A 288358-nucleotide genomic window follows, 5' to 3' on the forward strand; every position below is an offset into this window, starting at 1 on the left:
TCCCTATTCTTGGTATAGTGTGTCATCCAAACCCAAACTAGTGGTTTAGCTCTCCAAATTAACCACAAGCTATTACCAAGACTTGTTCTTGGTTTACAACTCATGGTTAGTCTGGAGAGAACTAAGCTACAAGCCTGGGTTCAGACAACAGGCTAAGCCAAGCCATGGCTTCTTAGCTCAGCATGGCACAGCAGCAAAACAACTGGGAAGGAGTGAAGCAGCAGCAATCTCCTCCCTGGGAACCTGCATGGGTTCGTACTAACCCATAGTTAGTGTGACATGTGAACCATGCCTTTGTCTTGTTCTGACAAAGCTTTGTCTTTGTCTTCCTTAACCCATACCAACTTCAAACCCTGTTTACCTGTTCCCTGCCTATTTGGCCTTTTGCAATCCTATCCGACTGTACCCCTTTGGCTCCTGCTCCAGCTACACTTCCTAAAATCTGGCTTGTCACCTGACAGAGGGCAGGTTGGTGTGTGGTTCTTTTCTAGGGGCATGTGGGCCACTTACAGACACCTCTGGCTCGGTCATCTGTACTGGCTTCATGAAAGAGAAACTCTCCTTCCCAATTTCAAAACAGGCAGACAGAAGGATATATTCATATTCTCTAAGATGATTACTGTCACATCACACTGGTTGAAGAGTTAGCTTAACTTACTATAAACAACTGTTTACTAGAATTTATTTATTTATTGCATTTATATCCCGCCTCATAGCCGAAGTTCTGTGGGTGGTTTACAACAATTCAAAACATTAAAAACAAGTATACAAATTTAAACCCATACCAAATTAAAACCCATATTTATAACTGGGTCATGATCTGTCTGAGGTGATTGAAGGCATTAGTAAATAATTTGATTTCAGGTTTGCAAATTGCTCTTTTTCTATTCAGCCCAATGCAAAGGTCTGTTCCCCTGAAACACTTTTATGGTCTCAATGATACAAATTGCTCTAATTGGTAGGGAACCTTAGGCCTGAATGTGGCCTTCTAGCCCTCTTTATCTGGCCCTCAGGACTCTCCCCAGATTATGGTCTCTTCCCAGGCCACACACGCTCATTGGCCCTGCTTAATGCCCTCCTTGAATTGTTTTTGCCTGCCCGGAATGTGTACATCAGATATGATATTGCCTCTTGCTTGCCCTGATGGAGGATTGAGAGATGGTTGTGGTGTGGAATGTATCCTATTGTGCAAAGGTATGAGTCTTTTCTGTTGCTCCACCCACTTTTGCCTCTGACCCTGCCCAAGGTTGCTCATGTGGAAATGGAGCCTCCAGGCTGAAAAATGTTTCTACCCCTGGTCTAATATAATACAGGGTTGTATTCAACTAAGTCCTACTCAGAGTGAAGCCACTGAAATTAATGAACCTAGGTTAGTCATGTCCATTAACTTCAATGGGTCTACTCTAAGTAGGACTAGCATTGAATGCCACCCTTACTGCTTTATGATTTTATTTTTGTAACTATTGCACCATATACTCTTCTACCATATGTATCCAAGTACTTGGTAAACCAATTACCTGGAAAACATCAGAACAGAAGTGGCATAAATAAGTAAAACAGCCACAGAGCAGCGATAGCAAATGTGGTGCCCTTTGTATGTTATGGACCACAATTCCCATCAACCTCAGTCAGCATGGCTAACAGTCAGATAAGATAAGAGTTATCCACTACATCTGGAGGATATCACATTAGATACCCCGACATAGAGACTAGCTGCAATCATTGGTTCATTTTCTCATGAGTAGTCCCTGACCAATATGAGAAAGATGCTTTTTCTCATTTTAAATAAGGAGTTTACAAGGCTGTGGTCTTCTTAACTTTTGATTCTATAATTTTTATTTATTTATATAAACATATCCCGCCCTTCCTCCCAGAAGGAGCCCAGGACAATACATGAAATACATTGTTGTAAGCTGAATGTTGTGATGGTTATACTTAAATGTCATGATAGAGTTAATTCAGTGGTGATAGTAACAAAATGTTAGTGACTGAAAGTTTTGTATCACCATTTGATGAGGCACAGAATTTGACTGTCTCCAAATCATTCCAGAAACTGGAGTAACATTTTGGCCCAGCAATTCTTCCCACCTAGGTTTACTGTTGTGGCCAAAAGGGAAGCCATGTTCTTATCATTATAGTACTATTAAAAATGTATATTTGTCCAAATAAAAAGCTTACAGATATTTAAGAACAGTGTTGTCCAACGTAGTACTCTGCAGATGTGCCTGGCATATGACCATACTGGTTGGGGCTGATGGAAGTTGTAGTACGAAATATCTAGAGGGCACTGGATTGGGTAAGGCTGCTGAAGAATATAAGACCACCCATACTGGATCAGACCAAAAGCACATCTAGTCCAATATTTTGTTCACATAGAGCTAACTAGATATCTGTTGGAAGCCCAAAAACAGAACATGAGTACAACAGCACTCCCTCCATTTGTGCCCCCCAGGAACTGGAATAGTGTTGTTATTATTTATTACATTTATATTTCCCCTTCCTCCCAAAGTGGCCCAGGGTGACAAACATTAAAGTGATAAAACAATACAATTTAAATAAAAATAACATTTTATTTAAAGCATGTAAATATCATCTAAAAACATGCTGCCACTCTGTTTACTCAGAACTCTGACTGAGTTCAATATGACTGATTTCCAAGTAAGTGTGGTTTCTCTTCTGTTCTTGTCGAACATGTTGCTGCCAACATGTATATAAAATTATACATTATACAACATATATACAATTATATATTTTTAAATTTTCTTATATTTACATAATCCCTTTCATGAAAAAAATCAGGGCAGTACCCATGTGGTTCCCAGACGGTCTCCCACCCAGGGAATAACAAGACACAGACCTGCTTAGCTTCAGGAAGCTAAGGGGGCCTCATATGCCTTCAGACCATTCCATGGAATGTCATAATTCCCAATTCCACCAAGAGTTTATAATGCAGGAGATAAGAAGGAAAAATCCTTATTCTCCTGGGGTTTTTTTCTGTTTCTTTTTGCTCTGCTATCATTAATAACTACAAGTAGCTACAATAACTGTAGTGTACTACAGCTGAAGCTGATGCACACATTCACCATTACTGTTCAATAAAGTAATTGCCTACCTATTTTTCCCTTCAAGAAATTACCATACCAAATAAAGACATCATTCTCCATGTGCTCTTTTTTCTGTTTGTTCACAATTACTAATACCGCTGGGTTTGTACCAACAGAAGTCCTGTTTCATTATAGAGTTGGGGATTTAAGAAAGCTTGCAGGAGCTTGTCTGTGTCTTCCAGAAAGAAATTTCTTCAATAGTTACTTTTTCATAATGCAGGATGCATCTTTTAAACATCCTTCCAAGTGGTATTTTTCTGTTGTTTTTTAAGCTGAGATGTCTGCTTTCACATAACTTCAACTAGAAACCAGTTTCTACTGAACAATACGTGTGAAATTTAGTTGGAACTGATTTAAGAGGGTGTTATATCTACATATCTTCCATCCTACTATACAAAGATTCAAAGAAAATAAATTTGCAAGTATTTCTAATAATAGGAACTTGATTGTGTATGTATTTTTTGCATTTTTATTTTTTTATTGTATTTTATTCTGTTATTCTGACGATCTCTATTCTTATACTTCAGTAATTAAAAAATGCTGGAGGAAAAAAAGTTAGAAAGGTCCTAAAAGCTGCTTAAGAAAGTGATCTGCATGAACAAATTAAATGATTTAAGAAGCTCTCTAGGATTTTTTTATGGGAGTAGTAGTATTTTGGCTCCCTCTTATCCAGGACTTATATGAGGTATGTTGGATTTTGATAATAGGCATAGATCACCACTCAAGTCAAAAACTATTCAAGCTGCCCTAAACAAGCGAGACAGACAGGTGGATTCTCTAGGAGTGCTTACTCTGGTCCATAGCTTGGAGATAAGCAATTGCAACAAAAAGAGAAGGAAAATACTGGCTCAAGTGGCCTACAAATATGTTTAAAGATTCCTAGAAGAGGCATTCTGATAAAGCCAAAGCCCTACAAAAAGCCAGAGCTTCTCCCAGAAGAACGAAAAGAAAGCTGCAGACACTAATGACACTAATTAGTTGAATGGTGATGCTGTTAAAAGGTCACTTTATATGTAATTGTGTTCCGGCATAAAGATACGAAAACAAAGATAGTTTTTTAGATGTGTTCCTCCCCCTTTTTTTGCTATGAGCACCCTAGTTGGGCAGTGTACAAAATAATTCCTTGTGCCACACTTCAAATGTTGCAGTGTGTTAGCAGAGTCCGATTTTAGATCATCATCAGCACAGCAGATTGAGTGTGTGTGTGACTTTACATATAAAGAACCAGAATTTTTACTCTGCTACAATCACTGAGGCTTCAGACTTGGTAAAATAAGAAAAGCTGACTTTATTGAAGGAAATACATAATAAATAAGAAAGGGATTCTAGTTCTATCTAATCAGCTATGTTGAAGGGGCAATGACCAGTCATGGTCTTTGACCTCATGCTACAGGAGAAACAAATCCAAGATGTCTTTCTCCTGAACAGATGGGAGTAGAAGCAGAAACGGGAGTTGTAAGGTGTGGTTTAGCATCCCTAAGAGTATCAGTGTTCAGAAAGGAAGATTAGTAGATGAGTGAAGGACAGGTACAGCCTAGCAACTTGGAGGACCCCTCTCTGTCTCCCTTCAGATGTACAAACCCACCCAATTCGAGGTGTGGGAAACCTGCAGCTATTGGCCTAATATCATGAAGCTTTCATCATCGTCCAATTTTCCTGATGCTGCATGCCTATTCTTGCTTTCCAGGTTGCCCTTCTGCTAATTTATTTCTCTTACACTTCATGTGCATATGTGAGACAGAGAAGAGATGGGGTGACACGTAGAAAGAGCTAGGCAAATCTGCAAACTGCCCCACTTACTTTTGGTTCTTGCTTCATCTACTTTTGGCTCTCACTCCTGTCACCATTGGGTTGACTTTTGATGTCCTGATTGCCCTATTCATTTTTGCGGTTGGTGAATGCCCCCCCAGAGAAAAATGTTCCCCATCCCTAGCAGCTGATCTTCTAGGAATTATGAGGCAGACCTGCAGAAATAATGCAAAATTCAGGCTATGTAATATCTTATGGAATGCCCAAAGCATTGGTGAAAACATTGGACATCACATGTTTCTTTTTGACTCCTTCTCTACTAAACCATCCTCTCTTGCCTGCATTCATTCTATAGTATGAAGATTGCTCTCCAAAGAAGGAAAGATGTGTTATCTAGATACATATGTAAGAACTTGGTTAGTACTGTTTTCATGTAGAAGCAGCTCACATCAGCATCTATGTTGAAAACATCTATGAACTGCTACAAACAGCCTTCATGTTTCAGTTTCCTTGCTACAAGAAAAACAGATGAGATGTTTCCAATGTTGATTATTTGACTGCTGTCTGTGGGTGGAGCTTCTCGTGGTCTTTGTTGTATTTCTCAGTTTGGTGGCTCTTCAAGGATAGTTCAAGGTGAGGGCTGAGATTTTAATTTTTCTTGGTACAGATTGAACAACTTCCTTAGCCTCCAGTAGTAAAAGGGTGGGTAAGTGGAGAAGCACATAGTATGCCAAAGATACCTTACCAATAGGTGTGATTGTAGTGTACAAGTATAATTGTGATATTCTCATAAAGGAGATAAAAAAGGATCTGTAAAGATCCTAAAAATAAAACTATAGACATGTATTCCTAGGAACAGACTGGTTGCCCCAGATAACCTTAACCTTAGTTACACAGATACAGGATGTGTTTCTAACACAAACTGGAAGGAGTGAAGACACACAGAGAAATACAAACACAGATGCAAATATGATGTAACCTGCAATGCAGATATAGCCTTAGGTCTTGCATGAGGACTGGCAGTCTCTGTAGATGTCATGATACATGGATGCTTCTCTTGGGATGTAGTCTATTTACAAATGTATTTACATTAATCCAGTGAAAAACTAGATTTGGTTTCGAAAGCTTGTGTATATAGTTGTAACAGTGAGTTTAAAGATTTCAAGGCTTATTTGCAGTAAGAAGGGACTTCAGATTTCCAACTTGATTCTATCCTTGTTATTAGCAAAAGATCTGTTTTGATTCTGAATGAAAAACATCACACTGATTTTGGTCAGTCTTCCTGGATCCTTAGAAAAAATATTTGAGGTAACCTGGGAATGGTCCCCTCTTTTCTGGATAGTTGATCTTCCTGATATCAAATGATCTAGGTGACCTTTCTTCCACGAAGGAAAGCAAAACTGCAGTGGTGGGATGGGAGTGTACAAATGTATTTATGATTACATCCATATGCAGTCTCATTACCCTATAATATTTTCCTTGTTTCTGGATCACAATGATTATCTACAGGGAAGCAGAGGTAGCTATTAGAGATCCTTCTGTTCCAGATACTTTTCTGGGTTTATTAAAGATCTTGGGAACCATTCTGTATTGCTATCCATCTGCTAATGTTGAGCTCCCAGAGGCTGTGGTGAAGTACATTCTATGTATGGGGATTTAGCGATGACAGAGACAGCAAACCTGTAAGACAGAGCACTATATGAAAATGCTCCTGTGTGTGCAGTGAATAAGGAGGTAGAACTAGAAGCAGAGGTCCATAGATAAGAAATAACATCCAGCCATATCAGTTTTCCCCCTCCCTGTTGCTGTGACTGCCGATGCACTTCCTACATCCAGAATGCTTAAGTGTCCATCTCCTCTGTGCCAATTTCACCTGTAGCAAAGTGCCATTCTCATTGCTTCTGTTAGATAAACAACTCTTCCCAAGTTGGATGTTCTGGTTTCCCCGAAGTGAAATTAGAGTGTAAAAGGAGAGAAGGAACGAAGACGCATTCCTTGAGATGGCTTTTGCCTTCTCTTTGGGCTGCTTTTAACGACTGAAGCAATCACACAGCCCGAGGAAAGAAGGCTAGTGGGGTCGCCTGCCACGTAATTGCGGGAGAGCGGTGCTGAAGGGACAGCTCGCACCTCGCTGTCTCTTGAAATACGAGAGAATCCGGCAGCAGCGTGAATTTCACCTTGGAACTAGAGCCGAGGCAACCCGGAGATTCGCTTGGCTTAAGGGCGCCGACTCCTGCAGACGCTTTGAGCCCACCCCGCCGACACCCTCCCCACCCCCATGTTTTTGTGATGTTTTTTCTCCGCCGCGATGCTAAAGCGTCTCATCTATCTTGCACAATGACTGAAGAGAGGTTTCCTAGCAGCAGGTGGGGGCTGCTTTTATGGCTTTCGGGGCTGGCAGTCAAGGGCGCTGGAATGGCCACCTGAAGATGGGAGGAAAAAAGCCCACAACAAGTAGTTCTTCGTTTGACACAAACACTGAGTCTGGAGGTAGCTGCCAAGCAAAGAGCGTTTGCAATGTGAAGAACAGCAGCCTTTCTCTCGTGTCACTGAGGTACTGAGGATGGATGTGATGGGAGGTGGATGTCGTGGGGGGGGGAATAACCATAGCGGCGCATTTCTGATCCCATCTGCTCATCTATCAATATATTAACCTACAGGTAATATCTGGCGAGGATGATGAAAGTAGAAATTTGCTGCTAAGGTCACACGATAACAGATCCTGTAGGGTGTAACCGCGGCTCGATGGGGGGGGGGGAGGGCGGGCGAAAATAGGGTTTGGCATTCACTAACCAAGCCCCAACCTCTTCTGTAGGTTTTTCCTACTAGAAGATGGACAAATGGCATATCTCTTACATTCCCCATTTTTGTTCAGACAACTTGACCGAAAGAATCCAGAGAGGAGGGACGAAGACCCTTGATGAAGGTGATTACTGACCGCTATCAAGGAGAAGCGACTCTATGCCGGCTTTAGCCTTGCCTATATTAGTGTGAGTGTGTGGGCGCCTTGAGGCTGAGTCCAGATCATCGGAGGCAGGGGGAGGGTGAAGAGATGGAAGGATGAGGAAGAGAAGCCAACTGATAACAGGAGCGGCAAAGGCTGAAGGAGTGTGGGGAAAGGGAACTGCTCTGAATTTTGCCCAGGAAATAGCTGGAAGGAGCACAAGGTTTGTTCCAGGATCGTTTCCAGAGCAACTTTCTCTTTGGTGGCGCTTCCAAGGAACTTAGACGGGAAACTTGCGGGCTTAGATTCTCAGGGTGGCCGAAAGGATTGGGGCAAGGGTTTGGGGGTGTTTGTCTGAAGGAGAAGGGCTGATATGGAGGAGGGTACAAGACGGGCACGGGTAGCCGCGGGGAAGGAGAAAGGAAGACAGCAACATGGCAAGGTCTTTTTGAAGATCCGGATGATGGGTTCAAGCAGAAATCGGTGTCGGTCGGAAAGAACCTCTCTCTTGGCCAGGATCAGAAAGGGGCTGCAGGCTCAGGACGGTCACCCCTAACCATGGTTGCTGGTTGTATGTCTCTTCTTGAAGGGTTTCCCTCCCTTTCCCCATTGGATGCGGTAGGCATTTTACCACCCCGCTGAGCCCCTTACATGTTTGGTGACAGTGATCACGTGGCGGCCGCCGGCCTCCCCCCTCTCCCGCCTTCTTTCCTCCTGGCCACCCCCTATCCTTGGCAATCCACGTTTTCCATCCACCAGGCGGCCTAAAAATAACCACCAGGCTCTGTTGCATATTGTCGCCTCTCTCTTCTCCTTCCCTCCCGCAGTCATGTCTGAGCCACAGAGATGGGGAAGCTCGAGGACAACGAGAGGGTGATCCTGAACGTCGGGGGCACCAGGCACGAGACCTACCGGAGCACCCTGAAGACTTTGCCAGGCACCCGCCTGGCTCTGCTGGCTTGCCAGTCCCAAGGCGAGTCCCCTGGCGACGGGGAAGAGCCGCCGCCGCCTCTGCCCTCCCCTAATCCGGGCCCCAACCCTGGCGGCGGCGGCGGCGCTGGCGGCACCCTGGACGGCGTTGGCGGGAGCAGCTGGAGCCCGCGCAGCAATGGCGGCGGCGCAGCGCCTAGCGGGAACGGCGCGTGCTGCGAGTTCTTCTTCGACCGCCACCCGGGCGTCTTCGCCTATGTACTCAACTACTACCGCACGGGCAAGCTGCACTGCCCCGCCGACGTCTGCGGGCCACTCTTCGAGGAGGAGCTAGCCTTCTGGGGCATCGACGAGACCGACGTGGAGCCCTGCTGCTGGATGACCTACCGGCAGCACCGTGACGCCGAGGAGGCGCTGGACATCTTCGAGGCGCCCGACCTCATCTCCGGCGAGCCGCCCCCCGAACCCGACGACGACGACGAGCTGGCCGCCAAGCGCCTGGGCATCGAGGACGTGGGCGCCATAGGCGCCTCCTCCGCCAATGGCTCCCCCCTCGACGGCAAGGGCGGCCGCTGGAAGAGGCTCCAGCCGCGAATGTGGGCGCTCTTCGAGGACCCCTACTCTTCCCGAGCCGCCAGGGTAAGGGGGGGAGGGGAGGGTCGCGCCTTTCAGGGCCTCTTCCTCACTTAAGAAGAAGAAAAAAGTAATGGGAACCGTAAGGTACCTCACATGCTTGTGAACCTTAATGAAGGCTGTAATCTTACACAAACACACACCTACCTGGGAGTAAGTCCCATTGAGTTCAATGGGACTAATCTATATAGAATTGCTCTACAAGGCATGCAATTACAGATGCTATATAGTAATATAATTTTGTTTAAGTGCCATGTAGAGCAATTCTAGCAATATAGAGAGCCAGTGTGGTGTAATGGTTAAGGTGCTGGGAGACCAGGGTTCGAATCCCCACACAGCCATGAAGCTCACTGGGCGACCTTGGGCCAGTCACTGCCTCTCAGACTCAGACGAAGGCAATGGTAAACCCCCTCTGAATACCCCTTACCATGAAAACCCTATTCATAGGGTTGCCATAAGTCGGGATCAACTTGAAGGCAGTTCATTTCATTTTCATATAGCAATATAAGCAGCAACCGCAGGAATTCACCCAATGCGTGTTTACTCAGAAGCCATCCCCCCCCCCCGAGTGCAGTGGGGCTTACTCCAAGGTCATTATGCTGGTTGCAGGTCTGGACTGCCCTGCCTTCTTTCAGCCCCTTCCTGTCACAGCAGCCTCATTCCATGGGCTGCTTTTTTGTTTTTTGTTTTCAGTTTAAATTCATAGAAATTTATAAAAATATCTACTTGAAAAAGAAGGTGAATAGCAAAAATCACTTCCAGTGCTTGCATAATGATGACCTTGGAGTAAGGTAAGTGTGTTTGTGTATGTAAGACTATAGCCTTCATTAAGGTCCACACCTTATTGTTCCCATGTCACACATGGTGTTAAGCGGGATGAAGCAAGACATGTCACAGGCCACACATGTACATGTTTCAGGTGAACCTCTTACATTCAGAAAAACTTGTCCTATGGGTAGAAATAACTGAAATAAACAAACAAGTATACTTAGCCTGTTAGTATGCAGCATTAGCATACTAGTGGTGAATGGCTTCAGAGGCTGAACTGCTGTCATGTTAACCCTATGCAAGAATGAACCAGTGCATAAATGCTTTACCTATAGATTGTGTCATATCTTTTCCCACCCTGATTTATTGATGACCATGGGGCTCTGTCACTACATTGAGATGTGAACCCAAGGCTTCCACGTGGAAGCCCAGCTCACTGTTCACCAGACTTAGCTGGTGTGATGGTAGTCTTGAATGGCAGAGATTCTTGGGAGTAAGAATATAAGTAGAGCCTGCTGGGTGAGGCCAGTGGTCCATCTAGTCCAGCACCCTCTTCTCACAGTGGCCAGCCCGATGCCCATGGGAAGTCTGCAAGCAGAACCTGAGTGCAAGAGCACACTCCCCTCTTGTGGTTTCCAGCAACTTGTATTCAGAACCACACTGTCTCCAAAACTGATAAAGAGAGCAGGGAGACGAGAAGGCAGGTCTTCCCCACAACAATTCTCTTAAACACTAGCAGGCCTGAGCAGCCACAAGGGGAGATGTGTGAAAATGAGGGCCAGTTCCCAGTTTTCTCCACATGTAGGTTTGTCATCGGTAAGATGGTTTTGTGAATAGCTCTGATATACTTGTTGACAAAAGTTTCATCAGAACTTTCCAACTTTCTCATAAAAACTAACCTTGGCTGGATAGGCTAATATCCAGTTGAAAGCTGGATTTCCCCCCCTAGTTTATGATTATCTCAGTGTAAAGGTAGTACACCACTAAAAAAAAATGCCCTGAGGAAGCAACAATAGGCTTCAACATGCTAATGCCATGTTTCTGTGATCCAACAAGTCATGTCAAGTCATGAAGTTATGGACTTTAACTTATAGGGAGAAATTCAGGGAAAGTCCTATGAAAAATCAGGTACCTTTCCTTTCAGGGATCTCCTGAATTCAGATCAGAGAGCCAGCTATGTGGATGAGCCTGCGCTGTTTTTTTTCATAGTCCTTGTCTACTCTGTGGATCAGTGGAGATCAATTGTATACACCAAACAACTGAATATCTAGGAGTGGAAGTACTGAAACAATGCTCTCAATTCCCAAAATTAAGGGCTGTCAGGATGTGTCTTGAGGACAAAGCATGGCTATAGCTATGGGTTTTTTGGGACCCATCTAAAAAAAATCTGCCTTGGATCTGGCTTTGTTTTTATGAACATAACATAATTGTCTGAGGTTACATTAACATATTCCTCTGCAAGATAAGTAGACTTTAATTAGTTTTATTCTGATGATTTTATACATCATTTTAGATGGCAAACTTATTTTACAGCTTGTTTTTTCCTCACTCCATTTTTTTTTGTTTTCTTAGATGAGAAACTGAGGCTGATAGGTAGTGAAAAACTGACACCCACACTGAGATGGAATTTTTACTGAAGGATGCATACTGTGCTCCTTAGTGGCTTGGTTCGCATGACATAGTAAGGCAAAAGTTGTCTTATTGGAACCAGTGGTCTTCCAGAAAAGACCTTGCAGCTGCTTTGCTCCTCCCTGCTGCTTTTTACTGTCACAAGGTTTGGCTTTAGTGTGTCATCCAAACCAGGACTTGTGGTTAAGCTCTCTGCTCACTAAATGTGCTTTCACGCTGCACTTTATTCCGTTATTCTGACGATTTCTTACCTGGTAATTTGCGCATTATATTTGAGCTTTCACATGACATACCGGATAGCTCCAGAATTCTGGTGGAATGTAGTGCAAATATAGCACTAATTTCTGCAATAAATGATACCAGAAACAATCCATTAGCAAGGCTGGGAACCCGGAAGATCGCAGGAGTTTTTCACTAGCTGCTGCCACTCAAGTGACAGGCATCCCAGCATGCACTGCATTCCTGCCCTTTAGTCGCACAGGTTTTCTTTTTTGCCTGACGAACATTGTACCAGTATTCCGGAATCGGCACAGACAGCAGCAGCATTTCCCACCCACCCCCATCTTGATACAACTAAAACAATTTAAAAAGTCAGATCCTAAAGGGAGAGGGCTTGCATGGCAACGGGACAAGATCTTAGACCTCCTACACAGTGGGGAATAGTGTGCATGGGTGAGGGACGAAAATAGCTGTGTGAAAGACGGTTGCACGAAATGCTGCTATATTGGCCGAAAAAGTACAGTTCCTTATCGCAAGAGGTACTGCAGTGTGAAAGGGATTTTAGAAATTGGGACAGAAGCGCTACCTTTTTAATCCGTTAAACTAGCGTTATTAGCCCCATGTGTGAAAGCAGCCTAAGCATGAGCTGTAGCTAAGGAGCACAAAAGACCAGGAGAAAGCAAAGTGGTTTGATCTGCTCTCCAGGAGCCTGAACCTTTGTGCGGTCCCAGTAAGTCATAGTTTGACTTTCTGTGTCATGCGAACCAGGCCACTGTCCATAACTTCCCTTGTCTACAAAGTACATGTTTCCTGATTCTTTAGAACCTTTTAAAAAAAAACCCAAAGTAGTACATTTCTGTGGAGAAATAGGAGGGAATGGGAGAGGAGTTGCTTAACCATTTCTATTCAGGCTGATTCCCCATTCAGAATTGCCCCCTCCCCTGCTAAGTTGCTTTTCATTCCATGCATGAAACATGGAACATTCCTGTTCATATGAACAAGAAGAATATGCTCTTAAAACAGAGAATATAGCACAAGCACATTGCTGTTAAATAAAGATACCTGTACATTTCTGTCTATTGCTGTTAAATAATACATACCTGTACATCTCTGTCTAGTGGTGCATTCATATGTTCGCGTGAATAGTATGGAAGTACAGGTATATGTAAGATTGCTTGTCTTTGAACATGGCCAAAGAAGAATAGGAATGCATATAACTGTTTAGACTCAGTCTGTGTAAGTTCTTCATTTCATCAATGTTTATCTTTGAAATCATGGTCTTCTGCCGACAAAACAGCTGTTTGTGTGAATGTAAATTCAGCTTATGGTACCTTGTTTCGTAAAGCAGCGTTTGGCCATTTACATTGTGTTGAAGTTTCTATTGACTAGCTTATTCTTTGTTCTCCATCTTTAAAAATGGGACCAATTATGGTTGGTGCGGTGGCGTTGTGGATGGGACAGTGTTTGATTTGGACTAGTGAGATGAAGTCTCAAATAACTTCTCAACCATAAAGTTCATTGGGTGGCCTTGTTGCAGTTTCTTAGCTTGACCCTGCTCATAGGGTTGTTGCAATAACAGAAAGTGTATCTGAGCCCCTTGGAGAATAGACAGGATACAAATGTGATAAATATATATTGCATTCATATATGTTGTTAGCTGCTTTGTGTGTCAAGTATGAAAAAGCAGGGTATGAAATAAAAAATAATAATCCAGAGAGCTGTTAGAATAAACGAAATAAGAATGGTAAAGGACTTTGCATACGAAGGTCCCAGTTCATAAACCAGATTCAGGCCGAATTCCCATATCTCTTACCTAGAAGTAAATCCCATTGAACTCAATGTGACTTACTTCTGAATAAACATGTATAATATGGGTACCCAATGTGGTGCTCTCCAGATGTTGTTAGACTACAACTCCCATAATCTCTGACCATTAGTCATGCTGACTGAGTCTGATGGGAGTTCAAATCCAACAACATCTAGAGGGCACCATGTTGGCTACTCCTGATGTATAGGGTTGTAGTGCTATAATACTTAAATTTAAAATGACTTTGTTCTAGGCACCTCAAATAATCCTATATCCAAGTATTATAGTTAATTTGAGGATTGCAAAAGTTCAATACAAATTAGTAATAAAAGGAATTGATAAAAAACAAAATGGATTGTGGTAGTTCTATTTACTAATACATATGTGTTCTCATCTGTTAGTTATTTAGATCAGAGTGCCTATCTCCTGTGTACCGTGAGAAGATATATTTGCACGTGCACTCTTATGGAAAGATACCATGGACTATTTTCTGCCTTACCATTGACAATTTCACTGAACACCTAATGTAGTAACTGGCATAAACACAAAGCAATTATTTACTTGTATGGCGCAGAGTGGTAAGCAGCTGTAACGCAGCTGAAGCTCTGCTCACGGCTGGAGTTCGATTCCAATGGAAGGAGGAAGTCGAATCTCCGGTGAAAGAGGTCGAGGTCCACTCAGCCTTCCATCCATCCATGGTCGGTAAAATGAGTACCCGGCATATGCTGGGGGGTAAAGAAAGTCTGGAGATGGAACTGGTAATCCCACCCCATATATACGGTCTGCCTAGTAAACGTCGCAAGACGTCACCCTAAGAGTCGGAAACAACTCGCACTACAAGTGCAGGGACACCTTTACCTTTATAGCACATAGTAACATGTATTTTTAAATACACCCTCCTGTGATATCGCTAGCAACCTAAATGTTTGGACACAGGTCTTACTGTATTAATAAGGCCAGCATTATTCCTTGTTTTCTGTTCTCACTCTTTCTCAAAAGGGTACATGGCAGTGGCAACAGTTTACTCAGTAGGAAAATGGGTAGTAATCTCATCAGCATTAAAGTATCATCATCATCCTTTCCATGTCTGTTTTGGTTCTCCAAATGCCATCACTTTTTGTAGCCAGAACCATGACATCCATGGACAAGATAGAGGTATCCATGCTGGGGGAAACCCTGTGGTTTAAGTCCAAAAACCTAAGGAGGCGTGCTCCTCTCCCTCAAATAACAATCAGAAGAGGACTGAAAATGCTCACTGGGATGAAATGCTAACTGAGTGTTGTGGAGGGGTGGGGGTGGGCAAAGAGAAAAACCAGGGTGGGGAAGGGAAGTCAAATGGATTGGCTGGTATCCTGACCTAGAGTCTGCCACACTGCAGCATTTAGTTGCAGGTCCCACTTGTGATAGTCACTCTAGTCTAATGCTTCTTGCTTCTGTGTGATAGAAATTTCAGTTATTGATGCTTGTATGTAGCCCATGTTTGTGTGTCAGAAACCCACTTTGAACATTTATATTTACAGAATAATAGAGATGCCTCTATCATTCTAGGAGTTATGTTAAAAGGAGAGGTTAGTGAGCTTCTCTCCATTTTCATCTTTCTCTCTGTGCTGATAGCAACCCTATCCAAGTGGGAGTCTTGGTGACTGTGGCTTGTTTATAACACATGTTCTTCACTTCTGTTGTTTCTTTTCTAGATCTCAAAAGGTCACAAATGTAATGTTAATCTTAAACACGTTCACCAGAGTTTACCATTAAACTCAGAGGGTCCTGCTTCTCAGTAAGAATGCTTAGGATTTCTCTTCTCCTGTGGTAGAAGTTGAATCTTGATTTTTCTTTCATCTATGGATAAGTCCTTGATTTCACAAGGTGATTTGTGATATTGTATATGATTGAGTGCAAAACCAAAATAGTGTATGATTACATTACCTTGATTTAGATGGGAATTTTAGCAGTTGTTTTTGTTTTTGAATATGACCTTGATCTTTCATGTAAGTTTCTTCTTTTAATAGCCAACTAGATATATCCTCTGGTTTCCCTTACTTTCTGCCTAATTCCTACTTAGCCCAGGTGATTACCATTTTCTCTTGTAAAATAAATGCATGGGGGATTGTTGTGGATGAGGAAGTCAGGACATAACACTGCCTTTTGTCTGTTAAGTTACATAAAAATACACAGGCCACTGCTATACATTTCTAGAGACAGGTACTGGCATGATTTAAATGTTCACACAGCCATTTGGAGACCCCACCATGGGTGTAACACTCAGCAGCAACTAACAGAATGTTTGAGTTGGGTCACTGCTAGTTGGAGTCAGGCAGAGTGTATTGCAAAGAGCACTGCTTTTAAAAGAAATACATTGTTAAATGACAACTTTTCTTGCAAGCTCAACACTTCCTGCAAATGACACATTACTCTAAGCACATGGTTGGGCACTGGGCTGATTCACATGGGAGCTAAACTTCATATTAAAGATGAAACTTTTCCCATTGCAATAGATCCACTGTTTTCCATTCACATTTAGTATCGCTGTTTCCTTGTGGCCTGACCCCAAATTTACATGTTTGCTCCCTCCAGAGTATTGCTAATGGAAAAGGGGAGGGGTTTGCTGAAGGTGGGATAGCGTAAATCACAATTTACACAAAAAAAATTATTCTGCCAGTTTCATTTCCTCCTGACATATTTATAGCAACTCTCCTATTTATTAAGTACTTATGAAATGCAATTTTTAGTGGAAGAGTGTGTGTGTGTGTGTGCGCACACACACACACCTTCTGTCATATTGGTAATGGGCGTATGGAACTCAGAAAGGAGAGGGGGGTGCAATCTCCATGACTGTTTGGGCTTAAAGGCTGTAGCCTGGAGAGTGCCTCAGTGTGAAATTGATATGACACTGACTAGACCCCCCCTCCTATTCCTATTCCTTTTCTTCCTTTTTCTTTTTTTAAATTAGGTAGCTGGAGACAGATTTTGTGTGTTTGTGAGAAATGATGCTGCAATGAAAAGTAGCCGTGCTTCAGCCGCCGCCACCCCCACTGTGTGGGAAAGTCACAGGGGTAGTTCAGCTTCACTTTTGCAAAGCCCGAGGGAGTTTGGGTGGAAAGAGTTTGAAAGAACAGGAGTGAAGGAAAGCACTTTTGGCAATTTTGCTGTGGCCCCAGCTCAGATATCGCTAAAAAATAATCCATCAGTGGTCACATGCTGAGAATGTGTAATTATGCCCTCAGATAACTATTGAGTAGGGTTACAATGTTTAGTTGATTTATACTTTAACTGATTAATTGAGCAGAATTTCTTTTTTTAAAAGTTGCTAAACATTTTTAATACGTGCTGTTGGAAAAAAACATGAATGGCACTGTCATATTAAAAGAGGTCACCCAAAGAAGGAATGCCTCCTCTAAGATGGTGCCTGATGTAAAATGTGTGCACATCATCTAAAAAGTTAAGATAATTCTTCTTTCTACATGTCAATCTTTCTTTAAATGCAGGTTAGGGCAGCAATTCTAAGCACATTTAAAAACAAACAAATGGACTGCCTTCAAGTTGATCCCAACTTATGGCTACCCTATGAATAGGGTTTTCATGGTAAGTGGTATTCAGAGGGGGTTTCCCATTGCCTCCCTCTGAGGCTAGTCCTCTGCAGCTGGCTAGGGCCTGCTCAGCTTGTCACCATTGAAATCAGTGAGACTGACCTATGAGTAAAAGATTGCATTATTAATCAGTAACTTAAAACTCATACATGTAACTAACTGTGAATTTTTAAATTGGCTAACAGAAATGCTATTGGGTATTGGCTGTGTTGTAAGCTTTGAAATATCATTGTGATCTGCACAGAGGGCTAGTAAGGATCTTCTGCTGAGATGATTGTTCTAAAGAGCTGTCAATATGGTCCTAGCCTATAGTCTAGAAGTATGAGAAATTGGCTAGTACAGTAAACCAGGAAGTACGTATTGTGTTCTGATATCTCTGTTGCTTTAACCAATGGCTAACCTGATGTAATTATTCCAGACATACTTTTTAAAATATGTTGATAATTTTATGTAGACCATAGTTAAATAGTTCTGAAGTCTTTTAATATTTTATCACAGCTGGCTTTTCACATGGCTGCATTTACTAGATCCTTACCTGTAGGTTTTTTGGGTAGGTAGCACAACATAAAAATTGCTTTTTTGTTGTAATGCATAAGATCTCCGAGGATCAATATATGCAGTATCTGAACCTTAAATGGATTGACTATTTGAATGGCAGTTGGTGTAGTATGGGCAATTGCTACAGAAAAAAGCAGGAGTGATTGCTACTTTTTGGTCTACTACGAGTCATATTGTTGCTTCATGTTTGTCATGGGCAGTTGTTTTCATAAATCACTAAAAATGGCCCAGAGAAATTCTCTGTTTGGTCAAAGTTACAAACTTTAGTGTGGTTTTCTTTGTAGCTTTACTGTTGAATACATTAGGTATTCTGAAAGTGCAGACAAAAATTCAAAAACAAATAAAGCACAAGCTAGCATTTTTGGAAAATGGAAATGGACTGCCTTCAAGTCGATCCTGACTTATGGCTACCCTATGCATAGGGATTTCATGGTAAGCGGTATTAGAGGAGGTTTATCATTGCCTCTCTTTGAGGCTAGTCCTCCCCTGCTGGCTAAGGCCTGCTCAACTTGCCACAGCTGCACAAGCCAGCCCCTTCCTTGTCCGCAACTGCCATCTGGGGGGCAACTGGGCTCCTTGGGACTCTGCAGCTTGCCCACGGCTGTACAGGTGACAGGGCACGTAGCCCCTGAGCCACTCACTATGGGGGTGATCTTTAGCTGGCCCTTTACACCCAGGAGACATGAGCGGGGATTTGAACTCACAGACTTTGGACTCCCAGCCAGGCTCTCCTCCCTACTGTGCTATACCAGCTATTCTAGCATTTTCAGTTTGGACTAAAATTGACTTCATGGTGTTAGCTTCAATTAGGTCATCTCAGAGGATCTTGGTGCTATTTCTTCCTTGCATATTTTGGGTAAGTTTGGTATTGAGATTAATCAATGTAAGTAATTTTTTTTTCTTTGGCCATCCTCAGTCTTTGGGTGGATTTCCTATCCAAAGGTAAAATAAATGTGACAAAAGACTTCCATGAAGTCCCACTGCTGTCTGTGGCTTACAGCAGTTTTCTAGAGGCATCCTTTAAAGAGTTTGTTTCCAGTTTATCTTGGTGTATTTAAATGCTTTACTTTTTTAGGTGACTATACTCCTGTTATACGTGGAAATAAATAAAAGAGAAATGCTGTTGAAAGCAGAACTTCCACAATTACTTCATTCTGTGGGGGCAAGCACAATACTATTGCTTTGATCTGGCCAGGGCATTGTGGGGTGCATTGGTAAGAGTAACTGCATAGAGCAGCCTTTCCCAACCAGTGTGCCTCCAGATGTTGTTGGACCACAACTCCCATCAGCCTCAGCCATTGGCAATGCTGGCTGAGGCGAGTTGTGGTCCAACAACATCTGGAGGCACACTGGTTGGGAAAGGCTGGCATAGAGGGTAGATTAACACACACACGAACACACATACTCTAAAGGATTTTTTAAAAAGCTACTTAAATGTTTTATTTCAGTTGAACAAGAAGCACAGTCTATTTGCTTGCACCACGAGTACTGTGCCCATGCACAGATTGGACTCGGTAAAACCCTGTCCCCCTCCCTTCCCCACATATGCTCACAAGCGCAACAGGATGTTAGGCTGAATGGGAATTCTTTATGTGCCTCATGTATCCCCACCTGCCTATCTCTCGCTGTGCCTTGAAAATGACTTGTGCTCCAACTGTATGAGGCTATGGCAGGCACACTCAGACTTCCCCTTCCTTCTTAACATCCTGTTGTGTGACCTATGTGTGTACTTGTGTGCACACATGGATGGATGGAAGGAAGGAAAAAACCCAGGATTCTATTTCCTATTGGGCTGCAGAGTCCTTGATGTGAGTGGATGTGTTCTCAGATTTGATAATACAGATGTCTTCTGTCAGGAAATTGTTATAAAATTGTCCCAAGTAAATAAATATGGAGAACATCTTTGTCACTATGGCAAGAGAAGACTGCTCTACATATTTAGAAAACAATATAGTAACATAAACTATCTAGTTCCAGCTGTGCTGTTTGAAAATAATGGCTCTTTAGGGTCAGTTTGCTATATGAAAGAGAAGTGAAAGGGATTTTTTTTATTAAACTTCAAGCTTGGCAATAAAGCACTTTTGTTGACATTTCTATTCTGTTTTTATCAATGTTTTAGGAGGGTGGTATGAATAATTTTGAGAGGACTGTAACATTTGTCTTTTGGAACATTCCTGCAGTAGTTTGAAAGACAGGCAGTTGGGGGGCTGGTTGACACCTGTTGCTTACTAAGTTTAGAAATGCAAGAAAAATGGAGTCAGTCCACCTAATATTTTGATGGAATCCGTTTGAACTTATATGTGAAAAAGGTAAGATAAGAGATACTTTTTTTTCTTGCCCAGCATCTGCATTTCCCCCCTCTAGAGCAGCACTGTCTAGTACTCCTCTTGTTTCCATGGAAACAGGTCAGCTTCTGGCTTCTTGTTTTCATTGAAAACAGCAACCCTCTGCCATTTATTAAAACATTTCCCTATTGTTTTGACATAAACATCATATAGATGATCTGTGCTGTCATTTCAGATGATTTTATGTGAATGCATGTGCATATGTCCAAATTCAGCTATTGCGGAATTATCCAGAGAAACACCTAAAAGTCATGATTCAGTCATAATTTGCATTAGTGTAGCTGGGAGCAGAAGTTGGCTCCAAATTGTAATGCTCACATATGCAGCTACTGATAAATAAAGTGTGGGCTTCCTTTTCATTTGGAAAGCCTCACAGAAAACATTATGTTCTGCTTTTTTATGGTTAAACAGAAAGGGTAATATCTCATATTTCAACACTTGTTTATACTTAAATATTTTTAAATAAAAGAATAAGCAAGTTTGTCTAGGAATGGGGTCTTTGTGGAGGGCTACAATAAGGATAGCTGGGAGATTTTTTTCTGATTTCAGTACTATTAACAAAGATCTCAATATTGCACCCTCTTATAAAGATGGGATACAGCAAAGGAAAGATGATGAGATGGGCTGGAAAAATCCCATGTGCTTTGTTACTCAGGTGCTCAAAAATGTAATACTGGAACCTAGAATTTTGAATATTTTTTCAACTTTCATAACCAGTATATTGAAAGCTACATTTAGAAAGTAAGCTTCCATTCTTGGGTTTCTTCACAATCCAGAATAGAATATTTCTACTAAAAAACAAAGCAGGATTCTAAACATTACAGTGCTGCCATGTAACTCTTCCCACGCCCCTCCTTTTCTATATGGAGGGCTGAAGTATTTGAAGAGGCGGCACATTAAAATATTTCTGTATATTATTAACATGCTTGTATGCAGAGTTGATAGGCAGAACTAATACACAGCTTACAGCTGATGCAGAATGAGATAGGATGACATCAATAACTATGGAAATATAGTTAGTAACCTGCATCTCTTGGTGCTTTTTAAAAAATACATGGGTAACACCCATTTTGAAAACTAGCCTTAATGTAGGATGGTCTTTCAAAGTTGAGAGTTGTTATGGATGCTGGGACTACTTGGCCTTTGCCATCAGAAGAGGATTGATAATATAAATTTAAATCATTTCAAAGGCTAAAGATTATAACACTTTTTAAAAATGAAATCATGTGTTAGTGGGAAGTCAGTATACAAAAAGTATGAAAAGCCTTACCTGTATAGCAATACAGCATAGATAGGTGAAATTATTTGTATCTCCTCCTGGAGAGCCATTTTTGACAAAAACAATAATAATGTAAAATTTAAAAAATGGTCACGTTACTACATATTTCTCTCCTTTCCTGCCTTAAGAATGTCTGAAATGCTCCATAGTGTGTCTGTGCATTTAGTTTTCAGGCTGGCAGGTTAATTCAGTGCCTTGTCTTTTCATGGACATAACCTTCTGTATTTACAAAAATTACAAATGCTATATAACAACCAACGAAACTAAAAAGCTGCAATACAACATAATATAAAAGAATATTTCAAAAAAGCAAAATTATAGCACACTTTGAAAACAGCCAGTGTGGTGTAGTGGTTAAGGTGTTGGACTATGACCTGGGAGACTAGGGTTCAAATCCCCACATAGCCATGAAGCTCACTGGGTGACCTTGGGCCAGTCACTGCCTCTCAGCCTCATGGAAACCCTATTCATAGGGTCGCCATAAGTCAGGATTGACTTGAGGGCAGTACATTTACATTTTTTTAATTGAAAACAGGGATTTGTTCCCTTGTCACCCTCCCTCTTACCAAAGCATATCCTGACTCACAGTATGCAGCATTCACTCCTCTAATACACACACATCACATGCAAATTCTGTCTTACATCTACACAGATCATACAATATCTACTACTCTTGCCATTCTACTTCCACACCTCACAAATACACAGTCATCCCAGTCACTCCAGTATCTTCCACTCAGTCAACAACCACTATCACAAATCATTCCTTCCTCTGCTAAAAATGCACGGCAAAAACACCAGGAGACAGTGAAACCATTCACAGACAGGACCATATAAAATATCAAAACAAATTTCCCTCCATCAGCCACACAGATGTACTAGACAGTAATTTGGCTCTCACCCAGGTAGCTGCCTCCCACCCAAGATTCTCACTCAAAGTGTTCTCAGACATCTCAATCCACAAAAGGCACACCACAAAAAAATAAAAATTATAACCCAAATTAAAGAATAAAGCAGCATGCTTCCTCTTATTGCAACTTTGAAGGCACCTCAGCAGCCCTGGTTTTGTAGCTTTCTGGCGGGCTGGCAATGATTAGCTACAGCTGATTCCACTCACTGCTTCCACAGTTACACCAAACAAGATGACTGCAGGGCCAGTAGGGTTATCATGGTGGACAGGCGTTCTCTGTCTCTGTCCCTCATCTCTTGCTTCTTACCACCCTGTTTCCATGATTGTGAATGCTGTTCATGCTGCATGCGCACGCCTGCCATCAACCAAGAAGGCGATGGGGGCATTAGCCCCTTAGGAGAGCCCCTGCTGCCATCTTGGTTGATGGCAGGCATACATGCACGCACACAGCATTCATGTGATGTGATTGGAGGGTAGGCAGGGCGTGCGGATGGGTGCTGTGGGCCCGGGGCAGGCTTGTGCTGGCCCCTGGTCTCCTTTTCCTCAGTCACTACTAAGCAAAATAGTATCCAGGATCTGTCGGATGAGACTGATTTTCTGGATCCACTTCATTTGAGGTTTAGGTCTGGTTTTGGCATGGAAACTGCCTTGTCAACCTGTATGATGATCTGTGTCAGGAAAGAGATAGGACTGTGATAATGGACTGGATGAGAGCCAAAAAACTCAACATAGATTGGAGATGTAAGATTTCCAGACATTTTGAAGCAATAGAAAAAATGTTTTTTTCTTAAAAGGAAAAAAAAAAACCATATACCCACAGAAATTTGGGGAAAAATTAAAAAAATGTGCAATACTTATTTTTTTAGTGATCGACTTGAAGGCTGTCCATTTCCATTTTGCAGATTGAAAGTCACTTTTTTAACTTCAAGAACATCAGATTGTGTATAACTGGATTTGCCATTAAATTATCATGTTTGGTATATTAAAGGTATAGTTTATTTCCGACAATAATTATAAATTGAAGTTACTTTGGGGCTGCAAGCTGTTGAACTGTAGGAAACTTCACATCTCTTTCATTTTGCCAATTTATGAGCAGGCAAAAAAATAAAAACAGGAGAAACCATCAACATTATACTAAAAACTTATTATGTATTCTGAAAATTATTATGTCTCCTCCCGTCCTCCATAGTGTCAGCATACATAAAGCATTCTTTTCCATAGAAAGAGCTGAAAAAAGGGGGGGAAGACTCAATGAATACTACATGAAATTTAATGTCTGATTTTCGGAGCTATCTCTATCAGTTTTTGCTTTTTCTGCTTCTTCGTATTTGTCATCATATTTATCATGGACTTCACAAAATTGAAAGTTTGCCCAGATTGAAAAAAGTTTCTATATTTTTATATATCATAGACCTGATTTTTTGGGGGGAGGGGGGCTGGCCTGCTCTGGATGGGACTTTAGTTCCTCAAAAGGACCAGGTATGTAGCTTGGGGGACTTGTGGATCTATTACTGTCACTTGAGGCACAAGAGCATGGAGTGCCTTTCATCAGCCTTGACTGGTGGGTCAGCTACGCCTCTGTCTGGACAGGAATAGCCTAACGTCTGTTGTCTAAGCTCTGGTAACCTCTACGTTAGATTACCGTAATGAGTTATACATGGAGATGCCTTTGAAGGCATTTTGGAAACTGCAGCTGGTACAGAACTCAGCAGCCAAATTGCTGACCAAGGCAAGATGGTTCGAGCATATAACACTAATCCTGGCTCAACTGCACTGGCTAACAATTTGTTTCCAGGCTAAATTCAAGTACTTATGAATATTTAGCTTTCTGTAGCTCAGGGCCGCTATACCTCAAGGACTACCTCTCCCCAAATGAACCAACCCAAACACTACATCTGACCCTTTCTTCATGTCTTTTCTCCGAGAGACATGTGGAGGTGGTGACACAAGAAGCAGCCCTTTCAGTGGTGGCTTCCTGTTTCTAGAAAGCTCTCCTTTGGAAGCATGCCTGGCACCGTCATTAGATATTTTGAGATACCAGGCAAAAACATTTTTATTTACCAAGGTGTATGATTTTCCGGGCCCAATTCAAGTTGTTGGTATTAACCTTTAAATCCCTATACGGTCTCGGCCCAGTTTATCTTACGGAGCGCCTTCAACGCCACCAATTATGCCGCTCGACAAGATCAGCCACACAGGGCCTTCTCTCAATCCCGCCGACAAAAACAGCCAGGTTGGTGGGTACTAGAGAGAGGGCATTCTCAGTGGTGGCCCCCACCCTCTGGAACTCCCTCCCACAAGATCTCCGGCATGCCTCTTCCCTAAATACATTTCGTAAAGCCTTAAAGACCTGGCTCTTTCAACAGGCCTTTGGGATTTCCGGGGAGGGTTAATTACTGGATTGAATTGCCTCCTATCCTGTTTTAATACCCTGTTTTAATATCATTGTCTGCTGCTGTACTGTTTTTCTATTATTTTTATATTGTACTATTGTATTTTATCTTATTGTGTTTTAACTGCTGTACGTCGCCTAGAGTGGCCATTGGCCAGATAGGCGACACAGAAATTAAATTTATTATTATTATGATTTTTAACTGGGAGGGAAGTTAGATATCTCAGTGGCCTTTTTTGTACTCATTCTTTAAGTGAGGTGGTTAGGGATTGTTCCTTGAAATATATTTTCAGATGAGTATTTTAGTTTTTGTTTCTTGCTGTTTTTATGTGTGGTTTTAATGTCTTTCCAATATCTATTTTTATGGTGTAAGTTGCTTTGAGACACCTTTGTGCAGAATGTGCCTAATAATAATAAACAAAATCTTCCTACCAGTTCCTATCTATCAGATTGGCCACAGCTGCAGAGATGCTGTGGGAGGAGAGTCAGAATACAATTTATGAGCCATGAGCAAATGCATTTGTCTCTTAACCAATAAACGGATGTCAGGGATCTGGTAGAGAGAGCGATTAAATTCTGGTGCGGTTTTTAAGGCCATATCAAAAGTCATTTTAAGGCCATATAAAAAAGGTTATCTAAAGGCCAAACTGTACATTATGTGGGAGTTCTGTGATCAGTCTCCCAACATTTTTTTTTACTAAGTGACTGTTGGAATGGGGGATATTAGATAAGGATAAGTGGCTGTGGGGAGGGCAGGTGTGTAACCTCCCCCCCCCCGTTTACCCAGTTGAAATCCCCCTACCTCAAGCTTCTATTAGCTCCACTGGGAAAAAAGTTGAGCACAGTACTGGTACCTGTTTGGTTTTTTCAGTGGGAGAAATAGTAGTTTCATAGGAAGCTGCCTTATACTAGATCAAACTACTGTATTCATGTAGCTGAGTATTGTCTGCTCTGACTGGCAGTGGATGGAACCTGGGACTTTGTGGTTCCATCTGTGCTCTGCCACTAAACTATTGCTCCTCTCCCTAATTTCAGAAGGATGGCTTTGATTGGGACAGAGGAATAAAGCTAAAATGGAGGCAAGGGCAAGAAAGAGGGAAAGGAAACCAGCTTGAAGCAACGAATGAACTTGAGGGAAGGAAAGAGGCAAAAAAATGGGGTGGGGTGCTTTGAAGAACTCATTGCAATTTTTAAAAAGTCTACTCAGAAGTAAGTCCCATTGAGTTCAGTGCTTCTGTGTGCTGGCAGTGATTGAGTTTGAGAGAAGGAACGACAAAAAATGGGGGAGATGAAGAAGCTTTGGAGAATTCACATTTGAATTTTAAAAATGTCTACTCAGAAGTAAATCCCACTGACTTCAGTGGGGCTTACTCCCAGGTAAGTGGAGCGGAGCTTCTGTGTGCTAGCAATCAGCTTGAGGGAAGGAAGGAGGAAAATGTCTACTCAGAAGTAAATCCCACTGAATTCAGTGGGGCTTACTCCCAGGTAAATGGAGTGACTAAAAATGTGAGAGAGACTTGTCAGGAAGCTAGAGCTAGGTTTAAAAAATAAGTTTGTTTTACAAACTTAAATGGAGTGGAGTTTAAGCCTCTTGTGGGCTCAGACAAGTGAAAACTGCTATCTTGAGAGAAGGGCAGAAGGAAGCAGTAATCAGAAAGCTAGTGAAGAGAAAGAAGGGGCAGAGATTCTGAGGGCTTGCCTAATTCTATAAACATCTACTCAGAAGTAAGTCTTACTTAGTTCAATGGGGCTTACTCACAGGTAGGATTGCCTAAAAAAAGCAGCTAGAGCTAGGCAAGGACTGTTTACATTGTTAATTTTTACAAAATTGTTTGATTACATTCCTAGTACAATCCTAACCCCATGCCTACTCTAAAGTAAATTCCATTCAGTTTGGTGGGACATACTCCCAGGTAAGAAGGATTAGGATTCCAGCTCCTTAGAAGAAACGGGGGGGGGAGGGAAAGGGAGGGGAGTTTGCCTATGTGTCTGCTCACAGTCCAGTCCAGTCCAGTCCTAGCCCTGTTTACTCAGAAGTGAGTCCCACTGAGCTCAGGTAAGTGGGTTGGGATAGGATTGCAGCATCACTTTGAGGGGAATGTAGGAAGAGGTGAAAGAACAACAGAGAGGTAATGAAGAGAGAAAAGACTTGTGGGGAGGGGGACCCTAAGACTCTGCAGCAGAACTTGTGTGACCCCTGTGGGCTCAGACAAGTGAAAATTGCTATCTTGAGAGAAGGTGGGAGGATGTACCAGTAATCTAGTAAAGGGGATGGGAAGAAAGACTTAGGAATCTGAAGTTACAGTGCAGTCCCAGCAATGTTTATTCAGAAGTAAGTTCCACTGAGTTTAAAGGGGCTTACTCCTGAAGTGAACATGAATATAGAATTACAGCCTTTAACTTCGAAATTTAATCCTCTCCTTTAAATACTAGGTGATTTATCAATAAATATTATAACATTTATAATGTCTGTTAAATGTTCAATGTGTCATTATGTGACTCTTATTGTTGCTTGTTACGAGTAGTACACCTACTTTTCAGGATAGTGCCACAAATAGATTCCAAAACTTGCTCCAATCCCCCTGTGCAGGTAATGAATAATAGCTGCTATCACAACTGCAATAATAAAATAATTTAATGGCTAGGTAACAAATTGCTCAGAAATTATATATATTTCTGAACAATGCGTTACCTAGCCGGGTTGCCAGGTTCTTGGCCTGAGACTGACCCTGTATCTTTAGGAGAAGAGAAAGTCAGCCAAGTGCAGGTGTTCTTGCAATGCTGTAACGAGAAAAAACACCAGGTGGAATTCTCCCTTCCCCCTGCACAACTTTTAAAGATACAAATTGATCTGCACTTGGCTGACTTTCTCTTTTCCTAAAGATATAGGATCAGTCTCAGGCCAAGAACCTGGCAACCCTAATATATATATATATATATGGCTAGGTAACGCATTGTTCAGAAATGATAGTTATCAATAAATAATAGAAATTTTGGGTAATAGCTATCCCTTGTATCTTAACAACATAATCCCAAGCAGGTTTATTGAAAGTAACTTTCACAGTTCAGTGGAGCTTACTCTCAAGTAACTGTGCAAAGGATTGTAGCCTTAATCTTAAATAATGCCTTATTTCCTTTACGTCTCAACTTTCTTGCAAAGAGCTCAGGGTGGCATACGTAGTCCTGCACCTTCCAAATATACCCTCAGAATAGCCCTATGAGGTAGTTTAGGCTGAGAAAGTGACTAGCCCAAAAGGCACCCAGTGAGTTTCATGGCTGAATGAGGGTTTGAATCCAGGTCTCCCAGGCCCTAGCCCAGTACTCTTTATCACTACACCACACTGGCTTTTGCAGAACTTGTACACTGCAGTACCTCTATAAATCCAATATAAATTACCCACTATACTTCTCTTCCTTGGTCTTTTAAAACCTACTGAAATCAATGGTAAGGTAAATTCTGTTGTGTGCTTTCTATTTCCTCCTAAAGGTCAAGAAAGAGAAATATAACCAAGACTCTTCCAATAATTTGATGACATAGGTCAGCAGTGATACATGGGGGGGGGAGGGAGAATGGCAATAGCACAGAGATGGCAAGGTTAAGGGTACTTTGGTGGAATGCAGCACAAACTTGCAGGTGTGTGCCCACCTGCTGCAGGATAGTGGTGCCACCAGCCCTGAACTTGCAGGCACTTTGACCCATTCAGTGAGTGACAATGTTGCCATTACTGAGAGAGCACTGCTATTGCAGAGTCTGGGATCCACCCTGTGTTTTACTAGAACCTTAAGAACCACCAGCTGCAGCCAGCTGCAAAAGACATACGTCTAGTATGAAAGAACATGGCGTCTCTGAGAAGCTGCTGAGCACAGGGTTATCAGAACTGAGATGAGCTTACAGTCTTTCCACACATAGATCTATTCCTACTTTCCACAAGTTTTCTTAATTTCAGTTGTCAAATTTCCAAACGGATGTGTGTCTTTTTGTTGCTATTGTTAAACAACTGGAAGCCAGAAGCGCTTGCCAATTGACTACAAATCTCCCAGGGATCTGCCAATAGATTACAGTCTATCTTCTGGCTATCCCTGCACTAAATCATTTGTATGGGCACATGCCTTGCAGGTTGTTGTAGCATGGTTCAAAGGAGTGCTTGCAAGAATTAAACTACAATAGCAGAGGTAAGACTCTTCAAAACATTGCCAAAGGCGGCATTCTCAAAAAAGCAATGTCACCTTTCTACTGTGTATCCAGAAATTGAGAAGAAAAAAAATGTGGATTTGCTCATCTCTGTGCAGCTCTTACCTTCTATGTCAAGTGTCAGGCATCAAAATTAGACACAGCTGATGGTCAAATGCATGATAATGTCTGCCTCCATTAGAAACTGCTGTCAGAAGTAGCTGCATCACATGGTTTTATGGTAACAAAAACCTGCCTTGTAGGGTTGTAATGTTTTATTTATTTATTTATTTATTTATTTATTATTTGATTTATATCCTGCCCTTCCAGCAGGAGCCTAGGGTGGCAAACACTCTATGGTTCGGATGGTTAGATTTCATGGTTAGACTAGATCAGGATCTAATACTCTAGATCAGGATGGTTAGACTTTACGTTTTTTGTATTGATTATTATTATTATTATTACAAAACCCCAAGATCCACCAACCAGAGCAAGCCACAAAATGTATGCACTTAGAGTTAAATAGTTCTTAGCCCAGGAATTTATTTTGAGTTCCAAGATTGAACTGAGCTCACAGTATTTCCACACAAAAATCCACTCCGATTACCCCCCCCACACACACACTTTCTTCATTTCAGCAGTATAATGGTGGGGTGGTCATTTTCTTGTTTTCATTGTGAAACAGGAGTCTGAAATCCTCACTGATCTTCTGTGAGTCATCCTGAGATACACCAATACATTTTGATCTACTTTCTGCCCACCCGGCATTTAAAGTGCTATCCAAAAGCTAAATATTATGACATAGATCAGTGGTTCCCAACCTGGGGGCCGTGAAGTAATCCAAAGGGGGCTGCGAACAGTAAAGAAATTAATTTTTTTTTAAAAAAAGTCTTCACTCTCTGGACACTGTCTGCTCCCCACTGCCGCTGCAGATGACACCTCTTCCTTGCTCCAAATGAGAGGGGAGAACTTTGCTGAAGTGCTAGAGCATCTTTCAGGTGCAACAAAGGCAGGCATCTACCTCTAAAATACATGGCAGGCACCAAAGGAGGCTGAGGGTGGAGCTACCAGAAAGAAGAGGGAATTACTACCACTGACTGCTGTCTCCTCACACTACCACTGCTGATGACACCCTTACTCAGAACGAGAGGGCTTTTAGTGAAGCAAAAAGAAGCAAGGCTGCAAGGAAAGGCTGCTTCCCCCTTCCTTCCTGGCAGCCAAGCTGCCTTCCTGGATGGAGGAGGTCACAAAATTATTTGAGCTTATAAAGGAGGTCCTGTACTCATAAAGGTTGGGAACCACTGACATAGATCATAAAAAGAGATACTGATGATCACTTTTTGATAATACTGAGCTACAAACATTTATACTGAAAAACCACAGCCCAGAGCTTTCCTGTTTCCCAAATACCAGGAAAGGCTTTCCAGGGGACAGAGTATGTTACAGTGGGAGCAGTAGGCTGGAAATCCCAACTGATAAATAATTTTACCCACATTTATATTTTGAGCGTAGTTTTGTGTATTAAAATGCATGATATCCTCAAGAAAGAAGCAGGTGTACCATGTTGGAAGAATAGTTTCAGTTCATAATCTTTTAAGCAGCTTGTTTTTGTTGCAGCCCCCTCGTCCAAAATATTTCCATATATAAATATTCAATATATTTAGGTCTGCACTTTCACACATTTATCTATGAATAAGTCCTATTGATCTCTATAGGATTGTATAGACATGTATAGGATTGTTCCATGAAAGCCTACATCAAAAACCATACATACTCTAATAACAGGCAACGAAAATGCAATATTTTAATAACTATAATTATGATAGTTACAGGTTAGTATTTTCTTTTTAAAAGTTGGTGTTTTGATTTTAAAAACTTAAGAATCTGCAGGAAAAATGAAAAGAGTAAAACTACATTCCTGTTTCTGCCAACACTCTTTCTATTGAATGTACCCCTTGACAGGAAACAGTTTCAGGAAGTAAAACAGACCCAGCATGCCTTGCCTTGTTGCCAGTAAAAGGGAATTGCTTCAATGGTGCATTTAATAAGTGTCACTGAAGCCATTTTCTTTCCCTGGCATCAAATGTGTATATAACAGACACTGTACACTCGTTGAATGTTACATGTGAATAGCTATGGGTGTACAGCCCAGCTACTTGTGTACCTAGGTACATAGACTGTACACTCGTTGAATGTTACATGTGAATAACTGTACGAGTGTACATCCCAACTACTTGTGTACCCAGGTACACAGACTGTACACTCGTTGACTGTAATGTGTGAACAGGGCCCTAATAACACTACAATCACATATACACTTAACTGGAAGTAAGCCCCATTAAAACAATTACACATACTTCTGAGTATGATTGCACTGTGTAACTTTTACAAAGTTACTACATTTTTTTTGGCTTTTTATCAGAATAATTAATATATGTCATTTAGTTTCCTAAAAAAAGTTACTAGTTCTATATTAATAAACTAAAGATAGAATTAAAAATACTGAGCTATACTGAGTTATAAAAGCTAGCGCTTATTGAAGTATAGCAAAATGATTCAGATTATGACTATACAAATACTTGGAAACCAATGATTCAGAATAGTTTAAAATGAAGTATTGCCATGCAGCCTTAATTGATCTACAGCTAATCTAACTACTGGTATGCTGGAAAAGGGTGAATCAGGAATGGCTCTTACTAGAGACAGTATAGGCAGATTGTAATATTCAGGTAAATCTAATAAAAAGCTGCTTAGGATAAGGATCCTGTTTGGGAAATTCAAGTTGCAGAATGTATTTGCATCCATTAAAATTTATCATCTGGCCATACACAAAGCCACTTTATATGGAGTTAAACCACTGGTCCATCAAGCTTAATATTGTCTACACTGACTGGCAGGAGCTCTCCAGAGTTTCTGATGTCTTTTCCAGCTGTACCTGGGACTGTCTGCATGCAAAGCTTGCAGTCTACCAGTGCCACTAAGCTATGGCCCCTCCTCAACAGCTGTGGTTACAGTGACTGTTGATGGACATACCACTTGTAAGAAGGTGCTGTAGCTAAAAAGGCAGCCCTAAGTTAAATATACAGGGCAGAGTCATGCAATGACCCTTCCCTTGCTTGTAATTTTTACAATCAACATCTTGATACTCCTCCTTATAGCGATTTCCCCGCACGTTTGTTGCATTGTTGGAAAACTGCTAGTTGAGTATCCTGTTGATATCATAAACTGTCTCCCTTCCATTGCACTCCTTAAAAAGGCTCTTTTGCATGTCACAACTGTACAGCAAGAAGGTCTTGGAATGAGCAATAATGTTGTAAAATTAATACCTGGGCAGCAACAGAAGGGAGCACAGATGGGTCCCAGGTTCTTGCATCAAAATTTCCAAATGCTATATGCCCTTTTATTCAAATACTACATAACATTGCAGAGATTACAAGTTCTGGCTATTAATCTCATTTTTGTTGTTGTTAAAGGAATGCTGAATCAAATGCAAGATGAGCAAATTTGTAAGCCACATAAGCAACAGATATAAAAGGATGCATGACATGATGACCACACACTCCCCAAATCTGCTAACTAAAATATGTAACTTGTCCCTCGGGTCCTCCTCCGTGCCTGAGGACTGGAAAGTGGCAAATGTAACACCAATATTCAAAAAGGGATCCAGAGGGGATCCCGGAAATTACAGGCCAGTTAGCTTAACTTCTGTCCCTGGAAAACTGGTAGAAAGTATTATTAAAGCTAGATTAACTAAGCACATAGAAGAACAAGCCTTGTTGAAGCAGAGCCAGCATGGCTTCTGCAAGGGAAAGTCCTGTCTCAGTAACCTACTAGAATTCTTTGAGAGTGTCAACAAGCATATAGATAGAGGTGATCCAGTGGACATAGTGTACTTAGACTTTGAAAAAGCGTTTGACAAGGTACCTCACCAAAGACTTCTGAGGAAGCTTAGCAGTCATGGAATAAGAGGAGAGGTCCTCTTGTGGATAAGGAATTGGTTAAGAAGCAGAAAGCAGAGAGTAGGAATAAATGGACAGTTCTCCCAATGGAGGGCTGTAGAAAGTGGAGTCCCTCAAGGATCAGTATTGGGACCTGTACTTTTCAACTTGTTCATTAATGACCTAATGTCACATGAAATTTGAAAGACTATTTAAATTATTAGATCTACGAGAAGACCCTCAAAAGAAGAAAAGAAAAAGAAAAAGAAAGAGAAAGAGACAGCAGACTAAAGGAACAACTAAACTACAAGAAAATGTTTCACCAATGTCAATTGAAAATTTACTAAATATAGAAACCGATAATTCAAGTGATAAAAGAGAAGTGACTATTCCTATTTCTATTTCTACTCCTATATGGCAAAATCAGGATACAAGTATGATAGAACTGCCACCTATATTTACAACAAACATAAGTCCTCCAGCATTAACCCAAACCTCTAATGTTTGGGACTTAATATTAAATCCAAAAACTTTGGCCATAAGTAATTATCCAAAATTAAAAGGACATCAATCGCTGAAGGATAGAAAGCAACATCTACTAAAGATAATAAAAGAAATATCTCCTGGCGCTATTAGGATGGATGACATTACAGATGTTAAATATCTTTTTTACAATTACATAAACGCAAGAGCCATGATAACTTTCGTGGATGAAGATAGAGCGAATTTTTTCTATACCAAAAGAGACCTGTTATCAGAATATAATTTACATCTTACTCGGGTGTTTGAAAATCGAGCCCCTTTACAAAGACTAATTATACATTCTTGTAATACTGATAACTCGCCTTCTATATCCCGAAAAGATGTTGGAACGAATATGCCTTTGGAGGGTATGAATGAAGCTGAAAAAAACCAAAAAGAATTAGAACAATTTTTACCGGAAGAGTTAACTCTAATAGATACCTTTACTACATTGCCGACGGAGACAAAATTACAAATTCGGACTAAATTGGGAAAACTAATATCTACACTTGAAAAATTAGAACATAAAGAAGAAAATCAAGACCAAGTTACCCTAAATAATATAAAAAAGAGTGATCAACAATCCCCACAGAAGTCTGTAAATGAACATATCATCAAAAGTGGGAAGATGGAAGTTCGAACTGTACCTTTGTACAATAAAACTAAAAACTGACAATACGAAAGCTCAAAAACACACAATTTGAAGATTGTATCATGGAATATGGCAGGATGGAAGAATAAAATAATGGACCCAACTTGTATGAATTTTTTAGATCAATTTGATATCATATTCATACAAGAAACTTGGGAATTAGAAGAACTGCGTCTAAATGGATATTCGATATATCAATTGGAAGCTATGCCTAGCAAGAGAGGGGGACGCCCAAGAGGAGGCCTATGTATTCTCATTTCTACTACAATTAATGTGCCAATTGTTAAATGTGATCCATTACCTGAATTAGCAATTGCGGTACTCTTAAAGCTCTCTTGTTATACCCTGATGTTACTCAATGTGTATTTACCACCGAGCAAAAATAACGAAATGGCTAAGAATAATATAGCTAAGTTGGAACGTTATATATTAGAACTAAATACATTACATCCTGAGGCCCTATTATTAATAGCCGGTGATTTTAATGCAAGAATGGGACCATCAGATGAAATATTATTCACAAAATATCAAATGACGTGCCCCTATTTGGACGGCCCAAATATTATCCCAACAAGGCAGGCAAAAGACAGGGGTGTAAACTATACTGGCTTCTGCCTAATACAAATGATAATAAATTTAAATTTAATTCTTTTAAATGGTCGCACAAAGGGAGATCTAGAAGGGGAATATACTTTCATATCCAGTAGAGGAACGTCTACAATAGATCTGGGAATAGTGTCACAGGAGTTGTACCAAATTGTTGAGAAATTTAGGATAATGGAGCGACCTGAAAGTGATCACTTACCTATAACTATTGAACTTTCAGGTGGTGAAAGTCAAATCTTTATTGAACCACAATCTTTTCCGAGCACTGTTTATGAGATTCGTCCAAATAGGATACAATGGAGACCCAAATTGGAAAAAGAGTTTATATCAAGGTTAAATTCACATGATTGCCTTGTCTTAAAGGAATCTATATTGTTAAATACTCAACAGACTAATCCATACCACTATTTTCATAAATTGATAAATATTCTCCAGATGACATTTGTTTCGGATACAAAGACCAAATATAATAATAGGCTGAAGCACTCTAAACCCTGGTTTGACCAGGAATGCGTAGATAAAAAGAAATATTTAATAGCCAACTTCAAAGCATATAATCAGGATAGATCCCCTGAATTACTACAGATCTATTGCGAAACAAGAAAACAATATAAACAATTACTAAATAAAAAAAAGAAAACAGAATGTACATTACTCTGGCAACATATTATAAATGCTTCAAAATCAAAAAATTCATCCTTGTTTTGGAGCTTAATAAGGACAAATTGGCCAAAGACTTACACCAATATAGACTCCTATATCCCGGCGCAAGTTTGGGAAGATTATTTTTCCAACATATATAGGAACAATATGCCCGAACAATCTAACATCAAAAGAACTAAGTTGATGCCTCCGGAATGGGACCCCGTTTCTAGGAAAGAAATTCTGGATCTGATAACACAGTTGAAACCAAACAAAGCCCCAGGTCCAGATAACATTCCTGCGGAAATTTTTAAATCGAATGCAGAATGGTGGGCTCCAATATTGGCGGTCTTATTTACATATATTGACCGTACTACGCAAATACCTAGAGACTGGGGTGGCGCTGTAATCATTCCAATATATAAAAAAGGTTCAATATCTGATCCGGCCAATTTTAGGCCTATTAGTCTACTAAACATAATTAGTAAACTTTATGCGGCCCATTTACATAATAAATTAAAATTTTGGATTGACACTGAGCATATCCTAGCCCAGGAACAAGCTGGCTTTAGGACTGGACGCTCCACTACTGATCAATCTCTTATCCTCCAACACTTGGTAGATAAATATTCAACAAAAAAGGGAAATATGCTATTTACCGCTTTTATTGACCTAAAGTCAGCTTTTGACTCAATATCAAGATCTAGATTGTGGGAAAAGCTTGGCAAAACTAATATAGATCCTCGATTGCTCCTATTAATTAAAGGGATGTATGAGAACACCTATCTTCAAGTGAAATGTAATAATAAAGGACATCTTACAAAGCCAATAGCCACATTTAAAGGGGTCAAACAAGGTTGCATCCTGGCTCCACTTCTCTTTAATATCTACATAAATGAGATAGTTGACTTTCTAGCACCTGTCATCTCCCACCCTCCAAGGATGGCTGAAATACCAAGAGACTTACTTCTCTATGCAGATGATATAATTTTGTTCTCGAGATCACCTATTGGCTTAAAACGACTATTGTCAAAGCTGGCGACATTCTGTACAAACGAACAACTTGAAATAAATTATGGAAAATCAAAAGTCATGATCTTTAAAAAGAAACAAAATAGATCAAAAAACCGCTGGCAGATAAATGGGCATTTAATAGATCAAGTTACTACCTTTAAATACCTGGGAATAACTTTTCAGGCTTCAAATTCATGGCAAATGCATAGGAAGATGATAGTTATGAGTGCAAGAAGAACTCTTAAAGCTCTGCTATCCTTTTTTTATAATAAAGGAGGACAAATAATACCATCAATTATTACAGTCTTTAAGACAAAAATAATACCACAATTGATCTATGGCATGCAAGTCACTACATGTCAGAATTTTACAACTCTGGAGGCGATACAAAACAGTTTCCTTAGATCTATCTTGGCTGTTCCTTCCTGCATACCTAATTTTATTTTAAGATTGGAAGCAGGATTACAAACAATTGAATCCAATGTTTGGGCCCATAGAATTATATGTTGGTTAAAATTATTGTTTAATCCCGAGATGTTGGTATCTTATATATTAAAGGATAGTCATCAATCCACCTGGAAACAAATGCTGATAAATAAAATAACATCGTTAGGTTTTTCCATACCAATAATTTTAGAGCTGGGATATGTAAAAGCTAAAATAAATATTCTGCAGAGAATTAAAGATATAGATTATCAGCAACATTTGATGTTAATGCGAAAACATAGGTATAATTTAAAACCTTTGACACCTATGCCATATTTAGCCAATCTTACCATACCAAAATGGAGAAGGGCGTTTACGCTGGCAAGATTTAATATCTTGCCATCAGCGCTGTTAGAGGGTAGATACAAGAAAGTTCCTTATAATGATAGAAAATGCCCTTGTGGAAATGGAGAAATTGAAACTGTCACTCATGTTCTATTTTATTGTCCCTTTTATTCTGAAGTTAGATCTCAACTTATCGCGCCTATTATAAATTCCCTTCCAGGTAGAACTGATGATTTTTATACGGAATATTTATTAGCAGATCGCTGTAATGATTTAACAGAGAGAGTAGCTAAATACTGTGTCATAGCCATTAAATGCAGGAAAGCCTTAATAAAATGATGGTAATATTGTAGCCATAAGGGCTTAAGCTAAAATAATTCGCACTTTAAATCCATGGCAAAACTGACATTTTGGGATTTAGATAGAGAAAATGTCTAGATAAATGTCTAGAAAAGACCTGTAGTCTATGCTTGCTCCCAAACGAAGTTTTAATTATTTTGATTAACATTGTGATGATTTTAACATATTCTGAATTGGTATATTAATTTTATTATTTTTGTTGCATATAGTGTTTTTAATATTTTAACCTTTCTAGGAGATAAAATGTATATATATATGGATACTTATCTGGTCAATGACCGTAATAAACTGAACTGAACTGAACTGACCTAGAATTAGGAGTGAGCAGAGAAGTGGCCAAGTTTGCTGACGACACTAAATTGTTCAGGGTTGTTAAAACAAAAAGGGATTGTGAAGAGCTCCAAAAGGACCTCTCCAAACTCAGTGAATGGGCGGAAAAATGGCAAATGCAATTCAATATAAACAAGTGTAAAATTATGCATATTGGAGCAAAAAATCTGAATTTCACATATACCATCATGGGGTCTGAAATGGTGCGACTGCATTTGGAATACTGTGTACAGTTCTGGTCGCCTCCTCTCAAAAAGGATATTATAGAGTTGGAAAAGGTTCAGAAGAGGGCAACCAGAATGATCAAGGGGATGGAACGACTCCCTTACGAGGAAAGGTTGCAGCATTTGGGGCTTTTTAGTTTAGAGAAAAGACAGGTCAGAGGAGACATGATAGAAGTGTATAAAATTATGCATGGCATTGAGAAAGTGGATAGAGAAAAGTTCTTCTCCCTCTCTCATAATACTAGAACTCGTGGACATTCAAAGAAGCTGAATGTTGGAAGATTCAGGACAGACAAAAGGAAGTACTTCTTTACTCAGCACATAGTTAAACTATGGAATTTGCTCCCACAAGATGCAGTAATGGCCACCAGCTTGGATGGCTTTAAAAGAAGACAAATTCATGGAGGACAGGGCTATCAGTGGCTACTAGCTGTCATGGTTGTGCTCTGCCACCCTAGTCAGAGGCAGCATGCTTCTGAAATCCAGTTACCGGAAGCCTCAGGAGGGGAGAGTGTTCTTGCACTCGGGTCCTGCTTGCGGGGTTCCCCCAGGCACTTGGTTGGCCACTGTGAGAACAGGATGCTGGACTAGATGGGCCACTGGCCTGATCCAGCAGGCTCTTCTTATGTTCTATGTTCTTAACCAGATGTCATAACAAAACATTGTATATTGTGACAAGGATGTGTTGCACCACACCTGGGGCATGTGCATGATCCAGTCAAAACTCTTGCTTTGGCACTGTGCACCTGCTGAAATGTTTTTGAGAGGCAGCCCAATGTAGAACATATTTATTTTATTTTATTTATTTATTTTATTTGTATCCCACCCTTCCAGCAATCCAATTTGGATATTACCAGGCATTTGTGTTAGTGGCCAGATCCTCCTTTTCCAGGAAAGGGTGCAGCTGGTGCACCAACTAAAGCTATGCAAAAGTGCACCTGGCCACAGCCACTATCTGACCACCCAGGAATAAAGCTGGATCCATGCTGTAACTTCAAATGGAGTGCAACCCAGTTCAAAACAGGCTGTATGATGTGTGCTGCCAATTCAAGGTTCTAAAGTACTCGAATCTCCACACAGCCATGAAGCTCACTGGGTGACCTTGGGCCTCTCAGCTCAGAGGAAAGCAATGGTAAACCACCCCTGAATACCACTTACCATGAAAACCCTATTCATATATATGAAATGGAAATGGACTGTCACCAACCCATCACCTGTGGGTGCTATGGTGCCCACAAAGGCCTTCAGTGGCACCCCAGAAGGCAGCCCAGAATATGAGCTTACATTTTTTTTTAAAAAAACAATAGTAAGTTTCTAGCCCTCCTGGAAAGGTATGGAGCAAAATGTACAGGTGCCCTTCTAAGTGATTTACGTGAAATGAGCCATGCTGGTTTCTCCCCTCTGTCAGTGTTATTTATTTATTATTTGATTTATATCCCGCCCTTCCTCCCAGCATGAGCCCAGGGCGGCAAACAGAAGTGCTAAAAACACTTTAAAACATCATAAAAATGGACCTTAAAATACATTAAAACAAAACAACGTTAAAAACATTAAAAAAAACTTTAAAAACATCTTTTAAAAAGGGTTAAAAACATTGTTAAAAAAGTATTAACAAGCAACTGTAACACAGTCGCAGACTGGGATAGGTCTCAACTTAAAAGTCTTGTTGAAAGAGGAAAGTCTTCAAAAGGCGCCGAAAAGATAGCAGAGATGGCGCCTGCCTAATATTCAAGGGGAGGGAATTCCACAGGATAGGTGCTGCCACACTAAAGGTCCATTTCCTATATTGTGCAGAACGAACCTCCTGATAAGATGGTATCTGCAGGAGGCCCTCACCTGCAGAGCACAGTGATCGACTGGGTATATGAGGGGTATCCTGGTCCCAAGCTGTACAGGGCTTTGTACACCAAAACTAGAACCTTGAACTTGGCCTGGTAGCAAATGGGCAGCCAGTGCAATTCTTTCAGTAGTGGGGTGACATGTTGGCAATACCCTGCCCCAGGGAGCAGTCTTGCTGCTGCATTTTGCACCAGCTGCAGCCTCTAGACCAACCTCAAGGGCAGCCCCACATAGAGCACATTACAGTAATCCAGCCTGGAGGTTACCAGTGCGTGGACAACAGTGGTCAGGCTATCCCGGTCCAGAAACGGCCGCAGCTGTCTTACCAGCTGAAGCTGGTAAAAGGCACTCCTAGCCATGGAGATCACCTGGGCTTCTAGCAACAAAGATGGATCCAGGAGACCTGCTCTTTCAGAGTGAGTACAAGCCCATCCAAAGCAGGCAACTGACCAATTATCCGAACTCGGGAACCACCAACCAACAGTGCCTCCATCTTGCTAGGATTTAGACTCAGTTTATTGGCCCTCATCTAGCCCACCACCGAGTCCAGGCAGTGGTCCAGGGCTTGCACGGCCTCTCCTGATTCAGATGTTACAGAGAAATAGAGCTGGGTATCATCAGCATACTGCTGAACACCTCGCCCCAAAGCTCCTGATGACCGTTCCCAAGGGCTTCATATAGATGTTAAACAGCATGGGGGAAAAGATGGTACCCTGCGGCACTCCACAGCACAACTGCCAGGGGGCCGAAACAGTCACTCAATGCTATTCTCTGAGAGCAACCCTGGAGATAGGATCGGAACCACTGTAAAACAGTGCCTCCAATACCCATCTCACCAAGTTGGCCCAGAAGGATACCATGGTCAATGGTATCAAAAGCTGCTGAGAGATCAAGTAAGAATAACAGGGTCGCACTCCCCATCTTTCTCCTGATAAAGGTCATCCCTCAGGGCGACCAAGGTTGATTCAGTCCCATAACCAGGCCTGAACCCAGGCTGGGATGGGTCAAGACAATCTGTTTCATCCAAGAGTACTTGCAATTGCTGTGCCACAACCTTCTCAATCACCTTCCTTAAAAGGGGGGTATTTGTGACTGGACAATAGTTGTCACAAACCAGTGGGTCCAGGGTGGGCTTTTTCAAGAGTGGTCGGATCACCGCCTCTTTCAATGTGGCTGGAACCACTCCCTCCCGCAATGATGCGTTGACCACACCCTGGATCCACCTGGTCAGACCTTCTCGGCAAACTTTAATAAGCCATGAAGGGCAAGGGTCGAGAGGACTCGTTGCTGGCGCATCATTGCAAGCATCTTGTCCACATCATCAGGCTGCATCAACTGAAACTGTTCCCAAGAAGTTGCAGCAAGAAGTTGTAGCCAATGAGTGAACTTCCCAAGAAGTTGTAGTCAGAGCAATGACAAGTGAGTTGTTTGGACACCCTGGGGTCCTTAAGAACTGCAATTTTGCCCTCTCTTTTAGTACACTTTTCCAGCTTCTGACTTTTTTTCTAGTCCTTGGAATCTATAGTTTGCTCTTCCTTTTTTACTTGGCACCAGGATACATCTTTTCTGTGTTGGGATGGCCTGAGATCAGGTAGTGCCTAGAAATTATTTTCTGCAAATGCTACTACACAATAAGTGTGGGTGAACGTTAAAGAATCCCCATACCTCATAGGACATATGTGAAAACTTTGCAAAGAGGCTTAGGCATCTTTTCTGGTTTGCAAGCGCTAAAGAAAGACCAAGGACTCATTAAGAATTCACTGTATAGTTAACTTACAGTGCATTACTTCCAGGTAAATGGGTGCAGGATGGCAGCCTACGTGTTGGTTTAACTTTGGTTTTGGGGAAAAACATGGTTCTTGTGCCTTTAACAGATGTATGGAAGATAGGCACAGCTTTACTTTATTTTTTATCCTTTTAGATGTGTATATATTTTGTCCTTTTCCCTCTTATACTCTACTCAGCTGTGTCAGATGCCTATGGAAACTCTACAGAGTGTCTCAGATATCTGTGGAGCTTCAGAATAACTTTTGCACATGTGTATTTCCCCTACTCACTGTTCCCCCCCCCCACTCCTTCCTTGTGTAATGGTTTCCACATCTAGCCTCCAGTCTGGGAAGGACCATCAAAACTACTTATTATTTAGTCCCTGTGCACAGAGCAGTGGTGAATTTATCTGTCCATCTCTGCAGGAAGTCTAACCCTACATACCATACCTTTAAAGCACATTCAAAATACTTTTTTTCTCCCAAAGAATTCTGCAAACTGTAGATTAAGAGTGCTGGGAATTGTAGCTCTGTGATGGGTAAACTACAGTTCCCAGGATTCTTTGGTGGGGAAAATGTGCTTTGAATGTGCTTAAAAGGTACGGTGTGTACACAGAGATCTGAGTCCCCCTTGTCATGTTAACGTCAACAGTGAATACTTCTCTGGACACAATTTTCTGGCATGTCACTTTCACTGATACTTTTTGCTTCATCTCCCCAAATTCTCTATTCATTGACCTTTTCTATCTTTGCATTTAGAGAGAAGCAAGGCCTTGAAAGTGAGCCAGCACCACCTACAGAATAGGACTGATCAGATTATTTCCCATCTCCATAAACTGCTGTTAACATATTAATAGAATATAATTAGAAGTTGTATAATAGTATTCATGATGATATCTTTGATGTAGGCTCTTTTTACTAATTGTTTTAAGAAAAAATTGAAATCTGATTTAAATTAAAAAAATCTGATTTAAATTAAAAAATCATTTTTTTAGTTTTTTAAAAAATATATTGATTTTTATCAACTCATTTTTTCACATTATACCTTCCTGCCTTATATCTAAGCTGTTCAAAGGCAGCCTACATGATTCTGTAAAAAATGTATGCATGTCATTCATGTCTTAATGCACACTAATAATCAAATGGCAGGGAGAAAAATACCCAGGGGGTTATTGTTGTATTATGTGTTTCTAATAGTGATATATAAGGATAAACATATTTCAAATGAATAGCTACATTGTAGGGCCCAAGGCAAAAAACTGCTACACTGATATGACCTCCTCTCACTTGTTCTCTGTAGCTGAGCTCAGGTAATCTTTAGACTTATCTGATAGCTGGATACTGTACAGCTTGCTGATCATGATGCAACTATGGCCAACATGATCTGATTCCTGACTGAGATGGTTTGTGACAGTTCTCAAAACCTTTTAGCCAGAAGTGGGACATTGCTGGCAGTAGTTGCATATCCTGTGGGTCATCTACCTCTAGCTCCCAGATATGCTAGTACCTGGCTACCTGATTGTGTTTGGGAGTGGGGCAAGGAGAATGAGCAGTATTGGTACAGCAATGGTTTTGAAGAATTGCACCCTATTAGGCAGAACTAACTTTTGGTTCTGGGAAAACAGCAGCAATTGTATACTCTCTGTTTTCAGGGAATGCTTTCTGTATCCACTGGCACACCAGGGGACACCTGAGAGCCTGTTACGGAATGCCTGTGCATGGTAATGGATACTGAGGCATATTCCAGGGTGCACATTCAGTTCATGTAGTATATTCATTGGCCAGGGCTGCTGGGCCTCTCTGTTGCCCTCTGCATGTTCTAGAATGCACCAAATACTCCTTTGCATTTGCATATTGCAGGAAAAGATCAGTAGTAGTGGGCAATCTTTATTGTGAACAAAATTATTTAAGAGCTAATGTGGTCCAATGATTAGAATGCTGGACTAGGAAGACTCTGACCCAGGTTTCTACTCAACTTTGAAATTTACTGGGTAACATTGAGGTACCTAATCTGTCTCACAAGGTTATTTAGAGTATAACATGTGAGGGAGCAGCAGAACTTGGTATCCTACCCTGGACTCCTTGGAGGAAGGGCAGGATAGAAGTATAATAAAAAAAATTAAGATACATAAACATGATATGAAAGTATTGAAAAGAAATCTTAATGAATTCTGGCAACTATTCAATATTATCTAGCAAGCATAGATCATATTGTCTGAAAACAGTTAACTTCAAGCCCATTGTGTATAGTTATTAAATATGTTAATTTTACCAACTCATATTTTTCAGAACGTCTTTTTAGGATTCCAAGTAATGTCCTGGTTAAGATAAAGGCTATGAGTGCTTTTTATCAACTTAATCTGGTAAACCAGCTATGGCCATATCTGGATCAAGATAACTTGGCCGCTGTAGTCCATATATTGGTAACCTTGAGACTGGGTTACTGCATTGCACTCTGTGTGGGGGCTGCCCTTGGGCCTGGTCCAGAGCCTCCAGTTAATGTGGAATGCAGTGGCTAGACTGTTGATGGGGGCTGACTTTCAATAGCATATACTACTAGGCCAGGTTCAAGGCTCTCATGATGATATACAAGGCCCTGAACAACTTGGATTCAGGATTCCTTAAGGACAGCCTGAGACTTTATATCCCAGCTTATTAACTGAGATAATCTGGTGGAGCACTGTTAGTTGGCTCCCGTGTTAACGGAGGCCCAACTGGCCTCCAATAGAAACCAGACATTTAATGTCACTGGTCCCATGCTGTAGAATATGTTTTCCGCAGAGATTTGCAGTCACCACTGCTTTTGATTTTCTGGCATATCTTGAAGACTTTTTTATGCCAACAAGACTGTACAGTTGTTTGAAACTTTTTTTGTCTGGTCAGTCATTTTAATGATTGTTTTGTACTGTATTTATGTTTTATTGGTTCACACCACCCTGCAGTATATAAATACCTTTATAAATTAAATAAATAATACTAAACCATGGTTTAGAATTATAGGCATGGGGCTGCACCAGCTTTGGGCTCAGACATTTTCCCCTCCCCACCCTCTCTTTCATTAACTATAGTTAAGTAACAAACTTGCATATCAAACCCAACTTGTTTTAAGTAACCACAGTTAGAATAAAACAGAGTTTCTGCAGTTTTGTCACATGGAATTGTGGGAATTTTAAAGTACAAGCAGAAGCTTATGATCTTACACATTTAAGAGGTGAACAGGGGAGAAGGAGCATATGACCCATGCCTTATGCACACTTGTTCTCTTAACACTAAACTATGGATTAGCAATATATCTGAACCAGGCCATCACACAGGATCCTAAAAGGATATTCTTAAAAATCTCTGTTGGTAAAATTAACTGGATCTGTGTGTCTTGGGAAAGTCCCTAGTCTTGGCCAAGTTCAAGGTTCTAGTCGTGGTGTACAAAGCCCTATACAGCTTGGGATCAGGATACCTGAAAGACCAGCTTATCCCTTATATACCCAGTCGATCACTGTGCTCTGCAGGTAAGGGCTTCCCACAGATACCATTTTATCAGGAGGTGCGTTCCGCACAACATAGGAAACAGACCTTTAGTGCGGCGGCACCTACCCTGTGGAATTCCCTCCCCTTGAATATTATATACTATTAGAAACACATAATACAACAATAACCCCCTGGGTATTTTTCTCCCTGCCATTTGATTATTAGTGTGTATTAAGACATGAATGACATGCATACATAATATTATAATATTATATTGAATATGTTATCTTTCTGGCACCTATTGAAGACCTTCCTCTTTCAACAAGCCTTTTAAGTTGAGACCTTATCCCAGTCTGCGTCTGTGTTGGAATTGCTTTGTAATATGTTTTTAAATTTTTTTTTTTAAAAGACAATGTTTTTAATTTTTTTTGAAAGATGTCTTGAAAGCTTTAAAAATGTTTTTAAAGATGTTTTGTTTTAATGGATTTTAAAGTCTGTTTTTATGATGTTTTAAAGTGTTTTTAGTGCTTTTGTTTGCCGCCCTGGACTCCTGCTGGGAGGAACGGTGGTTTATAAATCAAATAATAAATAAATAAATAGTCTCTCTCCCTCTCACTCTCCCTGTGTAGTTGTGACAGTTTCTAAATTAACTTAAGTGTTTTCTATAACATGTAGGGAATTCAGGAAAAGTGAAATGACACACTTGCAGACATACTTGCATGCTGGAGCTCCTAAAACATCAATAAATAGCTACAGTTAGGGTACCAGTGTAAAAAAAATAATGCCTTGAGGATAGATAACTCAGGAACTGCTGGAGAAAGCTGGTGCCCATAAAATGACATCTAATTAATATGAAAGAGCAGGAAATAAAACCATTGAAAAAAATTGAGAGCAAAAGCTTTTGAAGACAAAAAGGAAAGAGAGAAACTTGGAGGATTAGATAATGGAATTGCAGGCTGTTTGGTTGTAGCGTCTTCCTGATCCCTTTTATTTTGCTGCCTAGGGAAGAGAAAATACATGTTAACAATTTTGAAGGTTAAAATCATTTGCATTTATCACAGACCTTGGGAATTCTTGAGCTGATTATTTTACAGCAATAAGGGGAAAATCTTTAATTCATACTGATTTTAGATCTGTAAAGTCGTATTGGACATAATTATATACAAGGGGGGGATAATGTCTTTATTTGTGTGTGTTTAACCTCTGTGAGCTTGTGATCCAGTCAAGAAGATTCTGCTGATTGCAAATAACTTTATGATACGCCCAGTTAGTGGAGGTCTGCATTAAACAGAAATCTTAATGGAAGAATCTGGTAGCAAGACCAAGGCTCCTTTCTCTGTATGCCAACCCAACAAGACACCTTTGATAGAGGACAGAGCTACTGGCCTGATACCTGTTGTGCTGAAATGCTACTACTGCAAAGGGTGTAGAGTGATATTACATGTTTCCAGCCAGCAGTAATCAGAGCGTGCAATGGGTCAATAGGTTCCACTGGATCCTATAAAGCTGCTTTAGTTTTTTACTTAGCCTGAGGGTGCTTTTGGATTGTCCATTCCTGTTTGCCTGTCTGAGCCTAGGACACAGGACCTAACAGTCTGCTACATAATGTATTTGCTTGTTAGAACAGTGCATTAAGAACATAAAATGCATGATCCCTAACAAGTGCTTAAGGATAGAGCTGTGCAGTACATACTCTCTCTCTCTCTCTCTGATACAATTTCCTAGTCAGCTGCATATACCACTGCCCACCTCCAGCAAAAGTGAGGAATGCCTTAGAGTTTCTTAAATATTCTTGCTCTTACAACATATAGAACAGGCTTAACACAGTGTGCATAATAACTCTAATGCACAAATTGGGGAGGGAACTTAACCATTCAATTCAGTGTTGGGGAAAGTCCCATAAATGCAGTGGTGACAAAAGCAGTTTTCCTCAAAAATGAAGTGGCTTCTCTATATGCTTAGGTATTGGGACAAATTTGGCTCCAGTATAGATTTGTTAAAGAAAAATATTTCATAACGACAGTTTCCAAAAGGATAGGAATCCTTTGTAATTTAAATCCTCCAGTTTGAGAGCATGTGAATTGCTAGGCTGTCTGTAGTAGATACTGGAGACACAGTAGCACAAACATGTTAAAACAGGGGTTTTGCTACTAATTCATGGCTACAACATTAGGGGCTTTTTAGTTTAGAGAAAAAGTGAGTAAGAGGAGACATGACAGAGCTCTATGAAATTATGTATGGTGTAGAGAAAGTGGATACAGTGTTTTTCTCTCTCTCATAATTCTAGAAGTTGGCTGGAAGTTGGGGTCATCCCAGGAAGCTGTATGTTGGAAGATTTGGGGCAGACAAAAGACTTCACCCCACAGTACATAAAAATGGAAGGACATTTTCAGTGGTGGTTCAATGTCTGTGGAACATTCTCCCCACTGAGGTGCATCTAGCCACATCTCGTTTTTCTTTCAGGAGACAAACAGAAGAAGATACACCTCTCCCAGCAGGCTTTCAGATGAGAGTATCAGCATCTGAATTAATAAATAAATTGACACTGCTTATTATGAATTGTATTGATAGAAATGTTTAAGTTTTGCATTCTATGGATATTATGCTATGTATATACAATATGTTGTTGTTATGTGCCTTCAAGTCAATTACAACTTATGGCGACCCTATGAATCAGCGACATCCAGTAGCATCTGTTGTGAACTGTTCTGTTCAGATCTTGTAAGTTCAGGTCTGTGGCTTCCTTTATGGAATCAATCCATCTCTTGTTTGGGCTTCTATTTTCCCCAGCATTATTATCTTTTCTAGTGAATCATGCCTTCTGATTATGTGTCCAAAGTATGATAACCTCCCTCCAATTTTCACACCTCCATCTTGGTACAATCCCGCTTTCCATATGATATGTTCTGCATATAGATTAAACAAATAGGGTGATAAAATACACCCGTCTCATATCCTTTCTGACTTTTGTTGTAATCTATAAAGCACAGGGTGATTTCCTTCTGAAATTCCTTGGTTCATTCGATTATCCAACGGATATTTGCGATATGATCTCTGGTACCACTTCCCTTTCTAAATCCAGCTTCGACATCTGGCATTTCTTGCTCCATATGGTAAGAGCCCATATTATAAGCCATATGTTCCAGAAGGGTACCAACACAAGCTGCTGAAAGAACCAACAGGGGTGCACTCCACTGCCTACCTCCTTGTCATTTTAGTCCCAAAATCCAGGCCTGGATCCAGATTGGATAGGATCTAAATAATCAGTTTCCAAGAAAGCATGGAGTTGATGAGCACCAATCACTCTTACTACCTTACTCATGAAGAAAAGTAGTTTTGAGACTGAATAATGATTATCCAAGTTGGTAGGATCAAGTGATGACTTTTTAAGTAGAGGTCTCACTGCTGCCAACTTCAGTATAGTAGGGAAACAGTCCTCCTCGAGGAGAGGCATTTACAACCTCCAACTCCCATATCAGCAGTCTCTCTCTGGAGTTTTAACCAATCAGGATGGACATAGATCTAACGAGCAAGTGGTTGGCCTGAACACTCTAAGCCAGCCTTTCCCAACCAGTGTGCCTCCAGATGTTGTTGGACCACAACTCCCATCAGCCTCAGCCAGCATTGCCAATGGTCAGGAAAGATGGGAATTGTGGTCCAACAACAACTGGAGGCACACTGGTTGGGAAAGGCTGCTCTAAGCAATCTGTCCACACCCTCAGACTGAACAATCTGAAACTTATCCAACAAAATAAGACAAGTAGAAACCTCAGTTACCAACATAGATCCTCTTCTTAATGTAGAGTCCAAATCAGAACAGATCCTTTGCCAATGAAGTGCCTTGCAAATTGGTCAAAACAGGCAAATCCTTTACCACTTGCAACAGCTCTACTTCCCACCATTGTGCTGATGCTATAGGTATAGTTTCTTCTGCATCATCACTGCCATAGAATAGGCTGTAAAATGGGTTCTAGATCATGTTTAGGCAGCTTCATCCTGAGTCATCCAATTTCATCACCTCAAACTCCTCAGAAAGCCTACATTGATTGACAGAGGGTATTTGGGAATGATGTCAACTGCCAGGGCCATTTCTTCATTCGAGAGATCAGCCAGAGCTCAGGTCAATATGGACTCATCATAATTGGCTGGTGAAATTGCAGAGTTTACTGCAATATCTCTGAGAGTGTTAATATCCTAAAGTCAGGAAATAAAACCATTCTGTTTACAAGGATTTTCCTCATTTTATTCTAGCCTGCAGGCTTTGTTGATTCAACTAATGCGGAATATCTGCCAGAGATCCCAAAGTCCAGACAAATCATTTTTATAGGCTGTAAATAAAGGATTGAGTCAAACATTCAATAAGGAAAACAGATAAGCTTGTTTTGACAGCATACCCTTTCAAAATCTCCCTGTTTGTGCTAAGCAGATGTACCTTCAAAGCATGTCAAAGAGATCGATAGGCTAGAAACCTTCTCCCCGATGTGCTAGTTTTGTTTGTATATGGAAATTTTGCTTTCAAACAACCTTATCTCCTGTGAAGATGGTACCTGTGCCATATATCCTATTCAGTGCTTTAACTGAGAAAACAAGTCATTCACTTTATTGTCAAAGCCCATTCTGGAAGAGTTCTCCTGGATCAGACCAAAGGCCAGAGGTATCTGAGCTTAGTGGGCTAACTCCTCTAAGTAAAGATGCACAGGGTTGCCCCTTTAACCAAAAGTTAAGAATTGTGCATCAATCTGAAGTCATGAATTTAGCAACGTGAAAAGAAAAATATACCTTAAAATAGCAGGCTTGTTTTAACTTTTAACCACAGGGCCCTCTACCTCTCCATAATTCAGATTGAATGAGTCATAACCATACAGTGCCTTGCAAAAGTAATCAGACTCCTGACCAATGCTTTCATATTACTGAATTGCAAATGGTACATTGTAATTTCATTCTGTATGATTTTTTTTGTGAAACACTGAAACTCAAAAACAATTATTGTAAGGTGACATTGGTTTTATGTTGGGAAATGTTTGTAAGAAACATAAAAAACTGAAACATGTTGCTTTTTTTTTTTCTAATAATTTTTATTATTCAAATTTTCATAAAACAAACACAACAAAATCAAACAACAAAAACAATACAACAAAAACAATACAACAAAAATAAAAAGAAGAACTTGACTTCCGATTTGTTACAGATCAGCTATACGTATATAATATATATCAAACCTGTCCCCTAAAACATACGAAATTCACTTTTTTCCATAGTCTATCTTAATTAATCGTCAAATCCCATTATCATCATTTCATTTTTTTCTTTCAACAAAAAGTCCAAAAGAGGCTTCCATTCCTTAAGAAATGTATCTGTCGTTTTTTCTCTGAGAAGGCATATCAATTTGTCCATCTCAACTAAGTCCATTAATTTCAATAGCCATTCTTCCATTGTTGGTATTGATTCCATTTTCCACTTTTGTGCATATAATAATCTTGCTGCCGTAATCATATATAATATTATTCTTCCATATTTCTTTTCCTTTTGTTTATCCATAAAATCCAATAAAAAAAATTCTGGCTTTGACTGAATATTTATCTTTAAGATTTTTTGCATCATCCTACCTATCTGTGCCCAAAATAATTTTGCCTGTTTACACGACCACCACATATGATAAAAAGATCCTTCTTGTTGTTTACATTTCCAACATACATTAGAAACATTACACATTTTTGACAACTTTTCTGGAGTCATGTACCAACGATACATCATTTTATAAAAATTTTCTTTAAGATTATAGCATAATGTAAATTTCAAACCTTTTTTCCACATATTTTCCCATTGATAAATGTGTATATTATAACCAAAATTTTTTGCCCACTTGACCGTACACTCTTTTACTTGTTCTTCTTCCATGTCCATTTTCAATAAAAATTTATACATTTTTGCAATTATACATTCATCATTTGTACACAAACCTATTTCAAAATCAGATTTATTTATTTCAAACCCATACATTTTCTTATCCATTTTGTATCTTTCTAACAATTGTAAATAGGCAAACCATTGAGAACTATATCCTTCCTTTATTAGTTGTTCTCTCTCTTTCATTATATATTCTCCATGCACATTTTCTAATAGTTCTTGATAAGTTAACCATTTCTCTTTTCCAGCCATTTCTCTTCTATAAAATGCTTCTTGACTTGAAACACATAGTGGTATTTTCGAAAAAAACCTTGTTTTGTATTTATTCCATATTTTCAACAAAGGACGTCTTATAAAATGATTATTAAAATCCACATTAACTTTTACTTTATCATACCATAGATATCCATGCCATCCCCACTTCAGGTTGTGACCCTCCAAATCCAATAATCTTTTGTTCCTCAATACAATCCATTCCTTTATCCAGACTAAGCAACAAGCAGCAAAATAAAGTCTCAAATTTGGTAATCCCAGTCCTCCTCTTTCTTTGACGTCTTGTAATAATTTAAATTTAACTCTTGGTTTTTTCCCCTGCCAAACAAATTTAGAAATATCTTTTTGCCATTGTTTAAAAGGTAAATCAGAGGATATGACAGGTATTGTTTGAAATAGAAACATCATTCTCGGCAATACATTCATTTTTATTACAGATATTCTACCCATTAATGACAACTGTAATTTATCCCATCTTAACAAATCTTTCTTAATCTCTGTCCATAATTTTTCATAATTATTATGAAACAACTTTGAATTTTTATTTGTCATAATAATACCTAAATATTTCACCTTTTCTTCTATTTTAAAATCTGTCTTCTCCATTAACTCTTTTTGATCCCTTAAAGATAAATTCTTCACCAACATCTTTGTTTTTTGGTTGTTGATCTTAAATCCTGCTAATGGTCCAAATTCTTTTAGTTTATCCATCAATACTTTGATTCCTTCTAAGGGATTTTCTAATACAATTATCAAGTCGTCAGCAAATGCTCTCAGTTTATATTCCTCTTTTTTTATCTTTATTCCCGAAATCCTTTTGTCTTATGTCTCTAAGCAGCACTTCTAGAACCAAAATAAATAAAAGAGGGGACAGTGGACATCCCTGTCTTGTACCCTTTTGTATTTCACATGAGTCCGTTAAATCCCCATTGACAATTATCTGTGCCTTCTGTGATGTATAAATCGATGTGATCCATTTTATAAAATTATCTCCAAAATCCATTTGCTCTAGAACCTTAAACATAAATTTCCAATTCAAATTATCAAATGCTTTCTCAGCATCCAAGAAAATCAAAGCTGCTTGTATGTCATTTCGTTGTTCTAGATATTCCAACACATTCAAAACATTCCTGACGTTATCACGTAGTTGTCTTTTAGGTAAAAACCCCGCTTGATCTTCCTGAATAAATTGTTGCAATATTATTTTCATTCTTTCTGCCAAAATCATTGTAAAAATTTTGTAGTCGTTATTCAATAAAGATATTGGCCGATAATTTTTTGTTTTAGTTAGGTCCTGCTCCTCTTTTGGTATTAATGTTATATTAGCATTTTTCCAACTATCCGGTATCTTCCCCTCTTGCAAAATTAAATTCATTGTACATTGTAAAGGTAACAAGAGTTCCTCCTCCAAACATTTGTAATACGCTGCTGATAATCCATCCGGTCCTGGTGCCTTTCCTAGTTTAATTTTACTTATTGCATCAGATATTTCTCTTAATGTAATGGGACCATTAATAGCTTGTCTCTGAAAATCTGTGATTTTAGGCAAATTCTGTTTAGATATATACTCTTCTATTTTTTCAGAAGGAATTTCCTGACATTTGTACAACATTGAATAATATTGATGAAAAGCTTTTTGGATTTTTACATTATCTGTCAACATCTCTTCTCCTTCTTGTATCTTTAAAATGATATTTTTTTGTCGTTCTTTTCTTAATTTATATGCTAACCATTTCCCCGGTTTATTTGCAAATTCAAAAGTCCTTTGTTTAGCAAAATTTAATTTCCTTTCCATTGACACTTGTTTCTGTAATATTTTAATTTGATTTATAATGAAAACTTTAGTTGGATTCTTTTTCAATTCTTCCTCTTTCTGTTTTATTTCTTCCAAAATTAATTGCATTTTCTGTTGTTTCTTCTTTTTTAGTTCAGAATTACATTTAATAAAATATCCCCTCATAAATGCTTTATTTGTATCCCAAACAATATTTTCATCTGTTCCTTTGTATAAATTATGTTCAAAAAACTTTTAATTTCTTCTTACATTCTTGCACTACTTTATCATTCTGTATTAAAGATTCATTTAGTCTCCATCTAAATCCAAGATTTTTTTTTTTAAAAGTCAATATCACAGGGTTATGATCCGAAAAAGTTTTTGGTAATACATCCATCTTGGAAATGTCTTTCACTAAATTTTTAGACATCCAAATCATATCAATCCTCAAAAATGTTTTATGTCTTTCTGAAAAGTAAGTAAATTCCTTTGCATTGTCATTTATATATCTCCAAGCATCCACCAATTCTAAATTTTCCATCAATTCGAAGCAGATCTTCGGCAATTTGCCCTGTGTCTCTTTAATATTTTTCTCAGAAAGTCTATCCATTTTTGGTGAGATTACCCCATTCCAATCACCCATGACACACCAATGATCATATGCAAACTCTGACAATTTTTCCATAAGTCTTGTATAAAACCTTGCTTTATCTTCATTAGGGGCATAAATGCCCACTATCAAAATTTTTGTACCCTGTATGGTAATTTCAACTCCCACAAATCTGCCACTATCATCCAATAATATCAATTTAGGAGACAATTGTGGGTTAATATAAAGAACAACACCATTTTTTTTTTGGATCCTGCTGAAATAAATTCTTCACCCAAATTTTTACAGATCAAATATTTAGAATCTTTCTTCTTAATATGAGTTTCTTGTAAACAAATTATATCCAATATTAATTTTTTCAAATAATGAAATTCTTTCTCTTCTGCGACGTATTAGCTCCATTTATATTCCAAGTTAGATATTTGTAATCCATTTTTAAGCATGTATTTTAGAAAAGTCTGTACCTGTTGCTCCCTTTAATTCATCATCATCCTTTTCTTCCTCTACCTGTTTCTGTTGACTTTGTTTCCCATGGGTTATATCCATATCTTTAATTTTATCTTCTTCCATGTCTTTTGAAGCTTTTCTCAAGAAATCCCTTGCTTTTTGAACAGTATTCAATCGATACTTCTGTTGTCTAAATGTAAAAATCACTCCCTCTGGAACATCCCATCTAAATTGAATTTTACATTGTTTGAGTTTTTCTGTGAAGAAAGCGTATTCTTTTCTCTTACGTAGAAGTCTAATAGGAATTTCCTTCATCACCAGTATTTCTTTACCATCAATTTTGAAGACATTGTTAAAATGATGTTGCAAAACCATATCTTTGGTCTTCTTTTTTAGAAAGTAAACAAGCACATCTCTTGGGATTTTTTTCATTGTTGCGTATCTGGAATTAATTCTATAAACTTTATCTATTTCAAATTCCATCCGATCTTCATCCCAGTCCAAGGATTTTACCAAGGCATTAACAATTTTCTCTCTGATATCTTCACCTGTTTCCTCAGGAATTGCACGGAATCTCAAGCAATATTCTTTATCTCTAAGTTCCATGACAGCAATATAGTCCAAATTTTTTTCCAATTCCACATTTAAAATATCTGTTCTATTCTCTAAGGTTTGCACCTTGTCTTTAACATTTTTTACATCCTGTATTAGTTGCCCCATTGTATTTTTAATCTGATCCACTTCTGTTTTGATATGGTCTTTTAAATCTTTGAAATCCTTTTTCATATTGCGAAATTCATCTTTAAATTCTTGTCTGTCCTGTTTCATCTCTTGTTTAAGATCATTAATCCCCTCCATAATTTTCTGGAACATGTCTATCCCTTCCTGTGTATCAGTTGAACCTCTTCGCTCTAAAACTTTGGCTGCTTTCCTGGTTGTCATTCTTGAAAAAAAAAACCTTTTCTATTATTAGCCAATGTTCCCAAACTTAGAAGCAAACTGTTCCTTTTTTTCCCCCCCAACAACAAAAGAGTTAATATTCCAGGCCTGTTAATATGATCTAACCAGCACGGTTCTTATCTCCAGCACGTTCAGGAATGTAAAACAAATCCAGTTCTCAGCATCCAGCAGTTAGTAACATACACGAACAGCAGATTCGTTCAAAAAAAAAAAATCCAAAAAAAGGAATAAAAAAATAGTCTCAGATATATTTCCTTCAAATAATCAAATCATCTTATCTAATAAGTTGCCTCTTATTCGTTTTAATATTTGTAATTCCAAATTTAAGCCAGCTTTTTGTCATAAAAAAAATAAAACAAGTTCTTTGAATTGCTCCCTTCTTCCTTAACTTTATATAAAAGAAAAAAGTGTGACTCACCCAAGTTTCTGAATTGCTGATTCGTAAACAAGTCTCTTTTACGGTAGTAATTTAAGTCAAATGATAAGATTTAGACAGAAGGAGGCTCGCTCATTAAAAACGTTTTTGGAAAGAAAAAAAACATCTCGCTTGTTTTCAGCACAGCTTGTTGGAAATCCGGACTTCGTCTTCCGCTGCTAGATATGCCTTCTTATCTCAGGGGATTCCTGATCAAATCCAGCCATCTACAGCTCAACGAAGTTTCGTGGATAATCTCTTCGGTTCCCCTTTATCTTGGAGAACATTTACGCCAGTCAAAGATTCCTCTTGACAGGCTTTTAACTGAAAAAAGCTTCCTCTGAGACAGAGCTCCCTCAGAGACAACCACCAGCCAGCACTCCTTCCGGGAAGTCCCTAAACTGAAACATGTTGCTTGCGTAAGTATTCAACCCCTGTGCTGTGGAAGCTCCCAGTTTACACAGATGAAAGAAATTGCCCTGTCGAGGACACAGTTACCTTACCCTTGGCCTCCACCTGTGAACCATTCAAGTTGCTGTCGCATTGTCAGGATATAAATCCCACTGTTAAAGGATCATTGGTCAGGCTGTGGATCTGAAGGAAAATGAAGACCAAAGAGCATTCTACAGAAGTGAGAGATTGTAGTTGTTGTTGTTGTTGTGTGCCTTTAAATTGTGACTTATGGTGACCCTATGAATCGGCAAACTCCAATAGCATCTGTTATAAACCACCCTGTTCAGATCTTGTAAGTTCAGGTCTGTGGCTTCCTTTGTGGAGTCAATCGATCTCTTGTTTGGCCTTCCTCCTTTTCTACCCCCTTCTGTTTATCCCAACATTATTGTCTTTTCTAGTGAATTGTGTCTTCTCATTATGTGTCCAAAGTATGATAACCTCAGTTTCATCATTTTGGCTTCTAGTGATAGTTCTGGTTTAATTTGTTCTAACACCCAAATATTTGTCTTTTTCACGGTCCATGGTATGCGCAATGCTCTTCTCCAAAACCACATTTCAAATGAGTTGATTTTTCTCTTATCCACTTTTTTCACTGACCAACTTTCACATCCATACATAGAGATATGGAATACCATGGTTTGAATGATCCTGACTTTAGTGTTCAGTGATACATCTTTGCATTTGAGGACCTTTTCTAGTTCTCTCATAGCTGCCCTCCTCAATCCCTTCCTTCTTCTGATTTCTTGACTATTGTCTCCATTTTGGTTAATGACTGTGCCAAGGCATTGATAATCCTTGACAAGTTCAGTGTCCTCATTCTCAATTTTATAGTTACATAAATCTTCTGTTGTCATTACTTTAGTCTTCTTGACGTTCAGCTGTAGTCCTGCTTTTGTGCTTTCCTCTTTAATTTTCGTCAGCATTTGTTTCCAATCGTTACTGGTTTCTGCCAGTAGAATCATAGAATCATAGAATAGTAGAGTTGCAAGGGGCCTATAAGGCCATCAAGTCCAACCCCCTGCTCAATGAAAGAATCCAAATCAAAGCATTCCTGACAGATGGCTGTCCAGCTGCCTCTTGAATAGTATGATATATCTGCATGTCAGTTAAATTATTGATATTTCTCCCTCCACACCTCCTTCATCTTGGTCCAGTCCTGCTTTCCGTATGATATGTTCTGCATATAGATTAAAAAATAGGGTGATAAAACACACCTTTGGCTCACACCTTTTCCAACTGGGAACCAGTCGATTTCTCCATATTCTGTCCTTACAGTAGCCTCTTGTCCAGAGTATAGGTTGTACATCAGGACAATCAGATGCTGTGGCACCCCCATTTCTTTTAGAGAAAGATAAACTTTTAGAGAAAGTGACAGATAATGTAATAGAAACGTATAGATTAGGAAAAGGGTGCAAAATAATATCCAAGTATTTGGATATCCCAGTGAGCACAGTTGGATCAATAATTGGGAAGTAGAAGCTGCATCACACCACCCAAGCACTTCCAAGAAAAGGCCATCCCTCAAAAGTCAGTGCTCGAACAAGGAGGACACTTGTGAGAGAAGCCAAAGAGAGGCCAACAATCCCTTTGAAGGAGCTACAGAGTTCAGTGGCTGGGAGTGGAGTACTGGTGCACCAGTCAACCATATAAAGAGCTCTACATAACACTGGCCTGTATGGGACAGTGGCAGGAAAGAAGCTGTGACTCAAAAAGTTGCATCTGAACACACATCTGGGGTTTGCCAGAAAGCATGAGAGTGCCCCAGCTGCAATGTGGAAAAAGGTTTTGTGGTCAGATGAGACCAAAATACGAGCTTTCTGGAAGCGAAAGGCGGTTCTACTGAATATTAATGTGTGTGAGTTGAATACTTATGCAAGCAACATGTTTCAGTGTTTTATGTTTCTTACAAACATTTCCCAACATAAAACCAATGTCACCTTACAATAATTGTTTTTGAGTTTCAGTGTTTCAAAATAAAATATCTTACAGAATGAAATTACAATTTACCATTTGTAATTCAGTAATATGAGAGCATTGGTCAGGTGTCTGATTAGTTTTGTAAGGCACTGTATATGAACTGAGTTGTTTCAGTGTGACAGCTTGACTTTTAAAAAGCAAATTCCATAGAGAATTATTTCTGTTATGAAATACAAGCATAAAGCAAAAGCAGGATTCCCCTCTCCCCTCAACTGTTATGGCTATCTTTGTCGGGAGAGGGACAGGGGTACGCTGATGACACGCAGCTCTACTTCTCCTTTTCACCTTCCACAGGTGAGACTGTTGATGTGCTGAACCGTTGCCTGACCGCGATAATGGACTGGATGAGAGCTAATAAACTGAAACTCAATCCAGACAAGACTGAGACACTGTTGGTGAGCTCTTTCCCTGCTCAGATGGTGGATGCTTATCCTGTTCTAGATGGGGTTACACTCCCCTTGAAGGAACAGGTTCGTAGTTTGGGGGTCCTTTTTGACCCTTCCTTGTCGCTCGAGGCTCAAGTGGCCTCGGTGGCACGGAATGCGTTTTACCACCTGCGCTTAGTAGCCCAACTACGCCCCTATCTGGACAGTGATGATCTCGCCTCAGTTGTTCATGCTCTGGTAACTTCTAGACTGGATTACTGTAACGCGCTCTACATAGGGCTGCCCTTGAAGACTGTTCGGAAACTTCAGCTAGTGCAAAATACGGCAGCCAGGCTGTTGACGAGGACCAATCGGTCTGCGCATATAACACCTGTCCTGGCTCGCTTGCACTGGCTACCTATTTGTTTCCGAGCTAGATTCAAGGTGCTGGTGTTGACCTATAAAGCCTTACACGGTGTGGGACCGCAATACCTTGTGGAACGCCTCTCCCGCTATGAACCTACCCGTTCACTTCGTTCAGTATCTAAGGCCCTCCTCCGGGTACCAACTCACCAGGATGCCCGGAGGATTGTTACTAGATCTAGGGCCTTTTCTGTGGTGGCCCCTGAATTATGGAACAGCTTACCGGAGGAAATACACCTGGCGCCTACGGTTCTTTCTTTTAGGCGCCAGGTTAAGACCTGGCTATACTCCCAGGCATTTTAATGTTTAATGCTTTATGTTTAATGTTTTTAGTTTAATGTGTTCCTTTGTTACTGATTTTATTCTATATTGTATTTTAATCTCGTTTTGTACACCGCCCAGAGAGCTATTAGCTATGGGCGGTCTAGAAATGAAAATAAATAAATAAAATAAATAAATATCCTGCCAAATGCCCCCTTCCCTAAAACCGACTGCTCCACACATTGATCAGAAGAAAAGAGATGTAAAATAGGCAATCCTCTGCATGTTTACTCAAAAATAAGTTCTTCTATATTCAGTAGGAATCACTCTCAAGCAAGTGTGTTTAGGATTGCAGCCTGAATTTTTCTTTGGGCAAAGAAGTTGGGGGGTGAGGACTCCAGCCTTTTCACTGCCATAAGTAGATATTCTCCACTCTGCTGAGATTTCATTGTGAAATGATACCTGTGAAATTGTGAATCTCTTCTCCTTTCCCCACTTATTAAAACGAAATGGCTGCTGCTTCCATCTGATGTCTTGAGTGAACTGGGCAATTGGGCATGTGCAGAAAAAAAGGCATAAGGACCACCCCTAGCCTAAGATCTATTCTAGGGTATTACTGATGTGGGTGGGGCAAGCTTAAGGGGAGAAAGGCCCTCGGCCCCCCTTTTTTTGGAGGGAGGAACTTGCTTTCCTTTAAAGCTACTGAGTTAAAGGCAAGGCAGACTGAGACTTACTGGCTATGAAGTAGGTAGACAGGACATTGTACAAGGTTTTTGGGGCCCTCTAAAGTGTGGGGCCCTGGACAGTTGTCCAGTTTGTCCACCCCTAAAGCCACCACTGTGTATAATTTTTCATGTTAGGCTGTGGGATTTTAGTTCCACACCCTCCAATTAAGAAGACTCATCTGAAAATAGAAGCCATAATACAGAGAAAGTCATAATTGGAACTGAAGTTTGAAGGTTTAAAATACCCCTTTGCATTCTAAGAACATAAGAACATAAGAAGAGCCTGCTGGATCAGGCCAGTGGCCCATCTAGTCCAGCATCCTGTTCTCACAGTGACCAACCAGGTGCCTGGGGTAAGCCCACAAGCAGGACCCGAGTGCAAGAACACTCTCCCCTCCTGAGGCTTCCGGCAACTGGTTTTCAGAAGCATGCTGCCTCTGCCTAGGGTGGCAGAGCACAGCCATCACGGCTAGTAGCCATTGATAGCCCTGTCCTCCATTAATTTGTCTAATCTTCTTTTAAAGCCGTCCAAGCTGGTGGCCATTACTGCATCTTGTGGGAGCAAATTCCATAGTTTAACTATGCGCTGAGTAAAGAAGTACTTCCTTTTGTCTGTCCTGAATCTTCCAACATTCAGCTTCTTTGAATGTCCACGAGTTCTAGTATTATGAGAGAGGGAGAAGAACTTTTCTCTATCCACTTTCTCAATGCCATGCATAATTTTATACACTTCTATCATGTCTCCTCTGACCCGCCTTTTCTGTAAACTAAAAAGCCCCAAATGCTGCAACCTTTCCTCGTAAGGGAGTCGCTCCATCCCCTTGATCTTTCTGGTTGCCCTCTTCTGAACCTTTTCCAACTCTAGAATATCCTTTTTGAGATGAGGCGACCAGAACTGTACACAGTATTCCAAATGCAGCCGCACCATAGATTTATACAACGGCATTATGATATCGGCTGTTTTATTTTCAATACCTTTCCTAATTATCGCTAGCATGGAATTTGCCTTTTTCACAGCTGCCGCACACTGGGTCGACATTTTCATCGTGCTGTCCACTACAACCCCGAGGTCTCTCTCCTGGTCGGTCACCGCCAGTTCAGACCCCATGAGGGTATATGTGAAATTCAGATTTTTTGCTCCAATATGCATAATTTTACACTTGTTTATATTGAATTGCATTTGCCATTTTTCCGCCCATTCACTCAGTTTGAAGAGATCTTTTTGGAGCTCTTCACAATCCCTTTTTGTTTTAACAACCCTGAACAATTTAGTGTCGTCAGCAAACTTGGCCACTTCACTGCTCACTCCTAATTCTAGGTCATTAATGAACAAGTTGAAAAGTACAGGTCCCAATACCGATCCTTGAGGGACTCCACTTTCTACAGCCCTCCATTGGGAGAACTGTCCGTTTATTCCTACTCTCTGCTTTCTGCTTCTTAACCAATTCGAGTTTATTTATTTATTATTTGATTTATATCCCGCCGTTCCTCCCAGCAGGAGCCCAGGGTGGCAAACAAAAGCACTAAAAACACTTTAAAACATCATAAAAACAGACTTTAAAATACATTAAAACAAAACAACTTTAAAAACATTTTTTTAAAAAAAGTTTTCAAGCCATCTTAAAAAAAAGATTAAAAAACATATTGTTTTTTGAAAAAAGGTTTAAAAACATATTAAAAAGCAATTCCAACACAGACACAGACTGGGATAAGGTCTCAACTTAAAAGGCTTGTTGAAAGAGGAAGGTGTTCAACAGGCACTGAAAAGATAACAGAGATGGCATCTGTCTAATATGTAAGAGTAGGGAGTTTCACAGGTAGGTGCCACCACACTAAAGGTCCGTTTCCTACGTTGTGCAAAATGGACCTCCTGATAAGATGGTATCTGCAGGAGGCCCTCAACCGCAGAGCGCAGTGATCGACTGGGTATATAAGGGATAAGAAGGTGTTTCAGGTATCCTGATAAAGAGTTGATAAACACATATCTTTCACTTCTAGTAAACCAATTAAAAAACAAGTTCTTTTGAAAGTCTGAGGTCATAAGCGATTATCATTTAATAGCTCCTTTATTCTGAGCTGTCTTCTGGAGAGACTATTGTTTACTGTTTAAAAGCATAAATCTGGCTATGCAAAATCAAGTCTTTCACTGATTCAAGTTAGATTAATTTTAGTTCACCATTAGTGGCACTATATTTTTCTTCTCTCATTTGATTATGTGACATTTTGTGAATGTTTCATTCCATTGTCATACTCAGTCTGGTCACAAATTTCCTTTCTTTTCTCTAATTTTATGTTCTGATGTTTCCAGCCAATCTTTTCACATGTCATATTTCATCGTGTCATTCTGATTTTCTGTAGTTATAAATTGAATTCAGACTTGCTTTTTTGCAGGGAAACCTTGCAAGGTGAATTGCCCATCTTATTCCTAAGGGGTCAGGAACACCAGTACAACTGGTGGGTGAGAATGTCAGTGCCAGGTGCAGCTACCCACTCAACAGCTGGGTGCCTGCACAATGTTGAAGTTGGAGCCTTGTGCATCGACTGCCTCCTCACATAGCACTCTCTAATTTTTTTCTACACTGCTTTGCTAGCTAGCATGCAAAAAAAGCAGTTTTTAAATCTTCTAAATAATGATGATAGTAACAGGAAAATAGCACAAAATGAATAAAACTAGGAAAAGGAAACTAGGAAAAGTAAAAGAGGTAGGCTGTTTCTGTACACAGTACACAATCATAGTTTGGCACAGCAATAGTCTTCAGAGCTTGTTGGACTACAGCTTTCATTGGCCATGTTGACTGGGGTTGATGGCAGTTGGAGTCAAACAACCTCTGGAGGGTCATAATTTTCCCATCCTTTGTTTCTTATAAGGATGTGCCTGGTCAAGAGTTGGGCTTGAATATTGCCCCCCTCCCTTCTCCAGTAGAGCCATAAGCAGCAGACTGGAAGCTTCTGCTTCTGTATTTGTTTAATCACAGTTTAGTGTTACACCTGAAACCTAAACTGCTTAATATTACCTATGGTTTACTAAAATATTACAACTTCATAAACCACAAGGTTGAAAGTGGCTTGTTTGTGTAAACCATAGTTACGACTTACTGTGATTTGCTTGGATCTGGGGGTGCTATGAAGACTTGATTTTTTAAAATAATCTTTTATTGTCCTGAAGCCATTTCTGTTGGCTTGATATATGAATTTTAGCACATGGTTTTCCTATTGTATGTGCTTGGGCAGTGCACTAAAATGAACAGTGATATACAGTGGGCTGCCAAGGAGAACAAATAGAATTTATGTGTATGGTTAGCCGCACTCCTTCACAAAGTCATCATGGAGAGGAGGGGGAGGAAATGTGAAGCAAAAGGCTGCTGCCCTTTCTTTCCCAAGAGAAGCTGCCCCTTTTCATTTCCCCCCCTCCCTTCTTTAAGACCTTCATTGAACCTGTAAGCCAACTCTGCTTGACTTAACATAACAGCTTCCCCTGTTCACAGATACTGTTTCCAGAATTTCAGAACCAGATTTATTGGTTGACTAAATGTCAGAGAAAATGTCATAAAGTTGAAAATAACTTGATTTAGACTTCAAAGTGACAGGTCATGCTAGTGGGGAATCTAACCAAGGATGCATGGTGTAAAGATGTTGATACAGTTTGGAGTTACAGTTTTGAACTATAACAGTATTTTCTTTTCACATAAGAAATGGCATGGAAGTTAAATTTTCTCTAACAATCACAGACATGCATCCAGACATGCTCTTTGGATTTAATCAGTTGATAAATCTATCAATATTCTAGTGCATTTTAAAATATGCATGGCTCTTCAGGATCCTTGTTTGGAAAATATATTAGTGGTTCATGTTTTTAGCCTCTTAGAGGATACGCAAGTTACTGAGCTGAGCTGCAATCTTCTACATATTTGGTTGGGAGTGAAATATTTTTGAGATCAAAGCGATTTGTCTACCAAACAAGTACATAAAGGATCACAGACACAATATTATGATATTGATGAATTTGAATCCAAGTGAATAGAAATCAAAGTGTCAGGAATTTTCCCATTCATCTTAAAAGAGTATTAACTGTGACGTTTGTTTGCAAGCACATGAGTGCCAATATTGGTTTAGCCATCTTGCTAAAGCAAAAACTATAGTGTTGTTATTGAATATTTTTTTCTCACATTATTTCTGATTCTGTTCTGTTTGGCTAAAAGCTTAATAGAGAAGAATAGGCAATGAAAAAAAATCACACAGACATTCAAGAAGTGGATGCAAAGAAAATTTAATGAGAGTAAAAAACAAAACCTGACACACATCAAGCCCAAGAGGGTATAGAAAGAGTTGTATAATTTGATTTCTCAGTTGCATGATGAAGTATACAGAGAGAATGACATACATCATCTAACAGATGAAAAGTGTTCATGTTCAGAAGATGGGGCTTGTTGTTTACTCTCATTACATTATCTTCAGACCAGATCTTCAGACACTTTGTGAATGTTTGTTGTCACGTTGATAAAACGGTATCAATCTATTTTTTAGAATGGAAGCACATAAAGATTTTTAAATCTTATAATATCTGTGATTTAAAAGGGTAATCTGCTTTGTTAGACAGTAAGTGACAGAGGTTCATTTAGGGGTTGTATGTAACTAGCTAGCTTCTATCTTTAAGGGGATGTTTGTCTATCATTCCATGCTTTTTGGGTAACAGTTTTTTTTAAATAGTATTTGAAGATATTTATATATTTTACAAGCTTTACTGGAATGAGTAGAAACATAATTCAGGCAGCATTCCATGAGCCTGATTCCTTTGTGTGTGTTAAAAATCAAATAGCACCCAGTTTGTGTGTGTGTGTGTGTGAGAGAGAGAGCGAGCGAGCGAGAGAGCGCATAGGAAGCTGCCTTTATACCAAGTCAAACCATTGGTCAATACTCGGTATTGCCTACACTGACTGGCAGTGGCTCTCCAGGGTAACTCTCAATCCTACCTGGAGATGCCTGGGATTGAACCTAGGACCTTCTGCATGCAATTTGTGAGGTCTGCCACTGAGCTACAGGCTTTTCTTCAAATTATATTTTAATTTGGATTAAGTTTGTGGCATAGGGGAGACAATATTCCTCATAAAAATGCCTCCCCAGCTGCTATTTGCCATTGGATGAAGCATACAGATAGCGTATTGATACATGTATGCTTAGTCTCATGAGGCAGATTGGACAGGCACAGTATAGGGAAAGGGCTAATTCCCCTCCTCACAGACTACAATTCTGTTCTGAACAGGAGCCACCCCCCATGGTTCTATTCAGTTAAAAATGAAGATGAACAGTCCTGTTCAGGCTTCTCCCATTTCTGGTGGAACAAGCAGGGGGAATCTTTGCCTCTCCCTCCAGATTATGTTGGACTCTCAATTCCTATCAGCCCAGCCAGCAATTGCCAATGGTTCAGAATTATGGGAGATGGAGTTCAGCAACACCTGGCCTCCCACAACTTCCCCATCTCCACCTTTCTGTTTCTGCCCCCTGCCAACTCCTAGCTTTGCTCCTTCCTTCCCACCCACTCCACCTGCCACACAGTGGCATCTGAACACTGTAGGCTTTTCTCCACCTAGCCTTCCCCTCAGTAAAGAATGGGTGGACAGGAGCTCTGGACACTACTTCCTGATGGTGCACAGAGTGCCTTTGGAAAATAGTTCAGAAAAGTTTCCCTTGGAAAGCCCGAGTAAGAGGAAGTGTTGGCTGCTACTTCCTGACAGCACTCCTGATGGCACTTTTTCTGCCTATGTGGCTTACACTTGTTAGGAGCTCCAAACACTTGGCAGGTGCAGAGACATGTTTTTGCCATCACTCTCCAGGTCAGAACTGGTTCTGAGTTTAAGGGAGATGAGGGAGGCATGTCTCTGCTCCTGTTAGTCACTTGAAACTTCAGCTATCTGACAGGCACAGAGGCAGAGAGAGCCAGCACACCTCCACTTCCCCTTGCCTGTTTGGAACCGGGATAGGATGTCAGAGGTGCTTCCTTCCATTCATCCCTGATTTTGTGCTGTCTTTCAAGGTGCAGCATGTGGTCAGGGACATGAGAGAGAAAATGTGGCTCTTCCCATTGTTGACTCTGGCTCTGTGCATTGTTGACTCTGGCTTTGGCTAGAATTTGTTCCAGCCCCTGACTGACTTCCCCCTGGGTTAACACCCCTTCATCAGAAAGAATGATGAAGGTTCACCCTGACTTAGAATATTTGTATCTGTGAGTGATCTCTAGAGGCAGAATTGAGATTCTGTTGGTGTACCATCCACCCTGCTAAGAACATAGGACCATATGGACCTGTTCAATATTTTTCTAAGTCAGGTGATTAATGTACAGGGTGCCTAGATTAAGGGGACAGAATCACAAGAGAATACTGCTGTCCTTTGCCCCTTCTTGCAGTGTTTTCAATTTATTTCCCTTTTCCAGGAACAATGTTTATATTTAGCTTCAACTGGCTATGAGAAGAGACAGCAACGTTGGGGAAGTATGGAGAGAGATGCGTGAACAGAAGGCTGCTCATCCTCACAATGAATTGGAGGGAAGGCACCAGCCCATCATAGTCCTGAAGGGGGAAAAGCTTACCCTGGCAGCCAGGATGAGACAGCAGGCAGCGGTAGCTTGTTCTTGGACAGAGCGGTCTATTTGGGCCTTTCTTTCCTTTACTTGCATGCATCTTCTTCTGGCTGGGATATTGGGGTTGTCTTGCTCTGTGAAAAATGTTAATAGCCGGGGGTGATGGGAGCTGAAGTTTAATCCTGCAATCCCAGGTAGAAGAAGATGCTGCAGAATGGAGACACTGCAAACACCTCTGAAAAATATTCTGGGGAAGGAAAGTAGGATGAGCCTCTCCTGCCCAAGGACAAGCCGCTGTGCCACTGGAGCCACCTTTATCTGCTAGCTGGGCCTACTTTCCTAGGTAAGCTTTTCCTCCTTTGAGACCAGGATGAATTAATGGGGTGGGGAGGGCGTTGAGCAGAATTGGAGCTGGCAATCCTTGCAGATTCTGCCTACAGAGATTAAACAGAGGTGCCAGCATCGTAGTTGATTTCTTGCACCACCCTGAGTACTGGGGCTGGTTCTGCAAAAGGACCAACCTGTTATAAGACCAGTTTATCTATAAAAAGACAACAGAGCAAGGAGAGGTGAAAAATGAGTACAACCCTCTTTAACCTGCCAGCTGTCTTGTGAGTAGCTGACCTTTGTTTGCTGTAGGGGAATTTCCACCAAATAAACATACTTGAAGAACAGAGTTATTTTCAGTCTTTTCTTTTTGGCCCCAAAGTACATACTGACCCTTCTTTGTAGTGACTGATACATTTTAAAATCTGGAATCAAATGTTTTATGTTAGCATCAATTTATTCAACTTGATAGCACAAGTACACTGTCTAGTTTGCTTTATATATGCTTTGAGAAGTATTTATACGTTTATGACTGGCATTTCTCAGTTAATCTTTAAATAATCTGTATGTGACATCCCTCCTGCAACTTTTGGATCACTTCTGAAAGCCCTTTTTTGTACAGTTACATGTGCATCTGTTCCATTGTCATTAATGGAAATTTAACATATGTGAGAGTGCAGGTTTATACTTATGGGTCTTAAGGTGATGCTATATATACAGCTGATGAAACATGTCCTTATGCAAGAAGAATGGTGATAGGTAATTAGGTAATGTTACAAAACTGGGAGTAAGTAATGGAGTGAAGATTTTCGGTTTGAGTTCTGGTTTGCTTGTTTTTTTCAAGCAAAAGCAATATTATATCTATATCTGACCCTAATAGCCTTTCGAGACTGAGTATTCCTAAGGTGGTGAAAGTCTGTGATGAAAGAAGCACCACTTCCTAAACTCTGCCAGTTTGCTCTGACCAGGTTGGAAGGTGGGTGGAGCCCCCCATTTAACCTTTTCCCCACTGAAGGAGACTTACTATGCCAACTCCATGTCTGGCATAGTTCTGGGTCTATGTGTTGGGGGGGAGGAGTATTGATAGAATGAGGGGTTTTAGGATCTGTGGACCTGTGACCTTCAAATTTCTCATTTATGGTCCAGTAATGGTGGTAAAGCTTTCTGTTACTGCACCGGGGAGCCCCCTGTCAAAAGACCTTCCTCTCTGCCTGCAGACTAGGAGCTCTGCAGCATCCTAGAGTCTTCAGCTGCCTTCTCAGGGAGCATAACCTTTTATGGTTGCTAATCGTTTTGGGCCTAGACACATTTGCGATAAGAGAAAATCTTGTGGGCACCACACACACACACCGTAACCAAGCACACACTTCAGCCTATTCTGTTGACTCCAACAGAACACTTATTTCAAGCCTAATTTCTGTTACAGAATCATAGAATCACAGAGTTGGGGCCTATAAGGCCATTGAGTCCAACCCCCTGCTTAATGCAGGAATCCAGATCAAAGCATTCCTGACAGTTGGCTGTCCAGCTGCCTCTTGAATGCCTCCAATGTCGGAGAGCCCACTCCCTCTCTAGGTAATTGGTTCCAGTGTCGTATGGCTCTAACAGGATGTTTTTTCTAACTGTTGGGGGGAGGGTGCCAGTTTGGCAACCTCTGTAATAGTTCATAAACTTCTTAGCTACAGCTAACTTCTCTAGATGCCAAGAACTAAGAGTTTTTGGCTTATTTCATTTAGTCAGCCTCAAAGTGCTGTTCATCACAAACTTAATAACTATATTGTAAGTTAAACATCTTGTATATACAGAATTCTTACACAGTTTCAGATGTGTCTGGTAAAAAAAAGATATCAAGCATTAATCACTAGGATGCCCTTCTCCCACTTGGGCTCAACTCATATGAATAAAAATCTTCTGAAACAAAAGATTTAAAACATGCTTACCTTGTTTAGGGCACATCTGTGCCAATACAAATATAAAGAAGAATCTCCAGCATCTTCAGTAAGGCAGGCTAGGGTGGATTGAATCATGTATCCAAAAAAGAAAGAAAGAAAGAAAGAAAGAAAGAAAAAGAAAAGGGGGTGGGAGGCACAACCAACCTTGTAAGAATTCTTCTGGGATAGTCTGATTTTCTACCAGACTTAACTTGATGTTCAGTTTTCTCTTTTACAGAATATACAACACAACAGCAGCTTACTGACCTTTCATTACACATTTATGGGTGGCATATTGTGTCTTTTTATTTGACTAATTTAGTAAGCATAACTTGGAATTTTTAGGAACCTGAGACCCCAGTAATCCTGCTAGGTTTGCCTGTGATTTCCTTGAGTCAAAGCCATGTCATACTATAAAATGTACCTGTATATCGCTGCTTATTCCTGTAATATCCACGCTCCCCAAGTTGATACCAGTGAGCCAATAATTTAAAGAATCAGTCCTTGAGGTCATTGGGCCTGCTTTTTAAGCAGATCCTCAGCTTTTTCCACAAATTACTTTAACCCTGAGAGTATCCTGTGGAACATTCCATACTAGTCAGGAGAAGAAGGTGATATAACTCAACTCCTTCCTTGTGTAGAAATTGAGCAAAGTAAAGCCTCAGTACCTGTTAGTTCCCCACAGAACACTTGTCATTGCAATCTTGACAGCATTTTACAGGTGTGGATGGAATGTATCAAAATATCAGATGAATATGCATCTGAAATGCCTGCTGCACTCTTATTACTGTATCCAGAATGCTAAAATAAAGAGCTAAAATTTTGCTGACGCATTTAATTTGTCTTCTTGATACTGTAAAAGTTAATCAACCAAAAGAGACAGGTGAGAGCATTTTGGACAGGAATAATCAGGGAAGTCATCTAACTATTGTTAACTGGCTGTAGCAGATATTCTAGCAGGAGTGTTAACTTCCTAATGACTGAAAGTTTGATTTTGCAGCTTGTGTCAGTGTATATTTTCCTGGCATTCCAAACAACACAGAACACTTTCTCTGCTTAGCACAAATAAGTGACCTTGCTATAAATGGATAGAAAAATGTCAAAATAATGAAAGCATATAATCTTAAAGGCTGAGTGTTGTGAACTAGAGTGGCTTGTGCTGAGAAAGTAAAACACACACATGCATTTCATTTTGCAAGAAAAGGATTTGTTGAACCATATAAACCACTCATTAGAATTTCACACAATTTCCTTATTTTTGGAGGTACCAATTTTATTGTAGCCTGAAAAGCAGGTGTTCTCACATCAATATGATCAACTAACATCCACATGTTTAGCAGTCCATAGCATTGTTTGTGCTGTGTTCTCTTCCTTCCATCTTCCCCATTCATACCTCAGAAATAAACTGCAAGCTAAAAGCTGTCTGCCTGCGATTAATGAATGCACACCCTGTACTTTTGAGTGATCAAGTTCTTGTACAACTGTGCTATATTGTGACAAGCAGGAACATTCCAGACTTCTTTTCCCTGACCCAATTCAGATGATAATTCCAGCTGCAACAGTGGCCCACCAAGCCAACTTTAAACCTATGATGAAATGGCTATATGTTTAGGAATTAGGGATGAATAGGATTTCCCCAAGATCCTTGCCACATGACTTAGCCCCCAAAATGGAATCTTTTGCCTCTTTTCTGTATTATTGTACAAGAAGATTTGACTATACATTTCTTTTATTAATATTCTGTTAAAGGAATCACAGATGCTGCTGTATTCTCACAACAGCAACAACATAATAACAATAATAATAACAATAATAAATATATTTGTTGATCGCTTTTCTCACAAAGCGGCTTGCATTAACAAGTTAAAAACAACAGGGTCAATTAAACCTCAAAACACTTCTGACGATTAAAGACCAGTTAAAACAAACTTAATCAATAGAAATAAAGGGCAGGTATACAGGTTCTGCCCCACTAGAAGAGTTCATTAATAGCCAAGACCCCACACATCAAGGTCCAAAGGCCTGATAAAATAGAAAGGTCTTTGCCTGGTGCCTAAAAATGGATAAAGCTGGTTCATATGGGGAGAGGTGGTCCTTGAGATGTTGGGGTTCTGTTAGAAATAAGACATTGAGAGTCTGTCTCAAAACAGCCTCTGAAAGCGAAATCTTTAATGTGAAAGTTGTGCTTCCTTGTCCATTTCCACACGCACACTGATACTTAAGATGAAGTGCATGTGGAAAGACATCAGTCATTCTAATTTTAGTTTACTTATGATTAAAACACACACACACACATGCAAAAAAACAGCAGCAATACAAAGGTCATGGAAGAATTTGAGTAATGAGGAAGATGACTTTAGTATATAGTCTCTTTAGGACACCTATTTTTTTAAAAATCATCCCATCAATATAGGGCATTTTCCATACAGAGAATGAGAGAGATTATGAGAGTCAGGTAACAGTAGCACTGCTGTAGGTGCTGCTGCCATCTTTACTTCAACCATCTCTTGGGCAGCAGAATCCCCTTCCATAGGGCTGTACTTTTTCTCTTTGGTAGCGTTGATTCTTTCTCACTAGTTCTCCTTCCTATGTCCTAGTTTTTCTCTCAGGCTAATAAAGCCATAGCACATAGCTGTATTTACCCCAGACCAGCTGTAGCAAGAAAGGGCTTTGTCCCTACTTATCTCTTGGCCTGCACGTTCAACAGAATTCAAAGCATAGTGTTTGCTCTGTCTTTTTCTTTTTCTGTTTGCATTTCATTTACCTTTAACCTCCCTTCCTTACATCCATAGAAGCAACAACAGTGGTTCCATACGCTCAGCTCAATCCCCTTAAACCCACTGATGATGCACCTTGTTAGTTGCGTGATGGTTTGTTTCTCGCTTAGTAGTGGTAAAAGAGAATTCAAGTATTGGGAAGTGTGGCTACAATTGTTGTTGTTCCCAAGCTGCTGCCTGTGAAGGTAGACCAAACCATGTGTGTTTTCTTTCTGTCAGTTATTTCTGTCAATTATTTCTTTCTGTCAATTATTACTCACTGGAACTGGGTTGGCTGTCAAAGTGAGTTCATAGCAGCCCACAGGTAGGCAGAAAAAAGGTAGAGAATCTTCTTACTCTTACTCATGTCTCAGACCTCTTTCTGAAGTGATCTGTAAAGAAATTTGGAGCAGCCATGTTGAAAGGTAGGGGCAGGGCATTCCAGGCAGGGGGTTGCCAACCCTGCTTGGATATGGATATCTTTGCAGAGGATCCCTAGTCAAAGGTTAGCAACAGCACAATCCAAACTATATCTACTAAGTTGTAAGCCCTATTGAGTTCTATGGGGCTTAGTGTGTTTAGAATCAGAGCTTGGAAAAGTTACTTTTTTGAACTACAACTCCCATCAGCCGCAGCCAGCATGGCCACTGGATTGGGCTGATGGGAGCTGTAGTTCAAAAAAGTAACTTTTCCAAGCTCTGATCTTCCCAGTCAGAGAAATGTTTTTGTTTGAATTGTATGCTCCAAGCAACTGTGGTTGATGCTTAAGGTATCATGCTTAATGACATCACTTGGGCCCACCCTGTGACATCACTAGGGCCTGCCCCATTACATAGGTATTTGTCATTTCCCAGTTTCACACCCCACAAACCCTACCATATTCACCAGGATTCTGTTTTCCTTATGAAGGCACAGACAAGAAGATAAATTTAACACAGAGAGGAGGACCCAAATTTAGCTAGCCAGCAGAAAGGGACTAGGAGATGCTTCCACTCTCAAGCACACCTGAAAGTGACATATTGGACCCACAGCTTGTTGCCTGGCACTTACACGTCTCAGGATCCGCCTGTCATTTTGCTCAGCCCCTCATCTCATCCAGTCACACCTCTCTCATGTTCATTTGCTTGATTGCCTGCGTCTGCTGCTTTTTGCCTCAGCAGATACTGTTTTCCATCTCTGTGTTCCCACCTCATGTAGCCCAATTGCATGATTCACCCCACCAGCAGAAAATAGGATTGTGAGCTGGTAGGAACCTGCCTCTTTAACTATGCTATTGCTGAAGCAAGAACATGGATAGAATATATGCCCGAGTCATGGTGGACAGTAGTGATGGGAAGGCCCATTTGATCTCTGCCTTAGTGTGACTCCTCCTCTCCTCAAGATGAATAACAGCTAAGATGAATAACAAGTGGATGGCAGCATGTGTGCCCCTCTTTTCCACACTGAGACACAGTGTAAATAAGACAAAGTTTTATTGAACAGTGCCTGTGATAGAATGAATTCTGAAAAGCAAGACAAATGAATGGAATTTCCAAACGTTTTGCTCTACCAAGACTCCTGTCCCTTTGAAAAATTCATGGCAATGGAAGAACAGATCCAGCACTTCCTGTTATTACACCCCCAGGCTAGGTATTGCTTTGCCTGTTACAGAACTGTCTGTCAAGGCATCTTGCAAAAGTACAGGACTCCCGCTAAAACAAAAAGGCTGACAACCCCACAAAGAAACAGGTAGCAACACAGGAGGCAGACCATTGGTCCATCAAGCTAGTATTTCCTACAGTGGCTGTAGCAACAATCCAGCAGCAATCCAGTGGTCTCTCCCAGGCTCATCAGGAAATGCAGGGACTGAACCTGGGATCTTCTGCATGCAAAGCAGGTGCTCTTTCACTGAGCTATGGCCCTTGCCTGTTGGACCCACACTGGATACTGCTGTGCTACAGCTACCTTTGCAGTACACCTCTCTTGCCTTATGTATTGCTTTGAGAGTAGGGAACATCCTTGTCTCGTCCCTTGTTGCTTAGTTGCATGTGGAGAACCAAGAGAGAGACAGGGACAATAATGATTGATATACAATTGATGCAACACAGATAGCACCTACACAGTTTCTCACATATGGCGGGTGGGGGGGGGAACAATGGTAGCAGCCACACTTTAAGTCATAGAATCACTCTCCCATTTGTTATCTGTGTGGTGTATATTGTCTTTTTCTCTCTTGTTTAAAATATATTTTTAGGAAGGTGTTACAGAATTTAAAAAACCCACAGATTACTGAATGCAGAAAATCCACCACATGTAGCATTTTCATAGAAACAATGTCCATAGGCTATCATATTACTAGGAATGCAGGGAACACCATCTGCATGGGAGATAAAAGGGGACCACATTGTCACCACATTTCTTGCCAATTTTTCCAATAAGGCCACATCCTTCTTGTACCATCTCTCCAAAGAGGCATTTGTCCCCAGTTGGAAGAATGAGGTTCCTTTTGGATGTTTGCGCTATGAAACAGCGTGCTTGTTATTATTCTGAGAACACAAATGTTAGCAATCTGCTCTTTACATATGTGTTGTTCTTCTTGGCTGTTTGAACAAATTTTGTTCTCAGTGCCTTTTCGCTATAGTTTACCCTTATGCGCTCTAAGTTTGCATAACACAAGGCTAGAGTGATACAACCTTATGCTTTGCACTCTATCGTGTGAGTTTTGCATTTCCTGGCAGAAATTTATATATTGCTGTTGGTATACTGTGCTTAGGTACAGTAATGGTATCCTATGCTCTGTTGTGGCTTTGTTGGCAGAGCAGGAAGGACAGTTAAATGCGTTGTTTTGGATCTCCATTGAGTTCATTGGCAGTATTTTAATATACATAACCTCTTTTGCTGGCATAATATTATGCTATTGCTGTCCTGCCAGAACCCACTGAAGTCAGACACAAATGCAGAGGTGTGTTTTTCTTCAGTAGGGTTGATGGACCTTTTCAGTTCAAAGCGCTTCATGAATCAGCTTACAGATTACACAGGATCCAGCTTCATTACTAGGAATAATTAGGTATGACTACACTGCACTAAGAGTTTGTTGAGCAACTAGACACGCTTCCTCACCAAACTTAAGTAAGGATGGGCGGGCACCCTACTTCCGTGGACTGAGTGTTACTGTGGAGAATGCACATGCAGACGAGCACTCCTTCTGAGAGGAATAGTGAGAGCTCATTGAGATTGCTGGTGCCACCTCCTATGAGTCTGGGGAGAAGGCAACTGAACCGCCTCAGTGGGGTCCTCTTCAACAGGAGGAGGGGGCTACATGGTGGCAACAGTGGAGTGGGCAAAGGAAGGGTGTGAAAGATAGGCGGGGAATCATCTTCATGACTGGGACGGGCATCCTTGCTGGTAATTGGATCTAAAGGGGCAGAACTGTCACTGGCTACAGTGCGGGAGCTCGCAGAGTCCTGCACGCCAGATACACTTCACTGACGTCTCCTTCCCACTCAAAGTCTGATTCCTCCTGTTCATTCTTGCCTCCCCACGCCCGTTCTGTGGGGCTCATGAGAGTCACTGGAGGTGAATTTCAGGTCTGGAGGAGCTTAGGATCTCAACTATCTGACTTGGCTCAGAGCTGCCCATTCCTGGCCCGTAAGTTAAGAGATTCTGGCTACTGTTACACTTGTATAATTCTGGCATTACATTGGCGTGGAGTCTCTGATGTAGGTGTATCTTCAGATCTGCCAGTCAAGGGACTTGGTTGGTATCCTATGGTCCTCCATAACTGGACCAGGGGATTGTGCTGATAAGGATATACCTCCCCCCGAGTTATTCTTCATCTCTAATTAATATCTTCAGGACTGAATGGCCTGATCAGTGATAAGAAGAATTAAAATTTCTAAACTGCAATTGTAATTGGTCCCTACATTTTTATGTCCATATGGTTTTCTTCTTTTATGCTAACACAGTTTTATCTGCAATCTGAACATATAGCAGAATGAGAACTATTATAATTATTAATGTACTGTCAGTAACTTAAGTATGTAGTCTTCTTTATGAATTGCACTCTGAAAAAAAATAATTTCTTCAGTGATAATTGCATCACTTAATATGTCGTTTTGTTCTTGAGATGGATTATATCTAAATGAACCATGGAAAAATATTCCTGTCATTTTCACATTAGTTTTCTTATGTCTTAATTAATCTTGCATCACAACAGAGATTTGTTAAGATTTTCAAGCTGGCTTTGTTTTAAGGGATGGTTGAACTATATAATGTTAACTATTTGAGAAGAAAAAAAGAGTATGCTAATAGAGAAGATGGGTGTACACAGTTTGCTTCCCAAATTAGTAAAATATTGGTAGCCACATGGTTTTCTAGTGATGCAGTATTACTATATTACACTGGCTATAGTACAATGGGTTATGTATATCTATATGTATTCTACAAAGATAAAATTTATTTATTTATATCCTGCCTTTCCATCTCATGCCCATGGCTGAGAACAGCTCTGCTTGCATAATAATTCTGCAGTTTTGTTGTATAGCTTGCATAAAGGATATTGTGCTATTCTATTGTATTGCACTTTTATTATTGTACACTTGTTACTGAAATTTATTTAGATGAAGGGCATTTTAGAAAATGTTAAAATAAAAAAAGATTTTAAGGATTCAGTCCTATGGTCATTATGGCTCAGGACTCCAGTACCTTCTGGAATGCCTTTCCCGACATGAACCTACCTGGACCCTTAGATCTTCTTCTGAGGCCCTTCTCCAGGTCCCCCATCTGAGGGAGGCTTGGAGGGTGGTGACATGGGAGAGGGCCATTTCAGTTATGGCTCCCAGTCTGTGGAATGTGCTCCCTGCTGAAGTCCGCCTGTCATCTTTATTGACATTTTTTTGGCACCAGGTAAAGGGCAAGGAGTTCAGCAGCCTGGGTGCTAAAACAGAGCAGGTACTCTTCCTTATACACACCAGTCACATGTCTGTTGGTGATGGGATTCAGAGCTGAGCCTCCCCCAGTGGTCCGAGTGGGCCAGAAGGAGTGGAGGCTGGTCTATCGTGGCTACTGGGGCATAGCCCTTCCAAAGAGAATGTCAAACAATTTTTAAAATCCCCCCTCCAATCTCAAAGCCACACACTCTTTCTTGTTCCACACACAGGTTTTTTTTTTACTTCTCTGTAAACATTTATGTCAATCTACTGTTATCTGGCCAATCAGCTTCTTGTTCTGTCCCCAATCAGTTCTCTACACCAATCAGCCAATACTGATCCGACCAAAAGTTTAGCTATGGCAAAGAGGTCCCTCCTTTTGGTCTGCCTGCTTGTCAGCCTTCTTAGAAGGCTTCTACTCCATCTGTCTTCTACTCCATCTGTTGTTAAGAGGGCTCTCTAACACAACTATTATAGCAAATGAGGGAGGAGTCAAAGACAAGTCTAGACTGCTTCAAGAGCAGTCCACTTGGTCATTTAGCCTGTACCAGAATCATGCATTGGTTCTGAGCATGTCCTCATATATAGACATACCAATGAGAGGAGTGGGTGTTTTTAAATTGTTTTAAATTTTTTAAATTGTGTTTTAAAAGATGTGTTTTAAATTTGTATATTTGTTTTTAATGCTTTGAGTTACTGTAAACCGCCCAGAGAGCTTCGGCTATGGGGCGGTATACAAATACAATAAATAAATAAAAATAAATTAATAAATGAAAGCAGATTTGGTTTCTTCATAAGCCAGACTGGGTCCTATTTACTGAAGGAGGTTGGGAAGGAAGAGTAGATTCTTCTTGGTGGCTAACTGCCCCTAAAAATGTTTGGCAGGCATCATATGGGGGTGGGAGAAAATCTTGTTTCTTCATGGGCCAAACTAGGCCTTTTTTATTGTCAGGGTGGTGGAAGAGGAGACTTGGTGGTAAACTGCCCCCAAAATGTTCGGCTAGCATCATAAGGGGTGTGTGTGGAGAATCTGGTTTCTTCATTGCTTTGACTGGGCCTTTCTATTATCAGGGAAGAAGATATTCTTGGTGGCAAACTGTCCAAAAAATGTTTGATCAGCATCACAAGGTGTGTGTGTGTGTGTGTGTGGTATCTGGTTTCTTCAAAGGCCACACTTGGGCCTTTTTATTGTCAGGATGGGGGGGGAGAGGAGATCCTTGATGGCAAATTCCCCCCCCCAATGTTTGGCTGGCATCATAAGTGTGTGAGTGCGTGGGGAGAATCTGTTTTTTTTCATGGGCTGGACCTGGACTGGATTTTTTTTTAATTGTCAGGATGGGAGGGAGAGGAGATTATTGATGGCAAACTGCCCCAAGAATGGACTGGGCAGGACTGGACCTTTTTATATTTATTTATGTATTTATGTATTTATTTATTTATTTATAGTGTCTGAACATTTGATATGGGTTTATGCAAGATGTTTAACCCTCATAGGAATAAGAGCAAGAACTTACAATTGTTTAATTAAAACAAAAAGCTTACGAGTACTTTGAAGACCTGATGTTTATTTTCTTTCTGAACCCAGGACTGCGTCTGTCATGATGGGGGCTGGGGGAGAAGAGAGCCAGAGAGTAGTTGATAATACAGATATCCTGGTATTGGTAATCCAGTTAGCAGGATGTGTGGGGAGGAGCTATGATTTAGCTGTGGTAATTCAATAATCCTATTATTTTTACTTAGAAGTAAGCCCCACTGTATTTATTTGTGTGTGTATTGAACCCTGGTCTTCCAAGTCCTAGTCCAACGTCCTAACCATTACATTTATACAATTACAGACGCTCATTTTAAATAAGCTTTAATTTAAAAATATATTATCATGTTGCCTAAGTGTGTGTGTGTGTGTGTTTACTCTTCACTGGAGTTCTTTGTATGGTTTTGGCTTGACATTGGGGGAAAGCGGCACTGTTGAGGCTTTAACAGGTATATGGCAGGCAGAAATTATTATGAACTAAAAGTGCATTTGGATTAACTTGAACTATTTTTGTTCCTTTTTAAAATGAATCTTCCAAGCACTGCTGGTTGTTAACACAATCCTCTTCATCTTATTCAGAAGTAAGTAAACCCCATTATATTCTGTGCTTCCTAATTGTGAGTTTCCAGCAACTCACTCACTTAGTGTATTTTTTTGAAAACAGGATTGACAGAGCATGACAATGTGCAGAAATCTAGTTTTCTGTTCACTGCTGAGGAGGTATGACTTAACTCTGTGTATATTTATGAGAGCAAGCATAGGGCTACAGTTCTGTTGGGTGCTAAGTATTAATAAAACTGCAGTGTTTAAGTGCCCACTATGTCTTTGTAAAGGAGGAGTACAGGGAAAGATCCTGAACAGGTGGAGGCCACAGACCTGTTTCCCCATCAGAGATGCAACTGTGACAGCAGCCAGAATCCCTTCTGAATTGAAGTAAGACACTTTACAGTTTAGTTAGGTGCTATATGCAAAACTGGAATGCTTAAGTATCCACAGTATGTTTGCAAGGGAGGAGGATGGCGACACTCCCATAGTAGCCCTACCCTAGTGGGTACAAGGAAGTGGGCCAGGAGGACTGTATGGGAGGAGACACCTCTTTACTGTCCTGTATCCTGAACCTATACCATGCAGGGCTTTACAAACAGTAACCAGCACTCTGAATTGAGCCTTGAAATGGAGTGGAAGCCAATGCAGTACAATAGTGGAGTTGCATACTACAAGAAACCAGACCCAGTTAGGAATCTGGTAACTAGTTCCTGCGTTTTGCACTAGCTGCAGGTAGTTGCGCTCCTGTTGAAAAATCAGCTGCACTATTGGGAATGGATGTCCAGGTAGCAACTGTATCCAGGAATGTTTTTGCTTTGCTGGAGTGTCAACTGTGCCCATACCTGGAGCAGGACTTGGCCATGGTCACACATATCTCACTAACATAAAAATTGGATTATTGTAATGTACTCTACATGAAAACAGTTGGCATGGGAACAAAGACTGTGTCTGCTTTTGATGGGAAAGTCCTAGAGAAAGAACAGAGCATGGTTGGCAGGAAAGGAGTGAACAAGCAAAATGAGCTTTGGAAATCTGAGTGCTGAGAACCAAATGGATTCAGGGATTGGGTTTCCAGATTCAGACCATGGAAGAGGTCTTGCATCTTTTAAAATGCATAAAATGGAAAATTAAGTTGAATGTGTCTTCTTCTATGAGTGTAGCACTGTCAGTAAGGTCCCTCTGGTGAAATCTTCTGCATATGTAGCTTATAAAGATACAGGAATCCCCTCAAACCTGGACCTAACCCCAATGGAGCATTGATGGCCAAAGACTTGGTCTGATGAAAAGGTCTTCAATGTTACATTTTAGCATTAATTAAAAAATGGATATCCCAAAACCAGTAATAGGGTGCTCCTATGGGGATACATGTGGGGGGTGAGAACAGTCATGTACCTCTAATATAGTTGTTTAGTGCTATACTTCTAGGTTGTAGAATGTCCTATATATTGTTCACTTCTTCCTGTCCTGATGGCACATAATATATTGGTGGGGGTGGGAATTTCCTAGGGGCTGAGCCTAACTGGAGGTGATGGTACATGAGAGGTAATGGTATGATATACTTTTCTGGGGAACCATGGCCACCAACCTAGAACTGAAGCAACTATAGGGGTAAATAGGGAAGTCAGAAATTGATCAAACTGAACTTGCCCCATTCAATGGGCAATTATAAAGAGTGCTATGCTTAAGTTTCTTTTTGGCAGCACCTGCAATTAGAAGAAAATCCCTCTATTTTGTCTCGCCCCCCATTTTTATTATTACACTTTAAGCATGAATCAGAGAGTTGCAGGTAATTGTTTCCTTCCAACCTTTCACTAGAAAATTTCCATATCTGTTTTATGTCTATCTTGGCAGCAGAGAACATTTTACATCCCCAAGGTATAAATGGTAGAAGCTGTGTACTACATGGCAAATTTAGACGTGTCATATCTTAAACTATTTCAGATTACCCTACCACAGTTCTATCATTCTCAATTACAGGAAAGTGCTTGATAATTTGACAATAAGAACAGCTTAGTAGGTTTGTAAAACCAGTGAAATTAATTTAATTTGGAATTATTGTTGATGTGTCATCATATTCAGTAGGACTGTGAACTTCAGTAAGCTTTATGCAAAGCTTCCATTAAAGGTCACTTCAGTAAATGATGAAAGCATCTTTTTGACTTGATTAGGTTTCCAATTATGTAATCTTCTTGCTGGCTTGATTCTTTTTGATTGAATTCTGCTTCTAGAATATGTGTTACGTTTTTGGCCTTGTAATACTTGTAAGATTACATCCTGCTTCTCAGATGATGGCTCCTTTTGCATAGATACGAACTCATCATTTAGCTGGAACATTTTTTTAACTGAAAGCTGAAGCTAGGATACCTAGTACTAATAAGTGATCCAGAACTGAGATAAGATTTCAGCCTGAGGTTCTGGGGAATCTTGGGAGTTCACTGGAAATATATCAGGAGTTACTCAGTGAGAAAGTAAATAATGGACGACAGCTCATTTCCACCCACTCTTCCCTGCAATGTCTGCCCACTGGGGAATTTTGGCTGTGTTCCAAGAGTGGTCTCTCATTTTAAATAGAAAAACAGTGAGATTCATGAGGTCTGGGGTGTTTCCTTTAGTGTAGCTGAGACACTGTTTTCCACAATAAGTTGGAAGTGGAATTAAGCCTCCCGCATCCTGAAACACGTGTGTATAGTAGTACATACCCAGAATCTTCCACAATCTCTTGGATTCCCTTTCAGACATGCAAGGATTCCTTGATGGATGACTCAAGGTGAAAAAGGTTTCTTGAAGGTAGAATGCTTGAGAATCAGAGCCTTTACTAATTACAGTGATTGCACTTGCATGACTCTCTTGTTTTCATGAGCACACAGATGGCTAGTTCAGGCTAGGCCCAGATTACCATATTGTGCTAGTTTGTGTTAACTGGATTAAAATTATATGGCACAGCATTTAAAAATGAGTCTTAACACTGAATAAGAACCCCTTAGAACTTATTATTGATTAGGGTTGCCAGGTCTCTGGTTTTTGCCTAGAGACTCAGGTTCTTGGGGGGTCCTCACCGGGTCTCTGGGTGAGTCACCTTAATTTCCGAACTCTTAACTTCTATTTAAAAAAAAAAGTTTCTAGTGGTCTTTTCCAAGAGATATACATCAAAACGTCAGCCGCGCCCCACACAACTTCTGCTAGAAGCTGGCTACTCTAATTCCCGCCCTTTCAGGTTTTTAGCTAATAAGTGAAGTCAGGGTTATGATTGACAAGAGATTTGCTGACCTCCAGGCAAGAGCTAGAACCCATTGCAAATCTTCAAAACAGCTTGCTTTTCCTATTTGTCTGCACATCAGAAGTTGAGCGGGTGTATAATATACACCCTCTAATTATGAGGAGTCAAACAAGTTTAAATTTTACTGGGCTGTTGAAGACGGCAGTTTATTTGTCTTATTCATAGCCTGTTTTGAAAACCTTCCTAGTATGAAATTTTAATCCATTACCCACTATTCTAGGGGTAAAGCTGCAATGCTAATCCCACATACGTGGGAGTAAACCCCATTGAATACAGTAGGGCTTACTTTTGAGTAGACATGGTTAAGATTGTGTTGTAAATTAATGGGACTATTGAGTGAACATGGCAAGGGATTGCGTTGTAAATCTTTCTCCCTCCAATCTTTTTTTTTAAAGCCACTAAGCAGGGCTTACTTAGAATTATTATTAGAATTAGAACTTATTACCCACCCTTCACCCAAAGGTCAATGATTTTATTTGATAGGAAACTAATATTGATTTTCTTTTTAAAAAACGTTCTGCAATGACCAACTGGTTTTGACAATAAACTAGTGTATAGCTTGTATGTATTTTTACATTTCCAGTGTGTGTGTTTCCACACTGGAATCATTCCAACAATCCTGTGAGGTAGGGTTGGAAACCAAGGCAGCTTACAACAAGAAATAAATCCATTTAAAATCCAATAACCATAAAACAAGCATAAAACAGTTGAAAAACAGCTTGAAGTGGCATGTTTCTGAATTTTAAACAGGGTGAGTGAAGTTGCTTATCATTTGAGGTTGCAGTCCTGTGCACACTTCCCTGTTTGAATACATTGAATACATTGAGACTAGCTTCTGAGTAAACATGCATAGGATTGCACTATAAATATTTTTTTACAGGTTGTGTAAATAATAAACATCTTTGATAGTCATGCTTATATAAACATTTCTTCATACTATGCCTCAATATGCATCTGATTTCACACTATGGTTGTACATTATTATTTCCTCTACATTTTAAGTGTGCCCTTCTTGCTTGGGGTTGTCATGGTCATGATTTATACTCAAGGCAAAGTTTATGAAGTAATGCAGATCCACCTAATACATTTAAAGTACATCGAACTGACATTTAAAGCACGTGACTTCCCCCAAAGAATCCTGGAAAGTGTAGTTTCCCCCTCATAGTTATAGTTTCTACCACCCTTAACAAACTACAATTCCCATGATTCTGTGATGGGATTCAGGTGCTTCAAATGTATGTTGAATGTGCTTTAAATGCACATTGTGGATCTGCCTTAGGGATGTTGTACATTCATTAGTGAGTTGAAAACAGCAATTTTAAAAGATATTTTTTAAATGGGAAGGGCTGTAGCTCAGTGATAACGCACATGCTTTGCAAAGGTCCAAAACCCAATCTCTGGAAATGAATGCTGCCTGGAATCCTGGAGAGCCAGTGCTAGTCCATGTACTAAGTACTGGGCTAGACAGTACCAAATGGCCTGAGTCAGTATAAGGCAGATTCCTTTGTTCCTAAAAGAGGAAAGAGACCCAAGGGCCACAGTGACTCAGAAATTTATTTATGTATTTTACTTACAACATTTATATACCACCTTATTGTAAAAAATATCAAAGTAGTTTACAGAAGGAATTAAAACAATAAAATTATGGGCAAAAACAATTAAAGACAGGTATTTAAAAACATTCACAATAATAAAACCAGCAATGAGTTAAAACAGATTAAAAACACAATCGCTTCTACATGCCCGGGTAGACTTGCCTAAACAAAAATGTTTTTAGCAGGTGCCAAAATGACTACAATAGCGGTAAAGGAGAATTCCACTACTGGGAAGTGTGGCTTAAATTGCTGTTCTTCTCAATCTACTGCCTGTGAAGGTAGACCAGACCATGTGTGTTTTCTCTCTGTCAATTAGTAGTCACTGGAATTGGGTTGGCTGTAAACGTGAGTTTATAGCAGCCCACAGAGCAGATAGGAAAGAGTAGAGAATCTTCTTAACGCTTACTAATTTCTCAAACCTCTCTGCAGTGAAGAGTCAAGTCTGTAAAGAAGTTTGGAGCAGTCATGTTAAATGATAAGGGCAGGGCATTCCAGGCAGAAGCTTACCAATCCTGCTTTGATATGGATATCTTTGCAGAGGATCCCTAGTCAAGCCTTACCAACAGCACAATCCTAACAATATCTATAAATCAAATAATAAAATAAATAATAAATAAAGTAAGTCCTGTTGAGTTCTATGCATCTTAGTCCCATAGTAAGTGTGTTCAGAATTGCAGTCTTCAGGGCATCCATCTTTACTCCTGAGTGCTCTCCTCTAACATCTCCACAACACTAGGCTTTCTTCCTACAGTGGCTTTCTGGTTACTGGCCTGGCCTGAGGGCACTTAAACCCTTCTTGCCAGAAGCATGTAGGCTATATTAAAAGTTCATTACCCAGGCTCTTAAGCAGATGAGCAGATCAGTTCAGCTGGACCTGGAAACACGCTCATTTAGCTAAGATTTCTGTCTTAATTTCCAATCAGAGACTTTTTTTGTTTTAGTGGTATGTTCCAAGCAACTAAATGTATCATGTTTAATGCTTAATGTTTAATGTATCATGCTCAATGATGTCACTAGGGCCTGCACCTATGACATCACTAGGACATGCCCCCATGACATGCCCCTGAATTCTCAGGATTTGGGATGCTTCTGACCTGGCAACCCATATGCGTGTCTGCGTGTGTAAAAAATATCCAGTAACTGCCTGTTGACTTTTGAGTCACCAGGCTACTTAAAATCTAGAAGTGTCAAGGGTTTTATGACATTTCTGCATCTTCTAGGAGTTTTGAATCCAAGTTTTCACATTTCTGTATCGGGGTGGTAAACCATGGATTTCATGTCAATTTTTTAAAATAAGTTGGGGGGAAATTTTAAGCTGATGGGAATAATTTGCGATTTGGGAATCCCTGAGGACAATAAACATCAAATCCTCACAACAGCTAGTGCAATTTCTTGAAAAGATAATCTCAGTTTGCTCTGGTAGATAGGAAGAAACCTGTACTCCAGTAAAAACTATGCCTGGTTCAGACATCATGCTAAGCCAAACCATGGCTTAGCAGGATGGTAGAAGCATGTGGGCTCCTTGAGCGGAGCTTACAGCTGCTTTGCTCCTCCCCAGTCCTTTTTGCTGCTGCACCACACTGAGCATATTGTCTGAATCCAGGGTCATGGTTAAGATCTCTCCAAACTAACCACAAGTGGTAACCAAGGTTTGTTCTTGATTTATGGTCATGGTCAGACTCATGGTCAGTCTGGGAGAGCTATGCCACAAGCCAGGGTTCAAATGGCATGCCATGCAAAACCTTGGCTTAGCTCAGCATGGCACAGCAACAGAAAGGCCAGGGTAGGAGCAAAGAAACTGCAAGCTCCTTGCTGGGAGCCTGCATATTCAAGATAAGCCAAGGTTTGGCTCATCATGATGTGCAAACCAGGCCTGTGTTTCAGTCTAAAGATCGCAGTATAAAAAATGTTGTTGCAATGTAATAAATAAATAGTTTCAACATTGTTGTTACAAACTGTATCCTCAAAGGGTGGGGATCACAATATTGGAAATGGGAGCTGATTTCCCTACCCCCAATCTTTACTAAGGTGCATAGTTATGTCACTTTCTAGGCTACTGTTCTGATCTTCCACACTGCATTGCTGCAGATCAAGAATTATTCTTGAGGGTTGAATGGAATGAGTAGGAGATCGTTGCAGCTGCTCCTCATCTGCTTCTCATCCCCTCCCTTTGGAGTTTTCATAATCACAAATTTCTAGTTATAACAGCTAGTTACCATTCATAACTAACAATACACTTTTTGGCCCTGCATAACACCACCAGTATGTAAGACATTAAACTTCATCCTACCTATCTGTTGGCTCCAAAATGTCTGTAGGCTTTGAATGGAATGAGAAGGATACTGTATTACTTCAGAGGTAAAATCTCCTTACTTCAGGAGGTTTAGAATATGTTAGAACAGGGGACGCCAACATAGTGCCTGTGGGTGCATATGTGCTCTTAGAGACCCCTCCCCCTCCCCCACTGAAATTTGACTTGAAAGAGGCATTCTGTTGTAGTCAATAGAATAGGTTGTGGGATGTGCTTGATTGCCAGGGGTATGTGGCGCCCGTGGCAAGTTCTCCTGTTTGCCAATGTGCCCACAGACCAAAAAAGGTTGGGAAACCCTACGTTAGAAACTGCCTAGTGGGGATTTCAGTTGGGATACAGACAGAAAGCTGGGAAGTTAAAAGTTGACTCCCCAGGAACAATAAAGCAGCCTACAGAGGGATAAGGATTCCACAGACCATTACAACACAGGTAGTTGGTAAAACTAAGAAAAGGAGCCTCAGAAAACACAAGAGTGTCTGACCAACAGCAGCTGATAATGTTGGCCCCAAATGCCAACCTGGATAGGGATAAGTCTAAAGAGGCATGACTTAATAAAATAGATCAGCACATCTAGTTGATCATATGAATTCAGAGTTGAATGGACAGTTCAAGCTATCTGAAACCTTCCCAGCCCCCTCAGAAATTTTTAGAGAATGTGGTGGAAAGGATCCTTAGTCAAGTCTATCTGGGACTGCATTTATCAGGGCACTTTAAGGTTTTCTATCATCAAAGCTATCTGACAGGGCTAGACAATCTCCAGCAACTTCAGTAAAGTGGTATATAAATCCTGCTAAATACATACATGCTGTATGTTGTTTACCATTCTGTGATCTTATGGTAAAAGACAGTACAGAAATACGTAAATAAATATGCATATTTTTCTGAAGCATGCTTTCCTAACAGAAAACTACAAGTGGCCCAGGGACCAAGGCTTTAAGTTGGAATTGGGACTTCTGGGTTCAATTCCCACCTCTGTCATGAATACATTGGGAAAAGTACTGTTGTAATCACTTTTGCCACATCAGTAGCCTGAAAAGAAAAATGTACCAAACTCCTACCTGGCCACCTACAGGCACTTCTTACTCAGCAAAGGAAACTGGTTGAAGTATAGGACTATCAAAGGAGTATGAAGTGGCTAAGGGTCAAATAAGATATAACATTTATTCCGTTCGGATTTGGAAATTGATTTTAATTAACTCTAATTGAACAAGATATTATTCTAATAATTGTAGTTTTGATGTTCCATTTTATTTTTGTATTCTGGTCTTTGACCGTAATAAAATCTGAATCTGATATAACATTTGTAACACGGTTTGGCCTTGCATGGCTGACTTTTACAAAAACAAGTAGCTGGTTGGAGCAGGCAAACCATATCAGGACCATGACAAGGGGTGGGGGCTTTAACCCTTTGCCCCATCTCCTGCTGTGGTTCCAATCTGAATCACACACCCCCATCCCTGCTATTCACAATGGGAGAAAAATTCCCATTGGCACCAGTGGAAACATTCCTTCCACTGTGAACAGCACAGAGGAGGATTAAAGGACTTGTTCCCCCTATAGTCCCAATCCTGCTCTCCACACAGACACAATTTTTTTTTTAAAAAAAAATAAGCCATACCAGACCAAAACATGCAACAAACCCATGACACCACTTTCATAGTGCTAGACTTCAGGCTTGTAAGCAGTCACTTTTCTTTGTTGAGTAAGAAGTCGCCAGGTAGGAACATTTTAAGAAAAGTTTTGATAGACATTTTTAGCCTTAGAATATCCTACTTGAGATAATGCATTGGGTCCCTTCCACTATTGTGAAGTGAAGGCCATGCAGGCCTTTTCAGTGGTGGACTCCATCTATGGAATCCTCTCCCCAGGGAAACATGCCTGGCACCATCATTATCAGTTTTTAGATGCCATGATAAGACCTTTTTAGTCACACAGGCCTTTGGTAACTAAGCTGTCTTCTACAATGGTGCTCATCTTTTAGTGGGGTGGGTAGGACTTGTCATTTTTATTTTTATTATTAATAAAATTTTCTGGTTCTAATTTTTAAAGCTATTTTATTAAGTCAGAGACATTTTTCGTAAAACAAAACTAACAAATGTAATAAATAATAACAGGACAAGGCAAACTTTTAAACAAAGGGCAAAAGAAGTCAGTAATGAAACCTTGAAGGCAGGGCTGATGCCAAGTGTGGCCGGTTCCCTGGGCACCAGCCTGCCCGGCCACAGCACTGCTCATTCTAACACCCCTTCCTGATACAGGCAGTGCAAAGCTTATATAAGCCCACTCATCCCACCTACCTCTGGCGTCAGTGCGCAGGCCCTGTACACACACCTTCCATCACCCAAAATGGTGGTGGGAGTGTCAAGCCGCTTGCACTGGCTACCTATATGCTTCCGGGCCAGATTCAAAGTGTTGGTTTTAACCTATAAAGCCTTATACGGCGCGGGACCACAATACCTTTCGGAACGCCTCTCCCGATATGAACCTGCCCGTACACTATGCTCAACATCGAAGGCCCTTCTCCGAGTTCCGACTCATAGAGAGGCTCGGAGGATGGTAACAAGAACTAGGGCCTTCTCAGTGGTGGCCCCCAAACTGTGGAATAGTCTTCCCGAAGAAGTGTGCTTGGCGCCGACATTGTTATCCTTTCGGCGCCAAGTCAAAACCTTCCTATTTTATCAGGCATTTTAGCTTTTCTTAAACATGTTTTAATTGGTTTTAGATTGTGGATTGCATTTATATTTTTTGTATTGTTCTGTGTGATTCTATTGTATTTATTGTAATGGTTGTACACCGCCCAGAGAGCTATGCTAGTGGGGCGGTATAAAAATTCAATAAATAAATAAAATAAAATAAATCCCTTAAGGATGCCCCTGCTGCCATCTTAGGCGATGGCAGGCGAGGTACACACACTGGCACGTTAACATGACAGGTAGGTGAGGCAAGTGGGCTCCTTTAAGTATTGGGGGTGCCTGGGAGGTCCTGCTCCCACAATCTGCAACAGCATTAGGTCACATGACCTAATGCTGCTGTGGTTCACAGACCGTGCTCCACTCTCCCACCTCTGGCCACATGCTGGCACTGGGCTTGCTGGAAGAGAGCTACTAAGGGCAGAATAATATTATATGAATTGTCAGGAGGAGGTCATTGCCTTGGTCTCAGCATCAAAGCATTGTTGTGAATCAAAGAGCACTTGGGTGAGCAGAAGCAGAGACGATGCTTGTATGGACTGGAGGGAGACATCTGGTAAAGATGGAGGGGCAAGCAACTTCCTGGATGATCCATTGCTGAGACTGAAGGGTTAGTAGGATACAGGAAGTGAAAGGTAACCAGATGATCAGGAGAAACCAGCCTATAAAGATTCTGCCAGCTGGCTTAGGGGGGCTGCAGATCCCTTCTCTGAGCAGCTGTGTAAAGAGCAGTGGTATGCCTTTCTAGACTTCCAGTTCAAGGTTTTTAGCACTTAACAGAAAGCAATAACTTTACTCCAATTCTGTCTGAAGGCAAGAGTAATACTAAAAGAATGCTATAAATTAAAGCTCTAGACAAGTGGAACAACATTTTCTGTGCTGCATTTAAGAGCCTAATGGATAGCCTAACAACAAGAAGTATAGTGGTTGAATTCTGTCATGTCAAATTCTAGATGTCGGCTTAGTGGGAAAAGGGAAAGCTATGTGCCTTTGTGATCCTGATTTCAACCTTAGCCTTTTACAAAATTCATGACAAAACAAAATGTGAAACTATTTTCAATAAGCAAAATTAAAAACAACATAATTTCAGTTTACTCAACAATTTGCCTCCTAGCCACTCACATATTTAAGAAACATGCATAAATCAATACAATACAAATTTCAGAACTCCCATGACTTCATAAATTAATTTGCATCAAATTAGTTTGATCAGATTAATGTAGACCTTATACACCTTCCTGAATATGTGTCCATATTTATGAGATAATAGGAAAGAATAAGTTTGGTATTTGTGTCCAGGTGGTGTGAGGCCCCTGACTATGACATAGGAGTCCAGTAGCCATTAATCTATGAAAAGTCTGCTTAATGCCTCTGGGTTATATCCAGGTAAGTTATTCTCAGAAAAGATAATTGAAGTCAGTTAAGTCCATTTATTTGAATAGGTCTATGCCAAGGAGATACAACCTTCTAAAACAGACTCTCTTTGAAACATATTCTCAAAACAATGTCTGGATAACATGCATTTCCATTAAAAATATAGTACACTACTCCTTGGTTCTAGGTGTTCTGATTCCTTGAGTTTTGTTTGAAAAGCCTGAAATCAGAGGAGACAGGGATTGCTTCTTATCAGACAATAAATTTGTGCAGGCCAAATGAGACCTCCATGATCACCAGATAAGCCCTCATTATCATCATCAGAACAATCTGCAAATAAGCAAATGGCACACAAATCTTCAGCTGTGTATCTGAAATTATTCTCATTTTAGCATCTGAATAGAACCAATGAGAATCTTGCACAAGTAGAAAGTTCATTTAAAAAAAAATTAAAAAGCAGGGAGCCTGTGAATGAGTTACATTTTCACACATAAACACAATTGTTTAGCATTCTGAGTCTTAGAATGAACTGTTCTGGGATATGCAACTCACTATATGACATGCTTTCTCAAGAACAACAAGTACCAGAATTCCTTAGTTCCTGCTGGCATTTTCTGTGCACAAGAAGGAAGAGTCAACAGGGTGTGCCAGCTGATTGGCAGTAAGAGAGCAGGACAAGCACCATAATAACAGGGACATTGAGATCCCAGGAGCAACGGGAGCCAGTGCGCCTCATAAGCTTTTACAAATGCCTGGACATATTTCCATAAATGAGCTAGACCTCTGGTCTCCAGAGTGCAAAGAATTGACACTAGATCACAGAGAACAGTATCTAAAACACATTTCATGCATAAAATACTACACAAAATGCCATAGTGCTAGCTATAAATACAAATTAGGTAGGCAGCTTTGTAAGGAGCTTAAATAAAGAGAACTAAAAGAAACTAAAGAATATCTGTCAATCGACCACTTTTTCAAAGCAGACAAGGAAACATGCAGTATATATGTCTGTGTGTGACAAATCTAAACTGGGCCTATTAATACTGTGTTTCTGCGCTGTAAGAAACTTAATTTTTTAAAAATGAAAGCAAAGAGTCCGGAGATTAAGGTGACTCACCCGAAGCCCCGGAGAGGTCCCCCAAAAACCAGAGTCTCCAAATGAAAACTGGACACCTGGCAACCCTAATCACACAAACAAAAGATAATGTTCTTAGCTGCCACTTATTCTGCTGTACTTCATTAGTTGTCTTTCTAGTGTTTTTTCCTGAACCACCAGCCTTTGTGTATGGAGTTGGAGATTTCAGTAGTTCTTCTGCAGGCCAAACCACATGTTACATTATGAGATCTCCCAAAACATTATTTTTAAAATACATTAACAACTTGTGAGGAACAGTTTAGAGAAAATGGTACAGTGAGAAAGGGATAAACACTTTTGTCACCTGAACTCTTTGAGATTAGGAGCCTGAGCCCTGGCTCTAGTTACAAACATGGGAGATCAGTCATACATCTGCTGGCATAAAATGTTGTTTGGCCCTGTGCAGATTGACAAACCAGAATATTGTCCAAATCTGTCTGGCCTGATTCTTTGAGAAACTACTTTGTGAGAAAGTATTCAGTAGTGAACTGCTGAATGCATAAAACTGAAATACATTAAAATTCTTAAAGTGCCACATAAAAAAATAAATTTCCAAATGTATAAAAACCCCATACCACATCATCTTGCTACATATTTAACAGTTTTCCTTAAGTGCTGAGCAGTTCCAAGCTGCAACAGTCATTATTATTTTATTAGTGGATATGAAATGTAACCCACGAGGCAAAAATACAACCTCCTACATTTTAAAGTGTTGTTTATTCTCCCCTCCCCCCTTTTTTGCTTTTCAGTTTTTGTCTAGATGAATCAGCTTTCTTTTAATCTCCCTTGAACCTTCTAAAATTATTACCATTGATTTGCAGCCTAGTCAGATGCAGATTTAGGCTTGCCCAAGCTCATTTATCTCAGTATGCTTAATTCTGCATCGGATCAGGCTGTTAGTAACACTTCTGCTGAGACTGGAGTACACTGATATCAGGATCCTCCAGTGATGAACTGTTGGTCAAACTAGACACAGTGTTTGTCATGGGATTTGGCCTTGTGAAGCTGATTTATTTATTTATTTGCTTTTTAAAAAATAGCTGGCAACTGTTGGGAAAGCTGGGTTGCCATGGATGTGTGTGTGTTGCTCTCCTACCTGTTATTATTCTGCCTCTTGTGGATAGAGAGATGTTTTACCAGTCACACGTCTCTGTAGCAATGCTGCTATTAGGGACTGTGCCTTATTCTCCCAGGTCTTACTATAAACATCCAGGAAAACAGGCAAGCCTCAAATCCCCTGTGTGTCTTTATGTCCTTAAAAGATCACAGCTATGGGCTGCTCCCTCATCCTCTTACTGTATCTCTCTGGCATGAACTCTCAGTGCCACCATTAGTTACTCTTTCAAACCTTTCTTTATATTCCCCCCCACCCCTTTTACTCTTTGTGATAGCTGGCCAAGAACCAGGCATGTTTTGAAATCAAACAAATTTATTTAACAGAAGGTATAAATAAACTGAATAAACTTAGTTCTCAAGCATGTGGTTACAGATTGTTGTTCTTCAGTTTATATACAGTACACTCATTTAGTTTCGCAAACCCTGGAAGTACAATCCTGCTTCGCTACCCTCACTAACCTTCCTTCCACACTGCTCTCTCCCAATTTCAAGCCTATCTCAACTGCCATTTATTATTATTATATATACACTGAAACATCACAGGGGGCTTTAGCCCTTTGGCTTGATTGGAATCCTGCCCCCACACTTGGTATTTGTACTGCGAGGAGAGCTTCTACAGTCAAGTTTTTTTTTTAAGCGGCATGTGAGTAGAAGAATGTACTATATTACAAACGAGCATATAGTAAGTCACAAGTAAAAAGCAGAAATAGCTCAGTGCACTACACCAGAAAGGTTGTACAAAAATGACTACATGAACATAACTGCTTTTGACAATTTTTTTTGTTCTTTGGAGTTTTATATAACTATCCTGCAGATTCACCCTAGATTATATTTTGCGTATAACATATTTGCATCCAAATGTCCCCCCCCCCACTGGCTTTCCACTGACAATGTAACTTTCATATCCAGTGGCACAGATTGCCAAATATTGGCAACAAACAAATGAAAACAAACTTGGATTGGCTTTATGATCATGCACTGCTTGTGAGCTTCCCAGAGGTATCTGCTTGGTCATTGTTGGAGACAGACTATTGGGATAGATGTGCCTTTGACCTGACAAAGCAAGTTCATTCCCTTCCCGGGTTTCACGTACTTTCTTTTAATGTCTGGATTTGTTTTAATTTTTTCATTTTCTGTATAAACAGAGGACTCTACTCGCTATCAGTAGAGGTGAGAAAAGTTGATTTACTCTGCAGCCAAGATGAGATTTTTCATTACTAAATGGAAAGGAAATTGTCTCATAGATTTAAATTGGCAACAATATATAGGAAAACCTCTCAAGAAATGACCGGTTTTATTTTGAATACTGGAATACAGCAGCAGGAATGCAACAGAAGTGCCAGTATAACCAATAAATTCTCTATGGGCCAAGCTCATCTTTGTTTCCTAACACACCAGTTTTTACAAACTGGTGAATCAGATTGGGATGCATTTCTGACCTCAATAATGGCTGCAGTGCAACACAGAGTTCAGCATCCAATTGATTATTCACTAACAGGCAAAAAACCTTGTGGTTTAAGAACGTACCTATAGCTCAGAGATATTTCTATCGAACTTTAAAAAGCATGGAAATTGGGCAGCTGTAGTGAATGCCCCAGGGGAGCAGGAGACCTGACCTCTTCTCTGAGATATTGTACCGCCCTACAAATTTGTCAAAATGCAAACACAATTTGGGTTTGTCTTTAACAGTCTAATCCACTTCCTGTATAGCTTGGAAGAATTTGGTAACGTGCCTCACTATAGCTGCCCAATTTCCCTTTTAAAGTTTGATAGAAATATATGTGGGCTATAGGTATGCTCTTAAACTGCAAGGTTTTTTTTTTTGCCTATTAGTGAATTTCTCTGCTTTTTAATCTGGGAGGTAAGAAATGGGATCTTGTGCAAGTTTGCTGACAATGGATTGATCATTTGGATGCTTATTGAGATCAATGGGATTTACTGCCCTGCAATCATGGTTAGGATAGGTAAAACTGATCACAGGGGATGGGGAGGGGAGGAGGAGGAGGAGGAGGGAGGGGAGGGAGGGCAGAGGGGAGGAGGGGGATGGGAACAGGCAGGAGGGGGAGGAGAAGGGCAGATTTGATCATTTGCATGCTTATTGAGTTCAGTGAGATTTATTCCTGTGCAATCATGCTTAGGATAGGTAAAACGGACTGGGGAGGGAGGACTGGAGTGGGCAGGGGAGGAGGAAGAAGGAAGAGGGGAGGAGAGGAGGAAGAGAGAGGAGAAGGGAAAGAGAGAAAGCCAGGTCTGATCATTTGCATGCTTATTGAGTTCAATGGGATTTACTCCTATGCAATGATGGTTAGGATAGGTAAAACTGACCATGGGGGAGGAAGAGGGGGAAGGGGAAGGAGGGGATGGGGAGGGGATGGGGATGGGGATGGGAAGGAAGGGACAAAGGAAGGGGAAGGGAAGGGCAAGAGGGAGGGGATAGGAGGGAGGAAAAGGGAGAGTGGGTTTGATCAGTTGCATACTTGCTGAGTTCAGTGGGATTTATTTCTGTGCAATCAGATACTCTGTAAACACAGCTGATTTTTAATGAATTTCAATGGATTACGAGAACTCTGACAGAAAAAGTCCAAAAGTCTCTTTTTAGACTTTGAACTCTCTATTCTCTCTGACTGTTTTGTGGATCGCCATGAAAATTTAGAGGGTTGTTAACCAAGCGTTTCTGAGTTCAGGACTATAAGTTTTGTAAGGTTTTGTTTTGAAATGAGCTTATGGGAAGCATCAGAATGGCATGGGGGTATTTTCAATTTAACATTGCGGAATGTGAAAAATTCATGCTGACTATAGTATACAGCCACTCTTGTAGCTGTATAATACTGTGATGTGTATTTTGTCCACAAAATTTGGAAATTGTAAAGCCTTAGAACAAATACGTAATGGAACCATGTTGTTATGTGCCTTCAGTTTCAACTTATGGCGACCCTATGAATCAGTGACCTTCAATAGTATCTGTCATGAACCACCCTGTTAAGATCTTGTAAGCTCAGGTCTGTGGTTTCCTTTGTGGAATCAATCCATCTCTTGTTTGGCATTCATCTTTTTCTACTCCCTTCTGTTTTCCCCAGCATTATTGTCTTTCCTAGTGAATCATGTTTTTTCATTATGTGTCCAAAGTATGATAACCTCAGTTTCATCATTTTAGCTTCTAGTGATAGTTCTAGTTTGATTCATTCTAACACTTAATTATTTGTCTTTTTTGTGGCCCATGGTATACACAAAGCTCTTCTCCAACACCACATTTCAAATGAGTTGATTTTTCTCTTATCCACTTTTTTCACTGTCCAACTTTCACATCCGTACATAGAGATGGGGAACACCATGGTCTGAATAATTCTAACTTTAGTGTTCAGTTATACATTTTTGCATTTGAGGACCTTTTCTAGTTCTCTCATAGCTGCCCTCCCCAGTCCTAGCCTTCTTCTAATTTCTTGACTATTGTCTCATTGGTTAATGACTGTGCCAACGTATTGATAATCCTTGACAAGTTCAATGTCCTCATTGTAACTTATGTAAGTTACATAAATCTAAGTTACATAAATGTAAGTTACATAAATCTGTTGTCATTACTTTAGTCTTCTTGATGTTCAGCTGTAGTCCTGCTTTTGTGCTTTCCTCTTTAACTTTCATCAGCATTCATTTTAAATCATTATTGGTTTCTGCTAGTAGCATGGTATCGCTTGCATATCTTAAATAATTTCTCCCTCCAATTTTCACACCTCCTTCATCTTGGTCCAATCCTGCTTTCCATATGATATGTTCTGCATATAGTTTAAACAAATAGGGTGATAAAATACAGCCCTGTCTCATACCCTTTTTGATGGGGAACCAATCGGTTTCTCCATATTCTGTCCTTACAGTAGCTTCCAGAGTATAGGTTGCACATCAGAACAATCAGATGCTGTGGCACCCCCATTTCTTTTAAAGCATTCCATAGTTATTCATGATCTACACAGTCAAAGACTTTGATGTAATCTATAAAGCACAGGGTGATTTCCTTCTGAAATTTCTTAGTCCATTCTATTATCCAACATATATTTGCAATATGATCTCTGGTACTTCTTCCCTTTCTAAATCCAGCTTGGACATCTGGCAGTTCTCACTCCATATATGGTAATAGCTTTTGTTGTAGAATCTTGAGCGTTACTTTATTTGCATGGGATATTAAGGCAATAGTTTGATAATTACTGCATTCTCTGGGATCCCCTTTCTTTGGAATTGGGATGTATATTGAACACTTCCAGTCTGTGGGCCATTGTTTAGTTTTCCATTTTTCTTGACAAATTTTTGTCAAAATTTGGACAGATTCCGTCTCTGTAGCTTGTAGCAACTCTATTGATATGCCATCTGTTCCTGGTGATTTGTTTCTTCCAAGTATTTTAAGAGCAGCTTTCACCTCACATTCTAAAATTTCTGGTTCTTCATCATACAATTCCTCCGTGAATGAATCTGTCATCCTTGCATCTCTTTTATAGTGTACTTCAGTGTATTGCTTCCATCTTCCTTTTATTTCATCTCGGTCAGTCAGTGTGTTCCCCTGTTGATTATTCAACATCCCTACTCTTGGTTTAAATTTCTCTTTTATTTTTCTAATCTTTTGGAATAGGGCTCTTGTTCTTCCCTTTTTGTTGACCTTCTATTTCTATACAATAACTATTGTAATAGTTCTCTTTGTCCGTACGTACTAGTCACTGTATTGTTGGAATTGAGGGTTCTAACCGTGTTTCTCTCTCCTTTTGCTTTCCTTCTCTCATTAACTATTTTAAGAGTTTCTTCAGTCATCCGTTTAGGTCTTTCTCTCTTTTTAACTAGAGGTATTGCCTTTTTACATTCTTCCCTGATAATGTCTCTGACTTCAATCTATACTTCTTTTGGTTCTCTGTCAACTAAGTTTAAAGCCTCAAACCTGTTCCTTCTTTGATCTTTATATGCTTCTGGGATGTTATTTAAATTGTATTTTGGCATTATGATTGCTGTGTTGTTCTTCTTTAGCTTTTCTCTGATTTTCGATATGACCAGTTCATGATCTGTACCGCAGTCTGCTCCTGGATTTGTTTTCGCAGAAAGTATGGAACGTCTCCATCTTTTGTTCCCAATTATATAATCAATTTGATTCCTATATTGACCATTTAATGATGTCCACGTGTACAGTCGTCTTTTTGGTTGCTCAAAAAATGTGTTTGCAAGAAACAAATCATTGGCTTCACAGAATTCAATAAGTCTTTCTCCTGCTTCATTTCTGTCTCCTAATCCCCATTTCCCCACAGTTCCTAATTCTTCTCTGTTCCCTACTTTTGCATTCCAGTCCCCCATGATTATCAGCACATCTTGTTTTGGTGTGTGATCAATTTCTGCGTGTAATTCTGCATAAAATCTGTCCCATTCCTCTTCTTCTTCGTTTGCTGTTGGAGCATAGACTTGGATGATGGTTATGTTAATAGGTTTCCAATTTAATCTCATTGATATCACTCATTCAGATCTTGCGTTATAACTCCTAATTGCTTTTGCTACATCACTTATCACTATTAAAGCAACTCCATTTCTTCTTCTCATTTCCTGCATAAAATATTTTGTAGTTGCCTGATTGAAAATGTCCATTTTAATTCACTCAGTATTGTAATGTTGATGAGTTCCATTTCTTGCTTGACAATTTCTAACTTTCCGTGGTTCATGCTTCTCACATTCCATGTTCCTATTGTGTGCATCGTACAACTCCGGACTCTCCTTTCACATCTGTGCACATCAGCCTCTGGGCTTCCTTTCGGCTTTGACCCAGCTGCGTCATTACTCACAGTGCTACTCATACTTGTCCTTTGTTCTTCCCCAGGAGCTCGGTGAGTGCCTTCTGACCTGGGGGTCTCATCTTCCAGCACTATCTCGTGTTGCATTTTGGATATTCTGTTCATAGGGTTTTCGTGGTAAGTGATATTCAGAGGTGGTTTACCATTGCCTTCCTCTGAGTTTGGATGCATCTTAGTCTGGTGTCTCAGCTTTGACCATTCTGCCTTGGGTACCCCTGCTAGGAGTCTAGCCTCTTGGTCTAGACTCCTGATGGCATTGCTCTCAGCTTCTTCAACACTCTCAACCCCCCTCACCATGTTAAGGTGTGCATCCTAGAGGGGGTGTCTACTATTTAAGTGGAGGCAATTCCAAAGGGTAGTTGCCACTACACTAAAGGTCCTCTTCCTGTGATGTGCGGAAAAGACCTCCTGATAACATGGTATCTGCAGGAGGCCCTCACCTGCAGAGTGCAGTGATCAACTGGGCATATAAGGAATAAAATGGTCTTTTAGGTATCCTGGTCCCAAACTATATAGGGCTTTGTACACCAAAACTAGAACCTTGAACTTTCCCCGGTAGCAAGTAGGTAGCCAAAATACAAGTTAAGGTGTGCATCCTAGAGGAGGATGGAACAGTACACAATGGAAAATATGGGTTCAATAGTCCAATCAGTGTATGGTTTCATTTTGTATATTGGACTGCAGTCATTATTGATGCCAGCATTGAATCAATAGCACACCAATAATTTATTATAGATAAATGATCTAGCTGCCTAAATAAACATCAGTCATGGAAACTTTCCTATTTAGTGAGTTTTTATTTAGTAAGATATGTGGAGGTTAAGAAATCAACATTTTACCTTGTCTTGACAAATGATCTAAAATTGCCCTTTGAAATATTTCTTTCCTCTCACAGCTTCTGCGGAATGCAGCACTTCTGTAGCCAGGGATGTGGGATAATATCTTTGCATTTCACTCCTCCTTTGATATTTTTGAATGGGAAAATGCAGAAAGGCACAGTCTAGTCCAGCATCCTGTTTCTCATAGTAGCCAATCAGATGTCTATAGGAATCTCACAAGCAGGACATGAGCACAACAGCGCTCTACCCACTCCTGATTCCCAGCAACTGGTACTGAGAAACATACTGAATCTGACACTGGAGTCAGCATACAGCCATCTTAACTAACAGCCACTAATAACCTTATCCTCCATGAAACTAACAATGGAAAGGACTCCTGCATCTTTAATAGTTATGTAGAAATGGGAATTTTGGCAAGTGCATTGTTATGTTATAGGGCTATATCGGTGAGAAAAGTTTCAGCCACCAAAATTCTCACTTCCATTCAATTTTTAAAGATACAGGACCTCTATCATCTATTACATCTTGTTGTCTTTGTCGTACTTGGTTTTAATGGCTGAGATCTGTTTGGATTCAACTGTAGTCTTTAAAGTATTTCTTGATGTTCTTTAGCTGTCTGCCCCGCTTGCTTATGCTCATACAATACAATACCACAGAATATGCTTTGTTTTATTGCATTTGTGCCCCTCTAATCAACACTAAATTGCAATCTAACAGAGGTGAAATTTACTTATGCTCATATTACACATATTGATACTATGTTTCTACATTTTGATTGGCAATTGAGCTAATAGCTTTGATACTCTCTCTGCTTTCAAGTACACCTGGTCTTCATTTGTGATTTTCAGCTGGAGAAGCTACCATCTGGGACTGGCATGAGCCCTTTGAAATGGCAGAAAATGAATAGATTTAAATTTAGGCTAGAGTAGGCTTTTTTCTGCTAATGAGGGACTAGTTCTGCTTCTGCAAGGAATCAAATAACAATAACTTTGCTTAGAAAGAAAAATCAGTAGACAAATAGGAACTATCTAATTTCATATGGCAGGCTGAAAATAAGTAATGTATTAAAAGTGTATCGGCTTACCATTTAATTTTCTGATTGCTTCTCAGTTAACCGTCTCTTTCCCCCACCCCACGTCCAACCTTTAAAACTAAATGCCCAAAGTATAGAGCAGTCCAGAAATAATACTACTGGATGCAAAAGAACCAAAAAGTATGAAATGAACTAGTGGATGGCAGTACATGCTACCCAACAATATCTATGTTGGCTCACCTGTTCCTGTTTTTTAAAAAAGTAGGCATGGCACAAACCATCTGTTAGTGACATGGATGTTGCTGAGAACTGCATTCACATGTTTGGGGTTCCTACTGGTGTGAGTGGGGTATGAGGGAAATAAATGTCATTACCATGTGGATGTGCAAGATCACATGGGAAAACTAATTTGTGGTGTATTTTATTGGAGGTCAACAGTGCTTGTGCTTTTACTTTCCATCTAATCTAGGAGAAAGTGACTTAAGCATTTCTATATCTGCACAGAACAGGTATTGTTAGGTTCTCAACTCTCTATCAACCTCAGCCAGCATGATCAGTTTCAGGGATGACAGGAATTGTAGTACCACAATATCTAGAGGACCACAGGTTTCCTATCCCTGGCATAGGTTCATTACTACCTTGCAGGTAAAATATTTGGCAGCAGTGGGGCTATTGGTAGAATCGGGTCTCTGTCTTTTGAAATTAGAAACAGGTGAGTCCATGTGGACTTTGTTAGGTGACATATAACGGAATGCTTGACTCTGATACTTTCATGAACCTGTAGTTCTTTTGAAAACAGTGTGGCTGGCAATTTCCTGGTAAGATCTTGCCTGAATTAGTTGTTTGCCACAGGTCTGTGCTGATTTCAGACATCTCTTATGTGTGCCTGACTTCTGAGTTCTTCACTGACAATGTGTGGGAGTTAGCATTGGAACAATGATGCATGGTGTTACTGTGTGCAAATAGTGCTAAATTGATAAAGAGTATATTGATAAAAAGTCCCAGTTTGGGTAATTGTACAGTCTTACATTATGCTGACATGCTTGTTGACTCCCTGTCGTTGAAAATATTAGGTTTCCTTTTTCTTTTCTACTTCTTGATTATAATTTGTTCAATTCCACAGTAGTACAGGAAGGAGCAGCCTGTAGGTTTTCTGCCAGAAGTAGAGAAAGAAGATAATTGTTATCCCACCCAATTGGTACTAAGATTGAATAGTTGTGGCACGAATCTGGTATTCATTTTTTTTTTTACTGATGTTCATTCCTTTTGTCATTGAATATAGCTATGCTGTGCATTGCCAACTAACCATCTTCCTCTCTCTCTAGGATCAGACACAGTTCTACTTTAGCATTTTTAAAGAACTGTACATCAGGGATGAGCAGATTTCAGGCTTGTCAGATCTAATTTTTTACTAGAACCTTTAAGACCTACTAGCCAGAGCCAGGAGGAAAAAACATATAGTTGAATTAAACAACAGGGAGCTTCTGAATACATTCTGAGACTAGAAATTTGTTTTCACAGAACTGATCTGAATCCTTTCATACTCCCGGTTAGCTCTTTTTTTTCCATTGCAGGAGCCTAATTGTGCTGAACATTTGTTTTGCTATTGCTGTTGTTAAAGAATTGGGAGTAAGGAATCATTGCTGACCTACTGGAAATCACCCAGAGATCTACCAGTAGATTCCTGTCTATCTTCTACCTGTCCCTGGTGTACATTACATGAGTGCTACTTTCTAACTAAGTCTCAGAGCTGTGTAAATCAACTGTTCTCTCAACAATTTTTGTGATAAGGATTCAGGTAGTGCAAGGATTTAAAAATTGACCTTCAGAACATTGTGAGTTAGGCGGGAAGGGTGACTTTGCTTGTGCCTGCTTTTGAGATGGGCTCCCGCCTCAGAAGAAGCTTTTTCAGATATAAATCAGTCAGAACAATTTTTTTTTGACTGATGAAATTTCTCCCGGGCAGGGAGAAATGCAGAGATCAACCTCAAAAGCCTGTTTTTGTTGGGAGGACTGGATTTCATTAATTTATGAGAAAAGGTCCAGCCAGCAATGCCGGACGGACTTCCGAACAAGCTCTATCTGATTAATGCGACACGTTTATCTTTTCTTCAAAGAGAAAACGGACTAACAGGCAAGCACCCTTCTTTCTATCTTTTTTTTTTACTTGGTTTAAATTGTTGCAGCAAAAAGAGATTTGTCAAATGAATCAGCTTTAAAGAACTTCTGGGTGAGCTATAACTCTTCTCTGTTATTCACGAAATTAACAGCTTATCTCTGCTTCTATTGCAAAAAGCTGTCCTGGAAGTGCATTCTAAAGATATAAACAGAAGAGGGATTTCTATTCCGAGGAGAAAAAAATAAAAAATATGAACTTTGGAACATTATATTGTCTGGGACTATTCTCTTTTTGGTCTATTTTATTTTGACGAATCTGCTTCTTCACGACGCCACTAACTGTTTTGATGCTGGGAACTAAATTTGTTTTGTATTCTTGAACATAGAGAGATAAGGCAGGCTGCTCTGTTTATACTGTGATGTCATCAAGCCTGGAATATTAACCCAATTGTTGCTGAAATAAGAAGTGGTTCTTCTTTATTTTTGTTTTGTTTTGTTTTCGTGGTTTTAAAAATGGCAATCAAGAAAGTGGCTGAGAATCTGGAAGTAATTATGTTTCAGAAAATAATGGATGAGATTGAGATAACGAAACAAACCCTGCGACAGGGCAGTAAGGAGCTGAAAATTGAACTGAGCAAAATGACGCAGGAGCTTAAAGAAATAGGGGATCCTGTGAGAGAGGAGAATGAGATCAGAGATGAGAAAAGAAAAAATAAAGGGAAGATACAAGCCCTGGAGATTGGAACAAATGTGGAATTGGAAAAAGATCTGGAGTTTATGGATATTAGAAATAAAATCTACTGTTTGGAATTTAACGTTATCTCTGAAGAAATTAATGAAGATATTAGAGATAAAGTTATCAATGGCTTAGATAATTTTCTGGACTGGAATGACGTGATGGAGCTTGATATAGAGAAAATCTATGGAATTAACTGCAGCCATGTGACAATGGAAAAACTCTCAAGAGATGAGCCAGTGCATTTTGTAAAAAAGAAGAACAGAGATATGACTTTACAACAATATTTCAGCAACTTATTCAGAATCGATGGCAAGAAAATATTTGGGATAGAGGAAATTCCCATCAGACTCTTATTATATGACTATGGCTATGACAGCAAGATTATTATGGAATACTGATAATGGAAGATTGGACACTGAAATTACTGGACTTCACAGGACTATTGAAGATGGAAGATGGAATTAATATGGATAATGGAATAATGGCTATTGAAATTATTGGACCTAACAGATTTTGATGAGATGGATTAATCGATATGTTTATTTGGACTATGTTTATGACAATAAGATTATTATTATTATTATTAACGAGATGGATTAATCGACATGTTTATTTGGAGAAAAATTGATAGATATATTTCTTAAAGAATTGAAACCTCTCTTTGACTTTTTGTGGAAAGAATAAAGTAATGTTTATGAGATTTGATGATTAATTAAGATAACTACTGGAGGAAAGTGATTTTATAATATAATTTAAGAGACAGGATTGTTATATATTGTAGACCTATAACTGATCTGCGACAAATGGGAAGTCAACATTTTATTTTTTTGTTTAATCATTTTTGTTTTGTTTTGTTTTTTGTCTTTGAATGTTTTATGATTTTGTTTTGTTTGTTTTATGAAAATTTGAATAAAAATTATTGTAAAAAAAAGAACGTTGTGAGTTAGGATCAGGCAGCAATGAGAACAGTAGTGAGCTTGCAGCAAAGTGAGATTTTGAAATCTGAGGGGGTATATGACTTGAGCGCAGAGGGGAGGTGGATATATCCCCTGTCCTGGATGGGGTTACACTCCCCCTAAAGGAGCAGGTTCGTAGTCTGGGAGTCTTCTTAGACTCTTCCCTTTCACTTGAGGCTCAAGTAGCCTCGGTGGCACAGAATGCGTTCTACCAACTTCGCTTGGTAGCCCAGCTACGTCCCTATTTGAGCAAGGAGGACCTTACATCAGTTGTACATGCTCTGGTAACCTCGCGTTTGGATTACTGCAATGCGCTCTACGTAGGGCTGCCTTTGAAGACAGTTCGGAAGCTACAGCTAGTGCAAAATGCGGCGGCCAGATTGTTAACAAGGACCAAGCGGTCCGAGCACATAACACCTGTTCTGGCACGCCTGCACTGGCTACCAATATGCTTCCAGGCCAGATTCAAAGTGTTGGTATTAACCTATAAAGCCCTATACGGCGCGGGACCACGATACCTGTCGGAACGCCTCTCCCGATACGAAGGCCCTCCTCCAGGTTCCGACTCACAGAGAGGCCCGGAGGGTGATGACAAGAGCTAGGGCCTTCTCAGTGGTGGTCCCCGAACTCTGGAACAGTCTCTCCCCGAGGAGGTGCGCTTGGCGCCAACATTGTTATCCTTTCGGTGCCAAGTTGAAACCTTCCTCTTTTCCGAGGCATTCTCATTTTAATTTTAATTTTAATTTTAATATAAGCTAACTTAATTTTAAATTTGTTGTAATTGATTTTAGATAGTTTTATTTTTATATGTCCTTGTTGTATCATACTGTGTATTTTATTGTATTTCTTGTGTTCACCGCCCAGAGAGCTATTGCTAGTCGGGTGGTATAAAAGCCTAATAAATAATAAAATAATAATAATAATTCAGGGTCAGAGATGGAAATGAAATCTATAGGAACCTGGGAACAAGCTGGGATCTCTGAGCAGGAAAGGGCTATTGAGGGAATGCACCAAGATCTTCAGGAAGTTGGACATGTTGCAGTTGCAACTGAGGGTTACAATGTGGTATGTTGGGGTCTTATAACTGAAGAGGACTTTTGGAAAAGCAAAAGAGGTTAAATCAATGGTATTTTAGAAAGTATATTCGAGACCAGAACCAGCTGTACTGTGAAAGAGAAGTGGGAGATGGAGTTGGGAATGTGAAGACAGCCTGCTTCTGTTTTAGCTGGACTGATGTTTTGTTTTGTTTGTTTAAGTGTATAAAGTTACAAATAGATCTATTACATTTTATGATATCATGAATTGCTTTGTGGCCTCTAGTTAAAGACCATGAGACAAATCTACTAAGTAACCGAATAACATTATGAAAATGTCTTGCTTGCTAATACAATTATCAAATCATCAGCAAATGCTCTCAGTTTATATTCTTTTTTTATCTTTAATCCCGAAATCCTTTTTTCTTGCCTTATATCTCTAAGCAGCACTTCTAAGACCAGAATAAATAGAAGGGGAGATAATGGACATCCCTGTCTTGTACCCTTTTGTATTTCACATGAATCCGTTAAATCTCCATTAACAATTATCTGAGCCTTCTGAAATGTATAAATCGATCTAATCCATTTTATAAAATTGTCTCCAAAATCCATTTGCTCCAAACCCTGAAACATAAATTTCCAATTCAAATTATCAAATGCTTTCTCAGCATCTAAAAAAATCAAAGCTGCTTGTTTATCATTTCGTTGTTCTAAATATTCCAACACATTCAAGACATTCCTGACGTTGTCACGTAATTGTCTTTTAGGTAAAAACCCCGATTGATTTTCCTGGATAAATTGTTGCAATATTATTTTCATTCTTTCTGCCAAGATCATTGTAAAAATTTTATAGTCATTATTCAATAGAGATATCGGCCGGTAATTTTTTGTTTTAGTTAAATCTTGCTCCTCTTTAGGTATTAATGTTATGTTAGCATTTTTCCAACTATCCGGTATCTTTCCCTCTTGCAAAATAGAATTCATTGTATACTGTAAAGGTAGCAAGAGTTCTTCCTCCAAACATTTATAGTACATTGCAGATAACCCATCTGGTCCTGGCGCCTTTCCTGATTTAATTTTGTTTATATAGCTTCAGATATCTCTCTTGACGTGATAGGGCCATTAATAACTTGTCTCTGAAAGTCTGTAATTTTAGGCAAATTCTGTTTAGATATATACTCTTCTATTTTTTCAGATGGGATTTCCTGACACTTGTACAATGTTGAATAATATTGATGAAAAGTCTTTTTGATTTTTACATTATCTGTCAGCATCTCATCTCCTTCTTGTATCTTTAAAATAATATTTTTTTGGCGTTCTTTTCTTAATTTATATGCTAACCCTTTCCCCGGTTTATTTGCAAATTCAAAAGTCCTTTGTTTAGCAAAATTTAGTTTCCTTTCAATTTCTCTAACTGTCAGCATTGATATTTGATTCTGTAACATTTTAATTTGATTTACAATAGAAACTTTAGTTGGATTCTTTTTCAATTCTTCCTCTTTTTGTTTTATTTCTTCCAAAATTAATTGCATTTTCTGTTGTTTCTTTTTTTTTAATTCAGAGTTACATTTAATAAAATATCCCCTCATAAATGCCTTACTTGTATCCCAAACAATATTTTCATTTGTTCCTTTATGTAAATTTAGCAGCAACACTGTTAAAGTGTTAGCCCCCGCTAAGATCACCTCTTCTTTCTTGGCGGTGTCGATAATGATAATGTTGTTTCTATTTAATTTAATTTTTGTAAATTGTATTGTTTATATTGTATATTATTGTATTTTTATACCTGTGTTTATTTTTCTTGTAACCCTCCTTGAGGGCCTTTGTCCGAAAGGCGGGGTATAAATAAAATTTAATAATAATAATAATAATAATAAATTATGTTCAAAAAACTCTTTTAATTTCTTCTTACATTCTTGTACTACTTTGTCATTCTGTAATAAAGATTCATTTAGTCTCCATCTAAATCCAAGATTTTTTTTAAAAAAAGTTAATATCACAGGATTGTGGTCCGAAAAAGTTTTTGGTAATATATCCATTTTAAAAATATCTTTCACTAGATTTTTAGACATCCAAATCATATCAATCCTCGAGAATGTTTTATGTCTTTCTGAAAAATAAGTAAATTCCTTTGCGTTATCATTTATATATCTCCAGGTATCCACCAATTCTAAATTTTCCATCAGTTCAAAGCAAATCTTCGGTAATTTACCCTATGTCTCTTTAATATTTTTTTCAGAAAGTCTATCAATTTTTGGTGAGATTACCCCATTCCAATCACCCATGACACACCAATGATCATATGAAAACTCTGACAATTTTTCCATAAGTCTTGTGTAAAACCTTGTTTTATCTTTATCTTCATTGGGGGCATAAATACCCACTATCAAAATTTTTATGCCTTGTAAAGTAATTTCAACCCCCACAAATCTACCACTATCATCCAGTAATATCAATTTAGGAAGCAATTGTGGGTTAATGTAAAGAACAACTCCATTTTTTTTTTATCCAGCCGAAATAAATTCTTCACCCAAATTTTTACAGATCAAATATTTTGAATCTTTCTTCTTAATATGAGTTTCTTGTAAACAAATTATATCCAATTTTAATTTTTTCAAAGGAAGGAATTAATGTATTGATGGACAAATTAAAAGAATTTGGACCGTTAGCAGGATTTAAGATCAACAATCAAAAAACAAAGATGTTGGTGAAAAATTTAACTTTAAGGGAACAGAAAGAGTTAATGGACAAGGCAGATTTTACAATAGAGAAAAAGTTGAAATATTTAGGTATCATTATGACAAACAAAAATTCAAAGTTGTTTCATAATAATTATGAAAAATTATGGACAGAGATTAAGAAAGATCTGCTAAGATGGGATAAACTACAATTGTCATTAATGGGTAGAATATCTGTGATAAAAATGAATGTATTACTGAGAATGATGTTTTTGTTTCAAACAATACCTGTAATATCCTCTGATTTACCTTTTAAACAATGGCAAAAAGATATCTCTAAATTTGTATGGCAAGGAAAAAAACCAAGAGTTAAATTTAAATTACTACAAGACGCCAAAGAAAGAGGAGGACTGGGATTACCAAATCTGAGACTTTATTTTGCTGCCTGCTGTTTAGTCTGGATAAAGGAATGGATTTTATTGAGGAATAAAAGACTATTGGATTTGGAGGGCCATAACCTGAAGTGGGGATGGCATGGATATCTATGGTATGACAAAGTAAAAGTAAATGTAGACTTTAATAATCATTTTATAAGACGTCCTCTGTTGAAAATATGGAATAGATATAAATCAAGGTTCTATTCGAAAATACCATTATGTGTCTCAAGTCAAGAAGCGTTTTACAGAAGAGAAATGGCTGGAAAAGAGAAATGGTTAACTTATCAAGAACTATTAGAAAATGTACATGGAAAATATATAATGAAAGAGAGAGAACAACTGATAAAGGAAGGATATAGTTCTCAATGGTTTGCCTATTTACAATTGTTAGAAAGATATAAAATGGACAAGAAAATGTATGGGTTTGAAATAAGTAAATCTGATTTTGAAATAGGTTTGTGTACAAATGATGAAAATACAATTGCGAAAATGTATAAACTCTTACTGAAAATGGACATGGAAGAAGAACAAGTAAAAGAGTGTATGGTAAAGTGGGCAAAAAAATTTGGTTATAACATACAAATGGATCAATGGGAAAATATGTGGGAAAAAAGGCTTGAGATTTAGATTATGCTATAATCTTAAAGAAAATTTCTATAAAATGATGTATCGTTGGTATATGACTCCAGAAAAGTTGTCAAAAATGTATAGTAATGTTTCTAATGTTTGTTGGAAATGTAAACAACAAGAAGGATCATTTTATCATATGTGGTGGCTGTGTAAAAAGGCAAAATCATTTTGGGCACAGATAGGTAGGATGATGCAAAAAATTCTAAAGATAAATATTCAGTCAAAACCAGAATTTTTTTTATTGGGTTTTATGGATAAACAAATAGAAAAGAAATATGGAAGAATAATATTATATATGATTACGGCAGCAAGATTATTATATGCACAAAAGTGGAAAATGGAATCAACACCAACAACGGAAGAATGGCTATTGAAATTAATGGACTTAGTAGAGATGGATAAATTGACATGTCTACTTAGAGAAAAATCGACAGACACATTTCTTAAGGAATGGAAGCCTCTCTTAGACTTTTTGTTGAAAGATCAAAATAAAATGATGATATTGGGATTTGACGATTAACTAAGATAGCCTATGGAGAAAAGTGATCCTGTATGTATATATTAAGGGACAGGTTTGATGTATATTATATACTTATAGCTGATCTGCGACAAATCGGAAGTCAACTATTTTCTTTTCTTTTCTTTTTTCTTTTGTTGTATTGTTATGTTTTTGTTGTTTGATTTTGTTTTGTTTGGTTTTTGAAAAATTTGAATAAAAATTATTTTTTAAAAAATGAAAATGTCTTGCTTGCAGTCAGGTTAAATTTCCTTACTACCTATAACCCACTTCCTGTTTGTCCATTTTGTTTGCTATGTCTGCTCCAAGCTCAATGGTTGGAGTGGACTCCTATAGTTTTCCTTTGCGTTTTTAATCAGCTCCCACCCCGATGGGTTTTTATGTATGTGTCTCCATGTGTCAGAATTGATATTTAACTACCTTTCAGAGAAAGTATGCAAAAGGATAAGACAAAACTTAGGAACCTAGGAGAAAGGTAAGGAAAAACCCAAGATCACTTAAATTTGTCACTTCTGACAAGAGGAAAGCATCCACTATTGTTGGCATTTTTCCCTGTGTATTTCCTTTAAAGTTATTATTTTAAAAGTGAATGTTGTTATAGACTCATACCCCAGAACACAGAACAGTTATTTATAGAGCAACTGAAGGAAGTTGGAAATATACTTCAGGTGGTAGAACAGGGGTTGCCATCCTTTTTGGACCAGAGGACACATTTCAAATTTTCTCTGATTATTCCAGTTTTAGTATATGTGCTGCCAAAGTGAACACAGCACATTTCAAATTTTGAGAGAGTGCCTGGGGGCACCAGTCACAATATGGCTGCCATGAGAGCATGGCATAACATAAAAATGGCTGCCACTGGGACTATAGCTTTTCCCTTAAATGTATTTCCATATGAGAAAAGGTTTGACCTGTTGAATTTCTGCCTGCCATACAGCTGTTAGGGCACAAGAAACCTATTTTTCCCCAGTGCCAAGCCTAAACCAAAGCCTAGACTGCCATCCTGTACCCACTTTTCTGGAAGTAAGCCCCATTAAACACAGAGACTTACTTCTGAGTAAACATGTATACCATTCTATTGTAAATCAACTGTACAGTGAATTCTTAATGAGTCCCTGATCTTCATAGGATCATAGGATACTAGAGTTGGAAGGGGCCTATAAGACCATTGAATCCAACCCCCTGCTCAGTGTAGGAATCCAAATCAAAGCATTCCTGACAGATGGCTGTCCAGCTGCCTCTTCAATGACTCCAGTGTCGGAGAGCCCACTACCTCTCTAGGTAATTGGTTCCATTGTTGTATGGCTCTAATAGTTAGGAAGTTTTTCTGGATGTCCAGTCAAAATCTGGCATCCTGCAACTTGAGCCCATTATTCCGTGTCCTGCACTCTGGGACGATCGAGAAGAGATCCTGGCCCTCCTCTATGTGACAACCTTTCTTGTACTTGAAGAGTGCTATCATATCTCCCCTCAGTCTTCTTTTCGGCAGGCTAAACGTGCCCAGTTCTTTCAGTCTCTCCCCATACGGCTTTGTTTCCAGTCCCCTGATCATCCTTGTGGCCTCCTGTGAACCTGTTCCGGTTTGTCATCATCCTTCTCGAAGTGCGGAGACAAGAACTGGATGCGGTATTCAAGATGAGGCCTAACCAGTGCTGAATAGAAGGGAACTAATACTTCACGTGATTTGGAAACTATACTTCTGTTAATGCAGCTTAATATAGCATTTGCCTTTTTTGCAGCCACATCACACTGTTGGCTCATATTCAGCTTGTGATCAGCGACAATTCCAAGATCCTTCTCACATGTTGTATTGGTGAGCCAAGTATCCCCTGTCTTATAACTGTGCATTTGGTTTCTTTTTCCTAAGTGTAGAACTTTGCATTTATCCCTGTTGAATTTCATTCTGTTGTTTTTAACTCCTACAAAGCAGGAGACATGGCTAAACCTCTTTGAAAAGTTTTTACATTTGGTTTTTTTTTTTTTTTAGGGAGGGGGATTCTTTAACATTCACCCACACTTACTGTGTAGTAGTATTTGCAGAAAATAATTTCTAGGTACTGTCTGAACTCAGGCAAACCCAGAACAGGAAAGATGTATCCTAGTTGTTAATTAAAAAGGAAGGGCAAACTATGGAGATTATAAGTACTGGGGGGAAAAGACAGAAGCAGGAAAAGTACACTAAAGGGGAGGGCAAACCAGCAGCTCCTTAGGACCCCAGGGATTCCTATTTCCTAGTGTCCAGACAATTTACTTATAAATCACAGCTCTGACTTCACATATTGGCTAATAACACTGATGGGTGGGAGCAGTCAGTCTGGCTCATTTCACAGAAATTGCTTAGAAGGATACCTGCACATTTTGCTCTATAACCTTCTTTCTAGGAGGGCTAGAGACTTACTTTTAAAAAAAAAAATGAATGCTCAGATCCTGGGCTACCACTGAAGGCGTTCCCAGATGCCATGGCACCTGCGGGTGATGGGTTGTCAACCCCTGTTGTATAGAATCCTTCAGTAGCTTAATTTGTCATTGATTAAGGGATGTTTCTGATTCTTTTATATTCTTCTCACCTTCCCATTCTGGGTCTACATTCTGGCTTACCTGAGAGTAAGGCCCGTTAAACTTGATATTTACTTCTAAGTGATCATGTTTAGGATTGTGCTGTTAAGATTAGTACAGGGTAACTGCTTTCTTTCATGGACAACAAATATTGGTTTCACAAGTATTCACAAACAAACCTTGCCATGTCATAGTAATTCTTAATGTTGCCTAATGTTTAGTTGTAGCCATTAGTGCTCATTGTTTGTTTAAGACACTGGTGATGGTGGTTTGAAAACATTTTGTCCCATGTAAGGGCAAATATGTTAGTACCAGATTGAATGATACCTTCGTGTTGAACACTGCTGACATCTGCTTACTTGCATTTGTCATCATTATGTAAAACACAGTCTGTCAGGAAGAAATGCTGTTCAGCTAAACAGTAGAACAGTCCTGTTCAAAGCATCAACCATCTGTGCTAAGTTCTGAACACATTTAAAAGAGTGACTTACAGAAGTTATATTAAGGTAGCAATGACAACTTTTGGGCTTAATCAGTTTATTTCAAAATAAGGGAATAGTTGTACCTACATAATACTTTTGCTTTGGATTATGTACCTTCTGATCCATCACAAACTTTCATCAGTTCAGCTTCCTAGATTTGATTTTAGTGGGTGATATAATAGCACCCACAATAGTAAGGATAAGCATATCAGTATTATCTGATTAGTAGAAGCATATCTGTGGATATCAATTGGCATGGCTTCATACTTTCATTGTATCAGACTATGCAAATGAAGAGCTTTCTGCATCAGCAGACATTTTTAAAAAGTCTTCTGTGAAACAGGAATAGAAAAACTTGCATGCATCTGTCCACTGGAATTCATTGTGATGAGTTATGTAAAACTTTACTAGTCAGGTCCTTCATAAGGTACCTTAGAAATTGAACATCTACTTGTAGTATGCAATTGACATAATAAATTATGAAGCAATGGTAGCAAACAGAATGTACTAACAGGCTTAAGCTGACATTTCAGCATTCTCTATAGAAGCAACCAGGTTTTATAGGTCCGATCCTCTAAACACTAATATGTGTGCTTAACTTTGCTACTGTGAGTAATATTCCTGTAAGTCATGGTGGGAAAGTTCAGCTGATATGAAAGTATGCCATGCTTATGGGTTTCTTAGCTGGTCACTGTTAAAAACAGTATGGACCCTAAATCTAGATTATATATATTTACCACTGTGTTGGTTTACCACTTGAAAAGTTTTGCTGGAAAAATATGTTCATTTAGACCAAGCTGACTTTGTCCCTTGCTTGCAGATCATGGAGCCAGTTCGGAAACTGCTCAACATTCATTGCAGTAAATAGTCACAAATTCCTTTAGTAGTTTTATTACTTGACATCTTTAAAGCTTTTGACTGCGTTGAATCAAAATACTTATTTAGCATAATTAAAAAAATCAGATTTGGCTATAAATGTATGTGATTTTTGAGCAGATGTATAGTAATTCATTTGCCAAAATAAGAATTCATAATCGGGACTCCCAACAAATTGTGAGGGACAAACTAGAGCTGCTTCCTTTCCCTCTTATTGTTTGTTTAATTTTAGAACCTTTGGCACACTGGTTATTAACCAATGTGGACATAGCAGGGATGTCTATCCATCATGAGAAACACATTCTAGGGCTATATGCCAATGACTTGGTAATTTTTACAGCTAGTCCTGTACAAGCACCGTTGGCCCTTAAGACTGTATTGGATATTTTTCAGTTAGTGGCAGGTCTGACTGTCAACTTTTGCAAGTCCAAGGTGATGTTTGTCAATATTCCCTTGAAGGCACAGGCTGAATTTTCCAAGCTATTCATATTTTGGTCACCCAAATTAAATTTCATTATTTAGGCATACAAATAACAAAAAGTTTGAATTAGTTATATGAAGTAAATTATGGGGAGGTTTGGAAGGATGTAAGCTGTTGCAATAATGTAAATATCCATTATGGACAGGTTGACAGCTGGCAAAATGCTGGTTCTTCCATGACTAATGTACCTAAGGGTCATTTTAATTTGTGGCAGAAAAAATTAAATATGTTCATTTTAAGTCTTAAGTGCCCTTGCGTAAAGAGGGCCCTCTTGTATCAACACACAAAGGGTAGGCCGTACTTAATTTCTCTCTTTATTTTGATGTGTGCCAACTCCAGCCTATGGTTGCCTTTGTCCTAGAAGATGAACATAAACAATGGGTGAAATTGGAAAATCAGAAGCTTGAGGGTATTCCTTTAAGTGCCTATCCCTTTTGGAAGCATAAATTCCAATAGTTGCACTGGTGGATAAACATTTTACGTTAGTTTTTCAAAAATATTTTTTATTAAATTTCTGAACAAGTAAAGATACAATACTACAGTAAAATATAGTGACCCCCCTTTAGACAATCATGTACATTCCTTCAGCTGTGAAGCATACAACTAACATATCTGTACTTCCCCAACCCCATTGCCATTCCATGCTTTACTCCTCCTACTAGATACCTGGTTTCTTAGAAAGAGAAAAAGCCATTTGCCAACACTGATAAAAGAAATACTCAGAGCATTTGCATTTTAGCATTTTGTGCCCATCTGCACTATACATTTTAAACATTATTATATCCCTTTAAACAGTAATGGCTTCTCCCAAAGACTCCTGGGAACTGCAGTTTGTTAAGGGACGTGAGAGTAGTTAGGAGACCCCTCACAGAACTACAATTCCCAGAGTTACTTGGGAACGGGGATTGTCTTTAAACCACTCAGAGAAATGAAAAGATTGCCTAGAAGGGAATGTGGCCCTGAGGCAGAAAAAGGTTCACCATAATTGTTGTATGTGATATGAACTTTGGAGACATTGGGTTTGGAACCTGGCTTTACTAGAAAAACAGTTCAGGTACAAAAGAGTAAAGGACAAATACAATTGGGAATGATTTATTGGTTTTCTAAGTAAAAGAAACAATGAGAAAGTGCTTTTTTGTGGCATTCCTCACTGGTACAGAGTACTGGCACCTCTTTTTTTTGTTCCTCCTGGCAACCATTGTGTGCTGGCACCCACAGCACTTTTATCAAGATATGAGTATTGGCACCTCATTTTTTTTTACCAAAAAAGCACTGCAGAAATTCATGGTTCGAAAGAGAATATTAATTGACTCATATCTGTTTGTTAGTGGTTTTAATACATAAAACATTTAATGTCTTTTTAAAAAAATGCTCTGCAAAAAAAAATAATTAAAATGGGGTGAGAAAACTCACTGTGGAGAGTTTATGCAGAAGTTTTTTGCTTTGACAAGCTTTTAAAATATGAAATTTGGAGAACACATTCCTAATAGTTAGGATAAGATTGACTGTATTTCTTATAAAACATAGCAGTCTTACTGTTTTCTGCTTATATAGTTACAATCATGACAGCAATCACACATAGAAAATGTATTTCACTTGAATTACTGTACGAAAAAATATGCCCTGAGGAAACCACATTCACATGGTACCTTTTAAGTTTTTAATTGAGTGAAACTCAGAACTCAGTTATGTAGATCATCTTTAGCTATTGCAGTACAAAGAGTAGCCAGAGGGATGGCAGCTAAAGAGCATCTTGTACATGACATGTGGGTTAGACATGCTTTGCCCTGCCCTACTTGCCATAATTTCCTTCTCCTTTTACCACAGAGAAACCAAGGCTGGCATTTCTGCCACTATTTCCACCTTTAGGATTGTTAAAGTGCTTGTTGTTGCCCCAAACAATCATGAACAAAACAAGCAAGCATGAAGCTTGCAGGGTGACCTTGAGCCAATCAGAGTTTCTTAGCCTAACCTACCTCACAGGGGTGTTATGAAGATTAAATGGAGAGGGAGGAAAACCAAATATATCACCTTGAGCTCCTTGGGGGAAAGGTAGGATATAAGTCTAATAATAAAATAAATAAATTTTACTGTTCTAGCTTTTAGAAGGGCTAAATCTGCCATGCACAGGGCACAGAAAAGTTTAGATTTCCTGCAGGGAATAATCTAATGAATTCTGGAACAGTGTGATTCAAATACATGGTTGCAGATTGCAAAACATCATCACTGGAGTCTGATTTATGGATAAATATATAAATAGAGAAATTAGTAAGTAAGGCAAGTTTTTAAAAGGTTGATTTTTCTCTCTAAATAAACATGAAAGTGTCACACTGCAATTTGCAGAGCCACAGATAGGTGGTGCTGAGAATCGTAGCGTGAATGCTTCCCCCCTGCTTGCTGCTTGAACTGCCTGCCACCTTCTGCCTCAGCAAGCAGGTAAGATGGTAACGGCAGGCTGACTGGGGGGGGGGCAGCAGCTGGCCAGTGCACTATATGACAGTGGCATTTGTCCAGAAGAGGCAGCTGTGTGGGGCATTGGCAGCATGGCAGGTGGCCAGAAGGCTGATCTGTCGCTGCGGTTTGTCCACGGCAGTGGAAGAACAGGCAAGGCAAGCAGTTTGACAAGGGGAGTGGGGGTGGCGAGGGAAGTTGAAGTTGGTGTTAGCAAGTGGGGAGTTGGAGACTGGTGAGTGGGGTGAGCAGTAGGTTGGCAAGTGGAGTGAGCAGGGGGACAGAGCCTCCCTTGTATTTTATAACATCCTATGTGTCAGGACTGTGCTCCTTAAGGTCCCCAGGATCATCAGAACTCCAAGTTGTCACTTCTTGTCAGAGACTGCCTGGTGGGACCTTCATCAGTTAGGTTTAGGCATCCCTTCTCTTCACCGGACCTGTAAACGAGCCAATTTTCTATTCTGCAGACCTTCCTACCTACAACCTCTTAAGATTTTCACTCGCATAGCTTCTTTCCTCCACCCTTGTACTTCTGTTTTTTTCTCTCCTGGGTTACAACTGAGGTTACTAACCCAGGCTTGTTTACTTACCCTCCCCTGTATCTAAATGGGAAACTCATAGTCCTCCAGATGTTGTTGGACTACAACTCCCATCATCCCTGGCCATGCTTGCCGAGGCTGCTGGTAGTTGTAGTTCAACAACATATGGAAGTCTAAAGGTTTCCCATGCCTGTTCTAATCCAACTCTTTCTCTCCTAATTTGTTCCACTTTCCTTGCTGTGTAGGCTGTCTGTGGTCTATAAATCCTCCAAAAATCCATCCACTCTCTCTCTCTCTCTCTCTCTCTCTCTCTCTTTCTCTCTCTCTCTCCCTCCCTCTCCCTCTCCCTCTCTCCCCCCCTTTCTCTCCCTCTCCCTCTCTCTCTCTCTGTCTCTCTTTCTCTTCCCCCCTTTCCCCCTCTCCACACATACCCCAGGGCAGGGACCTTGGCCAGACATCCCAGCATCCAGCTTTTTATGTGAACATCTGGCTAATTCTCCATAGCTGCTGCCATTCTACCACACCATCTCTGGCTCAGCTATTTCTTTATTTGTACTAGAAGGGAACGGAAGGCAGAAATCTTTCTTTTGACTCTTTTCCTCAGCAATAACCAACATCTGTTGACCTTCTGCTGACTATTATCACACAATTCATGAAAACTGGAGATTGTATATCATAATGCCATATAAAAGATTTCTAGTAAATCTTTGTGCATTCTATAGAGATTCAGAATAATAATGTTGTGAGCTTTGAATGTGGGACCTGACAGAAGATTTCTCATGTTTCTTATGACTAGTCCTGAATGGGCAGTTTGCCTGCAGGTTGTAGCTTTGAATAGACAGGGGGACATAGGGAACTGAAACTGTGGTTTAGCACTGAGGGGACTGGAGAAATAACTTTTAGAGGAACTACTTGATGTAGTGTGGTGTAATGGTTAGGGTGTTGGACTTCGACCTGGGAGACCAGGGTTCGAATCCCCACATAGCCATGAAGCGCACTGGGTGACCTTGGGCCAGTCACTGCCTCTCAGCCTCAGAGGAAGGCAATGGTAAACCATCTCTGAATGCCACTTACCATGAAAACCCTATTCATGGGGTCACCATAAGTTGGAATTGACTTGAAGGCAGTCCACTTATTGTAGATCGTTTCTTATGCTCTCCTTGTATGTCTGTAAATGAAGCAATTATTAGAAAAACACTTTAAGGGTGTTTCCAGGCATTTGTTTGCTGTGGAATCGGTGCACCTTATGCATGCAATTTTTTCACAACATCCACATGGCACTGTTGGCATCAAAATGACAACCCATATCCCCCCCTCCATTTAATCGAGATTTACTGTTTACAGGAAAAAAATTCTAGTAAGTTTTTTTAAAGAACCTGTTGCCTATGACCCATCTGTAAAATCTGAAGAACCCATTTACATTGTTAAGCCCCTGTCTGGAAGCACCCTGCAGTGCTAAAGCTGGCAGCATTTTCTCAGACCTTCCCATTGCTCAGTAAAGTAGGAAATGTGTGATGTGATGCTGATGATAATTTCTTTTACCCAGCTTCAGTTTCCTGCCTCCTAAATAGTCTTCTGGGAATTTGTGATGAGATGTTTAGAGGAGTGAAGCTCCCCCACAACAAAATCATTTATTTTCATTTTTTAATGAAATTTTCCATTTTTTTCTGAAAGATTGGGGGGGGGCAATGAAAAAAGGCTTTGTTCCTTATTTTTCCATTTTTTCCCAGGCCTTCACATCACTCGAGATGTTATCAGAATGTTGATGATATCCAGTCTTATTTCTTCTCATCCAGTTGAGATGCAACAGTAAATGTTCTAGATGGGTGTCTGGATAATAATGCCTACCAGACAGAAAATCAGTCCAGACAAGACAGAGATGGTAGATTTAGTTGATAGGTGGTTTAGCTGAGGATGAACATTGTGCTCAGCTTGTTAAGGGGAGAGGTTGCATTTCCCCTTTAAGATCAGACCCATGAGATGGGGGGTTTTTTTGATCCATCACTGCCTAAGGATGTCTCAGTGACATCCAAGGCACAGAGAGCTTTTACCAACTGATTGGTGCATCAAGTATATCATTCTTTGGAAGGGATATTTTTGATTACCCATGACTTGAAAGAAGTTGGAACATCAGCATGAGCCAAGGAGTGAGCTTTATAGAGGGAAAGGGGAAGGAACATCCACAAAGTGGTAGTCCTCCTTAACTGATTTAACTGGTTCCCAAACCAGTCCTGCAATAGGGATTTCAGACCCACACTCCTAGAGAATTAGCGAAGGGAAGGTGGGTCTGGCCTGCATCAGCCTGATATCTCTTTCTTCTCCTCAGGTTCAGCTGAGAGTTATAACAGTACTGTTGAGTTTCCTTGGGAACTGGATTGTCCCGTTATTATGGATTCTTTTCAGCTTGTATAACCGAGGATGTGGACAAGATCCTCTCCAGTGTTTAGGGTACCACATGTGTTCTGGATCCATGCACATCGTGGCTAGTAAAATCTGCCAAGAATGGGTTGAGAGAATGGATTAGCAACATCATAAATGCATCTTTATGAGAAGGGCAGTGTCATTAAAAGAAGCAGTAGTGTGTCCACTACTGAAAAAAAACCTTCTTAGATGCACTGAAACAACTGCCTTGTTGCTAATCTCCCCTTCTTGAGCAAACTTATGGAGTGCATGTTGACGTCTCAACTGCAGCGGACCTTGGATGAAATGGATTATCTTGATGCATGTCAGTCTGGTTTTCACCCAAGGCATGGCACTGAAACTGCATTGGTCACGTTGGTGGACGACCTACGCTGGGAACTGGACAGGGGGAATATGTCTCTATTGGTTCTGCTAGACCTCTCAGTGGCTTTCGATACCATAGACCATGGTATCCTTCTGGACCACCTCAGAGGATTGAGGTTGGGAGGAACTGTCTTGGACTGGTTCTGGTCCTGCCTCAAGGGTTGTGTCCAGAAGGTGGTGCTGGGAAACTGTAGTTTGACCATTTGTTCTTGGGAGTGCCACAAGGCTCCATTTTGTCCCCCATGCTATTTAACATCTCTATGGTCTGAGGATGTGGGCTGGGAAGCCAGCAGTATGCTGATGATATCCAGCTCTACATATTGGTCATATCAGATCCCAAGGATGCAGTGCAGGTGCTGGACTGGGGGCTCCAGGCTGTAATGGGCTGGATGTGGGTGAACAAATTGAAATTAAATCTGGACAAGACAGAGGTGTTGTTGGTGAGCAGAAATTGTTGTTGGTGAGCAGAAACCAGGATTTGGGTTGCTGGCCTACTCTGGATGGGGTTGCACACCCAATGAAGGAGCAGGTCCGCAGTCTAGGAGTCTGGATCCAGCCTTGCTGCTAGAAGATCAGGTAGTGGCGGTGGCCAGGGGAGCTTTCGCTCAGCTTTGTCTGTTGTGCCAGCTGTGGCCCTATCTTGGATGCTCAGATCTGATCACCCTCACCTATGCCCTCACCTCGTGTTTAGATTACTGTAATGCGCTTTGTCTGGCTGCCTTTGAAGACTACTCTGATGCTTCAGATTGTTCAAAATGCGGCTGCTAGGATGTTTACTAGGAAGACCTGCTTTGAGCACATTACGCTTGTGCTAAAAGAGCTACATCAGCTTCCAGTTTGCTTCCAGGCACAATTGAAGGTGCAAGTTTTGACCTTTAAAGTCCAAAACGGTTTGGGACCTAGGTATCTATCTGTCTGCCTTCCCCTCATTAATCATGCCTATTGCACGACAGCAAGGGAAGAGGGCCTGTTGTGAATGCCTACTACATCTGAAGCCCAATTGGCAAATACTTGCAACAGAGCCTTCTCTGTAGCAGTTGCTAGACTATGGAATGTCCTCCCCTGTGAGGAAAGATTAGCCCCCTCTCTTCCCATTCTTAGACAGCTGCTGAAGACCCATCCTTTTATTCAAGCATTTGGTTAAATTTTTACCCCTTCATACTGATATTTTTAAGTATTTTTTTTTCAATTAATTTTTATTCTAATTTTCAAAACCAAAATAATACAAAAAGAAAACAACACAAATCAATAACTAATACAATACAAAAAAAAATACATATATATAAAAATATTGACTTCCGATTTGTCATAGTTCAGCTATAAATCTATAATATATAACAAACCTATCTCTTAATAGATTATAAAATCACCTTCCTCCAGCGGTTATCTTAGTTGGTTTCAAATCTCATTAACATCATATCATTTTAATATTCCACAAAAAGTCAAAGAGAAGTTTCCAATCCTTGAAATATATATCAATCAATTTTTTTTTCTAAATAAACATGCCAATTAATCCAGCTCATCAATTCTACTAAATCCAGTAATTTCAAAACACTATAATTCAACTATAAATCTATACTATGTAACAGACCTATCTCTTAATAGATTATAAAATCACCTTCCTCCAACAGTTATCTTAGTTGGTTTCAAATCTCATTAACATCATATCATTTTAATCTTCCACAAAAAGTCAAAGAGAAGTTTCCAATCCTTGAGATATATGTCAATCAATTTTTTTTTCTAAATAAACATGCCAATTAATCCAACTCATCAAATCTACTAAGTCCAGTGATTTTAAATCGCTCTTCTGTCATTATCCATATTGGGTCCATCTTCCGTCTTCCATCTTTACGCACCCAAAAATCTTGCTGTCATAGTCATATAATAAAAGTCTGATAGGAATTTCCTCCATCACAGATATTTTCTTGCCATCAAATCCAAACGTATCACTGAAGTATTGTTGCAAAGCCGCATCTCTGTTCCTCTTTTCCACGTGATACACTAGTACATCTCTTGAAGGTTTTTCCATTGACACAAGACAGGAATTAATTCTGTTAACTTTCTCCATTTCAAGTTCCATCAGATCCTTCCAGTCCAAGAAATTTTTGGAACCGATAATATCTTTATCTCCAATCTCTTCAATTCCTTCAGGGACAGCGCTGAATTCCAAACTGTAATATTTGTCTCCAGGATCCATCACAGCCAGGAAATCCAAATCTTTTTTCATGTCCATAATTAAGCCAATCTCCATAGTTTGAACCTTGCCTTTAATTTCTCTTTCATCTTTTTTTTGTTTTCCAGATCTATCTTTATTCTCCTTTCTCATAGAATCCTGAGTTTCTTTCAGCTCCTGTCTCATTTCGTAAAATTCAATCCTCCACGCTTGTCTATTATTTCTCAGTTCTTGTTTTATTGAGTTAATCCCATTCATTATTTTCTGAAACATGTCTAGAGATAAAATCCCTTCTTGTACATCCATGGTCTTCTTAATTGTCATTCTTAAAGCCAAAGGAACAAAACTCCTTCAATTTTCAATGTCCCAAACAAAGAGCAGCTTATTTCTTTAACCAGTTACAAAGGAGTTAATTTTTCCAACAAACTAACGTCACACGCTAGACAGCCCTTATCTCTTATCTGCCTGAAAGTGTAAGAACAGCTTTAGTTCACAGCGTCGAAATAGCTAGTAGCAGAGAGAATGAGCAGATTCGTCAAAAAAAAAGTAGATCAGAAAAAATAGTCCCAGCCATAGATCAAATAGATTTCTTATCTCCTCCAATCAGAAATCTCTCGCCCGTTGTAATCTTTAGAATGCCATTTTCCATGTCAGCTTTTTGCAATAAAAAAAAAAGATAAGCTATTTATATTTTCTTCCCCCCTAGCTCCGCGAACAAAAAAAAGGAGAGTCTTACCTCACCTAGGTTATCTCAATTGCTGTTACTTTGACAAATCTCTTTAGCTGTATAGATAAGAAAATGATGAATGTAGACAGGAGGATGTTTGCCTGTTAATCCGTATAAAAAAAAGGGTCACTTATCCAGCTGAGCTAGCATAAAAATCCTCGCTCTGTCTGAGCTGCTGGAAGACAGACAATTCTGACGAATTCCAGACTCCAACAATCAAAACAGAGCTATGTGGGAAATCTCACGTTTCTTCTTTAACCGGAAGAAATTATTCCCAGTCAGAAAAGAGCCTTCTGACTGAATTTAAACTGGATAAGTTTCATCCAAGACGGGAGCCCGTCTCAGAGGCTGCACAGGCGTAGGGATCCTCCTGGGGAAGTCGATATTTTTAAGTATTTTAAGTATTTTATGGATTTGTTTATGTATGGATCTTTGTATGCTTTCGTATTTTTAAATTTCTGTATGGTTTTATGTATGCTTTGTATTTTTAAATCAATGTGATCCACCTCGGGACCCACATTCCGGGTGAGAGGTGGACAACAAAAATAGATGTATTATTATTATTTAGCTGATTAGAACTAGACCTGACTTTTTATCTCATTGAAGGACCCTATCCATGCTTCCAATTGCTAAAAAAATAGTGGTGTTAACTTGTGGCTTTTGCTTTGTTCCAAATGTGTATGTGCAGACTCATTTTGTTGTCTACCTTCCCCACTCCTCAGGCTGGTGCTACACCTTAAAATTTAGAATGCCCTTGGCATGGAGCCACCAATAGGCACCAAACTATGGCCCTGCCTGGTACTGCTGTTGATTGCCACCCACACTACCATCAGAGTGTATGGCTGCTTGTCATTGCTGCTAGTTACGCACTTCACCCCCTCCTATCTGCAGATGTTTGTTTTTATGGGTAGAGCTGATGCAGCAGGCAGCCACCAAGTTAGATTCCCCAAAATGCAATGCTCAACATTGGGCATTGCATTTGGGGAAATTTAGTGCAGTTGTCCCATAGTGAGTACCACCTCCAGATAAACATATATGTGAGGAGGAAAGGGTGAGATGAGTGATTGATGCAAGTGGCAGCAATGCTGCAACTCTAATGGCAGTGAGGTCATCAGGAGCCCAGGGTGGGGAGATGGATGGTGATGGGGTGGCAGTGGGTCCTTCTGACACCCTGGGCCCTCAGCAAGTGCCTGACCATACTGACCTCTGACTCTGACCCTTCCCCCCTCCAGTTCTCCCACTCGATGAACAAATGCTCAAGGCTGCATGCAGCCAAAGCACATTGCTTCCCTGAAAAAAAAATTCCCAGGAGCTGTAAGTTACCCCTCACAGCACCTTTGACAAACTACAGTTGCCAGGATTCTTTGTGCTTTGTGCTTTGTGCTTCAAGCAAATACTGCAACTCAATCTGTTCATTTGTCACTTTGATATTTGATTATGACACATTATATGAGTTATGACAACAAAATGTTCGGCTGAATGCCAAGGAATATCAGACTGACTTAATCTGTTCAGATATTAACACAGATAGATGCATGTTTATAAAGTGCCCTGGAAGCTCTGCTGAAGAATGCCATATACACCTTTAGTTAATTAAATAAAGAAAATATACTTTTTATTCATATTTTATTTATACAAAAATTTACTTAAACTGCTACATAATGTTTCCAAAGAAAATCCTCTTGGGAGAACCTCCAGACGGGAAATTTCATAAATGTGGGATGTCTGCCAAGAATGTCTGTATAGGTGCACATATGCATATACTACTGAAAATGTGTGGACAGTTTTTTCTTATGCAGCAGTCCACAAATGAACCTGCCAGCTTGTCACTGGTGAATGCATTTTTAATTAAATGCATTTTTAATTAAGGAACCCTGTGTTGAGCTTTTGAGAGCTCAGAAAAGAACTAGGCATCTCGCTGCTATCCAACAGCCAATCTAGATGTGGAGCTAAATTTTATTTGTGAAAAAGATTGTTATATCATCTTTCAGCCGTATTAAAGCCCCCCCCCCTCTCTCTCTCTCTGTCTCTCTCTCTCTCTCTCTCTCACACACACACACACTCACTCACTCACTCACACACACACACACACACACAGAGAGAGAGAGAGAGAGAGAGAGAGGAAATACACAAAACTGGCTTTAAATGAAATTAAAACATATAATAATAATAATAAAATTTTATTTGTGAGTCGCCTATCTGGCCGAATTAACAGTCACTCTAGGCGACGTACATTTACATAGTAAAATACAATAGTATTTATATAGTATTTATATTGTTTTATATTGTTTTAAATTTTTAAATTGTGTTTTAAATTGTTTTTTAAAAGATGTATTTTAAATTGTATTTGTTTTTAGTTACTGTAAACCGCCCAGAGAGCTTCGGCTATGGGGCAGTATACAAGTATAATAAATAAATAAATAAATAAATAAAAACCTTCAATTTAATCTCACATAAAAATAATTAAAAAGCCAAGCAGAATAATAATGTCTTCACTGCCCACCGAAAGGTTATCAGGGATGGGCCAATCTAACCTCTTCGGAGAGGCATTTCCATAACTGGGGTGCTGCCACAGAAAACATCCTGTCCCATGACCCCATCAACTTAATCTTTTTTTGTGATGGGGCATACAACAGGGTGTCATAAGATTATCTTAACCTATGGGTAGGTTCACATGGGAGGAGACAGTCTTTTAAATATCTTGGTCCTAAGTCATTTAAGGCTTTATGGGTAAGCAACAGCACCATGAATTGAGCCTGGAAATGCATCAGGAAGCCCACCACTGTTTCTTTAAAAATTAAAAGCAAATATAGGCCCCTCAGTTTTCATTATGGGTCCCTAATGCATATCAATACACACAGCCTTCAATTGCTTACTAGACGAAGGGGATGCCATACTTTTTTTTTGTTAATAATAATTAATAACCAATTAAGAAATAGGGCAACTCAAACATTTTGCTAAAATACCCTGAAGCAAGGTGTTAATTGCCCATATTTGATGGGGAAAAATAACTTAAAGGGAACCAGTTGTCTATCGCACCACTACTATCAAATGGGAGATTGGCAAATAACCTAACCTTTGGCTAAAGAAAGCAATTCATCACATGTGGAAATCTGGACTTAAGCAAAAACATTTAATTTAAGTTTTCTCTATTTTAGCAAGCTAGAAAATCTCCATGAAAATCTTGAGAAAACAAGGACTGGCAGAACAATATTTATTTCTGGGGAATCTGCCCAGAGGCTGAGGCTTGGAGTTAAACGAAGAAGCTGTGATTTCCACACATTTAGTGAACCACAAAATGTTGTGTGTGAATAACTAGTTCTAAGATTTTAAATTTAAAACATGATGACACAGTCACAACACTTCTGCAACAGTATGAATTTAGTTCTTGGGAAGAATTCAGTTCATCTCAAGGTAATTTCATCCAGCTGATAAGAACTAGGACACTTTTTAAAAAGTGCCACATGCTAGGCATTGCTGGAGAGTATGAAAGATCTCGTAAAAGTTTATTATTCAGCATACTGTAGTTCCACAAAAAGGGATTGATATATTTAGGATTTAGTTGTCTCCCCATAGATAATTTGATCAGAGCTTGGAGGAAAAGAAGTACCACAGTCCAACTCTCCTGAAAAGCAGAATTTTCCATTCACCTCCCCTACACAGATCAAGTCATGCAATCCAGCCATCACAATATGTATGTATATATGCATGCATGTATGCATTTAAGGTATTTATATACCACCCTTCATAAATATATATATATATATCAGGGAAGTTTGCAATGCAAATTAAAACAAGAAACAACAAAATATACACTAAAATAATTATAAAACAAATAAATAAGAATCAATTTGAATTCTTAATATTAAATAATTTAATATAGAATTATATAAGAACAGCAGAGTGAAAAAAGCATGTTTCCAGTGCTTAATCTTCCTTCCAGTACTTGGCAGAGGCATCCTGTATGCCAATTATTTCAGGGTGGTGGATTGGAAGAGACACTGCCTCTATGCTAGTTGAATACCCAGTCTGGGAGAAGAGGGAATACACATACCCCTTAGAAAATCCCCAGACGTATCCCCAGCATCCCTAGAAACACTGCCAGCCCCTCCCTCCCTCATCAAAGGCCAAGCTGGAGATGGCACCTATATGTCGCCCATGCACAAAGGGAACCAATGAACACAGGTTGTGCCACTCCATTGTGGAAGGAACTTTGGACAACCAGGCAGTGGTCGCAGGCACAGCCATGGGAGCCCTTCGGCACTGTGGGCTAAAGCAGACACAAACATGCTCAAGAGTTCAGTTTCAAATCCACATGGGAAAAATGACCTCCTTTCCCAATGGGAAAAAAGACATAAAATTAGTAGGCAGCAATAAGTAAGGGAATTCTGGAGTAGTCTATAGAACAGAAATAAACATTCCCACCCATTTTCCATTGTTCACTGAAGGGGGGATGGTCAGTACAGTGGCAAAAGTGCACAAATGCACACATCCACCCAGGGGCAGCTGGGATTCTTGGGATCACAGTGGATAGAGTGGGGAGGTTTTAATGCCTTTCCTTGCCTTTTCACTGAAATCCAAATAAAAGCTTCAGGTAGGAGATTGGCAGGGAGAGGAAGAGTTAAACTCCCCCCCCACTTACCAGAGGCTATTATCTACACAACAACATCAAAAGTGCTTTGTCATTGTTCCTCAAAATGAGTTGTTTCATCAGCAAGGCTTTCCTTAGGACAGCTTACCTTTTTTCTATCCAGAATATCTTGATGCATCAACATCTCATTTGCTTCCATTTGTTTCAGAGTCCTTAACTCTAGATGCTTGAATGGAAGCAGAGTTCTATAGGAAATTTAGCCCTGATCATTTCCTGAAATGCTATTAGGGAAAGGAACCTCTTTCCAGAGAAAATTCATTCTCAGTTGCTGAATAACAGGGTCAATTAAAAGGCAGAGGTGCAAAATGTAGCTTCTATTGTTGAAATCAGCTACTGACACACAGGAAAAGAACACTGTATACAAATAAATCACTCTCAACATCTCTTGGGCAGCTGGATTTCTTGGACTCTGCAGTGCATTGGGATGTACTATTATTATTACTTCCCATGTGATTATGTGTGTTCATATGCTGTCACTTTCCATTGTGGGAAGGAGCAATTTGAACTTGATTGTTTTTCTTTAGAAATATCCCCCTATTTCTTCCAAACTGAAACACCGTACTGGCACGATTTCAAAGCTCATTGAATTTGAAAGCAAATGAAAGCAATTTTCTCCTTTTTCCTCACCTGTCTCCAATGTCAAAATTAAAGGTTGGCAGGTGGGTAGGGAAACGTTCACAAAGTGGTTGACTGTGTTTATTGGACATTGTGAATGTGGACAAAAGGGGCAAAGATGGGTTTTTGGCTGTCCAATCTGGTTAACATAGAAAATTCAAGCCAGCTCCTGTTTCTTAATATTAGCTATCCAAAGTTAAAAAGAGAGGGAGAAAAAGAACTGAATGTTACTCAAGGCCACTTATCAGGTTATGTGGTGGTCAAAAGCATCTCATACTGCATGTATGCACAGCATGCTTTGAAGCCATGGGAGGTCCAAGGTCCCTTTCATAGATGAAGCTGAAAGCAGCTGTTTGAAAAATTGCTTTCAGTCATGATTTAAGCCCCACTGATTTCAATGAGACTTAAATTCAACTAATTTAGGCTGTAATCTGGTACACACTTACCTTGGAGTAAGTCCCATTGAACCCAATGGAGCTTACTTCTTAGACATGTACAGTATTGGATTGCAACCTTAGACTACAATCTTATACCCACTTACCTGGGAGTAAATCCCATTAATTTTAACAGGACTACTTCTGAGTAGACCTATTATATATTGTTTAGGATTGTACAGTCAGTTTCGATCCAGCCCAATATAAATATGTTAACTACATAATTAAATATTGTTCAGTACATAAGCTATAGTAATGGAAACTATTTCAATTCCATTGTTGTGACTACCTGTTTGTTTGGTACCTGCTTGAAAGTGCATCACTACAAGCCTACTGTTGGAACAAATGGAATATTTGGTGTTGACTTCTGTAATAGAGAAAGCTATTGTTCTGGTTAGTTCCTTGAATGTAACAAGAGCTAGCACTGAATAAATGAATGATAGAAATAGGAGCAGAGTAGTGATACTGCTAGTAGTATAATACCAAGCCCCAATACCACTGAAAATGCAGGATGATTTAAGCTTTGGTAGGGTTTTTTTTTTTTGGGTGGGCATAAATCAAAGCAACTTTTCAGTGTTCTTTCAAATGAAAATGCAAGACTATTGTCTATTTGCCTTTGCATGTATGCCTATTAATTATGCTTATCACTAGGGCCTAGAAAGCAGAATGTGAGAAATGTTTATTCTTTGGATAAGATGCCTGATCAGTAGAATTACTACTGGGAGCCTGCATCAGTCTTTGTTCAGAAATATATGCATGTTAAACTTGTACTATTTTTTCATCAACATTAACATGAAGCTTTGCATGCCCCTGTATTGAATGAAAGGTGGCTCTGAATCTGCCAAGAAATCTATTGCCAAAGAAAATAATAATTAAGTTTTTCACAAATTGCCCTGTTATTTGTACTTACAATCATGTATGAAAGTTTAATCCTTGTAGATTTCTTGGATGCTTTTACAAAGTGAGTTAGCCCTAGGCATGAATACTATTTTGTTCTAGTTCTGTTGCAGCTATTGGTCTGTATATTTTTAAACTTGCAAAATTTCAGCATCCTTGGGCTATTTTTTCTGTTTCATTGCATAACATGTATTCACCCAGGGCTTAATATGTCTACTGTCCTCTAAGGGAGGGGAGATGTGGTCTAGGGGACTGCTGAAGAGTTAGCTGTTGCTGTATTATACTCCCAGTTCTGAATGTTGTTTTCAATTCCATTTAAGAAAATTCTCTGCACCATGTATTATTTTATGCACTGTATCATGTCTGCCCATTGCTGCTCAGCCCCACAAATGGTGCCCAGCAGGTACCTTCATGGGGCTTGTGCTTCCCTGGGTTAAAAATATTTAAACACACTATTCTTTTGGTTTGGAGCCTTTCCTAAGTGTAGCTGAGAAAACTCATCTTGCCTTCAGCAGCCCTTCTTTACACAGTTTTATCATGAGAATTCTATAGCTAGGCATCTGTTTATCATTTGAAGGGTTGTGCAGCTCACTGATGTTACATAGTACCATCTGCATTGTCAGATGGCTGCAAATGGTTCTTATAGGAGATTATCCCCCTAACAGTTCAACTGGCCTTTGTGTGGTGTGTGTGTGTGTGTGTGTGTGTGTGTGTGTGTGTGAGAGAGAGAGAGAGAGAGAGAGAGAGACTTTATCACTTTTATGGCTGTCATTTGTTGTTGAGCAGCCTCAGTAGTAGGTAGCTTCAGTATATATTAGCATGTGGAGATGAACAATTTATTTTTCCTTTTCGGGCTGAAGTCTTTTCCCTGGATTCTTTTCTCTCTTAACTGCAGTAGTTGGTCTCTTCTAGACATTTAACACATTATAGTTTTCACTTAAACTGTAGCATGCATATGTCACAAGCATGTGTTTGCAAACTTGTAGGTTATACAGGGACATGTACCCTGAAGCTGGGATTGAGTGTGGTCCCCCACCACTTAGTGTATAAAGTAGTCCTGACTGTATTTTTGTTCCATAGGGTTTTTTTTGGGGGGGGGATGGTTACCTCAGACCATTCTATCATTCACTCCCCACTTTATTTATTTATTTATTAGATTTGTACCACACCCTTCCTCCCAGTAGGGTGCTCAGGGCGGCAAACAAAAGCACTAAAAACACTCTAAAACATCATAAAAACAGACTTTAAAATATATTACAACAAAATATCCATAAAATATATTAAAACAAACCATCTTTAAAAAATATGTTTTTAAAAAAGAAAAGCTTTAAAAACATATATTTTTTAAAAAAGCTTTAAAAACATATTAAATAGCAATTCCAACACAGATGCAGACTGGGATAAGGTCTCTACTTAAAAGGCTTGTTGAAAGAGGAAGGTCTTCAGTAGGTGCCGAAAAGATAACAGAGATGACGCCTGTTTAATATTTAAGGGGAGGGAATTCCAAAGGGTAAGTACTGCCACACTAAAGGTCTGTTTCCTATGTTGTGCAGAATGGACCTCCTGATAAGATGGTATCTGCAGGAGGCCCTCACTTGCAGAGCGCAGTGATCAATTGGGTATATAAGGGATAAGACTGTCTTTCAAGTATCCTGGTCCCAAGCTGTACTGGGCTTTGTACACCAAAACCAGAACCTTGAATTTAGCCTGGTAACTAATAGGTAGCCAGTGCAATTCTTTCAGCAGTGGGGTGACATGTTGGCAGTACCCTGCCCCAGTGAGCAGTCTCTCTGCCACATTTTGCACCAGCTGCAGCTTCTGGACCAACCTCAAGGGTAGCCCCACATAGAGCGCATTATAATAATCCAGCCTGGAGGTTATCAGTGCATGGACAAGAGTGGCCAGGCTATCCCGGTCTAGAAAAGGCAGCAGCTGTCTCACCAGCCAAAGCTGGTAAAATGCACCCCTAGCCACTGAGGTCACCTAAGCCTCTAGCGACAAAGATGGATCCAGGAGCACCCTCAGACTACAGACCTGCTCTTTCAGAGGGAGTACAACCCCATTTAAAGCAGACAACTGACCAATTATCTGAACTTGGGAACCACCAATTCACAGCGCCTCTGTCTTGCTAGGATTCAGACTCAGTTTATTGGCCCTCATCCAGCTTACCCCCAAGTCTAGGCACCAGTCCAGGGCTTGCACAGCCTCTTCTGATTCAAATGTTACAGAGAAATAGAGCTGGGTATCATCAGCATACTGCTGACACCTCACCCCAAATCTCCTGATGACTGCTCCCAAGGGCTTCATATAGAAGTTTAACAGCATGGGGGACAAGATGGTGTCCTGCGGCACCCCACAGCACAACTGCCAGGGGGCCAAAAGATAATCACCCAATGCTATTCTCTGAAAACGACCTTGGAGATAGGATTAGAACCACTGTAAAACAGTGCCTCCAATACCCATCTCACCAAGTTGGCCCAGAAGGATACCATGGTCAATGGTATCAAAAGCCACTCAGAGATCAAGTAAGAATAACAGGGTTGCACTCCCCCTGTCCTTCTCCTGATAAAGGTCATCCCTCAGGGCGATCAAGGGCGATTCAGTCCTGTAACCAGGCCTGAACCCAGACTGGGATGGGTCAAGATAATCTGTTTCATCCAAGAGTACTTGCAATTGCTGTGCCACAACCTTCTCAATCACCTTCGTTAAAAAGGGGGCATTTGTGACTGGACAATAGTTGTCACAAACCAATGGGTCCAGGGTGGGCTTTTTCAAGGGTGGTTGGCTCACTGCCTCTTTCAGGGCAGCTGGAACCACTCCCTCCTGCCACAATGCTTTGACCACACCCTGGATCCTCTCGGTCGACCCCCCTCGGCAAGCTATAATAAGCCATGAAGGGCAAGGGTTGAGAGAACACATTGCTAGCCACATCGTCACAAGCACCTTGTCCACATCTTCAGGCTGCATCAACTGAAACTGATCCCAAGAAGTTGAAGCAAACGTGGTACTGGACATGTCACTGGGGACTACAGTAGATGTGTAGGGCATCAAGATTGCTATGGAGGTGAGCAACTTTATTCTCAAAGTGCCTTGCAAACAATTCACCGTGGGTCTCCGAAGGGTCTAAAACTCCATTTCCTCTAGTTTATTTATTTATTTATTATTTGATTTATATCCCACCCTTCCTCCCAGCAGGAGCCCAGGGTGGCAAACAAAAGCATTGAAAACACTAACATCATAAAAACAGACTTTAAAATACATTAAAACAAACATCTTAAAAACATATTTAAATACTTTTTAAAAAAAGCTTTCAAAACATCTTTTTAAAAAAGGTTAATTTTTTTTAAAAAAGGGTTAAAAACATATTAAAAAGCAATTCCAACACAGATGCAGATGGTGACGTGATATGAGTTGTTCCAGATGTAACTTCTGTGACCAGTGTCGGAAGTATTTCTATATGACCTCTTGAGACATAAATATGGAAACCTGTTGCAAGCCATCTGTGAGTCAAATCAAAATCTGTCCTCTAAAATGATTTGAACATGATCCTCCTGTGACATAACTTTCAAAGGAAAACTGAAAAGCCTTCAGCTATTCATACTTACCAGTATGGATACAATTGGTTATTATCATTCTCAAAACAGCCAAAAGACTTCTCTTTCTCAAGTATACACTTGTGCTATAGAACACCCTTTTAACAGATGAACTAAAAGTAAAGCTGACATGTCATCTAATTGAAATGAATTATATCAGCATAATTAAACCAAAAGAAAGCTTTGTAAGAATAAACCACTATAAAAGTCAATTTTAAGGCTAGTTTAACTTATTAGACATATTGCTCTCCCTGTCACTTTACAGGGAAAGAGTTGTAATTATTCTTTGTACATAAACGTAATGATGTTATTTAGTTGTGTAACAATTTGTGGCTGTGACTGTTTATGATTTTTGAATATAACAGAAGGTTTCCAGCAGCAATAGTACACCATTACATTTTGCATTTTCAGAAGACTGAAAATTAGACCTGCACAAACTGTAACCGTCTAAGCTGAACTCTACTTACCAACCATGAATTGTGGCCTTTGTGACATCCCCTTTTATGCAGCTGTAATTTGAAACAAAACTTCAAGGTTTATGAGCTGCCATACTTGAGGAGGAGGGGCTGTGTTCAGTTGGTAGGTCACGTAGTGCATGACTAAAATAGTCTAAAGATTTTTCAGTTGTGGAGACTGTAGTGAAATGTGTCTTTAGGTTAGATGCACAGCAAAGAAAGAGTTAACTTCATTGCAAGCAAGTACTGGAGCCTCTGTTAAGAGTTTTTTCACTGTTGAGAAGGCCTTTTCTTGGCTTGGATCCCAGCACCATGTGCAGTCTGCTTTTAAAAGTGTATTTTAATGGGTGTAGTTTCTCTGTCAAATTTGGCAAGAAGTGTCCTAAATAATGTACCATGGCCAAAAATCTTTTCAGTCCTGTGATGGAGTCTGGAGGTTTGATTGTGGAAATGGCTTCTACTTTCTTAGGATCTGGACTCACACCATGATCATTTATGCAGTGTCCAAGATATGTAAGGTCTTTCTGGCGTAAGATGCATTTGCTGTTGTTGAGTCTTAACCCTGCTGCCTTTACTGTTGCTAGGACTTTGGCCAGTCTTTCATCATGTTCTGCCATTGTGGCACCATAAACCAACACATCATCCATGAACACAGAAACGCCTTCCAAGTGTTGTAACAGCTCCGACATTTGTCTCTGAAACAACTCAGGTGCACTTGAAATTCCAAATGGCAATCTCTTGAAGAAGTATCTCTGAAACGGAGTGATGAATGTAGTCAATTTAGCAGTGTCAGCAGCTAGGCAGATCTGCCAGAATCCACTTGCAGCATCAAGCAATGAAAATATGCGGGCACCCACAAACTGTGGTAGGATATCATCCATATTAGGAAGAATGTACTTTTCCCGCTTGACAGCTTTATTTAGTTGTTTTAGATCCACACATATGCGTACTGTTCCATCCTTTTTTGGTACTGGTACTGGAACAATTGGCGTGCACCAATCAGTAGGTTCTGTGATAGGTTCTATGACTCCACAGCGAACCATTCTATCCAGTTCTGCCATTTTTTGGGGTAGCAGTGGAACTGATATTGTTCTGGCAGTGTGAATAGCATAAGGTACAACCCCTTCACTGAACCTTAAACCTTTCTTTGCAGAAAAGGGAAGCCTTACAGAGTTGGAAGGAACAGTCCTATTGGTGATAGAATTGTCATTCCTCTACAATGCGACAAGAAATATTGGGAAAACTCCATGAAGGTCATCAAGGAATCAGTAAGTGCAGAGCAAGTGCAAGAATGGCTGTTTGGTGGCCATGAATAGGTCAAGACCTCAAGGCAATAATAGCAAACGGTGAGTTTTGCCAGACAAATAAACTTTCACAATGGAAGGAACCACTCATTACCACTCCATTACCAGAACACCCAAAACACTAGCAGTGCCGAATTCCAACTAATGATGAATTGTTCTATGACCCAGAAGAATACAACAGAGACCAGGCATGGGTAGACATGAAGAGAAGGTGGTATCATAGTGTAAGAAGTCTTGAGTCACAAGAGCAGCAAGTCAAACTTCCTGCCATTCCCAACAGCAGTGCTGTTTTGAACCGTCCTGCTTGTATGACCACATTGTGTCTTGACTGGCAGAGGCACGAATCATACAGAACTCAGTACAGAACAATGTTTGTGATGAACTGCACTGTTATCAAAGAAATTCAAAATCCAGAACGTTATAGAGACTAAATGTTATTCTACACTATGTTTGCTGATTAAAAAGTACTGCAAGTACTCTTGGATGAAACTGTTATCTTGACCCATCCCAGTCTTAGTTCAGGCCTGGTTATGGAACTGAATCGGTCTTGGTTGCCCTGAGGGATGACCCTTATCGGGAGGAGGACAGGGGGAGTGCGACCCTGTTATTCTTACTTGATCTCTGAGTGGCTTTTGATACCATTGACCATGGTATCCTTCTGGGCCAACTTGGTGAGATGGGTATTGGAGGCACTGTTTTACAGTGGTTCTAATCCTATCTCCAAGGGCACTGTCAGAGAATAGCATTGGGTGACTGTCTTTCGCCCCCCTGGCAGCTGTGCTGTGGGGGGCCGCAGGACACCATCTTGTCCCCCATGCTGTTAAACTTCTATATGAAGCCCTTGGGAGCAGTTATCAGGAGCTTTGGGGCAAAGTGTCAGCAGTATGCTGATGATATCCAGCTCCATTTCTCCGTAACATCTGAATCAGGAGAGGCCGTGCAAGCCCTGGACTGCTGCCTGGACTCGGTGGTGGGCTGGATGGGGACCAATAAACTGAGTCTGAATCCTAGCGAGACGGAGGCACTATGGGTTGGTGGTTTCCGAGTTCGGATAATTGGTCAGTTGTCTGCTTTGGACGAGGTCGTACTCCCTCTGAAAGAGCAGGTGTGTAGCCTGGGGGTGCTCCTGGATCCATCTTTGTCACTAGAGGCTCAGGTGACCTCAGTGGCTAGGGGTGCATTTTACCAGCTTTGGCTGGTGAGACGGCTGCTGCCGTTTCTAGACCGGGATAGCCTGACCACTGTTGTCCATGCACTGATAACCTCCAGGCTGGATTACTCTAATGCGCTCTATGTGGGGCTGCCCTTGAGGTTGGTCCAGAAGCTGCAGCTGGTGCAAAATGCGGCAGCGAGACTGCTGACTGGGGCAGGGTATCGCCAACATATCACCTCGCTGCTGAAAGAATTGCACTGGCTGCCCATTTGCTACCCGGCCAAGTTCAAGGTTCTAGCTTTGGTGTACAAAGCTCTATACAACTTGGGACCAGGATACCTGAAAGACCATCTTATATACCCAGTTGATCACTGAGCTTATCAGGAGGTTTGTTCTGCACAATATAGGAAACGGACCTTTAGTGTGGCAGCACCTACCCTGTGGAATTCCCTCCCTATGAATATTAGGCAGACGCCATCTCTGCTATCTTTTCGGCGCCTTTTGAAGACTTTCTTCTTTCAACAAGCCTTTTAGGTTGAGACCCATCCCAGTCTGCATCTGTGTTAGAATTGCTTAATATGTGTTTAATAATGTTTTTAACCCCTTTAAAAGTTTTTTAAAATGTTTTTAATGTTTTAATGTATTTTAAGATGTTTTTATGATGTTTTAAAGTGTTTTTAGCTCTTTGTTTGCTGCCCTGGGCTGCTGCTGAGAGGAAGGCCGGGATACAAATTAAATAATAAATAAATAAATAATAATAATAATAAAAAAACACACACACAAATAAGTTAGAACTCAAAGAAAGGGAAATGTAGTGAAATGTGTCTTTAGGTTAAAAGTACTTCTTTGCATTAGACTATTTCTCCAGATACACAGAGATTGCATACATGCCTGATTCAACAAGCTCTACTGTTTTCAGTTGTCTGAAGAATATATTTGCCAGATGGGGATGCCCAAATGAACTACTAACAGATAATGGACCACAATTTGCAGGGAAAGAGTTTGCTTTGTTTGCAAAGAAATATGACTTGTCACATTACAGCCAGTCCCCATGACCCACAAGCCAATGGGGAAGCAGAGAGAGTGTACAATCGCAACAAAATGCCAAGGTTCTATCCTGTGGTTAAAGAAGCAAGATCCATTGATGTTAAGACATGAAGGAAAAGAAAAACATGGCATAGTACAAACCCTCCATTAGAAAGTCATGTTGGCTGGGGGATGGATTCCAAAGATCACAGGCCAAGAACATCTTCTCTAAGTAGTTCAAATGCATTGCCATTGGAAGGTGCTCCAATATCTGGAAGTTATGGGTGTACTCCAAATTCCCTCCCCAAATTTCAGCATCCTTCTCATGAATGAGATTTTTCTTTGGCACAAAATATTTATCAAATCTCCCCAGGACTAGGAGATAGTCATCCTGGTCCTCTGCAGCAGCAAACTCAAATGATTTAAATATTTGCTCTGCTTGTTGGCCCATGGCATAAATCAAGAGCATACCTGAATTTCTTCCTTCTCTTCATTCAGTTTTGTAGCAATGTGGTATCTGGAAAACCTCTGCTTCCAATCTGACCATGCTGAAGGCCTGGTGAAATCAAAGGCATCTGGTGTCTAATCAGAAGACCCACTGAATTCAGAGTGTATAGGAGTGCAGCCTAATTTTAGGAACTCTGCCCCCCCATCTCCTGTACAGGAAGGGGAAGGGCCGTACCTCAGTGCAGACAGAATGTTCCAGATTCAAACTCTGACATCTCCAGGTGGGACTGAGAGAGAACCCTGCCTGAAATCCTGGAGAGTTGCTGCCAGTCAGTGTAGACAATACTGAGCTAGAAGGACCAATGGTCTGACTCAGTATAAGGCAGGTTAATGTGTTCTTAAATATAATGTAAAAAGTGTACATCTGACATTCCTAGTGTAAATGGAGAAATCTGTGATGTCTCATCAATACATTTAATAAAGTATACAAATTGTAGTAACCATTTAGCCTTCTCCATCCCTTTTTTTCCTCCATGCTTTTTCCTTTTTTATTTTAGCCAAAAAAGTGCAAGTTTTTAACTAATACTGTATAGTAATTGTGATTGTGGAAATAAGAGTAGTAACTTGCAAAGGAACACTGAGAAAGGGAGAATTCCCATTCATAAATAAAATAAACTATATCCTTTGTCAATTTTGAATGCATATTATAGTAATTCAGTTTCATACTGAAAATGCAGAATCATTAAGCTGTTTCGCACTGTGCAAAATGTTAGGTTTCTTACAATTTTCAAAACATTTGAAAATTATGGTGAGATCAAGAGAATCTCTAGCTATTATGAATATTATTAGAACTGTGGTTTTAAAGCTTGGGAGAGTGCTGCATCTATGTGCTATTAAGAATGAAGGGAACCAATATTTTACTTGAAATTATACACATTTTGGCTTAAAGTCCAAGATTCTTGCTATCCAAAACTACAGCCAGCCACTTTTCATTTGTGTCTTGCATTTCTTGCATCTCTCTTCTATAAGAAATGTATGATCATCCGAAGAACTTACCTTATTAAGCATTTTCACATGAACTACTGTCTGTACAAATGTTCTCAGTACAGTTATCATTTTAAAAATGTTATGCACACTAGTGGCATCTACTCTGAAGGTAAATTAAGTTTTGTAATATTTCAGTGTTTCTCTCTTAGCATTGTTTTAATTGCTTGAAACCCAACCAAAGCTGTTTTCTTTTTTCAGCATGTAATTAGGTTAATCTAGCAAGGCAGCCTTGACACATGTTGTTATTAATTGCACTTTTCTTTATAGCCATATTTCTTATTTTCCTAGCATGATGTTAACTTTGCTGCAGTTTCTCTTTATTAATATTACTAATGTGAAAATGGTTCCCTATTACTAAATATAAAATAAGGAACTATTCTTGGTAGGAGCGCTTGAGCTGATTTACATAGTAACTTTCTTCCTCAGCTGAGTTTGAAAAGTGAGAATAATTCTCTGCATTGCATCATATCTGTAGTGTATTGGGTCAGTGTTATTATGACTGTGATTAGTTGAGTATGTATTTTAATCTATTGTTCTGCCAGTGATTATTTAGGGCTGCCTGGAAAACACATTTAGGCATGCCTCCTGTGGGTTTTCTTCTTCCTCTTCTTCTTCTTCTAGAATATTCAGTAAAGAAAAAGTTGGCAGCAGAAAACTCTGACTCCTGTGTTGTTTTGGGTAAAGGGCATCAGAAGGACTTAACAGTACAGTAGGGCCCTGCTTTTCGGTGTTCCACTGATACGGTGGCTAAAATTAGAGTAAAGCCCCACTCATACAGTGCTTGTTCCGCTTTTATGTCGTTTTTCGAGTGTTGGGTGCCATTTTATTGAAGGAGTTCCGCTTTTCAGCGGGTTTTGCTTTTAGGCAGGGGTCTGGAACATAACCCACCGTATGAGTGGGGCCATATTGTATCCCTTTCAAACATGTAATCATTTCAGCATTAACTTTCTTTGGTGGAATATGCCATATAGTATTGGTGATAGGCAAACTCCCCCAGGGCTTGTCTCATTTAATTCTCAGAAAAAGAGAATTAGAGGCTTTGGAGCCTCTAAGAAAGCTCAGAAAAACATTTGACCCTCGTCAAGGCTGGGCCTAGATAAATAGTGCCCTAGATAAAGAGTGCCTTTGGTGCATCTCCATATGGTCAACTTTGCAGGCCACCCAGAGGATTTATGGGGCTTGGCACAGGTATGATGCTGGGGACCTTACTTCTGCTCCCTACAAAGACCCATACATATGTGTACAAAGCTGTAGGCCACATGTGAGAATTCTTGCCTGCAGCTCTTCCTTGCCCTGGGATCAAGCAGAATGATAGATGTGCTTAATTTTTTCTTAGGTGGGGATAAAGGGATCGGGATCGGGTTGTGTACTTCTGAGGACCTCCTCAAAATTCCAAACCCCTTATGACAGGACTTCTTCTGCTTCCTGGGACTTAGTCTCACAAGTTTTTGTTCTAGCCTGCTGCTGGACTTTTCCTCTACTTACTCAGAAAGGATTCCTCGCTTAACGCCTGGCCTTACACCACTTCTACACCTTTCCCTGTGATAACTGCCACAGAAAACTACTCTCCAGTGGCACTTTGCTTGGAAATCTTAGGTAGCGTTCATTCAGTCACTACTTAAACGCTTTCGTCGGTGGGCCTGGAGTTCTTTCTGATAAGAACAGGTCTCCTACTCAGCCACAGAATCCCTCCTTCAAGCCTTTCATGTTCCTTCTTTCCTTACAACAAACTCTGTAACTGGGGTTTACTTGGTCTGGGCAAAATATAAGCCTGCCTGACCAGTCTTATCTCTATTGCTGCCCAGACATAAAGTCAGATTTTACCTTACTGTTATTGGTCTAGACTCCCTTACAGTTGGCCCCTTCCTTCCATCCTCCCAAGGATATATTTTACTGCCAATCTAAGCCTCAAATTAGCATCTATTCTGTTTCATAATGCAAAATATTTACTTCATCATGGCTGGGGGAGAGGTCCCATTATGTCCTAATTACATGTTGAGATTCAGTGTCATCTTACACTCTAATATACCATTTCCTCTTTTTTTAATGAAGATTTTGAACAAAGTACTAAGAATTCTAGTGAGCAATATGACAGGGCCAGGGCCGGGGCCTATGATACACATAGGGACTGAGGCAGGAGGATCCTTGAAGAATTAAGGTGGATGGGAGACAGAGAAATTTGGAGGGGAGGAGGGATGGGAGGTCTCCCTCCTTTGAGGGTAAAAGGCCAGAGGAGATGTTGCAGGAAATTTAGAAAGTGAGCTAAAGGATTAATATTTATTGTTGTAATGACAACAAATAAATAAACTGAGCATAGAAAGGAAGGGGATAAGAGAGGAATCTGTTATAGGAGGCAGAAGTGAATGTTACAGGGCCATGGAGGAGGGATGAAAAAAACTGAAACTCTGATGCAGAGTGGCAGGAGAATAAGGTGCAAATTGAGCGTGAAGGATGAGTGGGACAAGAAATTACAGGAAATGGGTAGCAATTCTTTGAGAGGCATGTGGAGGTGGATTAGCAAAGTCTGCCTAAAAGGGAGAGGCTGGATAGTACTTCCAGATCAAATGTTTGTATTTAGTTTGAGGAAAACTGAGCTTTGAACTCCTTGGCACAAAGAAAACACTGCAGCAAAGAATGCAGCAATTTCCAAAGATAGATTAGATATCAGAAGAAAGTGATGTCAGTAACTGTTAGCTGATTATATCAAACTCAAATTTTGTCTCCATTTGCCACCATTTTGTAACTTGCTCTATCCCCACAATTTTGTGACTGGTGGGCCTCAGCAATCTCAAGTGGGCCCTGGGGGTAGAAAGTTTGAGAACACCTTCTCTAGCGTATTCAAGACTTAAGGGTGAGGCCTTGCAGCTATTCCTCATCTCCAGCTATTCCTCACTAATGCTAGTGAATAATTCCTTCAGGTGAATTCGCTTGGGAAGAGTTGGGTGGTGGTGGTGGTTGGGAATCCATGACAAGTTTTGAGTAAGTTTGACCTTGGCTCATAATGGAGGGAGGTTCCCAAATTGCTAGAGCTCAGAAATAAACTCCCCTGATTCTGATATTTGCTGCCATCACTATATGATATTGCCATATTTCATTATCATGCAGCTTTTGTCATATTTTGGATGTTTCCAGCTTGTCAGTATTTCCTTTGCAAGGATGCAGTAAGCACAAGCATCTTAAAGACCTTCCTAGTGTGGTTTCGAAAACTCTCTCTTAGAGACAGTATGTATGTCATCTTGACTGATATGCTGTTATATGACAAACTGATCAATCAATCAATAAGTTCACTGAGGAGAGGAGACTCTGTAACTGGGAATTTCACCAAGGCCAACAGGGTATTTAAGAGGAAAATCATGTGCATAAAATTGGTTCACTGATGAATGGTGTGATCATCTACAGAATGCAATAAGAGACCTGAAATGAATAATTGTCAGAGTCAATGTAGATTGACCACAGATGTACATCCAGAATTAGTCCAAACCACTGAGCCAAATAGTTTTTTTCACTTGCCTACTTTTTGTGGACCTTTCCCAGCCATTGACTTAGTTGCAAGGACTTTGTGGAACATTTATAAACATTCTTAATGCCTAGGATGAAAGTGTCAGGTACCCAATGTTGACAAACAGCAGCATTTGTACAGAAAAAGAAAGATGTTGGGATGGGACTCAAACTTCAGAGAATGAATGGGAGGAAATATGTACTATAAGGGAGGAGAGAGAAGTCTGAAACAAAAGAACAGGATAGGCTAAAAGCAAAAGCCTGAGGGAAGGAATGGGATGAGGAAAAGAGAGGATCAAGGGACAGAGGAATTAGGCAAAAGTGTAAACTGTGGCCTGGACAAAAAGAAAGGTATTAGGTTGTTGCAGGCTTCAGAATTACGGAGTCACAAGGACTGTGGACCAGAGAACCAGAATGATCATTAGGGCCAACATGGTTGTGCCAGATGGAACATTTGGCTGCAAGTCATTGATATTATTTATTATTTATTTTATTTATGTCTGGCAGCCCTTTTGTCATTTACTCGTCACTCATATTCCCATTTTGCTGATGAGGTAAAGAGATGGATGCAATGACTTGTCCAGACTTACTCAGTGAGTAGAGGAGCTTTGAGGTGTGCTTCTCAGGTCCACGTTCTGCAGGTTTAATCTCCCAGTTGGTTTCTACGGATGGATCCTGTTGCCACTGCCACCTCAGGGCCAGATTAAGACATTCTGAGCCCTAGATTATATCAAGTTTAAGATACACCATATCATTATCAAGAAATGTGTATTGTTCTGATAGTAAAATCAATAAAAATAGAAATGATAAAGTGTTATATTTGCATATATACCAGTCAAAAGTGAGGATACAGCTAAAAGCTAACTAAATAATTTATCTTGCAGTAAGTCTATACGCATACCTTTAAATAAAAATACCTTGTAATCTTTTACTTAGCATGCAAGAAAACGTTTAACACAAGGGCAGTTACTATTTAGCACTTACTAAATGGAACAGGCAATACAACATGCACTGTTAAATTTTATGACATAAAATTTAAAACACTTTCGTGATTTGTTGAGACCAAAGTCTTGAAATTCAGTAATTTATTTTTGTATTTACAGGCTCCTGATAATCTGATACCCTAAAATGCAGCTTACTTAGCTTGTGCATAAATCCAGCACTGGCCATCCGGTACCCCATGTATGTTCATTGTACACATTATAATGTCCAACTAGAATTGTGATGTCCAGATATTTCAAGATAAAATGAAGTACTTGTCCAGTCACAATTTCACTAATGGTAGAGAAATCTATGTGCTTTTAACCAGGAATCTACAAAGGGTGACAAGAGTGTTTGCATAACCCCAAGGGCTAGTTCTGGGAAATGTACTTTTCTCCCACATATAACAGTGAGTGAAGGAACTTCTTACTTATATGGTAAAGAGAACAATCACATGCAGAAACCTACTTTTGAGTTTTTGATCTGTACCATGTACATTGCAAGTGTGATGATACTCATATATTCCTCCATATTTTCTTATGGAGTTAGACATGCATTCTATTTCTAAATACAATAGGTTGTATCCATCAAAGTTGCCCCATTAACATAAGGACTTCCGCTTGTACAGCCTAACTTCCCATCCCTTTCCTCTTCCCCTACATGCCCATCCAAATTTGCTCCAGTATGTAGAGGGAGAGGAGAGGGAGGGGAAGTTAGGTTGTGCAAGCGGAAGGCCTTGTGCCAATGGGATGAGTTTGTTGGATACAACCCAATTCTTTCAGCATACACTCTTCAGAAATCCAGTCTGAAATGAAATATTGTGATTTCTTTAGTACTATGCACAGTATCACACATTTCTGCCTTTGAAGGGTAAGCTGATGATACATCTTTAATGAGCACAATGTGGCTGGTAATGGGGTTGATTATAATATCATGCTCCAAAGGTTCTCTGCATGGCTATGCATAATAAACAGCAGCAGTCTTTGCTCATATTTATCAACCAATTATGCAACTGCTGAATTTTTCACAGCATTTACAGCTGGATAATTATACCCCATGCTATAAACTTTTCATGAAAAGAAATGTTTCAGACCTCCATTTCTTGGAGGAGAACTTTAACAACATAGCTTTTCTTGGACCACAAGGAACCTGAAGTGATAATTTTTGGATACGTGAACCATTTAATAATGCCACAAATATCAATACCCATAACTAAAGCTGTCATTTGAAATGTCGTGAATCTAAAGACAAGGAAGAACAGTAGTTAGAGCAGAAAGCTTATAGAAGGTAGCATTGTGTCTGGTAGCTCAGAGGAAAAGAGCAATGGAAATAGAATAGGCTTGAGCCCTTCTTCAAGATATGGTAAAGTGAACCACAACAGGCCAAAACCTTTTAGGTTCCCTCAAATTCCCATTAAGAAGAGCTCACACACCATTTTTGGCTTAATGTCAGTGAGCAAGAAGTTGTATTTATGTTATACTTACTATCCCTTGGAATCTATTGAAACCCTGTAAAAGTGTTGTTTAAGAACATTGAATTATAATATTTTTTCTGGGTTGGATGCATGGAGTTTAAAAAGGAAATCTGATGCCCTGAAAAAAATCATATGATACAATCACACTACATTAAGAATAATCTATGAAACCAAATAAAATGTCAAAATATAATACTTTTTGGCTTGTTTCCATATAAATGAATCCAGTTCTGCACCCATTCAGTTCTTGCTCTTTGTGATGACTTTGAGTTTGATCAGGTAATGTTACCATTTGTAAGGTACTGTAAGTTTTTTTGTAGTTTTCAGTACCATACAAGATAATTAAAATGATTTCCTAATAGATACTTGCTAGCCTTGACTTAGGCATTTAAACTTCATCTGTATTCGAAAATGGAGACACAAATTAATCTGAATAGTTTCTATTAATGGTGCAACTCTTTCAGTTAAGAGTCTTAAATCTTAGCTATTAGACAAATGGAAATGTAATGGTCTTTTGATAAATCCTGATTCATAATTATTTCTATATATGCACATTTGTCTTTGTAGTTGGAGTCTATAAATAATAAATATTATCATACTGAAGATCTTTATTTTAATCAATTTATGTCTTACTATCTACACCAGCCTTTCCCAACCAGTGTGCCTCCAGATGTTGTTGGATCACAACACCCATCAGCCTCAGCCAGCATTGCCAATGATCAGGAAATATGGGAATTGTTGTCCAACAACATCTGGAGGCACACTGGTTGGGAAAGGCTGATCTACACTATGGTCAGTGGTGATGCATGTCTAGTATCCTTGGAACTGGTTGAAAGGTCCTACATACAGGTCCAGAAAAGAGGAAAATGTCTACCCAAACAAAATTAAACACTCTCATGGCCTAAATCATCACATTATATGGAGTAAGGATTGGCTGAAGGGCAAGACTTTAAGAAAAGGATGAAGAACCTGTGGCCCTTTAAATGTTGCTGGACTAAAGTTCACATTGTTACAGCAAGTCTTAACTCCTGCCCTCCATTCTGTGTTTGCGAAGAAGTCATGTTCACAAGTTACCAATTAAGTTTGTCTAACAGAAAGACAGAAAAATTCCAGTGTTAATTAACACCAGCGATAGCTGTCTGCCCCACAGCTCCCCAAAGGGGCCAACCATCTCCTCAACTTCCCAAAAGGTGTACCTGATGGATATGACATGACTTGTGATTGGCAGGAAACTGCCAGCTGCCAATCAATTCCTACCTGGGTTCTCTAAAACCCTTAAAAGAGGACTGTTGCAAAAAGATCCTTTGCCCCTCTTGATTCCCCTCAACCTGCAACTGCTGCCTGAAGCTGCCAGTGCCAGGGGTGACCACTGAAAGAAAGTTTTACAATGTTCGTTTGGATTGGTAGTGTAAGATAACTTAGACCAATATTCTGGTATATTGTTTTATTTCAATTTCGTGCTTTATACTTGCTATTTCTCCCCCTCTACCTTATTACATATACTCATTTGAATAAACTGCTGAATTAGATTTCTGGTCTGGACTGGCTTTTAAACACACCAGTATGGGAGTCTCGTCGCCCTCCCGTATGGCATAGGCTATTTGGGCGATGCTACTAGTTGTTAAAATGCTTGGGAGAGCAGAAGGGAGACAGGCTGAAGTTTCCAAGTAGGAAGAAGTCTCCTACTTGGAACTCAGCTTGTGGTTCTTGTACTCCTGGGGAGACCACCCTAAGGCAGTGGGAATCCCATGCTTTTGCCATAGGTGACATATAAGTGGGTGTTGGCAGCTGAGAGAGAAGCACAGGATGGGACCCCTAGAGCTACTAGGCTACCCTATAGGGTTGGTGCTGGAGCAGGGGCTGCCCTACCATTACACTCATCATCTCCTACTATTGGCTGTGCTGGCTGGGATTGAACTGGAGCCTTTCTGTACTCAGGAACAGATCCCACAGAAAAGGCTTGATTCTTTGAGGTGTGCATCTATTTCACATGCTTGCAAGTTCTTTGCCACCAAGCAATACCATCCACACATGATATTAGAGCCTAAGGCTCTCAAAACTCTACACAACGTAGACTGCAATGTAGCTTCAACAAGAAAGCAGGAAAAAAACTTACATGTAATTCCAAAAAGTGAACTGGCCCACATACATTACTTTAAGGAAATAAGCATCTGGAAAACATTTATTCATTTAACAGGTGGTAAGCACTAAAGATGAGTTGTCTGTAGTAGGACAAAGTGTGAATCCATGGCCAAAGATAAAAAAACTCATGCAGAGTGGATCATTTAAGAAAGTGAACAAAGCAGCCAAACCAGACCCTTTTTAAGGCTGAGGGGTACGGGGACTGAAAGTTAATTTGAGTTCCTCTTTCCTTCCCAGTGTGTCCTGTGTCAAATGTTTGTTGGTTTTCATTTAGAACGCTGCTCCCCACCTCACCACTTGATTGGTGGCTGCTCCTGCTGCCGCCTGCCCTTTGCCTCTCTGGGTGGTCTGTCTGTGTCTTCATACTCTTCCATTCCTCATACTTGCTGGGTGGGTGTTATAATATAGATACTGCTATATTAATATTATTCATATGGCAAAAAGACATTAACTGTGCTGCTAAGAAAGAAATCTATGCCAGTGCAAAGGCTGAGGTCCAAAGAAGAACTAGAGAACTTAAGAACGCCTGGTGGATAAAGAAAGCTCAAGAAATCCAGCATTTTGCAGATGCTCATGATGCACGGGGCTTTTTTAATGCCACAAAGGTCATCTCCGGACCAACAAATTATGGTACAAATCCCTTACGTTCAATAGATGGTACCAAACTTCTAAAGGACAAAGAGTCTATTGCATTGCGTTGGAAAGAGCATTACCACAACCTCCTTAATCGTAACTATATTGTGGCTGATGAGGTCTTCTCGCAAATCACGCAACAACAAATTAGAGATGAGCTTGCAGTATCCCCTAATTTGGATGAAGTCAGTAAAGCCATTAATCAAATGAAGAATAACAAAGCTAGTGGACCAGATAGGATTCCTGCTGAAATCTTTAAAGAAGGTGGGCCTGAATTTACACAACAACTTCATAAGCTCATCAAAAAAATCTGGATGAGGGAGGAGATCCCGGAAGACTTTAGGGATGCCATAATTATCACTCTTTTCAAGAAGGGTGATAGAACAGATTGTGGGAACTACAGAGGCATCTTTCTTCTAGCTATCGCAGGTAAAATCCTTGCAAGGATCCTTGCTACCTATCTCAGAAGACATCCTCCTGGAATCCCAAAATGCCCTTCCAGGGGGACAGTGGACATGATCTTCACTGCACGACAGCTTCAAGAAAAGTGCAGGGAGTAAAACCAACCTCTGTATATGGCGTTTATTGATCTGACTAAGGCCTTTGGTACTGTAAATCGAACTGCTCTCTGGACCATCCTTCTGAAAATTGGATGTCCTGATAAATGTGTGAATATTTTGCGACTCCTCCATGACAACATGCCGGCAACAATTTTGGATAACAATGGTTCTCAAAGTGATCCATTCAAAGTGGGATCAGGCGTCAAACGGATGCGTCATTGCTCCGACCTTATTTGCTACTTTCATTGCCATGATTCTACACCTTGTTCAGGGGAAACTTCCCACTGGCGTGGAAATCACATATCAAACAGATGGCAAGCTTTTTAATCTCAGTAGGCTGAAAGCAAAAAGTAAGGTAATTACAACCTCCATCGTAGAACTTCAATATGCCAGTGATAATGTAGTCTCCGCACATTCAGAGGAAGATCTTCAAACTATCCTAAATGTCTTTGCAGAAGCATATGAAAAGCTTGGTCTCTCGCTTAACATCAAAAAAACCAAAGTGCTTCATCAGCAAGTGCGAACCAATCCCTCTGTAGCACCATCAATCCAGCTTAATGGTGCGACACTGGAGAATGTCTTTTCCTATCTTGTCAGCCATCTCTCTGTAAAAGCTGACATCAACGCTGAAATTCGTCTGAGCTCTGTGAGTGCTGCATTCTCCCGAATGAAGCGTAGAGTTTTCGAGGATTGGGATATTCGCAGGGAGACCAAAATGCTTATTTACAAAGCCATTGTACTACCGACCTTACTGTACGCCTGTGAAACATGGACCATCTATAAATGCCACTCCCAGCTTCTTGAAAGATTCCACCAACGCTGCCTCCGGAAAATTCTGCAAATTACTTGGGAAGATAGGCGATTAATGTTAGCATATTGGAAGAAGCAAAGACCACCAGTGTTGAAACAATGATCCTCCAACATCAACTTCACTGGACCGGCCATGTTGTTCGAATGCCTGATCACCGTCTTCCAAAGCAGCTACTTTACTCCCAACTTAAGGATGGAAAACGGAATATCGGTGGACAGCAAAAGAGGTTTAAAGATGTTCTCAAAGCTAATCTAAAAAAATGTAACATAAGCATCCAGAACTGTGAAGCCTTGGCCCATGAGCATCCCAACTGCAGGTCGGCCATTATCAAAGGTGCTATGGACTTTGAAGAAGCACGAGTACAGGGCGAAAGAGACAAATGAGCTAAGCGGAAGGCACGTCAAGCAAATCCTCATTGTGACCATCTTCCATCTGGAAACCTATGTCCTCACTGTGGGAGGCTGTGTGGATCCAGAATTGGCCTCCACAGTCACTTACGGACCCACTGTTAAAGACCTTACCCTGGAAGACAATCTTACTCGGCCATGAGTGATCGCCAATGAATGAAATGATTATTCATATTAATACTATTAACGCTAACCAAGCCCTGCCTCTTGTTACTATAAAACCTGGTGGGATCAGCTTAATTACTTTTTTTTAATTGCTTCAAAGAGATTTTGCAACTGAATGGCAGATCGACCTGTTGCCCCTTAAGGTGTGACTAATGGAAACTTTTTGCTGTAGGCAGCTAGTGAGCTTACAGCCTTGGTGTTTTATTGGAAACCAGTTGTCTGTCTAAATTCTAAATTACATAACAAATTGTTGGCCAAGGATCCAAACAGGCAAGATTATAATTAGAATCTTGGGACACTTGCATGGCCAGCACTTCATTAAAGATGCTAAATAAGTATTGTTCTTCAGCAGTTTTTGAGAGATTAGCAGGTAAATCTTAGACCATGTAGTGAAAGTGAAAGATAATTCCACTTTATGGGAATTAGTTAGCAACCATAGCAATCTTTAGCCATATGCCTCTAGTAAGACAGCTTCTTTCCTTTTTGTCTTTGATGTCCTCCTTTAAATCTTTCAAATACTTTAAAGCAACACAAATTTTCTTGTGTGCCTTTTTATGTGCTTTTGAATCACTTTACATTCCCAGTAAAACCAGGCAGTTCCATAATACGGAAACTGAGATAACTTAAGGTGACTTCCTAGGACCCAGAGGCTTATCGGCAATCTGCTGAAAATAGTCAAAAATATCATACTGTGAAGCCTCAAGACTCAAAATATCATGCAGTTGGAACATATTGGCAGTCCTTAACATGAATATCCTAAGCAAGTCCTTAACACAATATCCTATATCATTTTAGCTGTTTAAAAGCCTACTAATTCCATATCAGCTGCAGACTAACCGTTAGCTGTTCATCATCAAGATGAATATAAACTTTAATCATTTGATGATCATTGGAGCTAAAGAGTAAAAGGCCCTTTGAGAAGGAATAAGGAGAGTAAAAGCAAAGACTGTAACATCAGGGCCTGCTCCATTTAGACTGTTACCCACCACCACCACATACACACAGGACCAACACACACCATCTGGCCTGTGGAATGGAAGAAGAGAGCCAGGCAAAGAGAACATGAGGATCTGCTCCAGTCAGACTGTCCTACCTGCCATCCAAGCTAATGGATACCATCTGACCTGTGAAAAGGAAAAAGAGACTGAGGGAGGGAGGTAAAGATAACGTTAGAGTCTGATCTAAGCAGACTGTTCTCACTGCCTCCATACCTGTCTTGTGAGAATTAAAAATAAAACAAAGTAGGCAAGTAGGCAAAGGCAATATAGAATTATGGAATCATAGAGTTGGTAGGGGCCTATGAGGCCATCGAGTCCAATCCCCTGCTCAATGCAGGAATCCAGATTAAAGCATACCCGACAGGTGGCTGTCCAACTGCCTCTTGAATGCCTCCAGTGTTGGAGAGCCCACCACCTCCCTGGGTAGTTGGTTCCATCGTCGTACCACTCTAACAGTTAGGAAGTTTTTCCTGATGTTCAGTTGAAATATGGCTTCCTGTAACTTGAGCCCATTATTCCGTGTCCTGTACTCTGGGACGATCAAGAACATATCCTGCCCCTCTGTGTGGCAACCTTTCAAGCACTTGAACATTGCTCCTGCCCTCAGTCTTCTCTTCTCAAGGCTAAACATGCCTAGTTCTTTCAGTTTCTCCTCATAGGGCTTTGTTTCTAATCCCCTGATCATTCTCATTGCCCTCTTCTGAACCCATTCCAGTTTGTCTGCATCCTTCTTAAAGTGTGGTGTCCAGAACTGGACGCAGTACTCAAGATGAGGCCTAACCAATGCTGAATAGAGGGGAACCAATACTTCACACAATTTGGAAACTATGCTTCTGTTAATACAGCCTAAAATAGCATTTGCCTTTTTTGCAGCCACATCACACTGTTGGCTCACATACAGCTTGTGATCAACAACAATCCCAAGATCCTTCTCACATATAGTATTGGTGAGCCAAATATCTCCCATCTTATGACTGTGCACTATCCCTGTTAAATTTCATTCTGTGGTTTTCAGCCCAGAGCTCCAGCCTATCAAGATCCCTTTGAATTTTGTTTTTATCTTCCAAGGTATTAGCTATTCCTCCCAATTTTGTATCATCTGCAAATTTGATAAGTATTCCATGCATGTCCTCATCCAAGTCATTAATAAAAACATTGAAGAGCACTCGGCCCAGGACCTAGCACTGGGTCCAAGACCGAGCCCTGCAGTCCCCGCTTGTACCCAACTTCCCCCCAGTTTGAGAAGGAACCATTGATAAGCACTCTTTGAGTACGATTCTGGAGCCAGCTGTGGATCCACTTGATAGTTGTATCATCCAGCCCACATTTAGCCAGCTTGCTAATCAGAATTTCATGGGGCACTTTGTTAAAAGCTTTGCTGAAGTTGAGATATATTATGTCCACAGCATTTCCACAGTCTACCAGGGCAATTACCCAATCAAAAAAATGAGATAAGATTAGTGTGGCAGGATTTGTTCTTGATAAATCCATGCTGGCTTCTAGTAATCATTGCATTGCTTTCAAGGTGCTTACAAAATGACCACTTTATAATCTGCTTCACAATTTTTCCCAGGGATCCATGTCAGGCTGATTGGGACAACATTAGCCCTCCTGCAGTCATCTGGCACTTTACCCATCCTTCATGATTTTGCAAAGATAATAGACAGTGGTTCCGAGAGTTCTTCATCCAAGTCCTTCAATACTCTAGGATACAGTTTGTCGGGTCCTGGAGATTTGAACTGGTTCAAAGTGATTAAGTCTTTCTTGATCTCAAGCTGCAATCCTGCCTCTGTTTCCCAGGAGGGTCATAGACCCTCTTTTGGGAGAAGACTGAGCTAAAGTAGGAATTGAGCACTTCTGCCTTTTCTTTGTCACCTGTTATCATTTTGCCATCCTCATTGAGCAGCTGTACCGCCATTTCTTTTCTCTGTCTCTGCTCTAGATAGGCTGCCTTCCCTCCGCCCGCAACTTTACATTTGAAAATATTTCTTTGTTTTAGTATTTTAAAATTGTAATCCACCCTGGGTGCCTTGGAAGTAAGGCGATATATACATGCAATAAATAAATAACACAGATTTTGTCTACTAGCTATGAGATGTAGGTGAAATAGCTTTTTATCATTTGGTTTTGTGCCATTGAGTGTTTTTATAGGTTAATGTGAAAAGAACTTTCATAAACAAAATGCCTGCAGGGTTAAATAATAAATTCCAGTTGCAGGATAGATTCCTGCCAACAGTATGCCAACATAAATGTATGTATGTGTGTGGTGAGAAATTGCAAGAGAGAGGTGAACTACTGGGTAAAGCCCTCCCTGGTAGCTCAATAGCACAAGACTGTTCACTCCAGGGCTAGATTACCTGTTTTCTTCCTATCTAGCCCTGAAGCTCAGTAATCTAGCAGAATTGCCCAATTGCTTGGTAGTGCTGAATGCTGAAATTTGGAGCTAAGAAAGCAGGAAGCTCTTCATCATGCTTGAATCTCGCTAGTACTGTTCAGGGAACCAATCCTTTTACCATTACTTCCTCTGCTGTGTGGAAGACATGAATGTGAAACTGGACCCACCACAGTGTGAACATCAATCCTACATTCACCTTGCAGGGTGGGCAAGGAATCACAGTTAAGGTATGTGCAACTCATAACATTTATCTCCTGATCCTAATCCTCTAGTATACTAGAAACTGTTAGGAGCTTGATCAAGCCAATGCCCCATCCTCCGTCCCCAAATGATGCTCAACCACCCTCAACATTCTGTGATTTGGGGGGTAGAAACACACTCACTGTTCTGCCAGTTCTGGTGCGTCTCCACCTCTCTTTTCTGAAAAAGGGGCACATAAGGCTACTCAAACTCTACCCCTTTTTACTGTAAAGCCTGATGGCAGCAGCTTGAGTGCTTTTTTAAGAAAAAAAATAGCGTCTAAGAGATTTCACAACTGATCGGAGATCAACCCATTTCCCCTCCAGGTATGGCTAATGGAAACACTTTGATCTGGTGACTAGTGTGGTTTACAGCCTTGGAGAGCAATGACCATGCTCGGTGCATGTTGAGCTGTTCCTTTTACTTTAAAAAAAAATTGTACACACTTCTCCCAATTTTTCCAGCATATCTGAGGAGGCCTCAAAATGTGCAGAAGCTTCCATTGTGTTTGTGGATGGCCCTGTTTAGTTACCCCACTTATAAGCATGAGATCACCAAGTTCACATTAAGAACATGCATTTTGGGTGTCCATGTGAAATCAAAGGATGGGATAAGCAGTTAGGAAATCTATAACACAATGTGTGACTGCTGAACTCATGGACAAAATGAGATCCCTGTAGTTCAATTTTAATAGTTGGGCTTTGGGGGGGGATTAGATGGTTGATCTTTATGCCTCCTTGATACCTGAAACTTTACTTGAGGCTACTGCGGAACTGTTGTGAGGTCCACCCAAAGGGTGCTATATAAATACCTTAGATAAAAATATATGTTTCCCCTTGTCAGTTCTTCATGAGAATTTCTTTAGTTTGTTGCACTCTAACTCTGCTTTACAGAAATGCCTGACAAGGCTACTGGGTGAAATTGACTTCTGTGTCAGAGGGGGATCAAAAGTAATCTCAATTGCTGGAAATTCAGTACTTGAGATCTAGAAGTCAGAACCTTGGCCTTCCTCCCTATCCAATTTATTTTGCTGAAATTCAGCTGTTATAGTCAACATTCTCTTTTCATGACAAACCAAGTATTCATCCATTGGAGACTTAAGTTCTCCTCTTTATTCTAAAAACCTAGATTCATAAAAATATTAAGAGTATAAGCAGTGTGTGATGGTGTAACTATGGGCCACCAAACAATCACAAATCACAAGTAAATGTGAGGGTCAATGCTACTTGCTTGTCTGGGTCTTGCTGGTAGTGTTGTTACAGGGGTGCCAGAAGCTGGGCTTGCTAGAAACAGCAAAGTCTCTCTGCATTGTCCCTTGGCTCAGCAGTGGGGGCAAATACAGCCTGAGGATGTGAGGCTGATATGGTAACAGTGGATGGTCCTGGTGTGGTTAGAGCTAGGTTACACTGGCTTCCTTTTCTCTTCAGTCTTTTTTTTGGCACAGACAGCTCCTATCACTTTTTAGAGTGATCTGCAGACTCAATGTGGTATGGTGTTTGAAGAGCAGATCTGCCCAGGTTGAACATGTCACCATGCCAAACGTAGCCACCAAGCCACAAATGACTGCCCACTAGTGGCTCAATAAATGTCTTGGTTTTGTTGCCTTCTTGAGACTGCAAAAATGGGGATTGTCAAGCACTTGTCAGGCCACAATTTATGGACGATGTTTGACTGATGTGTACAAGTTATGCAAGCCTGATACAGTGACCCTCTTATCTACGATACCTATATTTCCAGCAGGCACAATTGAGCATTCCAAGTTTTGGGTATTATTTCAAAAGAACAGACTTACTATTTTTTTAAAGAGATGCTTTTGTTAACTAACTAGTAATAAGCTGTTAAGGGCTTTATATACCAGTAGCAACACCCGCTCGTGTCTCCTGGGTTTCAAGGGCCAGCTAAAGATCACCCCCACAGTGAGTGGCTCAGAGGTTACGTGCCTTGCAACCTGTGCAGCTGTGGGCAAGCTGCATAGTCCCAAGGAGCCCAGTTGCCCCCCATCTGGCAGTTGCGGACAAGGAAGGGGCTGGCTTGTGCAGCTGTGGCAAGCTGAGCAGGCCCTAGCCAGCTGGGGAGGACTAGCCTCAGAGGGAGGCAATGGTAAACGCCCTCTGAATAGCGCTTACCATGAAATCCCTATTCATAGGGTTGCCATAAGTTGGGATTGACTTGAAGGCAGTCCATTTCCATTTCAGCAACACCTTGATCTTGGCCCGGTAACAAATTGACAACCAGTGTAGATCTTGACACAGAGGTGTTGTATGCTGACAGGGTCTTACTGCTGCCAGCAATCTGGCTGCAGCATTCTCCACTAGAATTTAGAAGTCAAATGCCAGGAAAGCCCCACATAGAGTGCACTGCAGTAATCCAGTCTTGATATGATATATATATTACTTGATTCTAACTAGGCATCTGAAAACAGAAGGACTCCTTCTATTTACAGACAGAACTTGTGTCCAGTGCAGGATTCTGACAGTAGAAGAGAAGGGAGTGAATTTTTGCTGATTCCCCTTTTCTCCATGCTATCATTCATGCTGCTCTGGAGTCTCCCCCCCCCCCATCCATTATTGGTAGGATGGAATTTTGCCACAGTACTGGAATTCAAATGACTTGTTACTGTATTAATACTGCTACATGATTCTATGTACCACCAGCTAGATCTATACTATAAAAGGCTTGCTAAATTCATGTCTGTAGAATTGTTTGGATTTCTGGCAGACTAGGAAATGACCTCATAAGTGATCAGGGTGAATGCGTAGGACTGTGTGTATCATACTTTGTAAATGTCAGATAAAGCATATCTGTTTGTAACGAAAAAGTATCCCATGTAAACTTTTGTCTATCATTTGAAGTGTTCCTTGGAAATTTTATTCAGCCCTCATCCCCATTTTGGGGATTTATCAGGGGCTCTTCTGAGAGGTGGTGCAGTATAAGGCAGTAGATGAAATGCCGGAAGCCTCTTGTTCACATTTCACCTGATCATTGCCCTGGTGGATGGCCTTGGTTAAGCCCAACAACTGCAATATGGGTACAATAATACTGATCTACCTTACAAAGTAATAATGGAGATCATATGTATGTGAGTATAAATCCTAAGTAGTTTCCTTTTGTTGCTGTTATTGTGGTTCAACAGCTATCATTTGTAGCTTGAAGCAAAATGATAATTTGTGGGTCTACAGGAACAATGGGAAAACAGCTGCACCAACTTCACCTGTGGCCTGACACTGAATTATGCATACAAACACAGATGAGTCATGCTTAAAGTTCATCACCTTCAGAATAGAAATAGATAGAATAGATTGATAAGCAGCTTGATGAATACACCCACACACACAAGGAAAGACGATGTCTTGTGAACCCTAAATTGTTACACTTATTTTCATTTTTAAAAGGCATCCTGTTGCCTCAACTTAAATAGTACTCATTTCAAAATAACATATAATCAACAAACAATCTAAAACGAATTCCTCTCATCTCCCCCAGTGGAAAATAATATTCTTTTTAATGCTACATATGATATTTCATACACTCTGTAATGGTTCCTGGAAAATGAAAGTTGCAATGTCATACTACTCACATCCCAATTAAATTAAGAAGCGATTGTGCTTTCACCCTGCATGAGCACAACAGTAGTTGCTCAGGTGCTAGAAACCTTGGCGGTGCAGAGGAAGCCACAATCTTACTACTTCCTCAGCATGTGGCACATGCAGTTTTTAGTCAATCTATGCTCAGGTCCAGTTGCAGTTTAAAATCTGCCTGTGTCTGTCAACTCCCCCTCCTCCACCGCATTACTGTGATTGCTTGAAAAGCTACTCAGGCCATACACACTGAGAAGCATTCATAGGGGCTACAGTAAAGTATGCAAGAGGGACAGGGATGCTTAATCCTTCCCCCTTTTCTGTACATAAGCATACACCCAAAGCTGCTTTCCCACCCTTTCGGAAAAGAAATGGAATATCCATCACTTTTCCAGCCATAGGTGAAAAGCTCATTGAGAAAGGCATTTTTTAGGGGACAAAGAGCAACTTAAGCACTCCTTCCACTCCTGTTGCTCTTCCACTCCTGGTAGCAGACTCCAAAGCTGCTTTGCCATACACACACACACACACACATACATACATGTCAGGAAAAGACACATGTAACACATAGTTTGGTCCTTACAGAGCAGCATGTAACAATCTTATCCATCTTGAGTTCTGAATGTGGTGCTGGCATGCACAGTACATGGCAGTGAGGCAGTGGCTTTTCCCCTCTGCAAGGGTGGGGGATCTATTAAGTTGGTCCGTCCCCAGAGATGAATGGATCTGGATGGTTTCCAAAGGGTTCTGGGGAGTTTTCTGGCTGATAGGGCTGGCACTCCCATCGAAAACTTGGTTGAACTGTGGAATACAAAAATGACCCGGGTGGTTGACACGATTGCTCTTGAGCGCCCTCTCCTGTGTAGAGCTCGTACAGCTCCATGGTATACCCCAGAGCTGAGAGCAATGAAACAATATAGGAGACAGCTTGAGTGCAGATGGAGACGAACTCCTGGTGGATGCAATTACACACTGGTAAGTGCCTATGGCAAGCTGTATTTAGGGGCAGTGAGGGGCAGCAAAAAACCAATATTTTGCTGCCACTATCAAATCATCAATCTGCTGCCCAGCAGAGCTCTTCAGAATCGTCTGGGGACTATTATACGCTGGCCCCAAGGACATGGTAAAACCATCTGAGGCTCGCTGTAATGAATTTGCTAGGCACTTTCAGGATAAAATCTTTAGCATCCACCAGGACTTAGACTTCAGTGTTAGAGCAGGTGAATCAAGCGAGGTATCCAGAGCACAGTCTTGTCCCGATATCTTGGATGAGTTTCAGTTGGTACAGCTCGAGGATGTTGACAAAGTGATTGGACAGGTTTGTGCAACCACTTCTGTGCTGGATCCTTGCCCTTCTTGGCTAATAAAAGCTAGGAGGGATGGAACAGCCAGCTGGGCCAGGGAAGTGATTAATGCCTCTTTGCGAGAGGGGGTGGTTCCTGGCTGCCTGAAAGAGGCGGTAGTGAGACCACTCCTGAAGAGACCCTCTCTAGACCCAGAAAATCTTAATAATTACAGGCCGGTAGCAAATGTTCCATTCCTGGGCAAGGTCCTTGAACGAGTGATGGCAGGCCAGCTCCAGACACTCTTGGATGAGACCGATTATCTGGATCCATTTCAGTCGGGTTTCAGGCCTGGTTTTGGCATGGAAACAGCCTTGGTCGCCCTGTATGATGACCTCTGTTGGGAGAGAGACAGGGGGAGTGTGACTCTGTTGATTCTCCTTGATCTCTCAGAAGCTTTCGATACCATCGACCATGGTATCCTTCTGGGAAGACTCGCTGAGTTGGGAGGGACTGCATGGCGGTGGGTTTGCTCCTAATTGGCGGGTCGGCTCCAGAAGGTGGTGCTTGGGAACATTGCTTGGCACCCTGGACTCTCCAGTATGGCGTTCCACAGGGGTCAGTTCTGTCCCCCATGCTGTTCAACTACACGAAACTGTTGGGTGCAGTCATCTGGAGCTTTGGAGTGCGTTGCCATCAGTACGCTGATGACACGCAGCTCTATTTCTCCTTTTCATCTTCTTCAGGTGAGGCTGTCAATGTGCTGAACGAGTTCCTGGCTGTGACAATGGACTGGATGAGGACTAATAAACTGAGGCTCAATCCAGACAAGACTGAGATGCTGCTAATGGGTGGTTCTTCTGACCATTTGGTGGATGTCCACCTGTCCTGGATGGGGTTGCACTCCCCTTGAAGGAGCAGGTTCATAGCTTGGGGTTCTCCTAGAACCATCTCTGTCACTTGAGGCTCAGGTAGCCTCAGTGGCACAGAGTGCCTTCTACCAACTTCGGTTGGAAGCCCAGCTACGCCCCTATCTGGACAGGGATAACCTGGCTTCAGTTGTCCATGCTCTGGTAACCTCCAAGCTAGATTACTGCAATGCGCTCTATGTGGGGCTGCCTTTGAAGGCGGTTTGGAAGCTGCAGCTTGTGCAAAATGCAGCAGCCAGATTGGTAATATGGACCAGACAGTTCGAACAAATAAAACTAATTCTGGCCCGCTTGCATTGGCTGCCTGTATGTTTCTGAGCTTGATTCAAGGTGCTGGTTTTAATCCATAAAGCCTTACATGGCTTAGGACCACAATACCCGATGGACTGCCTCTCCCAACACGAACCCACCCGTACACTACACTCAACATCTAAGGCCCTCCTCCGGGTGCCTACTCCGAGAGAAGCTGGGAGGGTGGCAACAAGGTAGAGGGCCTTCTCAGTGGTGGCCCCCAAATTATGGAATGATGTGCTAGACAAGGTGTGCCTGGCGCCAACACTGTTATCTTTCCAGCGCCAGGTCAAGACTTTCCTCTTCTCCCAGGCATTTTAGCATGTGTTTTTTAAATTTTTTTTAAAAAAGTTTTTAAATTGTGTTTTTAAATTGTTTTTGTGTTTTAAAATTTGTATATTTGTTTTTATTGTTTTAATTGCTGTAGACCACCCAGAGAGCTTCGACTATGGGGTGGTATATAAATGTAATAAATAAATAAATAAATAAAATAAAAATGTAGCATAGATTGACTCAAAAGTGCAGGTGCAGTATGCTAAGAGGGTCATGAGAATGAGCCCTAAGATATGCTTCATATTTTGTTAGCTTGGTAATAATTCATATGATCTTTTTGTGCTTATTATTTATTTTTAAGAATAATTTGCACAACACTTGTCATTGAAAGAATACCAAAGCAGTTTACAGAACAATAAAAAGCTACAATAAACACAGTAATAAAAAAGTCCACTTGGACATTCCAATAAAACATTAGCACTAAATACAAAACAGGTGCTGAAAATTTGTGATGTTATATGATCTTTTTGTATGATGTCAAAATGAAGGGCTTAAAAACAGAATGTCTTTGTTTCTAATAGAAAACTGTTTCAACTTCCCTTCCTTCCCATCCCATATACGCATGCCAAAAATCGAGTTTGATTTGGATAAAATTGCAAGGTTATTGACTGTTCTGTTCCCAAAATTAGGAACATATCATTTCTTTGCCCATCTTTTCTTCCCTTTGTTCCCTGGATGTCACTGTGGGACAGGAAGTCCAATCACTTTGTTATGTGACCATGATATAAATTGTTCTCCTTTGAATGTCTTTTGCAAGGGCAACATATATACCCTGCTAGTTCATTGTAAAGAGGGACAGCTTTGCCTCTTCTCAAATGCAAGGCATCCAGTTCTGTGATGCTATTTGGGCATCCAAGTATGCCAGTATGGAGTAGAAGCTAGGCTTGATACTGGACCAGGAACACAGGAAGTTACCATATACTGTACCAGACCATTGGTCCATCTAGCTCAGGACACTGGCAGCGGCTCTCCAGCTCTGGCTGGAAATGCCAGAAATTGCCCCTTATTTCTGTGCATATAAGAGAAGTAGTCTGCAATGAGGAAACGTGCACTGGAATTTGAATGGCCTCTTCTGAAGGCAATATCTGTCAGTTTAGTCCTGGGCTGTAAGTTACTAGGTTCTTTTTTGTGCTGGGTCTGTGTAGTTCTTCTGAGTTATCCTCCACCTTAGCCCCTTCAGTATTGGGTGGCTGGGACTGATGGGTGTGCTGCACAAGGCAAAGGAATGGAGCATGTCATGGGCTAAGCCCATACAACAAAGACCCCATTAATGAGTGGCTTCTCTCTGCTCCTGTGTTTCGTGTTGCTTTCTGGAGTTGGGGGCAGAGTGGCAGTTACACTGCTTCTCACTTTTTCCAAGTGCGTTGTTATTAGCAGGTCACCTTCAGGGAAATTTGCCTCATACAGGAGAATACATTTATGTATTATAGTAGTGGGACTTGAATTTTCCATTCCTGTTTTCATTGCTCTTTCCCACTGATCTGCCAACTAGCTCACGTTGACTTGGTTCATATGTAACACTAAGCCAACCTTGACTTAGTACAAACGTATGAGCATTAGGGTTCCTAGGTCTCCGGTTTTCGCCTGGAGACTCCAGATTTTTGGTGTTCTCTCCAGGTGAGTCACCTTAATCTCCGGATCCTCAGCTTTCATTTTTTTAAAAAATAAGTAAGTTTCTAGGTGGTCTAGTTCACAAGATACACACCAAAATGTCACCCCTTCACAACTTCTGTTCAATGAACTTGTAGCTGGTTGCTCTAACCCCACCCTTTCAGGTTTGTAGCCAATAAGTGAAGTCAGGATTGTGATTGACAAGGGATTTGTTGACCTTCAGGCAGTAACTAGACCCCACTGCAAGGTGAGAAAACTTGTTTTTTAAGCTTAAATTTTCCTGGACTGTTGAAGAGGGCAGGGTTTTGAAAACCTTCCCAATATGAAGTTTTAATCCAATACTCACTTTTCTGGGAGTAAAGCTGCAATGCTAGCCCACATACTCAGAATAAACCCCATTGAATTCAATAGGACTTACTTTTGAGTAGACATGGTTAGGACTATGCTGTAAATTAATGGGACTTTTGAGTGAACATAGCAAAGTATTATGTTTGTGTTGTAAATCTTTCTCTCCCCCTCCAATCCTATTTTTAAAGCAATTAGGCAGGGCTTATTTACATGTCACTGCTTTTATTATGTAGGAAACTAATACTGATTTTATTTTTTTAAAAAAATACTCTGCAGTGACCAACTGGTTCTGACAATAAACTATTATAAGGTGTGTGTGTGTGTGTGTGTGTGTGTGTGTGTGTGTGTGTGTGTGTGTGGAGTCTTTCCACCAACCCTGTGAGGTAGGGTTGGTATTTGGAAACCAAGGCAGCTCACAATAAGAAATAAATCCCTTGAAAATCCAATAACCATAAAAACAAGTATAAACAGTTGCAAAACAGCTTAAAGTGGCATGCTTCTGAATTTTGAGTTGGGTGAGTGAAGTTCCTTATCACTTGAGGTTGCAGTTCTGTGCACGCTTCCCTTTTTGAGTAAACCCCATTGAATACATTGGGACTTGCTTCTGAGTAAACAAACAGGATTGTATTATAAATATCTTTACAGGTTGTGTAAATAATAAACATCTTTGACAGTCATGCTTATATAAATATTTCTTAATATTATGTCCTGATAAGTATCTGATTTCACACTATGGTTATACATTGTTATTTCCTCTACATTTTAAGTATGCCCTTCTTCCCTTGGGATGGTCATGGTTCCCCTCTGTTGTTTTCATTCTGAGGGACAGATTAGGTTGAGAGATGGTGAGTAGCCCATGGTCACCCAGTAAACTTTTAGCTCATATCCATTTAAAAAAAATAATTAAAACGATTTATATGCAGGCAAAGTTAATGAAGTAGATCCACACAATACATTTAAAGCAAATCCAACTCACATTTAAAGTGCACGACTTTGCTTTAAGAATCCTGGGAACTGTAGCTTCCCCCTCACAGTTATAGTTCCCACCACTCTTAACAAACTACAGTTTCCATGATTGTGGTGTGATTTATGTGCTTCAAATGTGTGTTGAATGTACTTTAAATGAATTGTGTGGATCTGCCCTAGGTATGCTGTGCATTCATTAGTGAACTGAAAAGAACAATTTTAAAAGATACTTTTTTAAACGGGAAGGGTTGTAGCTCAGTGGTAGGGCATATGCTTTGCATGCAAATTCAATTTCTGGGGGGAAAATTCAATTTCTGGAAAATATTATTGCCCAGAATCCTGGAGAGCCAATGCTAGTCCATGTCATCAGTACTGAGCTAGATGGTACCAAATGACCTGAGTCGGTATAAGCCAGATTCCTTTGTTCCTAAATGTAGAAAGAGACCCAAGGGCATCAGTGACTGCCAACATTTATTTATTTATGTAATTTGTTTACAACATTTATATACTGCTTTATTGTAAAAAATCTCAAAGCAGTTTACAGAAGGAATTAAAACAATAAAATTATTGGCAAAAAGTTAAAGACAAGTATTTAAACACATTCACAATAATAAAACCAACAATGAGTTAAAAACAGATAAAAACACAATAGCTTCTTCATGCCTGGGTAGGCTTCCCTAAACAAAAATATTTTTAGCAGGTGATGAAAGGAATACAATGAAGGCATCTGCCTAATGTCAATAGGCAAGGAATCCCCAAACATAGGTGCTGCCACACTAAAGGACTGATTGTTTACAAGAGCAGAACAAGTACTATGTGGCACCCATAACACGGAAAGCACACCTTGAACTTGGCCTGGTAGCAAATCAGCAACCAGTGCATATTTCAGAGCAGAGGTGTTATGTGCTGTTAGGGTCTCACTCAAGTCAGCAATTGTGCCACAGCATTCTGCTCTAACTGCAGCCCCTAGGTCAGTTTGTGCTACATGGGGATTTCTGTGACCTTGGCTGACTGGCTGCCAGGATTTTTTTAGTTTTGGTTTTTGGATTGGAATCCTGACTGGTTGTGGGATGCTGAGTTTTCTGCCTTACTCCTAGGAATCTTCTTGTGGTTGGTATGGGATTGCATTTAGAAAATCATCACTGTCTTTTTCTATTTGAATTTCATTACCTTTAACCTCACAACCTTACATCCGTGGAAGCAACAACACTGATTCTATGTAGTCAGCTCAACCCCCTTAAACCCACTGATGATGCACCTTGTTTGTTTCTTTCCCAGTCATGGTAAAAGAGAATACACATCCTGGGAAATGTGGCTGCAATTGTTGTTCCCAAGGTGCTGCCTGTGAAGGTAGACAAAACCTTGTGTGTTTTCTCTCTGTCAATTATTACTCACTGAACTGGGTTGGCTGTCAAAGTGAGTTTATAGCAGCCCACAGGGTAGGTAGGAAAGCGTAGGGAATCTTCTTACTCTTACTTGTTTCTCAGACCTCTTTCTGAAGTGAAGGGTCAAATCTGTAAAGAAGTTTGGAGCAGCCATGTTGAAAGGTAGGGGCAGGGGATTCTAGGCGGGGGTTTGCCAACCCTACTTGGGTATGGTTATCTTTGTGGAGGATCCCTAGTCAAGCTTTACCAACAGGACAATCTGAGTATATCTAAGAAGTAAGTCCTGTTGGGTTCTATGGGGCTTAGTCCCTTAGTACATGTGTTTAGAATTTCAGCCTTCAGGGACATCCTGAGTGCTCCCATCTAACATCTCCACAACATTAGGCTCCTTTCTTCCTACAATGGCCTTCTGGTGACTGGCCTGGCCTGAGGGCACTTAAACCCTTCTTGCCAGAAGCAAGTAGTCTAGATTAAATGTTCCCTACCCAGGCTCCACCTTTTAGCTAAGATTTCTATCTCAATTTCCAATCAGAGAAATATTTTCATTTGAATTGTATGCTCCAAGCAACTGTGGTTGAAGCTTAAGGTATCATGCTTAATGACATCACTAGGGCCTGCCCCTGAAATCTCAGGGTTTAAGATGCTTCTGAGCTGGCAACCCTAGTGAGCATGCAGGTTCTTGGAAAGGAGATGGCAGCCACTTTGTTCCTATTCTTGCACTGCTGCTGCTGCACTGCTATGAGATAAGCCAAGGTTTTGCTTAGCATTTTGTTCAAACCTGGGCTTATGGTTTGTCTCACTCCAGAAAACCTCAGGGTGTAACTGTCAAAGGGGCCCGAGCTCAACTCTCTCACCCTCAGGGCAATTGTTCCTGGGTTAGCACTCCCCGTACCTCTCCTTACCAGGGTTGAGTTACACACAACCCCAACCCTGTAAGGTAGGTAGATTGCCACCACCCCTTAACCTGGTCTCCCACTTTGAGCAAGGGGAACTCAGAGCACCAATGGACTGGTAGATTCCCAAGAGTTACAGTACAGTTACATTCACAACTCTGAAGCCCCTAGCCAAACCCCAAAACAGCAGTCAGTAGCTTTGTTATCAAGGTACTGGGTTCAGGGCCACAGTTCTACGAGTAATACGAGGTAGTTTATTAAATAGATTAAGAGTGCATGTAAGAGAGCAGCATACAATTTCCTTTGAAGCCCAAACACCTTTAAACAGGGGTAGGCATAGTCAACCTTTACATAAAACACAATGAGAGGTTCACACAGACAAAACATAACAAAACTTACCAGCCTAAACTAATATTCACTAATAGGCAAAAAACCTTGCAGTTTAACAATGTACCTATAGCCCACAGATATTTCTATCAAATTTTAAAAAGCAGGGAAATTGGGCAGCTGTAGCGAATGAACCAGGGGATCAGGAGACCTGACCTCCTCTCTGAGATATTGGACTGCCGTACAAATTTGTCAAAATGCAAACACAATTTGGGTTGGTCTTTCACATTCCAACCCACTTGCTGTGTAGCTTGGAAGAATTTGGTAACGTGCAAAGTAAGAACACCAACAAACATACAAAAATATAATTCTCCATCTTTGGAAATGGCAGGTATTGCTCTGAGTGGTAGCAATATCTGCCATCTCCAAAGATGGAGAATTACATTTTTGTATGTTTGTTGGTGTTTTTACTTTGCTTCATTCCTGTGTTACTATTGTTTCTACAAATTTTATTTCTCTCATTATCCATCCTAGGAACCTTTGTCAAGTTTATTTTGATTAATTTCAAAGCCTTTTTACTGGTCAGTGTCATATGATGGGGAAGACAGCCTTTTGTGTTTCAAATTGGAGGTTGTGTTCTATTTCTATTTCGGGTGCATTAACAGTTGAATCTGAAACTGCAGTTTGATGTAAAATCAGACTGATTCCAATATGTTGCTACTTCAGCAGTGACTCTTAGGTGTTGGAAAAAAACAAACTTAGCCTGCCCAAGATGCATGTTTTCAGCTTGCTATGTTTAAATCACTTCATTTAAGGCAAGGTGGGCATGGTCAATTAAAAACATAGAGCACACCTAGAATTTTACTAGAATATATTTCACCTCCCACTGTTTTATCGTGTGGAAACTGAGACACTCCTGATGTAAACTGGAGACTATTCTGCAGAATAGTCAGTGCCATTATTCCATAATTATGTTTGGAGTTTTTTTTAGTGTAAATTTTGCAAAGTGTTGCTGTACTTCACATATTCACAAAAATATGCAAAAGAAAATGATTTCCCATAGGAAACTTCACTAAAATTGCAAAGGAAATCAGACATATTTAAAGTGACCATCTGAACTATGTCAACTGTCTTAATAATGTTGCTTCCTCCCTGCTAAAACAAGATCAGCCCAGCACATGTCTTCTTTCTATTATTTGGGCTGATTGCAGGTGTTGCCACCATTCACCATATGCTCAGAAGCACGTTACCAAATTCTTCCAAGCTACACAGGAAGTGGATTGGACTGTGAAAGACCAACCCAAATGGTGTTTGCATTTTGACCAATTTGTAGGGCAGTCCAATATCTCAGAGAGGAGGTTAGGTCTCCTGCTCCCCTGGTGCATTCACTATAGCTGCCCAATTTCCCTGTTTTTCAAAGTTTGATAGAAATATCTGTGGACTATAGGTACATTGTTAAACCACAAGGTTTTTTGCCTATTAGTGAATTTCTCTGCTTTTTAATCCGGAAGGTAAGCAATGGGATCCTGTGCAAGCTTGCCGAGAATAGATTGATCATTTGCATGCTTATGGAGTTCAATGGGATTTACTCCCCTGCAATCATGCTTAGGATAGGTGAAACTATCCACAGGGGAGGGGGGGAGGAGGAGGGAGGGGAAGAAGGGCAGAGGGGAGGAGGGGGATGGGAGCAGGCAGGAGGGGGAGGGGAGGAGAAGAGGTTTGATCATTTGCATGTTTATTGAGTTCAGTGGGATTTATTCCCATGCAGTCATGCTTAGAATAGGTAAAACTGATGGGGAGAAGGAAGGACAGCTGGAGTGGGCAGGGGAGGAGGAAGAAGGAAGAGGGGAGGGGAGGAGGAAGGGAGAGAAGAGAAGAGGGGAAGGAGGGGAAAGGCAGGTCTGATCATTTGCATGCTTATTGAGTTCAATCGGATTTACTCCTAAGTAATCATGGTTAGGATAGGTAAAACTGACCATGGGGGAGGAGCAGGGGGAGGGGAGAGGAGAGGGAAGGAGAAAGGGAGGGGAGAAGGGAGAGGAAGGAGGGGCAGGGGCAGGGAAGGTCAGGTTTGATCATTTGCATGCTTATTGAGTTCAATGGGGCATGTTACCAAATTCTTCCAAGCTACACAGGAAGTGGATTGGACTGTGAAAAACCAACCCAAATGGTGTTTGCATTTTGACAAATTTGTAGGGCAGTACAATATCTCAGAGAGGAGGTCAGGTCTCCTGCTCCCCTGGTGCATTCCCTATAGCTGCCCAATTTCCCTGCTTTTTAAACTTTGATAGAAATATCTGTTGGCTGTAGGTACGTCCATAAACTGCAAATATTTTTTTTGCCTCTTGGTGAATTTCTCTGCTTTCTAGTTACTTAACAATTCTGGGCCCAAATAGGACTTCTTAAGGAGGGGACATACCACCTTGTCCTTCAAGGCAGATGGTACTGTATCCTCCTCCATTGAAGAAATGATCAGTCCCTGGACCCACTCAGTCAACCCCTCATGGCTAGATCTGAGAAGCCAAGATGGGAAAGGGTGAAGGGGGCAGGTGGTTGGCTGTACTTCTTCAAGCAGCTTCTCCACATCCTCAGGCTGCAATAATCAAAACTGATCCTGAGCAGATGGAACAGACAATGCTCTGGACACCTCTACTGGACTTGCTCTAACCATGGCATCCAACGTAGTTCAAATCTGAGTGATTTTGTCCATAAAGTGCCTCCCAGAGTTTTTACAACAGGCAGCCCAGGGTGTCAGAGCAAAGCTGTCTTGGTCTGATGACAAGAGCCCATTGACCTGTTGAAAAAGCTCTGCCGGGCAGCTCCTTGTGGATGCAGTGGTAGCAGAGAAGTAGGCTTTCTTTGCCACCGCCTCTGCCATGTGGTAGGTACAGTAATGTGACCTTACACATGCTCAGTCATCCTTCAGAGTGCACTCTAGCCACCTACCCTCCTGTTTAGAATAGAATCCAATCATAAGAGTTTTATCTCACGCAAGTCACTAGAGTACCAAAGTGACCTATGTGCTTATAGCTGCAGAGAGGGCACTCATGTGCGAGCGATCATGTTGATGTCTGTATGCATCGTGATGGGAGTTTTGAGAGGTACACCAGCCATGTCAGCTGGAAAATCCCCCAGAGCATTCAGGAATCACTCAGATTCCATAAGTCTCCAAGGGCAGACCATCTCAATAGGGCCCCCACCTCTGCAACATGAGGTAGACACAGTCAGCCCAAACTCCACCAGGAAAATTACCATTTTATCCAAGTGGTTTGTCAGGAACCACCAGTTCTTACATAAGCAAAGCTTCTTCAAAAAAAGGCAGGACTATTAAAATTATTAAAAAGATTAAATATACACTTGCTTATGTGCAGTGTAGAAAGCATTTAGTTCAGCTCCCCAGTAGTGGATGGCATGCTGAGGTGTTGCAACTCACCTGACATCTGGTCAGTCACATTGCCGGTGCTTACTAAAAGGTAAAGGGAGAAGAGCAAAGCAGCAGCAAGGTCAACGTGGTGCAAACACATCAGCAGAGCCAATCTGTCACTCCTGCCCGTGCATTTCCACCTCACCGACCTCACAACCACATCACCCCTCCCCCTCTACCTTTTGATAAGCAGAGAGACACGACCATCCAGAGGTCAGATGAGTAGTGCTACTCCACCACACAGTCACTGCAACTCCTTAATGTGTGCAAACATACACAGCCTCAGTCAAAGTAGTAGGAAATGAAAGGCTGAAATTTGCTGAGAATTTTGCCAACATGTATTGTGAAAATTCAGAACATCCCTAGAAGTACTGAAGCTTCCCAGAATATTATATACAATGAAATAAATATTAATCCTTCAAATACTTTTGGGAAATGAATAATATTTGATTGTTGTTGTTGTTGTTGTTATGTGCCTTCAAGTCGATTACGACTTATGGCAACCCTATGAATCAGTGACCTCCAAGAGCATCTGTCATGAACCACCCTGTTCAGATCTTGTAAGTTCACGTCTGTGGCTTCCTTTATGGAATCAATCCATCTCTTGTTTGGCCTTTCTCTTTTTCTACTCCTGTTTTTCCAGCATTATTGTCTTTTCTAGTGAATCATCTCTTCTCATGATGTGTCCGAAGTATGATAACCTCAGTTTCATTGATTGTTGACATCCTGTATATTGGCATAGACACCTGGTTGGCTGCTGTGGGAACAGAATGCTAGATTAGATTGGCCTTTGGTCTTATCCAGCAGGGTTGTTCTTATGGCCATCTGTGATAAAGTCCTTCAGGCAGATTGTAGCATCCTGAAGTTCATAAAAGCAATGCTGGCTAAGCTACATGGTGGTGTAAATTGAGCACATAATTTTCATCAGTGCCATTGCAACATGTTTCTTAGCTGCCACTTGAGAGTAAAACATCTCTGCATTTAACAAAGAAATGTCCAAGTTTATGAAAAGTTTTTCATCTATTTTCCTGAGTAGATGAAACCAAAACAGCATTTTTTCTTATTTATGTCTAATTAGCCCATTCAGGAAACCTGAAGGAATTTGTACTGCATACACAACAGCAAAAATGGACATAATTCACTTGATGATTTGAATAAACTAAATGATATTTTGTTCTACATTCTGGTTAGTTATGATTAATGGTTAATGTCTAAAATGGGAAGAACTGGAACGCACATTCCCTGTCCTGAAGCTATTTCTTCTGATACTAGATATGGGGAGGGGACCGATACTAGATACTAGAGAGGGAACACTGTTCAAATAGGACCTTTTAGGGATGAACCCTAGCATTGACAAGAGTTTTCAGAGTTTATTATTTATTTATTTATTTGATTTATATCCCGCCCTTCCTCCCAGCAGGAGTTACAGTCTAGTGAGTTTATGAACAGAGTCAGTAAGTCTGGCTTTAATGTAAACTGTGACTATAATTCCAAAAGAATAGCACCTATTTCTGATAAGTGTATTTATCTAGATCATTACCCACAATTCTTGTTTTTGAGTTCCTTCTGAGGGGATGAGATTAGAAAGGAGCAGATACACACTATTTTTATTGTTTGTCTAATACAGTGATGGGAACTTGTGGCCCTCCAGATGTTGTTGGACTCTAACTGCCATTAGGCCCAGCCAATGGTTGGAGATTATGGGAGTTCTGAGCCAACAACATCTGGAGGGCCACAAGTTCCCCATCCCTGGTTTAATATGTATCATTGTCTTAAAGCCTTCCCTGTAAAAAGCTCAGTGCTTCCCAAACCTCCCCCCCCCAAAGACTACTTGAAAGTTGTTGAGGGTCTTGGTGGACCACTTAAGATTTTTCTGCCCTTTCCTTCCCAAACATAATTGCAGTTTTGTCTCTTTTTTTCTCCCCAAACCTTATAATACAGATGATCCCATGCATATTTACTCAGAAGTAAGCCTCACCAAGATCTATGGTAGATGTGCATAGGACTGGTAGATGTTAGAAGCTTGATCCCATCCACCTTTACTCAAAAGGAAGCCTGTTCTATATGGTGCTTGCTTGCAAGTAAGCATTCTCAGCCTGGAGATCCTTATTGGTTTTACTCCTCATTACCTGGTGTCTGTCAATGTTACTATGTCCAGGCTGTTGATCTGGAGACTTCTGCTTCAAAGAAGGGGCATTAAAGGGGGCTATAAAATGGGGGAAGGGGCAAAGGAAGCGTGGAGGGTGCATGAGGGACATGACGGCAGTTGGGATAGGGTAAGAAATTAAGAGCACTGTTTGTCAGGCTCTCACTTGTTTGACCGGCTCTGTGCCTGGACAGATCCTTGGCACAGACTCACAAACAGCAAACAAGAGAGAGTGCTGGAAGGGCCATCAGAACTGATGTCAACCTTGACTACTGCAGCTAGGGCTGGGTGAAACTCAGGGGAAGATCCAAGGAGAATGCTGATTGGTTTACTAGTTGCGTGCAAAGCCTAGGTTTAGATTATGATGGAGCAGTAGCTGCTGCTGTTCTTCAGAAACATGCTGTGGACCACCAGCATGAAGTTCATGGACCACTGGTGGTTCACGACCACAGTATGGAAATGTCTGGTATAGCTGATCCCTGTACTTCTGATCTGATTTTCACAGACTAAGAACTAGTGAAGCACTGAAACAAACAAATGAACTTTGTTTTTCATCATAACTTAAATCATATCCTGTTAAACTCAACAATTAATTTTTGTGCTATAAAGTACAACTAAGAGCCTTGATATTTTATTGAAGAGGGGTACATTTAATAAAGCAAGACCACCACCTAACCTTTCATGAGCAGTAAATATTCCATGAGCCATTTTGTTTCACTGTGGGCTGCCCTATTATCCTTGATCAAAAAATGCTAAGCTTCTGATCAAGTCTGCTTTATTAAAATTGTCAGCCTTATACCAGCTCAGGAAGAACATCAGATGAATTCTTTCTGGGAAGCAACTGGAGAGTCTTTGCAATAAAGTTAAGCTATATGATGTTGTTCATTTTGATGTTGGCTTTTTAACTCTCTGGTTCTGATATATTTCTAATTTGTTTTCTTTGCAGTTCATTGCATTTGCCTCTTTATTCTTCATCCTACTTTCAATCACAACGTTTTGCCTGGAAACCCATGAAGCGTTCAATACCATCAAAAACAAAACAGAACATATCAGAGGTTTGGAGGAGGTTCAGTATGAAATAGAGACGGATCCTGCTCTGACATATGTTGAAGGAGTATGTGTGGTGTGGTTTACATTTGAATTTTTAGTCCGTGTTGTTTTTTCACCAAACAAACGTGAATTCATCAAAAATCTCTTGAATATCATTGACTTTGTGGCAATTTTGCCCTTCTATCTAGAGGTGGGTCTCAGTGGGCTCTCCTCCAAAGCTGCTAAGGATGTGCTTGGTTTCCTCAGGGTGGTGAGGTTTGTGAGAATCCTGCGAATCTTCAAGCTCACCCGACATTTCGTAGGCCTCAGGGTGCTGGGTCACACGCTCCGAGCAAGCACCAATGAGTTTTTGCTGCTGATCATATTTTTGGCATTAGGAGTGTTAATATTTGCCACCATGATCTACTATGCTGAGCGAATAGGAGCTAGACCCAATGACCCTTCAGCTAGTGAACATACAGAGTTCAAAAACATCCCTATTGGTTTCTGGTGGGCTGTGGTCACCATGACCACTCTTGGGTATGGAGACATGTATCCAAAGACATGGTCAGGCATGCTAGTGGGTGCTCTGTGTGCTCTAGCTGGGGTGCTGACCATAGCCATGCCTGTGCCTGTTATTGTCAACAATTTTGGAATGTACTACTCTCTGGCCATGGCAAAACAGAAGCTTCCAAGAAAAAGAAAGAAGCACATCCCACCTGCTCCTCAGGCAAGCTCCCCTACATTTTGCAAGACAGACTTGAATATGGCCTGCAATAGCACACAGGGGGAAGTCTGTCTGGGCAAAGACAACCGGCTGATGGAACACAATAAATCAGGTAGGACGCAGTCCGAAACGCATGTCTGGTATGTTTGGCAGTACAAAGCATCAGGAAGCATTTAATCTTTCTGCAGCTAGAGGAGGTAGTTCACACACCTCTCCCCTCACTCACTATTTGTATATGTCAGTCTAATAAATAGTTTACAGCATAAGAACAGTGTTCCAGATCTGTGCACTGCTGGTCTGTAGTTTTTGCTAAGTGTATTGTGAATGCTGAGTTGCCTTTAATTTTCCTTCTTTCTTTTTAATTCTTTTGTTTTACTGGTGGCAACTACTGTTTCTTTTGCCTGTTGCACCATACAAATGTTTTGCTTTGTTTCCTGCATGCTTGTGCCTTCACAGTTGTGCCTCCATTCTAATGAATGCCATGGTGTTTTGTGTGATGTTTGTCTCTTTGTCCGCTTTTGCCTGTGCCATGCTGGTGGCATGAAATACTAGAAGTGATATAAGAAGCATTCATTTAGACATGGATTATTAATCTAGGCTCACATTCAATGCAGCAAGTAGAAGTGTGCTCTCTAGATTTCAAGGACAGCATTTCTTTCATAGATTGGAATGTGATGTGCCTGGCCTGGTATGTCACATTTTCTGATGTCCTGAGAGCAGAACAACTTAAAATAAAGTTTGTTGATTGCAATAAAAATGGCAGCACCTTTTACAGGTTTTTCCCCCCAATAAATTTTCACTGTTGCTTCGTACTTAAGCCAAAAACCAAAAGAGATTGTATTTCAAGATGTTGAAAAAATGAAGATTTTATTTTCATAACAGCCTGTTTTTTTCATTTTTTTAGTCTTCACAATTAAGGCTATGATCCCTGACCTTAAGGAACAGGTGATGCACCTGAAATTACAGTTTAGCATAGACTCAAATATTATTTCTTTTGGAAGCAAGTCTCTTTAATTTCATTTGAAGCTTTTTCCATGTTAGGACGCTTAGAACCTTACATCTGTTTATAGCTAGAGGTAATAAAATTGACAAGATTTCAGTTGACAGTACAATCCTATACATGTCTAATCAGAAGTAAGTGCCACTGAGTTCAATGGAGCTTATTCCCAGGTAAGTGCATGTAGGATTGCAGTCTTGGTGTTAGAGGCTTTTCATAATTACATATAATATATAAGAACTTAAGGAGAGTCCTGCTGGGTCAGATGAAAGGCTTATCTAATCATGCATCCTGTTCTCACAGTGGCCAGCCACATGCCCATGAGAAGCTCACAAGCAGGGCATGAGCACACCAGCAGTCTCCCTACTTGTGATTCCCAATAACTCGTATTGAGAGTCATACTGCCTCCAGTACTGGTGGTAGTAGATAGCTACGATGGCTTATAGCCATTGATAGCTTTATCTTCCATGAATTTGTCTTAATTCCTTTAAAGCCATTACTACATTCTGTGGTAGCGAATTTCAGAGTTTGGCTATCCATAGTGTGAAGAAATACTTTGTCCTGAATCTTTCAAAATTCAACGTCGTTAGATGGCCTGGATTCTAGTATTAGAAAACACTTTCTCTGCACTATGCATAATTTTATATACCTCTATCATGTCCCCACTTTCTAAACTAAAAAGTCCAGTGTAAACTTTCTTTATAGGAGAGTTGCTCCAGCCCCCTTAATCATTTTGGTTGCCAAAAGGATGGTTATCATAGACAGTTAAATTATAAATTACTTTAATAATTAACAAAGCTTTTTTTAAAAAAAAAAAGTAATAATGGAGATGGCAGGAGACAGAAAACTGCTGCTTTTTGGTCCCAATGATTTCTCCTTTAAAGATAAAATGAAACTTTGTGCTGTACTTCTTAAGACTTCACAGCCACCAAGCTATAACTCAATCCATTTCAAAGTCCCTTGGAGATAATCAGTAGAAAGTGTTTATACTGAGTTTTGTTGGGTTTTCCTGGGCAGGGGGAGGGGAACTAAATTTGAACATTCAGGAAAGTAAGAGACGGTCTTGAAAGGGATTGTGTACAGTGGTTGGATTAGTACTTACCAAAATGATTTTCAAAGTGCTAATGACCATCCTGTTTGCAGGCCAAAATGTAGTGAGTCCACATATTTCCAGGTGTTAGATTACATGGTAGTAGTAGGGAAAAGATTATAAAAAGAGAAATCTTAATATGATAAAACTTATATAATAAGATAATAAAATGTCTTTTCCCTTTCCAGTGCCTTTACATCAGATATTGTCAGGCCCAGGATGTCACTCAGGAACCAGACCAACGATTGTAGTTAATTCGTGTTTTATTAGGGTAATGTCCAAACAAAGACTGCGTTTTCTCATGAATCAATACAGGGATACAGGTCCTGCGGCATTGGGAGAAAGTTGACAGAGCAAGGGACTTCTTCCCGCCTGTTCTATAAGAAGGGGCCAAACGGGCGCGCAATCTTTCGCTCCTCCTTAACTGCCCCTCAGGTACTGCCCGCCTTCCCCCCTTCTCTCCTGTCTTTTCAGCTGTCTGCGTGTGCGCGGTGAGGGGGGAAGCATCACCCCCTCCTCTTCTGAAGTTTCCGATTCCAGGATGGGGGATAGGGGAGGGGCTGATGGTAAACTGCCTCCCCGCTTTTCGGCTGTGAGCAGCCCTCCCTCTTCCCCCTCTTGCTCTGAGCCTGAAAGAGGGGGAGGCGTGAGAATGTCCAGGGAGGGCTCAGGCTCCCCGTTGCTAAGCGACCTTATCACTGGCAGTTCCTCTGTTTCATCTTCGCTCCAAAGGGGGGAAGTTCCTCCCCCTTCCCTCTGCCATCCATCCGAATACTCTTCTCCCAACTTTCCGGGATCCAGCTCCCCAGGATTGGGACCCCAGCTCTGCCTTCTGACACCATCCCCCCTCCCAGGCTGTGCCCCCCTCCCCTTGTCTGGCTTGGGACGGTGGGGAAAATGTTGATGGAAAAGTTTTACCAATTCTGGAGCATGCACATCAGCTGCATCTTCCCATGATCTGTCAGCCACCCCATAGCCTTTCCAGTGAATCAAGTACTGCAACTTGTGGCGTCTGATCCTGGAATCTAAGATCTCCTCAACTTCAAACTCAAGCTGCTCATTTACCAGGAGTGGAGCTCCGGGAGGTTCCTCCAGCCGTAACTCACTGGGAGGGGCGGCTTTCGTTAAGAGGGATCGATGGAACACAGGATGTATTTTAAACGTGTCAGGCAGCTTCAGTCGGTACGCCACGGGATTGATTTGAGTTTCTATTTCGAAAGGACCCACCCTCTTGTCTTGTAATTTTCTACATTTGCCCGGCATCTGGAGGAAGCGGGTGGACAGCCATACCTGGTCTCCCGGTTGAAGGGGGGGCCCTCCTTCCTGTGCAGGTCAGCAACTCGCTTGTACTCCGTTTTGGCTTCGTTTAACTGCTGTTTCAGTGTCTGTTGCGCCGCTTGCAATTCCTTAAGGAAGTTCTCAGCTGCCGGTACCAGCATTCCTTCTGAACTGCTTGGAAAGACTTTAGGATGGAATCCATAATTAGCGAAGAACGGGGTTTGTTGAGTGCTGGAGTGCAGAGAATTGTTGTAGGCGAACTCTGCAAAATGCAAATATGATACCCAGTCAGTCTGTTGATAGGACACATAACTTCGTAAATATCTTTCCAAAACGGCGTTCAAGCGTTCCGTCTGCCCATCTGTCTGGGGGTGATGGGCGGAGGAGAGTTTTAATTCCGTCTGCAACTGTTTCCACATTGCTCTCCAAAATTTGGCTGTGAACTGAGTTCCTTGGTCTGAGACTACGCTGTTTGGCAATCCATGCAGCCGGTAGACTTCTTTTATGAATAACTTGGCCGTTTCTTTAGCCTCTAAGGCCCCTGCACAAGGAAGAAAGTGTGCCATTTTGGTAAGTAGATCCACCACTACTAAGATGGCTGTCATTCCTTGGGACTTGGGTAGATCAGTTATAAAATCCATGGAGAGGTCCTTCCAGGGTTCGTGTGGGACAGGCAACGGTTGTAACAGTCCTGCTGGTGTCCCTGTTTGTGTTTTTGTCCGCAGACAGACAGAGCAGGACTTTACATAACTCTCAATATCCCGACGCATTTTAGGCCACCAGAAGTCCTTGGCCACGTTCTGAATGGTCTTGTAAATCCCAAAGTGTCCCGCTGTGATGGAATCATGACACTGGCGTAGGATTCTGAGCCTTAATTCCCCTTCTGGCACATATCTGGCGGTTTTGAACCATAACAGTCCATTTCTCCAGTGAAAGGTTACTTCTGAGTCTTGACCTTGTCCCGTCTCCTGCTGATATTTAAGCATGTCTGCATCTTCTTGTTGTGCCTTTTTGAGTTCCTCTTCCCATGAAGGCTGGCATACTCCGAATGTTAATTTCTCTGGCGGGATTACGTACTGAGGCTGGTCCTCGGATTCACTTTCTTTGTATTGTGGCTGTCTGGATAAGGCATCCGCTCTCTGGTTTTTGGCTTGGGCATGGTAAGTAATCTGGAAGTTAAACCTAGTGAAGAACTGGGACCATCTTATCTGTCTCTGGTTCAGCTTTCTGGCGGTTTGGAGGCTTTCAAGATTCTTGTGGTCGGAGCGCACTTCAATTCCATGAGAGGTCCCCTCTAGGTATTGTCTCCAGTTTTCAAAAGAGTCCTTGATGGCCAGCAGCTCCTTCTCCCAAACTGTGTAGTTCTTCTCTGCAGGCTTTAACTTCCGAGAGAAGTACGCACAGGGGTGCAGCTCCTTCCCTTCTTGGTCTAATTGTAGCAGGACCCCCCCGATGGCAAAATCTGAATCATCTGCTTCCACTACGAAAGGGCAGTTCGGATCAGCAAAGCGCAGAATGGGCTCAGTAGCAAACCTTCTCTTCAGCTCCTCAAAGGCCTCGGTGGCGTTCTCTGTCCATTGAAACTTCTTCTTCCCCCTTAAACAGTCAGTCAGAGGAGCTGTTAATTTGGAAAACCCTGGAATGAACTTTCTGTAATAATTGGCAAACCCCAAAAACCGTTGTACATCCTTTTTGGTGACAGGTTGGCCCCAGTCCAATATGCAGCTTACTTTCCCTGTGTCCGTCTCCACGCCTTCCGCTGAGATTCGATATCCAAGGAAGTCTAGAGACTTGAGGTCAAATCCACATTTCTCTAATTTAGCATACAGGTGATTTTCTCTCAGTCTCTTCAACACCGTCTTCACATGCTGGTCGTGGTCCTCCTGGTTCTTTGAGAACACCAGGATATCATCTAAGTAACAGATTACATACGTGTCCAACAAGTCTCTAAACACGTCGTTCATGAATTTTTGAAAAATTCCTGGCCTTCCACAAAGCCCGAACGGCATGACCAGGTATTCATACTGTCCGTAAGCGGTCAAGAATCCTGTTTTCCATTCATCTCCCTCCTTCATTCTGATCAGATTGTACGCTCCTCTCAAATCCAACTTCGTGAAGATTTTTGCAGAGCGCAGTCGGTCCAGCAACTCTGAGATCAGGGGCAGCGGGTAGCTGTTGGGGATGGTGATCTGGTTCAATGCGCGATAGTTGTTACAGGGTCTGAGTTCCCCCCCTTCTTTTTCACAAACAATAGTGGTGCTCCAGCAGGGGATTGTGAGGGGCGTATGAATCCTCGCCTCAGGTTTTTATCCAGGAATTCCTTCAGGGCCTCCCTCTCATTCTCTGTGAGAGAGATTCTCCCTGATGGGATGCTGGCTCCTGGCACTAGGTCAATCGCACAGTTGTAAGGGTGGTGGTGGTGGGTAAAGTCTCTGCCTCTTTTTCATCAAACACATCTTTGAATTCTTCATACTTTGGCGGCAGGGTCACTTGCTCGATCTCTTGCACTGCCCCCGCTAAGGTGTTCTTGATTCCTTCAGGTTGACAGTTCTCCTGGCAATACTGTGAGGTGAACCACACCACTGCCTCCTTCCAACTTATTTTGGGTTCATGCTTTGCTAGCCAGGGCATTCCCAGAATCACCTCAAAGTTCGAGAGATCTGACACGTATAGCGAAATGAACTCTTCGTGCCCAGGGATTTGAAGTTTCACTTCCTCCGTGGCTTGTGTCACCCCTCCTGACTTCAGGGGTCTCCCATCGATAGTCTCCACAGCTAGGGGAGCGTCCAGTTTCCACCGGGAAATTCCATGACGCTTGACTAACATTGCATCAATAAAATTTGTGGAGGCTCCACTGTCAATTAAGGCAGTGGAATTAAAGACCACTCCTCTGGAAGTTGTAATCCGAATAGGCAAGACCAACACCCCCTTTGAGGGAGGTTGGATCGTTGGGGGGCCTTTATACAACGCTGCCCCCAGTCCACCGGCCTGCACGTGGACTGGGTGTTCTAGTTTCCCGACGGCTCGGCTTTCCCCCCTTTCAGTCCACAGTCTCTGGCCACATGGCCCGGCTTTGAACAATAAAAGCATAAACGTACCCGGCGTCGTCTTTCCTTTTCTTCTTCCGACAGTCTTGGCCTAGCCCCTCCCTGTCCCTCAGTTGCATTACCTGCCATCCCTGTAGTGGGAAGGGTCTTGTTGCGGGATGCCGAGGCTGAGTATCTCGGGACCTCCTGCTTCCTTTCCAGGCGCCTTCCTTCCATCCGGTGATCTATCTGTAGGCATAGCCGGATGAGCCCTGGTAGGTCAGCGGGGGGGGAGGTCCTGGCCAACTCATCCAGGATTTCAGCATTTAATCCACTCCGGTACATAAACATCAGGGCGGCGTCATTGTAACCAGTTTCCTGGGACAGAATTTTAAAAGCGTTAGTGTACTCGGAAACAGTCCCTTTAGCTTGCTTCAGAGCGCCTAGTTGCCGCGCTACTGTTTCAGCCCTTTGCGGGTCTTGAAACATCTCGGTCATCTCCTGTATAAATCCTCTGTACCTTCCTAAGACAGTATCCTTTCTCACGAGATACGGAGTCACCCATTTTGCAGCTTCTCCCTCCAGGAGGCTAATCACGAAAGCTACTTTAGCCCCATCGTCTGGAAATTCCGTGTGCCTGACATCCAGATATAACTCACATTGAGCCACGAAGGTTGCCAACTGATTACTTTGTCCCGCGTATTTTGGGGGCAATCCAATGGGAACCTTTACTACGGCAGCTGGAGGGGCTGTTCGCATCTGGTCTATCGTGGCCTTCAAGGTTTGATTATCCGTCTTCAGCGCCTTGACTGCTGCTAGCAGGGCTTGAACATCCGTCTGCAAATCAGCTACCTTAGTCCTCAGGAGTTCCACTTCTTCCGTCTCAGAAGTGGGGTTCGTCCCCCCCGCTGCTCCCTTTGACATCTTGTCCCAGTCAAGTGAAAAGAGCATTGAGGGTGATTTAGGTGGCTCTGTCAAGCTGTCAGGCCCAGGATGTGACTCAGGAACCAGACCAACGATTGTAGTTAATTCGTGTTTTATTAGGGTAATGTCCAAACAAAGACTGCGTTTTCTCATGAATCAATACAGGGATACAGGTCCTGCGGCATTGGGAGAAAGTTGACAGAGCAAGGGACTTCTTCCCGCCTGTTCTTTAAGAAGGGGCCAAACGGGCGCGCAATCTTTCGCTCCTCCTTAACTGCCCCTCAGGTACTGCCCGCCTTCCCCCCCTTCTCTCCTGTCTTTTCAGCTGTCTGCGTGTGCGCGGTGAGGGGGGAAGCATCACCCCCTCCTCTTCTGAAGTTTCCGATTCCAGGATGGGGGATAGGGGAGGGGCTGATGGTAAACTGCCTCCCCGCTTTTCGGCTGTGAGCAGCCCTCCCTCTTCCCCCTCTTGCTCTGAGCCTGAAAGAGGGGGAGGCGTGAGAATGTCCAGGGAGGGCTCAGGCTCCCCGTTGCTAAGCGACCTTATCACTGGCAGTTCCTCTGTTTCATCTTCGCTCCAAAGGGGGGAAGTTCCTCCCCCTTCCCTCTGCCATCCATCCGAATACTCTTCTCCCAACTTTCCGGGATCCAGCTCCCCGGGATTGGGACCCCAGCTCTGCCTTCCGACAGATATTGGGAACCTGTGGACCAACTCTCATCAGCCCTAATCTGCGTGGCCAATAATCAGGGATGATGGAAGTTGGATTCTAATGTCTGGAGGGCCAGAGATTCTCCATCTCTGTTTTTCATGCTATAATCTTTATAGTTAACATTTTTAAAAATAATAGATTGTTGTTGAATATTAAAATGCCTATTATCATGATAAAAGAGGTTAAAAGGTTAATTGAACGGTGTAGATATTTAAAGAGGGATTAGACATTTTAATAAACATTAAGTGTTCTAAAGCAAGTCTTGTTACTTTTTCCTAGCTTTATTAGCTTTTGCAATAGTTAGCATTTTAAGATGGGTGTAGAAAGTATCCAAGCACCTCAGATATAACCAAGGCAAAATAAAATATACTGTGCTCAGTTTGTTTATCATTTTCTAGGTTGGAGCCAAGCAAACCAGAGGAAATTATTAGGGCTGTTCAGATCACCTCAGAGTAGGAAGGAAGGAGAAATTTGATTTTGTTTGCATTTTAATGAGAACTTGCCTAATTTGCACTTTTTAAACTGAAACAAGAACTGGAACACAATTATTTGTCAAAATTCGTACTCCAAATTTTGCAATGCAGTTCTCTAACTAAACAGTGTATGAAAAATCTCTGTTAGGGAGAAGTATGCATCTGTGAAAATATATAAAAACATTACATAAAGGAAAATTGTTTGCAAATATGTGGACAGCAGTCAAAAATATACAAAATGTGTATTTTAGGAGGAATTTGCTCTAAAATGCTGACAAATTTTCATGAGTATTTTTTTTTAAGAAAAAGCATATTGTTGCAGAAATGTGAAGAGCTGAATTTAAACGGGGAAAATGAGAAATGGGGAGAAACTGAAATTGACAGATTTCTCCCTCCCTCCCTCTGAGTGTGTACTGTTAGAGAAGCAAAATATTCCTTACTAAATGTCATGACATGTGGAAGGGGGAGCATTGGCTTTCCCATTAACATAACTTGGCACCCTGTGTACTACTTAGTGAAGTGCCACTTAGTGACATGACACTCATATAATCATGTACAGCAGACTTGCACAACTTGTGACCCACCAAGCTGTGAACTGTGGCTTTGCACAATAGTCCAGTAAGATAGAATTTTTTAAAAAGAGGTTTATCATGCTCCTGGCAGATCATAGTATCTACATTTGGCAGCTACATTTAAGTTGGGCTTGCCTGATGTACTCAAGCATATTCTCTTACTCATGAGCAAGTGCCCCAGATATTAGTTAGTATAGCATAATTAGGATTGCTGCTATGATTACATGTGAATTCATTTTAGTAGTAGATACAAGTGCACAATATGTATTTCAAGACTGACTACTAATCCCAGCATATCATCATCATCAGTCATCAAAATCTGCCATGTTTTAAAGTACTGAAGAAACTAAGGTAAATATTATTGAAGACAGTAGCAGTCTAAAAAGCCAAATACCTACAATAAAATATTATTTTTTCCTTAACAAAACAATACAGATTTGCAACTTTGCTACATTTCTGTAGTAACCAGTGATGAACTGTCATTTTTTTTTCTTGTAGCTTTTTTTTTGTACTTAAGTAAGAGGCTATCGGATGAATTATTTGTGATGTTTCATTTCCACTCTGGTTACATTATGTAAATGGGCATGGTGCTTTAACCAGTATTATCAGGTGAAGAAAGTACAGAAAGTGAGCAGCCACTGTCACCTGTGGAAAGACTCCCACAAATCAGAAGCTCTAGTACCAGAGACAAAAACAGAAGAGGGGGAACATGTTTCCTACTGACAGCAGGTGATTACGCGTGTGCTACTGATGGAGGGATCAGGAAAGGTATGGACTCTTTCATTAGACTATAAAAGTTCATTCAGCACTATTCTGAATAAATGAGCCTGGAATGAAGGAGATGTGAATAAATGCTAAGTAGGAAAGTTTGTATTCAGATCGATGTATTTCTTCTACTTTCTTTGTTGCTCCTTTCTTGTTTCCTCTTAAATAATGTTCTTGATCCATCAATCCATCCAAAAATATGTCTGTGTTGTTTCTGATAGTTGTTTCATTCATGGTTTCATTTGTCTGATCTGTACATAGATAGTGTAATTTAGGTCATGTTCATTAAATCCCTTTCATGATTTTTTAGAAATTGCTTTGGGATCTCTTAAATTCCAGTTAATTACCCATTAGCTTCTTAGTGCTATTTTAGAAGGATAGTTCAGTTCAATACGTAGTGTAGTTCTACATGCCATATTCTGATTTGATTATGTAGAATACAGGATAAAATACTAAGATAAGTGTTTTGGAAAGCATTTACATTGAAAGATGAAATTTTTATGCAAATGGTCAATAATCTAAAAGTGGCTCCAATTTACTTAGCACAATATTGCTTCAGATACATCACTGTCAAATCAGTGTTTCTCACAGCAAGCCATGGAAAGCTTGATGGCATAGTCACACCTCACTGAACCCTAGTCCAAGCAGGTCTATGAGGTGTTTGTACGTTGGTTTTTAAAAATACAAGTTTGTCATCTACATTTTGTGTGTATTGTGCAAAACGCTGGTGTTACTTGCAACAATTATGTGTGTTCTCGTAAGGAGATCCTTTCACATACCCTGGATGTTCTGCAGTCCCAAGAGGGTTAGCTTCACAATCTGAGAACTACCACTAGCCTACAGATTTACTTCTATCTCCTTTCTGTCAAGCACAGATTTTTTTGTGTGTATGCATGTAAGCCCCATGAAAATCAATGGGACTTCACTCCAAAGTAGACTTGTATAGAACTGGGCCAGTATACATCTTTGTTTTGCAGTGTACTCTAAGAACTGTGTTCCTCTTTACGCGCATTAACACCGTGTGACATTTAATAGTAATGCCATTCTGTTGCTTAAATAAAGCTTCTGTAGCTGACTTGAAATAGATCTATCTTGCTTTAAAAAGTAGACAGTTTCACAGTATCTGTGAAATGAGAATGTCTGTGGGTAACGGATTCCATGCTAGTGGTGAATATTGTTCAATAATATGTAAATTTTTGTTATTTTAGGCTTAAAAGAAGACATGCTGTGTTTTGGTAATACCAGTTGAACTGCAAATAGTATGGTTTTCCTGCATAGATCACTAAAAACCTACATAGAAATAACACATTTTAATGAATTGCAAATCAGTTAAATATAAGGCACACTGTAAATAGTATTAGATACAGAGTGTCAGGTGCTAAATTGAAACACTTCTGGAGATGGATATTTTTAACAATACATAATTTATTCGCTTGCATTTATGATTACTAAATAACTTATAAAATTAGGTAGGAAATCTGTAGTTTAAAATATCAAGAATTGGCCTTGATGATGATATATATTGCTTTCTTTGTCTGTCTACAGCTATCACACTGAATTGCACTACAGAAAGGCCAATTCCCTGTGTGCTGTCAGTTTAGCTCTAGTCGACTTGTATTGAATATATATCCCCAGCTCATTGTCCTTAAAAAATATTATGAAATAAATCTGAGTTCATTTAATCTCATTAACAAGAATAGCACCATTTTATGTTTTTGTCTGTTGTTGTAAACAATCTTAGCACTTTACCCTCTTAAAACCCAAGGACCAAGAAGCATTGCATTGCATTGTATTGTATAGCTTGTCTATTTTCTGTCTGAATTCAACTGTCTGTGCATTTTCTCATGAAAGGCTATGAAAAATCCCGAAGTTTAAACAACATAGCTGGCATGGCAAGCAATGCCATGAGACTGTCTCCAGTAACATCACCCTACAGCTCACCTTGTCCTCTAAGACGCTCTCGGTCTCCCATCCCATCTATCCTGTAAACCAGATGGCATCGGTCGGCTACATAACTTTAACTGAAGTGCTATTTATCACCTAATGGAAATAAGTATAGCATTAACTGTAGGTTCCACTAATACAAATATAAATCTTGTACGATAACAACTGTCATTAGCAAGCAATGCCACTTGGGTAGGTGAAGATCCTAATTTCGTTTATAAGATCCTCTGAAATAGTTCCCCCCTTACATACTTTGGTCCTGTCATACTACAGCAATAAAAGAACAGTTAGTGGACTTCACTGGCCAGTATCAATCAATAACCATATTTTCAGGGAGATATGTTTTAAGCCATTGTGCTTCCAATTGATAACCACTCCATTGGACCATTTCGTGTGACTCTAACCCATCCTGAAGATGTCTGGAATCTTGTCTTGGTTACATAGAATGTGACTCCAGTCTGATCATTTGCATGGACCATACTGTCTCCATCACCTGAAATCCATCTTGCTGAATAGCCGGGATCACAGATGGCTCTGGATTGTGTGGGTTTGTTGTTTTATTCATTTTACCATCAGAAAAATGATCACGGGTCTGCATGTGGGATTGGGCTGTTTTCTTGTGTTTCTTTTTGATTATTTTATTTATTTGTTTTTAACTTATTTTCAATAATGTTATTTCTTGATTGATTGATTGACTGATTTTGGTACTAGACTGATATATAAGAGTTCTGAATGTTTCCGGTTGTTTGCACACAGATAACTGCAAAGAGGTTGTCATTACTGGTTACACGCAAGCAGAGGCCAGATCTCTTTCTTAATGGCTTGGGGAAGGCACAAAACATGAAAGAAAGGTAAACACCATCCAGGCTTGCAAGTTTAAGCTAGCAAATGCTGCTAGCAAGTGCTGGTCCTATAGTAATTTCTCTTAACAGGGTTCTTCAACACTTTCAGAGGCAAAGTGCCAAGCAAAAGCAAGAAGCATATTGGAGTTTTATTTTTTTGCTATAGATACAGGAGGACGATAGTTTTCAAAAGGGTTTTTTGCACAGCCTTAAACCTCTAACTCCAAGCGTTCACAATTTTGTTTCTGTCATTTTTTTAAAAGATGCTGTGTGTTATATGTTGTTTCTGTCTATCTGTCTGGCTGCGTGTCTGACTGTATTTTTCATCTGTCTCCATAGTTGCTTTCTTCAAAAATGCTCCCTTCATATAAGACTAGCTACTAAATGCATTTCCTTCTTTTCCCCACTTTTTTGATATATGTATCTATGCATATCTCAAGTATAAGCGGATATCCTTTAAGAGAGCACTTCTTTGACATTTCCCCGCATGTGGGATTTAGCAACAGTTTTGCCATTTCAATAGGGTTGCTGCTTCAATCCCACATCCTAGCAATCTGCATTCATTCTTGTGTTCAGACTTTATTCCCTACATCAGCTATTTCTTTACAATAAAACAAGACAGCCTTGTTTATGCCACATCATGAGCACAGTCGCAAATATGATGTTTTGGGCTGGTGAGGAAAAATACCCAGCAACATAAAAGCCTTAGAAATATAAGAAAGAAAATTAAACAGTGTCATAAGAAATCCTTGAGATTGTTGAAAAATCCCTGATTTTTGTATGTTTATTTTGTTAGGAAAAGAAGTCATTTGACCATGTAACATTTTTCTGTATATAGCTCAGCATGAACTGCATGTGAAAATTTCTTGTACAAGAATGTATTAATCAGTACTTACATTTCTGATAGAGATGTACATCGATTTAGTTTTGGTAAAGAGCACTGGCGGATATAGATTGATGTAATGTATATACTTAATATGCAAACAGCTTCTAGCAAAGGAATTAATATCTGGTGCTGCTGTTATTGGCTACAGTGTTATACAGAATTTATCATGGATTTTTGACTGCTGAAAAAGGGACAATGGAATTTAGCCATACCAAGGACTGTACTGGAAAGAGACTGCTCCTCCTGAATGGGCCCTGATAATCACCTGCCGCCTTGAAGAGATCCTTCCAATTTCCTTTGGAAGTGGAACTTGTTATGAGGATTAAGGACCAATTCCAACTACTGCTGCCACCAGCAGACGCAATTATTAGTCACTATTGATGAATCAGCTGTAAATAAGATGTGTGTGCATGGAATATCAGCTTTAGTCATCTATGCCAAGGGATGCTGAATTCAAAGGCATCATCTCTGAGACTCCATGAAAAAAAAAAGGCCGACACACCTCTTTGTGTATTCTTCCTGGTCCATACAGTAGGTCATGCTGTGGATCATACAAAGGCACACATGTTTAACAATAGTGATGTAAAAGCTGTCTGTCATAGGTTTCCTCATAACAATTGTATTTTTGCAAAGTTTGTAATTCATGAACATTAATGGCATAGGATTTTGCTGCAAGTCTTTATGCTCTCAGTTTGCCATATCTATATTTTTATGAATACTAGTGAACATGCCAACATTTTGGTTTACTTTTGACATGGATAAGAAATTTGTGACTGCAGACAAAAACAGTAAAAAAAATCACAGACTTTGTCTAGAGTTCTATAGCAGCGTGTGGTTTTTTTAGTTCATTATTACCTCAAAGTATTGAGATAAATAAAATACTGGAAGTAAAATATTATAGGTTTTTTATTGAAGCTATCACAGAAACATCAGTAAATATAAAAAATAAAATAGATCCTAAAAATGTATATTTTGCATAAGAAAGATATTCTTTACCTTTTTGTGATTTTTGTGGTAAATTGTTTAAGTCTATTCTATGTCTATGATGCTTTGTAACTGGATACTGTGTAATAACTTACATTCTCTCCATCCTGATCAATAAGACCTTCTCCAGAAACTGCGTGTCACCCTGGTATTTTGAATGTAAGAACCTTTCCTACCTATGAAACTCTGTATTGTAGACCTTTTTGTGAACATGTCAAGGTGCATGCACAAGCCTGCTGGAAACCAGTGGCCATGTAACTAACAGAAATGAGAATAAAATTCAAAAGATCCAGGGAGGAAGTTGGAACATATCGTACAATGTGGCTCCATAATATTTCTTTAGAGTTTCCTGTTTTCTCATTCCTTCCCTGTAGTTCAAGAGTGCTTGGTTATTCTCATTGTTGCTAGCAACTTTCACACATTTTACTCCAGGACTAAATAAATGCCCCTTAGTACTGAGCAAGGAAATACCAGGGTGTAATGAAAGGGAAGAGAGGGGTGGGATAAGGGGCAGGAGTGTGGTATAAACCTCTTTGTATTTGCAAGGTATCTTGTTACTTCTTATACAAATTGTTGCCTGCCTCTTAACATGTTTCCCTGCTTTATACTGGTCACATATATTCCAACGCATATGTAGCAGTTTCAGATTCTTGTCTCTGGACGTCCAAGGCAGCCCAGCTCCTAAGAATGGGACCTAGAAGGTTCTCTGTTGTTTAAAATGGGATCTCAAGCAAGGAAGGAGTTAGGAGGATGAGGTTCTGTCTTTTTGTGTACATCTAGGGTAACATTTTTTCATGCTTAAATATGAAAAGCAATTTTGAAAGGCATATAATTAATGTTTCATAGTTGAACTCCTTAAAAATTAGGTGGCACATATTAACCAGCTTATTCATAGATGTCCAGAAGTTGCCTGCAATCATCTACTATACATTTCCTCTTTGTTACAATGGCAAGTCTTACCCATTCCATCCAATCATTCTCCAGCCCACAGAAAATGTTTGGATGCATTCCCATGTTCTCTGCATAAAGTAGCAATGCATCGAACAGGAAGAGTTTCTCATCTGCTGTTAAGCAGGAGGTAGACATGTGGCAAGCATTTACTCTTGTAAAACCCCTCACATGCACACCAAGGATACCTCTGTGCAAGCTAAGGAGTTTGTTCCAAGCTATCTATCATCCTTTTTTGAAAGGATGCCTGCTTACTGAACATTTGAAATGTCCCTAGGGAAGAGAATGCCTTATTTGCATAATATAATGCCACTCCATTTATCATATATCCTTTCATACTATGCTTTGAACTCTGCTGCCCTTGGAAATGATTCTTCTGGAAGGTCTTTCCCTTTCCACTCCCCTAAGATCCCAATTGTGTTCTACAGTCTACTTACCTGAGGATAAGTCCCACTGAACTCTCTCTTTATATTTCAGCAACTCTCACTATACATCAGAGCAGACAATGGTGGACTGTATTTTGTTGTACAGTGAATATATTTTGTATTAGTCTATAATCAGAAGACAAATTATTTTAAGCTGATTCCATCTTGGTTCTTGATACACTTCATTTTAAGACAGCATTCTGTATTAGGAATACTAATTGAATTTGCCATACCTGGAAACTACCTAGAAACCATACAGGTGGTCAGGGGTGGGCAGTTAGGGTGCAAGTACTCTGCTACTGCTGCAGCTCAAAGAAAATATACACTCCAATTCTGTGAAGTCTTCCGCTGAAGGAAGTTTCATTTAAATTAGACTTGTTAAAACTGTGTCCAGATGTTCTATGTTCCTGTGCACATAGTAGGATTGTAACTAGTGGCCCCTTCTCCCCACTGCACCCAAACTCCACAATTTTGAGATCTCATTTGCACAGAGGTCTCCATGCTCAGTGTTTGCAATTTGTGCCTTTGCTTTTTCAGGCTGTGGATTGTACATTCAGAGTCTGTGCATATTGAATCTTACACATACATGTACATTGAATGTATGGGGGTCAGGTGTGATGAGGCAGAGGAACCAGCAGGAGAGCCCAACAAACATATACCTAGAGCATCTGCATAGGGCATATATAGATTAAAGTGATCTGCGGTGTCAGTGCATGTGAGGCATGTGAACATGGGTCACCATTGCAGTGGAAGTGGCTGACCTTTGTTTGGGGCTGGCCAAAGACTAAGATTTTTTCCCCATGAGCATTCTTTTGGACTTTGAATAGATGCGTGTCAGCTGTTTTATCGAAAAGAATGCCAAGATGAATTCTATATAGATGCTGTTTACGCTTATCATACCAGATTGTAGCTTGACTCATTTTGACCCCGTCTGCAGTCATGGTGAATAAGGAAGATTCAGAACCTTTGTAAAGCTCACTGATTTCCTCACATGACATTCTGTTTCATTCGGCTTCCTTTCTGATTGAGTCTTTAGCAAGATCTTGCAGACCAATCTCAGATATGGTTTTACTGCTTCCAGACCTTGGCCTTATGTGCAGTTGCTTTGTCCCATTGTTTCCTTGATCTTATCTGCTGGATTGGTTCCCTGTGTGATCTGACACATTTCTTGCTGACCCAGCTTGACCAGCCTTCTGACTTGGACACACGCTATTTTGGCCTTTGGCTAAGAAAGGCTGTTTCAGTCCTTTACTGTGGTGCTGGTCTTCCACTTCTTGGGGAATTTCACTCTACAAAACCAATGAGAAACTCAGTTGTGCACGAGCTTTGCTTAGGGGTTCTTAACCAGAAAACGTTATGTGCATAACTAATCCTGATATAATTTCCCAAATGTTATGAGTTCCTATGATCACTTTCAGAAGACATGCCATAAGCCCAGACTCAGAATAGTGGCTTTAGAGGGAAGCAGAATAGGGAGAAAATACTTTTATTTTATATATATTTAAAGAGCCCTAGGCCAGAAGTAGAAGTGTAATGACATCACTAAGAAACATTTTTGAAAACTGTCCAGTAGAATTATAGGCACTTTTTTATATGTGAAAATGGCTGCCAATCATATAGTTAGCTATTAAATGTTGAAAAATAAATGGGTGAAATTAAAATTATGTGACAAAACATATTTTTAAGTTTTTTAAATAACTTTTGTGGGGTTATTAAAGAGAAAAGAAAAGGCTGGGTAAAACAATTCGATTTAAAAATAATTGGCTTTATGTGTAATGTGAAGATGGGAATTTAAAAGTCATGAATGAATTGAATGAGAAAGCATATTGTCTAAATAAATCATCCAGTACCTATTTTCGATAATGAAAACAGGAAAAGAAAATGGAAACTAGGAAAGGAATTGGGTTGCTTAATATGCCTGATTACAAGCAGTGGTGCAAGTGATTTCATTAATGCTAATAGACCCCAAGGGAAAAACATTAAAATTGTCAAAGTGAAAAGTATCAAAATATTAGAAGCACATTGTGGCAGCTTGGAGGTTGAGGAGTTGGGGAAATAAAGGCTTCTGTCAACTTTGAGCAGGTGATCTAGGCAAGCCACAGAAACCCTTGGGAGGTTTGGGTTTTGCTTTGTCCTGTCATAACTTGAATTCCATATGAAAACTTGAAATCAAAATCCAAGACTTGCATTTTGCAAAATATGTCATTGGAGGAGTAGCTGAGTTTGTTTTTGATTTTTGTCAACACTATGTTAAACTGCCTCAGTGAACCTGAAGTCACATCAGCTGCACTATTCCTGTTGCCTCACCCTTGCAGGATCCTTTTCCTACACACTATAGGAAAGGAAGGCACAGTGCTTTCTCTGCTCCTTGACCTATGTTTCCTGCTTCCTCTAGGAAATGGTGTATCAGCACCTTAATTCTTGCCCTCTTGGAGTGTAAACTGCATCAGACTTCAAGGTCTCATAAAGCTAAAAGGTGGGAAAATGTGACATGAAGGAGATGAATGCTTCTGAACTCGTTTGAATTGAACTGCAGCTCTGAAAGGAACACATTTTGAAGAGCTAATAGTCTTTAAAATTGAGCTTTAGAAATATCCTTTGGCAGGGAATAAGATTCATCAAGTTATCTTGAGCATGCAGAAGTTCATGAAATTCCTAAAGATTTGAAATGATTGCAGCAGGCAACGTACTCATACTTTCTGAGGCCTTGTTTCTTACATAAGTACTTCCTGTTATACATATTTGGAAGAATGCATCAGCTTTGTTGGAAAATCAAATGGGAACCCAGAACATCTTTGCAAAACAAAGGTAAGCAAAGTTTGTGATTTTTGAAATTTAGCACAGCACAAACAGAAGTTGTTTGAGACTCATCCTTCATTGTGCAATTCCAAAACTTAATTATAATAGCTCTAAACAATCTCATCTGTTGTCATTTAGACTGCCTCACTGCTAGTAGGGTTTGATTTTCAAAAGTGTAGGACTTTGTGCCTGTTCATTCATCCCTAATAATGCTAGAGAAGGTTTTGATAGGGCAACTGCTTTAATTATTACTCCCTTATTTTAGGATTCATACTCTTGTCACAAGCCTCCACAGCAGCATATGTAAATAAAGATGTAAGCATCACGCTGCAGTTCACGGCACCATAGATAGATAGTGCTGCAAACTGTAGTGTCAATGCTTTCCCCCTCCTGAATGCCACTTACACTGCCCGCCACCACTTGCCTTGGCAAGTGGACAAGGCAGCAGCAGTAGCCTGGCTGGGGGGGCTGGCTGGCTAGCCAGTGTGCTGCACAGCATTTGTCAAGGGGAAGCGGCAGTGTGGGGCAGCAGCAGCCTGAGCAGGTGGGCAGGAGGCTGGTGTGTGGCCTAGCTGTGTAGCCTAGGTGAGCTGTGCAGTTGCACTCTCTGGGGCCATGGTGGCAGTGGAAGAAGTGAGGATGCTTGAGAAGGTGGGGGTTGGCAAGGGGATTGGGGTTGCCTGGGGGTGTAGTGAGGGGTTGGGTGTGGCAGGGGGAGTTGGAGTGGGGAGTTGGCAGGGTGGTTGGGGGTGGGATTTGGGGTGGGGTGGGAACATCACTGTAGTGATATATAGTGGCATAATTCAGCATCACACTCTTCTATTATATAGAACACATAATGAGTGGTTTAAGACTAATAATAAAAATGCTGACAGTTTTTTTTTTTGTTTAGAAATGCAGCATTTTCATTTTAGTTTCTCTGCAGGAAACCTTATTGTGTACAATGAATTGAAAATGGTCTTCCCTTCAGAAAAGGATTCAGGATTCACTTCAGGATTTCATGTGACTGGACTATAAATATTTATCTAATTTGTTAGCAGTCTTGTCACTGAAATGTTCAGCTTTGCTAGGTTAAATGCCCATCAGGCACTGGTGTCTCCATTTACATTTTCTAGTCATTTGTGTAAGCCTGAGGACATTATTTTCAAGTTTTCTGAGAGATGTTGCTGGGGTTTTTTTTATGAATACCCCAGAGGTTGAAACTTGTAGCAGTGGGAATAATTTCCCTGGCCAGTTATTTTTGCTTGGAGTATTTGTCTGAAATAATCTTTCGATGTTTAGGTTTCAGACATTTGACTTTTAGGATTTCCTCCTAAGATCTGTATTTTATTTCATTGTTAAGCAGAATAGAGTTCAAGTTGCATTATTTGTGCTCAAATTAGGATGATGTCTGAAATATCCATCATTTTCCATGGTGAGATATAACTTTAGCAGTTTGCTGAAGCTGTTTTAGTCCAGAGAATGTTTTGAACGTGTACTGGCAATTATACTAGACTAAATAAGGGTTCCATAGAGACCAGTATGTAATCATTATTTGCTTGACCATCCTCTCCTATTCTTATGTACTTCTTTTTTTTTTTTGGCTGTTGTTTCAGCTGCCACAGAACCATGTTTTAGACCACCAGTGATCAACACAAGCAACTTAATAACATGATTAATATTTCCCAGACTGTTCCTCTTTAGATTATAATGGGTCTAAATTCTGAATGCTTCCCCAACCTCCCTGTGCATAGGAAACTAGCATACTAAAGAAAAGGTAGACTGAACTTTTATTTCAAACATACTAGTTTTCTATATAGAGGGAATTGTTTGATGGAATCATTCACACATGAGATCCCAGCAATCTAAAGACTAGAAAATCTGAGTCATGTCATTTAGCTGCTAGTTAAACCACCTTTTAGGGAATTTTTAAAAGAAAGAAGATACAAGAGGAGACCACTGAAAGAAACACCGCAACCAATTTTCCCTTTCAAAAACCTTAGCATCATTATTCCCTCTTTGAATCAAAGACACAGCTGAAGCAAGTCCCTTATTTCTGCGTATAGGATTCAGGAATAAGCATGAAGAATGCCATTAGAAAGCAGGATGGAGGGCATTAGTAATCTACTTGCAGTTATGAAGGTTCACTAGTCAGTAATCTCTAATGATTTTCTATCTCAAATTAGGGCAAAGATATAAAAGGAGAAAGTTAAATACTTAAGGTATTTTAACATTTTCCCTGATGGTTGAACAGAGACTGTTAAATTCATATTAAATTTCTGTGATATTACACAATGAACTATTTCTATACAAAGGTGCTTGGCACTTGATGGGCTTATTTTGCTTTTATCAAGTTTTAATCATTTAACCATTCAAATGGACTTATTTGTAATCGAGTTCAAGGTTCCTTTAATTACCAAAGTGTTCCCCCAACAGAAGCAGAACTAGCTATCTGACTGAGCCACAGCCTTATGAAGTCTAAATTTAGATCTGGAGTTTTCTTCTGGTGAAGCAACATTTCAGTCTGTTTGTGTGTGAGTTTCCAGACTGTACGCCACTTGGTGCTGTCCAGGGTCCTGCCTAGACCCAGATTCTTGTCTGAACCTGAACTTCTGCTGGAACTTCAGGCTTAAGACACCATCCAGCTGTGACTATCATCTGGAACACAGCAATCACTAGAGCAGGCAATAAATCAGGAGGGAACTAATGGAGATGAAATGTAGTGCTAGGTTCCAACCAGGGGGCTGGCCATTAAGGTCACCACTCATCAGGAAAGAGGTGGGGCCCAAGGGAGTTTGTCTGAACTAAGAAATATAAAATGCCCCATTTGGACTCCAGATTTTGTTGAAGCAAGCTCCTGCAATTTTGATTTTACCCACTAGACTGCATAGAATACCTTTAAACAGAAAAGTGGGGTACAAAGGTTTTACAATAATAAATACAATGGCACAGATATTTTTTCAGGGTCATCAAAGGCAACATGGCTTTATTAGTGACATTGCTTGTGATAAACCTAATAGCCCTGCTAATGTAACATACCTGTCATAAATGTAAGAATCAATCGGGTAAGATTGGGGGATCTTGGAGAGTTGTTGCCAGTCAGTGTTAGACAATACTGTGCTAGATTGACCAGTGGTCTGACTTGGTATCAGGCAGCTTTCTAACTCGGGTACAGTCATCTGAATGTATGTGTAGAACTCATACAAGCATGAAATATACTCTGTACCCAGCAAAATGTGGCATACAGATTGCAAAGAGAGAACCTATGCCCATGTGATTTGAATAAGTGTAGATTTTGTACAGAAGTTATAATGAAAATGCAGGGTGGGGGGAACTGGGCAAGATCCTTCTTTCTACACAGATGTTCATACTACAGATATGGCACATGAACAGGGTTTTTGCCAATGTTCAAAAAAATTGATTCAACAAATCTGATCATGTAAAAAGTATGTTCCATCCCATTCTCTTCTGAAAGGTTTTTCAAATGTGTTTTGTCACACTTTGGATGTATGTTGAATCACTTAGAAAATTGGTCCTACATTTGCAAAGACATTCTGAGAAAGTCAATGTGAATGAATCAGCAAATTGGTGTATCACCCTTTGGTGGATGGGGTGCTATAAATAAATGTTGTTTTGTTGTTGTTCCAGAAAAATGCTCATGCAAATCAGAGTTTTGTGTTCATTATACCTGTAATAGTTCTGTGTAGAGGAGTGTGTGTATGTGTGTTTTGCCAGTGCTCTTTTGAGGAATAAGAAAATCTGAATATGCTGAGCTGTCTCCTCCTTTCTAGAGTCCACTTGACTTCTTGGTATACATCAGAGCCTAGGGCAATGAAGCAAGTTGGGAGATGGTTTGAACACCATCAAATGGAGTGGAGAAAAACTCCAGACAAAAAATTGGACACTGGTGAGTGCTCATTATCTAGCCTATTCCGTGGCAGTGAAAGTGGCAAAGAAGGCATGCTTTGCTGTCTCTATTACATCCTCATTATGCTATTCAGCAGAGCTTTTCTGGATTGGACAAGACCTTTTACACTCTGCCCCAAAGGAGGTGGTGGAACCAGTGATGGCTCACTGTGATTTGTTTGCAAAGCATTTTGAGGGTAAAATCATAAAAGCTTGTATCTGCCAGTGGCCTGCCCAAACTTGAAGAACTCAGACTCAGATATGACTGTGTTTTTTATTGTAGTAAGAGACAGCTTCAATTCAATGCGCTTCATGAATCTACTTACAGCTTACTCAGTACTCACTATCTCTCTAGACTAATTAGGCACTACTTTGTGGCATTAAGATGTAGACTCAGCAAATACTCCCCTCTCCAGACTCGGCTTAAGTAAGGCTGGGCAGGCACCCTGCTTGCGTGCGCCAACTGTCACTGTTGGGTGCGTGCCCGTAGATGAAGATTTCACCTCAACTGTGTCTGTTGCATCTCCCACCGCATCTGCCTCGTGGCTCAAGGCAAGGGCGGAACATCCGTCTCTGTTCCGTCTTCCCCCTCTGAAGGATTGAGACATTTGATATTGACACAGTACAGAAAGCGATTTGCTGGTCTTATAATCTTATAAACTATTATCCCCTGATGAAGGCCTGGAGATAACAGGCTGAAATGCGTTGGGTTTTATCTATAATAAAAGTTCCTATTTTCCAGCATCTTGGTCTTTGACCCCTTTTTTGACTTTTCAGTGGTGGCCCGCTAACTGTGGAATGTTCTCCCCAGCCGTTCACATCTGGTACCATCTCTATCCACCTTTAGACCCCAGACAAAAGACCTTTCTCTTCACTCAGGCCTTTAGCCCTTGGTGTGTGATGTCCCAATTATCCTTTTTGTTATTTGATGGGTTTCTAATTTTTTATTGGCTATTTTGTATGTCTGCATTGGGTTTTTCTGTATTAAAGAGTTTTAGATTTTGTTGATTGTGTTTTATCTATGATTCTTGTTTTAAATTTCTGTATGTTTTTAAAAACTGTTGTAAGTCCTAGAGACCGCTTGGTATTAGCAAACTAAAAAATGAAATAACAACAACAACAACAACAACAATAATAATAATAATAAATGTAAGGAGTATTGTCATCTATGAGTGTGGAAGTTGACAGGCTATCTTTGAAAATGCCACATTTAAAGTATATATAAAATGCGTAATTGTGTTGTGGAAAAGAAAAGAAAAATTACAAGAATGTATGATTACAAGAGTGGTTTATGTATGAATAGAAGTAAGAGCGTGCACAAATAATTGTATAGAAGAAAAACATAAGAGATAAATGGGAAAATATTCTCATGGATATGTGCTTGAATTTAAACTCAATGAGATAACAGCAATGTTTCCATTCTCTTCTGTAGAAACATGATCTCAGCTATGACGATCAATATGAAAGAGAAAAAAAATCAAAAGAACATCCAGAGATCAAACTAAAAATTTTCAAAGGAAGCTGAGAAAACTAAAGAGATAAAAATGCAAGAGAGGAGAGAAGGGAGTTCAACAGGACAGCAATACTTTGCTGTTACTAGCATTGTTGTTTTCTTAAAAGTAGGGCTCTGAAAGTAACTTTAAAAAAAATCTTATTGCATTGGCAAAATTTCTGTCCATTTAATCTGTATTAATCTAAAGTTATTTTGGAAAAATGTGTCTATGTTAAGAAGAAAAATAAAAGTAAATTTAATTTTTACTGAAGTTGTTTAAGGAGAACGTACAACACAATGCAAGAAAGATGTTAAGTGAAACAATAAATTTAGCCAAGCATATTTCTCTCTTAAGCTCTCAGTTGAATTCAGGTTGTTATTTTGAAGAATCGGGTCAATATTTAGAAGGTACCCTTCTGTTTTGTTGTAAATTTGCATTCAGTCAGTTCTGTGACCTTTTCATTTCTTGCTCCTAAAAAAGAGAAAGCACATAAGAGAACAAAACAAATAAGAATTTGCTAAAGATTGATTTGTTGGAAGTAGGTAACATTTCAGAAAACTATCGCAATGACAGCAGTTTATACTGAGCACAATCTGCCAGGCACTGCTACTATTTAACCACTATCTATTTCAATGGATCTTTTGTGAGTTTTTCCATCAACATCATTAGAAATGAATGGTGCTTTTATTCCCCTTATAATTATCTCCTGAAGATCATAGTATGTCAGTAGACAAGAGAGAAAGATTTTTGTTGGTGTAGTACTGTACAAAATGTTTTGTATTATTTAAATGTGAGTAAGTTGATATAACACATTTGTCCTGATATGCAATGCAAATAATGATATTTTGTTATTTAAAATAAACAAGATTGAATAGTTCAGCTTTGCTTGGTCCTATTATAATAAAGTGTAATATTTTACACCTGCTCAAACTCTACAGGAACCACAAATTTTGTCATTTTTGTGTGAGGCATTGAACAGTGGTACTCTTGGTAAAACCTGACCTGTATAAAAGCAACTTATATGATACAGACTTCATGTAGAATAATGACGAGATATAATTTTAAAATATTTAAATGTAGTCTGGACTAAATGTGCCATCCTTTGCCTCTCCACTATGGAAGCTAGCTATAGAATTGGGTAAAGCTGTAGCTTTTTTCTATGTATTTAAAGCAACTGATTAGTTTTAATAGTTTGTGTGCAGGTAAACATTCTAAACAGACTATATGACTCCATTGCAAAATGTAACCACTTCTTACTTAAAGTGCTGCAGCTAATGTGGTAGGAAAAATGCAATTTCATTGTTGAAGAATTGCAAGGGGAAAAGATACAAACATTCATTCAGTGGATGGCTGATTCATAAATGCACAAATGTCACATGATGTTTTGCAGTTGAACCTGTGAAACTCCTTTAAAAGTATTTCATATGAAGTGATGTCAGGTAATATTCACGCATACAAGTCATTATCTGTTGTAATAGTAATTGAGAATGTGTGGTGGTGAATTTCAGATTTGAGGACTTCCTCTCCCCTGCTTTATTCTTACCAAGAAGAAATTAAAAGCTTTCCCTTCCAGTCTTAAAGAATCTACAGTTCCATGTGATATAAATGGTCTGAATTTCCCAGCTATGGTATTATTCAGCATATTTAATCACATTTTACAATCTTTGTGATGTGTAAATTAGGGCTATCAATGGATTAAACATGGTTTAGTTGATTTCTGGTCTTTTTAAATTATATTCTGCCTTTCTTCAAGGGAACTCTAGAGATTGCCCTTTTTGCAGGATCCCTGACTACTGCATAGTTTGTATTGAACAAGGACTGTACAGATAGTCTATTGAATGCACTAGGTTAGGAGGTGGGACTTCCTACTACCCTCTATGCATGTTCACCGTATACATGATGATTATATGAAAATGCTGTTGTCAACATATTGTTTAAATCTGGATCTTCCATTTTCATTTTTGATGTCCCATGGGCAGGTAGCATGGCAATGGAACTATTCTGTGTTCCAGATTCCCAAACTCACGTATTCACTTTGATAATGTGGTAAGTGCTATTGATTCCATCTGTCAACTTACGTTGCCCTTATTCTAGAACAGAGGTGGAGAATCTCAGGTCTGGGGGCCAAAAATGGCCCTCCAAGGCTCTCTATTTAGTTCACAGGACTCTCCTCACACCACACTCCTCCCTAGCCATACCTCCTCTCTCTAGGCCATGTTCTTCACTGCTCCAACTTTGCACACTCCTTGAATGTTTTTGCCTGGCATGAATGTGACCTTGATAATACCTCTTGCTTTCCTGGATGGAGGATATAGAGTGGTGTGTGAGTGTGTGTAGAAACTAGCCTACTCTACAAATGTAAAATTAACATTAGTTGCTCCATCCTCTTTTGTCTCTGGCCACACCAATCGCTAGCAGGTGGTCCTCAGAAGTTTGCTCATAAGGTACTGTGGCCCTTGGGCTCAGTTCTAGAAGAAATGTCCCAGTAGTTTCACCCTGTAATGCAAGATATCTGATAATATATAATGTTTATTATTTGCAAAGTGCCTAAAAAAATAGATTCTGTACTAAACACATAAAAAAGCCAGACTCTGCCTACAATCTTATTAATAAACTGAATGAAAACCCATATTTAGACCTTTCTCACAAGTTTGGCAGAGCAAGGGAAGAGGTATAGCTTTCATGGCTCTGTGCCCTTAAATCTCAGTAATTAACGAAATTGGAACAAAGTTTAATCTGCAACTAAAGCTTCAGTTAAATAAGTTCATGAATAATTGAGCAATACTAGCAGCCCTAGTATAGATGAAGTCTCTTGCCATTTTATCCTAGTTTCAAATAATGGTTCTTTGTATTTTACAACTAAGAGAAATTAGATTGGACATGCACTTATGTCTGTTAGTGGAACATAAAGTGCAGCTGAATGTCCTGCCTGAAACTTAGAATTTAAGATGATTGGACCCTTGGATGATAAGGGAGTCAAAGGTGTACTAAAGAACGATAAGGAGATTGCAGAGAAGCTAAATGAATTCTTTGCATCTGTCTTCACAGTGGAAGATATAGGGCAGATCCCTGAACCTGAACTAACATTTGCAGGAAGGGATTCTGAGGAACTGAGACAAATAGTGGTAACGAGAGAGGAAGTTCTAAGCTTAATGGACAATATAAAAACTGACAAATCACCGGGCCTGGATGGCATCCACCTGAGAGTTCTCAAAGAACTCAAATGTGAAATTGCTGATCTGCTAACTAAAATATGTAACTTGTCCCTCGGGTCCTCCTCCGTGCCTGAGGACTGGAAAGTGGCAAATGTAACGCCAATCTTCAAAAAGGGATCCAGAGGGGATCCCGGAAATTACAGGCCAGTTAGCTTAACTTCTGTCCCTGGAAAACTGGTAGAAAGTATTATTAAAGCTAGATTAACTAAGCACACAGAAGAACAAGCCTTGCTGAAGCAGAGCCAGCATGGCTTCTGCAAGGGAAAGTCCTGTCTCAGTAACCTATTAGAATTCTTTGAGAGTGTCAACAAGCATATAGATAGAGGTGATCCAGTGGACATAGTGTACTTAGACTTTCAAAAAGCGTTTGACAAGGTACCTCACCAAAGGCTTCTGAGGAAGCTTAGCAATCATGGAATAAGAGGAGAGGTCCTCTTGTGGATAAGAAATTGGTTAAGAAGCAGAAAGCAGAGAGTAGGAATAAACGGACAGTTCTCCCAATGGAGGGCTGTAGAAAGTGGAGTCCCTCAAGGATCGGTATTGGGACCTGTACTTTTCAACTTGTTCATTAATGACCTAGAATTAGGAGTGAGCAGTGAAGTGGCCAAGTTTGCTGATGACACTAAATTGTTCAGGGTTGTTAAAACAAAAAGGGATTGCGAAGAGCTCCAAAAAGACCTCTCCAAACTGAGTGAATGGGCGGAAAAATGGCAAATGCAATTCAATATAAACAAGTGTAAAATTATGCATATTGGAGCAAAAAATCTTAATTTCACATATACGCTCATGGGGTCTGAACTGGCGGTGACCGACCAGGAGAGAGACCTCGGGGTTGTAGTGGACAGCACGATGAAAATGTCGACCCAGTGTGCGGCAGCTGTGAAAAAGGCAAATTCCATGCTAGCGATCATTAGGAAAGGTATTGAAAATAAAACAGCCGATATCATAATGCCGTTGTATAAATCTATGGTGCGGCCGCATTTGGAATACTGTGTACAGTTCTGGTCGCCTCATCTCAAAAAGGATATTCTAGAGTTGGAAAAGGTTCAGAAGAGGGCAACCAGAATGATCAAGGGGATGGAGCGACTCCCTTACGAGGAAAGGTTGCAGCATTTGGGGCTTTTTAGTTTAGAGAAAAGGCGGGTCAGAGGAGACATGATAGAAGTGTATAAAATTATGCATGGCATTGAGAAAGTGGATAGAGAAAAGTTCTTCTCCCTCTCTCATAATACTAGAACTCGTGGACATTCAAAGAAGCTGAATGTTGGAAGATTCAGGACAGACAAAAGGAAGTACTTCTTTACTCAGCGCATAGTTAAACTATGGAATTTGCTCCCACAAGATGCAGTAATGGCCACCAGCTTGGATGGCTTTAAAAGAAGATTAGACAAATTCATGGAGGACAGGGCTATCAATGGCTACTAGCCGTGATGGCTGTGCTCTGCCACCCTAGTCAGAGGCAGCATGCTTCTGAAAACCAGTTGCTGGAAGCCTCAGGAGGGGAGAGTGTTCTTGCACTCGGGTCCTGCTTGCGGGCTTCCCCCAGGCACCTGGTTGGTCACTGTGAGAACAGGATGCTGGACTAGATGGGCCACTGGCCTGATCCAGCGGGCTCTTCTTATGTTCTTATGTTCTTAATATGGTCTGAAGGCACAGGAGGCCAGTACCTGTCAGGTCTGGTTAGTGCCTGGATGGGAGACCACCTGGGAACCATAGGTAAGCTGCCTTGGGTTTCTATGATGAAAAGAAAGGCGGGGTATAAATATAATAAATAAATAAATATTATGTACACTCATACTTCTCAATGGCCACTATGCAACTGAAATACCATTTTTATTTTTCCTAAATTTAACTTGAAAACTCAGACATCCATGTAGGACTGTTAACACTGAAATGCTTTCATATGTGGCAGAGGTATGGCAAGCTGCAGGAAAGCAACTGAGAGTGCTCTTGATAATTACAGAATAACTGTCTGGAGCTGCAGGACTCTACCAGGGTGAAAAGGTTTCATCAATGTTTCCAGCAAGATTTTAAGGACTCCAGAGACACTGTCTAGGGCTACCAGTACTCCTTCAACATATCACCTGGGACTTGTGCAAGATAGTTTCCTCTGGGCAAATTTAAAACTAGGCATAGAAATCCCAGAGAAGTGGTAATACCATACTAAAATCATCCTATAACTTAGTAATGATACTGACAAGGTTAATACTGAAATCCCAACCAAGTTTCCATTTTTCTTTGAAAGGATTTGTCCTAAACTGCACAAGGATGACCAATTGCTGGCTTGTGAAATGTTGAAACCATTAGGGTATGTAACAAAACAAAAAAGCCAAGACATTTTGGGAGTCCTTGCAGTGACTTGCTGAAATGAAGGTATCAAGCTTTAACTGCCTTTTTTGACAGCAACATTCCCTTTCATTCACATCTCTACCATTTGTTGATGAGCTTTTTTTTTTTTAGGGAAAGGAGAATCCCTTATTCATGAGGTTCAGCTACACCCTGGTGCATGTGAGGAAGGGAGACCAGATCAAATGGAGTGCCTCCCTCTTGTTTGCCCTTCTCTTCCCATGACCTTTCTATTGCTAGAAGTCTTTCTTTTCCCTGGCTGCCTCCACCAAATTGCCTGAGTGCCTTTGGGTCTTCTCGAGAACATATTTAGGTAGTGTAAGGTTTGGCTTTTAAGCATGGGGTGGGTAAAACCACAGGCAAAGAGACCACAAGGCTTTATTAACCAATTGTAGAAGTTTACTAAAAAAGAGAAGATTCTTAGGAAAAAGGTTTTAACATCTGAATTGTTACATGCACGCAAAATAATCCCCAAAGAGAAAAAGGGTAATTAAATACAATAGGATAAATGCATCCAGCTAGACCCGTATAAACTGCCCCACTTGCTAAAATTCTGTCAAGCAAAATTATTTTGGTTAGAGTTACTAGGATCTTACCTCAATTAGCAGATTGCTCACTTTTGTCAGCACCAATCTTGTGTTCAGCTCCTAGTGAACAGCTTCCTGTGCTATTCTTGTATCTCAATCCACAAACAAACAAAACAAAAAAGTTCCCTTTGCCTTAATCCCCTCTATAGATTGCCTGCAATCCCACTTTACCTCTTCATTTTAACCAGAGCTTGGAAGTAACTAGTTACAAGTAACGAATTACTTGTAATTCATTACTTTTTTGAGTAACGAGTGGGTAATTCCTTTACATTTTGATTGTAATAGAACTAGGAGTAATTTTACTACTTTTGTGGAGTAATTGTAACGTTTCCAGAATTACTTTTGGGCATTACTTGGGGGGGGGAGCAGTGGAAGTCTTCTGCTCCTCTGATTTGTGGATGAAAATCCTGTGCCTCAAACTGGGCTTCTCTGCAGTGTTGCTCTTTCCTCATGCTCTGTGGATGGGCAGGAGGCGACGAGGGAGGAGGCGGAGAGTGAGACGGGGTGGAATGGAGAAAACAATTATTTTAAAAAATAGATAATGGTGAAGAATGAAGTGGAGGGGAAAAGGATCTGGAGGTCAAGAATGGATAAAGGAGGAGAAGGAGGCAGCAGCAGAATGGAGATAAATAACTGTGGAGGTGAAAGATGACAACGTGTGTGTGTGTGTGTGTGTGTGTGTGTGTGTGTGTGTGTGTGTGTGTGTGTGTGTGAGAGAGAGAGAGAGAGAGAGAGAGAGAGAGAGAGATGTGTTTGCACTTGGCACACAAGGTGGCCTCCACCACCCACTCTGGCTACTGTGCTGCATTTGCAGTATTTTAACTTTTTTGCATCTCAGGGGAAAATGTTTGCTTGAGTGAGTTAAGTGAGAGGTGGTTAAGTGAGAGAAATTATGCTGGCTGGCTGAGTGGGGGGGTTGCACTTGGTTTGGCGTGCAAAGATCTGAGTAGTGCCCTCAGTCTCCCTCCCCACCACCCTTACCAGCGGAGAGACCACCATTGCTATTTTAGGAATAAAAATAATTATTCTATTACCTCTGTATGTGTTTGTTTTTTTTAATGTTGTTTTAGGCTACTTAGATGTGCAGCAGCCAAGGCCAGCACCTTGTAGGTGTTTTTTTTAAGTAACTGAAATGTAATTGTAGTGATTACTTTGGAAGAAAAGTAAAGTAATCCGTTACTTTCAGAGCAATTGTAATTGTAACGGTAATTACTACTTTTCTGGGCCATGTAACTGTAACTGTAATTTATTACTTTTTAAAAGTAATCTTCCAAGCTCTGATTTTAACACCTTCTGAAGAGCTTATCCAGCAGCTGAGGTTGGCTCCAAGAAGCAAATTAACCCCATAATTCTTAAATCAAACTATATACATTTTCTCCAAGTCCAATTTCTTCACAACCCTTATTGCTAGGTTATGAAGATGGTTTAAATTCTTAAACAAGAAGTTGTTCCACTATTTGAATGGGAGAAAATAATTAGAGTGTCATTGTCACACTGTGATTTTTTGTGATTTTATTATGTCATACCTCTGAAAACCCTGATTTTTGTTATCATAGAACCCAGCCTGTCTAGGATACTATTCACCTAATTAGCAATTGCATGAATGAGTTTTTAAAGTAAATTGCAGGCACAAGAGGGGCCTGATCTGGAGTGGGGCTCTGGTGCGGTGGGTAGGGAGGTTTTAACTCTTTCCTCCTGCTGTGCTCCCAGTCTGGATCCACCCTCACCCCACCTATCTGCACTAGAAGAAAGCTCCCATTCATGGTGATGGAAGTTTTCCTTCCGATACAGGAGGGCTGTTGCAGCTTTAGACTAAGAACATAAGAACATAAGAAGAGTCTGCTGGATCAGGCCAGTGGCCCATCTAGTCCAGCATCCTGTTCTCACAGTGGCCAACCAGACTCCAGCAGAGGGCAAAAAATTGAAGCCACTCAGGGTCCAATTTAGACACACACCTACTATTTACTTTTTTGGGGGGGGACCATTCATGCAAAGGTGTTAGTCTCTAGGTTTATTCAAGAACAGCCTTTCCACCAAATATACGAGCTAATCCATTTTGGCTTGCTTTCATGGTTGCTCACATGGCGCTGCTACTGTTTCTAAATAGCCTAAGCATAGCATGTCTATTGCTCTATAGACATATCTTTTTAAAACATATATAAGAGCAGGAGGAAAGTCCTTCTGGATCAGATCAAAGGCCTATCATGTTTTTCACAATGGCCAGCCAGATCAGAGCTTGGAAAAGTTACTTTTTTGAACTACAACTCCCATCAGCCCAATCCAGTGGCCATGCTGGCTGGGGCTGATGGGAGTTGTAGTTCAAAAAAGTAACTTTTCCAAGCTCTGCCAGATACCTATGAGAAGCCTGTAAAGAGGACATGAAGGTAATAGCCTTTTCCTGCTGTTGTTTCTTAGCACCATGTATTCAGAGACATTTTGCCTCTGATCCTGCAAGAAATGTAGCCATCATGATTACCAGCCATTGACAGCTTTATCCTCCATAAATTTGCAAATCCCCTTTTAAAGTAATCTAAGCTTGTGACCATCACAGCATCTTGCAGCAGCAAATTCTGTAGTTTATGGACAAAGAATCACTTCCTTTTACCTGTCCTGAACTTTTTTAGAACTTTTTTTTAAAAAAAATTCACATTCAAGACCGTTTACTTTCCAAATGTAAGAATACCCTGGGTTAGAGCCAAAAGTTTCCTTCCTCCAAAACAAGCATCTTCCTCCAATGCAGCCTTTCCCAACCTTTGGGTCCCCAGATGTTCCTGGACTACAACTCCCATCAACCCCAGCCAACATGGCCAATGGTCAAGGATTATGGGAACTGTAGTCCAGGAACATCTGGGGATCCAAAGGTTGGGAAAGGCTGCTCCAATGGCTAGCTCCAGGAGATGCAACCCTGCCTATATCATTCCTTGTGTCCATCAATGTGGCCTTGTACATTTATAGTTTTATGTTCTTTGAGCTCTGCAATTTGCTCTCTCCCCAAATATTTACTATCTGTAAACAAATAATTCATGTTTACAAATAAGAACATTTCTTTTCATCTTACAAGTTATATACAATTTAGTTACCTGTATTTGCTTTAAACATTTGACTAGTTTATTTTAATTATAATCTATCCATCTATCTATCACATTTATATACTGCTTTTTCCTCCAAGGGGGAGTACATGCTTATCCTCTCCCTATGTTATCCTCACAACAACCCTGTGAGGTAGATTAGTATGTATATTTGTTTTTAATAGTTTTGTGGTTTTAGCTGTGTTTATTTTATTACGTACACTGCTTAGAGAGCTTTTTGATTAAGCTACTTATCAATATTTCTAAATATAATAAATAAATCTTATTAAAATAAACTGCTCTGCCCAGGAGGTACAAGTTCCTGGTTCTGGACACTTCAGTGTGTTTACATAGACAAAGAAAGATACATGCTCAAAGACACAGGTGTAACTAATGAGCAAATGTTTTGGACAGTTGGTTAGTTTCTGCATCAAAACTTCTGGAAAAAATGATAAAAGTGTAGTGTATAATTTTTTTAAAGTAATTTTATGCTAAGTATGCTGCCTAATGAAAGTGAATGTTCTGTTTAGTAGATAGATTAACAACCAAATCAGTATACATCATTTGTTAGAAAATATATGAAGTGCGGATGGGAAACATGATTTAAATCAATCAGTTAAATTACTGACTTAAAACTGCTTAGACTTAAACCAATTCACCCTAATGACTGTAGATAATTTAACTGAACAAGCTTGCGTTTGTGAGAATGAATAGTATAGTGCTATTCTTGAAAGAGAATTCTTAAGCTTCACTCTGCTTGAAAAAATACTCTGTGCAGTTTGCAAGCTTGCACTTATCAACAGAATCTTGTTCAGCAGATGTTTATGAAACTGCCGTTTTAAGGCTAACCTAACAACAATTACAGAAAAAGTATGGAAAAACAGAGAGCTCCCTTTAGTTTTACAAGATGACAATATCTATATATGTTTCTTACATTGAGGAGTCTCCTTTTTTTGAGTCTGAATTCCATAAATGACTTTAATCTTTGAAAGGGAAAACAGCTGTAGTGTTTGTGTGTGTTTTAATTTTTTCAAGGAATTTAAGGAGAAAGATTTCCCTGATGTTAAAAATGTTATGTGAGAGGGATTAGGACAGACTGGAATTGGTCAGAATTATGTTAGGCTCCATGTAAAGCGTTACGCTGTGTGATTTTCAAATTACTTTCATTTTGCAGTTTCTTATTTCGTTGGAATGGATAGTATGTACTATCTTTGTACATACAGGAAAAGTTATGAGCTTGCCAACTTTGAGACTTCTGAATATCCAGAAGACAGAGTGCCTGATACATTTCAGGAGGGTAACTGATTATATTATGACTTGGTTGGATAAAAAGTTATGATTAGCCCAGCAGGGCAGAAAATTTATAACAAGCATGAAGCTTAGCTGCCTGAGGACTTTTAACGAATTTTGAGAGCATAACATCTAGCTGATTCATTTATCAAAGAGGTTGTGTAATACATTCATCAGGAACTGGAGCACTTCACAATCTGCTCCAGAAAGATGAAGCACATGGTGGATTCTGTTGTACCGATCTGTTATTATGTAGCTGCTGAAATCAGTGCTTAGCAATGTAAGGCAAAGACAACCAAAATGCATTGGGGAAAGTGGCATACTTCCTGGGTCATTGTAAGAAGGCACTGGTGTTCTCTTGGGAGTCATGTCTATATCTTAAGCTGAATAAAAATGGAATATGGAAAGGATGATGCATGCCTGTCTTTCAGGAGAATCAATTTACACATAGCTCTTTCAGGATAACTCCCCATCCCACCCGCATTTATTATAAGAGTGGCTGTATACTATAAACAAGAGAGTGGCGGTATACTATAGCCAGCATGGATTTTTCACATTCCACTATGTTAAATTGAAAACACCCCCTATGCCATTCTGATGTTTCCCATAAGCTCATTTCAAAACAAAACCTTACAAAACTTATAGTCCTGAACTCAGAAATGCTTGCTTAACAACCCTTTCAGTTTTCATGGCAATACACAAAACAGTCAGAAAGAATCGAGAGTTCAAACTGTAAAACAAGAGGAAAAAATGCAGACCCCTGTTGGACTTTTTTCTGTCAGTGTTCTCATAATCTGTTGAAATTAATTAAAAATCAGCCATGTTTACAGAGGACCTGTAATCCTATTACTGACCTTGCTGCATACTGTGAACTTCATATTCTGCAGTTTAAAGGTTTAAAAAATGCATGGCTGATTTTTAATTAATTTCAGAAATTTAACACTGAAATCTATTATAACGTCAGGCATGATCAGTATGAACCAACTGCCAGTGTTCTAAAGCCAGACTCACAGCTGTTCAGCTTGGCTAATCAGGTGGCCACACCCACACCATACCTCTATTTCACTTTAGACAGTCATGGCTTCCCCCAAAGAATCCTGGGAAGTGCAGTTTGTGAAGGGTGCTGAGAGTTGCTAGGAGAGGCCCTGTTCCTCTCACAGAGCTACAATCCTCAGGAGAGGGGCTGACTGTTAAACCACTCTGGCCATTGGAACTGTGTCAGAGGAATAGGAGTCTAAAGTGAAATAAAGATCTGGTGTGGATGTGGCCAATGACAGCTGTGGTTTAAATTTGGGTGGGAGACTACATGTATTTGCTGTAGAATGAAAAGGGGGGGACCCTGAAAAACAGTGATAATGTTCACGTTTTCCTTTTGGAAAGGAAGGGGGCTTTCCCTCTGCCCAGTCCCTGCCCACCCATTCTCCTCCCCTCCCCCTCACTCCTCCAAGTCAATTTCACTTATCCTAAATTTCTTGTGCAAAATTTACTTTGCATGAGAATAAATCCCATTGAACTCAAAAAGCATGCAAATAATCAAAGTTGCCGCCCCTCCTCCTCTTTCCTATCCCCTCCTTTTTGCCCCTTCCCATCTCCATCCCCTTCCCTCCCTCTTCTTCCCCTCGCTTCCTTCTTCCCTCTTCTGTCCCCTCCTCCTCCTCCATGGCCATGGTTTTACCTATTCTAAGAATGATTGTATGGGAGTAAATCCCATTGAACTCAAAATGGAACAGACCTGCCTTTCCCTTCCCCTCCTTCCCCTCTCCTCTCCCTTCTTCCTCCTTTCCCTTCTTCCTTCTTCCTCCTCCCCCGCCTCCACCTCCCCCCTCATCCCCCATGGTCAGTTTCACCTATCCTAAGCATGATTGCAGGGGAGTAAATCCCATTGAACCCAATAAATATGCAAATGATCAATCCATTCTCAGCAAACTTGCACAGGATCCCATTTCTTATCTCCCAGATTAAAAAACAGATAAATTCACTAAAAGGTTAAAAAATCTTGTGATTTAAGAACATACCTATAACCAACAGATATTTCTATCAAATATGAAATAGCAGGGAAATTGGGCAGCTATAGTGAATGCACCAGGGGAGCAGGAGACCTGACCTCCTCTCTGAGATATTGGACTGCTCTACGAATTTGTCAAAATGCAAACACAATTTGGGTTGTTTTTTCACAGTCCAATCCACTTCCTGTGTAGCTTGGAAGAATTTGGTAGTGTGCCTCTGAGCATATGGTGAGTGGTGGCAACACCTGCAATCAGCCCAAATAACAGAAATAAGATGTGCTATGCTGATCTTGTTTTAGCAGGGAGGAAGCAACATTATTAAGACAGTTGATAATCAATTTAAATATGTTTGATTTACTTTGTAATTTTAGTGAAGTTTCCTATAGTAAATCATTTTCTTTTACTTCTGTTTCTGTGAATATGTGAAGTACAGCAACACTTTGCAAAATTTACACTAAAAAACTCCAAAAACAATTGTGGAATAATGACACTGACTGTTCTGCACAATAGTTTCCAGTGGACATGAGGAGCGTCTCAGTTCACACAAGATAAAACAGTGGAGGTAAAATATATTCTAGCAAAATTCTAGGTGTGCTCTGTTTTTAATTGACCATGCCCACCTTTCCTTAAGTGAAGTGGTTTAAGCATAGCAGGCTGAAAATATGCATCTTGGGCAGGCTAAGTTTGTTTTTTCCAACAGCTAGATTCATTGCTTAAGTAACAACATAGTTTGCATTTACATCAATCTGTAGTTTCAGGTTCAACTGTTAATGCACCCAAAATAGCAATAGAACACAACCTCCAGTTTGAAACACAGAAGGCTGTCTTCACCATCATATGACATTGACCAGTAAAAAGGCTTTGAAATTAATAAAAATAAATTTGACACAGATTTCTAGGATGAATAATGAAAGAAATAACATTTTTTAGGTTAGATTCTCTGTAGAAACAGTAGTAAAGTAAGCAAAGAAGCAAAGTAAGAACATCACCAAACATACAAGAATGTAATTCTCCATCTTTGGAGATCGCAGGTGTTGCTACCACTCACCATATGCTCAGAGATACATGTTACCAAATTTTTCCAAGCTATACAGGAAGTGGATTGGACTGTGAAAGACCAACCCAAATTGTCTTTGCATTTTTACAAATTTGTAGGGTAGTACAACATCTCAGAGAGGTCAGGTCTCCTGCTCCCCTGGTGCATTCACTGTAGCTGCCCATTTTCTCTGCTTTTTAAAGTTTAATAGAAATATTTGTTGGCTATAGGTACGGACTTAAATCACAAGTTTTTTTTGTCTATTAGTGAACATCTGGTTTAGTTTAAAAGTTGAATTAGAGGTTGCAAGTCAGGGAAAACTTACGGAAAGAACAGCAGGCCTTGATTTACCTCTGCTTCAACCAGGATAAGGTAGGTAGGGGTGAGTGCGTGTGTTCTTAAGAGGCTTGTTATCTCTGATGAATGACATTCACAGTTCTATGGAAGCCATAAGGACTCACTCAACAGAGCAAATGGGTGACCCAAAAATATTGTGGAACTGCTTGTTCTGTTCATGAGATCGTGATTTGAGGATATTGTTGCCATAAAAACCCTAACCCTATTTTAAATTATTATTATTATAAAAATCCTCAGAGACCAAATAATTTCCAGAACTACTATGTCGAACTTAAGCTCTACATATACTGTATGTTATGTTTCTCATGCTCTTAATGTGTTTGCCCATTTTAACTCCTGAAAATCTTTGTTTTTATAAATAATTTGAGAAGATGCCTTGCATGTGGACATATTGTTAAGGCGCTCCATGACTTAGCACATGCCAGTGGTGATAATTCCATTTCCTACATCCCAATACTCCCTTTTCTGTCTCCCCTCTCAAGTTTCTTAAACTTGGAAAACAAGAGATGTAGCTGCATGCTACACATTAAGCACAGCATATCATTTGGCCCTTAGAAGCTATGTGACAAAATGAAATCTCCAATATGAGTGAGGACATCACATGCACAAAAATTAGAAGATGTAAACAGGTGAAAAGCTGATAATTTCATTTATTAAGAACTATAGCTTTTAGCGCAGACTTGTCCAACCTGATACCTTCCAAATGTATTTAGACTCCAGCCTCCATCATCCATGACCGTTCTGTGTAGTGGCTAGGGTGAAGGAAGTTGGAGTTCAATATCCAGAGGACACCAAATTGAAGAAGGCTTTCAGTGCAATTTTATATCTCAGCACATCAGCTGAGTTCAATGGGACTTACTCCCAGGTGTGTGCATATAGGGTTGCAGTCTAAATTAGGTATTTGCTTATCAGAGAGGCAACAGCCCCGAAGTATTTTATACACCATTACTATAGATAAAGGATTGTCTGAAATAATTGTGCCTAGATAACATATGAGATCACTTTGTTGTATATTAAATGTTTTGTCTGATGTTCAAGGTTAGTAGATCATGATGGTTTTATCTGTTGGTCAAATAAATATTCTGACAGTGCAATCCAATGCATATTTATTCATAAGTCAATGCCACTTGCTTGCATCCAGGTAAGTGGCATAAGATTGGCATGAATGCCATTATAAAAACAGGTGTGAAGAAAAGAAGTTTGCAAAGAGTACTGTGCATTTTTAGAGTCTCCTCAGCACTGTGTATACCTCTGGTGGAGTAGAAAGGTTTTCTTTAGTCTTTTGTACAATAGCTGAATGCTATTAATAGGGTCTGTCCGTGGAGGCTGGAGTATGTTCCCCCCCAACACAATTTTAATGCACATAGAAAGCAATACTAACTTGACATATATACATGACACTGTGTGTTTGGGAGCAGGTAAATACTAAGGATGTGCACTGGCCACAGGATTCAAGTTGCATCTATCTGTAGCATTGGGAAGCAGCTAAATTAGATCAGTTGAAAATAGATGTTTTTATCCCCATTCACTATAATGGGGAATCTACACATGTAACTATTGCCCCTTTGCACAGGATTGGATGCAATTTGCAGGCATGGTCACCCCTTCTGAAGAGATGAGGCCTGCCAAATTTCAGAATGCTAGCTGCAAAAGGAGACTTTACTGTTGTGGGGTGGGTACAATGAGAATCATGGGCAGGGAGGTATGGGGAATAAGTATGGATCCCCAGGAAAGACTGGGTTAGGAGAAATGTCACCCTCCCAGCAAGGTCCCTCTTCCCTAAAGGTTTGTAGAGGGTGGGCTTCTGCCCACACATTTTGGGGAGGTTATGGCCTCTTCCTTCTAGGAGAGAGAGATCTCTCCATTTATTTGAATTGGAGAACGGGTGATGGTGGAAAAATCAGCATAGATCCCATAAAAAACGAGCAGCTTTCAATCTTTACTTCAACATCCCTCCCTCAAATCGCTGTGATTGGAGTGCCCTAGAGAAATAATTCACCATGATTAAAACCTAGACCTATCAGTGATTGTGAAAGATTTCCCCCATCTCTCCACCCAATCGCACTCAGGGTGTTTCGTAGATATCATGGTTTCATTTTTTTAAATACAGCAGGTGTTTTAAAAATGCAATGATGTGGGGCCACTCAAGTCTACAGTACTTTATGGACTTCATGATCCAACTTGAGACACCTTGTTAACAGCTCAGTCTGACCCAGGCATGTGAAAGCCTCACTTGAATCACCTCTTTGCCTCATAAGTCAGGAAGTAGACAAACCTGATGCACATCCCTACTAAATCTCTCCATACTCTATTCATTCACCTATGTTTTGGGCTGCATTTATTAAAACTGCTGTCCTTAACACACTTATGTGGACTTAAGGTCCTCTGAAATCAGTGCAATGTCTATACAAATGTGTTTAACAGTGAAGCTCAAAACTGCAATTAGGGCATTACCCAAACATAGATCCAATACCCAAAGATGAGAATACCTAATGAAATTTAAGTGTAAATTTCTTCAGGCATCCTTCAGGAAAACTATGAACCAGCTAATCTGGTCCTGTTTTGACATCTTACCCTGTTGGAGAAGCTGCCCGTCATGCATGTTCCAGTGACAACTGCAACAAGAAAGTCATGGCAGCCAATGCAGCTCCTTAGCATAAGACTGCAATACTTAACACATAAGAATGGTTTTGGCTTCAAATTTGCCCTTATAAATCCACTTGAGACTGAGGAGGAAAGGGCTCTATGTGTCATGCTGAGAAAGTACAAGTCTTCTTTCTTTCCAACATAAAGATTCAAAAGCATGTCCCCATCACTTCTTCTTTCTCTCACAGTGGAATCACATCATGTCCAATGTAATGCAGGAGCAAGGTGAGTGTCACTAAAAGTGCAGTCTTAACTGTGCCTACTCAGAAGTGAGTCCTATTGAATTCAATAGGGGAATCCATCCCCTAGATAAGTGGGGTTGGGATTGCAGACTGAATTCTGAGGTTGATGCATTTGTCTAGTATTTTCTATTTTGGTGTGGAAAGTAAAAGAATGAAAGGGAGGGGTATAGTATTTTCTGAAAACCTAATGCAGTTTTCAAATATGAGTTGAGCAATAAATATATTGCTTAAAATATATCAAATCTTAGTGGAGATATGTATTATGACTTAAGATGCAAGCTCTCAGCTCACACAGCAGCATTATTTTTTAAGCAGAAAGTTACCAGGATTTCATATGGAGGTACTTGGCAGAGAATACTTGGGTTTTTCATGAGCACTTGTAGAGAGAGGTTCACTGCAGGCCACAAAGGTTGAATTTCCACATTTGTTTGAAAACAGGAAAATTGGTAATGTGTGTAAGTGAGAAAGGGATTAATTCATAAAGATAGTAATGTCAGGTGACCAGCCAAAGGGCTAAACAGACACAACATTCATAAACAGGAGCCACTGCTCAAAAAACAAAATATGAACACATGTGAGGGAACAGCAAGGCAGATGGCCCATCGTTAAGCAGGGTTATCCATGTGGCAAACCATTACATTAAAAAAACAACTGTTTAACTCATACTACAAACATGTAGTTCAGAAGGTATTCATTTGTCCTTTGATGTAACAGCCTACGCATTCGATACAAACACTGAATAAGACTGTCCAAAAAGCAACAAGAAGGAAAGTAATGAAACATGAACATCTAAAACAAGCTATTTGAGTGGGTGTTTGAATGAAGGGAAAAATGAGAAGAGATACTTCATACTTATAAGGAATATTGGCTACAGTTAGTGGAAAGTGGATACCATCCATTGTATGTGATAGCTGAAATTTCTGGTGGGGAACCATCCCCCCCCGTGGATTTGGGAATTAAAGTGTAAGCATAAGTACGGTGACAAAATATGTTGGCAGAGATGCACTTGGGCTGGCTCAATCCCAGTGACAAATGGGGCTAAGGACAAATAGGCCAGCCTAAATTGTTTGTAGAGACCAACTTCAAATAGCCTCATAAAATGCAGATCTTCTAAGGAGACACAGCATGTGCACCACAGTACAGGACCCTGTCTTGGCAAGTCCCAGAACATTGGATTGTTATGCTGAATGGTTGCCAGTTGCCATTATTTTTAAGGAAAAGTACATGGTAGATCATCTGAGAGGAAGAGATGTAACAGCACAAACTGATGGATTATGCATAAGATTTAAGTAGCCTTGGTCTCTGATGCTTTGGTCAATGGTGTAAGAGAGGCTATTGGTTTTTCTGTGGGGTGTGTATTAGCGATGCTCAAAGAATTAGGGGCATCTTCTAACTAAAGTTATTCAATCCTCGATTTAAGAGGATGAATAAAATAAGGGAATAAATACCTAAACAACTAATGCAACTTATAATCAAGAATAATAATAGTTAATGCCATGTTGCAATAACCCCATTAACTGACTTTGCTCAATATAGTGTTAAAAAAGACAAAATAAGAGCAGATGTAAGATTTAGTATGTAGAAGATTATCAACCTAGTGCCCCCTCTCGAAAAATTCATCCCCAAAATGTTTTCTTAACATAGGTATAGTATGTTTCTCTAGCCTACATTGTTGTAGGAGAAATGTGAACCAGTTTATTGTCATGGTGATGGTGGAATGAAGACATGAACAATGACAAATGTTGTTGAGTTTTTATTTTATTGCCTGGATTATTGCCTGTCAGTATACTTTAGATCTGTTTTACAAATGTTGAGACGATATGCATCTAGTACACACATAAAGCTGTGTACTTGCATTTAAGAACCATTCAGTTTCATTGACTTCTTTGGGGGTTGTGTGTGCATACAAAGAAGCACTTTCATTTAAATTATTTGTGGATTTCCCTTTTAGGTCCTGCTCTCCTGATGCTGGAGTGCTTCAGTTGTCTACTGCTTCAGTTGCAATCACAGGTGCTTGTACATACTAGTATTAATCAGATTCCACTTACTAGGAAGAAGAATGATCACTATTGATAAATAAATAAAATATTGGGGCCAAGTGTCTCTAACAATTTATGGATATTTCTATTATGTATGTATCTAGAGAAACACTGTGGACTGTTCTAACTCATTAACAGCAAAGAGAGACTTATTTTAAAAAATAGGAGTTTCTCATTCACCACCATGTGCTAGTTTTTGTTTTTAATTCAAGGGGGGGGGAAAGAGCAATGTGATCTCTTTTAAGAGGAGTATTGGAGACTCAAAAGCCATTTGCTCAAAAAACTTTTTTGGAATGAAAATGGAAATCTGGCAGGTCCTTGTTCTTGCTTTAGACTCTGTAGACAGAAATTTGTGGATATATATCATGTCAGTGAGTCATCCTATACCAATAGCTATTTAATCAGAATTCTATACTGGACATGCATTTCTATTGCATGTAACATAGTTAAATTTCACTGCACAACTGAAGTGTATTTGACATTATGGTACAATTGTCCCCAAATGATTCAGAGATTAAAATAATAAACAAGGCTCTTTGGATTTAAAAACAACAGGCTTTCATGAGAATGTTTCTGAGTCTGGCAATTCATCATCATGTTTTATTTATAGAGTGGTGTATGATTCATCATTAGACTTTCTTTCAAATGTTGGAAGGGGGAGAAAAAAAAGGATCAAACATAGACGAGTCTCTCTAAACTCACGCAGCTGCTGCTATTTTCAACATCAGAAAACTTCACATTGACAGATTTTTGCTTCATCTTCTTTCCTGTGCTTACACTCAGTTGTTTTCTACTTCACACAAATGATCTAATTGTAAGGATACAAGGCTGTCTCTAATGTGGCAGTCATTTGGCTTATCAGCAAGCTATGGTTGCTTCTTCCCATTCTAGGGAGGAAAGGTTGACAGGAACTGGGAGGGCATCTTTACTTAAAACTTTCCTTCTCTTTGCAGCTGTTATATTGTAAAATAAAACACAGACAATATGTGGAAGAGAAATTCAAGCATATTGAAACATGTTGAGCTAAGCTGTGTACTGGAAATATTTTGGGGGGAATTATTAATCAAATTCTCTTAAATTTGTTTGCAAACAAATTTAACACACATTTTGTTTCCTCAGCCTTGCCACTTTTGCAACTGCTGAATTTTGAGGTTTTAGAAAACAGGATGTAAAGTGCAGAAAAGTAAAGTCCATTTATTATTGACTTTTCCCACCATTGTCAGACCCAACGGCTTTGGCAATGGTGGGCCTTTGCAGCCATGCCAGGGAAGATCTGGCATGGCTTCAAAGCCCCATCCCCTGGTGCGTCGTGCCATGCGCGCCTATCACATAGGGGGCAGAGCAGGGTGGCTATTTAAGCCCTGCTCCAACTCCCCTTGGCCTCTTTTGGCCTTGCGTGACTGTAAATAGGTTGTTTTGGTCACGTTTGGTGGATATGTGAAAATTTCACAAGGTAAGGTTTGGTGACCACCCTTAGGCACCCTTTAAGGTGATCAGTGGGTTCTGAGTAACACTCAGTCCTGTAACACTCACTCAGAGTTGTGTGGCCCTGAGGGGGGTTGGAGCAGGAAGGCCTCCCTAACCACCCTGCAGGGATTCAGCCCGGAAGAGGGCATTGGGCTTGGACCACCCCCCTTTCCCATGGCAGGGTGCTCTCGCCCGATTGGGAATGAGATCGATTCCGCACTTGTCTCTGCAGATCATTTTATTATGCAATCAAGCATGTAATTGGCTTTATTCCAATAAACGTGACCCACACCTCATCATGTCTTGCCTCTTCAGTTCCTGGTTATGTGCTGCAATAACTTCAATCAACAAGACCTGAGAATTAGTTCTAAAATGGAGATTCAACACTTTGAAAATGGCAAATTTAAAGTTTAGAATTTGTCCATTTCATGTTTGTTTTAATCTGATCTCTAGACTATGTGGTTGAGCATTAAGGAAGAGGCTGATCTGAAATTATCCCTAGTGACTCATAACAGGATGACAAAAGTTACCATTGTAACATGTGTTATGTTTATGTAATAACAATGATCATATGAACAATGTAATAGGTAACCCATTCCAAATAGTATTATTATTTTCTTATGTGTACCAGCTGAGCACATGGCACTATACAGAGTAACTTAAATGAAAATGACAGCAATCCTTTCTGCCCCAAGGAGCTTACAATTTAAATATATGCGCCCAGAGAAGCAACAGATGGAGTGTAGGGCCAGGGGAAGAGGCATTGCTCAGTTATGGAATGTATGCTTTGCATGCAGGATGTTCCAATTTCAGTCCCTGGCATCTCCAGCTAAAAGGATATCAGGTAGCAGGTGATGACAGAGGAGTCTGCCTAAGGCCCCAAAGAGCTGCTGCTAGTCAGACAGGGCTGGCACAGGACATTGCACTGCCTGTGCTACTGCTCCTCAGGGGTCATCTGGGGGTCTCAGGGGGTCTTAGACCCCTTACCTTTTGGGGAGCAGGGGCCCAGTAGGGGCCCTATGTCTCCAGCATCCTGTGAGGCAATCAGCATGAAAGGGGAGAGTGTTAGCCACTGAGAAGAATCTCCTTACATGCTTCTTTGTCCTTTCCTGCTGATTGGAGGCAATCAGAGTGAAAGGAGGTGAGTCAGCCACTGAGAAGACTCTTTTCAGTAGCTAACACACTCCCCTTTCATGTTTATTGGCTCCTAGGGACATCTGTTGTTGTGAGAGAAGGAATTAACAAGGATCTCATTCTCAATCCAGCAGCAAAACAAAGGGAAGGGGGAGGGGAGGGGCTGTGACTATTGTGAAGGAAGCTTGCACTTCTGAATTTGTCACTATGCTACTGCTTCTCCTGCTGCTGCTTCTCGTCCTCCTTCAGCTGCTACTTTTTTCCCTACTCCTACCACCCCACCCCAAATCTTGCCCAGTCATTTGCTTGTTGCTGCATTCCATTTCTCCCTTGGAAGAGATCCTTCCTCAGACTGAGGCATTGTGGGTAAGGTTGCCCAGAGAATGCCACTGATGCTTTGCCATGATGGTAGCAAATTACAATAAAAATCCCTTTTTTTAAAGGAGCAGCACTGAATGCATAAATTAGTCCTTGTCCTTTTAAACGTTTTATGGCAAATGTACATGGAGATTTCCCACAAACATACTTGGCAGAAAGGCCAGTGTCTTTCACAAATCTAATATCACAAACCCTGAATCAGGTTACAGTTAGGAAGCAACATAGAAGAAAATCAGATGGAATAATGCAGGAGGAGATAGAGGAAGAAAGCAAGGAACTCGAGAGGAAGAACTAAAATCAGCTAAGCGACTGCACGTACAGAACTCATTTTTCCCTTGATGTTAGGGAATAAAGAAAATATTTTTGAATGAGCCCAGTACCTTATGTAACTGGAGTCTTAAAAGACTGTGCCCCAGATAAACTTACTATAATTTCAGAATATCCCATTAGATAGTTTGAACCAATGTACAGTCACAATGATGTCATTTCACTTTGAGAAAAATGGTTGCTTCTTCTGCAGTCTCTGAATCTACAATAGAGCTGGATTTTCTTCCAGAAGATTCCTTCTTAGTGTCCCACTCCAGGGGATGGCCTCAGGGGCTAGGATGCTAGTTGCTTGTCGCCAAAGTATCCACCAATGAGGATAGGGTTGCAGATGCAGCATAGTCCAAACAAACCAAGGTCAAGCATGGAGAATCAGTCTATGCCCAAACATGATCCAGAAACAAAGCTGGAAATAGTCCAAAGTCAATATCACACAGCAAGGCAGAAAAATTAGAATCAGGAATTAGGAACAAAGAACTAGAATCTGGAACTAGGAACCAAAGAACAAGAAGCCAGAGACCTGTGTCATTGCTCTTCAGCCTGGACCTGATGCTTTTGATGCTGTCACTCTCAAAGATGGGGAGGCTCCATCTTCTCCTCTGACAGTTCTAGGGGTTCCTTATCAAGTTTCAACCCAGGTCTCTCCCTCTCTCCCTCCCCCCTCTCTCTCTGTGCCACCCCCTCACTTGAATAATCCAATCTCCAAGCAGAAGGAAACAAGCCAAGTCCTGCTCACATTAAGGACTCAGAGCTTGCCAAGGAGGAAGTTTGTGGTGTGTGTGGGCACTGAAAGCTCCTTTCCTCCTTTCCTTTCCAAAAGGAAAACAGCCGGTCTCTGCTTGCTGGTGTGAAAACTGATCAGCCTTGGTCACAGAGGAGGAGGAGGAGGATCAATGCCACTTTCCTTTATTAATATTTTCTTTCCAACTATCAATATTTTCTTTCAAAAATACTCAACAGGTAATTTCAACAGGTATATGGTGAGTGAAATCAAAGTAACAGTCTCAGGAGCTCTAGAAGTGAAGAGGGCAGAGAGAAGCACCATTTTAACATATTACATGTGGCATCAAAATAGCAGAGGCATGTATTTAATACATAAAATGAAAGTAAAAGAGAAGGTCAGTTGAGGTGGAGAGTTGTGAGCCATGAAATGATGTGTGTGTGTGTGTGTGTGTGTGATTGCATTCCAATCAGGGCAATGGGCTAGGCAGAGAGGTTACCTGTCCACTGGTGCTGTATCAGTTCTCCCCCCTTTTGCCACTGCTGCCAAAATCAGTAGGGTTTTAAGGGGTTATAAAAATCACTTGGGGCCTATTCCATTCCTTTGGGTTATAGGTTAGTCATTCCTGATCTTTTAGATTTGAAAATGAAACAAGAAATGTAATGGATCATATCTTTAAGAAAAACAGGTGAGTTTAAATAGATACCTTGAATTCTTAGAACTACTTCTTAGATTTTTGAACCTTAATATTTATTTATTTATAAAGGTATATTTATGCCACCCTCTCACAAAACATCAGGGCACTGTACAGTAGTGTAAAAACATTTTAAACAATGTAAAACAATATGGACTTCATGTGGACTAAATATGGATTTCCCCAAAATCCGAAATCATAGCAAGTTATATGTTTGTTGACCTCCTTTGTTGACCTTCATATTTGTCTGAGATCAAGTAAATTAATTATATCAGGGACAAAGTAATCTTCTTAAGATCAACAGTTACTTGCAGCTCAGTGTTCTTTAGGAATAGTTCCATCTATTTAATAATTTCTATTTCTATTAAATATTTATAATGTGATCATTTAAGACTTAAATCTGAAGTCTTGCATCAAAGAATTATAATGCTGTTGAAATATATATATGGCTTGCAATGGGGTCTTCTTCTTCTTGAGTAGGTCTTTTCTCCCAAGTAGACCCCCTGGTAAAAGAGTTGTCTAGGTGCTCCTCCTATGACTTTTGGCTTCCCAACTGTTGCCTTTGCTCCTGAGGCCAAGGATATGGGAGGATGGGAGAGAAGTGTGGATCAAGATGGGGCTCAGCATGGAATCAAGGTGGGGCCTAGACAAGGCATTTCTGAGATGGGTTCTTTGAGCTGTGGGTTTCTCTGTGGGAACAGCTGCAGTACTGGGGGACTGGAGAAGATCTGCCCTGGGAGTGAGCATCTGAGCATCTGGGTACTTGCTTGCTCCTCTGGGTTGCTGTCTCTTGAGATAGCTGAAGTCTCTAATAAGTGCTGCAAGGACTGAGACCCCTTGCCTGACCCTTGCTCCAGAGACAGGCTGCATTTAATCTTGTAGCCCCTTGGATCTGCTCCTGGCTAGGTCAGGAGGCATAAAAGCCCAGGTTCAACACTGAAGGGGTGACACCAAAGGGTTTCCCCTTGGGGAATTCCTTAGGGAGTCCCGAGGGCAAGGGCGCTACTCCCTTCTATTTCTTTTTTAAACCAAAGTAGAGGAGATTGGTAGCCGGGAGGGCATATGGTGCATGTGTAGTTCCTGCACAGGGTGAGACTCTGTGGAGTGAAATGAATGATAGGAGAAAGTTACCAGATGCCTTCAGAGTGAGAGTCTGCAACTAGCAGAAGGCTGGCCCTGGGTATGAGATGGGGGGGGAGTAAATGTGCCCTGTATGAAAGATATAGAGTGGGTCTGACAGTTCCCAATTCTCTCAGAGGCCTACTGGGATAACTGGTTCAGGTAGGTTTTGTTGGTTGGCTCTTGTTGGGTTCATATCAAGTGTATAGGAGTCTTCTTAGTAAGAAGGAACATGCGTGATGCCACCCCAATTTCAGTGATCACGGGTAGAGGGAAGTATAGCCATGAGGAGGTGGTGAACTACCATAGAAGATGATGGCAAGGCTATCTACACCTTGTTCCTCACTCCCACTCCTCCCGTGGATGGGTTCCTCATTGCTCATCTGCTGTGCCCACTAGCCTGTATGTGTTGTTCTTTAATGCCAGATCGATACATAATAAGACCACACTCATCCATTATTTGTTTGTGGATGAAGGTGCCAGTTGGTGTGCATTATTGAGACCTGGGTGGGTGAGCTGGGAGGAGTTGATCTGAACCAGCTTTGCCCACCCGGGTACTTGGGTGTAACACCAGCACAGGCTGCAGGGACGGGGGATGAGTTGCTGTGGTCTACAGAACTACCATCTCTGTCACCAGGAAACCACTCTGTCTTGGAGCTGGCTGTGAGGGCCTGGTGTCAGGCCTACGAGACAGTAAACTAGGGTGTACCATCCACCCTGCTGCCCAGCAGCTTCTCTGACCGAGCTGGCAGAGGCCATCTCAGCTGTGGTATTGGAGGACTCTAGAACAATAGTCCTGAGTGATTTCAATGTCCATGCAGAGGCTGCCTCTGGTGTTCTGGCTCGGGACTTCATGGCTTCCCTGATGACCATGGGGCTGTCTCAAGTTGTCACCGGCCTGATGCATAGGGCAGGGCACACCCTCGACTTGGTTTTTGTTCCAGATGGATGAAGGGGTGGTCTGGAGATGGGGGTGTGGATGTCACCCCATTGTCATGGTCAGACCACTACATGGTGAAGTATAGACTTATGGCTCTGATCCTCACCTGCAGGGGTGCTGGACAGATTTAGATGGACTAATGGAATCCACTGGATTCCTGAATGCCCTGGGGAAGTTCTTAGTAGATAGAGCTGTTGAAGCCCTTGACATGCCGTGAAACAGTGTCAGGCTCTTGACACGGTTGCCCCCGAGCGCCCTCTACGGCATTGTGGAGCCCAGTTTGCATATTGGTACACCAGTGAACTAAGGGCAATGAAAAAGTTTGGGCAACGGCTAAAATGCAAATGGAGAAAAGTGCTGTGAGGCTGATTGGGCACAAGTATAACATCATAACCATGCCTACTGTGTGGCGGTGAGGGCGGCGAAGATGGCCCACTTCTCTGCCCCCATTGCATTCTCAAGTAGCCATACAATGGAGCTTTTCGGTATTGTCAGGGGTCTGTTGACATCAACTCCAGGAAATGGAAGTTTAGACCCTTCGAAGGCCGACTGTGAATTGTTTGCAAGGCACTTTGACGGTAAAGTTGCTCATCTCCATAGCAATCTGGATGCCCCATCCACATCTACTGTAGTCTCCAGTGAGGTCTTCAGTGCAACGACTGCCGCAACTTCTTGGGAATGGTTTCAGTTGATGCTGTCTGATGACATGGACAAAGCGCTTGCGATGTTGTGGCCAGTAACGTGTCCTCTTGTCCCTTGCCCTTCTTGGCTTATTAAAGCTTGCTGAGGGGCTCTGACCAAGTGGATCCAAGGTGTGGTCAATGCATCATTGCAGGAGGGAGTGGTTCCAGCCACCCTGAAAGAGGCAGTGATCTGACCACTCCTGAAAAAGCCTACCCTGGCCCCATTGGTTTGCAAAAATTACCAACTGGTTGCCAATACCTCCTTCTCAGTGAAGGTGATTGAGAAAGTTGTGGTGCAGTAATTGCAAGTACTGTTGGATGAAATAGATTATCTTGACCCAATCCAATTCAAGTTCAGTCCTCGTTATGGGACTGAATCGGCCTTGGTCGCCCTGATGGATGACCTTTATCGTGATAAGGACAGGGATAGTGTGACCCTGTTACTCTTACTTGATCTCTCAGCGGCTTTTGATACCATTGACCTTGTATCCTTCTGGGCCAACTTTGTGAGATGGTGTTGTGAGCCATGCAGGGAGGGGGTGGATAGACAAGGGTAAAACAGAGGATGAGGACTTGGACTGGGACCCCGGGGAAGGGGCAGACAGTGGGGTGGACTCACAGGGTGCCCCAGCCCCATCTTTGATAGCATAGCCCCCTTGGCTCCTGACCCCCCTGTGGAAGCTCCACCTGGCCCATCTGACACTCTCCCAACTGGACATGTCACCATCATAGATTCAGTTTTGCACATCAGACATTTCCCAGCCGAGCGCTGCCCAGCTTCCCATGCCTGAACTGACAGCAGCCACCCTCAGTGGGAGGGGGAAGCTGAGATCAAACCTTCTTTGCCTTACGCTTGGAGGTGCTTGAGGCAGGAAGTTCAACAGGCTAAACTGAGGCAGAGTCTTCGCGTGCACAATCAAAACCTAATTAAGCAGACTTGGGGGGGACTCAGTTGTTGAGTCAATGTCTTAGAGTCACAAAGTCATGCTTAGTCAGAGCTAGAGCAGAGCTGAGTTCCTAGAAGGGAGTAGTTTGGTTAATGAGGTGAAGCACTTTGGACGTATCTATTACTTTAATAAAAAGAGAAAAAGCCACAGCCAAGTCTGAGTCTGAATCCTTCGACCTCAGACAGGACAGTATGACTCAGCCAGAACCTCCTCCAAGTGACGCCGCCATGATGGAGGGAATGGAAACGAGTGGCAGAACTGGGGAGGACCTACAGAGAGCTGCCAAAACCCTGATTATTGAACTTCAGAGCCTCCGAACCAAGACCCAGTCTCTAAGAACCAAGAACCAGATCTTGCACCTTCAAATGACTCAACTGGTGACTCAGGCGATCCCCACTCAGCAAGGACAGGGGCCCGTCCTGCCTGTTCCAGCACTCCGAGTTAAGTCGCCAGTGGGAATGCCTATCCACTATAGTGGGAAAGTATAGCAATTTGCCATGTTCATATCCCAGTGTGAGCTTTACGTATGAGTGCAGCAGTCAACATTCTCTAACAACAACGTGAAGATGGCATTCATCATCAGTTTCATCAGCTCAATGTGGAGGTACTGGATGAATTGGCATGAGCCCTGCAGCCGAGTACTTTCCCAGAGCTGTTCCATTTGTGCCTGCAGATAGACAGTCGGCTTGAAGGTCGTCACCAGGAGTGCAAAGCTGAGATGTCTCAATCCTTGCCTATCTTACCACTACCCCGCATCTTCACTGGTGTGGGAACCTCAATGCTACTGGGTGTGGAGCCCATGCAGATAGAGGGGCATGGTCATGGCTGCACCTGATAGAGGTGGAGAAAGAGAAGCATCAGAAAGAGGGACTATGTCTATATTGCGGGAAGGCAGAGCACCTGGCCTAAACGTGCCCCTCTAAGTTGGAAAAGGCCCTGGTGCAGGAAAACTTCGAATCCCAGCTCTTGTAGAGGTTCATGAGCTGGGATCAACATGAGTCAGTAACCTCAAGTTAAGCCTCTCCCACTGAAGTCTGCCCTACATTTGCCAGTCTGCCTAGGCTTGCCCACGGGGCAAGAAATTCAGGTGTTTGCTATGGTAGACTCAGGCATCCAGCAACTTTATGGACTTGAGCTTTGCCAAAAGGCACAGCGTTCTAATCATCAAGCTCGAGATGCCGCTGACCATGGAAACCATTGATGAGTGGTCCCTGACATTGGGGGCAGTAATGCAAGCCACAGCAGAGTTGAGAGTGGAGATACTGTGTCACATGGAAATGATGTTCTATCTAGCTGATTTGCCTCAATTCCCACTGGTATTGGGAATGATATGGCTGGCCCAGCACGATGCTGTCATCTCTTGGGAAAGGCTATGGTGACCTTCCAATTGGATTACTGTGAGCAGCATTGCCAGCCTCCAGATATGGCCATCTCAGGGATGCTGGCTGCCACATCCCTGACTGAGGAGACCCACCTGCCTAACAAACACAAAGACTTTCAGGATGTTTTTGATAAAAAAGGAAGCTGATCAGCTGCCCCCCATCATCCTTATGACTGTGCTATAGACTTGGTCCAGGGGGCTAGCATCCCCTCGGGGTGCATTTATTCCCTGTCAGAGCCAGAGTTGGCAGCGCTGAGGGAGTTTCTGGACACCAACTTGCAGCAAAGATTCATTTGACTGTGCAAGTCACCCTCTGGGCCCCCGCTGCTGTTTGTCAAGAAGAAATCAGAGAGCTGTGCCCCAGCCCCCCTCTTTGACAGTTCAGCCCCCTCAGCTCATGACCCCCCTGTGGAAGCTCCAGCTGGCCCATCTGACACTCTCTAACTGGACACACTGCCACCACCACCACCGCCAGAGATTCAGCCTTGCACATTGGACATTTCCCAATTGAAAGCTGCCCAGCTTCCCATGCCTGAACTGACAATTAGCAGCCCCTCTCCATTGGAGGGGGCAGCTGAGATCAAACCACCTTCTCCTTGTGCTCAGACTGAGCTGAGGCAGTGTCTTCATTTGCATGCACATTCCAAGCCTACTTAAGCAGACGGGGGGGGGGATCCCAGTTGCTGAGTCAGCATCTTAGAGTTGTGAAGTCATGCTTAGTCAGAGCTAGAGCAGAGCTGAGTTCCTAGAAAGAGTAGTTTGGTTAATGAGGTAACTGCTTTGGATGTATCTATTACTTTAATAAAAAGAGAAAAGGCCGCAGCCGAGTCTGAGTCTGAATCCCTCGACTTTGGACAGGACAGATGAGTATTGGTGGTACTATTTTACAATGGTTCTGATCCTATCTCCAAGGTCATTTTCAGAGAATAGCATTGAGTGATTGCCTTTCAGCCCACTGGCAGTTGTGCTGTGAGGTGCCACAGGGTACCATCTTGTCCCCCATACTGTTTAACTTTGATATGAAGCCCTTCGGAGTGGTCATCAGGAGATTTGGGGTGAGGTGTCAGCAGTATGCTGAAGATACCCAGCTCTATTTCTCTGTAATATCTGAATCGGGAGAGGCCATGCAAGTCCTGGACTGTTGCCTGGACTCAGTGGTGGGCTGGATGAGAGCCAATACACTGAATCTGAATCCTAGCAAGATGCAAACACTGTGGGTTGGTGGTTCCCGAGTTCAGATAATTGGTCAGTTGCCTGCTTTGGATGGGGTTGTAGTCCCTCTCAAAGAGCAGGGCTATAGTCTGGGGGTGCTCCTGGATCCATCTTTGTTGCTAGATGCTCAGGTGACCTCAGTGGCTAGGAGTGTTGTTTGAAAGCAGGCTCACTTAATAGGATCTTGAAGGGCATGGATGTTCATTTTACGCCTTGGTTTTCTTCCTTGGAGCCTACATTGAGGAACAATATTAATGGCCATAGTGGATCGAATTAATCTGTGATCTGTCCAGCAGTCATCAGCACTCGTCATGGCCCTAGTGAGGAGCACATCACAATGATCTCTAGAACAGACAATTACATAATCCAGGAGATGCCAGTGTTTTGACCGAGGGTGCTTCCATGATGTTTTAAATTGATTTTTCTGATGAAAGAGTATGTTTGTAATAACAAGATTATGCTCTGCACATTTAGTCAGAAGTAGAATGCCATTCAGGTTGCTATTGCCAACTCCTTCTTTCCCAATGGTTTCTGGCCATAAATTGAAATCAAGCCCAACTCTTGCATTGAAATCACCCAAGAGGATAATTTTATCCTCCTTAAGTATCTCTGATAAGATGGTGTCCAGCTGGTTATAACATTGTTTCTTTATGTCTTCGTCAGCATCTAATGTTGATGCATAAACACTTACAATAGTTGCCTACTGTTTTTTTTGGCAAGTTTTAACTAAAGAGTTGAGAGTCGTTCATTAATGCCAATAGGAACTTCTGACAAGAGCTTCGCAAGATTATTTTTAATAGCAAAGCCTACTCCATGTACTCCACTGGATGTGGTAATCCAGTCAGGGAGAAAGATGAGGCAGACTATGTTTAGGGCACCTTTTCTAGCCCCCTCCCCATACAGGGTGAGCAGAGTGGATCTTGAATAGGACTGCACAGTCGTGGATATAGCTGCTGAACTACTCAACTGCCTCGGTTCTTGAGCCAGGATGACTGAGTCTGTATCCACCGCCCATGTGCCAGTCCATGACTAGGGGCTTCCGGATTTTACAGTCCTGCCCCCGTTGCCATTCGCCGATTGCCATGGGACTTTTGGATTGGTTTGGTTTGCTTGGAAGACGCCTGTGTGTGAATCTGTTTTATGTGGGTAGATCAGCACACGGCGATCAACACACAATCTTGACAGAAAAAGGCTTTGATCCAATGGCATGGATACCACGACGATTGAAAGTCTTTTATCTGCTGCAGCCTTCATCAGCCTTCACAGCTGTTGTAACATACACATTGCTATCCTCCATCTGTTCTGCCGTTGAGGACATTCTTGGATCACTCTTTGTCTGGTTCCTCTCCCTTGACCTTACCGCCATGAGTGACCCTGCTGGGAGCACATGACTCCCAACAGCATCGCTCACAGGGTTCATTGGAACACGCAAGCCCACTCACCACTACTAGGTGACAATCCAGCGAGGGGATTTCCTTCATATCCCATGCAAGTAAAGTAATGCTCAAGATTCTACAACAAAGGCTCTTACCATATATGGAGCGAGAAATGCCAGACTTCCAAGCTGGATTTAGAAAGGGAAGAGACACATGACAGCATATGGCAAACATACGTTGGATAATGGAACGGAGCAAGGAATTTCAGAAGAAAATCACCCTGTGCTTTATAGATCACAGCAAAGCCTTTGACTGTGTAGATCATGAAAAACTATGGAATGCTTTAAAAGCAATGGGGGTGCCACAGCATCTGATTGTCCTGATGAGCAACCTATTCTCTGGACAAGAGGCTACTGTAAGGACAGAATATGGACAAACCAATTGGTTCCCCATTGAAAAGGGTGTGAGACAGGGGTGTATTTTTTCACCCTATTTATTTAATCTATACGCAGAACATATCATACGGAAAGCAGGATTGGACCAAGATGAAGGAGGTGTGAAAATTGGAGGGAGAAATAGCAATAATTTAAGATATGCAGATGATACCATACTACTAGCAGAAACCAGTAATGATTTGAAACAAATGCTGATGAAAGTTAAAGAGGAAAGCACAAAAGCAGGACTACAGCTGAACATTAAAAAGACTAAAGTAATGACAACAGAAGATTTATGTAACTTTACAGTTGACAATGAGGACATTGAACTTGTCAAGGATTATCAATACCTCGGCGCAGTCATTAACCAAATGGGGACAATAGTCAAGAAATCAGAAGAAGGCTAGGACTGGGCAGGGCAGCTGTGAGAGAACTAGATAAGGTCCTCAAATGCAAAGATGTATCACTGACCACTAAAGTCAGGATCATTCAGAACATGGATGTGAAAGTTGGACAGTGAAAAAAGCGGATAAGAGAAAAATCAACTCATTTGAAATGTGATGTTGGAGGAGAGCTTTGCGGATACCGTGGACTGCAAAAAAGACAAATAATTGCGTGTTAGAACAAATTAAACCAGAGCTATCACTAGATGCTAAAATGATGAAACTGAGGTTATCATACTTTGGACACATAATGAGAAGACATAATTCATTAGAAAAGATAATAATTCTGGGAAAAACAGAAGGCAGTAGAAAAAGGGGAAGGCCAAACAAGAGATGGATTGATTCCATAAAGGAAGCCACAGACCTGAACTTACAAGATCTGAGCACGGTGGTTCATGACAGATGCTCTTGGAGGTTGCTGATTCATAGGGTTGCCATAAGTCGTAGTCGACTTGGAGGCACATAACAACACCACCATGGGAAAGTATCCTACAGTGAATCATTTCTGTTCCCTAACTCTGTCTTGCATACATAGCTTAAGATATCTGCACAGAAAATTGAGATCTTCTTTGTTCTTTAATTTTGCTGTATTCTATATTTGTTGTCAATGGTTACCTGAAGCCTCTCAGGTAAGAGTTCCTATTGCTCCCTCATATTTATCTATGCTCTCTGAATTTTCACAGTAGCCTCAAAGGTTTGTGAAAAGTTCTAACCAGAGCGTACAAGAAGGATGCACAGGTTGATGTCTGTATTGTTCCAGCCTCAAGCAACAAATTAACATATACTAAAGCTTTAGAACAGAGTTCCAAGAAAATGGCTCAGACTGAGATAGAAGCAGAGCCAGCTTTACAATTAGACAGCTGCCTCAAGCAGCACTATGCAGCTCTGACACAGAACCAGATGAGTTTGTGAGATGGCAAGGGAGGCACAGGGGCTGTTCACTGTGCAGGTGTGTCACTGTGGAGTGGGTCACTTGTGTCATGGCCTACACCAGGACTGGACACTTTAGCCACACGTCTGCAAAGAGCAGAGCTTTCACGCAGCCTTCTCCTGTGAAGGCACTAGATCCCACACCCCTATGCAGTGATTCTCATCAGTGGATACTGATAGTTTTCAGTTTCCCAAGTTGCCACTTAGGGCTGGATGAATATCACATATTTTAATCTCAGTTCCTCATTTTTGAAGTCTTAAGTTCAGTTCTCCACATTTCTGCATCATTTTTTTAAAAAAATGTTCTCATGAAATTTGTCAACATTTTAGATTAAATTTCTCCTAATATATGCATGTTTGCAAGTACTTTTCTGTAATATAATGCGTTTTATATGTTATTTTCATCAATATGCACATGTTCCTCTCTAATATATACACATTTGTAAACATTATTTGGTCAGATAACAATATTCAGAGATATCCAAATCTTGAAGGAAAGCTGTGCTTCAGTTTATATATTGTTCCAGAAAGTGCAACTCAGATGTGTTTGCATTAAAATCTGAGCTGAGCTTCATTTCTCTCCCATCTCTACTTCCAGTGGGAGGTGAAATATATTCTAGCAAGATTCTAGGATACAACATATAGCAAAGGGGAAAGTGTCATAGCTAACTGAAAGACTAGTAAAGTACCACATGGTTGAGCTGATGGAATACCTTCTCTCTGGACATATATGGTAAGCTAAGGGAAGAGAGTACAGTATTTACATTTCTTGTCCGCAACTGCCAGCTGGGGAGCAACTGGGCTCCTTGGGACTATGCAGCTTGCCCACAGCTGCACAGGTGGCAGGGCATGTAACCCCTGAGCCACTCACTGTGGGGTGAACTTTAGCTGGCCCTTTATACCCAAGAGACACAAGAGGGGATTTGAACTCACAGACATCCACTCCCCCCCCTTTGCAAGTTTTCTTGTTTTGGAAGGCTTCTTACACGTATGCCATTTTTCCCCTGTCATCTTTCTGTGCTTCAGATTTTAAGTGCCACAGTATAGACTGGTTAGAGATGTGAAGGCCTGGAAAAATTAGAGGGGAGGGAAATGGAAAAATTAGGGGGAAGATGGACCTTCCCCCAATTTTCCCAGTTTTTTTTCCTGGGCCTTCTCATCTCTAAATCTGATGCATACATCTTCACTTTTTGAACTACTGTAGATGTGATTTGGTCCCAAGCCCAGCTTCTTCTTTTGTCTCTGATAGCACCATTGAGAGGGAGGCATGTGCATATTAAGAATGGATACTAGGGCTATGGCAGTGAGGCAAGTAGGTGTGCAGGGGAAATGAAATTTATTTCTTACTTTCCCCTAATGCCAGAAGAACAGCTGTGGGGTTTATTAATAATGCATTGATAATAACACAAGATGGTTTCTCTTCTTCTGTTATCATGACAGAGGGATAGGTCTAATACCTGTCTAGGTACAGGCACCTATCTAAGCATAAGTATTAGGCCCCTAACATTAGCAGATCTGACACTCCAGAAATTCTCAGTATCAAGGCATCCTAATGTGTGCTGTATGGCCTGAGCCACAGCAGCTGTGACCATATGTGTGGCTGCTTTTACCACAACCGTGAGAGCATCTGCACCACCTGAAAAGTAATTTCATATGGCATTCATCTCTGGTCAGTCATGTCACAATAAACTCTTTTTTCTTTGACGTTTTGTGACTGTTGGACTCCAAATCTCGTCAGCCCAGCCACCATGGAATGACAGAAACTATAGTCCAACAATATGTGATAGGCACCAAGCTGAGGAAGGCTGCTATATTATATGGCTGCATAACATGGATGGCTGTATCATGCATGGTGCTAGTCCCACGTATGTATGATTACAAGCGGCCATCTGTGCCACCACTTGTGTGAATCTGGTATTTGTCTTTTTTTAATGAGAGCTCGTGATGGTTTTCAGTATTTTTCCCGTTTCTTTTGGTTAATTTAGTGTTACCTATGACAAATAATAGCTTTGTCCTTCCAAAATTCCATCATGATTTAAATGGGATCATGAAGAGAAAATAGCAGGAACAATGCTCTAAAGAATCTGGAAGTGCTTTACTACTGTTAAACGGAAAGCACTCCCTAGGTGAAACATTCATAAGAATATTTTGCCTGCTATATAAAACTTTCATCAAGTAAGACCAATATTGGTCCCAAAGAAAGAATTGCACTGGCCTATTTATAGCTTTAAAGGTTGCGGCAGAAAAACATCAAAACAGGAGAAAGTGAGCAGAATTGCTTAAAACGACATCATGTCGAGAAGACTAGAAGAGATATAACGTGATTAAAGCAAGAGTGCAGAATGGGCAAAATGATATTTGGTGACATGAAAGAAAAGTTTGGAATGTTTCAAGCTATCATTGGAGTGTATGACAGTCTGTAGAAAGAAGATGGTTGCCATGGTAAAGAGAAGGATACGAGTTAGTATCTGTGGGAGTTGAGGAGGGGAAGGGTCATAGTCAACCAAGCAAACAGTGAATAAATGAGGTTGTGGTAAGAACATAAGAAAAGCCCTGCTGGCTCAGTTCAAAGGCTTATCAAAGTCCAGTATCCTCTTTCCCACAGTGGTCAACCAGATGCCTGTGAGAAGCCCAGAAGCAGAACACGAGGGCAATTGTCTTCTCCTGCTGTTGACCCCCAGCAACATGATGTCTCTGATCCTGGGGGTAGTATGTTCATATCATGTCTAGTAGCCATTGATAGCCTTATCCTCCATTTTCATTATGCCCCCTTTTAAACTGTTGAAATTGGTGACCACCAACATATCTTGTGGAAATGAATTCCATAATTTAAATATGTACTGTGTCTGTCCTGACTCTCCCACCATTCAGCTTCATTGGATGACTGAGAAAAAGGTATCTCTATCCACTTTCTCTACACCATGCATAATTTTGTGCACCTCTGGCATGTTCTCCCTCCCTCCCCTTTTCTTTAAAGTAAAAGCCCCAAACTGTATAATCTTTCCTCATACAAGAATTGCAACCAGAACTGTACACAGTATTCAAAGTGTAGTAGCACTACAAATTTGTATAGCAGCATTATGAGACTGACCATTTTGTGTTTCACTCCTTTCCAAATGATTTCTAACATGGAATTCATTTTTTTACAGCTCCTGCACAACAGGATGATGGATACTTGGAATGGTAATCATATTATAAGTAATTATGTCTCCTCACAGCATAATCACCTATCAAATCTTCTAGAACTTTCCGCTAGGTAGGAATCCTCTGGCATAGAAACTATTTTTAGAGATTATGTTTCTAACAATAAAATGCCATTATTATAATTTATAATTTAATATAAAGTAATGTGAGCTTGGATAGAATAGTGGACGAAAATCTAAACTGTAAAGCCAAAAAACAAAATCTTGATTCATTCTCATAGTCAGGACTGTAACTATTCTCTCTCTTATCTGCAATAGTAATGGCTTACCTTACAGATTTGTTGCAAGAGTTAGTGAGAAAATGAAAACTCTAAAGTGCTGTACAAATGCTGCATATTATTAATATAGTCTTTTTTCTGATAGTGCCATAAGCTTAAACAGACATGCCTGGAATCAAGATGGTGTGTGCATCTTTATGCTGAATCAATGCACTCTCAAAACTATTATCCAAATGCCCAAGTTGCAAAATTATGTTCTAAATATAACTTAGTGTAAAATTTGATTATGGGGACTCCCAGGTATTAGATAAGAGCCATGCAATTAAAAATGGTCTCAAGTGGTGAGAATTAAGGAATAATTTCTCCTCACATAATTATTTGGAGCATACAATCAAAAAGTTGGCTTAGATCCACATAATTGAGAGTGGCGGAAGAAAACATGCTAGTACTGTTCCATCAAGTCTAGTGTACATGCCAGTGGAAAACTTCTCTCAACTCAACAGTGATGTATTGGGGATCCCATTACAGTATGAGAAACATGGTGAATAAGGAAGATAGAGGTTCTAACCTATATAGTTGGCCATAAAAAAGTCTTGAAAAGAGCTTATGCAGACAGAAGGACTTATCTGGATTTGGGGTCACTTTTTCTCATGCAACACTCTTCTCCTTGATTTCTACTGTTACGCGAGAGGAAGAAAAACATTTATCTCTTATTTCCTTCCGTGGCTTAAAAAGGCTTTCCAATTAATGGAAGGGCACCTTTGGATACAAGCGATTTTACAATAGGTATATGTTCATTAAGTTTGAAAATATGGATTTGACAGCCAACTATCCAGAGATTACTTAGCCTTAGCTTTTGTTTATAATAATGATAGTTTTATTTTTTTGCTATATCAGATGATATATTTGAATTATTCTTGAAAATATTCCACAGTTGCTGCTGGGAGAGCGTTCCACCCTACACAGATCTCTGATCCCAACACCATTTGTGAAAACAAATGTGACATATCTAGCAAGATGTATCCACGTCTCAGTCCTCATACTTGATTTTTGCACTGCTAGTTTATTCTGTCTCAATTTATGTTTTAATTATTTTGACAAGTTATATTCCACTTAATTACCATAATCTGTAAGCAGTATTCAAAAAACTCAGTGCAATGAAAATAAAAATAAGTTGAAATTATAAAATCAGAATTCAGTTAAAATAACTGCTAGAATAAAAAGATATGGTGCCCACCTTCCACCTTCTGCAACCTTTCCCACTATTTTTCCTTCAAGATGGCTTTCTATTTCATTCTTCTTCAAGTTCCTTATATGGAACCTTGCTACAGGCCAAGTCCCTGATCCAGATATCTCTTCATGCAGCAGCTTCCTCCCACACTGCAGGGCACATGATTGTTCACCTCTGACACTATTGCTGCCCCTGGAGAAAGGGGATACTTGAATTCAGTCTCGGTTTCCTTATGCCCGATTATTAATGCAGTGTGACAGGGGCAAGTGGTACACAAATATGTGTTCACACTGAAATCACCCTTGCTGGATCAGGGCATGGATGAGGCTGACATCAAGGATAAATCCATAGTGAAACAGATTTGGAAATCTGGATTTTTGTCTGGCAACAGCAAGTAAGTAGAAAATATGCTTCTCCCACCATATTCTCCAGCTTTATGTTCCTTGGCTTTTTTCATGCTACTTACTGGAGTATGCTTGTGATATTTTACATCTATTGCAAAGGCCTTTTCTGGTCTCATCACATGTCTTTTGTCTGCACAGTAGCCTGACACTTAAACTGCTATTTCTCCATTTCCACATTGTCCACTTCTCTGAGATTACACTGTCTACACTGTTATGGGATGTCCCCATAATGTAATGTATGTAAATTTCTCCTTTAAAATGTCTTTAAAATGTATGTTAATCCTTATGAAGGTCTGAGGCTGTCCTTTCTTAACATGATACAAAACCTTATTTATAAAAGGAATATTTCTTTCTCTTTTGCTTCCCCTCCACTTTCAGATGTTCTGGGAAGACAGCCAGATTTCTCTCTATTCTGTAAATACATTGATAACACAGTAGCTGGCAGCAGCTGCCTTATACGGAACTCCAGATATGTAACACCTGCTTATAGCTAACTATTTCGTAACTAGTTACTAGCTTATCAGCTGCCATCAGTGATGGAGCTCAAGAGATGCAGCTCAAGAGATGTAGGTTGTACAGTTGTGACATCAGGTATAGCCTTGGAACACTCCTATAAAAGAATATTTTATACAGCAAGCTACCAGTCTTATGACACTTGGCCCAACATACTGCTTGCTGCTGCCAATAACCAGAGATCTGCTTCCACACCATGGGTGAGATAATGTTCATTTATTTTCTGGATAAGACCTAGAAGATAGCCTTAAGATAGGTAGTAATGTAACTTGTTTGACTCTGACTTATTGCCTAAGGCTAACTATATGCGAGAGCCAGTGTGGTGTAGTGGTTAAGGAGACCAGGGTTTGAATCCCCACACAGCCATGAAGCTCACTGGGTGACCTTGGGCCAGTCACTGCCTCTCAGCCTCAGAGGAAGGCAATGGTAAAACCACCTCTGAATACTGCTTACCATGAAAATCCTATTCATAGGGTCGCCATAAGTCAGAATCTACATTTTCATTTCAACTATATGCATGCATGCAAGATGTTTAAGAAACGTTAAGATGTTTAAGAAAAAAATGTTAAAAAGATACTTTACTGTTGAACTCTGATTTATTTATTTCCTGATATCTCCCAAGCTCCAAGAAATCTTAGATGGGAACTCTGACCATTAACTTGCCTTTTGAGATGACTGCTGTTGGAGACAGTGTAAGCTCAGGTGAAGTCTGACATATAAGCACTCTGAATAGCCAACAGGCAAAGAGGAGAATGTAAGAACGTTTGATTGTGGCCTATTGCCGAAATAAAACACAAACACCATTCATTGGGTTAAATCATGGGCCACTTTATTAAACAGAATCAATTAGAATAATGAACCTGCAGAGGGGAAATCAAGTGCGGGAGCATTCTGATGATCCAGGCAAAGCCTGCTTGCAGCCATAGGGTGACTAAACCTTGCCTGAGCCCGGGGCTGCCCTGTGCCAGACCCCAGCTCAAGCCACACCCTGAAGATGTGTAGGGGGTCCAACCCGCATCACCGCCCCCCGGAGCCGTGAAACTCCGAGCGGATGAGGCACGTTGGCCCCAAAGGCGGCCCGTGTTCTGCCCCCTGGGCCGTATAGCCCTGAGCTGCAGGCCCCCGGACCGCCAATCGCCCCCAAAGGTGCCTAAAGGTGTCACCTAGCTGCCCTTTCCCTTTAAACCTTTTCCCGCACTTCTTTGCCACAAGTGACCATTGACATATTAAAGCTAGAAACAGACCAATCAGCCTATTAACCCCAAAGGCACCCGTGCTAACCCTTGACCCGTCCCCCCAACCACAGTGTGGAGTAGGCAAAAGAAACCTGCCAGCAAAGCGAGGCAGGCAGGCCAAAAATTCCTAGTCGGCCCCGTAGCGACCAAATGAATCACACTGCAGCAGAGGGAGGGTCGGGCGGGCACCGCCAAAATTCAAAGGAGGGCGGGAGGCTGGCAGAGCGGCCTTAAATGGCCTTCAGCCGCCCCGCCTCCTTCCTGTGTGTCACGATGGCGCGCTGGCATGCCACGTGCACGCCCGATGGCGGCCTGAGCTTCGGCTGTGGCCACAAACTCGCCCCTTTGCCCGGAAGTACCGGGCACGGAACGGGATTGTGGCCTATTGCCGAAATAAAACACAAACACCATTAATTGGGTTAAATCATGGGCCACTTTATTAAACGGAATCAATTAGAATAATGAACCTGCAGAGGGGAAATCAAGTGCGGGAGCATTCTGATGATCCAGGCAAAGCCTGCTTGCAGCCATAGGGCGACTAAACCTTGCCTGAGCCCAGGGCTGCCCTATGCCAGACCCCAGCTCAAGCCACACCCTGAAGATGTGTAGGGGGTCCAACCCGCATCACCGCCCCCTGGAGGCGTGAAACTCCGAGCGGATGAGGCACGTTGGCCCCAAAGGCGGCCCGTGTTCTGCCCCCTGGGCCGTATAGCCCTGAGCTGCAGGCCCCCGGACCGCCAATCGCCCCCAAAGGTGCCTAAAGGTGTCACCTAGCTGCCCTTTCCCTTTAAACCTTTTCCCGCACTTCTTTGCCACAAAAGGGGGACAAGCCTCTGCTTAGTCTCCCTTTACCCCACACCCGATAAGAATCTCGTGCAGACCCCTCTGCAGGTCCATCTGGAAGATGCCATCGTTGCCCCACGAACTGCATGTCCACGCATGCCTACTACTGAGGGCCTTGCCCTCCATGTCTGACCACAGCAGACGACCCAAGGCTACCGAGGCCTCAACTGCATGTCCTCACATGCCTGCCACTGAGGGCCTTGCCCTCCATGTCTGACCACAGCAGACGACCCAAGGCTACCGAGGCCTCAATTGCATGTCCTCACATGCCTGCCACTGAGGGCCTTGCCCTCCATGTCTGACCACAGCAGACGACCCAAGGCTACCGAGGCCTCAACTGCATGTCCTCACATGCCTGCCACTGAGGGCCTTGCCCTCCATGTCTGACCACAGCAGACGACCCGAGGTACCGAGGCCTCAACTGCATGTCCTCACATGCCTGCCACTGAGGGCCTTGCCCTCCATGTCTGACCACAGCAGACGAACAGATGCTATTGTGGCCTCAACTGCATGTCCTCACATGTCTTGCCCTTCAGTAACCAAGGCAATTCCCACCCAGGGGAATGACCACCACCTGCAGAACCTTCCGCCCTGAACCCTGCTGGAACAACATGGGTAGGAGACCATTCCAGTGCATACTCTGTTGACCCAGCCACCAAACTGTGGCCCACCATCCGAGGCCCAGCTGTGAACCAATGTGCGTTTGCGGCCCCAAGGCCAGCCTATGAGATCATGCGATGGCTGCAGAGTAGGTTGCGCGTCTGCTCCATCCCCATCCAGCAACCTGCCAAAACAGAAACAATCGTGAACAGTTGGGTCGCGGACCTTCAGACTCACCCCCAGGGTGAATGTATTCCATGCGCCCCCTACTTCCACCTCCTAATGGCGTGCACCTGCATATACCAAAACCAAATGGACCGTCCCAGGTAGGCAATTCCACTGCTGGGTAGGCAAACCCCATTCCGGAGGAGCATGTCCCTCAAACCCCCATGGGTCTGCTCCCAGGCACTGCGACACTAGACTGAAACTTTATAAGGGAAGATCCCTCCCCCTGAATATCAGGCAACCAGGCCTGTAGCTTCAGGCCAAAAACACTATAACACCGTCATGGGGAAATGTCCAGTCCAGGGGGAGGGTAAAATAATGTGGACTAACTCTTGCACCCGTGGTCTGCCTGGAAGTCTGACCTGGCCCCCAAACACCCTCGCCCCCCATCCGGAAGGCTCCGAATTAAGTGTGAGGGCCGCTACATGCAACTGCTGAGCTTTGAAGCATGATGGTCTCAGGGCACCTCCCTGATCAACCATCCCTGGCGGGTCAGGTGAACATGGAGGATAAGGATAAGGGGTGTGGGGGTGTGCATGGGCCAGCTGGCCAGCACCTGACATATCCCAAGACATCTGAATGGTCCTAAAGGCCCCCTGCCAGCCTACCTTGCGACACACTGACAGACAAGCTACACTCCTACCATGTGATGAATTCCAGCACGTGATTCATAGGAATAGGCCACACTTTGCATAGTCCCTGCCAGCCCCTAACCCCCAGGAATCCCCTCCTGCCCTCTGATAGCTGGTGAGCATGCTGGGGCAGCAGATAGGCATATGGCCATCTCTGACTCCCTTCCCCCATCTCCCAGTATGCGGTATGGGACTAGCTGAGTTGGTCCTTCCTCTAACTGAAACACCATTGACGCGCCGCAGGAAAGGAGGGGGCCACACCACAGGTTGGTGCACAAGGCAGCCAAAAACTTTGAACTTGTGGTAAGGCTGTGAAATCCCTGTTATGGCACCATCACCCCCACCGTAGAAGGCCCCCAACACCTGAAGGGGAGGAAGCAAACTCCTTCCCCAGCCCCTGAAAACTGCAGGATCTTGATCTGCAACAGTTCAAGCTTTTCCAGGGGAGCCTGCAGCCCTGGGTCCAAAAGTCAGTCTTCATACCCTGGAAGGTGAACACTGGGGCAGGATCTTCCCTTTCCCCAGCTGCCAAAGGAACCCCCCAGTTCATAGCTACGCTATAAACTGTGCCATCAGGTGCTAATATGCACCCAAAGTCTGCCCTACCCGTAAACTGTAAATCATGAAAGTAGTGCCCCACTGCTTCTGAGCCCTCTCATCTCCAAGAAGGGGCTGAAGTGCTCCATGCAAGAATACAGCAGCCCCTAGGTAATGCTCTGCTGCATAGTTGACTTAACAGGCAAAACTCAGCAGCTCAAAATCCACCGTGTGTAACGGCCGGCAATGCAGGCAGATTAGCTGCCACACTTGCCCATAAGGCATCACTGAGTGACCCCACTTGTATGACAGATGGTGAATCAGGTAGACTTTGCCCACTGCCACTTTGGGCACTATATGGGGGGGCACTGAGAGAGCAGAGGTAGGGGATGATGGGAAGGGGCCAATAACCCTGCCCAACTGTATGTCTTCATCAATTGTCCCCTGGACCAGTGCGTCCATAGGATCCGGAAAACCGCATAATAAAGAAAAACCACATCATAAAATGAGTCCCCCCATAACTGGGCAGTCTGCAAGCAAGGTCCATAGCCCTCGAGCGTAGCTGGGAAGGGACACTTTTTCCGAGCAGCCTCTGCTGGGGGCTGCCCTGGCCCCACATATCCTTCTGGCTTGTTGTTGTGCCTTTAATAGCAGGTTCGTATTCAGCAGTTATTAGATGGCATGGAGTTAAGCAATGTCATCTTCTAATGTCTGCAGATCAAATGACCCTTAAAGGCACAGGACTAGAGGCCTGTAAAAAGGTGGGCACCTTATCTACAGACCAGTTTGTAAACTAGCTAAAGTGAAGATGCAAGCAAATGTGCAGCCTGCACGTGATTAATTCCATTATGTTTAAATAATTTACTCAGAGAAATATGAATTGGACCAATTCTATGCATACTTACTTATGAGAAAATCCCCAAGTGTCTCGTTACTTCTTCCCCTGGAAGGGTGCATGTGATTGCACACATACAGCTGAATCCTATGTGTGTTTACTCAGAATATCACAGATTAAATGGGTTTTAGGACAGAGGTTTATGGGACTTAACTGATGGAAAGGTTCATATATTTTTACCTGGGTTTGAAGAACGTATTTGGGGGGGGGGGAAGCTTAACAGTTAAAAAAGGGGGGATGAGTTCCCTTTGCATTTTGGAGTTGAGGTAGTTTTGGAGGTGAGGTTGCAGCACTAACTGGGGTCCCTACAGGCTCCTGCCGCCTCCCTTCTGTCTCCAGCTGCCCCCCACCCTCCTCAAAAAGCCCCTGCTCTTTGTAATTACATTGCATTGCTCCAATCCAAATGGCCGCTACGTTATGACAGAGCATCTTTCTAGGTTATTCTGCAAAAGAAGTGGCGGCCACAGGCAGCAGGAGGCTGAAATTTAAAGGAGGATTAAATTTAAAAGAGGATTAGACAAATTCATGGAGGACAGGGCTATCAATGGCTACTAGCCATGATGTCTGTGCTCTGCCACCCTAGTCAGAGGCAGTATGCTTCTGAAAACCAGCTGCCGGAAGCCTCAGGAGAGGAGAGTGTTCCTGCACTCGGGTCCTGCTTGCGGGCTTCCCCCAGGCACCTGGTTGGCCACTGTGAGAACAGGATGCTGGACTAGATGGGCCACTGGCCTGATCCAGCAGGTTCTTCTTATGTTCTTAACCCATGGCTGCTAAGCTCTGGAGGAAACCAGGTTAGGGAAGGCTGACTTATAATCATAAGATCACCTAGCTTTTCATTTTCGTAAACTGTTGTGATACCTCAGTTTGGTTCTTCAGCTGAATCCCTTTTTAAACAGTATTGTCAACCATTGTATCACATTGATTCACCATTCTGTGCAGTGAATTAAATAGGAATTAAATGATTGACAACAAAAATAAGCAGCTGTTTTTAAACAAAAACACTCAACTAAATTGTACTGAATGGTTTTGATGTTCAAACAAAAATCAACCACCTGAATTCCCACTATCCAGGGATCTGCAGTTCTGTATCTGTAGGATACTTTGAAAAACATGGATTAAATGCTAGCTTGCTCTTTATAATTCCATGGGTAGATCAGGATAATGAAGCAGCTGCCTTTTTATGAACAGCCACAGAGAATCAACAGGACTAATCAAGTAGTTTGGGGGCCAAAATCTTTATTAACCTCGTTGCCATGCTTGAAATTCTCACTGATGCACAGGATGGTGCTTTCAAGATAAACCAAGAAGCCAACCAAGTAATTAAAAAGAAGCTGGTAAATGTCCCTGGCTGGCACTCATTGCCTGATTAACAATCAAACAACAAAGCACTAGTTTAGATCTTATTCTACCGAGTGCAACTGGGAAGAATAGCATAAGCAGGCTGATCTTTTCTATGCTACTTAGAAGTAATTCTCCCCGTATTCAGTGGGCCTTATTTATTCTCTAAGTGTGCTTAGGATGCAACCATAAATCTTCCTTACACCACCTCGCCGCGGCTGAAAGTCCTCCCGTGCCTCGCCACCGCTGGAAGTCCTCACGTGTCTCGTCGCAGCCGCAAGGCCGGCCCATCGCGGCCAGAAGGCCCCCCGCGTCCCGCCGCCGCCTCTGCCCCCGCAAGGCCGGCTCACCAAAGGCCCCACCGTGGCCGGAAGGCCTCGCCCGCACCGGGAGGCTCCCCGCACCGCGCAGCAGCCGCCGCCACAAAGCCTCAGCCGCCAAAATTCAAAGGAGGGCGGGAGGCTGGCAGAGCGGCCTTAAATGGCCTTCAGCCGCCCCGCCTCCTTCCTGTGTGTCACGATGGCACACCGGCGCGCTGCGTGCACGCCCGATGGCGGCCTGAGCTTTGGCTGTGGCCACAAACTCGCCCCTTTGCCCGGAAGTACCGGGCACGGAACGGGATTCTGTGTATTCACAAGAAAAAGACCACCATGCCGGTTTCAGCACTTTCACTTATCTGAGATCACCCTGTCTGTAGTGCCAAACAGTCCATCTGTTGCCTTGTATAGGAGCAATGCTGTGAAAGAATCAAATGTGTTTTCAAGCTACCCCATGCTAACACTGGATGCTTTGGGAGAAAATAGAAAAAGGCTAAAGAGAGTGAACCTTAAGAACCTTGCGAGCATTGTCCTAACCCTGGACTCTTAAAAACTCTCATTAGACTCAGTGGTCTACAGCAGTCTTCCCCAACTTGGCACCTTTCAGTTATCTTGGACTATAAAATCCATCACCCTGACCATTGGCCATGATGGCTGGGGCCTAAGGGAATCGTAATCAAAAACATCTGGAGGGCACCAGGTTGGGGAAATACTGATCTAGAGGTTAATCATTTCAGTTAGTTTGTAAGGCTGCCAAAAGAATTTATGTTCATGGGGAAAGGGGGGCAAAAAGATGGGGGGAGGGTTCAGTCACATTACCATCATCACTGCCATACCAGTCAGAGAATCCCATAAAGCCCCTCAGAACCCATCAGAATCCATTAACCTCAGTGGGTGGGCCATTCTAATAGGTTCCTGACCCTTGCAAAGGAAAACAGTTGCTGTAAACCTTACAAAACTTATAGTCCTGAACTCAGAAACGCTTGCTTAACAATGCTGTCAATTTTCATGGCGATACACAAAACAGCCAGAGAGAATAGACAGTTCAAAGTGTAAAAAGAGAGAGAAAAACCTCGGAGCCCTTTTGGACTTTTTTCTCTGAGAGTTCTCATAATCTGTTGAAATTCATTAAAAATCAGGCATGTTCACAGAGTACCAGTAATCCTAATACTGACGTTGCCCCATACTCTGACCTTCATCTACTGCAGTTTAAAAGTTGAAAAAATGCCAGGCTGATTTTTAATTAATTTAATAAATTTTGGCTGGGGCCCTATGATAACGCGGAGCATGCTCAGTAAGGACCAACTGTCAGAATTCTAAAAGCCTCCCAGCTGCTGGGCTTGCCTAATCAGGGGGCCACACCCACATCAGACTTTGATTTCACTTGAGACAGTCATGGCTTCCCTCAGAGAACCATGGGAAGTATAGTTTATGAAGGGTGTTGAGAGGAGACTCCTGTTCCACTGAGGGTGCTTCAGTGGCCAGACTGGTTTAACAGATAGCCACTCTGATTGAAGGTCTGTGAGGGGAACAGGGCGTCTCCTAGCAACTCTCAGCACCCTTCACTAACTACACTTCCCAGGATTCTTTGAGAGAAGCCATGACTGTCCAAAGTGAAATAAAGGCTTGGTGAGGATGTGGCCAGTGGCAGCTTTGGTTTAAATGTGGTGGGAGGCTACATGTGCCTGCAGTAGCATAAAAAGGTGGGGGAAAGCCTGAAAAAGAATGATACTGTTTACAATGTTTTCCTTTTGGAAAGGAAAGGGGCTTCTCTTCTGCTCAGTGCCAACACACCCAATCTCCTCCCCCTCCTCTTCTCCTCCCTGCCTCTTCCCTGGGTCAGTGTTGGACTACGACCTGGGAGAGCAGGGTTCAAATCCCCACACAGCCATGAAGCTGACTGGGTAACCTTGGGCCGGTCACTGCCTCTCACCCTCAGAAGAAGGCAATGGTGAAACCACCTCTGAATACCTTTTACCATGAAAACCCTATTCAAAGGGTCGCCATAGGTGGGGATTGACTTGAAGGCAGTCCATTTCCATTTTCAAACATGATTGCATAGAAATAAATCCCATTGAAATCAAAAAGTATGCAAATGATCAAACCTCCCTCCTATCCCCTCCCTCTTGCCCCTTCCCTCCCCTTCCTTTGGCTCTTCCTCCACATCCCCATCCCCTTCCAACCCCCTCCTTCCCCTTCCCCCTCCTCCCCTTCCTCCTCCTTATGGTCAGTTTTACCTATCTTAAGCATGATTGCACGGAAGTGAATACCATTGAACTCTATACACATGGAAATGATCAAACTTGCCCTCCCCTCCCCCTTCCTTTGCCCCCCTCCAATACATTCCTTCACCTTCCCACTCCCCCTACTCCTCCCCCATGGTCAGTTTTTCCTATCCTAACCAAGATTGCATAGGAGTAAATCCCATTGAACTCAATAAGCATGCAAATGATCAAACCTGCTTTCCCCCTCCTTCCCCTCCCCTCCCCCTTCCTCCTCCCCTCCCCTCTTCCTTCTTCCTCCTCCCCTGCCCACTCCAGCCCTCCCTTCCTCCCCCCAGTCAGTTTTACCTATCGTAAGCATGATTGCACGGGAGTAAATTCAATAAACATGCAAATGATCAAACCTGTCCTTTTGCACCCCTCCCCCTCCTGCCTGCTCCTATCCCAGTCCTCCCCTCTGCATTTCCTTCCCTCCCTCCTCCTCCTCCTCCCCTCCCCATCCCATGTGGTCAGTTTCACCTATCCTAAGCATGATTGCAGGGGAGTAAATCCCTTTGAACTCAATAAGCATGCAAATGATCAATCCATTCTCAGCAAACTTGCACAGGATCCCATTTCTTACCTGCCGGATTAAAAACCACGGAAATTCACTAATAGGCAAAAAACCTTGCGGTTTAAGAATGTACCTATAGGCCACAGCTATTTCTATCAAACTTTAAAAAGCAGGGAAATTGGGCAGCTATAGTGAATGCACCAGGGGAGCAGGAGACCTGACCTCCTCTCTGAGATATTGTACTGCCCTACAAATTGGTCAAAATGCAAACACCATTTGGGTTGGTCTTTCAGAGGCCAATCCACTTCCTGTAGCTTGGAAGAATTTGGTAACATGTGCCTCTGAGCATATGGTGAGTGGTGGCAATACCTGCATTCAGCCCAAATAATAGAAAGAAGACATGTGCTGTGCTGATCTTGTTTTAGCAGGGAGGAAGCAACATTATTAAGACAGTTGATATAGTTGAGATGATCACTTTGAATATGTCTGATTTCCTTTGCAATTTTAGTGAAGTTTCCTATGGGAAATCATTTTCTTTTGTTTCTATTTCTGTGAATATGTGAAGTACAGGAATTCTTTGCAAAATGTACACTAAAAAAGCTCCAAACATAATTGTGGAATAATGGCACTGACTTCTGCAGAATAGTCTCCAGTAGACCTCAGGAGTGTCTCAATTTGCACAAGATAAAACAGTGGGAGGTGAAATATATTCTAGCAAAATTCTAGGTGTGCTCTATGTTTTTAATTGACCATGCCCACCTTGCCTTAAATGAAGTGGTTTAAACATAGCAGGCTGAAAACATGCATCCTCTTTTTTCCAACAGCTAGAGTCATTGCTGAAGTAGCAACATATTGGAATCAGTCTGATTTTACATCAAACTGCAGTTTCAGATTCCACTGTTAATGCACCCAAAATAGAAATAGAACATAGCCTCCAATTTGAAACACAAAAGGCTGTCTTCACCATCATATGACACTGACCAATAAAAAGGCTTTGAAATTAATAAAAATAAATTTGACACAGATTTCTGGGATGAACAATGAGGGAAATAAAATTTTCTAGTTCAGATTCTCTGTAGAAATATTAGTAACACAGGAAAGAAGCAAAGTAAGAAGAACACCAACAAACATACAAAAATATAATTCTCTATCTTTGGGGACGGCAGGTGTTGCCACCACTCCCCATATCATCACAGGCACATGTTACCAAAGTCTTCCAAGCTACACAGGAAGTGGATTGGACTTTGAAAGACCAACCCAAATTGTCTTTGGATTTTGACCAATTTGTAGGGCAGTACAATATCTCAGAGGAGGTCAGGTCTCCTGCTCCCCTGGTGCATTCACTATAGCTGAACACCAGGACTCCTATATATGTATCTGTTTCAGTAGTTTTAACTGCTTGTTCCAGTAAACCTAATTTTGGTACCCTTGACCAAACTCTCTAGGTTTGGTATCAGAGTTCGGCATTTCTGGGCACTCGTCAGGGCTCACACACAGCAGTGGGACCACTACTGATCTCTGGAACTATCTCTGGAGGGAGAAAGCTAGGCAAGTGGAGGAGGCAGAGCCTTTTCCTTGCTGCTGCTGCTGCCTGTCCAGGCAAGATTGAGGAGTCCCTTTCCCCCCACTTGACTGACCCTTTCCCTCTGAGTGGTTGTGCAGAATGGCCCCAGAGGGAGAATGCATGTGAACAAGTAATGGTGAACCCCGGAGGAGGGTCATTGACGGCATCTTGCCCAAGGGCTTCCTAGAACATGGAGCCGGCACTGCTCTGAACACAAACCTCTTTAAATTTAAAGTATTTGAATGTAAGCCAGTATTAGTCCTATTGATATAACTTACATACTGGCATTAATTCTCTGAGGGAAAAGATTTCCATTCCTTTTACTGTGGGCACCATCTGTAAAGATACACATACCAATTTCCAAGGCAGTGATTCTAAACATTTCTAGATTGTCTGATAAACCACAGACCAAGCCACTGGCAATAAAAAAAAAATGCTCACTTGGTCAGCTCTTGATCTCATTGGAATTTGATTTCAGCTTAGTATGTTCTGGAAAATATACTATTCTGCTAAAGGGTTTTTTTTTGGCAGTAGATGAATCGGTGTAGGAAAAAACATTTCTGAGGCATTCCTGGATCTTCCTGTACTGAAAAATATTGTCATTCTTGAAGCTAATTCACCCTTGTGAAACAGACAAAAATAACAGGCACCTCTGTGTTGCTCCATTAGAAAAAAGCCACTATTAAATGTAGCATAGTACCTTTGTTTAGGATAAGAATTGTTGGTCACTTAAAAAAAAACTTAGTTAATTCTTCTATTGAATTTTAGATGATTAATCTATTAATTAGTTTGCATATGAACAATTTATTTATTTATTTATTTTATTTAATTACGCTTTTAAACCGCCCTATAGCAACAAGCTCTCAGGGCGGTGTACAGCAAAATAAAACCACATTTAAAAACAAACAAGTGTGGATTAAAACATACAATATAAAACATATTTAAAAACAAAATTAAAATACGAATAAAATAAAAATACAGTTACAGTTAAGTTTAAAATAAAATTAAATTTAAGTTTAAAATTAAATTTGTTTAAGTTTAAACAAAAACAATAGTCCAAAGCAAAAAGTATACTTTGGTTTTAAATGATGCCTGTGTGTTGTAGCTGGCTTAAGCTGAAAAGAGTCAGTTCCATCTCCCTCTCTCACACAGGATGGAATGCCTTTTCTAACATTGTGCATACCACTGGCAGATTTTTTTAAGTACTTATATTAAAAAGTGTTTATTCATTTATTAAAAACTGATGCTTGATGGATCATTGTGCCCTTTTTAGTCAGTCAAATATTTTTAAATGGATTAATATAACTGAATAATCAACTGTTGTAGGACTCCCGCTGGGAGAGGTTGTCTGGGGTTTTGGTGTTCGGTGCCATCAGTATGCTGATGACACTCAACTCTATTTCTCTTTTCCACCTGAAGCCAAGGAAGCCGTACAGACCCTAAACCAGTGTCTGGCATCAGTGATGGACTGGATGAGGGTAAACAAGTTGAGATTAAATCCTGACAAAACAGAGGTACTCCTGGTCAGTCGGAGGGCAGATCTGGGAATAGGGGTTCAACCGGTACTGGATGTGGTCGCACTCCCCCTGAAGTCTCAGGTTCGCAGTGTGGGTGTACTCCTGGACTCAGCTTTGAATTTGGAGGCCCAGATTGCTGCAGTATCCAGGAGAGCATTTGCCCAATTAAAACTGCTGCGCCCGTTCCTGGACCTGCCTGATCTGACCAGGGTGATGCATGCCTTGGTCACATCCCGCTTATACTATTGTAATGCGCTCTACGTGGGGCTGCCTTTGAAGACTGTTCAGAAACTTAAATTGGTACAAAGAGCTGCAGCCAGAGTACTAACTGGGGCTGGTTACAGGGACCATACAACTCCCCTGTTACAACAGCTCCACTGGCTGCCAATTTGTTTCCGGTCACAATTCAAAGTGCTGGTTTTGACCTACAAAGCCCTATACGGCTCAGGTCCAGACTATTTGACAGATCGCATCTCCCTATATGAACCTGCCCGGGACTTGAGATCTTTAGGTGAGGCCCTTCTTGTGTTCCCTGCACCTTCGCAAGGACATTTGACGCAGACATGAGATAGGGCCTTTTCGGTGGTCGCCCCTAGGTTGTGGAACTCCCTCCCGAGTGAGGTACGATCAGCTCCCTCCTTGCCGTCTTTTCGGCGACAAGTAAAGACTGTTTTATTTCAGCGGGCATTTGGGACAGAGAACGACCAGGATTAATGTCTTATAGGCTTGGTGATCATATTATATGATTATTATTTTAAATTGTTCGCTGTCTTAACTTTTATCTTATAGTTTTTAATTTTCCCTTATAGTTTAATTCTTTTTTAATAATATACTCTGTATGTTTTAATGATGTTGTTTTTAGTTGTAAGCCGCTCTGAGTCCTATTGGAAAAGGACGGGGTAAAAATAAAGTTTTATTATTATATTATTATAATTAGAACCAACTTCCAGTGCCTGCAGGAAGAAGGAGAACATCGCCACCCAGGGAAGGAGAGCCTGCTGTTGCTGCTGCTGTTGGAACACCACCTCCACCACCCTTCCCAGTGGGACTGCTGCCTGGCAGACGTGCCTCCTGCAGGACCAGGTCCCAGGTACCCAGCCAGCTGTGACTAATTTCCATCACCTGTCCCTCTTTGGAGGGATACATAAGCCGGCTGGCTGAGGTGGCCTGGGTTTTTGTCTTTTGTTTTGTTTTGTTTTGCTGCTTCTTTTTTGGGGGGGGGGCGGGGGGTTGTTTTACTGTTTTTACTGTACCGAAGGAGAAGGCCTGCCTGTCGGCGTACCGGAGGATCTGCACCTTAGTAATATAGGGCCTACCCATGTAGCCGGTCATGCTCTCGACCTTGTGTTTGTCTCGGGAGGGGAGGATAGTGCTCTGAAAATGGGGGTGAATTCTTCTAACCCCGTGTCATGGTCAGATCACTATCTGGTGAATATAGATCTCTCGATGCTGCACGCCCTCCGCAGGGGACAAGGACCTATTAGAATGGTCTGCCCCAGATGCCTGATGGAGCCCAAAGGATTCCTGAATGCGCTGGGGGATATGGAGCTGACTGAAGGTCGCCCGGTCGAATCCCTGGTGATGGAGTGGAATAAGGAGATCGCCAGGGCGGTGGACCGGGTGGCTCCAAAACGTCCTCTCCCCCTGAACAGAACTCAGACAGCACCTTGGTATACACCATGGCTGCGGGGTCTGAGACAGGAGGTGAGACGACTTGAGTGCCGGTGGCGGAAATCTTGCACTGAAGATGATCGGACACGGGTTAGAGCAGCAATAGCTGCCTACCAGGTGGCAACAAAGGCAGCAAAGAAAAATTTCTTTGCTGCCTCTATTGCGTCGGCAGAGTGTTGTCCCAGGAGATTGTTCCAAGTGGTCCGAAGCGTGGTCGGTCCAGTCGCTCAGGAACCCATGGAACATTCTAAAATCTCCTGTGATACTTTTGCTAAACACTTTGCCGATAAAATCGAACGTCTGAAGAGCACACTTCCACTCGCTGTGGAGACAGGAAGTGGGCCAGAGTCGGCCAGTTGCATTCCAGTCTGTTGGGATCGGTTTCAGCCTCTTCTCTCTGAGGAAGTGGACAAGGTGCTCTGTACTGTGAAGCCGACCACCTGTCTGGTTGATCCTTGCCCATCATGGCTCATCATGAGCTGTAAAGAGAGACTGGGCGAAGGGATCAAGGCGGTGGTGAATGCATCCTTGCAAGAGGGTGCAATGCCATCAGCCCTCAAGGAAGCGGTAATAAAGCCCATCTTAAAAAAACCGTCCTTGGATCCCCAAGAGTTAAACAACTTTCGCCCAGTCTCTAATTTACCATTTTTGGGCAAGGTGATTGAGAGGGTGGTGGCTGCGCAATTACAGACACACTTGGAGGAAACGGATTATTTAGATCCATACCAATCGGGTTTTAGGACTGGTCATGGTACGGAAACAGCCTTGGTCGCTCTGGTAGATGATATGCGGAGGGCATTGGATAGGGGTGAATACACCTTCCTTGTCCTCCTGGACCTCTCAGAGGCTTTCGATACCGTTGACCACGGTATCCTTTTAAACCGCCTAGAGGGATTAGGAATAGGAGGCACTGTCTTGCAGTGGTTCCGTTCCTATCTATCGGATAGGCAGCAACAGGTGGCATTGGGAGATGAGGTTTCAGACCCTTGGCCTCTTCATTGTGGAGTGCCACAGGGTTCTATCCTCTCTCCCATGCTATTCAACATCTATGTGAAACCGCTGGGAGCAATCATCAGGAGTTTTGGGTTGCAGTGCCATCAGTATGCAGATGACACTCAGCTCTACCTCTCCTTTAAATCCTCACCGGAGTTGGCTGTGAATACCATGTCAAAGTGCCTAGAATCCATAAGTGGTTGGATGGGAGAGAATAGGCTGAAGCTGAACCCCGACAAGACTGAGGTATTACTTGTGGGAGATAAAAGGAAGTTAGGAATTACTAACCTGATGCTTGATGGGGTAAGTCTACCCCTGAAGGACCAGGTCCGCAGTCTTGGGGTCATACTTGACTCCCAGCTGTCCATGGAGGCTCAGATTACAGCAGTGAGCCGGGCAGCTTGGTATCAATTACATCTGATACGGAGACTGCGTCCCTATCTTCCTGTTCACCTGCTCCCTCAGGTGATACATGCCCTGGTCTCCTCTCGCTTAGACTACTGCAATGCGCTCTACGTGGGGTTACCCTTGAAAACGGTCCGGAAATTACAGCTGGTACAGAACGCGGTGGCACGCTTGATTACGCATAGCCGTCGCTGGGATCATATCACCCCAGTGTTATTAGATCTTCACTGGCTACCAGTTGTCTACCGGGCCCAATTCAAGGTGTTGGTGTTGACCTTTAAAACCCTATACGGTTTCAGCCCAGTATATCTGAAGGAACGCCTCCAGAATCACCGATTGTGCCGCCTGACGAGATCAGCCTCGCAAGACCTTCTCTCGGTCCCACCGGTGAGAACAGCTAGGCTGGTACGGACCAGAGAGAGGGCATTCTCTGTTGTGGCCCCCACCCTCTGGAACTCTCTCCCTTTCGATCTCAGACATGCTCCCTCCCTGTCCAGCTATCGCCGAGCCTTGAAGACCTGGCTGTTCAGGCAGGCCTACAAGATTGGGACAGATTAACTTATGTTACAATTGAATTAATGAATGGTTTTTTAGCTTAACATTTGATTATGTTGATTGTTTTTATTCTTGTTGTTCATCGCCTAGAGTGTCCCTAACCCGGACAGATAGGCAGCTGAACAATAAAATTTATTATTATTATTAAACAGACAAAGTCATGAAGAGTTTGTCATGTTTCTGCCCCTTTTAGGAGCGTTTCATACTCCTGGTATTTAAATAATGCTTGATTATAAAGTCACTAGGCAATATAAAATGTCAGATGAAGGAATTGTACCTGTCTGTTCTTTGTTGTGGGTTCTAACAGAGTTTACAGTAGCAAAAATTATTTAAGGGGGGGAAAAGTCTGGGGGAAAAGTACATTTCCAGGCCTAAGCCTGGCAAGCTCAATTGGCATCCCAAGTAGCTTTGATTAGTCAGTCCAGCACATCCCAATGCTACAGCCTTGTGAAAATGTCATTAGTGTAATTGCAACTGAATTTTCCTCAGTATCTGTGTTGATCATTAGCAAAGTATAAAAAAAACCTATTATCAGGAAAGATCCTGTGAAACTCTCCATTATTACAATATCTTTTGGTAGCATGAGTGTTAATTACCTTTTCAGCTATTAGTAATGTGAAGAATAAAATAATTAAGATTGAAGTGCAGGATTTTTAAGATAAGAAAGTTCCAAGAAAGGCTTATTTCTTAGTTTGTCTAAGAAAGTGCCACAGAATTGTAGTTGGAGGGAAGCTGTTGACTGACAGTTGTTTGTCTCTCATGTCTGCCTTAGCCAAAAGACAGGTCTAACTTGTTTTCCTTAAAATGTCACTGAAGGGGAAGCCCTGTCAAACTCCATCCATCTGGGTTTCAGCTGCAAGGAACAGAAACACCTGCCTGGAGCTAACAGTTGGAAGATTGAGCAATGCCTCTCTTTGAGTAAATCCTAAGACTGGAACAATTTGATGTGAATGCATACAGCCTGTCATGTATAATTTGATGAGACCTTTTCAATACCAAGTGAAATGGCACCAACATGCAGTCTAAAAGCCAGTTCCAAGGAGTTAATTATATAAAATGTGAAATCGGTATTCTGAGATTGGAAGTGTTCCCTGCAGGTATTTCTGCACTGGACAAGAAGGAACAAGCTTAATTAAAATTTTAAATTTTACAGTAAAATAAAGGGGTGGGTTTAGTGAGAGACTTAATAGCAAATTTTGTGCATCTTTATATTTTCAGGTGCATAGAATTGTTCTTTCAGTTTCTTTTTTTGTAATAAGGTTTTAATGTTAAGATTTACTATTCTGTGACTGTTGGATTGTGGGTGTATGTACAACTGTTTGGGGGAGCAAGGAAAAATGTGCATGTGGTTGAGGGCATGCTTAAACATGTTGGGAACTCAGTATTGTGGCCACTGCCAAGTTATGAGGACTGGGTAAGCTGTTTGGACGCAGAACTGTGACTGGGGGCTCCAAGAAAGAAGAGGAAGCCTAAAGAGAGAGTAATTAATTGAAGAAGTGCTGTAAGGGAATGGACTGTTTTTGTACTTATGTGGGAATGCAACTGTATTTCTATGACTATGCTTTTAATGATGTATATTCCAATGTCTTATTAACCTGTACCTGTTATTTCTTTGTAGGAAAAACTGTTATTCTGTTCTTTGTTTGCAGGTCTGGGACAGACCTTTTTCAGAAAAGGGGGTAGTGTTATGAGTTTGGGGGGGTTGGAATGGATGATCCCTGTGAGTCCCTTTTCCAGCCCCTGAAATGGAATCCTGTGCCTTGGAATGAGGAACTCACTCTGCCGGTCAGATGAGTCTCTCTTTTGTTAAACGAATAGAGTGGCCAGGTTTGTAATGGGTCTATCAGTTGAAATGGGCCAGGAAGATCCTTTTGTCATTGAAACTCTTCAGGAGAGCCTCCCCCCCCCCTGGAGCCTAGGAGAGGTTTGTGTTTTTAGTTGTGTCTAGAGAATGGCTGGGGCTGCAAGCAGGCAGAGAGGCTATCCCTCTGCACCATGGCTTTAGGATGCCTCCTGCAACCCAAATGGAAAAACTGGATATTGGACTGCTGATGCCTTGAACCCCTCCCTCCTAAGCTCAGGTTGGAATGTGTGTAAATAAATAAACCATATTTCATAAAGACACCACAGTCTCCACTGACCTTCTTCCCAAAGGAAACCAAACCCTGGAGGAGAGCAGGGACCCCGGAAATCTCACCACTCGGAGATTGGGGAGGCGCGCAACAATATATTTTTAGCCAAGCTTATAAGGAGAGCTGAGCAAATATGCCACCAACTATTAGCGATAGTCTGCTGCAATCTTATTATTGCATTACTTGCTGCATTTTTGCTGGCATTTTAGTTATTTATAATTTTATCAGATGGGTTTATAGTGTGCAAAGATGCAACCTTCCCTGGGATTGATGGAACCAATAAAGGGAGGTATATAAATGGAATGAATAAATGAATGAATATAATCTTGAATATTACAAATGTGTTAAAATATGGGTTGTATGTTATCTTTATTCTTTATTGGAAGAAAACCCCATATTGCTTATACACATACAAGCTCTATAGGCTCCAATGACAGACACATGGAATTCTGTGAAAGAATTGGAACAATATGCAAAGTAGGAGGCTGCAAATTGTGCTTAGAATTTGTTATGGAATATGCAAAGTAACTCAGTGGTGTGAGCTGTGTGTGCCAGTGTGTTCATTTATTTAAGAAGCAGGCTTTTACCTTGCATTTAAATTCCTGAGACTTAAGACTTAGTAAAATAAGAAAAACTACTTTATTTATAAAAATACATAGTAGATAGGAAAGGCATACCTAGTTCTAACTAACTAACTAAGTTGGAGGCACAATGCACAGACTTGGGTATTGCCCTCTTGGTTCAGGAGAGAGAACAAAGACAGAGATGTCTCCTCTCTCCTCGGACCGTTGAAGAAAAAGGAAGGAGGGACAGATAAGCTTCCCTGAGCATATCAGTATACAACAGAAGGAAGTTAGGTAGAGAAGAGCACAGGTAAAGGTATGCAAGGCTAGCCAGCTGGAGGACCCTAACTCTATCTTCCTTCTGGAATACAAATGAAAGTACTCAAACAGGAGTTGCTCTTGCCCCACTTCCAACAGAATTCAAATCAGTAGTTTTTGAATAATTTAAGTAATGGCCCATGGACCTTTTTTCCTTACACTTCTAGCAAAGTAAAAACAGAAAGGAAAGAAAGAAATATTGTTTCTCTGTAACACTGGTGCCTCTAGCCAGTATACAATTTGAGGGCTTTTTGCCATCATCACAGGATGGATCTTTAAGATAGGGGGGAAATGCCACTGATGTAATAGCAGGCAGCAGGTTTTTTTGCTGTTGTTCTCTTTGAAAGAATGCCAAATGCAGACATATTCATATCCTCCATCCAAGCGGGAATTCCTACTTTTAAATGGTGTGTGGGTGGATTCATGAGAACACAAAGTACAAATACTTTTTCTGAAAGTCTGGAACGGACCCCACCCATCCATTCTCGGAGAATAGCTGGCAATCAATTTCCAAAAAAAATAATGAGAAGAGCACACTGTGTGAAGAAAAAACTATGGTTAGTCCCTTTCTGGACATGAGAAAGCTTGCAATCTCACTGGGGAGCATAGGGCTATGTCTGGCTGGTTCAGGAAGGAGCAATGAGCGTTTAGTATATATTATACAGCAACTTTGGGATAAAAGCATTGCTATTTTTGGAATGGGTAGAACATTTTAAGGGTGTTATTCCTTTCTAGAGCACAATCAGAAGCCATTCTTTTCAAGGGGAAAAAACGTGCTATTCTGCTGGCCTCATCTGTTGAAGCTCGATACCTTTAACCACGACACAACAGCAGTTTTCACATTTGATATTTTCCACTTTAACCTGATGCAGAATGATATGAATAAATAAAAATGATCTCAGCCCTAATCCTTGTTGCATCATTTAAAGAATCGAGTCTGAAACTGCATTGCATGAGCAAAGGTCCCAGGGCATGATCTTTGAAGGCCGATGAAGCTAAGCAGGTCTGGAGCTGGTCAGTGTCAGGATGGAAGACTGCATGAGCACCCTATGCATGCCTCTTTGAGTTCCATGATGGAAGAAAGGTGGGATAGAATGCACCAAATAAAATAAATAAATACAGGCATAAGAATTCCTGACCTGGATGAGACTTGTCAGCTCACACTTATAACCACTATGCTCCACTAGCTCTTGTTTTGGGTGAGTGTGTTCCTTTACTCTTAAAATACACAGTGATTTCAGTCTATAAATATCACACTAAGAAGAAAAAATATCACCCCAGCTTATGAAAATATTTGCACAAGGTTTTCTTTAACTCAAAATTCAAAGCAGTGTTTCATGGTGGAAGGTCATGGTCAGAATGACTCAGGTATTCATGTGTCATGTGAGGCATGAACTGGGGTGGATAGATAGCCAGGGGGAGGCCTCTATACTAGCAAATAGCTGTTGAAAGGTTTATGGCTAAACTAGGCAACTTGCCAGAAGCACTATAAGCTATGCTGTATTTGGAAATTCTTTCTTCAGGTACTTTATCTAATTTCCAACTAGTCTGCTTAAGGGTGAAACATAGGATGCAACAGCACTTATGACTGAGTATCCTGAGGACGGATGCTTTTCTACATAGGTGAGATGTACTATGGCAACAGTTTCAAAGCACAGAGTCCATGATCACGACGATTCACTGCTCTTCAACCACTCTCTTGGCCAGACACCTTCTGTGCCATTAAGCAATGTTCTCCTTCTAGAATCCCCTCTAGCTGGCTGCTTAAGATGATTAAATAAAGCTGTGTAGTGATCCCAGCTTTGTGTACTTTTCCCTGTTATCTTGGATATAATCCATGCAGCTATTGATATATGGAGGCTGACAGATATCCTAACAGATTGGGCTCCTTAAAATAGTTTATCAGCAAGTTCAGGGGACAAATGAAAAGCACTGCTTGTATAGTAAACAAATGAAAGGCCTGCTGGATGAGAAAAGAAGATACCCGATGTGACTGGCTGGATGACCAAGGCTGAGAAGATAAAGTTGGCTATTAATAAAACATTCTTACTGTTAGGGCTGGTCTCCAAAATGCAACGAATTGAAGAGCCAAATATTTGCTACAAGTCATATGTTATGTTACGTTATGTTAATGTTTATTTATACCCCGCCTTTCAGCCAAACGGTCCTCAAAGCGGCTTACAGAAAAAGTAAACACAAATATAAAAATACATCAACAAGGCAGTACATCGGTAAAGCAATACATCAATAAAACAATACATTGTACAGAAAATTAAATTAAATAGAAAATAACATTAATTAAGAAAAAATATCCAGGAAAGGCATATGGGTTTATTCACACTTTGACCCTGGTGGGGAGGGAGTGAAAGTGGATTCTGTTTACCTTTTAATGAGAAATGACCTAATTTGCATTTTTGAACCAATACATGGACTGAAACACAATTATCTTTTGAAATTCACACTTCTCTGAATTTTGCAGTGTTCTTCAACCAAATAACATGTACAAAAATGCATATATTAGGTGAGGTATTTTGTCAAAAGCTTTTTGAAAATCCAAATAGACAATGTCAACTGGATCACCTTTATGTATATGTTCTTTCAGACTTTCAAAGAATGCTAATAGGTTAGTGAGACAGGACCTAGGCTGCAATCCAATACACACTTACCTGGGAGTAAGTCCCATTGAACCCAAGACATGCATTGGATTGCAACCTTAATCTTGCAGAAACCATGCTGGTTCTGCTTCAGAAAGATTTGTTCTTCATGGTTGGTCATTTTATCTTTAATGATACTTTCCATCAGTTTTCCCAGGACAGATGTTAAGCTTACCACCTGTAATTTCCAGAATGCCCCCAGATCCCTTTTTAAAAATTAGTGTTATATTGGCCACTTTCCAGTCATCAGGCATGGAGGCTGATTTTAGGGACTATCATGAAATTGTAGCGTGGTTCAGAGTGGTTAATGTAACATGGTTCTGATGCAGAGAATTGTGGGGATTTCATCTTGGGAGGAGATGGGCCTCTGTGTGAGTGGAAAACTAAGTTTTGTTTTGCAGCTGCAGTTAATTAAGAGGCTTGAGAAGCAGCACCTGATTATCTCTGTTATCTGCTGGGAGCCTGGTACTCAAGGTCAAGCAGGCCTGAGAAGAGTTGAGATCAGGGGGAAGGAGAGGGCCTGTTAGGCACGAAAACTGAAGAAGCTTCAGGAAGCATTACCTCATTGGAAAGTCCCCTGATTGGCTAAATTACTGAGAACTGTTGCTAGGGTTTTTTTTTTAAGCATAGGGGGTGAACCTATAATGTTCCACTGGGTTCTATCTAGATGAGTGGTTACCTGAGTGGGCTTCCACTGCCTTCACTACCCAACTTATGCCTCTCTGGGGAGAGGTGAGATTTACAAACAACTATATCTTCAAGTAAGTAGAATAGGCTAGTTAGTTTTGTTGTTTTGTGTTGTGTTATTTTGTTGTGTCTGAACTCTCTTATATGTTTTACCTAAACCTCTGTTTGGGTGTAAGTTTTAAGGAACTGTTTTGCTACTATTAATTGTGCACATATTTTATTCAATAAAGCTACTTCTTATTTACCCATGTGTGTTCATTGCATGAGGGTAAGTTTGGCTCTGAACCTGGTACCTTGGCCACTGACCACAAACTACCATGTTTTGGCTTTGTCTGGGGCTTCTGGATGAGGAGTGCCTGTCTGGCCCTTGTCCTTAGAAATCCCTGGTAGAACTATATCTGCACTCTGGGTTTCCCCTGACTCAGAGTGGTTATTCAGATTGAGGGGTGGTGGCAGCCTATCTCCTACCTTGCAGGGTTGGTGTTGGTTTGCACAACCTTGGCAAGGGGGATTGGTTGGTCAGGATCAATTACCCAGGGTGGGGAATTGGGTCCTAAACATGCACCTGGCACCTGCAGGGTGGCTTAGGGCATGCCAGGGACAAGTAACATATTTTTGTTGGAAGTTCAGCAATTTCACATCTTAGTTTTTTTGAGAACTCTCAGGTAGATGCCATCTGGACCTGGTGATTTGTCAGTTTTTATTTTGTCAGTAAGGCCTAGCCTTTATCTTCTGTCACTATTATTTGCCTCAATTCTTCAGATTCCCTGCAAAAGTTATTTCAGGCACAGGGATCTACCTTATGTCTTCTACTGTGAAGATAGATACAAAGAATGCATTCAGCTTGCCTGCAATGTCCTTATCTTCTTATAGCACACCTTTGACTCACTTGTCATCCAAGAATCCAACTGCCTCCCTAGCAGAGCTCCTGCTACTAATGTTTTTAAGGTTTTTGTTGTTGGCCTTTATATTTTTAGCAATGTGCTCCTCACATTCTTTCTTAGCATCCCTTATTGTTAGTTTGTATTTCTTTTGCTAAAGTTTGCATTTATTCTTTTCTCCTCATTTGGATAAGAGTTTCATTTTCTAAAGGAAGCCTTCTTGCTTCTAATAGCTTCTTTGCCAGGTAACAATGCTGGCATCATCTTGGCCCTGGTGGTACCTGTCCTGATCTGTAGTATATATTCTAGCTAAGTTTCTAGTATTGTAGTTTTAAACAACTCCCATGCATTTTGAAGTGATTTGACTCTCTTGGCTTTGTCTTTCAGATTATTTTTTACCAATCTCCTCATTTTTTCCTCTTTTGAAGTCAAAAGCAGCCATGCTAGATTTTTTTTGACTATTGGCCATTTACATATATATTGAATTTGATAGCTCTGTGATCACTGTTCCCAACTGGTTCAACAGTAGTCTGTGGTTCTTGGATGGCACTGCTGAGCATCAGAGAGTCAAAAGCTAGTACAGAAAAACAGCTATGAGGGAGCAGGATGTGAACTGCAGTTTGCAAAGGATCAATAAAATTATGTCTTGAAGATTGCCCTTCCTACTGCAGTGCTGAATTAGGTGGAAAGATTGCCCTCTGCCTAGTGCAGTGTCATCATAGGGAGGAAAATATCCTTTCTGCCTCTCTCCTGATGTGTGCAGACTGTGCTCTATTTGTGCGTGCTCTGCTGTGCGTGTATGAACGAGACTATGAGATGGCCATGCCTGCTTTGGGGAAATGTCCACTGTGATGTTCCTGTAAGTTAGCATCTGTAAATATGGTAACTGCGGGTCTATTAGGTGATGTATGGTAAATGACTGAGAGAGAAAAGGGGAGTACATGGGTTAGAAGCTGAAGCTTGCTGGATGATGATTGGCTGAGTGGCTGGCTGGCTGAAGGTATAAATGTGAGGATGAGAGTTGTGTGTGGGGGAGAAGTTGAGTTGGTTGGAGTGAGGTGGTTTGGTGTGGGTTGGTTGGCAGAGTTCTGAGGGAGGTTTGGATTATATTTGGCTGATATTTAGAAAGTATATAAATGAACAGAAACATAAAGAGTGACACTAAATGAAACCATACGCTTGTTAAACAATCCTAAGTAATCTTGTTATTTCCTGGTATTATTGAATAAATACTTATTTGGTTTACCAAAGGCCTGATCCTTGTCTGTGGAATATACATACCAGAAGGGAGGGCAAGGTAATTGCCAAGGCTGAACAGAAACAGTATCTAATGGTGGCAGCGGTGAAGGGAGATATTATAACAAAGACAAGTATCCAGGGCAACCCAGAGTTGTATGCTTTATAGAGAAAGATACAAGGGGGTTGGGGACAGCATAAGCACTCAGTCACAAAGTAACCAGCTATAGAGAGACTCGGGCAAAGTCTCTGGGAGTATTGGTTACAGGATGTGACTGGTGGTGTTGCCTAGCAGTGGGATCTAGTGAGATCTGTGCTAGAGCGGAGTGCAGAAAACATAAAAATGACGATCCTGACTGGCGGTGTCCCTGGCGGCGCCTAGGGAAAGGCAGTAGCCACAAGCAGGTGGGAACCTGACAGGGAGAGCCAGGGAAGGACGCCACATCCACCACTGGCATGCAGTCCCTAGAGTGGTTACAATCAGTAGTGTAGTGGCAAATGTAGAAGTGCAGGGTCCCTTCATGATAGTCACACCATCCGCCTCAGACCCATGCCCCATTGTAAGATGCTGCAACTTTTTACAATTTAATCAATCAATATCTCACCCTTCCTCCCAAAGAAGCCCAGGGCGACAGTACAATAAAATTGTATTTTATACAATACAAATAAGCTTTTAGTCTCTGTGATGGTTAAGTGAGTTGTGTGGACACCATGAATCTCTGAGGTCCTAAAGAGCTGCTTTTTCCTTCTCCCCTGCGCTTGGGTAGTGGCTTCTCTCTGCTTGTAATCTCCATTTGAGATCAGGTACTCCTTGTAAGTTATTTTCTGCAGATTCTACTAAACAATAAGGGTGGATGTTAAAAAAAAACCCTTGGTATGCATGTCTACTCAGATGTACATATCTTTGTATTTAATGGGGCTTACTCCCTAGTAAATTGGTTCAGGATTATAGGCTAGGCTTTCTTGTGAGGAAGAGAAAAGAGATAAGAGGTAGAGAGAAAAAATGTCCCTTTCTTTATATAAAGACACATTTTGGTTAAAGGAAGCAAAATTTGATGCCTATGATACAAGCACTACATCCCTCTTTGCAGCCATTTTATACCTCCTTCTGTATCTTCACAACAAGCCTGTGAGGTAGGTTAGGCTAAGAGACAGTGTCTGGCCCAAGGGCACCAAGTGAGCTTCATGGCTGAGTGGAGGATTTTAAATCTTTTTTGCTCAAAAATTAAAAAGAAAAAAATGCTGTAATTATTATGAAATATTAATAAATAACCACAACAAATGAATACAGTGCTTGATATTTAACTATTTAGATCCCAACAGGAACATCTGAACAGAATTGCTATAAATCTTAAATCTCTTTCAACCCCCTCCATCTGAAATACAATGCCTGACTGTACACATTACCAACCTAAGATCAGCAAGTAAAACACCTACAGTAACATAACTCCACTCCCGCACAACAGTAACATCCAGATTCATACCCAGCTATATTGAACCACACACAATTTCCCCCCTCCCTTTCCCTCCCTAATTCCTGACTTTGTGCTGAAACAAAACCACACATCTTCCCCACCCTTTGTTTACATTTTTCTTTTTAAACGAGAGAGTTGGCAATGTGCACGCTCTCCTCCTTTCTGTGCTCCAAAAGAGTAAGATCTGAGAAGGTTTCTAGTTACTGCTTTAGAGTGGAGCTCCCCCTCACACACACAAAAATCAGTAGCATGGGATTTAATTTGCTTTGTCAGACTTTTCTGACAATCTTCCTCTGGTTGTTCTTAGAATACATACTTACCTGGTAGTAAGTCTCATTGAATGCAGTGGGACTTCCTTCTGAGTAAGCATGCATAGGAATGGGCTGTAAGGCTGCAATCCAAGGCATATTTACTTAGGAGTAAGTCCCCATTCAACTCAGTGGGGTCTAAAAGTAATCCTGAGGGGCAAAGGAGGCATGTGCCAAGTTTGGGAACCTTTGCCTAAAGAATTAAAAAAAAGTGAATACTTGCTGTCTAGCCTCCTCTCCTCCTTTCCCCCCTCTCTCCCTCTCTCTCTCTCTCTCTCTCTCTCTCACTCACTGTTGTTGTCCTCACTTCCTCATGACTCTCCTTCTGGTGTCTTCTCCTGCCACAAGAGTTGGTGGGATCCAATCAGCATGAAAGGAGATTAATCCTGATCAATGATAGGCTATAGTGCTGCAGACAGAGGGACCTGTGAGGGGGTTGGTTCTGAAAAAAGTACAGGGGACTGTGTCCTGGAGTGATCTGGCAGCACTATACTGCTGGTTACAATGAGGTGATGTAGCCCTCATGCAATAAAATAAAATAAAATTAGCCACCTCTGTCTTAACGCCTCAGTGGAATTCTCCATGTGGCTTACAGAACAAGCTTAAAATCATGTGAAAAAATATTATGCATTTATGAAATATTAGCATTTATTGTAAATAAGAAATCAATAAAGCAGCTTATAAGGCTTGGAGGAAGCTTTTTAAAGTGTTAGATGTGACTAAAGTGAAAACTTTACAGAATGGTAAGCAAGTTGATCAGTCATTTTTAATTAATGGCAAAAATAAAAGAAAAAGAAATAAGACAAAAATCCTTGTTTCCTGGAAATGGATGATAAACTAGAGGCAAACCATGGCTAAGATATCTACTATGCTTGAAGTAGGATATATTATAGGGAATATAGCTTCTCTGGGTGGCAGCAGTGCACTGCAAATAGGGTCATTCACCTATGTAGTCTATTAGACCTCCAAGAGAGCAGATAAACACTTGAGAAGGGTTTTTTCTAGATACCTTTCTTGAAGGTAGAACCTCTGTTGTACTGGGGGGGGGGGCTTTCCCAGCGAACAAAATCACTGTTTTGTGCCTTCTTCACTCCCAGCTAATGATTCCCTTCTCAATAATGATTAAAAACTGTTGGTAGACAGGTTACATAATAGTCACATGCTCCTATGAAGAGTAATAGTTCATGATTTGCCACATTTTTAAATCATTTGATCTTTAGAGGCTGAGCACATCAAGCATGAAAGCTGCCATCTCATGCTATTAAAGTAGAGGGGGTGGGCACATTGGCAAATACTGTTACATCTAACCCCTCACTGCATCAACAGCTGGGCTGTTTCACAAACCTTTTCTTTTTTATATTTGAAATCTGCAAGCCTATCCCTATCCACTACAGAAGCATACCTCCCTGAAACACATCTTGGGTACAGAAAAGGACTTATGTTAACACATCTCCTTGATTTTAGGGGGTGGGGAGGTATTGAGAAAAGGAACACTTGGTGTATCATATAAACTGGAGGGCAAATTGGAGGTACATGGAATACTACTGGTGCAGATGTAAATGGACGTCTGATATGCTAAAGGATGGGGTTACAGTAGCTTCTGAAGCTCTAGCAAGTAATCAGGCTGGCCACATCTGTCTATGGTAGGTTTAAAAAGTTGCCCTAGAGTAGCTTGCAGTGACTTAGGCAACCTCTGGCCCATAATATGTATTCCTTAGCCAAATAGTTCCACAAAAGAAAATTATTCATGATAGCAGAGGCTTGCCTAACTTCAATCTCTTCACTTCTTAATTGACAGCTGAGATTGTTACTGTGAATCTTGGAACTGCTGGCATTTGACAACAATGTGGATGTTGGCACATTCTTAGTGAAACTGGAATATCGGATAATTCTGGTTCTCCTTTAGAAGATAACATTCACAATTGTCTCCAACTGAAAAGGCAGAGAGTTTTGACCTATCATCAGTACTCAAAACTTCATACCTCAGCCAAAGGCTGACAGCTGGAGGTTAACTGAAAACATGAATGTAAAATAGTGGGTGCTAGCATTTGTATTTATTTTTATCCCACCCTCCCTCCAAAGATATCAAGGTAGCATACATGGATTTCTGCCCCTCTCATTTTATCCTCACAACAATCCTGTGAAGTAGGTCAGGCTGAAATGTAATGACTGGCCAAAGGTCACCCGGTGAGCTTCAGGGCTGAGTGAGGATTTGAACCCAAGTTTTCCTAGCCTTCTTATGATAGTAACCACTATTCCACACACACTGTCTCCTGTTTGTTGGTAAAGCTAACCATTTGCTCACAGAGCTAGTCATAAGAGCTACCTGGTCCAATCTAAAACAAACACTTTCAGATTGCATGCAAATTGTATGTACCGTTATTAAATGCAGGGAGGGAGAATATTCTCCCAAATCTTGGCTGGGGAAGCATGGAATGTGCCTGTTTACACACCCAGGGGACTGGAGGGATGCTTCCCTTTTTTTTAACATTGAATTTTCAAATTGTTGCAACATGCCCTGGGACCTTAGGGTGAAGGGCCAGGTAATTAATGATGATGATGATATATGTTAGTTCAAACCCCCAACTGCCTATACTTACATAATTTGGTTATTGTCTGGCAGATCTGTTGTTATATTTGAATAATCATGATCTTACCACCATCGCCTGTCTCAGGAATCTTCTTCCAAGGTGTGTTGGCAAAGGTGCTTTTTCTTAAAAGAAGTAGCTGTGATGGCGACACACATTTGTGTATAATGTGTAGCTCCTCCCCAATCCTAGCTTATAAATAAGTTTTGGATTATCCCGTCTGACATTCAGTTAATTGAGGTTTTCTATCTTACTCTGTGTTGACCTACTAGAGTTTTACATTATTTCCTATGGAATTGGTGGGGCTTTTGTATAAATGCTTTTTATTTCATGGATCACTGAGATTATGCACAATAATAACCCTTCTGACCATTCTAATGTGTCATTTTCATCTGCCATGGATGGGGTCTATGTTCACATTTTAAAATATTCTTCTGCTATTTTAGCTGGCACAAGTTATTGCTTTTGGGCACTAGAGACTGTTTAAATGGGATAATATATTTATTCTCTTACCCTGCAATATCCCCAAATGGCTGACTATTTTGCTGAGTAATTTGGAGAACAAACATGTATTCTTAAATTGGAGCCAAATTCAGTGATTGCATACACACATAGATTTATGATTATTACTTCCTTTTGGAAGGCTGTAATTGTTGATTTTTGATCATTCCAGTGTCACTAAAACAAATCATTCTGTAATACTGAGCAAACAAAAATAGAATAATATGTTTTTAACACAGTGTACATAACACTTTACAAATCAACAAGTATAGATCCTTGAGATTGAGAATGCATTCAGGAAGGACCATAAAGGAAGGGGAGGGGAGAGTAGGCAAGAGTAGCAAGCATTAAAAGAATGGACAGCTAAGCTCCTATCAGTCACAATGTAGGCAGTATGATAGTTAAACTATGGAATTTGCTTCCACAAGAGGCAGTGATGACAAATTTATGGTGGATAAGGCTATTAATGGCTACTAGCTATGATAGTTATGTTCTGAGTCCCTTTTGGAGGCAGCATGCTTCTGAATTAGGCATAGGTGAGAAATTCGATTCAGCTCACATTTAAAATCAAATTGATCAAATTTGTACTTTCTGAAACCATATGAGAACTGGAATACAGCCATCTTTCAAAATTTACACTTATCTGAATTTTATGTTGCAGTTCTATAACCAACCAGTGTTTACAAAAATGCATATATTAGGGGAAGGTGTGCATTAAAATTAACATATTTGTGAAAATAACCTACAAAAATGCAGTATAAGGGAAAACTGCATACAAAAATGTGTTTATTAAGAGAAATGCACACATACTGATGAATTTTCATGAGGATTTTTTTTAAAAAAAATCACAAATTACAGCAGAAATGTGGATAACTAATTTAAGATTGGAAAAATGAGAAACTGAGAGAACCAAAATTGCCAGGTTTTTCCATCCCTATTCTGAATACCAGTTGCTGGAAACGCTCAGGAGGGGAGAGTGCTGTTGTGCTCAGGTTTCCCATAGGCAAATAGGTGGCTTCTGTGAGAAAAGGATATTGGACTAGATATGCCATTGGCATGATCCAGCAAGCTCTCCTTATGTTCTCATGAGTGAATGAATTTATTGTGGTCATTGACCAGTTTAGAATTTGCACTTCACAAGTGTTTTCTTTTTAAAGACTTTATCATAATTTCCCACAGTATGTCAATTGGTTCATTGACATTAAAGCTTGGATTTAAACATTAGTTTATTTATAGCTCATTCCTATGCATCCGGGGTTTGTATCATTAGACACCTGCCAAGGCCCATGTCTTAGTAGGGGGCCTATTGCCACCCTCCTGATTTTGTTGCTTTCCATCCTTTCCATCTTTGCTTGTTTGCCTTCCCTCTCTGAGTAAGTTAGTCATGACAGGAAAAAAGAAAATGAGCAGAAACCAACACTTGCCTTGCCATCTGCCTGTGGTCAGGCCCAGAAGAAGGGGACAAACAAATGGGCAGCAGCAATAGCAGTGAGGAGGGGATGGGTCCACTCAGGGAAGACAGCCCACTGAGGACCCCATGCCCAAGGAACCACCAAAACCTGGGGCTGACAGTGTTCCTGTGCATGTCTTCTCACAGTAAATCTCACATTCAATAAGACATTGTCCCAGATAAGTATGTATTATACAGCCACAAGAGTGGCTGTATACTATAGCCAGCATGGATTCTTCACATTCCGCAAATATTAAATTGAAAATACCTCCCATGCCATTCTGATGCTTCCCATAAGCTCATTTCAAAACAAAACCTTACAAAACTTATAGGCCTGAACTCAGAAATGCTTGCTTAACAACCCTCTCAATTTTCATGGTGATGAACAAAACAGTCAGAAAGAATTGAGAGTTCAAAATCTAAAGAGAGAAAAAACCCAAATGCATGCAAATGATCAAACCTGCCCTCCCCTGCTCCTTCTTTTGCTCCTCCCCCTCAAATCTTCTCCTCCCCCCTCCTTCTGCTCACCTCTTCCCTCCCTTTTTCCTTCTCTCTCCTCTCTCCTTCACCCCCATGGTCAGTTTTACCTATCCTAACCATGATTACATAGGAGTAAAACCCATTGAAATCAATAAGCATGCAAATGATCAGACCTGCTTTCCCCCTCCTCTCCCTTCCTCTTCCCCTCCCCTCCCCTCCCCCCCCTTCCTCCTTCCCTGCCAGCTGTCCCTCCGTCCCCTGGTCAGTTTTACCTATCCTAAGCATGATTGCACAGAACTAAATCCCACTGAACTCAATAAACATGCAAATGATCAAACCTGTCCTTCTCCTCCCCTCCCTCCTCCCCATCCCCTCCCCTCCCCTCCCCATCACCTGTGGTCAATTTCACCTATCGTAAGCAGGATTGCAGGGGAGTAAATCCCACTGAACTCAATAAGCATGCAAATGATCACTCCATTCTCAGCAAGCTTGCACAGAATCCCATTTCGTACCTCCCAGATTAAAAAGCAGAGAAATTCATTAATAGGCAAAAAAACTTGTGGTTTAAGAATGTACCTATAGCCAACAGATATTTCTATCAAACTTTAAAAAGCAGGGAAATTGCGCAGCTACAGTGAATGCACCATTGCTGAAGTAGAAACATATTGTAATCAGTCTGATTTTACATCAAACTGCATTTTCAGATTCAACTGTTAATACACCCGAAATAGAAATAGAACATAACCTCCAATTTGAAACACAAAAGGCTGTCTTTACCATCATATGACACTGACCAATAAAAAGGCTTTGAAATTAATAAAAATAAATTTGACACAGGTTTCCACTATGAATAATGAGAGAAATAAAATTTTCTAGATTACATACTCTGTAGAAACAATAATAACACAGGAATGAAGCAATGTAAGAAGAACATCAACAAACGTACAAAAATGTCATTCTCCATCTTTGGAGATGGCAGGTATTGCTAAAACTCACCGTATGATCAGAGGGACATATTACCAAATTCTTCCAAGCTACACAAGAAGTGGATTGGACTGTGAAAGACCAACCCAAATTGTGTTTGCATTTTGACCCATTTGTAGGGCAGTACAATATCTCAGAGAGGAGGTCAGGTCTCCTGCTCCCCTGGTGCATTCACTATAGTTGCCCAATTTCCCTGCTTTTTAAAGTTTGATAGAAATATCTGTGGGCTATAGGTACATTAACATCCTCTGTGATGCAGAGTGGTAAGCAGCGGTAATGCCGCCGAAGCGCTGCTCACGGCCGGAGTTCGATTCCAACTAAAGGAGGAAGTCGAATCTCCAGTAAAAGGGGTCGAGGTCCACTCAGCCTTCCATCCATCCGTGGTCAGTAAAATGAGTACCCGGCATATGCTGGGGGGTAAAGAAAGGCCGGGGACGGAACTGGCAATCCCACCCCATATATGGTCCACCTAGTAAACGTCGCAAGATGTCACCCTAAGAGTCGGAAACGACTCGCACTACAAGTGCGGGGACACCTTTACCTTTTTTATAGGCACATTCTTAAACCACAAGGTTTTTTGCCTATTAATGAATAGAACTGTAGCCTTAAACTCAATCCATATCCCATACACCAGGGGGGACTCACCTGTGGCCCTCCAGATGGCGTTAGACTCTAACTCCTCTCACAGCCAGCAGGGTCAAGAGTTAGGGAAAGTGGTAGTTTTAGTCCCACAACATCTGGGGATTCAATGTTGGGAAAGGGTGCCATAGGTAGATTTATTCAGTGAAACGTTCTCACATTAAATCACCCTCACTCTTTTAGCTTTCAGGGTTTTGTGGTTTTGCATCTATCTATTTGATGATTTATATCCCACCCTCAAGTAAAACTTTCCCAAGATGGTTTATACAACATTTAGGTATCTCAATAGAATCCAAGCAAATACATTTATTAAAAATATGTAAAGTGTGACTGCTATGGGAGAGAAATATATAACTGTATTAAATTTTAGTGAATTCATAATAAGTAATACTCACTGAATTGAAAAGTGAGTATGAAATTTTAAGATATTGTCCACATTGGGTCATTGGTGGTGACAATATTCCAGGCTTTTTGCCAGTTTGTGGCCTGATTGGAGGGATCTGACATTTTGTGCTGGATAATGCCATTGAATAAATTAAGTTCATGATTTCAGTGGGTCTAGTCTGAGTATGACTTAGGCAGATGCCACCTAGTAATTTTATTTACAAATCAATTAGTTTGTAAGGTGCATATATTGCATTTGCAACCAAATTAATGCAGCTGCAGCAAGACTGATTTCATGTAACTTCTTGTCACCCAGAAACGAGGCCTTTCAAAATACTGTTACAGCTTTGCTGATGAGTGGCATTGCTTTTAGAATTAATTATACAGAGACAGCTTTAGATGTCCCTGTTGTGGAGAAAGAGCATTTGCTTCTTCAGAGCAGGGTGTCTCTAGCTAACTGGATTCACTATCTGACATTACTTGGTTTAGAAACCTGTCCTTATTGAGATCGTCCTTGTGACTAACAGATAGCATTGAGACTTGTTAACACAAAGGGCAGTAAGCAATAAATATACAATAAATGAAAGACATTATCATAAGCAAGCCTTATCACCATGGTCTTTCTATGAAAATAGCTTACTAGCTTGAATTAGAAAGGCAATTATCTTTTGATACTAGAGCTCTAATGTGGACATGCATATTCCTAGGCCTGATCCCTGCAGGATTATCTTTAGATTGACCAATCATTGCAACATTCTTAAAAAAAAAAGACATTAATTTAGGTGCCATACATAAATTATCTGAAATCTCAAGAATGAAGTAAGTTGAGCAGACACTGTTTGTTGTACATCTGTTTAATGCAAGCATAAAGATGCATCATTTAGATAGTCAAACTGAGGGCCAACCTAGATATGATGATACAGATGTCTTTGTATTTAACGCATACAGGCAAACAGCACCAGCAACTACTGGCAGTGGGTGCTGATCGTTTTTGCTATTTCAGCAGGCATGGAGGGGGAGTTAATGCCCCTTTCCCCTGCTGTAGGCATTGGGAAATTCCCCACTGGTCCCAATGCAAATACTTGCTTCAGAGGAGGGATTTTGCTCAGGAGTGCTGTGGGAGTAGGGATGGACAAATCTATCCCAGTCCATCCCACCCTGCTTCAGTCTGTAGATGCCTATGTCTTGAAGTATTGTCCCACCATGGTTCCATGTGAATTTTTAAGGCTAATTCTGTGGGAATCCTAAAAAAGATGCCCATAACAACAGTTACAATCAAACACCAAAATCAAGGCGTACTTATGAGGTGTACTGAGGTCTTGTTCTCCCTTTCTCTTGGTTTAACATGGAAAAGCTGCTTGGACCATAAACTCTTCTCAGGGTAAAAGAGAAATTCATTGGTGCACGAGTGGATTCCCTTTAAGAGATCTAGCTAACATGGTGTCCTCCAGATGTTGTTGGACTATAACTTCAATCATTCCTGATTGAGCTGGAGGGCACCACTTTGGCTAACCCTTCCCCATAATATACATATCTTGAGAATTTGTCAGTCTCTTGAAACCACAGACATTGTTGCTGTCCTTAACATATTGTATTTTGAGAGATTGTCCTAGAGGGAGGGAGCGGAGACAGATGGAAACTCAGACTGTAAGGCAGATATTAGGGAATTGGCATGCTTAATCACAGGAACATGTATGGCTACTCACTAAGAGTCAATGGCCTCCCCTTAAAGTGAACATTCCCTGGGAACATTCACTAGAATGCAAAAGAAAATAAGACCAACACCACGGAAAACAGGGCATAGTTACAAATGCTCCATTTTGCTGGTGGAACGAATTGGTATTTCACAGCAGATGCCCCTGTAGAAATTGTTGCCATCCCCTGCTGAGCTGTCTAATAATATCAGTCTTCCCTGCAGATGTTAGTAGGCCAAAGGCTACATTCACACTGAGAAGATGTCAGGCAGGAAAAAAGGATATTTGAAAGGTAAAATGAGCAGTGGCTTAAATAGCTCCTGATTTTAATGTTATATATTTTTTGTCCCAGCAGTGGCCCCAGATGTCAGTTCTGCTAACATCAATGGATTCCTATTAAAACGTGCAACCACACATATTCCTTCACACCCAACAGTATGATCACAAAACTAGTCTTGCTAAGATCCTTTACACAACTTAACTTGGGCTTCCCCATTTTCTTAAATGCCATTGGAAGTTCCATGTGTGTATGAACAGTCACTGGTCTGTAGCACTGGTCATAGAATCATAGAATAGTAGAGTTGAAAGGGCCCTATAAGGCCATCAAGTCAAACCCCCTGCTCAATGCAGGAAGCCAAATCAAAGCATTCCCGACAGATGGCTCTCCAGCTGCCTCTTGAATGTCTCCCGTGTTGGAGAGCCCACTACCTAGGTAATTGGTTCCATTGTCGTACCACTCTAACAGTTAGGAAGTTTTTCCTGATGTTCAGTCGAAATCTGGCTTCCTACAACTTGAGCCCATTATTCCATGTCCTGCACTCTGGGACGACCAAGAAGAGATCCCGGCCCTCCTCTGTGTGACAACCTTTCATGTACTTGCAGAGTGCTATCATATCTCCCCTCAGTCTTCTCTTCTCCAGGCTAAACATGCCCAGTTCTTTCAGTCTCTCCTCATAGGGCTTTGTTTCCAGTCCCCTGATCATCCTCGTTGCCCTCCTTAGAACCTGTTCCAGTTTGTCTGCATTTTTCTTGAAGTGCGGAGACCAGAACTGGACGCAGTACTCAAGATGAGGCCTAACCAGTGCTGAATAGAGGGGAACTAATACTTCACACAATTTGGAAACTATATTTCTGTTAATGCAGCCTAATATAGCATTTGCCTTTTTTGCAGCCACATCACACTGTTGGCTCATATTCAGCTTGTGATCAATGACAATTCCAAGATCCTTCTTGCATGTTGTATTGCTGAGCCAAGTATCCCCCATCTTATAACTCTGCATTTGGTTTCTTTTTCCTAAGCGTAGAACTTTGCATTTATCCTTGTTGAATTTCATTCTGTTGTTTTCAGCCCAATGCTCCAGCCTATCAAGGTCCCTTTGAATTTTGTTTCTGTCTTCCACGGTATTAGCTATTTTGTATCATCTGCAAATTTGATAAGCATGTTCTGTACCTCCTCATCCAAGTCGTTAATAAAAATGTTGAAGAGCACTGGACCCAGGACCGAGCCCTGTGGTACCCCACTCGTTACTTCCACCCAGTTTGAGAAGGAACTATTGATAAGCACTCTTTGAGTACGATTCTGGAGCCAACTGTGGATCCACCTGATAGTTCTTCCATCCAGCCCACATTTAGCTAGCTTGCTAATCAGAATATCATGGGGCACTTTGTCAAATGCTTTGCTAAAGTCGAGATATATTATGTCCACAGCATTTCCACTGTCTACAAGGGAGGTTACCTGATCAAAAAATCAGATTAGTTTGGCAGGATTTGTTCTTCATAAATCCATGTTGGTTCCTAGTAATCACTGCATTGTTTTCAAGGTGCTTACGGAGTGACTGCTTTATCATCTACTGCAGAGTTTTTCCAGGGAATGATGTTAGGCTGACTGGTCTGTAGTTCCTGGTTCCACCTTTTTGCCCTTTTTGAAGATAGGGACAACATTAGCTCTCCTCCAGTCATCCAGCACTTCACCAGTCCTCCATGGTTTCGCAAAGATAATAGACAGCAGTTCTGAGAGTTCTTCAGCCAGTTCCTTCAATACTCTAGGATGCAGTTCATCAGGCCCTGCTGATTTGAACTCGTTCAAAGTGATTAAGTATTCCTTGACCATTTGTCTATCAATCTCAAGCTCCATCCTGCCCCTTCTACTTCATGTTTCCCAGGAGGGTTATAGACCCTTTTTTGGGAGAAGACTGAGTCAAAGTAGGAAATGAGCACTTCTGCCCTTTCTTTGTCATCTGTTATTATTTTACCATCCTCATTGAGTAGCTGTGCCACCATTTCTTTTCTCTGTCTTTTACTGTGGATGTACCTGAAGAAAGCTTTTTTGTTGCTTTGAGCATCTCTCGCTATCCTCAGCACATTCTCAGCTGTAGCCTTTCTGATGCCACCTCTGCAATTCTGTGATACCTGTCTGTACTCTTCCTTTGTGGTCTGGCCTTCTTTCCACTCCCTGTATATGTCCTTTTGTGTTTTCAGGTCATCTCTAAGCTTTCTGTGAAGTCACACTGGCTTCTTCTGCTGTTTCTGCCCTTTTTTGCTTGTTGGAATTGCTTGCCATTGCGCTTTTAGAATTTCCTTTTTTAGAAACTCCCACCCATCTTGGACTCCTTTTCTCATTAGGGTGGCTTGCCATGGAACTGTACCTACAATTGTTCTGAGTTTATTAAAATCAGCTTTCCTGAAGTCCAAGGTGTGCATATGGCTACTCTCAGCTTTTACTTCTGTTAAAATCAAGAATTCAAGTATGGTGTGGTCATTTTCCCCCAGAGTTCCTGTAACTGCCACTTCATCCACCAAATCATTTCTGTGTTGGGTGCTGTGAAGTGCAAGTATTCCAAAAAGACATGGACAGGGTTAAACAGCACACTCTGGGGCTCAAGGACAGAGAGCAGACCGAAGGCTGCAGGTGGCTGGGCAGGAAAGCTGCCAAGGCTATAAAAATACCATGGAAACAGCTCAGGGTGTGGGGGGTGCATTTGATGTATGTGAAGGAGAGAGAAGCTCGTGTATCTATTGAATCAGTAAAAGATTCATCTTCACCACTTCTAGTGTACTGTCTCTATTCATTCCTGTCATACGCAGTGGCATTGCCCTGACAGGCAAGCCGCAATTCCAACATTCTGTTGGTTAGAATCAAGTCCAGGATAGCTGATCCTCTGGTTGCTTCTTCCACCTTCTGTAGCAGAAAGTTATCTCCAACACAAATCAAAAATTTCTTGGAGGGGTTGTGTTTGGCAGAATTTGTCTCCCAACAGATATCGGGATAATTGAAGTCCCTCATTACTACTACATCATGCCTCCTCAACACATTGGCAATTTGCTTTTCAAAAGCTACATTCTTGTCTTCTCCTTGATTGGGTGGTCGGTAGTAGACTCCAAGCACCACGTTCCTTTTATTACTTGCCCCATTAATTTTAATCCAGATACTCTCAGTGGAGCTACCAAGCTCATCTTCCTGTACAGGCATACTCCACTTAACGTCGCTTCACTTAATGTTGCCTCGCTATAATGTACATGCTCCATACGTCCCCATACCCCGCTTAACATTCACGCACTTCGCAATAACGTACACTTTATTGGCATGACGCTGCTGCCATCTAGTGGTGATTGCGTGCAGTACAAGTGAAGACAATTGCTTCACTTGAAGTTTATTTTTGCTTAAAGTATACTCTCCGGTCCCATTGAGAACGTTAAAGCGGGGTATGCCTGTATTTCTGTGCAGGGATATATATTTTTAACATATAGCGCGACTCCACCTCCCTTTTTATTCTTTCTGTTCTTTTTGAAGAAGTTATATTCTTCAGTTGCTGTATTCCAGTCATGGGAGTCATCCGACCAAGTTTCAGTTATATCCATCAAGTCGTAATTACCCTGTATTAAGAGTTCAAGTTCATCCTGCTTGTTTCCCATGCTCTGCGCATTAGTATACAGACATCGAAGACCATGTGATTTATGGCTTGGCTTCCTTACTACATTTTTCTGAGGACTGTCACTGGGCCCTATTAGAGCCAATCTCTTTGCTCTCATTACTGTGCACAAGCCTTCATCAGTCGCTACCACCAAGTTTATGTCTCCCTCCCCCTTAGGATTTAGTTTAAAGCCCTCCTGATGAACTTCTCCATGCTGTGGCCAAACACATTCTTCCCAGTCCTTGTGAGATGCAACCCATCACTTGCCAGCAGTCCATCTTCCAGGAAGCATAGCCCATGGTCCCAGAATCCAAATCTCTCATGTCAGCACCACCTTTGTAGTCATTCATTCACATGGAGTATTTTTATTTCCCTTTCTACTCCTCTTCTAAGTATTGGAAGGATGGATGAAAAAACTATCTAGGCCCCAAAGTCCTTGAGTTTCCTTCCCAGAGCTTCAAAATCTGATGTGATTTCCTCATAGGTCCATTTGGCAGTATCATTTGTTCCCACGTGGATGAAGAAAAAGGGATACCTGTCAGTGGGCTTGATGAGTGATGGCAACCCTTCCGTCACATCTCTAATCAATCCTCCTGGTAGACAGCATACCTGGCGAGTCCACGGATCTTCTTGGCATATTTTCGGGTCAGAGGAGACATGATGGAAGTGTATAAAATTATGCATGGCATTGAGAAAGTGGATAGAGAAAAGTTTTTCTCCCTCTCTCATAATACTAGAACTCGTGGACATTCCAAGAAGCTGAATATTGGAAGATTCAGGACAGACAAAAGGAAGTACTTCTTTACTCAGCACATAGTTAAACTATGGAATTTGCTCCCACAAGACGCGGTAATGGCCACCAGCTTGGATGGCTTTAAAAGAAGATTAGACAAATTCATGGAGGACAGGGCTATCAATGGCTACTAGCCGTGATGGCTGTGCTGTGCCATCCTAGTCAGAGGCAGCATGCTTCTGAAAACCAGTTGCCGGAAGCCTCAGGAGGGGAGAGTGTTCTTGCACTTGGGTCCTGCTTGCGGGCTTCCCCTGGTCACCTGGTTGGCCACTGTGAGAACAGGATGCTGGACTAGATGGGCCACTGGCCTGATCCAGCAGGCTCTTCTTATGTTCTTATGTTCTTACTTGGGTTTTGATCCCATGCAGTAGGGAGTCTCCCACTACTAGTGTTCTTCTCTTCTTGTTGTGGGGCATGGTTTCATTGGCCCTGCTTGACTGAGCTTCAACCTCTTGCTCATTGTCACACTGGGTCTCCTGTAATTCTTCTACCACAGGCTGTCCTCCAGTCTCATCCTCAAGTGGTTGAAAGCGGTTCCATAGTTCCTCTGGTGAAGGGTGTCTTCTAGCTCTTCTGCTCCTAATTGTCACTCTTTCCCACAGAGTTTCCTCCACTTCGTTGTTCCTCTCCAGAGTCATCTCTTCTGCTACCACATGCTGTTGTTCTTCTACCTCCACTTCTCTTTGCTGCTGTTTCAGCGTTATGTTTAAGAACTCTTCATCTTCTCTTATAGTCCTCAGTGTGGCCACCCGCCATTCCAGGCCTCTCACTTTTTCTTCCAACAGTGCCACAAGCTTGCACTTGTTGCACGTGTACGTCATGTTGTTCTCAGGCAAGAAAACAAACATGGCACACACCTTGCAGGTCACAACCACTGGAGTATCATTCCCGTTCATACTCTCTTCTACCTTTTGTTTCTTTCTAACTACTTGCTTTGGGGTGGCCTGTGGTTTGTCCTGTCCTACTTCGGGGTAACCTTGAGAGTCCCACTGGTATGTGGTGCACTGTACAAGAAGAATTAGTATTTAAAAAAATTTTTTTAGGGATCTCCCCCTTGACCTTCCCTGTCAAACTCCTTTGTCAAACTCCTGTTTGCTCTCCCTGTTCACTTGCTCTGTTATCTCACTCTCTGAAAGCTTGTTTGCTTGCATCTCTTCTCCTGTGGACCAGCTGAGACAGCTCCCTCTGCTCTGCTCAGTTAGGAGTCAGGAAACAGAATGGTCTGTAGTAATTATATTGTAAGGATTTGCAATTAACAGAGCATCTGTTTCCCCCCAGTATATTTTAAATCCAAAAAGGTAATCAAAATCCTCTTAAAGCTGGAGAAATATTTCAGGGCTAATGAACATCAAAATGATTACATCAGCATACAGTAAAAACTTGAATTTATTCTGTCCAAATGGAACTGATTTAATATCCAGAGCTGGACATATTGCACAGGCAAGTGGCTGTAAAGTGAGAGATCTGTAAGCCCATTTCATCATGAGATCATAGTCTGTGGGCGCAATCTAACTCGTATTTTTGCTGGGCTGAGGGCAGTTGGATGTGGCAGACCCCTGGATGAATCAGCAGGGTTGTTGGATGTTGTATCTGGCGCAAGCAGATGCCCAGGATGCAGAACAGTATAGTGACAGGCTAGATGCCAGTTGAAGCAATGAGCCGGACAAGCAACAATTTTTAAGAGTTACTTTACTGACAATATATCACAGCTCTCTCTGTACAAACTCCTCAACCCCCACACCGACTGGCCAGATCTGCTAAGTCTTATAGATAAGGCCAGCTGGTTGCCTTGGATACTTGTCCTTGAGGAGTGCACAACCACTCCAGCCTTGTGAGCTACTTGGCCTTGTGACTCTGCCATGGAAAAATACTCTTAGGAACTTTTTACTTGCCAACAACCCCCACCTATTTTTCCATAAGCAGCACCTTTTACATTTGTTCACATTTTTGCTTCCATTTGTCATTACATTAACATTTCTTGCATTTACTTATATCATTTTCTTCCACATGATACATTTTTTTCAGTTTACATGTTCAGTTCAGTGTACATCTACATTTCTTTGTTCCTTTATTTTACAGAGGTTTTACAAACATCATCAGTTTATCTCTTTGGGTTTTACACACTCCAAGTATAATGTGTCAGCATCCATTACCCTGTGTGTTTGTGCTTCAATCCCCTTTACTGTGGCATTCCTAAATTTGTCATGCAGCACACCCAAATTTGCCCTTCCAGAACGTCTCAACATTCGCTTGTCACTTTTACCAAGGTATTCAGTGTCTTTTTCTTTTACCCCTGTTTCTCTGTCATGTACTGTGGGTGCATTTGTATTAGACTTGGCTTCAGTGTTTCTTGCTGCCACAATTGCTTTGGTTTGTTGACACACATTGCAGGCTACATATTTACCACAATTTCTCAATGTCACATCTTGACTATTTTCAGTTGCTTTCACCACATTTTGATATCCTATATGTCCCAATTTTCTGTGCCATAAATGTACACAATTATTGTGGGGTTTCTCATTGGCACACATGAGCACATGATTTGTTTGTTTCAAGTGTAGGTAGAACAATGAGTTCTTTACTATCCCTTTCGTGAATATTTTGTTCCCTTTCATGACTTGACATAAGCCCCTATGAAACAACACATTGAACCCCATTCCATTGAGTTTAGAAACTGACATTATGTTACATTCAATGTCTGGAATAAACAGCACGTTTGTTATAATAGTATTAAAAACTGCTAATTTCACTGTACCCCTTCCTTTGATCAGTTTCTTAGATCCATCAGCCATTATCACATGATCCTCTACGTCACAAAATGTATGAAACATAGATTTATCTTTGATTATACTATTTGTTGCCCCACTGTCAATTGCCCATAAATCTTTACAGTTATTTCCCTGCTCATTGTTTATACATTGCTTATTCTTACTAGCATAGATCACCTGTACACATGGTTTTCTTCCTCTTTCTCTTCTTCTTGCTTCACAATTCCTTTGAAGATGTTGTCTGGAACCACAAAAATAACATGCCTTTTGTCCATACAGTCTCTCTTGTTCAGCTCTGTTGTTCAGCTTTCCCATGTTGTGTTTAGACTCAGTCCTTTCCTGCTTTGCCATTTCCTGCCTCCTTTGGAATTCTTGTAAAAGTTTGCCTTCTATATAATCCATATTGAGATTTGCATCGTCCATTGCTTCCAAAGAGCTCACCAGACTATCATAACTTGAATCTAGTGAAGCTAATGTGATATACACTTTTTGCGTTTGAGAATGTTCAATTTCACGTTCTGACAACTCAGTAAACAGTCTGTTTATTTCCAACAAATGCTCTGACATGGTTGTATCTCCAGATAAGCACATCTGGTACAATCTTCTGGCAAGATATATTTTACTACTAGCAGTCTTTTTCACATGAATATTTCTTAAAGTTTCCCAGGTTTCATTTGCTGTTACTGCGTCACGCACGTGCAGTAGTTGAGAATCATCAATAGCAAGAACAATTAACGCCTTTGCCCTTTCATCCAGCCTTCTCCAAGCTGCTGGAATTGGCACCACGGCGGGTGGGTCATCTGCGATGGCTTGCCAAACGCCTTCTTTCACTAGAAAAGCCTGCATTCTCTGTTTCCAAGTGCCATAATTTTTCCCTGTCAGCCTTTCCAAGAGAATCCCGGCCGATAACGTAACAGACATACTTTCACTTTTCACAGTTCACCGCCTTTGTAATTAGAGCTTTTCACCTCTGTCCTTCAGTCAGGTTTTTTTTTCCCCCACGGCTCTCTCACAGCTTTCAGCTCAGCTTTCGGTTTCTCCGTCTCTCTGCTGTTTTTCTCACTGGTCTGCAGTTCTGGCTTTTCTCTGCCGCTTTTCTGCAATCCTCAGCACCAGGTAACCATCAGCACCAGGTAACCATCCTCTGGTACCACTTGTTGGATGTTGTATCTGGCGCAAGCAGATGCCCAGGATGCAGAACAGTATAGTGACAGGCTAGATGCCAGTTGAAGCAATGAGCCGGACAAGCAATAATTTTTAAGAGTTACTTTACTGACAATATATCACAGCTGTCTCTGTACAAACTCCTCGACCCCCACACCGACTGGCCAGATCTGCTAAGTCTTATAGATAAGGCCAGCTGGTTGCCTTGGATACTTGTCCTTGAGGAGTGCACGACCACTCCAGCCTTGTGAGCTACTTGGCCTTGTAACTCTGCCATGGAAAAATACTCTTAGGAACTTTTTACTTGCCAACAAGGGTCCCTGCTCTGCTGGGCTCCACTGGGCTCCACTGGCAGTAGCCCCTCACCCTGGCTCAGCCAGGGTTCTGCCGGGGAAGCCCAGCCCAGTGAAAGGGGTGCCAACAGAAGATGATGGAAGGCCCCCAAACTGGATGTTCTGGGAGTGTGTTGGAGGAGGAGCTGGGGGGACACTTACACAACATCCAGGTCCAATTTGGAGCGCTCCTATGAGTCCCTATCTGGGCCAAAGTTACACACAAAAAAGGTTGATCTAAGAAAATAATTATAATGGAAGTCAATGGGAGTGCTTAGTCACCCGTAGAAGTACTCATGACAGCTGACTTTTTCTTTTCAGTTCATACATGCAGCTCCTGGCTGAGCTGGTGTCCTGCCAGCCTGGCAGCTCCCAAGCAGCACATGGATGCCACAGAGCTTCCCACCAGCTCCTCCTCCACCGGCACCCCTTCCACTGGCTTCCCCTGAGTTAGATTGCTCTGCCCATCAAGTTAAAAGATTCATGCGAGAGTGCATGGACTATTGTTGTTCTCCTCATATTCTATGATGCCTACCAGAAGCAAGTTATGTCTTGTCCTTCAAATCTGGAACTTGATTTCCTTTTTTTGAGGGCTATCTCCCTAATTGTGAATTTTTCTGCATGGTCTTCTAAAATGGAGGTGTATCTCTTCCCAGGAGGATTGCTCCACCTGTGACTGCCTCTGAGACGAGCTCCCGTCTCAGAGGAAGCTTTTTCAGTTTTAAAACCAGTCAGAAGAGCTTTTTGACTGGTAAAAACTTTCTCCCAGGCAAGGGAGAAATGAAGAGATCATCCATAGAAGCTTCGTTGTGTTTGTTGGGGGACTGGAATTCATTAGGATCGCCTATGAACAAAGGTGCAGCCAGCAGCGTCGGACGGAGACAGGAATTTCAAGCAAGCTCCAACTGATTAAGCGAGATGTTTTTCTTTTCTTCAAAGAAAAACAGATTTCAACAGGCAAGCATTCTTCTGTCTACTTTTATCATTTGGCCTAAATTGTTACAGCAAAAGAGATTTGTTAAAGAATCAGCAATAAAGAATCTCTGGGTGAGTTATACTTTTCTCTTTTATACACGGAATTAAGGAGGAAGAAAATCGAAATAGCTTATCTTTGTTTTTATTGCAAAAAGCTGGCCTGGAATTGAGCATTATAAAGATACAAACGGATGAGGGGCATCTAATCCAAGGAGAAAATCTGATTTATATGAACTTTTGAGTATTATATGTTTGGGACTATTTTTTCTGGTCTACTTCATTTTGATGAATCTGCTTGTTCTTTATGCCACTAACTATTTTGATGCTGTGAACTAAATTTGTTTTGCATTCTTGGACACATAAGAGATAAGGCAGTTTGTGCTGCCTAGATTATGATGTCATCAGGCTTGGAATATTAACTCCTTTGTTGCTGGAAAAAGAAATAAATTGCTCTTTGCTTGGGAATAGTGGCTATATTGGAAATTGAAGGGTTTTTTTTTTCTCGGTCTTAAGAATGACAATCAAGAAAGTGGCTGAGACCCTGGATGTACAGGAAGGGGTCCTCTCTCTAAATATGTTTCAGAAAATAATGGATGAGATTGAGATGGCGAAACGGGAGCTGAGACAGGGTAGACAAGAGATGAAAATTGAATTTGGCAAAATGAAGCAGGAGCTGAAAGAAATAGGGGATTCTATGAGAGAGGAGGTAGATGAGATCAAAGATATAACTGGACAAGCAATAGAAGATGAAAGAAAAATTAAAGGGAGGATGCAAGTCCTGGAGATTGGAACAGATATATCAAGTGTGGAACTGGAAAAATATTTGGAGTTTGTGGATCCTGGAGATAAAGATTACTGTTTGGAATTCAGTGTTGTCCCTGGAGAAATTGATGAAGATATCAGAGATAAAGCTATCAATGTTTCAATGGAATTTCTGGACTGGAATGATTTGATGGAACTTGAAATAGAGAAAATTTATAGAATTAATTCCAGATATGTGACAATGGAAAAACTCTCAAGAGATGTGCTAGTGCATTTCGTAAAAAAGAGGAACAGAGATATGACTTTACAACAATATTTCAGCAACACATTCAGAATTGATGGCAAGGAAATATTTGTGATGAAGGAAATTCCCATCAGACTCTTACTATATGACTATGACTATGACAGCAAGATTATTATGGGTGCAAGGATGGAAGTTGGAAGATGGAATTAACACTGATAATGGAAAAATGGCTATTGAAATTACTGGACCTAGCAGACTTGATGAGATGGATTAATTGACATGTTTATTTGGAGAAAAATTGATGGATATATTTCTCAAGGAGTGGAAACCTCTCTTTGACTTTTTGCAGAAAGAATAAAGTGATGTTAATGAGATTTGATGATTAATTAAGATAACTACTGGAGGAAAGTGTTTTTGTAATATATTAAGAGACAGGATTGTTATATATTATAGGCCTATAACTGATCTGCTACAAATCGGAAGTCAACATTTTATTTTATTGTTTAATTTGTTTCTTTTTTGTTTTGTTTTGTTTTGTGTTTGAAAATTTGAATAAAATTAATGATAAAAAAATAAAATGGAGGTGTATCAATTCTCATGAACTGTTCTTGAACCTTTTTTGTTGAGTAGATTTCAAGACTGCCATCGGCCCATCTCTGAGTACAGGGATGACATCCCTTTGTTTAACTCATCAGTGCCCTTTGAGTCAGATATGTCTTTGTGCAGGGCCAATGCCAACTGTTTAACACTGCAGCTCCCATTTTTGAAGACACAGGAATGCTCAACAACCCACATTAAGCAAACCCAAAGAAAAGACACTCCCAGGAGCCATAAGATTGCAACCTTAATCTGTTTTAGTTAAACACACCATGGACACAGGGTTGTTATCAATTTAGATGAGGGCGTCTATATAGAAAACTTTTCTAAATAATACATATATTTCAATGTGGATCATTCTCTTTTCAGCAAACTGTTCTGGCGATGTGTGGTATCCCCTTGACACCTGCAAGTCCTATGGCCTTACCTTCCATACCTGTTTAGCTAGCTTAAGAAGGCTCCATGACCTTGGGAAGAACCCAGGATATACTGCACCCACAGCCTCTCGCACAATCTCCAACCACATCCATTCACATATGTGTCCATGGCTTTGCTTGTCATCTGTCTAGAAGAAGGAACTTTTCTTGTACCTACCACCTCTGTCTCTTTCAAACTTTTATTTTGTCAGCCAGATATACCTGATCAGGGGTAGCCAGTGTTATGCCCTCCAGTTGTTTTGAACTACAACTACCATTGCTCCTGCTGCTAGAGCTGCTGAAGGGTATCACGTAGACTACACTAGCATGATGTATATGCCTTATCATTCCCCCACTGTTCCTTTCCCCTTTGGGGAATTGCAGGACAACTTCCAATTCCTGGTTCTGCTTGGACTTGCACTCCCTTATTTTACTTGACCTTGTCACATTATTTGCTCAGATGTGGACAGTTTGGACAGTCTCCAACCTGTCTGCCATAACATTTAATGTAAGACATTGCTTAGCCACCACTGCTTATTTTTTAAAAAAATTAAAGAGTAGGTATGTAACAAACATTTCCAGGCTTCCTTGGTGTTTAGGTTTTGGATCAACAATCTGAAGTATATTCATTAATAGGCAGTAGGACAATACAGATTATCATTCAAAAATCTATTTGAGTATACCTGGAGACTTCCAGCCCTGTGGCAAGTACACATGGAAAGTGAATGAAAGGCAAATGGAGCCAGGTGAAATCAACTGTGTGGGTAGAGTGGTTTAAATTCTATGAAACTTACAGGGACTTCCCTACTGAGAGCAGTAGGAGACTATTGTTGGCAGCCACTTGGGTTATTACAAACTGCTGTGTTGTTGACATGGTAATCACCTCCAAGAATAAAGTACTGTCGCTTGTAGAGGCTACATGGTGGCACATGGCAAGATGTATAACTTTGAAGTTTAAACCATTTGCAATGACTCTGAGGTACACATAGACTGCCATCACCAACTGCATTATATATTCTAAAAAATTAACTTGTCAAATGTTGAACAAAAAACAAAAGCCTTAAAACCTGACTTTTGCCATTTTGCTAACAACATTGGCTAAACAATGTTCAGCAGTCAGCACCAATGATTTGCAGCATTGTACTCTGTTGTGAGGTGACTGGATCAGTGCTTTTTCCTGCATCGCTATACAGACTGTCACTACTATTAGCCTTCCTTTCTGAAGAATAGCAGCTTTGGGAGACCGTTTTTGTTGGGACATTGGTGAAGGGTAAAACCTCTTCCTTATGCACTTCAGTCCTGATCCTGATTGCTTTCCCTGCTCTCTGTGGTTTGATTATGAAGCCTCTACTTACATCCCTAGTTCTTGTTTCTTATGTGTAGGACATCATGACTCCTGCAAGACTTTTCTCCTGCCTCTGGCTTTTCTGATGTTTGCCTGCTTAGGAACTTGACCATCTGCCTTCAGGTCCTAGTCTCCCTTCTTTGAGACTTGACTTTACCAGCTATGGACCACACCCTTGTATCTGCCTTCTTCTTCCAAATGCCTGTCTGGAAGAGTAATTGAGTACTGACACATGAGCCCCCTTCACAGATGAATGAAGGGGAAGAGCCATCTACTTTGCATGCCGAAGACCAAAGGCTCAGTTCCTGTATCTCCGGGAAAGGCTGGGAATATCTCGTATCTGAAACCCTGGAGAACTGCTGTCAGTCAGTGCAGATAATATTGAGCTAGATGGAACAATGATTTGACTTGGTATAAAGTAGCTTCCTATGTTTCTATGAAGAAGGTATCGTGAGATTACAGGGAAGTGGGTCCATGCTGCTTCCTCTGCCCTTGGTGTCAGGCACACTAGTGGCCTTGCCCCCACCTCTGGATGCCCATGAGTTGGCACGGACACTTGCACTGAGGAAGCCTATACATGAGTAGCTGTTCATGCCATCAGGACTCCCATACGCTTGGAAGTCTTGATTGCATAGAAGCCTACAAATTAGCAGCTGTTTGTCTTTAGTGGAGATGTCCATGTCAACTCACAGGCATCTGACAGTAGAGCTACCTGCGTGTCTAATGCCAGGAATAGCACCAGCAACTTCACCCCACTCTCTGGTAATCATGTGATTCATCCATGAGGGAGCTATATTCATGATTTCATCCCTGATTAGATGAGATCACTCTAAGGCAAGGAATGGTATTGAAATAATAGCAGATGTGGAAACAAGAGCAGCTTGGCTTGAGAAGATAATCATTTTTTTTTTTTTAAAGGGGGTTGATATTCTAGCCCATCTGCAGAAGCTCTGTTTTCCAGCCAAAAATCAAAATGGGCAACAATTGGACACAGCCTTAATATTACTTGTTTTATTACTATTGTATTAATATTAATTAATAAATTAAGTAGGCTTAGGCCCAAAAATGGTGAAATGAAGTGTTAAATGAACTGAGACATCTGTAGAAGGAAATATATATGTAGGAAAAGAAGCAACAGGACACAGTATGGGCACAGAGACACTACAACTTATTTCAAGAAAGAAAACAGCCGTGTTGGCATTAAGCTCTAAAACAGCCATTCCCAATGTGGGCGGTAGCGCCCCCCTGGGGGGGTGTTACAGCCTTTCAGGGGGGCATTGATGTGACTACAAACTTCAGGGGGGTGTTTGGGTTCATTAGGGGGCGCATTGACATTTGGCAGTCTGATGCGACAGTTGAAGCATTTAAGTTTTATTTTATTTAATACACATTAATTTTTAAACTGTTTTGTCCCCAGTTAGAATGTATTTAATAGTCTCAATTCATGGAAATAACACTATAAATAGTGTGTGCTCTTTAGTAAAGAAATTCTGAATAGCGGCCAGTGTCATATCAAGGAATGGGGATATTAGCCACACCCTGGCACTAGGTAATGCTCCAATGCTGTCTTGAGGGATGTTGGAACCAATCCCGAGAGAGTGTTTGATAAGCTGGGTGTATTGGTGGAGGGCGCATTCTTCCAATGGATGAGTGCCGTGTGCAAACGGGTGACACAGACAGTCAGTTATTCACTGGTTTTCTTCAGGAATGGGACACACTCGCTACCCGTTGTTTCTGTGATGTTTAAATGAACTTGTTTAACGAAACAATGCCAGTAAACTGAATGAGTTTGTTTTTAAGTAACACAGTGTATTCTATTGGTTCATACTGTGTGGACTTAATTAGTTTTTGCTTATGTATATATATTAATAAATCATACTAAGAATTCAATGTGTAATCTAAGTGCAATAAAAAGGCATGATAAAAATGATCAGTAATCATTGAAAATACCTTTTATGCATTACTCATATTTTAAGGGAAGAATAGGAAGCATTGGCACATACTTAATCTGAGGGGGGGCGTTGGGCACAAAAAGATTTTGCAAAGGGGTGTTGGGTTGAAAAAGGTTGGGTAACTCTGCTCTAAAACATATTCACAGGGATGAGGAATCTGCAGCCTTCCAAGTGTTGTTGGATTCCAGTTCTCATCAGCTGCAGCCAGCATGGCCAGTGTCCAGGGATGTTCAGAGTTGTGGTCTGTTAACATTTGGAAGGTCACAGGTTCCCCATCCCTGGTCCACAGGATCTTTATTCTAAAACAGTAAATGCCATTCTTCCCAACTAAGAATACTCTGATGGCAAAACCAAACATGCAGCTTCAGAGGTGATGCCCTCCTCTCATATGACTCTGCCACCTCAATTTTCTTGTGGACTCATTGCATTTTTTAAAGCTTTCTTGCTTTAAAATTGTCCATTATGTTAAAAGGAGACATACCAGCAAGGAGACTTCAAAGAAGCAAACACTCTCCCAGAACTGGTAAAATATAACATAGCACAGATGTGTGAGAAGACTATACCTCCTTAGTAACTATGTTTTTTTTAATCCCAAGTTCCCTATATTTTGTTTTAGTGAGCCTCAAATTGCAGAATGTAGATGCAATACAGTACAATACAGAATTTTCAACTAGTTTCAGTTTCTTTTAACAAATCACATTTGTACCAAGAATGTTATACAAATGTTAATGATGTTCTAAAATGCCTATTTTACAGCAGTGAGAGCCATATTTTAGTAAGTGGGGCTAGCGGTGTCATAGGAATGTCAACATCTTTGCAACATTGATCCCAAACAAAAAATTATTTCCTGCTCTTCTGTGAGACAGAACCATTAATCAAGCACTTCATACATTTTTAAACAAGGAAAGGAGCACACTGAGCATCCTGCTGAATTCAAGCTGTTTACTGTGCTCAAGAAGATCAAAATGTTTTTTTATGGTGGATCTGTCTGACAGTGTCCTTTCCCAGGAAACAGACTCCATACCATTTAACATACATTGCGATTTGATGAGGAAAATGAGATGGCTACAATTATTTGAACAAACATGTAGTTCACTGTTACTGTGTGTACCCCTGCTGGGTGAGAGCTGTAAGGAGTTACTGCTTTTTAATTAGCATTCTCTGGGGTTTACAAAAGTGGAGCCATTTGTCCAAGAGGCTTTAGTAAATTGTAGAATGACGCCAGGCACCAGTGTTGGCTTTAATAGGGCTAATAAATAAGAAATATCATTTGGTTTCCAGGATAAAGATGAAGAACATTAAAAATAAAACTTAAAAAATACATTTTTTTAATTCTTATTACATGTATAATATTTCTCTATGCTGAAAAAGATAGATTCCTCTCAGACAATAAGTAAGATAGGGGGATGCTTATGCAAGGCAATTAAATTGTAGTTAATTTGAAGAATGGTCACCAAATGATACACCTGCTATAGAAATATCACCCGCTGTGGAAATGGGTGTGTGTTATGGTTGACCACATGCCTCAGTGGCTGGTGACCATTGGAACTGGTAGGGTGGGAGACCAACAGTAGGTGGAGCTAGAACCAATGGCAGGCAGAGTCAACTAATTCCAGCTTTGTCCCCGTCTTCTTCCCTGCACAGTTCTACAAGGGCAATGCTGAGACTAAGGAGGAGAAAGCTGACAGCCAGGATCACCCCACAGGCAAATGGTGGTTGGCTGAGGACTGTGGTTGGTGGAACAGTGCCCTATTCACCCGAAAGGACCAGCCCCCATTGCCATATGCCATCTTAACTGGCCTTGTCTTACTTTTCTTTCCCTCCCTCCATATTTGAAACATCTCAGCAGTACCCACAGCTTGGGTGCCTTCACTAATATGTGCAGAAAATCAAGGCAAAGTGAATGGTCAAGTCCAAAAAAGCTGTCCAAAGCTTAGAAAAGAACAGCAGATAGGAAGGCATGTTGTCTCAGGGAAGAGTTTACATGGAAAAAGTCCTAGGATCAATTATTGGCATCTCCAGGTAGGGCTGAACAAATACTCCTATTTGAAATCTGGAGTGCTGCTGCCAGTCAGAGTAGACAGTGCTGAGCTAGATGGACCAATAGTCTGACTGGATATAAGGCAGCTTCTTATGTTCCTATGACATGCAGCAGCTAGAATTTTTGATAAGCCTGACAGAATATTTACCTACTTCTTTATGTACAGCTGGGGTAATATATCAATATCTGAGACTGATTATCTCTATATGCATTTTCTAGATAACAGGGTTATCTGGAAGGCTTTTTCCAAGATGAACTGTAACACCTAAATTGGAGGGGTGATGGTAGGTGCTTGTGGCTGTTATCCCCCACTGAGCTGCCTCCTGACCCTGGTACTAATGGATGCTCTACTGCTGTCTGTGACAATCTGGTGGTTTTGCTGTTGAATGCCAGGTTGGTCCATTAATAAACCCATACTGATTCATGATTTGAGTGGGCCAACCTGTTGTGTATCACTGAGACCTGGGTGGGGGAGCTGGGCAGTCCAGATCTGATGCAGCTCCCCCACTGGGGTACTTGGTGTGACATCAGCCCAGACTGGAAGGGCGGGGAAAAGGTGTTGCTCTAGTCCATAGGAGTTAACTTCCTATCACTTCCCAACCCCTCTCTCAGAACTGGAGGGCCTGCATCTGGGGTTGCGCCAAAGAGACAGGTTAGGGATGCTGTTGATGTGTCTCCTACCCTGCTGCTCAACAGGCTCCCTGACTGAGCTAGCCAAGGTTATCTTGGGTGTGGTGTGGGGGGAACCCAAAATGGTAGTTTGGGGTGATTTCAACATCTATGCTGAAGACACCATGGGCCCAGCTTGGGAATTCATGGCCTTCATGGGACTTGCTCAAATGGTCCAACACACAGAGCAGGACATACCCTTGATTTAGTCTTTGCTCCATGTGGGAAGGGGGTGGCCTGGAAATAAATGGGCCATCATTTTTGCTCATTGGAAAAATGCAGCCAGACGTTCTGAAATAGGATGAATTGATCAATTCCTGGATGCTGGTGTGGATACAGCCAGATCTCAGTCTGGGGTTTTTGTGTTAGATTGCTATGAATTTTGTGTGTTGAACAATTTTTTTGGTCTTTTCCACTAGTGACTCATAAGAATATTATGGTATTTGAAAATTCCATGTTACTTAAGGAGAGTGGATATCTTGGCTGATTGGAGCTCAGTTGTCTATTCTAGATTGATGATTTTTATCATCTCTGTACAAGTACACCAGCAAAAAGAGTTCATCACTAATCATTTATCTGTGTGGATTTTATAGTCAACACAGGAGGGTATAGATTCACTTATATTTTAATGTATCTTGCCTTGACCTTCATATGCACCTGCAAAAGTGTGGAAGATAGTTCCCTGTGGGATAATCTTCCACCATATGGGAGTGAAGGAAGCATGAGCATCAGTGAGCCAATGACATTGTTCTCTCAACCAGGCAATCTGCCCACCTCTTTCACAAATGCTTATCAGCAATGTGGGATCTCATCATGGGGAAGTGCCCCCTATATTGCGATAGATGTGTGTAAAGGGGAAATCATATCTTGGCCAATGCCACAACTTGCATTTTTCTGGAAGGATTCCTTTGTTCCTTTCATGTTGAAATCCAATTAGTCCATAGCAGATGACAGTATTCTCAAGACTCAGAAGCATTTTGATTTTTCCAAGACTGGATTAAGATTACCAGATTTGTCTGCTTTTTGTGTGTGGAATTACTGCACAATGTTCAGTATGGTTTCTACAGCCATCACCCTTTTCACAACATGGGCTTTTGGGCCTATTAAAATGTGTGGTGAACATGGATGGGACTTGAATGAGTTGTTTCTGATAATGCTTCTTCCATCAGTCTGTCTATGTGCTTCCTTGGAAAACAAACAAAGGAATATCTGTACTATCAACAATTGCAGCTGATGGTTGCAATGCTGCTTCTGGAGTGGCTTCAGCAGATAGTGGAGACAGACTGCCTCACAAGTCCCCTACATTTGTGATGGAATAGTAGGCAGGACCCAGAGGTATTATTGGGCTCTAAACATGAATATTTGGGAGATTTTGAATTTGCTAGTCATACCCATTCATAGTCATGGATGATTTCAATAACCACAGGATTCTCACTTTCTGGAGCAAGGAAGTGTTTCTGTCTCATTATTGCTAGCCCTCTAACATTCAAGAGAGACTGTAAGGCTCTTAATTTCACATATACGCTCATGGGGTCTGAACTGGCGGTGACCGACCAGGAGAGAGACCTCGGGGTTGTAGTGGACAGCACGATGAAAATGTCGACCCAGTGTGCGGCAGCTGTGAAAAAGGCAAATTCCATGCTAGCGATAATTAGGAAAGGTATTGAAAATAAAACAGCCGATATCATAATGCCGTTGTATAAATCTATGGTGCGGCCGCATTTGGAATACTGTGTACAGTTCTGGTCGCCTCATCTCAAAAAGGATATTCTAGAGTTGGAAAAGGTTCAGAAGAGGGCAACCAGAATGATCAAGGGG

At 41.0% G+C, this 288358-nt stretch overlaps 1 protein-coding gene across 8 annotated transcripts; it reads left to right on the plus strand.

Annotated features, from left to right (window-relative positions):
- Window positions 1-8643: 8643 nt before the first annotated feature.
- Window positions 8644-184761, plus strand: KCNC2 (potassium voltage-gated channel subfamily C member 2). Of its 8 annotated transcripts, XM_061637813.1 has the most exons (6): window positions 8644-8774; window positions 8889-9366; window positions 170061-170982; window positions 179122-179154; window positions 180541-180708; window positions 182557-182693. In XM_061637813.1, the coding sequence occupies exons 1-6, from the start codon at window positions 8644-8646 to the stop codon at window positions 182691-182693; spliced, it is 1869 nt and encodes a 622-aa protein (XP_061493797.1). The 8 variants fall into 8 exon arrangements, with proteins under 8 accessions (XP_061493797.1, XP_061493794.1, XP_061493792.1 ...); XM_061637810.1 differs by lacking the exon at window positions 179122-179154 and adding an exon at window positions 175626-175629 and having other exon boundaries at window positions 8644-9366; window positions 180596-180708; XM_061637808.1 differs by lacking the exons at window positions 179122-179154; window positions 182557-182693 and adding an exon at window positions 184526-184761 and having other exon boundaries at window positions 8644-9366.
- Window positions 184762-288358: the final 103597 nt, after the last annotated feature.

The sequence above is a fragment of the Rhineura floridana genome, chromosome 8, assembly GCF_030035675.1.
Source record: "Rhineura floridana isolate rRhiFlo1 chromosome 8, rRhiFlo1.hap2, whole genome shotgun sequence".
NCBI classification, from domain to species: domain Eukaryota; kingdom Metazoa; phylum Chordata; class Lepidosauria; order Squamata; family Rhineuridae; genus Rhineura; species Rhineura floridana.

What these genes read in the sequence shown, in the direction of transcription:
- KCNC2 (XM_061637807.1), top strand. Translation starts at nt 8,644, where the DNA reads ATGGGGAAGCTCGAGGACAACGAGAGGGTGATCCTGAACGTCGGGGGC. An exon ending in ACTCTTCCCGAGCCGCCAGG is followed by an intron (nt 9,367 to 170,060) that starts GTAAGGGGGGGA and finishes TTTTCTTTGCAG; the next exon opens with TTCATTGCATTTGCCTCTTT. An exon ending in GATGGAACACAATAAATCAG is followed by an intron (nt 170,983 to 180,540) that starts GTAGGACGCAGT and finishes TGCTTTAACCAG; the next exon opens with TATTATCAGGTGAAGAAAGT.